Source organism: Homo sapiens, chromosome 12 (genome assembly GCF_000001405.40).
Source record: "Homo sapiens chromosome 12, GRCh38.p14 Primary Assembly".
Taxonomy (NCBI): domain Eukaryota; kingdom Metazoa; phylum Chordata; class Mammalia; order Primates; family Hominidae; genus Homo; species Homo sapiens.
The window spans coordinates 6,485,653-6,751,430 of NC_000012.12; the positions used below are offsets into that span (position 1 = coordinate 6,485,653).

A 265,778-nucleotide genomic window follows, 5' to 3' on the forward strand; every position below is an offset into this window, starting at 1 on the left:
CCTGCCTCACCCTCCCAAGTAGCTGGGATTACACACATGCACCACCATGCCCAGCTAATTTTTGTATTTTTTAGTAGAGATGGGATTTTGCCATGTTGGCCAGGCTGGTCTTGAACTCCTGACCTTGGGTGATCCACCCGCCTCAGCCTCCCAAAGTGCTGGGATTACAGGCTTGAGCCACTGTACCCAGCCACTTTATCAGTTTTGTAGAAATCAATTAGATTCCTGTTATAAAAGATGAGGTTTTAGTTCTTTTTGATTATCTCATTTGATATTGTAAAAGGAATTTTAAAAAATGCAAATCTATAATTAAAACGAATGTTAAACTTGGAACAGAAGGAAATATCTTAACTTGGTAAAAGTTATATACTAGAGATTCATAACAAATATTTAATAGACATGTATTCCATTTAAGATTTAGAACAAGAAGAGGATGCCTTTTTTTTTTCTTTCTTTTCTTTTCTTTTCTTTTTTTTTTTTTTTTTTTGAGACAGTCTCACTCTGTTGCCCAGGCTGGAGTGCAGTGGCGCGATCTCAGCTCACTGCAACCTCTGCCTCCCGGCTTCAAGCGATTCTCCTGCCTCAGCCTCCTGAGTAGCTGGGATTACAGGCGCCTGCCACCACGCCCGGCTAATTTTTGGGTTTGTTGTTGTTGTTGTTTTGTTGTTTTTGAGATGGAGTCTCACTCTTGTCACCCAGGCTGGAGTGCAATGGCGCAATCTCGGCTCACTGCAACCTCCGCTTCCTGGGTTCAAGCGATTCTCCTGCCTCAGCCTCCCAAGTAACTGGGGATTACAGGTGCCCGCCACCATGCCCAGCTAATTTTTGTATTTTTAGGAGAGATGGGCTTTCACCATGTTGGCCAGGCTGATCTCGATCTCCTGACCTCAAGTGATCCGCTCACCTCTGCCTCCCAAAGTGCTGTGATTACAGGTGTGAGCCACCACCCGTTGTTTTTTTTTTTTTTTTTTGAGACAGAGTTTTGTTCTTGTTGCTGGCAGGGATTACATGCGTGAGCCACCGTGGCTGGCCCTATTTTTTTTTTTTTTTTTTTTAGAGAGAGAGATAGGCTCTTGCTCTGTTTCCCAGGCTGGAGTGCACTGATGTGATCATAGTTCACTGCAGCCTTGAACTCCTGGGCCCAAGCCATCCTCCCACCTCAGCCTCTCAAGTAGCTAAGACGACAGGCACTCACCAGAACTACAGGTACTCACCAACCTACCCAGCTATTTTTTTCTTTTTATTTTTTAGAGGCAGGGTCTCACTATGTTGCCCAGGCTGGTCTCAAACTCCTGGCCTCAAGTGATCCTCCCCTCCCGCTTGGCCTCCAAAAGTGTTGGGATTACAGGTGTGAGCCACTACGCTGGCCAGTACCTCATTTTACAGCTTAATAATATTCCATTGTCAGTGTGCAGGAAGGAGTGTTAAAAAGAAAGTTAAAAAAATAATATTCCATATTCTGGTTGGGTGTGGTGGTTCACGCCTGTAATCCCAGCACTTTGGGAGGGCAAGGTAGGTGGATCACGAGGTCAGGAGATCGAGACCACCCTGGCTAACACGGTGAAACCCCGTCTGTACCAAAAATGCAAAAAATTAGCCGGGCGTGGTGGCAGGTGCCTGTAGTCCCAGCTATTCAGGAGGCTAAGGCAGGAGAATGGTGTGAACCTGGGAGGCGGAGCTCGCAGTGAGCCGAGATCGGGCCACTGCACTCCAGCCTGGGCGACAGAGCGAGACTCTGTCTCAAATAATAATAATAATAATATTCCATATTCTATTGTATGGATAGACCACATTTTGTGTATCCATTCACCAGCTGACGGATATTTGGATTGTTTCTTCTTTTTAGCTATTATGAATAATGTTGCTAAGGAGATTTATGTACAAGTGTTTGTGTGGACATATGTTTTCAGTTTTCTTGGGTATAAACCTAGGAGTGGAATTACTGGGTCATGCAGTAACTCTACACTTAACTTTTTGTGGAACTGCCACTTTTCCAAAGTGGCTGCACCATTTTACTAAAGGCTAAATTTTTTTTTTTGAGATGGAGTCTCACTCTGTCGCCCAGGCTGGAGTGCGGTGGTGCGATCTCAGCTCACTGCAAACTCCGCCTCCTGGGTTCACGCCATTCTCGCGCCTCAGCCTCCCAAGTAGCTGGGACTACAGGTGCCCGCCACCATGCCAGGCTAATTTTTTGTATTTTTAGTACAGATGGGGTTTCACCGTGTTAGCCAGGATGGTCTCGATCTCCTGACCTCGTGATCTGCCTGTCTCAGCCTCCCAAAGTGCTGGGATTACAGGCGTGAGCCACCGCGCCCGGCCCCCTAAAGGCTAAATTTTAATAATCATTACAATCTTCAGGATCTGACTCTTGCTTCCCATCTCTTTCCCTGTCTTTTACCACAAGCAGTAGCTCCACCAGTAAATACCACTCATAGCTTTCTCATGCACACCATGCTGTTTCTTGACTCTAGGCCTTTATTTCTGCTTCAACTGCCTGGAAAAACTGCTAGCCTCCACTCCCTTAAGACAACTCAGTGGTCACCTCTTCTCTAAAGCCCTTCTCGTCCCCATTCCTGCTTCCTCAGGAAAAGATAGGTGTCTCTTCCTCTCCACACCTATACACATAGCTATTAACAAACTTTAAATGTCATGACATACTGGATTTCATAACTATGCTTCTTCATCTGCCTCTTGCACTGGGTGGAATTCTTTTTTCCTTTTTTTTTTTTTTAAAGGCAGGATCTTGCTATGTTGCCCAGGCTAGAATGTAGTGGCCTGATCTCAGCTCACTGCCACCTCCACCTGCTGGGCTCAAGCCATCCTCCCCCCTCAGCCTCCTGAGTAGCTGGAATTACAGGCATGTGCCATCATGCCCAGCTAATTTGTTTTTTGTATTTTTTTAGTAGAGATGGGGTTTCACCACTTTGGCCAAGCTGGTCTTGAACTCCTGACCTCAAGTGATCTGCTCACCTCGGCCTCCCAAAGTGCTGGGATTACAAGCATGAGCCACTGCTCCTGGCCTCAAGAGCTCATTCTAATGCCATCTTTTCAACAAATACCTTTTCTGATCATCCCCCTCAGCAAAAAAAAAAAAGAAAAAAAAAACCTGTCATGGGACTCGCTTTCATTATCATATTTAAATTTACATTTTGTTTACATACACATCTCTTCTTTTTTTCTTTTTTCCAGTCTTACCCCTGTATAAACTGGATGAAGCTGCTGCCAATTTAACCAAGTGGGAATCCCAGTGCTAATTGTCTGCTGGATGGGATATCTTTATTGGAGCAGATTAACATAGCCTCACATTTGTGGTTTGTGACCACTGATTTAGCAAATACATTGTTTTTCTTTTTTCTTTTTCTTTTTCTTTTGAGACAGGGTCTTGCTTTGTTGCCTAGGCTGAAGTGCAGTGTCACAAGCTCAGCTCACTGCAGCCTCGACCCCCAAGGCTCAAGCAATCCTTCCACCCAGCCTCCACAGCAGCTGGGACTACAGGCACATGCCACCAACGCCTGGCTAATTTTTTTTTTTTTTTTTTGTGGAGACAGCATTTCACCATGTTGCCCAGGCTGATCTCGAATTCCTGGGCTCAGCTGATCCTCTCGCCTCAACCTCCCAAAGTGTTGGGATTACAGGTGTGAGCCACTGCACCTGGCGAACATCCTTTTCTTTTTTGTTTTTTTCCTTTGAGACAGAGTTTCGCTCTTGGTGCCCAGGCTGGAGTACAATGGCACGATCTTGGCTCACTGCAACCTCCACCTCCCGAGTTCAAGCGATTCTCCTGCCTCAGCCTCCTGAGTAGGTGGGATTACAGGCATGTGCCACCAGGCCCAGCTAATTTTGTATTTTTAGTAGTCAGGGTTTCTCCATGTTGGTCAGGCTGGTCTCGAACTCCTGACCTCAGGTGATCCGCCCACCTTGGCCCCCCAAAGTGCTGGGATTACAGGCCTGAGCCAGCATGCCCAACCAACATTCTTTTCTAAAGCATGTTGGTCAGAAGCAGTCCACCACGGAGGGGATGAACAACAGTATACAGTCATGGTCTTTCATCAGGGCTATGTTAATTCTGTTCTCTGTCATGATGTAATCTAAAAAATGTGGACCATTTGCACATTCTGCAGAGTATCACATTGGTCCACCATCTTGTAACTTTACATCCTTCAGACGTCTTTTTTTTTTTTTTTTTCTTTTTTTAAAGACAGAGTCTCCCTCTGTTGCCCAGGCTGAAGTGCATGGTGCAATCTCAGCTCACTGCAACCTCTCTGTCTCCCGGATTCAAGCGATTCTCCTGCCTCAGCCTCCCGAGTAGCTGGGATTACAGGCACACACCACTATACCTGGCTAATTTTTTTGTATTTTTAGTACAGACGAGGTTTCACCATGTTGGCCAGGATGGTCTTGATCTCCTGACCTCGTGATCCGCCCACCTAGGCCTTCCAAAGTGCTGGGATTACAGGTGTGAGCCACCGGACATCTTTTAAGTAGAATGAAGACTACTTAGAGGTAGGAACCAACCCTACCTTGGTGATTTTTGTTCCTCCAAATATCTTTGCACATAATAATTCAATATTTATTCAAAGAAAACGTTATATACTGTTTCATACCACAAACAAGATTGTTCTGTCCTTGAAAACAAAACCTTTTGTATCTTTGAATCAGGAAATATTCTATAAATGCCTATTGACCTATTAATTTCCTCTTCCCTAACAATCAGATACTCTACCAGGATATGTAGATATCTTCTTCAGGGCACCTTGCACTTAGCAGAGTCCCAAATATTTTATTTTCTCCACTCTAGCACCACCAAATCATGTAAAGTATACAGCCACTCACATTTCACATCAACTTCTCCATTCTTATGCATAGCTCCTTCCAGCCACCCCTCTGAAAACTGACTCTCCTAAACATTTCCGTAAGACCCAGGATCATGTTTTCATATATACCCATCAATCCATTTATCCAAAACCCACTTGTAATTTAACAAGTGCTTTTTATTTTTATTGAAGATGGGGTCTTGCTATGTTCCTAAGGCTGGCCTCCAACTCCTGGTTTCAAAGGATCCTCCCACCTCAGCCTGCAGAGTAGCTGGGATTATAAGTGTGCTCCAACCACCATGCCCCGCAACAAGTATTTATTAATCTAACTTCACTTTTATGGAGTTTTTGTTTTTTAAAATATAGAGATGGGGTCTTGCTATGTTGCCCAGGCTGGTCTTGAACTCCTGGCTTCAAGCAATCCTCATGCCTTGGCCTCCCAAAGTGTTGGGCTTACAGGTGTGAGCCACTGCACCCAGCCCTAACTTCACTTTTTTTTTTTTTTTTTTTTTGAGACAGTCTCACCCCAGTTGCTCAGGCTGGAATGCAGTGGCATGATCTCAGCTCACTGCAGCCTCAAACTCCTGGGCTCAGGTGATCTTCCCACCTCAGCCTCTTGTGTAGCTGGGACTGCAGGCACGCAGAACCATGAGTAGCTGGAACTACAGGCATGCAGAACCATGCCCAGCTAAGTTGTTTTTTTTTTTTTTTTGAGACAGAGTCTTGCTCTGTTGCTCAGGCTGGAGTGCAGTGGCACGATCTCGGCTCACTGCAAGCTCCACCTCCCAGGTTCAAGTGATTCTCCTGCCTCAGACACCTGAGTAGCTGGGACTACAGGTGTCCGCCACCACTCCTGGCTAATTTTTTTGTTTGTTTGTTTTTGTATTTTCAGTAGAGACAGGGCTGTGTTAGCCAGGATAGTCTCGATCTCCTGAGCTCGTGGTCCGCCCCCCTCCGCCTCCCAAGGTGCTGGGATTACAGGCAGGAGCCACCGCACCCAGCCACTTTATTTTTAGTAGAGACGGAGTTTCACCATGTCGCCCAGACCAGTCTCAAATTCCTGTCTCCAAGCAATCCTCCCACCTCAGCCTCCCAAAATGCTGGGATTACATGTGGGCACCATTCTGCCCAGCTGTAATTCTTAAAAATTATTATTAAAAAAGAACAAAACACATAGATGCCCTAGACTCAACTCAGCTCTACTGATCAATCTTTAGGGGTTAGGACTAGGCTTTTGAAATGTTAAAACACCCAGAAAACTGATGACCAGTCAGGCTTAGTATCCGCCATCTCTACCATTCATATGGTACTTAATGTTTCATATTTAAATGGAAAGGACACCTCACACTTTTTTGTTTTTCCTATAGTTCCTACTCAGAGAATATGCCTAATAAATATTTTATGAGAGTAGTACAGAAGTATGACTCCATTTTTCTCTTATATTTCATTTCAGTGTGGAAGGCTCTTTAGAAACACTATTAACATAACAGCATTATGTCAAAAAGCGCCAATAACATTCTCACCAACTTTTCTTTTTAAAGGAATTAGGTATAGCTAGACTGTAAAAGGCAAGTGGTGTGAAGCCCAAACCTAAGATCCTAAGATCTAGGATGAGTCAAGACTTCATAGTCTACATGAGTAGAGGCAGCATCTAGAGGAAAACAAAAGTATGTGGCTATCAAATTCCAAAGAAGCCCCATTTTATTACAGAGAAAATACAAAGCCGTTTCCTCACAGGGAAAAGTACAGTTTCCCTTCTCCAGGGTGACAGATGAGCCTTTTCCGAAGTTCTCAGCTTTCTCTTCTATCGAAACTTCCCATGTCGGTTAAAGTGTTTGTAGAGATAGCGGATGCGTTTATTAAGGTTGTGCAGGTCATCAGCGAACATTCTACTTCCAACCATTTTCCTCTTTCGGATACAACGTTGCAATTCATTCCCTTTCCAACCTCGAAGCCATATGGGCCCCCTGATCAGTTCTTTGGGGTGCTTTTCAAAGTTTCCTGTGTAATGTGAGAGAACACATTAGATCCAAGACAAGAGAACTCATCCTACACCAGCTAAGCTTTCAACCCACGGTTGCATCTTGCTGAGCAGCACCTATAGACAAGGAACATTACAGTACAGAACAATAGCACAGACTCTGGAGCCAGACTGCTTGGGGTTAAAATTCTGATGCTGCCATTTATTAACTTTGGAAAAACTGTTTATTTTTACTTATGAAGTAAAAATTATACGAGGGGACTCAGAACAGTGCCAAACACAATGTAAACAGCTACATAAGTGTTTGCTCTTACTATTGAGCACAGTACCACTCTCTACACAGGAGGAAAAGATAGTCGTTACAGCCTAATTGCCATTCTGAAATTGTGTACCACGTCGAAGGTCAAGTCTTACCCAGGATCCCGATGTTGTCATACACTCCGAACATGGCCCTTTTCTCGTTCCAACGATCAACCACTTTGGGGGGCGGGAGAGTGAGCCTTATACCGATCAATCTAGGCACACCTGGGGATGGGGAAGGGAGGGAATTAATCTGAGCCGCCTATTATACTACGAAGCAGTTATCGGGGTGCCTACATCAGCCACTTACCAAGAGAGAAGCTTCTGCACGCCAGAGGCACCCAGTCCCACAGGCGCCTACCTGCCCCGGATAAGAGGTTCCCTGCCATTTCTCTAGTCTCCCCCCTTCAACAGCACACCAAATAAGCCCAAGAAGATGACAGGAACCGTCCCCGCCAACTTCACACGAGTACTAAGGCGAAGACAGCCATCTTGGGCCTTACCCAGGCAGCTGTGGGCGCACCGCCCACCTACGCCCCATCCGCAACAGCCACGAGCCCCGCCCCCCGGGTTCCGGCAGGAGGGGCCTCTACCACCCTTCCCGCCTCAGTGCTTCCGGTCCGCCTGCCGGAAGTTTTGGAGCGCCGGACAAGCTGAGGTCCGCGACTCGTCGCTAAGATTCCCCAAAACTGAGATTTCAAGAAAATTCACCCTTTCCGCTTTCTTTGGCGTCCTTCAACCGTGAAGGAAATGAAGGTTGAGAACCTGGAACCCGCTTCCAATGACCAAGCCCTTTCTCTGTGCCTCACAACAGTCTTCCGCTGTAGCTGTTTTTATTACCCCTATTTTACTACTGGGGAGGAGATTTGAGGTCCTGAAAGTGAAGTGACTTGCTGGACGTCACTTAGCAGAGGAGATGGCGAAACCTGGATTAGAGGCGATGCCTTCTAACTCCCAGCGTGGACTTGCCTCCTTTCCTGGGGGTGACTGAATGCCCAGCCAGGGACGCGACGTCTCTGGCCAGCAGAAATACGGCCTCCTCCCCGCCGACTGGGCAAAGGGGGACCTTGCGGCCAAGGAGGGATTCGCAGGCGGGCCGGGGGTGGGAGCGGGGGCCGGAGCCGGAGCCTTGGCCCGCCCCCGGGCGGCGCTGTGATTGGCCGGCCGCTCCGGCGGGCGTCGCGATTGGCCGTCCTGCAGCCGTTGAGATTTGAACTCGGTATTTGTGGCTTTGCCCGCGCGTTGCCAGACTCAGAGGCGGCCCTTTGCCTCTGCCTGCCGGGGATTGGCCGGATTCTCCGCCGACTTGAAAACTGCCTTGCTAATTGGTGCGTGTTGTGCACGCGTGTTTTTTCCTTTTCATTTCAGCCTGACTGCCGGAATCAGAGCCGCGGGTGAGATCCCCAGGTAAGATGTGGTGTTGCAGGTCGTAAAAGAGTAGGAAAGTCGAGTACATGGCAGTGTGACCCAGTCTTGGGCAAAATACAATAGGCCTAGTAAGTATATCCCTGGGGCGCGATGTGTGAGAAACTGTAAGTCTGACAGATCCGCAACGGAAGTTGTTAAGCAAATCGCTTAACAGATCCGCAACGGAAGATGTTAAGCAAATCGCTTAACAGATCCGCAACGGAAGATGTTAAGCAAATCGCTTAACTTTCTTACTTCAATTTCCGCTCTGTAAACTCATTTGTATTATTATGCACCTCATGGGATTGAGGTTAGGATACTTAGATCAGATATGATACATGCAAACAGCCTAACAGACTTGGCACAGGATAAATAAATCATCATTGTTAATGCTCTTACCATTCTGGTGCAGGAAGCCCACTAGCCCATGCTGGGGCACTGTTTTGGCCTCAGACGAGATCAGACCATTCTCTCTATACTTAAGGAGCTTTGCACATAAAAATGGAAATAATAGTACTTTGCACATTAATATGCCACTTTATAGTTCTTTAAACACCTTCGTACTGCTTGATTTGTTTGATCATCAGAGCAACTTTGTGAAGTAATCAGAGTTTAGTAACCCTGTTTTTACAGATAAAGCCCAGAGGTTTAAGTGTCAAGACCAAGTGCCAAAGTCACTACTAGAATTAGTTTCTAGTCCAGGGTCAATCTCAGATCCCGTAAGATAATGTTACTAGCTTGCTATAAAACTAAAAACCATTATATATGTTGGGGGTGGGGAACTAACAAAACCAGATGATGTTACTAGCTTGCTATAAAACTAAAAGCCATTATATATGTTGGGGATGGGAAAGTAATAGAACCAGATACGAAGACAGGTCTTGAATATAGACCCTGACTTTTTCACTGTTTGGTTTCTAGCCCTGTGAGCCTGTAGGAGTAGAATGGCTCCCCAAATGTATGAGTTCCATCTGCCATTATCCCCAGAGGAGTTGTTGAAAAGTGGAGGGGTGAATCAGTATGTTGTGCAAGAGGTACTGTCCATCAAACATCTTCCACCACAGCTTAGAGGTAAGAGTCCATAGCTGTCACTGTACCTAGCTCTTTCAAAGGACCATCTCACATGGAATTGCTACATTGTCATTTCTGTTCCACTACACCAGGAAGCATCATAAGAGCAAGAAACATGTTTTTCCTATTTTGCTGTTTTATCCTAAAATTGCATGGGATGCATGACCCAAAGAGTACATTCATTAACTTCCTTTTCTGGATTAGTCAAAAACAGTCTTGGTGTATGTGATTACTCTTTGGGGAAAAGTTATTTTCCATCTTTACCCCTTACTGTGTGTCAAAATTAAGTCCTGGTGGATTTAAGAGTTATAGGAGTGGATCGCTTTTTCAGAATGTCTCGGACTTAACTCGACCTGTTTTTGGTAATACCTTTTTGGAGTCTTTTTGGATGTGCAATTATGGGGACAAAAACCCATAATATATATGTACCACTGCAACACTGAGCAATATATGTACAGTGCAGTCACCTACTGAAACCTGTAAATGATCAAAAGCACCTTTTGCATTACCAGAAAGACTTCATAATGTCCTTGTACTTGTTGGGAGCGGTCTTGTAGCAGTTAGCTTGCTTTGGAGAGGTATAGAGATTAAAGACTGGAGCCAGGCTGCCTGGATTTGAATCCTGGTTCTACCACTCTGACCTTAGACAAGTTACTTAATTGTCTCAGTGCCTTGGTTTCGTCATCTGTAAATATAGAGATAATAACCAATTCCTTTGTTATCACCTACAAGAAGAAGGGTTGGTTAATGCAGCAGCTCGACAATATGGTCCTAGCTTGTCTCCTCTTGGCTTTTCTTTCATGGTTGCTAGATTGCAACTTCTTTTTGTTTTTCTTTTTTTTTTTTTTTTGAGACAGGGTCTCACTCTGTTGCCCAGACTGGAGTGCAGTGATGCGATATCGGCTCACCACAACCTCTGCCTCCCCAGGCTCAAGCGATTCTCCTGCTTCAGCCTCCCAAGTAGCTAGGATTACAGGTGCACGCCACTACCACCTGGCTAATTTTTGTATTTTTAGTAGAGACGGGATTTCACCATGTTGGCCAGGCTGGTCTTGAACTCCTGACCTCACATGATCCACCCACCTTGGCCTCCCAAAGTGTTAGGATTATAGGCGTGAGCCACTGCACCAGTCTAGATGGCAGCTTCTTCCTCTAATGTCCAGAAGTGGAAAAAGGAATTTTCTTTTTGTACTTTTTATTCTTTATTTTATTTTGAAAGACAAGGTAAAGACTCTCTTGCCCAGGCTGGAGTCCAGTGGCATGATCACGGCTCACTGCAGCCTCAACTTCCCAGACTCAAGCAATCCTCTCACCTCAGCCTCCCAAGCAGCTGGGATCACAGACATGCACCACCATACCTGGCTAATTTTTAAATTTTCTGTAGAAACAGTGTCTCCCTATGTTGCCCAGGCTGGTCTCGAACTTCTGGGCTCAAGCAGTCTTCCCGCCTCAGCCTCCCAAAGTGCTGGGATTGCAGGCTGGAATGCAGTGGCCTGATCACAGCTCACTGCAGCCTCAATCTACCAGGCTCAAGCAGTCCTCCCACCTCAGCCTCCCAAGTAGCTGGGACCACAGACATGTACCAAAGTGCTGGGATTGTAGGCATGAGGCACCATGCTCGGCCAGACTTTTTTGTTAAAAACTAAAACACCTACACACATTAGCCTAGGCCTACACAGGGTCAAGGTCACCAAGAAGTCACTAGACGATGGGAATTTTTCAGCTGTATTATATTTTTATGACACCACTGTCGCATATGTGGTCTATTGTTTACCAAAATGTTACAGGGCACAGGACTGTACAGGTAAGAGAAATAGAATTACCCAGACTGGTTTAACTGATCAAGCTTATTACCTAGGAGCCTCCCTAAACTTGAGCATATCAACCATTTGGTAAGCAAGGAAGAAGGCAGAGTGTGGAGGTTGCCTAATGGATGGCAAACCAACAGTGTCCACAGGTATACTATTCTGTCCATATCATGTGGATATATGTGTCACCAATTGAACATGCTGCATACTATGACAAACTACTCTTCACTTATTATAATGATGCATCATTTTTTTAAATGGTCACCTTTTTTTTTTTAAGTTCTGGAGTACACGTACAGGATGTGCAAGTTTGTTACATAGGTAAACGTGCTGTGTTGGTTTGCTGCACCTATCAACCCATCACCTGGGTATTAAGCCCAGCATGTATTAGCTATTTTTTTCTTATGCTCCCCCTCCCCCCATTCCACCCTCTAACAGGCTCCATTGTGTTGTTCCCCTCCCTGTGTCCATGTGATCTCATTGTTCAGCTCCCACTTGTAAGTAAGAACATGCAGTGTTTGGTTTTCTGTTCTTGCATTAGTTTGCTGAGTCCCTGCAAAGGACATGATCTTGTTCCTGTCACTTTTTTGTTGTTGTTGTTGTTGAGACTGAGTCTCCTTCTGTCACCCAGGCTGGAGTGCAGTGGCGCAATCTCAGCTCACTGCAGCCTCCGCCTCCCGAGTTCAAGTGATTCTCCTACCTCAGCCTCCTAAGTAGCTGGGATTACAGGCAATGCCACCACGCCCGGCTAATTTTTGTATTTTTAGTTGAGACAGGGTTTCACCATGTTGGTCAGGCTGGTCTCCAACTCCTGACCTGATGATCCACCCGCCTCGACCTCCCAAAGTGCTGGGATTACAGGCGTGAGCCACCGCGCCCAGCCACTTTTTTTTTTTTTAAAGAGTCTTTTGTTTTTTGGAGACAAGGTCTCATTTTGTTGCCCAGGCTGGAGTGCAGTGGCTCCATCCGAGCTCACTGCAACCTCTCGGGCTCAGCCGCCCGAGTAGCTGGGACTACAGGCATGTGCCAACATGCACTGCTAATTTTGTGTTATTTGTAGCAACGAGGTTTTGCCATGTTGCCCAGGCTGGTCTCAAACTCCCGAGCTCAAGCGATCTGCCCACCTCAGCCTCCCAAAGTGCTGAGATTACAGGTGTGAGCCACTGCACCCAGCCAAGAGTCCTTTTTAAAACAATTGCATTGCTTTGATGATTTTGGTGTTTAGAATCCTGAATACAACTTCTCCTATAAATAAGATCAAATCATTTAATTCATTTAACAAGTATTTACTGATCATGTGCTGTGTGCCAGACATTGTTCTAAGCATTGATAATACAACAGTAAACAAAACAGACAAAATGACAAAGTTCTTCCTTTCAAGGTTCTTAACAAGTAATAAACAAGTAAATATGTAGTACAGTAGGACCCTTATCCCAGGAGATATATTCCAAGACCCTTATTAGATGCCTGAAACTGGAATAGTACCAACCCCTGTATATACTATGGTTTTTTCCCTCTACCTGCCTACCTATGGTAATGTTTAATTTACAAATTAGATACAGTAAGAGATTAACAACAATTCTTTTTTTTTTTGAGACGGAGTCTTGCTCTGTCACCGGGCTGGAGTGCAGTGCTGTGATCTCAGCTCACTGCAACCTCCGCCTCCCAGGTTCAAGAGATTCCCCTGCCTCAGCCTCCTGAGTAGCCGGAACTACAGGCGTGAGCCACCGCACCCAGCTAATTTTTTGTATTTTAGTAGAGACGGGTTTCACCATGTTGGCCAGGATGGTCTCGATCTCCTGACCTTGGATCTGCCCACCTCGGCCTCCCAAAGTGCTGGGATTACAGGTGTGAGCCACTGCGCCTGGCCTGTTTAACAATAATATTAATAAAATAGAGCAATTGTAACTATGCCAGCATCACTACCCTTGCACTTTGGGGCCATTATTAAGTAAAATAAAGGTTCCTTGAACAGAAGCCCTGCAACAGTTGATCTGATAACCAAGGTGGCTACTAATGGGTGAGTAGGGTTGCATATACAGTGTGGATATGTTGGACAAAGGGATGGTTCACATCCCAGGCAGGAGGCGGCAGGGCAGCACCAGATTTTATGCTACTCAGAATGACACACAACCTACAATTTATGAATTGTGTATCTCTGGAATATTTCTTTCTTTCTTTCTTTTTATTTTTTTAAGATAAGGGTCTTGCTTTGTTGACCAGGCTGGAGTGCAGTGGCTCAATCTCAGCCCACTGCAACCTTCACCTCCTGGGCTCAAGCAATTCTCCTGCCTCAGTTTCCCAAGCAGCTGGGACTACAGGTAAGTGCCACCACGCCTGGCTAATTCTTGGGGGGTTTTTTTGTTGTTCTGGAGACGGAGTTTTGCTCTGTCGCCCAGGTTGGAGTGCAGTGGCAAGGTATCGGCTCACTGCACCCTCCACCTCACAGGTTCAAGCAATTCTCCTGCTTCAGCCTCCCAAGTGGCTGGAATTACAGGTGCCCACCACCACATCCAGCTAATTTTTTTTGTATTTTTTAGTAGAGCTGGGGTTTCACCATGTTGGCCAGGCTGGTCTCGAACTCCTGACCTCAGGTGATCTGCCCAACTTGGCCTCCCAAAGTTCTGGGATTATAGGCGTGAGCTACTGTGCCCAGCCTATTTCTGGAATATTTCATTTAATATTTTCAGACTTGAGATTGACCACGGGTAACTGAAACCCCAGAAAGTGAGAACACAGATTGGTGAGGACCACTGTGTGTAAGATGGTTGTAAGAGCCAAAGAGAAAAATAAAGAAGACAGTGTGGCCAGGCGCAGTGGCTCACACCTGTAATCCTAGCACTTTGGGAAGCCAAGGTGGTTGGATTGCTCAAGCTCAGGGGTTTGAGACCAGCCTGGCCAACATGGTGAAACCCCATCTCTACCAAAATTACAAAAAAGTTAGCCAGGCGTGGTGGTGCACACCTGTAGTTCCAGCTACTTGGGAGGCTGGGGTGGGAGAATTGCTTGAGCCCAGGAGGCAGGGGCTGCAGTGAGCCATGATCATGCCACTGCACTGCAACCTGGCCACAGAGCTAGACCCTGTTTCAAAAAAGAAAAAAAAAGAAGTGTACTGGGAATGGTGGCTTGTCCCTGTAATCCCAACCACTTGGGAGGCAGAAGCAGGATTGTTAAGGCCAGGAGTTCAAGACCAGCTTGGGCAACATAGTCTCTAAAATTAATTATACAAAGCTTAAAAATAAATAATATAAAGAAGAAGATAGTAGGACCTGTCATTTCATGTTGGATCATCAGAGAAGGCTTGCTGTTACGTCACGTTTGAGCAGAGACCTTAAGAAAGTAAGGAAATAAACTATGCAGATTGTTAGGGAAGAGCATTCCAAGCAAACAGAAAAGCCTATGCAAAGGCCTTGAGGTGGGCAAATGCCAATAGAGTTGGAGTGCATTAAGCTAGGAAAAAGAGATTAGGTAGGAAGTGGTACAGATTATTCTAGAATCTTGCTCCTCAAAATGTGGTCCTCAGATCAGCAGTGTTAATATCAGGATCTCATGATCTGGGAGCTTATTAGAAATGCAGGATGTCAAGGCCCAGGATGTCAAAGCTGCTGAATCAGGAAATCTGTATTTTAAGAAGATTCCCCCAGGCAATTTGGATGCAATTATAAGCTTGAGAAGCACTGATCTCTAGAGCCTCGTAGATCATGGCAAAAACTTGAACTTCAGTGTGAATGAACTTGAAAGCCATTGGGTTTTGAGCATGGGAGTGACATGGTCTGACATTTTAAAAGATTCACTGGCGACTGTGTTGAGCAGAGACTATAAGAGGCAAGGAGAGAAGCAGGGATACTAGTTAAGTGGCTAATACAGTAATACCAAGTAGATTGGACTGGAGGGATAGCAGGGGAAGTGGTGATAAAACGACTCAGGATATATTTTCAAAGTAGAGCTTTTACAGGAATGCTGATGGATTGGATTGGATTATAGGGTTAGTAAAGGAATCTGAGATGAGAATGATTACAAGGCTTTTTTTTTTTTTTTTTGACAGTCTTGCTCTGTTGGCTCTGTCACCCAGGTTGGCGTGCAGTGGCGTGATCTTGGCTCGCTGCAACCTCTGCCTCCCAGGTTCAAGCAATTCTCATGCCTCAGCCACCTGAGTATCTAGGATTACAGGTGTGCACCACCACGCCTGGCTAATTTTTTTTTTTTTTTTTTTTTTTTTTTTTTTTAGGCAGAGTCTCGCTCTCTCGCCCAGGCTGGAGTGCAGTGGCACCATCTCGGTTCACTGCAAGCTCCGCCTCCCAGGGTCACGACACCTGGCTAATTTTTGTATTTTTAGTAGAGATGCGGTTTTGCCGTGTTGTCCAGTCTGGTCTTGAACTTCTGGCCTCAAGTGATCTGCCTGCCTCGGCCTCCCAAAATGTTGGGATTACAGGCGTGGGCCACCACACCCGGCCTTACAAGGCTTTTTGACTTGAGCAACTAGAAGAATGAAGTTGCCATTTACTGAGATGGGGTAGCATATGGGAGGGAGAGGTTTAGATTGTTGGTTATGTGAGTGCAGAGTTCAAGGGAGAGGTTGTCAGCTAAAGATACACATTTAGGATTTAATACTCAGCGTGTAGACAGCACTTAAAGCCATGAGATTGCAGTGAGTGTAGATGGAGAAGAGCAGCAGTTTGAAGACCAAGACCTGAGACAGTCCAGCATTTAGAGGCTAGGAGGATGAAGAAGAACCAGTAGAAGAAATTAAGAAGCAGTCATTGGGGCAGAAAGCGAATGAAGGAGCTAAATGGACGCTAAATAAAGAGAGTGTTTCAAAAACAAAAGAGAGGTCAACTGCAGATTAACTACTGGATTTATTGATGTCATAGTCACTGGTAACCTTGACAAAGCTGTTTCAGGAGATGGTGGGGGCAAAAGCCTGCTAGGAATAGGTTTTTAAGAAAATGGAATGACAGAGATTAGAGATGATGAATTTACATAATGTATTTCTTTTAAGATGGGCAGCATTATGTGTGTCTATATTGAGTAGGAATGATCAGAGAGGGAAAAGCTGATGCTGCAGAAGGAAGAGGGAACAGTTGTTGGAGCAGTGCCTTTAGTAGGTAAGAGAGTACGTGATCTGGTACACGGGGAGGAGATGGCTTTATCAGAACATGGACAGTTTATCCACAGTAGCAAAAAAAAAAGGCAGAGTGTATGTATGGGCATAGATGCAACTAGTGCAGGTAAATATAGAGCTTGGGGCAGTTGAAAGTTCTCTTCTGTCTGCTTCTGTTTCCTCAATAGGAAGGGAAAGCCTTTAACTGAGAGTGAGTTTGGGAAGAAGGTCATGGTGTTATGAGCAGAGGATAGGTGTGAAATAATTGCCTAGAAGAAAACGAATAGACTTGGGAGTACGAATGCCCACTTCAGGTTAGTAGTCATGAGTTTAACGTAAGACTAGTCAGCTTGTTTCTGTGTTTTTCTCAGGCCATTTTTATTTGTGTGGTCACATGAATGGAGTAACCAGAAAGTTGGTTTAACCTAGATTTGCCAGGGGAGTATGTGTTGTTGTTGTTGTTAATTAGTGGAATAAGTTACAAGTATCACAGTATCTAACAATAGGGGAATAGTAAATTAAGATAGATATAAGGCCGAGTGTGGTGGCACTGCCTGTAGTCCCAGCTACTCAGAAGGCTGGGGCAGGAGGATCGCTTGAACCCAGAAGTTTGAGGCTGCAGTAAGCTATGATCCTGCACTGCACTTCGGCCTGCGCAACACAACAAACCCTGTCTCAAAAAAAATTGTTTACAAAGGTGTTTTTGTTGTTGTTGTTGTTGTTGCTTTTTTTTTGAGACGGAGTCTCACTCTGTCACCCAGGCTGGAATACAGTGGCACTATCTCGGCTCACTGCAACCTCCTCAGTTCAAGCGATTCTCCTGCCTCAGCCTCCTGAGCAGCTGGGATTACAGGCGCATGCCACCACACCTGGCTTTTTTTTTTTTTTTTTTTTTGTATTTTTATTAGAGACGGGGTTTCACCATGTTGGTCAGGCTGGTCTCGAACTCCTGACCTGATGATCCACCTGCCTCAGCCTACAAAGTGTTGGGATTACAGGCGTGAGCCACCACGTCTGGCCTACAAAGGTTTCTAATACACTTACTGTAATGCTAAATTTTAAAAAGCATGACAGAGAAGTGAATATGTGATACAAGCTCAACAATGGAAATACGATGTATAGAAAATGGACTGAGAAAAATATGCTGTTATAACTGAATGCCTGAGACTGGATATTTATAATGAAAGAAATTTATTGGCTCACATTTTTTTCTGGAGACTGGGAAGTCCCAAATCAATGCACCAGTAACTGGCAAGGGCCTTCTTGCTGCATTGTCACAGGGCAGAAGGCAGAAGGGCACAAGTGAACCCACTCCCCAGAGCCCTTTTTATAATAGTATGAATATATCGGTGAGGGGTTGGGCACGGTGGCTCACACCTGTAATCCCAGCACTTTGGGAGGCCGAGGCGGGCAGATCACAAGGTCAGGAGTTCGAGACCAGCCTGGCCAATATGGTGAAACCCCGTCTCTACTAAAAATACAAAAAATTAGCCGGGTGTGGTGACGCGTGCCTGTAATCCCAGCTACTCAGGAGGCTGAGGCGGGAGAATCACTTGAACCTGGGAGCCGGAGGTTGTAGTGAGCCGAGATCGTGCCACTGCACTTCAGCCTGGGTGACAGAGCGAGACTCCATCTATTTTTTTTTTTTTTTTAAAAAAGATGGTGAAACCCCGTCTCTACTAAAAAATAGAAAAATTAGCTAGGTGTGGTGGCAGGCACCTGTAATCCCAGCTACTCGGGAGGCTGAGGCACTGAATTGCTTGAACCCAGGAGGCAGAGGTTGCAGTGAGCTAACATCATGCCACTGCACTCCAGCCTGGGCGACAGAGCGAGACTCCGTCTCAAAAATATGTATATATATTTGTGAGGGTGGAGCCCTCATAACCTAAACACCTCCCATTAGACTCCACCTTCCAACACTGTCATGTTGGGGATTATATTTCCAACACATGAATTATGAGGGGCACATTCAAACCATACAGCGTGCTAAGTGTTGTTCTGACTGGTTTGCATGGACTATCTCATTCAGTTTTGACATATATATATACATATATATATATATATATATATATATATATATATAGATATAGATATATATATATATATATACCATTGGTCCTTGAACAACGTGGGGGTTAGGGATGACAACCCCTGTGCAGTCAAAAATCTGCATATGTAAGTTTTGACTGCCCCAAAACTTAAACACTTATAGCCTACTGTTGACCAGAAGCCTTACAAGTAACATAACAGTTTTTTTATTTTGTTTTGTTTTGTTTTTGACAGAGTCTTGCTCTGTGGCCCAGGATGGAGTGTGGTGGCGCGATCTCGGCTCACTGCAACCTCCACCTGCTGGGTTCAAGTGATTTTCCGGCCTTAGCCTCCCAAGTAGCTGAGACTACAGGCATGCAATATTGCACCTGGCTAATTTTGTATTTTTAGTAGAGATGGGGTTTCACCATGTTGGCCAGGCTGGTCTCAATCTCCTGACCTCAAGTGATCTGTCCACCTCGGCCTCCCAAAGTGCTGGGATTACAGGTGTGAGCCACCGCGTCGAGCCTTAATACATATGTTTTTTATGTTATGTATATTATTTACTATATTTTTGCAGTCAAGCTAGAGGAAATGTTATTAAGAAAATCATAAGGAAAATACATGTTCAGTATTGTGCTGTATTTATCGACACCATAAGTTTACATGATGAATCATGTAAAATGGCAGGCAACCACAGCTGCAGACCTCCGTCCATGGTACCATATGAAGCAATTTGGCTTTTCTTGTAATGTCATGACTCTTTTCTGCTTCTTGGGAACACTTCCAGCATCACTAGTGGCACTTCATTATGGGTCCCATGGTGTTATGTAAGGTTTATGATACTGCTTTAGACACATGAAAAATACCTGAGGAACCACAGGAGATCACTTCTTGCTGCCATATGCAATTTTTGTTTTGAGACAGAGTTTCACTCTTGTTGCCCAGGCTGGAGTGCAGTGGCATGATCTCGACTCACTGGAACCTCCGCCTCCCCGGGTTCAAGCGATTCTCCTGCCTAAGCCTCCCAAGTAGCTGGGATTACAGGCATGCACCACCATGCCTGGCTAATTTTGTATCTTTAGTAGAGACAGGGTTTCCCCATGTTGGTCAGGCTGGTCTCGAGCTCCTCACCTCAAGTGATTCACCCGCCTCGGTCTCCAAAGCGCTGGGATTTACAGGTGTGAGCCAGCGTGCCCGGTCTGCCATATGCAGTTTACTGGAGAGACGAACTGCTCACTGGAAGATGATTAACATCTCAGAGTTTTTAAGCAGATACTTGCAACATTTGAGCTCACCATAGTATCGACAAGAGGCGGCTATGAAATTATTACAGTACTACAGTGTGTACTGAAGTGAATTTTATGCAGTTATGATTTAATACTGCATCTTTAGGCCAGGTGTGGTGGCTCGCGCCTGTAATTCTAGCACTTTGGGAGGCCTAGGCAGGTGGATCACCTGAAATCAGGAGTTCAAGATCAGCCTGGCCAACACGGTAAAACCCTGTCTCTACTAAAAATTCAAAAATTAGCCAGGTGTGGTAAATATAAAAATTAGCCGGGTGTGGTGGCATGCATCTGTAGTCCCAGCTCCCAGGGTGACTGAGGTGGGAGGATCGCTGGAACCTGGGAGGCAGAAGTTGCAGTGAGCTGAGATTGTGTCACTACACTCTAGCCTGGGTGACAGCAAGAACCTGTCTCAGAAAAACAAAAACAAATAATATTGCATCTTTATATTTATTTCCGTTTCTCTTGGGCTGTGAATGATGTCATGTACTGTCTGTGTTTGTGTGTGAGGTTTTTTGGTGTTTTTTTTTTACATGGGGTCTCACTGTCACCCAGCCTGGAGTGCAGTAGTGTGATCACAGCTCACTGCAGCCTCAGCTTCCTAGGCTCAAGCAATCCTCCCGCCTCAGCCTCCAGAACAGCTAGGACTACAGGTGCACCCCACTGTGCTCAGCTAATTTTTTATTTTTTGTGGAGATGGGGTCTTGCCATGTTGCCCAAGCTGGTCTTGAGCTCCTGACCTCAAGTGATCCTCCTGCCTCAGCCTCTCAAAGTGGTGGGGTTACAAGTGTGAACTATCACATCCAGCCTGCATCAAGTTTTGATAAGTTTTAACTTTATAATAGACATATATATTTGGCCGGGCACGGTGGCTCAACCCCTGTAATCCCAGCACTTCAGGAGGCCAAAGTGGGCGGATCACGAGGTCAGGAGATCGAGACCATCCTGGCTAACACCGTGAAACCCCGTCTCTACTAAAAAAGTACAAAAAATTAGCCGGGCATGGTGGCGGGCGCCGGTAGTCCCAGCTACTCGGGAGGCTGAGGCAGGAGAGTGGCGTGAACCCAGGAGGCAGAGCTTGCAGTGAGCCGAGATCGCACCACTGCACTCCAGCCTGGGCGACAGAGAGAGATTCCGTCTCAAGAAAAAAAAAAAAGACATATATATTTTATGGTAGTAAATGATAAAATAGACTAGGATCTACATAAATTTTATGCGTTCATGACATATGTAGCTTTAAAAAAAAATTAGCCAGATATGGTAGAGCATACCTGTTGTTCTAGCTACTCAGGAGGCTGAGGCAGCCCGATTGCTTGAGCCCAGGAATTTAAGGCTGCAGTAAGCTGTGATTGTGCCATTGCACTCCAGCCTGGGAGACAGAGTGAGACTTTGTCTCAAAAGAAAGAAAGAAAAAATTCCAGTATATTTACTGAAAAAAATTAGCATATTAGTGGACCTACACAATTCAAATCGTATTGTTCGAAGATTAATTGTAGACATACATAGGTGCCTTACTTTTCTCCAGTGAGAGGGCCTAAAGGCAGTAATACTCTAATAGAAATGAGTGCAAGTAATGCCTAGAATTTGGCTTCTACATACCATTATTCCGTAATAGCCAGGATTCCACCAAGAATGGTTGATTACAGGACTGGGCCAGGGAAAATACAAGATGAGCCCAGAACATCTTTTATTTTATTTATTTATTTATTTTTGAGATGGTGCCTCACCATGTTGCCCAGGCGGATCTTGAACTCCTGGGCCCAAGCGATTCTACTGCCTCCACCTCCCAAAGTGCTGGGATTACAGGCTTGAGCCCAGCCCATCTCATGATACAAGACAGTCAGGGAACAAAAATGAAGGGAGGCTGGGTGCAGTGGCCCATGCCTTTAATCCGAGTACTTTGGGAGTGTTGGGAATAACACTCAAAATCCTAAGGAAAATGAACATTCAAACAAAGGATTCTTAGGAAAGCAATTTTACTTCTCTGCAGAGGGGTGCCTCTCCTTGGCCAGTCGCCGTGAAAGCACACCTGAACAAAGGGGCACGAGAGCCTTTATTCCTGACGCAAGTCCTGCCCCTGTACCCTTTTCCCATTTGCCGGGGTCGGGTTGCACAATTAGCCCAATTGGCTAAACATCTGAACTTTCTTTAGATAAGGTGGGCACATAAGGGAGAGAGGGGAAAAGGTGAAGGGGTGTCTGCAATGATCTAGAGAGCTAGTCTTCTTTCCAAATAAGGGAAGGAATAGTAATAGTAAGAAATAGTAAGAAAGAAAATAAAGAAATAGTAATAAAGGAAAGCTAGTCTTCTTTCCAAATAAGGAAAGGAATGTGAGCTGGTACTGATAAGCCTGGTACTGTGGCGTGTCCAGGCATGTAACAAAGGCAGAAACGAAAAAAAGAGAAAAAGGAAAAAAGGTTGTGGGGGAGTGCTATGAATTAAAGAATAGAGGATTGATCAGGCTATTTGAAGAGAAACCTCATCATATCCCACAGGAGGCTGAGGCAGCAGATCAGTTGATCCCAGGAGTTCGAGACCAGCCTGGGCACCAAAGTGAGACCCTGTCGCTACAAAAAATTAACAGAAAAAAAAATTAGCTGGGCCGGGCGCAGTGGCTCACGCCTGTAATCCCAGAACTTTGGGAGGCCGAGGCAGGTGGATCATGAGATCAAGACCATCCTGGCTAACATGGTGCAACCCCGTCTCTACTAAAAATAAAAAAAATTAGCCAGGCGTTGTGGCACGCACCTGTAGTCCTAGCTACGTGGGAGGCTGAGGCAGTAGGGAGTAGGCAGTAGGATCGCCTGAGCCCAGGAGGTCAAGGCTACAGTGAGCTATGTTTGCACCACTGCATTCTGGCCTGGGCAACAAAGCAAGACCCTATCTTGAAAAAAACAAAAAAATGGAAGCATGTTCAAAGGACACAGGCCAAGTTGAAGGAGATCGCAGAGACCAAGTATGGGACAATTTGAGCAGGAAAATAAATAGTAATAGTAATGGATTAAAGCACAGAATAAGACAAATATCCCTAAGTCCATTCTGCTATAAATAAGTGAATAACTAAATAAAGGGAAAGGGACAGCTAATCGTTACAATAGCATTCCCATTAGTAAATGTAGAAGGAATAATAGAGATAGAAAATCACCATTTAGTAAACACCACAGCAGTAATTGTGGCAGGCAAGAATCATTCATGGATGCTTCAATTAGTGGGCAAAAATGTGATGTGAAACAGGACATTTACGTAGTCTGAAAGTATCTTCCCACAAAAATACTGGTTGCAAAGGGGAAAATAATAATGTTACAGTGGAGAAATGTGGCAGACACTACGAAGTGATCAAAGTTAACATCAGCAGTAATAAGACATTCACTTCATGCACCTCTTGATACGATGCCTGAGGACCAACCCTCCCTTCTGCTGTAATCTTACGAAAATACATAACTTCAATATAATCGCGAGAAAACAGGCCAACCCAAATTGAGGGACATTGTACAAAATAAGTGACAAGTACTCTTCAAAGAAGTGTCAAGATGATGAAAGATAAAGACTGGAGGAGAGGAAGGAGACCTGACAACTAAGTGCATTGTGGGATCCTGAAGCAGAAAAAGGACACAAATAGGATAAACTTTTTTTTTTTTTTTAAAAGATCCTGAGTTTGTGTTCCCTCCTAACTACTGTAAGTTGGACAAGTCATATAACTACTCTAAGGTGTAAAGTAGGCGTGGTACTGTCTGCTTTTGCTCAGGTGTGGTGAAGCTCAAACAAGGCTTTAATTGTAACACAAATATAAGATATCATCATCATTATTTTATTTTATTTTTTTTTGAGATGAGACGGAGTTTTGCTCTTGTTGCCCAGGCTGGAGTGCAATGGCACGATCTTGGCTCACTGCAACCTCCACCTCTTGGGTTCAAGCAATTCTCCTGCCTCAGCCTCCCTAGTAGCTGGGATTACAGGCGCCTGCTACCACACCCAGCCAATTTTTTGTATTTTTAGTAGAGATGGGGTCTCACGATGTTGGCCAGGCTGGTCTCAACTTCTGACCGCAGGTAATCCACCCGTCTCAGCCTCCCAAAGTGCTGGGATTACAGGCGTGAGCCACCATGCCCGGCTCTCATCGTCATTATAGGTTACATTGAAGTGAACTGTTTGTCTCTTTTTTGTGATTCTACCAATAAAAGCAATAAACCTAGTTTTCTGCCATGGATAGAATTTACTGAAAAGGTTTCTCTTCCCTCCAAATTGATTTGTTTTTTCCATCTTCATAGCTTTTCAGGCTGCCTTTCGAGCTCAGGGGCCCCTGGCTATGCTGCAGCACTTTGATACTATCTACAGCATTTTGCAGTAAGTGAAACACCCAACTGGTACTTTAAAAAGAACTGGTGACTGTTTGTCCTAACTGTGCATGTTAGTCCTGAAATTCCAAGTTATAGGTTCACTGATAAATGCCTCTGGATATTGATATCTCTACTGATGAGCATGTACCCAGCTTGCCACCGTATTTATTCAGTTGAACAATTTCACGTGTATTTTTAAACATTCGATTCCACGGGTTAGATCTGATCTGTTAGAAGGGGCTCTGCAGGCTCCTTCCTGTCTCACCCCCACACTTTCTTTCCCTCATAGTCACTTTCGAAGTATAGATCCTGGCCTCAAAGAAGATACTCTGCAATTCCTGATAAAAGGTGTTTATGGGTCAGGGGGTAGGGGATGGAAGGTGTTTGTTATCGTTTGTTTGTTTGTCTGTTTGTTTGTTTTTCCTACATTTTGTCAGCCACATGATGATATCAAGGCTGTTGTGATTCAGTTGGTTTGGCTAAGCCCAGGGACCTTTGGCCTGTTAAAGGTCTGTAATCTTGGTGGGCGATACAGAGTTATGTGTGTTCACTGTAAGGGCAGACCAACAAGAACTTTTTCCTACTTTTGAGCTACCTCTTTTTAATAGGGGTGATTCTTCCAGTTGCTGGAGAGAAATTGTGGTAACTGGAGTGAGAGAGTAGGAACAGGGCATGTTCAGGGTATCAGGGCCAAGGGTCCTAAAGGACTTAGCTTGTGTTATGGCCACTGAGAGATGAAACACAGATCTTTGGTAATCTGATGGCTGCAAGTGCTGGGTGTTTTGAAGTTGGGGTATATGAAAGAAGTGAGTGAAACTGACTCCAAGATTCTGCCCCTCACAGTGGTATCCCGCCACTCCCAGGAGCTTCCAGCTATCCTGGATGATACAACTTTGAGTGGATCAGATAGAAACGCCCATCTAAATGCCCTCAAAATGAACTGTTATGCTCTGATACGTCTCCTGGAATCCTTTGAGACCATGGCCAGCCAGACAAACCTTGTGGACCTGGACCTTGGTGGGAAGGTAATTTGGAGTTTTGGGCTCACGTTATATGGGGTCTGGGGAGATAGGGGAATAGATGGAAAAGAAGGGAATCCAATGATCCACAAATCCTTTCTGTCCTCATTGAGAATTTAGGAGAAAGAACTCAAAAGTGTCACACGTTTTCTTCCTGGACAAGTAGCGCTGTGGAACTTGTAATATTTCTTCCGTATTACCTTCTATGTTGTCTTGGTACTAGATTGTTTGGGCACTCAGACTGACAGATCTTGACCCACTTTTTTCCCTTATTTTTTCCTCAATGTATACATGATCCTTTTTAGGGTAAGAAAGCTCGGACCAAGGCAGCCCATGGCTTTGACTGGGAAGAAGAGAGGCAACCAATTCTTCAGCTTTTAACACAGCTACTTCAGTTGGACATCCGTCACCTGTGGAACCACTCAATAATTGAAGAAGAATTTGTCAGGTGGGTAGGGAGGATGGCTACAGATAATACTGAGCTGTGAGAGTGAGGCTCTGTTGATAGATATGCCGTTTTTTTGGTTTTGTTTTTTTTTTGTGGGGGGACAGAGCTTCACTCTTGTCGCCCAGGCTGGAGCGCAGTGGTTCAATCTCGGCTCACTGCAGCCTCTACCTCCTGGGTTCAAGCAATTTTCCTGCCTCAGCCTCCCGAGTAGCTGGGATTACAGGTGCCCGCCACCACAAGCTGATTTTTGTATTTTTAATAGAGACGGGTTTTGCCATGTTGGCCAGGCTGGTCTTGAACTCCTAACCTCAGGTGATCTCCCTGCTTTGGCCCCCCAAAGTGCTGGGATTACAGGTGTGAGCCACCACGCCCAGCCAGAAGTCTATTTTTAAAATAAGTAAAATAAGTTTGATGGAAGAAGGTTGTGATTTTAAATCAGCTACTCTAGGCCCGGTGCGGTGGCTCACGCCTATAATCCCAGCACTCTGGGAGGCCGAGGCGAGTGGATCACCTGAGGTCAGGAGTTCAAGACCGGCCTGGCCAACATGGTGAAACCTTGTCTCTACTAAAAAAATATGAAAATTAGCTGTGCATGGTGGTGTGTGCCTGTAATGCCAGCTACTTGGGAGGCTGAGGCAGGAGCATCACTTGAACCTGGGAGAGGGAGGTTGCAATGAGCTGAGATCGCACCATTGCACTCCATCCTGGGCGACAAGAGCAAAATCCCGTCTCAAAAAAAATAGATAGGGCCAGGCGCGGTGGCTCACGCCTGTAATCCCAGCACTTTGGGAGGCTGAGGCAGGTGGATCACGAGGTCAGGAGATCGAGACCACGGTGAAACCCCGTCTCTACTAAAAATACAAAAAAAAATTAGCCGGGCATGGTGGCGGGCGCCTCTAGTCCCAGCTACTCAGGAGGCTGAGGCAGGAGAATGGCGTGAACCCGGGAGGTGGAGCTTGCAGTGACCTGAGATCGCGCCACTGCACTCCAGCCTGGGCAACAGAGCAAGACTCCATCTCCAAAAAAAAAAAAAAAAAAAAAGATAGATAGATAGATAGACAGACAGACAAACAGACAGACAAGCTACTCTAGTAAGACTTCTTTGAGATGGTGACATTTGAGCAAAGACCCAGAGGAGGTGACTGAGAGCTATGAGAATATGTGGAGGAATAGCAAGGGCAGGGAAAAGGAATAGCATATGCAAAGACCTTGAGGAGGGAGCATGTCCAGCACGTACGAGCAATAGCAAGGAGGCCAGAGAGCTGACAGCTGAGAGCAGGTACGAGGGTTAGGCCGTGAGGCCATGGGAGCAGTGGGGAGCCAGACCGCAGGTTCTTGTGGGCCATCATGGTGACTTTGGCATTTCCTCAGAATGAAGTGGAGCCACTGGGGAGCCACAAGCAGGGAGGTGAGGTGACCTGACTTGTACTTCAACAGGGCCATCCTAGCTGTTGTATTGAAATCGACTATGGAGGGAAAGGGGAAGCAAGAGACCAGTTAAGAGGCTGTTCCAATAACTCAAGCAAGAGATGATGGTCTCTTAGACCAAGGCGTGGCAGTGGAGATGGGGAGAAGTAGTTGGATTCTATACTTTTTCCTTAAGGTAGAGCTTACAGGATTTGCTAACAGACTGGGTGTGAGGTGGGAGGGAGAGTTCAGTCAAGGATGACTCTCCCGGGTTTTGGTCTGAGCATTTGGAAGACTGGAGTTAATGGTAACTGAGATAGGGAGAAGGCTGTGAATAGGTGTTTTGGGAGGAAGATCAGATGTTCTGTTTTGGACATACAAAGTTTGAGGTGTTTATTAGCCACGTAAAGTCAGATTTGGACGTTGAATATATAGATCTGGAGTTCAGGAGAGAGGTCTGAGCTAGAGATAACACATTTGGGAATATAATAGTATTCAGAGCCGTGAGACTGAATGAAATTACCAAATCAGTAAGTGTAGCTAAAAGAGCAGGAATCCAAGGACTGGTACCCTAGGGCACTCCAGCATTAAGAGTGAGGATGCCGGGTGCATGGCTCACGCCTATAATCCTAGCACTTTGGGAGGCTGAGGCAGGAGGATCACTTGAGCCCAGGAGTTTGAGATCAGCCTGGACAACATAGTGAAACTGTGTCTCTACAAAAAATAGAAAAATTAGCTGGGCATGGTGGAGGCTGAGGTGGGAGCATCACCTGAGCTATGAGGAGGTCAAGGATGCAGTGAGCCGTGATTGCACCACTGCACTCCAGCCTGGGCAACAGAGGCAGACCCTGTCTCAAAAAAAAGAGTCTGAGGAGGAACTAGCCAAAGAAACTGAGAAAGGAGTCTTGTTCTTGTGTCCTGGAAGCGAGATAAAGCATATATTTCAAGGAGAAAGTGAGTGATTAACTGTATCACATGCAGCTGTGAAAGACCACTTGAGATGCAGATTGAATCAGTCGTTATATTTAGGAATGAGAAGTCATTGGTGACTTTGTCTTTTTTTTTTTTTTTTTTGTGATGGAGTCTCGCAATGTCGCCTGGCCTGGAGTGCAGTGGCATGATATCAGCTCACTGCAACCTCCACCTCCCAGGTTCAAGGGATTCTCCTGCCTCAGCCTCCCAAGTAGCTGGGATTACAGGCGCCCACCACCACACCCAGCTAATTTTTTGTATTTTTAGTAGAGACAGGGTTTCACTATGTTGGCCAAGCTGGTCTTGAATGCCTGACCTCGTGATCCACCTGCCTCGGCCTCCCAAAGTGCTGGGATTACAGGCATGAGCCACCACACCCGGCCAACTCTATCATATTTTTATGATATATTTAGGTTCTTTGTCAGCATCACAACTGGTTGAAAGTTGGTAATCTTGAAGGAAGGAGTACCTAACTGGGGTCAGCAAAGCAAAGCAACTTGTTATAGAAAGTAATGGCTAGAATAAAGAAAACCCTGACTTTGGGAGCAGTAGGGATAGAATGAATGAGGCAGGGCTCTGATACAATTGGATTCAGACAGCTGCTTTCATCATCTCAAACTCTTCCTTTCTCAGTTTGGTTACTGGCTGTTGCTACCGCCTTCTGGAGAATCCCACCATTAATCACCAGAAGAACCGCCCCACTCGGGAAGCCATAACACACCTGCTTGGTGTAGCCTTGACCCGTTATAACCATATGCTCAGTAAGTTACCAGTCGCTTTGCCCCGCCTTTTTTGTATTGCCCATAATTTCTCATGTTTAATGCTTCCACAGGTGCTACAGTGAAGATCATCCAGATGCTGCAGCACTTTGAACACCTGGCACCTGTACTGGTTGCAGCCGTGAGTCTATGGGCAACTGACTATGGAATGAAGAGCATAGTGGGAGAGATTGTAAGGTGACTCTTCCTTCTCGAAGTTTCTCATGCTTATTTTCCTTGGGGAGGGAATAAAGAAAGATTGGAAATACATTATCTGTGCAACAGTAGATTCCTTCAGATATTAGATACCTGTCTTACCTTCCCTTACTGGGAACTGAATAATTGATCTATGTTGCTATGGCTGTGTTTTCTTCCCTGTGTAGAGAGATTGGACAAAAGTGTCCCCAAGAGCTGAGTCGAGACCCTTCAGGGACAAAGGGCTTTGCAGCATTCCTGACAGAACTAGCAGAACGTGTCCCAGCTATCCTGATGTCCAGCATGTGCATTTTGCTAGATCACCTGGATGGAGAAGTAGGTGGTCCACTAGGGGTCACTGAGCTTTTTCTGGGGATTTTAAGTCCAGTGTTGAAAGGCTGTTTCTTAACAGAACAAGAAAGTAGCTTTGACAAGTTGTCTAGATTTATCATTGTGACATTTCCTTTCTGTAGAGAAGCAGGTCAAGTTTGTTGAATAAGGAGCTCTTTATTAATCTGTTAATCTTTCAATTCACATTGCTTTTATCCAGTTCTGGTAAGGGAGATGACATTTCTGCAGCTTAAGTCTAGTAAGAGCAACTCAGCTTTGATTTTTTTTTTTTCTTGGAGGTAGGATCTGGCTCTGTCACCCATGCTGGAGCATGATCATAGCTCATTGCAGCCTCGATCTCCTGGGCTCAAGCAATCCTCCCACCTCAGCCTCCCAAGTAGCTGGGACTTCAGGCACATACTACCATGCCTGGCTAATTTTTTTAGTTTTTGTAGAGGTGGGGTCTTGCCATATTGCCCAGGCTAGTCTCAAACTCCTGGTCTCAAGCAACCCTCCTGCCTCAGCCTCCCAAAGTGCTGGGATTGCAGGCGCTACCATGCTTAGCCTTCAGCTTTGATTCTGAGTCCCATCTGTTCCTCAGGATAAAGCGTCTTCCCACCAGCTGGCTTGCCTTGCTTCCTCAAACAATGAACTTTCTCAAATCAACCCATGTCATCTCTCTCAATTCTCTTTTATGCCTGAATGCTAACCTGGCTGATTCCCATACTGATGTTGGGCACTCCTAGGTGAATGTCAAGGACAAAGACAGTCCACTTGTTCATCTCATTTACTTTAACTTTTTGTGCAAGACCCTATTCTCTGGTTCTTAGCCTGGCAAAACCTTAACCCTGCTCTCCACTAGATTATGTATTGGACTTGCTGGCACTCTTAAGGCTGATTTCCATGTTTCTGTCTCATTTTCTGTCAGTAAAGCATCTGAAGGAGAGTGGGAGGGAAAGGAGGGGATATTTATTAGTAAGGATTAAAGACTTTGAGGCCAGGTGTGGTGGCTCACGCCTGTAATCCCAGCACTTTGGGAGGCTGAGGTGAGTGGATCACTTGAGGTCAAGAGTTTAAGACTAGCCTGGCCAACATGGTGAAATCCCATCTCTACTAAAAATACAAAAAAAAATTAGCTGGGTGTGGTGGCGCGCACCTGTAATCCTAGCTACTCGGGAGGCTGAAGTGGGAGGGTTGCTTGAACCTGGGAAATGGAGGTTACAGTGAGCCGAGATCGCACCACTGCACTCCAACCTGGGTGACAAAACGAGACTCTGTCTCAAAAAAAAAACCAAAAAAAACCACACAGACGGGCGCGGTGGCTCACGCCTATAATCTCAGCACTTTGGGAGGCCGAGGAGGGTGGATCACGAGGTCAGGAGTTTGAGACCAGCCTGGCCAATATGGTGAAATCCTGTCTCTACTAAAAATACAAAAATTAGCTGGGTGTGGTGGCGGGCACCTGTAATCCCAGCTGCTTGGGAGGCTGAGGCAGGAGAATCACTTGAACCCGGGAGTCAGAGGTTGCAGTGAGCCGAGATGGCGCCACAGCACTCCAGCCTGGGCAACAGAGCAAGACTCCGTCTCAAAAACAAACAAACAACCACAATAACAAAGGCTTTGAGACCTCAGCTGAAGGGTAGTTAATAAATGCTTTTCAAATGTGTGTTGGTGAGTGGATGTGATTTTTTTATTCAGCTACTACCATGCTTTCCTGTGTGAGCCCTATGAGGAAAAATTGGTTTTGGCCCTTGTTCTAGCATTCTCTGAGCAACAAGTCCTCTTTGGGATTCAGCTTTCTCCTGTGACCTTGGGAGTGAATACCTAGGCAGTTAATGGAAAAAGTTATGGCCAAGCACAAGCAAGCTTCGCCTTGACTAAAGGTTTGACCCCTCTATGCTTCTCTCTCTTAGAATTACATGATGCGTAATGCTGTGCTGGCAGCCATGGCGGAGATGGTGCTGCAGGTTCTCAGTGGCGATCAACTGGAAGCAGCAGCCCGAGACACCAGAGACCAGTTCTTGGATACTTTACAAGCCCATGGCCATGATGTCAACTCCTTTGTGCGGAGCCGTGTTTTGCAGCTCTTCACCCGAATTGTCCAGCAGAAGGTAACCAACTTCTATGTGGCAAAAACATATGGTACCTCTCCATATACCAGTGTAAAGAGGAATCCAGTGTTGAAGATAAATATCTGCCCCAAAGAGGTCTAGAATTCACATTTTTATTATCAGTAGTAAAAGTCTTCCTCTACCAAGGACGAGGATATCTGGCTCCCTTTAAGGACTGTAATGTGTCTTACCACTACAAGGAGTACTCCTAATCTATATTCTGTAGAAAGGGTTTTTAGAGTGAGTGGGTAGCTCAGTTTAGAGTATACTTAAAGATCATCTTGAACAAAATGGATGATGTGGGACTTGAGCAGATTCTTCTCTTCCTACCCTACACAGGCTCTCCCCCTGACACGTTTCCAGGCAGTGGTGGCTTTAGCTGTGGGACGTCTGGCAGACAAGTCAGTGCTAGTATGTAAAAATGCCATCCAGCTGCTGGCCAGTTTTCTAGCCAATAATCCTTTCTCCTGCAAGGTAAGTAGACTTGGTCCACCAAAAGAGAAGGAATTAAATGGAAACAGGGATGAAATTATGTCATTTACTGACCCTGCTATTCATTTTACCTGATAGCTTAGTGATGCTGACCTTGCCGGACCACTGCAGAAGGAGACCCAGAAATTACAAGAGATGAGGGCCCAGAGGCGAACTGCAGCAGCTTGTAAGTAGTTACTGCCTTGGAGTCCTAATGCCAGACAGGCTTCTCCTTGCAGTCAGAAACTCTAGTGAAAGAGACTAAGTGACACTCTCATTTAGCTGCAGTGCTGGACCCAGAGGAGGAGTGGGAAGCCATGCTGCCAGAGTTGAAGTCTACCCTGCAGCAGCTTCTACAGCTTCCCCAGGGAGAGGAGGAGATTCCTGAGCAAATTGCCAATACAGAGACAACTGAAGATGTGAAAGGACGCATCTATCAACTGCTTGCCAAAGCTAGTTACAAGTAGGCAAAAGAATGGGATATTCTTCGTGATCTGTTTATGTTTAGAGTTAACCTTTGAGAAACTTACATAATGTGTCTTTTAAATTAACTGCACACAGATATGCTGCCACCAGGTGATGGTAGATGTTTTCATGTAGTAATGGTCTGACCATAGGCCTAGTCCACAATTAAGCATGTGTTTCTACTTTATAAATGTTTAAAAAAACTACTGAAACAATTAAATGTTAACAGTATTATAATCAAACATGAGTCCTCCTTCAATTGAAGAAGAGCACCTATAAATAAGTTCTAGTTGTATGATCTTGAATAAGTTGCTTAACTTTCTGTGCCTCGGTTTCATTATCTATAAAATAAGAAATTGATTAGATCTTATGATCTCTAAGGACTTTCTAATTCTAAATTTCATGAACTAATAATATCAAACATGCTTAATACTACCTTAATCTTCAAACCTAGTATGAATCCTGATCTTAGAGAAAAGATTTCTCCTAGTGTTTTTGTGACTCTAGAACTTAACAACAAAAGCCCTTACAGCCGTCAACAAGTTTTTTTTTTTTTTTTTTTTTTTTTTTTTTGAGATGGAGTCTCACTCACTCTGTTGCCCAGGCTGCAGTACAGTGACACGATCTTGGCTCACTGCAACCTCTGCCTCCCAGGTTCAAGCAATTCTCGTGCCTCAGCCTCCCAAGTAGCTGGGACCACAGGCGCGCACCACCACACCGCACTAATTTTTTTATTTTTAGTAGAGACAGGGTTTCACCATATTGGCCAGGCTGGTCTTGAACTCCTGACCTCAGGTGATCCACCCATCTCAGCCTCCCAAAGTGCCATGATTACAGGCGTGAGCCACCGCACTCGGCTGCCAACAAGTATTCTTAAACCTCAGCCACAAGTTATTTGTTATTTATTTACTTCTTACCTAATTGGGCTGAATTTTTTTTTTGGAGACGGAGTCTTGCTCTGTTGCCCAGGCTGGAGTGCAGTGGTGCGATCTTGGCTCACTGCAACCTCCACCTCCTGGGTTCACGCCATTCTCCTGCCTCAGCCTCCCGAGTAGCTGGGACTACAGGCGCCCGCCACCACGCCCGGCTAATTTTTTTTTTTATATTTTTAGTAGAGACGGGGTTTCACCGTGTTAGCCAGGATGGTCTCAATCTCCTGACCTCGTGATCCGCCTGCCTCGGCCTCCCAAAGTGCTGGGATTACAGGCTTGAGCCACCGTGCCCGGCTTGGGCTGTTTTTAGAAGGCTAGAGAGTGGCTTGTTTGCCCTATGACTCCCTTATGTTACTTTAGTGTCTCTCTTTTTATTTTGCTAAAGCAAAAATAGAGACTATAGTTTTATAAGTGCATGTTCCACCAAGCATTCTAGTATTTTCTCCTGTCAATTAGAAAAGGATTGTTTGTTTTTGAGACAGAATCTCACTGTTGCCCAGGCTGGAGTACAGTAGCGCAATCACAGCTCACTGCAGCCTCTCACTGTAGCCTCAACCCTGCTGGGCTCAAGCGATCTCCCACATTAGCCTCCTGAGTAGCCTGGTTAATTTATTTATAATTTGTAGCTGGGATTACAGGTACACACCACCAGGCCTGGCCTTTGCCAGCCTGGGCAACGTGGCAAGAAGATAACATGTAGACAAGCAGTCAAACATGTATTCTTTTTTTCCCCCTTTTATATGACTGATAGAATTCTCTGCCCACTGATCTACCATCTTGTTTTTTTCACTTAACTATGTGTCTCAGTGGTTTTTAAAAATATTTATGGCTGGGTGCAATGGCTCATGCCTGTAATCCCAGCTACTTGGGAGGCTGAGGCAGGAGAATTGCTTGAACCCAGGAAGCAGAGGTTGCAGTGAGCTGAGATTGCTCCGCTACACTCTACCCTGGGTGACAGAGGAAGAGTCCATCTCAAAAAAAAAAAAAAATTTATAGATGGCCAGGTGCAGTGGCTCACACCTGTAATCCCAGCACCTTGGGAGCCCAAAGCTGGTGGATCTCTTGAGGCCAGGAGTTTGAGGCCAGCCTGGCCAACGTGGCGAAATGGCGAAACCCATCTCTGCTAAAATTACAAAAATTGGCCAGGTATGGTGGCACGTACCTGTAATCCTAGCTATTTGGGGAGCTGAGGCATGAGAATCACTCAAACCTAGGAAGCAGAGGTTATAGTGAGCCAAGATCATGCCACTACACTTCAGCCTGGGTGACAGAACAAGACTCTGTCTCTAAAAAAAAAAATATATATATATATATACACATATATATTTATACATAAATAGTTTCCCACTCTCCTCTTTTTTTGAGAGAGAGAGTGTCTCACTCTTTTGCCCATGCTGGAGTACAGTGGTATGATCACAACTCACTGCAGCTTTGATCTCCCAGGCTCAAGTGATCCTCCCACCTCAGCTCCCTCGAGTAGCTGAGACCACAGGCACACACCATTACACCCACAGGCACACACCATCACACCCACAGGCACACACCATCACACCCACAGGCATACACCATCACACCCACAGGCACACACCATCACACCCGGCTAACTTTTTTTACTTTTTGTATAGTTGGGTCTCCCTGTGTTGCCCAGACTGATCTCAAATTCCTGGGCTCACGTGTCCCCATTATTTTTTATGACTACATAGAATCTTATTGTCTGGATGTGCCTGAATTAACTAATTATTGAAAGTTTATTGTTTCTAAACTTAGGAAAGTTTTTAAACAGGTGTTTGGAGTAGGTTTATGATTTTAAAACTTTAAAAAGCCTTATTGGAGTTTTTTTGAAGACTGTAGTAATGCCTTGTAGGTTCAGAAATAGGAAAAGTGTTTGCAGATGAGCAGTCAGGGGAAAAAAATAGGCAAAGTGTTTTGAGCCCTACCCCTTAGTAGGTGCTGTAACAACTTTTTAAGCATGTTAAGTGCTCCTTTTCTCTGGGCAGTAGGTCCAGGGACTTGATAGAATCATGAGGTAAGCTCCCTTACAAACGGCTGCAGTGACATTCTTCTGGGTACTGACAGGCTGGTGTTCTTTCAGAAAGGCCATCATTCTCACTCGAGAAGCCACAGGCCACTTCCAGGAGTCCGAACCCTTCAGTCATATAGACCCAGAGGAGTCAGAGGAGACCAGGCTCTTGAATATCTTAGGACTTATCTTCAAAGGTAATCATTTTCCTTCTTCAGTCAATAAATAACACATGTCAACTGGTATTTACTGAGCATTAACTTTATGCCATCATTGGCCTGGTTAACAGAACCTGGTGCTGAAGAGCCCAGAGATGAATTGGCATTACTTTTGCTCTGGAATGGAAGCAGCCCACGGGCCTAAGATTGATAGTCACAGGGTGACTGTCCAGACCATAGCGGTCTTTAGGTATGGTTTTTGAGAAATTTAGATATTTTAGAGTAAGTTTTAATTTCATATCTTCACATTGTGAAAAGAGATATCCAGGGCCAGATGTCGTGGCTTATGCCTGTAATCCTAACACTTTGGGAGGCCAAGGCAGGAGGATTGCTTGAGCCCAGGAGTTGAAAATCAGCCTGAGCAACATGACGAAACCCCCATCTCTACAAGGGATACCAAAAAAAAATTAGCCAGGTGCGGTGGCACGCACCTGTAGTCCCAACTGCTCAGGAGCTGAAGTGAGAGAATCACCTTAGCCCGGGGAAGTTGAGGCTGCAGTGAGCGGTGATCATTGCCACTGCACAGCCTAGGCAACAGAGTGAGACCCCATCTCAAAAGAAAAGAAGAAGGAAAATAAATAAGTAAATATCCAGGAATGTTGACAGCTGTTGGATTCCCCTGTATCCCCTTGAACGAAACCATCCTGTACTTCTCTAACTCCTTAGGCCCAGCAGCTTCCACACAAGAAAAGAATCCCCGGGAGTCTACAGGAAACATGGTCACAGGACAGACTGTCTGTAAAAATAAACCCAATATGTCGGATCCTGAGGAATCCAGGGGAAATGATGAACTAGTGAAGCAGGAGATGCTGGTACAGTATCTGCAGGATGCCTACAGCTTCTCCCGGAAGATTACAGAGGCCATTGGCATCATCAGCAAGATGATGTATGAAAACACAACTACAGGTATGCCAGAGTCCCTTTCTATAAGGACAGCCTTGGGGTTCTTTTGGATTTTTTAATTTTTTAAATTTTTATTAACAATAGAGATGGGGCCTTCCTTTGTTGCTCAGGCTGGTCTCCAACTCCTGGGCTCAGGCAATTCTTCTGCGTCAGCCTCCCAAAGTGCTGGTATTACAGGTGTGAGCCACTGCACCCGGCCATGGATCTTGGAGTTCTTTTCCATATTTTATTGATATATCTATCTGCTCCTTTAAAAGGCAGGGGTTCTCGGCTGGGCGCGATGGCTCATGCCTGTAATCCCTACAAAACTGGGAGGCCAAAGCAGGAAGACAGGTTGAGGCCAGGAGTTCGAGAGCAGCCTGGGCAACATAGCAAGACCCCATCTCTACAAAGAAACAAAAACTAACTGGGCGTGATGGCACGCACCTGTAGTTCCAGCTACTCGGAAGGCTGGGCAGGAGGATTGCTTGAGCCCGGGAGTTTGAGGCTACAGTGAGCTGTGGTCATGCCACTGCACTCTAGCCGGAGCAACAGAATAAGAACCTGTGTCTTAAGAAAAGAAAAAAAAAAGGCAGGGGTTCTTTTTTTCTGTTTGCTTCCTCTAGCCACTTACAGCTTATACATTTTAATGCATATAGTATTTCATGATAAGGCATCATAGGAGGAGTCGACATTCTCAGGGAAAATGCGGAAGGCCTCCATTTGCATCTTGCTACATTCAGAAAGGTTCTGTCGTTAGGTATTGGGGGAGTTTTGTGAAGTAGATAGGTGACATTTGTACATGTTCTCTCAGTGGTGCAGGAGGTGATTGAATTCTTTGTGATGGTCTTCCAATTTGGGGTACCCCAGGCCCTGTTTGGGGTGCGCCGTATGCTGCCTCTCATCTGGTCTAAGGAGCCTGGTGTCCGGGAAGCCGTGCTTAATGCCTACCGCCAACTCTACCTCAACCCCAAAGGGGACTCTGCCAGGTATATGGGGTGCTTTTGCCTTTGCTGACTTTTCCAAGGTCAGCTTCTCACAGGACTTCCCTTGTCTCCTAAAGGAAGAGGTGCATTTCTCCAGGGGAGTTCCAGATCCATAGGCAGTCCATCATAGTGGGGCTTAGGGTGGGGCTCGGTTTCCAGGGAGAGCAGTTTTGTAGCACTGTGGTGGGATAGCCCTAATCACTGTTTGCCAAGTTCAGCTTCCCAATCTTATAGTGACCGCTGATCTCTGCTGTTCCCACAGAGCCAAGGCCCAGGCTTTGATTCAGAATCTCTCTCTGCTGCTAGTGGATGCCTCGGTTGGGACCATTCAGTGTCTTGAGGAAATTGTAAGGCTTCCTGCTTTCTCTTTCTTTATTCATTCAACAAGTATTTTGGTTGTTTTTTTTTTTTTTTTTGAGACGGAGTCATGCCCCATTGCCCAGGCTGGAGTGCAATGGCACAATCTTGGCTCACTGCAACCTCCGCCTCCCAGGTTCAAGCAATTCTCCTGCCTCAGCCTCCCGAGTAACTGGAATTACATGCATGTGCCACCATGCCCGACTAGTTTTTTGTATCTTTAGTAGAGACGGGGTTTCACCATGTTGGCCGAGCTGGTCTCGAACCCTTGACCTCGTGATCCACCCGCCTCAACCTCCCAGAGTGCTGGGATTACAGGCGTGAGCCAAAGCGCCCGGCAACAAGTATTATTGAGTTATTACTATGTATTTAGCAATTTACTTAGCTCCAGAAAGAAGTATAAGACTATTTGCTTTCATGTTCCCAACTTTAAAGGAACCAACAGTCTAGTTGGTAGTGAAAAACCACAGAACATTTTTAGAACAATGCAGCAGGTAGATAATAAAGTGCCAGAATGAGTTGTACGGGTAATGGTTGTCATAGCAATAATAACAACCTCACTTATATGGTATTGAATATATGACAGGCACTCACACGTTACTCACAGTAACTTGTTTAATCCTCACGACAGCCCTGTGAGGTAGCATTATCTGCATTTTACAATGAGAAATCTGAGGCACAGAGAAGTTACTGAACTTGGCTGGTTACAGCTAGTTAGTGGCAAAGTTTGAGATTCAAACTCAGGCAATAAGAGCTCTAGAAAACATACTCTTAACTTCTGTGTTCTACTGAGGGATACAGAGTAGGAAAGAGAGCGGTTTGGGGTAGAATGGTCAAGGAAGCTTCCTGAAGGTGGTAGGACTTAAGCTGGGTCTTGAAAGATGAGTAGGATTTAGAGAATCAGAGCAAGGAGGGAGGGCATTTCAAACAGAACCCAAGAAAGAGCACAGTTCACATTGTAGAACAAAGAAGACTGTGTTCTGGTTCAAATTATCTGGAAAAGACCAGGCGCGATGGCTCACGTCTGTAATCCCAGCACTTTGGGAGGCCAAGGCAGCAGATTACCTGAGGTCTGAGGTCAGGAGTTCGAGACCAGCCTGGTCAACATGGCGAAACCCCACCTTTACTAAAAATACAAAAAAATTAGCCAGGTGTGGTGGTGGGCACCTGTAGTCCCAGCTACTTGGGAGGCTGAGGCAGGACAGTTGCTTGAACCCAGGAGGTGGAGGTAGCAGTGAGCCGAGATTGCGCCACTGCACTCCAGCCTGGGCGACAGAGGGAGACTCTGTCTCAAAAAAAAAAAAAAAAAAAAAAATCTGGAAAAGATAATAAAGTTGTGAATGTAGGTTGGAACTAAACTGTGGAAGTCCCTGAATGACTTCAGGAGTCTAGGACTTTAACTGTGTTAGCCAGGCACCCAGCATTTTAGTGAGACATTCTGCTTTGTAGCATTTGCATTGCGGGCACAGAGAGTGGAGGTGGCGCTGGGAAGCGTGCTCCTGCCAGCCACATTTTTCTCCTCACTGGGGAAAAGAAAAGAGCCTGGTGGTGGTGATTGGCCATGATGTCATAGGTCAGTTACCGGCAAAAGCCCTACAAGAGGCAGGGGAGAGCACCTGCAAACTGGGGTGCAACAGAAGGGACGTGGGGAAGCAGAGGCTGAGGAGACCAACCCATGGGAAGGAAGGCCCGTGGAGGCTGCTGCAGTGGGCAGTAACGAGGGGCTGGACTTGAGGATTGGAGAAATCACTGCAGAATGGGCTTAATGGAAGACAAATTTTTAAAGGAAAAATAGTGACTGATTTGTAAAAAAATTAGATGACCGAAATTTTAAGCACATATTACTGATAGAGTGTTGATACCACTGGCAAAATGAAAAGGCAAGGAAGGATGATGGCTTCCATGTTGGACATGTTGAGTTTGTGGTAACGGCAAGAAAACCTGTTAGAAATCTCCAGACTTAGAACTATGGACCCACGTGGAACTCAAAAGGTCAGTTTCGATATGTCACTTGAATAAAATAGTTTTGAAGGCATGAGAGTAGAAAAGTAGAGAATGGAAAGCCTCTCAAGACCCTGCTGTACATTTTGAACCTCCTCTTTTCTTTTTCTCTTCCTAAGTATTACTTTTGTCTACTTCAGGTTCGCAATATCATCTTCAGAAAAGCAGACCAAAGATCAAGGAATTGTTCATTTTTGGCTTGAGCCCTTTTTCTTTTCTCTTTAGCTCTGTGAGTTTGTGCAGAAGGATGAGTTGAAACCAGCAGTGACCCAGCTGCTGTGGGAGCGGGCCACCGAGAAGGTCGCCTGCTGTCCTCTGGAGCGCTGTTCCTCTGTCATGCTTCTTGGCATGATGGCACGGTGAGGCTCAAATCTAGCAGGCAATGGGGTGGGAGAGCAAAGGAAGGTTCTGAGAGGGCTCCTTTTCCTTCAGTGACATTGTCACAGTGAGGCCCAACTGAGCTCTGCTGTGAGTTATAACGCCACCTAAATGGAAAAGCAAATAGTGAGAGGACCAGCCCTCCTGCCTAGTAGTAGTGGGATTCAGTAAAGCAACAGGACCCAAGAGGCTGGCCCTGCGGCAGAGCCACGCTATAGTGCTCCACGGCTCTAGACACCACATGAGGTGCTGGTACCTACCCCTATTGGCCCTTTCTCCCCCGATGAGTCCAATCCATGACTGCCTTTAACTCTGTGGCTTCCTTCCCCTAGAGGAAAGCCAGAAATTGTGGGAAGCAATTTAGACACACTGGTGAGCATAGGGCTGGATGAGAAGTTTCCACAGGACTACAGGCTGGCCCAGCAGGTGTGCCATGCCATTGCCAACATCTCGGACAGGAGAAAGGTATGTGGGGGTGGTTCCAAACTAAGGAGAGTGGAGATTCTCGTGTCCACCCTGTACACACACCCACGTTGTCTTGCTCTCCACAGCCTTCTCTGGGCAAACGTCACCCCCCCTTCCGGCTGCCTCAGGAACACAGGTTGTTTGAGCGACTGCGGGAGACAGTCACAAAAGGTGAGCTCTCAGGGAAGGCCTTGGGCAGAATTGGGCCCTTTGTTGCAGTAAACAACTTCTCCCTCCTCCTCTGCAGGCTTTGTCCACCCAGACCCACTCTGGATCCCATTCAAAGAGGTGGCAGTGACCCTCATTTACCAACTGGCAGAGGGCCCCGAAGTGATCTGTGCCCAGATATTGCAGGGCTGTGCAAAACAGGCCCTGGAGAAGCTAGAAGAGAAGAGAACCAGTCAGGAGGACCCGAGTAAGTGGGCAGGGGTTGACCCACTGCGGCAGCCAGCTTCTGTTCTCCCTGCAGGGCCAGGAGCCACTGCCACCACCACTATCTGCAACAACCCTTAGTGTACACTGTGTCGTTTTTGTCTAAGTTGAAGTTGGGCCAGTTCCCACCCCCAACTCTTACTACTTCACTAGTTTGAATAGCACGTGAGCAAGGGGAAGATCAGTAAAAATCGGATTCAGGTTTGATGGGACTTAAAAATGTCTCTTTGCCCCACCTTCCCTCTCCCTCTCCTCCAGAGGAGTCCCCCGCAATGCTCCCCACTTTCCTGTTGATGAACCTGCTGTCCCTGGCTGGGGATGTGGCTCTGCAGCAGCTGGTCCACTTGGAGCAGGCAGTGAGTGGAGAGCTCTGCCGGCGCCGAGTTCTCCGGGAAGAACAGGAGCACAAGACCAAAGATCCCAAGGAGAAGGTGTGTGAATGTCCTCAGCACTTCCCAGATTTATTTCATACCTCAGCTCAGAACTGAGCTGATCCCCTTCCGGCAATCTCTGCTCCTCTGCTATTACATGAAGCGAAGAGTTTCTGCCTCTCTGTGGCTACTACCGTAGGAAAGGTTCGTGTGAACAATGACGAAACTGTCAGTGATCACCCAGGAAGGAAAGATTTAGGTAAATGCAGAGTGTGGAGTTAGAGACCTCAGCATAAAACAGAGGCTTTGTGTCTGAGGCAGGGTTTGTTAGAACACGCACGTACCCGCCGGCCTTTTCCATCAGCTTCCATTGCTGGCCTGGCCCCGGATGGGGCCCTGTGTTCCCTCCACTAGAGGCAATGATGTCTTGCAGACAAATAAGACACAGAGCCTTGCAGCGCTGGAGAAAAGTCTGACCTCTGTGACTTTGAACCATTGTCTGGCGTGATCCATCTGTTTACCATATATAGGAAACGATGTCTTCCATGAGGAAGAGGTGCAGAAACACGCTTTGGCAACTTAAAACAAATGGGGACCTCATTGTTCCCCTGCTTAATTCAGGAATCCTTTCTCTTTACAGACACATTTGACAATTCTCTAAATGTTTTTGTAGAATTTGCCCTTCCTCACTTTGTTCATGCAAAACAAAGTATGGGCTGGAATCAAAAATGTTGTCTCTGCTTATCCATGATCCCCAATTTCATTCCCTTTAGAATACGAGCTCTGAGACCACCATGGAGGAGGAGCTGGGGCTGGTTGGGGCAACAGCAGATGACACAGAGGCAGAACTAATCCGTGGCATCTGCGAGATGGAACTGTTGGATGGTAAGAAAAATGGCTGCACTCAGCAGTTTCTTCCCAATTAAGATAACCTGTCCCAAACCTGCAGTTACTCTTCCAACAGGCAAACAGACACTGGCTGCCTTTGTTCCACTCTTGCTTAAAGTCTGTAACAACCCAGGCCTCTATAGCAACCCAGACCTCTCTGCAGCTGCTTCACTTGCCCTTGGCAAGTTCTGCATGATCAGGTAGGCCGTGGGGTTGGTACCCCCTTCTCAAGGAAGATGGGGATGAAATGGCTTCCCTAATGATCCTCTTCTTGCTCTTAGTGCCACTTTCTGCGACTCCCAGCTTCGTCTTCTGTTCACCATGCTGGAAAAGTCTCCACTTCCCATTGTCCGGTCTAACCTCATGGTTGCCACTGGGGATCTGGCCATCCGCTTTCCCAATCTGGTGGACCCCTGGACTCCTCATCTGTATGCTCGGTAAGAGACCCCTCACAACGTGGTGGCAGTTCCCAGGAGCCCCGGAGTCTGTTGAGAGTCAGTGTGAGAATCACCAGGGCTCTTCCCCTAGGCTTTGGCATCACCGCGAACATCTGCTTGATACTTGACCTGTACAGGCCCCTGGCTAAGAGTCACCCCAGTGGGACTGACACTTCTGGTTAGAAGCTTCACCTCTTTCCCCCACTCCAGCTTTCAACTCTAGACAGCTTTCTGACTGCTTCTGGAGTGGCAGAGCATGGGATAATTGATTCCTGCTGAGGGCCTTTTCTACCAGTGTTAGGGTGTAGCCCGGAGGTCTCGGTCCCCATGACCCGCAATTCCATTCCTAGTCTCCGGGACCCTGCTCAGCAAGTGCGGAAAACAGCGGGGCTGGTGATGACCCACCTGATCCTCAAGGACATGGTGAAGGTGAAGGGGCAGGTCAGCGAGATGGCGGTGCTGCTCATCGACCCCGAGCCTCAGATTGCTGCCCTGGCCAAGAACTTCTTCAATGAGCTCTCCCACAAGGTGAGAGGCAGAGAGGCACTGAGGGCTGGCTGCAGAGGGAATCTGTAGGTCACCTCATCTCCTTAACATGGCTCTCTCTGTCTTACAGGGCAACGCAATCTATAATCTCCTTCCAGATATCATCAGCCGCCTGTCAGACCCCGAGCTGGGGGTGGAGGAAGAGCCTTTCCACACCATCATGAAGTATTGCTCCCCGGGCCCTGGGGCACATTTTCCACATAGCACGGGCTTAGGAATCAGACACACCTGTATTTGAATTCCACCTCGGCTACTCTTTAGCTGTACAGCCTTCGGCAATAACTTAGCCTCTCTTTGTGCCTATTTCCTCTTCTTTTGAGGCTGATGATACTTAACCCTTAGTTCTTGAAAATATTAAATACGATAAAGTTCCTAACATGGTGGCAGACATACAGTAGCACTCACTCCCTAGCAGCTGCTCCTGTTAATTTCCATTCACAGTGAAAATTCCTGAGCCGGGGGCGGGGTGGGGTCCCTCTCTGCTGAATGGGACAGGGCAAGGGGAGTGGTGAGGCAGACAGGGGCCGTGGCAGAGAACATCAGAGAAGACGAGTGCTGGGGGAGGGTCCAGGGTTGGTCTTAGTGGATGGCAGAGCTGGCCCTGGGCCATCGAACATCCTCATCTCCCCTTCCTGCAGACAGCTCCTCTCCTACATCACCAAGGACAAGCAGACAGAGAGCCTGGTGGAAAAGCTGTGTCAGCGGTTCCGCACATCCCGGTATGCTGCCCTCCCTGAGGGTTCTTTGTGCTGAGCGGGGCCCTGCAGGGGAGAAAGGCCCATCCCTCACCCCTTCAATGCCCCCACTGTGGCATCCCTGGGACTGGGGAGGCTGATGGGGAAGGTTGAGCCTTTACTAGCTGGATCTCCCAGTTCCTCACAAAGCCCTTCCTATCTGCAGAACTGAGCGGCAGCAGCGAGACCTGGCCTACTGTGTGTCACAGCTGCCCCTCACAGAGCGAGGCCTCCGTAAGATGCTTGACAATTTTGACTGTTTTGGAGACAAACTGTCAGATGAGTCCATCTTCAGTGCTTTTTTGTCAGTTGTAGGCAAGCTGCGACGTGGGGCCAAGCCTGAGGGCAAGGTGAGCAGCACAGGACACTTCAATGCCTGTTGGGTTCTGGGCTGGCTAAGACATCTGCCGGCCCTGGGCAGCATACGGCTCTTGCAGTCACCTTCCCGTCCTCCTTATCCCCAGCTGGGTTGCAACCAAATTGCCAGAGTGACCTAAGACCAGATCTTTGTCTCCAGTTCTTTTTTTATTACTCCAAAAACACAACCAAAGCAGCATCTCATCCAATTCTTGTTTGTTTGTTTTTAATAGTTTTTATTTTTCAGAGCAGTTTTAGGTTCAAAGCAAAATTGAGCAGAAAGTACAGGGAGTTCCCTTCTACCCCTTGCCCCTACACATCACAGCCTTCCCCACCTTCAACATCCTGCACCAGGGTGGCACATTTGTTACAGCTGAACCTACACTTACACATCATCTCCTAAAGTCATGGTTTACCTTGGAGTTCACTGCACGTAATGACATGTACCCACCATTGCAGTATCATACAGAAGAGTTTCACTGCCTTACAAATCCCCTGCACTCCACCTATTTATCCCTCTCTCCCCACAACCCCTGATCTTTTTACTGTTGCCATCACTTTGTCTTTTCCAGAATGTATCATTGGAATGATCCGGTATGGAGCCTTCTCACCTTGGCTTCTTAGTAATGTGCGTTTAAGGCCTCCATGTCTTCCATGGCCTTGTTTCTTTTTAATCAGAAGTAACTGTTTTCAGGCCTGCTCTGAATCTCCTTTTCTCCCTCCAGGCTATAATAGATGAATTTGAGCAGAAGCTTCGGGCCTGTCATACCAGAGGTTTGGATGGAATCAAGGAGCTTGAGATTGGCCAAGCAGGTAGCCAGAGAGCGCCATCAGCCAAGAAACCATCCACTGGTACGTAAGGCAGCCTGTGCGGGCGAGACCAGACTGGGCCCTCCCCTCCTGCAGTGATTTGTTTCTTCTTCTTTTTTAAATCACGTTTTCCTGCCTTTTCTAGGTTCTAGGTACCAGCCTCTGGCTTCTACAGCCTCAGACAATGACTTTGTCACACCAGAGCCCCGCCGTACTACCCGTCGGCATCCAAACACCCAGCAGCGAGCTTCCAAAAAGAAACCCAAAGTTGTCTTCTCAAGTGATGAGTCCAGTGAGGAAGGTATGATGCTCCCGCCTGTTCCCGGCCGAGAAGGCACACAGCTAGGGTGCAGAGGGCTGGTTTCCATAGGACCTGCTGCGGGGGCCTGAGTGTAGATGCTCTGCCCCACTGCCGCAGAAGGGCCTCTCCTGTACAGCTTGGATTTTATTTCTTCTGTGCGGTGTGGGATTGTCTCACTTGTTCTCTGATATCTATTTTTTCACCATCTTTGTGACTCAGCTTTTTCTTATTCCTTTAATTCTTTGCATAGATCTTTCAGCAGAGATGACAGAAGACGAGACACCCAAGAAAACAACTCCCATTCTCAGAGCATCGGCTCGCAGGCACAGATCCTAGGAAGTCTGTTCCTGTCCTCCCTGTGCAGGGTATCCTGTAGGGTGACCTGGAATTCGAATTCTGTTTCCCTTGTAAAATATTTGTCTGTCTCTTTTTTTTAAAAAAAAAAAAGGCCGGGCACTGTGGCTCACGCCTGTAATCCCAGCACTTTGCGATACCAAGGCGGGTGGATAACCTGAGGTAGGGAGTTCGAGACCAGCCTGACCAACATGGAGAAACCCCATCTCTACTAAAAATAAAAAATTAGCCGGGCGTATTGGCGTGCGCCTGTAATCCCAGCTACTCAAGAGGCTGAGGCAGGAGAATCGCCTGAACCCAGAGGCGGAGGTTGTAGTGAGCCGAAATCACACCATTGCACTCCAGCTTGGGCAACAATAGCGAACCTCCATCTCAAATTAAAAAAAAAATGCCTACACGCTCTTTAAAATGCAAGGCTTTCTCTTAAATTAGCCTAACTGAACTGCGTTGAGCTGCTTCAACTTTGGAATATATGTTTGCCAATCTCCTTGTTTTCTAATGAATAAATGTTTTTATATACTTTTAGACATTTTTTCCTAAGCTTGTCTTTGTTTCATCTTTCACATTAGCCCAGTTTCATGCAGCAGAGAGAGGGTTATCAGTGCAGAGAGAGATGAGTGAGCCCAGAGTCCTAGGGCCTGTCCCGGGATGGCAGATGAGCTTCCTGCCCCGTCACTGCCACCTTTCCCCTCTCAACCTCTGGACCCTGCACAGTGACCAGACAGCCTCTCTGGGGAGAATTATGCAGTGCCTAGGCTCCAGATCAGTGCTTCTGAACCGGGGGCAATTTTGTCTGCCAGAGGACATCTGACAACACCTGGGGCCTGTTTTGTTGTCATAGCCTATAGGGGAAGAATGCTACCAGCATTTGTGGGAAGAGGCCAGGGATGTGGCTCAACATCCTGCAGTGCACAGGATGGCCCCTCAACAAAGAATCACACGGCCCACAATGTCAATAGCGTCACAGTTGAGAAAACCTGCTCTAGACCAAGGGTTGCTTTCTGCCGTGTGCCTCACCCCACCCCCACTCGTGTTCCCTAATCCCATCTCCAAAGGTTGGCAGCAGACCGGCCCAGGCTCGTGGAAGTTCAGATCATGATCCCCTCCAGCTCTGCAGGAGACAAGACCTGTCTCCCAGCATTCCTCATTGTTCCCGGGTCTGCAGAGGGCGTGAGCTATGCTGCAGGCGGGCTGCCCCCTGAAGCCTGCGCACCCCTCTCCAGCTCCTCAAGTCTTCTCTGCTGAGTCACCTTCGAACCGGAGGCTGTGAGCTGGCTGTCGTGACCACACTGGTGCCTCTGCTGTCATGACAACAGCACACTACGTCAGTAGTGCTCCCTGGGCACTGAGCTCCCTCTTTGCGGGGAGAAGACAGTAATGAAAAATGACAAGCATGAGGCAGAGGGGAAGATCACGCTTGGGTGGTGCAGGAGCATGGAGGTGCTCTTAATGCTCTCAATGAGAAAGGGTTAACGGTCCTGGTTGCAGGAATAGCTGAGTCAGAGGTGGGGCTTCCTCCACTCCCCCACCCCACCCCTTTCACCATTAGGGACCTTCTTGCCTTGCTCTTGCTACTCTGCTCTGGGTGGTCATTGTGAAAAGCCCGCACCAACCATGCCAGTGGCAGCCAGACGAGGACACAGCCTGGCTCTGGGTCCCAGCAGGAAAGGCAATCCCAGAAAGGCAGGGTCAGGGACTGGAGTCCTGTGGGTGCTTTTTAAGCAAAGATTATCACCAGGCAGGCTAAACTTAGCAACCGGCTTTTAGCTAGAAGGGCAGGGGGCTGGTGTCAGGTTATGCTGGGCCAGCAAAGAGGCCCGGGATCCCCCTCCCATGCACCTGCTGATGGGCCAAGGCCACCCCACCCCACCCCCTTCCTTACAAGTGTTCAGCACCCTCCCATCCCACACTCACAAACCTGGCCCTCTGCCCTCCTACCAGAAGAATGGATCCCCTGTGGGAGGGGGCAGGGGACCTGTTCCCACCGTGTGCCCAAGACCTCTTTTCCCACTTTTTCCCTCTTCTTGACTCACCCTGCCCTCAATATCCCCCGGCGCAGCCAGTGAAAGGGAGTCCCTGGCTCCTGGCTCGCCTGCACGTCCCAGGGCGGGGAGGGACTTCCGCCCTCACGTCCCGCTCTTCGCCCCAGGCTGGATGGAATGAAAGGCACACTGTCTCTCTCCCTAGGCAGCACAGCCCACAGGTTTCCAGGAGTGCCTTTGTGGGAGGCCTCTGGGCCCCCACCAGCCATCCTGTCCTCCGCCTGGGGCCCCAGCCCGGAGAGAGCCGCTGGTGCACACAGGGCCGGGATTGTCTGCCCTAATTATCAGGTCCAGGCTACAGGGCTGCAGGACATCGTGACCTTCCGTGCAGAAACCTCCCCCTCCCCCTCAAGCCGCCTCCCGAGCCTCCTTCCTCTCCAGGCCCCCAGTGCCCAGTGCCCAGTGCCCAGCCCAGGCCTCGGTCCCAGAGATGCCAGGAGCCAGGAGATGGGGAGGGGGAAGTGGGGGCTGGGAAGGAACCACGGGCCCCCGCCCGAGGCCCATGGGCCCCTCCTAGGCCTTTGCCTGAGCAGTCCGGTGTCACTACCGCAGAGCCTCGAGGAGAAGTTCCCCAACTTTCCCGCCTCTCAGCCTTTGAAAGAAAGAAAGGGGAGGGGGCAGGCCGCGTGCAGCCGCGAGCGGTGCTGGGCTCCGGCTCCAATTCCCCATCTCAGTCGTTCCCAAAGTCCTCCTGTTTCATCCAAGCGTGTAAGGGTCCCCGTCCTTGACTCCCTAGTGTCCTGCTGCCCACAGTCCAGTCCTGGGAACCAGCACCGATCACCTCCCATCGGGCCAATCTCAGTCCCTTCCCCCCTACGTCGGGGCCCACACGCTCGGTGCGTGCCCAGTTGAACCAGGCGGCTGCGGAAAAAAAAAAGCGGGGAGAAAGTAGGGCCCGGCTACTAGCGGTTTTACGGGCGCACGTAGCTCAGGCCTCAAGACCTTGGGCTGGGACTGGCTGAGCCTGGCGGGAGGCGGGGTCCGAGTCACCGCCTGCCGCCGCGCCCCCGGTTTCTATAAATTGAGCCCGCAGCCTCCCGCTTCGCTCTCTGCTCCTCCTGTTCGACAGTCAGCCGCATCTTCTTTTGCGTCGCCAGGTGAAGACGGGCGGAGAGAAACCCGGGAGGCTAGGGACGGCCTGAAGGCGGCAGGGGCGGGCGCAGGCCGGATGTGTTCGCGCCGCTGCGGGGTGGGCCCGGGCGGCCTCCGCATTGCAGGGGCGGGCGGAGGACGTGATGCGGCGCGGGCTGGGCATGGAGGCCTGGTGGGGGAGGGGAGGGGAGGCGTGTGTGTCGGCCGGGGCCACTAGGCGCTCACTGTTCTCTCCCTCCGCGCAGCCGAGCCACATCGCTCAGACACCATGGGGAAGGTGAAGGTCGGAGTCAACGGGTGAGTTCGCGGGTGGCTGGGGGGCCCTGGGCTGCGACCGCCCCCGAACCGCGTCTACGAGCCTTGCGGGCTCCGGGTCTTTGCAGTCGTATGGGGGCAGGGTAGCTGTTCCCCGCAAGGAGAGCTCAAGGTCAGCGCTCGGACCTGGCGGAGCCCCGCACCCAGGCTGTGGCGCCCTGTGCAGCTCCGCCCTTGCGGCGCCATCTGCCCGGAGCCTCCTTCCCCTAGTCCCCAGAAACAGGAGGTCCCTACTCCCGCCCGAGATCCCGACCCGGACCCCTAGGTGGGGGACGCTTTCTTTCCTTTCGCGCTCTGCGGGGTCACGTGTCGCAGAGGAGCCCCTCCCCCACGGCCTCCGGCACCGCAGGCCCCGGGATGCTAGTGCGCAGCGGGTGCATCCCTGTCCGGATGCTGCGCCTGCGGTAGAGCGGCCGCCATGTTGCAACCGGGAAGGAAATGAATGGGCAGCCGTTAGGAAAGCCTGCCGGTGACTAACCCTGCGCTCCTGCCTCGATGGGTGGAGTCGCGTGTGGCGGGGAAGTCAGGTGGAGCGAGGCTAGCTGGCCCGATTTCTCCTCCGGGTGATGCTTTTCCTAGATTATTCTCTGGTAAATCAAAGAAGTGGGTTTATGGAGGTCCTCTTGTGTCCCCTCCCCGCAGAGGTGTGGTGGCTGTGGCATGGTGCCAAGCCGGGAGAAGCTGAGTCATGGGTAGTTGGAAAAGGACATTTCCACCGCAAAATGGCCCCTCTGGTGGTGGCCCCTTCCTGCAGCGCCGGCTCACCTCACGGCCCCGCCCTTCCCCTGCCAGCCTAGCGTTGACCCGACCCCAAAGGCCAGGCTGTAAATGTCACCGGGAGGATTGGGTGTCTGGGCGCCTCGGGGAACCTGCCCTTCTCCCCATTCCGTCTTCCGGAAACCAGATCTCCCACCGCACCCTGGTCTGAGGTTAAATATAGCTGCTGACCTTTCTGTAGCTGGGGGCCTGGGCTGGGGCTCTCTCCCATCCCTTCTCCCCACACACATGCACTTACCTGTGCTCCCACTCCTGATTTCTGGAAAAGAGCTAGGAAGGACAGGCAACTTGGCAAATCAAAGCCCTGGGACTAGGGGGTTAAAATACAGCTTCCCCTCTTCCCACCCGCCCCAGTCTCTGTCCCTTTTGTAGGAGGGACTTAGAGAAGGGGTGGGCTTGCCCTGTCCAGTTAATTTCTGACCTTTACTCCTGCCCTTTGAGTTTGATGATGCTGAGTGTACAAGCGTTTTCTCCCTAAAGGGTGCAGCTGAGCTAGGCAGCAGCAAGCATTCCTGGGGTGGCATAGTGGGGTGGTGAATACCATGTACAAAGCTTGTGCCCAGACTGTGGGTGGCAGTGCCCCACATGGCCGCTTCTCCTGGAAGGGCTTCGTATGACTGGGGGTGTTGGGCAGCCCTGGAGCCTTCAGTTGCAGCCATGCCTTAAGCCAGGCCAGCCTGGCAGGGAAGCTCAAGGGAGATAAAATTCAACCTCTTGGGCCCTCCTGGGGGTAAGGAGATGCTGCATTCGCCCTCTTAATGGGGAGGTGGCCTAGGGCTGCTCACATATTCTGGAGGAGCCTCCCCTCCTCATGCCTTCTTGCCTCTTGTCTCTTAGATTTGGTCGTATTGGGCGCCTGGTCACCAGGGCTGCTTTTAACTCTGGTAAAGTGGATATTGTTGCCATCAATGACCCCTTCATTGACCTCAACTACATGGTGAGTGCTACATGGTGAGCCCCAAAGCTGGTGTGGGAGGAGCCACCTGGCTGATGGGCAGCCCCTTCATACCCTCACGTATTCCCCCAGGTTTACATGTTCCAATATGATTCCACCCATGGCAAATTCCATGGCACCGTCAAGGCTGAGAACGGGAAGCTTGTCATCAATGGAAATCCCATCACCATCTTCCAGGAGTGAGTGGAAGACAGAATGGAAGAAATGTGCTTTGGGGAGGCAACTAGGATGGTGTGGCTCCCTTGGGTATATGGTAACCTTGTGTCCCTCAATATGGTCCTGTCCCCATCTCCCCCCCACCCCCATAGGCGAGATCCCTCCAAAATCAAGTGGGGCGATGCTGGCGCTGAGTACGTCGTGGAGTCCACTGGCGTCTTCACCACCATGGAGAAGGCTGGGGTGAGTGCAGGAGGGCCCGCGGGAGGGGAAGCTGACTCAGCCCTGCAAAGGCAGGACCCGGGTTCATAACTGTCTGCTTCTCTGCTGTAGGCTCATTTGCAGGGGGGAGCCAAAAGGGTCATCATCTCTGCCCCCTCTGCTGATGCCCCCATGTTCGTCATGGGTGTGAACCATGAGAAGTATGACAACAGCCTCAAGATCATCAGGTGAGGAAGGCAGGGCCCGTGGAGAAGCGGCCAGCCTGGCACCCTATGGACACGCTCCCCTGACTTGCGCCCCGCTCCCTCTTTCTTTGCAGCAATGCCTCCTGCACCACCAACTGCTTAGCACCCCTGGCCAAGGTCATCCATGACAACTTTGGTATCGTGGAAGGACTCATGGTATGAGAGCTGGGGAATGGGACTGAGGCTCCCACCTTTCTCATCCAAGACTGGCTCCTCCCTGCCGGGGCTGCGTGCAACCCTGGGGTTGGGGGTTCTGGGGACTGGCTTTCCCATAATTTCCTTTCAAGGTGGGGAGGGAGGTAGAGGGGTGATGTGGGGAGTACGCTGCAGGGCCTCACTCCTTTTGCAGACCACAGTCCATGCCATCACTGCCACCCAGAAGACTGTGGATGGCCCCTCCGGGAAACTGTGGCGTGATGGCCGCGGGGCTCTCCAGAACATCATCCCTGCCTCTACTGGCGCTGCCAAGGCTGTGGGCAAGGTCATCCCTGAGCTGAACGGGAAGCTCACTGGCATGGCCTTCCGTGTCCCCACTGCCAACGTGTCAGTGGTGGACCTGACCTGCCGTCTAGAAAAACCTGCCAAATATGATGACATCAAGAAGGTGGTGAAGCAGGCGTCGGAGGGCCCCCTCAAGGGCATCCTGGGCTACACTGAGCACCAGGTGGTCTCCTCTGACTTCAACAGCGACACCCACTCCTCCACCTTTGACGCTGGGGCTGGCATTGCCCTCAACGACCACTTTGTCAAGCTCATTTCCTGGTATGTGGCTGGGGCCAGAGACTGGCTCTTAAAAAGTGCAGGGTCTGGCGCCCTCTGGTGGCTGGCTCAGAAAAAGGGCCCTGACAACTCTTTTCATCTTCTAGGTATGACAACGAATTTGGCTACAGCAACAGGGTGGTGGACCTCATGGCCCACATGGCCTCCAAGGAGTAAGACCCCTGGACCACCAGCCCCAGCAAGAGCACAAGAGGAAGAGAGAGACCCTCACTGCTGGGGAGTCCCTGCCACACTCAGTCCCCCACCACACTGAATCTCCCCTCCTCACAGTTGCCATGTAGACCCCTTGAAGAGGGGAGGGGCCTAGGGAGCCGCACCTTGTCATGTACCATCAATAAAGTACCCTGTGCTCAACCAGTTACTTGTCCTGTCTTATTCTAGGGTCTGGGGCAGAGGGGAGGGAAGCTGGGCTTGTGTCAAGGTGAGACATTCTTGCTGGGGAGGGACCTGGTATGTTCTCCTCAGACTGAGGGTAGGGCCTCCAAACAGCCTTGCTTGCTTCGAGAACCATTTGCTTCCCGCTCAGACGTCTTGAGTGCTACAGGAAGCTGGCACCACTACTTCAGAGAACAAGGCCTTTTCCTCTCCTCGCTCCAGTCCTAGGCTATCTGCTGTTGGCCAAACATGGAAGAAGCTATTCTGTGGGCAGCCCCAGGGAGGCTGACAGGTGGAGGAAGTCAGGGCTCGCACTGGGCTCTGACGCTGACTGGTTAGTGGAGCTCAGCCTGGAGCTGAGCTGCAGCGGGCAATTCCAGCTTGGCCTCCGCAGCTGTGAGGTCTTGAGCACGTGCTCTATTGCTTTCTGTGCCCTCGTGTCTTATCTGAGGACATCGTGGCCAGCCCCTAAGGTCTTCAAGCAGGATTCATCTAGGTAAACCAAGTACCTAAAACCATGCCCAAGGCGGTAAGGACTATATAATGTTTAAAAATCGGTAAAAATGCCCACCTCGCATAGTTTTGAGGAAGATGAACTGAGATGTGTCAGGGTGACTTATTTCCATCATCGTCCTTAGGGGAACTTGGGTAGGGGCAAGGCGTGTAGCTGGGACCTAGGTCCAGACCCCTGGCTCTGCCACTGAACGGCTCAGTTGCTTTGGGCAGTTACTCCCGGGCCTCACTTTGCACGTGTGCTTACCTAGTGGAGACAAAAGTACATACCTCGGTAGAGCGCGCACGCCTGTAACCCCAGCACTTTGGGAGGCCAAGGTGGGTGTATCACCTGAGGTCAGGAGTTTGAGACCAGCCTGGCCAACATGGTGAAACTCCGTCTCTACTAAAATTACAAAAATCAGCCAGGCTTCATGGCACATGCCTATAGTCCCAGCTACAGGCATGCTGAAGCAGGAGAATCGCTTGCACCCCGGAGGCAGAGGCTGCAGTGAGCTGAGACCACACCACTGCACTCCAGCCTAGGCAACAGAGTATGAGACTCCATCTCAAAAAAAAAAAAAGTACCTACCTCAGAGTTCAAACTAGTGAATATTAGGAAGTGCTTGAGACAGTGACACCAAAGTGCACAATAAATACTCGCCAGTTTCATTATTATTAAAGAATCCATTTGAATGTCAGCTCAACACAGCCTCCTATACCGAGGCATTGTGAACCGCATCTCCCCAGCTTCTCCAGGCTTTTCCAAGAATCAGGGACACTGTAGCCTGTTGGTCTCAGTGTATGACAGACACGGAGGAAGCACATCTTTAGCTGATACTTAAACAGAGACCCTGAGCGCACATACACCCGCGCACACATGCATGGAGCTTCACCTTCTCTGTCATTCTGCAGTGACCAGGAGAGCAAGAGCTCCCACCTCCCTTCAAAACACTGTGCCCATCCCGGGCACTAAGGCCTCTTTAAAGCACGGCACCTCCACGAGGGAGGGCCACAGCCACATACACTCCACCTGGCAGGTGGACAGCGTGAGCACGTGGACCATAGCAGGGACAAGGTGCCCCGGCCAGCCCCAACGCCCTCTGCCGCTGACAGGGACAGAAGCCCTCTCCAGCTGCGTGTGCTGCAGAGGCCATGCGTAGCCTCCAGCTGCATTCTATTCCACTCCAGTGCCTGGGCCAGTTAGCACCAGTGTGGAAGACAGTGAGCTGGCTCCGGACAACAGGGATGGAGGAAAGGTCCCACATTCACATTCCTGATACGTGGACAAGGTGAGGGGCCGCAATCGCTCTGGCAGCATTTTAAAGATGGGGAAGTAGCAGACACCCACGCGTGAAGGCAGGAGAGCCCCAACTGTGGTGGAAATGGCCCCAGAATGGTAGGGCCAAGCCTAGCTCCAGACACCCCAGAGCCCTGGAGAAGCCAAGACTGAGGGAGAAAGCCTGAGGGAGGAGCGCCCCAGTCCCCAGGGACCGGCCTGGTGCAGAGCTGCAGCTGATGTTCCCCTCTGTGCAGCCCCACCCTCTGCCTCGCTGAGCTCCCTGCTGCGAGGGCCTCGGGTGCAAGGGGGAGGCAGGTCTCTATCTCATGGAGCTGTCAGATGAGACATCGCGATCGGAGTCCTCAGCCTCGCTTGGCGGCGGCGGCGGGTCGCTAAGCGGGACCGCAGTGAAAGCAGGAGACTTTCTAGAAAAAAACACCAGTTGTCAACCTTGGGGCAGGCAGGAATCCTGAAGACGGACGGCACTCCTCCTCCTGCTGCCTCACCCTCTGGCAGCCCGTGAGAAGTACCGGAAGCGAGGGCGGGGCCGCGGGATGGCGAGGGAGCGGCAGGGACTGAACTCTCTCCAAACCCACCCTGACAGGGAAATGGGCCCCGCCTGTGTCTTGGGAACTCAGAGGCTGAGGTCAGGCATGATGGCTCACGCCTGTAATTCCAGCACTTTGGGAGGCAGAGGCGGGTGGATCACGACGTCAGGAGTTCAAGGCAAGCCTGGCCAACATGGTGAAACCCCATCTCTACTAAAAATGCAAAAATTAGCCAGGTGTGGTGGCGGGCGCCTTGGAGGCTGAGGCAAGATAATCACTTGAACCTGGGAGGCGGAGGTTGTAGTGAGCCAAAAAAAAAAAAAAAAGAAATAGCTGAAGTCACAGTAGGAGAGAAGCTGCTGAGCCTCCAGCACCCTGACTCTAGGGCCTTGGCTTTATGTCTATCTGCAGTATTTTTGTGATTTTTAAAAATTCACTTTCTTGTTGCGGTGTAACTTACACAGGGTCAAATGCACAAATCATGGCCCTGACTTTAGATAAAAATCTGCCCCCACAACCCTTCTGTTCCTTGCCAGTTTTTAAACTGCCTCTAACCAGGGGAACCACCAGAGCTGGTGGCCTTGGGAGGTTTCAGCCCTCCCGTCATGAATGGACATAGCTCATCCAACTGCCAAGGGAGAGAGCTGTGGGTCTGGGCCAGCCCCACCAGGTAACTCCCAAAGGGCAGCCCCACAGCAAGATGTGACCCAGTCATTGCCTGAGGGTCTCTGGGGCTGTGTTCCAACCTTTCTCCCCGCTGTGTCCCCCTGGAAGGCCCCATGCCCAGGGGAGGCGCCTACCGGTCTCCAGACTGGGTGATGAGCCGGCGGCAGGTCTCCATCTGCACGTCCAGGCCGCGCTTCATGCTGCACATCTCCATGTACTCGTGCAGGTGCCGGTTCATGTCGTTCTTGGCCGTGGCCAACTCCAGCTGTGGTGGGGCAGGCAGGGCCATCGGGGTTAACAGGTGGCGTTCACAGCGCCTCTGTTGCCCCCGCCAGGAGGCCAACACGCCAAGAGCAGTGGCTGGGCCGGGGGCCCAGGCAGCCATTACTGAAGGCTCAGATTTTAAAATAAACCAGACCAAGGCAGAAGGCAGCGAATACACCATTGTTTCCTCTGCTTTTCCTGGAAATCTTTGCCTATGGAGGAATGCAAAGGTACTGCTGCAGGCTGTGTTCTTTTAAGACTGATAAGAGTGGTGAGGAAAGTCAGTGTGGGCGGGATGGAGCAGATCCACAGGCTCCCAGGGCCACACAGGTTCCTATGGGGCCCGGCTCACCCCTCATCCCCTGTACTGCGCTGGTCCTGGGCTGTCCCCTCACTGCACTGTGAGCTCCCGTAAGGGTTAGCGACAGGTTTTCCTCATCCTGGCAGACCCAGACCTCGAAGGGAATTAACTCTCTCTGTGACCCGTGGCATACAAGCCTGGCTAACTGCTGAAAGGGGCCCAATCCTCTTACCATTCTCTCCTTATCACTTTATTTTCTCACCTAAAAGCCATTTTCAGACACTAAAAGGAAGACTCCCATATTGGAGGTGCCATTGATTCTGAGACCTGTCCTGATTTCAGAAATGTCACACGTGGAAAACACGGGGCTCAGAATCAAAGAAATCCGGTCTCCCTCCCCGGGCCCATTCTGCAGCCCACACTCTGAGGCAGGCGGAGAGGCAGGGCCCAGGCAGCACAAACTCAGTGCCAGGGACAGTCGACTGCCTCTCTTTGTTTTGGGTACAAAGGGCAGGGGCCGCAAGGGGAAGCAAAATGAAACTTCCTGGAGATGACGTTCGTGACTGCCTGAGTGAAGAGAACGGGGAGGATACCAGCTGCCATAATGTGGATTGGACAGAGAGGGTGGGAACTTAGAGAAAGAAGGAAACAGGTTACAGGGCCAGACAGCAGAGATGGTCAGGACAGTGACATTTGGGGTGAGATGGCGGCTGGCTGGGTGAGAAGCCCTAGTGGGGACAGCTTCCCTGGCAGGCTTGGATCCACAGCTGGGGCCCCACAGTAGTGGGAGGAGCAGGACACGGTGACTGTTCAACCCAGGGGGAAAATACAGTGCCACCAGCCCTTGTTCAGATCAGCTGCCTACACCCCAATTTCTCCACCTTGGAAGAACCGGAGTGCAGGGAGCTGGGTTCTGGAACCATCACTCAGGGAGACTGGGAAGAAGGAAATGAACCAAATATATTCTACTGAAATACAAGGCTAGTACTGCCACCAGTAGTCTCTGCATATGTCTATGTCCCCACTTAATTCACAAATTTACAGCAGGAACAAGGTCAGGAGGTGAACGTGCATGTCAGGAGATGTCCTTGACAAGCCACCTTGAAAACTGCAGGCTCGCTGTGTGAACAGACTTGGGGGTGGGACGGGAGGAGACAGAGAGAGGTGAGGAGCGGTGGGGAAGAACTGCCTCCCGCCCACCACTCTGGGCCTTGGCTTTACCTTGCTCCATCTTAGTGACCCTGAGAGATCAAAGGTCACAAAGATAAAGGCACCTTGGGTACTCCTGAGGTCAGCAAGTCCTCCTAACGGTTCCCCTAATGCAGAAGTCCCCAAACCCCAGGCCACGGACCAGTACCTGTCTGTGGCCTGTTAGGAACCAGGCCAAATAGCAGGAGGTGAGCAGTGGGCAAGTGAGTGAAGCTTCATCTGTATTTACAGCTGCTCCCCATCACTGGCATTACAGCCTGAGCTCCACCTCCTGTCAGATCCGCGGCGGCATTAGATTCTCACAGGATCCTGAACCCTACCTTACGTGAACTGTGCATGCGAGGGATCTAGGCTGTGTGCTCCTTATGAGAATCTAATGCCTGATGATCTGTCACTATCTCCCATCACCCCCAGATGGGACCGTCTAGTTGCGGAAAACAAGTTCATGGCTCCCACTGATTCTACATTATGGTGAGATGTATAATTATTTCATTATATATTATAATGTAATAATAATAGAAATAAAGTGCACAGGCCGGGTGCGGTGGCTCATGCCTGTAATCCCAGCACTTTGGGAGGCCGAGGTGGTGGATCACCTGAGGTCGGGAGTTCGAGACCAGCTTGACCAACATGGAGAAACCCCATCTCTACTAAAAATACAAAATTAGCCAGGCGTGGTGGCACATGCCCGTAATCCCAGCTACTTGGGAGGCTGAGGCAGGAGAATTGCTTGAGCCCGGGAGGCGGAGGCTGCAGTGAGCCAAGATTGCGCCATTGCACTCCAGCCTGGGCAACAAGAGCAAAACTCTGTCTCTAAAAATAATAATAATAATTTTTAAAAATAGTAATAAAGTACACAATAAATGTAATGTTTGAATCATCTCAAAATCATTTCCCCCGGGTCAGTGGAAAAACTGTCTTCCACAAACCAGTCCCTGGTACCAAAAAGGTTGGGGACTGCTGCCTAAAGTCATTGCACTGGGAGAGAGGAGGAGTCAGATGATTTGAAAATACTTTTTTTTTTTTTTTTCCTGAGATGGAATCTTGCTCTGTCACCCAGGCTGTGGTGCAGTGGCACAATCTCAGCTCACTGCAGCCTCCACCTCCCAGATTCCAGCAATTCTCCTGCCTCAGCCTCCCAAGTAGCTGGGATTACAGGTGCCCACCACAATGCCTGGCTACTTTTTGTATTTTTAGTAGAGACGGGGTTTCACATGTTGGTGGCCAGGCTGGTCTCACACTCCTGACCTCAAGTGATCTGCCCGCGTTGGCCTCCCAAAGTGCTGGGATTACAGGCGAGAGCCACCACGCCCAGCCAAAAATAGCTTAAAAGGCATGATTCCATTTAAGATATTATTTTCGTTCTTTCAGATCATGTTTTACACTGGGCACTTGAGGTCCAGGGAAGACTAGGGAGAGATGGCAGCCCGAGATCTCTTCTCACGAAGATGGCCGCACAAAGGCCCCTAGTTGGTTGAAGGCACAGTGAAAACACAAACCTTAAATCCACCATCCAAAAGAGGGAGACAAGAATCAGGTCAGGCAGGAGGAGGAAACAGTGAGCCGCGGTAGACGGGAGGGTGGGGAGTACTGGTTTCCCTTGCCATGTCTTTAGCTAGCAGCACAAATCCAGGAAACCTCATCTACCTGGCCAAGAAAACCAGGTTTGATGCAGGAGCAGGACAGTTTGATGTGTGTTGGGAGAATGAGTATATAGGAAAATAATTTCTCGACTTCCTTCTCAAACACCTCCAATGTGACAGCAATAAGAATAAAGTCAAGGCCGGGCGCGGTGGCTCACGCCTGTAATCCCAGCACTTTGGAAGGCCGAGGCGGGTGGATCACGAGGTCAGGAGATCGAGACCATCCTGGCTAACATGGTGAAACCCCGTCTCTACTAAAAAATACAAAAAATTAGCCGGGCGTAGTGGCAGGCGCCTGTAGTCCCAGCTACTCTGGAGGCTGAGGCAGGAGAATGGCGTGAACCTGGGAGGTGGAGCTTGCAGTGAGCTGAGATCGCGCCACTGCACTCCAGCCTGGGCGACACAGCGAGACTACGTCTCAAAAAAATAAATAAATAAATAAATAAATGAAAAGAATAAAGTCACTCTCTCCTTATCCACTGGTTTCACTTTCCACGGCTTCAGGTACCCAAGGTGAACCTTGATCTGAAAATATTAAATGAAATATTCCAGAAATAAACAATTCCTAAGTTTTAAATTGCACGCTGTTCTGAGTGGCCTGATAAAATCTCACTCTCTCTGCCGGGCGCGGTGGCTCACGCCTATAATCCCAGCACTTTGGGAGGCCGAGGTGGGCGGATCATGAGGTCAGGAGATCGAGATCATCCTGGCTAACACGGTGAAACCCCATCTCTACTAAAAAATACAAAAGAAATTAGCCGGGCGTGATGGCGGGCGCCTGTAGTCCCAGCTACTCAGGAGGCTGAGGCAGGAGAATGGCGTGAACCCAGGAGGTGGAGCTTGCAGTGAGCCGAGTTCAAGCCACTGCACTCCAGCCTGGGTGACACAGCGAGACTCCGTCTCGGAAAAAAAAAAAAAAACCTCACTCTATCCAGACCAGGACATGAACCCTCCCTCTGTCCCAAGGATCCACACTGTCTATACTGCCTGCCCATTAGTTACTTAGGAGCCATCTCAGTGATGAGATTGACTGTCGTGGTATGGCAGTGCCCGTGTTCAAGGAACCCTTATTTTTACTTCATAATGGCCCCAAAGCACAAGAGTAGTGATGCTGGCAATTTGGATATGTGAAAGAGAAGCCAAAATATGCTCCCTTTAAGTGAAAAGGTAAAAGTTTTCAACTTAATAAGAAAAAGAATCCGATGCTGAGGTTGGTAAGCTCTACAGTAAGAATGAATCTTCTATCCGTGAAATTGTAAAGAAGGAAAAAGAAATTTGTGCCAGTTTTGCTGTCACACCTCGAACTGCAAAAGGTACCGCCACAGCGCACGCTAAGTGCTTAGTTAAGATAGAAAAGGCATTGAATGTGTGGGTGGGAGACATGAACAGAAACACGTTCCAGTTGACAGCAACTGGACCCAAGCTATCAGGAGGTCAGTGCTATCTTTGGTTTCAGGCATCCACTGTGGGTCTTGGAACACATGCCCTGAAGATAAGGGGGGACTACGTATGAATCTCCCATGTGGGCCTGAAGAGAGGCTGAGACGCAGAGAAGGCTCCATGCCTCTCCCAAAGTCAGAGCGTCGGGAAAGGACCACCTCACCAGGCCAGGAGAGCTCACGGGGGTCCCGTCCATCCCTCCTCCCACAGCAACAGCAACCTCCATTCTGTGGTTCCACAAATCCTTCTTCCTTTGTTTGTATTTTTGAGACGGAGTCTTGCTCTGTCGCCCAGGCTGGAGTGCAGTGGTGCGATCTCGGCTCACTGCAAGCTCCGCCTCCCGGGTTCACGCCATTCTCCTGCCTCAGCCTCCCGAGTAGCTGGGACTACAGGTGCCTGCCACCACGGCCAGCTAATTTTTTTTTTTTGTATTTTTCGTAGAGACGGGGTTTCACCGTGTTAGCCAGGATGGTCTCGATCTCCTGACCTCGTGATCTTCCCGCCTCGGCCTCCCAAAGTGCTGGGATTACAGGCGTGAGCCACCGCGCCCGGCCTCCACAAATCCTTCTTGCAGCTCCTAAAGCCTAGAGTTTGAGCTAAAGCACCAGCTCCACTTGCCTCTAGGTACCTCTAGAAGGTACTTCAAGGCTTGGGAAAAAGCATGGAGATTTCTCTGTTATCTCAAAGGCTGAGTGGAAGAAACAGGAAAGTCCCAGTCCATCTCTGAGTGCCATGGCACTGATAGTGTTAATAATAATAAAACAGTCCCCACTATGCTACACTCGCTATGAGCCAGACACTGCCCTAAGCTCTATATATGCATTATTTCATCTGATCTTCTAAACAACCCTATAGGTGAGGTATTATTAAATTCCTCATTTTACAAATAAAAAGGCCCGGCACAGTGGCTCATGCCTGTAATCCCAACACTTTGTGGGGCCGAGTTAGGAGGACTGCTTGAATCCAGAAGTTTGAGGGCAGCCTGGAAAACATAGTGACACCCTGTTCTCTGTAAAAAAAATCAAAAAATTAGCCGGGCGTGGTAGCACACGCCTGTGGTCCCAGCTACTTGGGAGGCTGAGGTAGGAGGATTGCTTGGATCCAGAAGATCACGGCTGCAGTGGGCCTGGAGTGACAGAGCAAGACCCTGTCTCAAAAAAAGAAAGAAAGAAAGAAAGAAAGAAAAAGAAACAGGTGTAGGGCTGGACACATGGCTCATGTCTCTAATTCTAGTACTTTGGGAGGCCGAGGCAGGAGGATCACTTAAGCCCAAGAGTTTAAGACCTGCCTGGGAAACACAGGGAGACACCATCTCTACAAAAAAATACAAATAAAAATTAGCTGGGTATGGTGGCACACACCTGTGGGCCCAGCTACTCAGAAGGCTGGGGTGGGAGGATCACTCCAGCCTAGGCAACAGAGTGAAACAGAGTGAGACCTTGTCTCAAAAAAGAAAGGACAGAAAGACAAGGGAGAGAGGGAGGGAGGGATAGAGGGGGAGGGGAAGAGAGAGAGAGAGAGAAAGGAAGGAAGGAAGGAAGGAAAGAAAGGAAAGGAAAGGAAAGGAAAGGAGGGGCTCAGAGGGAACAAGTAACTTATTACAAGTTCAGGGTGGTTGTAAGTAACAGAGCTGAGATTTGAACCGATATCTGTCTGTTTCCAGAGCCTGAGGTCTTCAGAGCCCACCAGGAGGACTATAGCTGAGAGATCACTCCTCCTCCCAAGACCTTGGTCTCTAGGGTCCTGCAGCAGGGATGAGGCCACTGCGCCTGCAGCCCCACTCAAAACCCTCTGGGACACCACGCCCCTGGCTTCCGCTCCTGCCCTTACCTCTATCTGGTCAATGGTCTCCTGATACTCCTTCTCCCGGGTTTTGAACAGGGACTCCGTATCTTTAATCACCTTCTCCAGGCTATCTTCCTGCTGCTGGAGTAGAAAGGGAAGCGGGGGAGGCCAGCCAAGGAGGGATGGGATGGGACGCATTCCAAAGGGCCAAGTCAGGGAGAGAGAGAGAGAGGAAGTCTGGTTAAAGAAACTGGAGAAAGAAAAGCAAAAGGATAAAGGAAGAGGGGAGACGCAGGTAGAGGATGACAGCCACATGGGGGGACAGAGCAAGGAGAGGAGCGGGGGAGTGGGCTTCAGGCTGGAGAGGCAGAGCCAGAGGGCCCTGAGGCCGGGAGCAGAGGTTACCTCTCCCTGGGCCTCTGCAGCTGCCATGGCATAGCCTGAGAAATCCTCCCAAAGCAGCAGGGTCTCCTCAGTCTCCTCCCAAGTCAGGCTGTCACAGTCGTCCTCAAAATCATACTCCCTCCTAGAGACAGGGAACCCGGGTGTCAGGGCGGGCGGGGCCTCGTCCTGGCGGGGGACTGGGGAGCTCCGGCCTCCTGGGCTGCTGTGGCGTCGGTGCTGCGGGAGCACGGCCTGCGGACTCACAGCTGGTTGAGCATGCGCTGCATCTCCTCGTTGATGCTGAGGGCTGTGCTCTCCTCCTCATCCCCATCGGGCTGGCGGGGCCCCTCACTCTCCGACAGGGAGGTGTCCTCCTCGACGGCAGCCTTGCGCTCCCGCTTCCGCCCCCCCATGGATGGGACCTTAATGGGAGACAAGTGCAGAGACTACAGAGACGAGGCCGGGTGCATGAGGAGAAAGGGCGGGAGCGGGAGGCCGGGCAGAGAGGGTGGGAATGGGGGAGAAGCATGAACCAGTAGGAAGGGGGGGCAGACAGAGAGAAAAGTCACAGTTACAATGACAGGAACAGAAACACGGACAGTCACCAAGGGCCAGACACACAGCGGGGGTCAGGGCTGCAAACCGAGAAGGCAGAACAAGAAGAAATCGAGAAGAAGAGCAGTCAGACAAGGAAGGAAGGGCTCGCTGGGGCTGCAGTCAGATGTGCATGATGGCTCAAGAGGAAATTTTTTTCTAAAAAAAGTCTTTTTGATTAAATGACTCAACTAAAAAAAAAAAAGCTTTAGGACGCAAGGAGGATGAGTGTGCAATGTGTACAAAAGAGAACCTGAATCACATCCAGATCTGGAAAGCCGGGGGAGAAGGGAGAGAAAGAAATGCAGTCAAGAGAACAAGAGATAGAGAGAAAAAGGGGGAAGAGCAAGGAAAAGGGAAAGGGCAGAAAAAAATCCGTGCTCAAGAGCCCAGCGGGCCCAAACTGAGGGCCAGGAGGCCTAGGCAGCTTAGAAACTGGGACTGGGACATTAATAAGCTTGCGTGAGATCAAACTAACCAGCTTCTTCTGTGGAGGAAGCAAGAGAGAAGATGAGAGGAAGAGAGGAGAGGAAGCAGACAGAGGAGAGAGAGGGGGAAGGGAGAGACGGCGTTAGAGACAGCTTCCACGATGCCCCTCCTGATGCTGCTCCTTACCCCCCAGTCTAGCCCCGTGAGGGCCCCAGTTGCCAGGTAAGGCTCCCCAAGCAGGAGGCAGGGCCTGCGTTCCAGGCCAGCCGCCACGGAAGCATCCACCTGCCCCACCCACCCCTGAGAGCAGAGGGCAGCTCCGTCCTCACCTGGAACATCTGGATCATGTCCTCGCAGTTGCGCTGCTGAGCCACATCGCAGAGCTTGGCGGTGATGTCGATGCGGCGGCAGATGTCCATATCCACCTTCATGGCTTTCTCCTGGATCTTGGTGTCCAGCTCCGACAGGTTCTGTCCAGGGAGCCCAGGGAACAGTGAGGAGGCGCCCAGTTCTCCAGACAAGGACGAATTAGGCCTGGCAAGGTCCTCATCCTTCCCACCACATTGCACCGGTGCCTCTTCTGTGGAGTCTCCCTGAGCTGACTGCACCCCTCTTCCTGGGTAGCGGTGGCCTCCCCACAGCACTGTGTGAATATGCTGGGCATGGGGCGGCTCGGGCCACTGCTCCCTGGCCAAACGGAAGCCCTGGAGGGCATGGCCAGTGCCTGGGACATGCAGGGGGCTCACTGGAACGACTAGCGGTCCTCATCCTCCTAGAACTTACATTCCCAGAGAGAAAGAGACTCCTGGGAATTATAAGAGTGGAGAAAGGACTATAATAATCGCAACAGCTAACACTCTTCCAGCTAACACTGCATGCTGGGCACTGTCCCGAGTACATGACCACCCTCACAATACTCCTGCAGAGCGCACGCGTTTATTTCCCCACGCCAAAGGTGAGGCCTCAGAGGCTGAGGAATCGGCCCAGCGCCCCGGCGCCAGCTGCAGAGCCTCCACCCCAGAAGCTGCTCACTAACTGCTCTGCAACCCCAGGCCCTCAGAAGCTGCGCCACCTCTGTGACGCAACACCGAGACTTTTGTTGCTTGTCTTTCTCTGGAGTTAGGGGTGGCTAGGGGAAAAAGGGAAGGAAAGCAAAGAGAAGGGGAGGAGCCGTGGACGGGAGGCCAACAGGCCAACACTAGAAGGGCCTACTCTTCTGGCCTCAGAAGCCTCACTTCGACCCTCGGGAAGCCTGGGGCTGCACTCACGTTACTCATGAGCCCCTTGAAGACCACCAGCTCAGCCTTCAACTGTTCCACCTTCAGTGCCAGCTCCTCCTGGCAGGCATCAGCCTCCTGGGCTTCCTGCAGTTGGGAGAAACCCTGATGTTGGTGGCACTGCCGAGGTGGGAGGAAGATAAAGATGCCAAGGAGGGACAGGGAGACGGCAGCAGGGTCATGGGCAGACAGGGGTACCCAGGGAAGCACCAGCAGCAAGTGGGGCGCCACCCTCACCTCCTGGAGCTCATTTACACGGTCTTGCAGCTGGATCCGCACCGTGTACTCCTCTTCCCACCTGACAGACATGGGAAGGGCGGAGAGAGCTTAGGTACAGAGTCCTTCCCTGCCCCCATGGCTCCCTGTCCCCACCTCTCTGGCTCAGGCCTCAGACCCCAGTTCTGGTTCCCTGGATGGGGAGGAGCAGGGCACAGGAATGCCTGGCCAGCCAGCTGGTGACCAACTGCAGCTGTCACGCGGCTCTGTGCTTCCTGATGGGCGTCGAGCTCGCCAGCTGCCTTCCCGGAACCTCCGGGCTGTGCACCAGGAGCTCTGTTTGGGCAAGTGCTGAGGCTCCGGTCCTCCGTGATGCCCATCCCTGCTCAGGCCCCAGCTCAGCCAGCTGTCCGGCTGGCCTCATTGCCCACCTCCTGCCCACACCAGACCACCAGGTCCACCCGGCCCAGTCTCCCACCTTCAGTCGCACAGATCCGGGCTCCCGCCTCCTGCCCGCACCAGAACAGAGCTCGTCGAGCCCGCTGCCCTGCCTCTTGTGGTATCATTTAACCCTGTAAAAGCATCTGCAGGACACATAGTGTATCAACAGAGTGGGTCAAGAGCCTGGTAGGAGACACTCAAAGTCCTTCCCCACTAGCTCCAGAAACTACCCACCCAGAGCCTCCTCTAAGGGAGTCACAGAGAGGTGACCAGACTGGCTCAGAGGCCGGAAGTCCCACAGCAGCATGACAGCAGTGGACACACGAGCCTGGGGTTACTAGCACTCAAACCCAGAGGGAAAGAGAAAGTAGAGTATGTAAAGGGGCCCGGTGAGTACGGCAAATGAGAACTAGACACAGCCTGTTCCAGGGCCCAGAATTCAGAGATTAAGACTGCAAGTGGGCCGGACGACACCCTGGGCCACAGGGCAGGGTCCTAGGTAGGGCATGCTTCCCAGAGCCAGCTTTGTCATGTCTCATCAGCCATGGCAGGCAGTGCATATTCTATTCCATCACAGAGATGGAAGCCAGGGCAACGTGCTGCTTAGGACCCGCCCGGCATTCCAGGGCCCTGCAGTCTAGCTGGCGTAGCAGCACATCTCAAATCCTGTTCCTGTGAGCTCATCACTTCTGTCAACCCGAGAAGGGAGGGGAACTGCACCAAGAGAGAAACTTCAACACAAGAAAGGTGGTTAGGAAGGGGCCAAGAAGACAGCAAGAAAATTAAAATCTGAGTGGGCAGCTTCTGAAGCCTTGGGTGAAGCCCTTTCTTCCCCTTCCCTCCATCTTCCTTCCTGTGTCAGCCTCTGGGTCCCATCTCCTCATTCACAGCCGCACTGCAGTATTCCTAATAATAACTCCTCCACATCACCTCGACTGCCCCTCCCTGCTGGGCAGAGCAGGAGGAGGCAGCCAGCCCAGCCACCACCCTGCTGGCTCCCCACACAGCCCAGCTCCCAGCCTTCCTGGCTCCCAGCCCCCTTCCCTGTGTGTCCCGTAGGTGCTTCTCCCCTCCTCCCTGGCATTCTCATGCATACAGTCAGGCCACTAAGGGAACCAGTCGCATCAGATTATGTTTTCTTAGCTAAGACCCTTATCTTTTCTGGGTCTTGGTTTCTTCATCTATGATGTGAAGGCATGAACTGTGGTGCCCTCATGCGCCGGGAGCCCACGAGTCCCTGGAGGGAGACAGTAAGCCTGTCAAGGGCACGCTAACCCTGGACAAGATGTGTGAAAGAGGGCAGGAGGGGCTATCTGACAGTGAGCTCAACAGAGCCTGGAAGAAACTTAAGTAAGGCAGTTATAGCTAAAGGTTAAGCCTAAGGAAATCTTACAGGGTAAAAAAAATCTACAAATGAATCATCTGGAAGCCCACTACAGTTCTATTTGTTCTTTGGCCAGACTTCACACAGACAGGTTCATTTTCACCTCCATTTCCATCTGGTCTCACTTATAAGGTTCCCTTAACATGGGCAGAATTTGAGAGCGATATCCATGTGTTCTGCATGGACCAAATATCTCTCTTCCAAAAAACTGTATCCCTGGGTTGAAGAGAGAAAGCAGGGACCATTCCTATGTTGGGAAAATGGGGGCTCAAAAAAAGGTCACGCACAAGGCAGGGGAGCTGAAAATAGAACGCAGGAGGCCTTTAGCTACCTCCCAGTGTAGCGCTCAAGCCATCCCAGGCCTTCCAGGCAGAAGACAGGAGTTACAGTGTTGCTATAAAGAGACCAGAATGAGGGCAGGGAATCTAGGGAGGAAGAAGAGTCACTGCCAGTATCACGCACCATCCGAATCCAGCTAAGGCTCTCTACACAGCAGCGTGCTGCAGAGCGATGAGCTAATCAGTCCCCAAGGAATAACTCCTTCCTGTCCTGGACAGCTGGACCAAGGACAAACGCTCCTTCAGTTTAAAAAAAAAATGCTCCTGAGAACAGCAGTTGTTCCTGTGGTTATGGATGTATTCCAGAACTGTGCCTGTGCCACTGCTGAGCGCGTAGTTAACTCCTGCAGGGGCAGAGCAGGCTGGTTCTGGGTGGCAGAACGATGATTTCAGGACAACTGAAACTCCCAAGGACACATAACATGGACCACAACTAAGGAAGCCAGCACGAGGACAGGACTCAAGCTCAGAAAGCCTGCTGATCAGGTCAGGAGTTTGAGACTGGCCTGGACAACGCAAAAAGAAAAAAAAAAAATAGCCAGGCATGGACATGGTAGTGCACACCTGTAGTCCCAGCTACTCAAGAGGCTGAGGCAGGATGATTGCTTGAGCCCAGGAGGATGAGGCTGCAGTGAGCTGTGATGACGCTACTGCACTCCAGCCCGGATGACAGAGCAAGTCCCTGTCTCAATATTTTAAGTCAAGGGTCTGTAGTCATGTGTTCAACGCCACTTCTTGCCATCACTTTGCAATTATTGAAATGGGCATACTGAGCTCAGAAAGCAAATCTGATGCTTTCACGGGAGACAGAGCCACATTTGTGTTCTGGGTGGGATCACTAGTGCAGGAGAACACTACATCTTCTTCTGAAGGCAAAATGCTTGTAGGTTTTGCCTCTTTACTTTGCATTTACTTCTAAAATTGCACTTGTTCACCTACCAGTGTTTACGAAATCCTGTATTTGGGATGCTTTTTCTATAATAAAATATTATCATTTATGGGAAAAAAAAAAAAAGAAAGCCTGCTGATCTGTGATCTGGTAAACTCCAGCAGGGTGGAGATCCCTGAAGGTCGCCCCTAGACCCAGCGGTCATTTCCTAGAACATTCGGCCAATCCTCACCCAGTGCTGAATCTCCGCCACACTGGGCTGCATAGGTAGTTCCCAGGCCCGCCCACAAGGGGTCATAATAGCTGAGATGAGAGGGGAGGCCGCCAAACCAAAGCCTGTCAGTCACCCGCTCCCTCCTCAAGGCTTGGGTTGGAGTCTGCAAGACACTACCTCTGCTCTCACTCCTGTCCTATCGGCTTGGTTATCAGCCATCTAAGGAATCCACTTGGTATACAGCCAGCACTCCTGGCATCACATCCCTTTCCCTTGCCCCTTGGGGCCGGGCTCCTCTCAGACAGCCAAATCTTCATCCACAGAATGCACCGGGCCCGCCCCGCGGCCTCGCGGTCCTAGGGAGGGCCCATATCCCAGCTTCTCCCTGCTCAGTCCCCTGCTGGCTCTCCACTCTCCCTCCCCACTGGCGCTTTATACTGCCAAGATTCCCCTGTCAGCCCTGCTCTCCACCCTCACCCTAGTGAATTCCCTTCACTCTTTCTTTTCCCAGTTTGTTGACCTACTCAAGCAATGGCTTGAGGTCCCGGAGCTTTTCCTATGAAACCACAGCAGGTACCTGGTTTCCATCAATATTCTTTGGGAAACCTTGGGGTGTGAAAGAATCACTCGTTGCAAGGTACAGCCCCTCCCTCACCAGCCCCTTCCAGTTTCACTCAATTTAGTCTCCCAAATTTACGCTATATCCTTGCCTCCTACTTTTGAAGTTTATATCCCTAACCTGCCCCAGGGCTGAGACCGGTAGGGCAGAGCCCCAGTCCCTTTCACACCGCACAAAACCCGCAGTTAAGCCTGGATGGCAGAGACAAGCCGGAAAAGTAGGAATCCCCCCGTGTTCCGCTCCCAGCGTCCTTCTTCCTGTCACGAGCAGGGCTTCTGCATTCTCTGCGGATTCTAGTCTCCCTGCATCCAATTGCTTCCAAGCTCCTCATTACACAGCACAAACTTTACTCTCATTCTTTTCACCCCTGATTCTTCGGAACCCACACCAACTCGCGGCCCGTTGTGAGTGGTATGACACAGAGAGACCTGTCCCCCTTTCCCAATCCCTACCTCCGCTTGTACTCGTCCCGCTCCCGCTTCACTTTGGCCAGCACGTTGTAGAGAGCGCGGATCTCGGGCGTGATGGTGTCGATCTGGACGCCCACCCCATCCGGGTGCACCCACGACAAGCCAGGCCCTTGCACCAGAGTGGGCTCCAGTCCCGGCCCGAGCCGGCGGGCGTGCGAGAACGACCAGATGGTGCCGGGCATGAAGCGGGCCGACGAGGAATAGGTGGTGGAGGTGGAGGTGGAGGACGACGAGAGGCTGGCCGCGGAGGGCGCGAGGGGGCCGGCCGGGGAGCGCGCGGGCGAGCCCAGCACGCGCGCCGAAGGGCTGCAGACAGCGGCCGGCCGGGCGCCCAGCTGCAGCCCCAGGGGCCGGATGGGGCTGACGAAGCCGGTCTGCACTGCCTGGTCGCGACGACCCAGGCCCCGCCGGCCCTGCTTACCCTCCTCCAGCGCTTGCTGCAGTTGCTTCTCCAACAGCCGGTTCCGGCGCTCCAGCTCATGCACCTTGGCCAGGAAGCAGCGGAACCGGAGGTTCAGGGTCTTGAGCACGTTGATGTTGGAGCCCAGGTCATTGCGGAGGGCCATGGCGGCAGGCGGGGCCGGGCCCGGCCCGGGCGGCGAGTAGGCAGCAGGGCCGGCCGGCGAGAGAGGCGCCGGGGGCAAGTCTCCTCCCCCGGCGAAGTGGTCGCCTCCCAGTGAGTCCCCCAGTGGCCCGGCCAGGCCCTGCTGCTCCTGCTGCAGGAGGAAGAGGTTGGGGCCGAATAACGGATTCATGGCTGCGCCTTCTGCTGGGAGATGCAGACCGGTGCAGGAGCAGGGATGGAAGGCGAGCCAGAAGAGCCAATGCGGCGCCGGCGGGACAGAGCCGACCAATCAGGCGGCTCGGCAGCGGGGCAGAGGTCAGGGGGCGGGCCGAGGGGAAGCCAATGACAGGCTCCAATTGGAGGCCGGACCCTGGACCTTTCCGGGTCTGAGGCCGAGCCCTGTGATGAGGGGAGCCACCGCCTGGACTCCAGCCGGGGTGGCGTAAAGCCCAGGACCTCCAGTACCCCATGGGTTCTGGTGGCAAGCCCATCTCCCCTACACGACTTTTTTTTTTTTTGAGACCGAGTCTCACTGTCGCCCGGGCTGGAGTGCAGTGGCGCGATCTTGGCTCACTGCAACCTCAGCCTCCCAGGTTCAAGCGATTCTCCTGCTTCAGTCTCCCGAGTAGCTGGGATTACAGGCACCCGCCACCACACCCGGCTGATTTTTTGTATTTTTAGTAGAGACGAGGTTTCGCCATGTTAGCCAGGCTGGTCTCGAACACCTGACCTCAGGTGATCCACCCGCCTTGGCCTCCCAGAAAGTGCTGGGATTACAGGCATGAGCTAGTGTGCCCCGCCTTCCCCTACACTTCTATTGCCCTCCTCTCCCCGGAGTTCAATCACCCCTAGCTCTGACTCCAGGGCTTTCCCTTCCTGGGAAAACCCAAGGATGCAGGAGCCTAAAACTGACCTTATTTCTCAGTAGCACCCAACCATTCCCTCTCCTCAGAAGATCCCAGTCCCACCTCCCATCTTTACCCTTAAAGCGGCAAAGGCAGCACCCAGTTCCCTCAAAAATACTCAGTGGCCAGAGGTTTTAAAATGTGTATTAAATTTCATGGGTATGCACAGTAGAGAAGGCATCCTCACAGAGGCAAGAGTTCCAACCTGGTGACAATGGCAGTGAGCCACCCGTCTAGTTTTCAACCATCTAAGATAGCAGCAGCTGGCTGTTGCCCCTGGACTGAGATTTCTTCCTCTTTGCTGGTGGGGGGCGGCTGGAACGGATGGGAGACACAGTGGGAGGCTGAGGCCCCTTGGGGGTATCATTCTGTTTCTGGAAGGCAGCTTTCTCAAAAGGCTGCTCTGGCAACTGCTGCTTCTCAACCCCCTTGGCCCTTCCAAGGGGCTGATGATGGTCCTTAGGTTTCAGGGTGGCCTGAGTCTTGGATGGGGATAACACAGCCGGTGTTTGTGTGTCTGTGCCCTTGGGAGGGGCATTCTGCCTGAGGAAAGCAACTTTCTTGGAGGACTGTAATTTAGGTGATCGTTGCTTTAGCTTCCCAGTCACCTTTGGCTCCCTGATCCCTTCGGCTTTTCCAGCTGGCTGACTGCTATCCTGGAAGCTGGAGGAAGCTTGGGTCTTTGTGACAGAAGGTACAGTGGACAATTCTGAGTCTGCCCCTTTGGAGATGCCATTCAGCTTCTGGAAGGAGGCCTTCTTGGGATGTTGCTGTTTCTGCAGCTGCTGCTTTGTCTTTGCAGCCCCCTTGGCTTTCTTGGCTGGCTGGCTGCTGTTCTCAGACTTGGGGATGACCTGAGGCAAGTCTACATTTGTAGGTGTGGCTGTTTCAGAATTTCCTGGGGTTAAAATTAAACAGATGGTGTCAGAAAATGGGCCTTATCACCATATTTTAATATTCTCATATTAAAATATGAGAATTGCCATTTCCTGGGCAGGAGCTCCACACAATTAGGTCAGTGCCTAAGAGCAGATTACCTAAATTCCCATTACTTAATATAACTTGGCCTTTACTCAAGTCCTAGTTGAACCTTGTATTAAAAGATCACTGCCTATAGGCCAGGCGTGGTGGCTCACACCTGTAATTCCAGCACTTTGGGAGGCCAAGGCAAGTGGATTGCTTGAGGCCAGGAGTTCAAGACCAGCCTAGCCCACATGGTGAAACCATCTCTACTAAAAATACAAAAATTAGCCAGGGATGGTGGTACACACCTGTAATCCTAGCTACTTGGGAGTCTGAGGCACAAGAATCGCTTGAACCTGGAAGGTGGAGGTTGCAATGAGCTGAGATTGCACCACTGCAGTCCAGCCTGAGCGACAAAGCAAGACACCGTCTCAAAAAAAAAAAAAAAAAAAAAAAAATCACTGCCTATCCTTGGGCCAAAAGGTTTCTACAGGAAGCTGCGCCCTCTTGAGGACAGGAAGTAACAAGATGCTGTAAGGAAGAGGTGATTCTCAGGGTTTTGGGGTTTTTTTTTTCTTTTTTTGAGATGGAATCTCACTCTGTCACCCAGGCTGGAGTGCAGTGGTGTGATCTCGGCTCACTGCAACCTCTGCCTCCTGGGTTCAAGCAATTCTCCTGCCTCAGCCTCCGGACAATCACAACCGTGCGCCACCATGTCCGGCTAATTTTTGTATTTTTAGTAGAGATGAGGTTTCACCATGTTGACCAGCTGGTCTTGAACTCCTGACCTCAGGTGATCCACCTGCCTCAGCCACCCAAAGTGCTGGGGTTACAGGCGCGAGCCACCACGCCCGGCCTCGCAGGGTCTTCTAAATGAATTTGAAGCACTAGGCTTTATTTATCTTTTTTTTTTTTTTTTTGAGGTAGAGTCTCACTGTGTTGCCCAGGCTGGAGTACAGTGGTGCCATCATAGCTCACTGCAACCTCAAACTCCTGGGGCTCAAGGGATCCTCCTACCTCAGCCTCCAGAGTAGCTGGAACTACTGTCTCCCTTTGTTGCCCAGACAGGTCTCAAACTCGTGGTCTTAAGCAATCTTCCCACCTCAGCCTCCCAAAGTACTGGGATTTATAGGCATGAGCCATCACCACACCTGGCCTATTTATTTTTTAAATCAGAGAAGTTTCTTTCCATGTGAATTGTGATGAAGTGCGGGATAATTAAAATATGTACTTTTTAAGTTATAGCAAATTTTACTATTCCTTTTTTTTGAGATGGAGTTTTGCTCGTTGCCCAGGCTGAAATGCAATAGCGTGATCTCGGCTTACTGCAACCTCCACCTCCCAGGTTCAAGTGATTCTCCTGCCTCAGCCTCCTGAGTAGTTGGGACTACAGGCACGTACCACCACACCTAGCTAATTTTTTTTTTTGGAGACGGAGTCTCACTCTGTCGCCCAGGCTGGAGTGCAGTGGCACAATCTCAGCTCACTGCAAGCTCCGCCTCCCGGGTTCATGCCATTCTCCTGCCTCAGCCTCCCGAGTAGCTGGGACTACAGGCGCCCACCACCAAGCTCAGCTAATTTTTTATATTTTTAGTAGAGATGGGGGTTTCACTGTGTTAGCCAGGATGGTCTCGATCTCCTGACCTCGTGATCCACCCGTCTTGGCCTCCCAAAGTGCTGGGATTACAGGCGTGAGCCACCGTGCCTGGCCACACCCAGCTAATTCTTATATTTTTAGTAGAGACAGGGTTTCACCGTGTCGAATTCCTGACCTCAGGTGAGTGCTGGGATTACAGGCATGAGCCACCACGCCCAGACAAATTCTACTATTTCTAAAGTAGCACTTCTCTCCCTCTTCCAACTAAACCCAGGGTTATATCCCAGTAAGCAGTGCTCTCAAGGCTGTTTCAGAAAACCCCACCCTTCCCTTGAGATCCAGGCCAGACTCCTCAAGATGGCTGAGAAAACAATCTGCAATGAGTGTGAAGGGCTCAGAGAACTGCTGACAAAGCTCTGTGGAGCTCTGTTCCAACCCAGTGCTGAGATTGCTGGACCAGCAGAGGTCCAGTACCAGTAAGTCCACCCTGTGCCAAGAAGGAAAAGAAACCACAACCTGCATTTGGAATGCATTTAGTGCTGAACAACTGCAGCCACTTGGCAGAATAAAGGAACAGGCCTCCATCCATATGAACACTTTAGCCTGTTCACATGGGGTCCAGCACTCAAAAGCAATTCTAGCTGGAATGAGAGGGTTCTCTCAGCCAAGCATGCAAAGGCTGGAGTAAGGGATGCATGAATCTTTCCTTTCCCTTCCTCTTGTCACACCATAAAGCCTCCTGAAAGGTGGAAAGAGCAAAGGTGGTGACGAAGGGAAGAAAAAGATTACTTACCTGTCTGGGACTGAGGGATAGAATTGGAAAATTTCTTGAACTTGGCAATGAAGAACCCATCCATATTGTGGGTATGAGGGTAGAAGCGTCGGGTAGAACGCAGACTGGGGTGGAAGCGCCTTTCTCGAAAGCGGGTAAAACCTTCCTGGCCAAAGTCTAGGCCCGTGGGCACCAGTCGCACATTCCTCTTTTTCAGAGCATAGTCTACCACCCACTCATTCTCTTCTACCTGGATGTGGGGGGAAGACAAAGAACGGAGGAAAAAGCAGAGCTGGAGCTGAAGGGAGCTCTAAGGGGCAAAGAGCCCCCCAGCCCAGCCTCCCCTGCTCTGCCATGGCAGAGGTCTCACTGTGATAGAACAGGTGCAGTAAACCAGGTAGCCTCCTGTCTTGGAGGTCGCATTGACAGAGTCAATAGCACTCAGGAGCAACTCCTTCTGGAGGTGAGCACAGCGCAGGATGTCCTTCTCATCCTGTCCCAAAAAGAGACCCAAAGGCAGCCTCAGGAGGAGAGGGGAGCCCAGAGGGTGTCCCCATCTCAGTTTCCAGCTCTACGAGACCCAGCCAAGGCCTCTCAGGGGCCCACCACCTGACTCCTCACCTTGTTAGTCTTCACGGCTGGATCCTTGGAGATGACCCCAGTGCCACTGCAGGGAGCATCCAGCAGTACTCGGTCAAAGCCCCCCACCACCTGGAGAAAAGATACAGATGAATCATATGTCTCTTCTGCAACCAGCAGGGCAATATTTACTAGGGTCGAGTCTAAACATTGAGGTCAGGAAGGGAGAAGGTCAACCGGAAGAAGCCTCAGAAGACACACAGCTCGAGTCTCACCTTGGGGAACTGGCGCCCATCATAGTGGCTGATAATGGTGTTGGTGACTCCCAGCCGATGCAAGTTGCCCACAACACTCTTGAGCCGCTCAGCATTGGCGTCATTGGCAAGGATCACACCCGTGTTCTTCATCAGCTGGGCTAAAGAGAGGGCAGTAACAGTGCTGATCAGCCAGTTCCACTGTCTCCACACTTGCTCCCACCCTCCTGTCCAGGAATCCACATGAGAAGTGTCATCACCTCAAGGCAACTTCGCTCCCAACAAGCCTGCCTACTGTATAGGCTGATCCACTCTGCACTAGCCCCTGGTGATCGGCAAGTCTACCGATGTGGTTTTCCCATTTTTACCAAACACCTATGTGGTCCTACATACTAAATTACTTCTTTTAAGTGACAGCAGCTTAATAAAAGTTATGGCTGCTGACTATGTGCTGAACACTGCCAAGGACTTCTAAACGCATCATTTTAACCCTCACAATCCAAGCGTAATACAAGGGCCAACCCAAGCACAATTACCATCCCATTTTATGGATGACAAAAGAGAATCCATAGTCAGATGGGTAGTAAGTGGCACACTGGAACCCAGGCCGACTCCAGAAACTGGTCCTCACCACCCTGCTAGCTACCTGCACATTGTGTTCCATGAGCACTAGTGAGTCAGCAACCCCAGCAACCCCATCTACTTTCAAAAGCAAGACAGCCCGATGAATCCCACCTGCCTGCCCCTCTCATACCCATGTAGCTGGTCTTTCCTCCAGGGGCACAACACATGTCCAGGATCCGCTCATGTTCCTGGGGTGCCAAGGCCATGACGGGCAACATGCTGGAGGCTCCCTGCAGCATGTAGTGCCCAGCCAGGTACTCGGGGGTAGCACCTGTGGAGAAGGACCACCCTGTGACATGCGGTAGGGACAGGGACAGAGGTAGAAGGGCTCTTGGGTGGGGGAGACTTACCAATGGGCACAGAAGAATCATACACCACTAGTCCAGTCTTTGACCACTTGCCCAGGGGATCCAGGTTAACCCCACGATTGATTAGAGCCTGAAAAGGGATGAAGATTTTTTTTTTTTTTTTTTGAGATGGAGTCTCACTCTGTTGCCCAGGCTAGAGTGAGGTGGCGCAATCTCGGCTCACAGCAACCTCCACCTCCCAGATTCAAGCGATTCTCTCGTGCCTCAGCCTCCTGAGTAGCTGGGACAACGGGCATGTACCACCATGCCTGGCTAATTTTTGTATTTTTCATAGGATGGGGTTTCACCATGTTGGCCAGGCTGGTCTCTAACTCCTGACCTCAGGTGATCTGCCCGCCTCGGCCTCCCAAAGTGCTGGGATTACAGGCGTTGAGTCACCGCGCCCGGTAGGGATGAAGATTTTAATAACCTCATAGGCTACTCTACCCAGAAGACAGATGAAGACATTAAACACATGCTTCATAAAAACATGGCCCATACCCCACAACTCCTATAGTGCTTACTCCAAACACAGTCATCATGGAGTCATTGAGCAGTTTCTCTCTCCCACTCCATCCTATGGTGCCCTTTTTTCTTAACCTCAGGCTCCTAACTCAAGATCTGAACTTCATCCCAATGGAGCAGGATGCCACCTCCTGTTACTTTATTTCCTAGAAGTGGCATCTGATTTTCTAAGAGGCTGAGCCCCTCCACTATACTAAAAATTTAATGACATTGGTTATACCACATTACATTATTAGGTTTTCTTCACACCAGGAAATATACAACACATATAACCCAACAACTGACTTTACAACAGGGGTCTTTAACCTGGGGCCCCTGAACCCTTGGAAATGAGTTTAAAATATTGACTGTGCATATGTGTCTTTTTTGTGCAGTCAGGAATCATATTTCCCCAGCTCCTCAATGATCTCCCTCCAATTTCCTTGGGGGCAGCACGCTCATCCTGAAGTCTCATCATCCTAGTCACAGGGAGCAGAGTATGAACTTCCCATTCCACAGAGGTCCTAGGCCCCCAGATCCTATCCTGCCAGAGACATCAGGCCTCTGGGTTTGCCCCCCCAGGATCATGCTTAGGTCCTAAGGCCCCACCCAGTCAGGGTAGCACAGAGGAATCTCTGGAGTTGGCAGAAGTCACTTCCCTTCTGAGATGAGTGAGCCTCAAAGGCCACCCCTCACCTGTGCAAGGTCTCGGCGTCGGGTTTTCAAGGTATTGGTCCGGAGGGTGACGGGCCGAGGCACCTCATTAGCTTCTAAGAACTCCACCAGCTGCGGGGCAAGACAGCAGGGAATAAGTGAGGCTGGCTAAGGAGCTCAGTCAGAAGAGGGGAGCAAGGGGGCCGAACATCTTCCTTACACAGCGTAAGGAGGCGAGAAAAGAAAAGCAAAAGAGGCATTCTGGCAATCCAGTACCTCAGACAGAGGGAAGAGGTCCATGAGCTTGCCAAGCAGGAAGTCTCCATAGGAGTAGTAAATGGCCAGATCCTTCTTGAGCCGGTTCAGGTATTCAGAACGAGACCGCCCTTCCTCCCGCTGAGCCCCAAAATCACGCAGAATTCCCACAATATCCTGGATCCGCTTGTGAACTCGTTGCAGGTCTGGAGCCTGGGCATGTGGGCCTGTTAAGGAACTGTGTCATGATGTCCTAAGGCCTGGAAATCCCTCTCCCAACCACCTTCCTCCTAACTCTTCACTCTGCCCTGCAAGGATATCCTGCTCCATCTCCCCAGCAGGGGGCAGCACAAATGGTTCCTCATCCACATTGATCTGCAGGCCCCCATCTGCCTCTTCCACCTTTGGGGGGCCTGACTCAGGGGTCACTTCTTTCTCTTCCTCCTCGTCCTCGGTCTCCTCTTCACTCCACTGGATCCTAGAAACAGGTCCAGGAACAGAGTGATTCACAGACCAAAACAGATACCTCCTCCTTCCTCACAGCTTCCCCACCCCAGTGGCTTCCTATGCTCCATCCCAATAGCTTCCAAAACTCACCCAGCAGCAGCTTCCCGGGCCTTCTGCTTCCGAGCAGCTCTTTCAATGGGCAGCAACTGAAGAGAGACAAGGGCTATTAATACAGGCCTGCCCTTCCATCAGCCCTTGTAGCAGTTCTATCTCTATATCTTATTTTTTCGCTAAATAAAAATCCAACACTTGCTCTCAGAAGGAAATAGAGGAGCAAAGAAATGAAAATAAGATGGGCGCAGCATTGCTCACTGTTGAAACTAAGTAATGAGGGCATGGTGGCACACACCTGTAAATCCCAGCTACTTGGGAAGCTGAGGCAGGAGAATTGCTTGAACCCGGGAGGTGGAGGTTGCAGTGAGCCAAGACCGAGCCACTGCACTCCAGCCTGGGCAACAGAGAAAGACTTCATCTCAAAAAAAAAAAAAAAAAACCTAAGTAATAAATTAAAGGGTTCATTACATTTTTCTTTCTACTATTATGTTTTTCACTTTTCCATTAAGAAAAAAAAAAAACTTGAAAAATACCTGGATGTATAAAGAAGGACAAAAATGGCCCTTGACTACCATTCTGCCATATTTTTTTTGAGAGAAGTCTCGCTCTTGTCCCCCAGGCTGGAGTGCAATGGCGCGTCTTGGCTCACTGCAACCTCCGCCTCCCAGGTTCAAATGATTCTCCTGCCTCAGCCTCCCAAGTAGCTGGGATTATAGGCGCGCACCACCATGCCCAGCTAATTTTTTGTATTTTTAGCAGAGATGGGGTTTCACCATGATGGCCAAGCTGGTTTTGAACTCCTGACCTCAGGTGATCCGCCCACCTCGGCCTCCCAAAGTGCTGGGATTACAGGTGTGAGCCACCGTGCCTGGCCCATTTTGTCGTTTTTTTTTTTTTTTTACTTACTCTGTATTTTTCACATAATCCATTTTCAAGTTTGTTTCTTGCTTTTTAGACTTCAGTTACATCACAGGCATTTTCATAGACATAATGACCAGTGTAACTGCATCATATGCATGAACCATAACTTACTTAAGCATATTGTGTATTTTGGAAGTTTCCTGAGTTTTTGGCATTATGATCCACATGGTGCCTGCAAACCTAATAATGACCCTGTAGATACAAGGGGATGTAGGAAGGGGGTGCACATGGGGACCTTCTCTTTTTATTCTATACGATTCTAATAATACATCCACACACTAATTGTATAATAACTTCCTGCACCTCAGTAAAGAACTATTTGCTGACATTTTGGATCATCTTCCTTAATAGGGAATTACTATGTCAAAAGGAAGCAGTTATTTTTTTTTTTTTTTTTTGAGACAGTCTCACTCTGTCACCCAAGCTGGAGTGCAGTGGTAAGATCACAGCTCACTGCAGCCTCAACCTCCCAAGCTCCAGTCATCTTCCCGCTTCAGCATCCTGAGAAGCTGGGACTACAGGCGTACGCCACCACACCCAGCTAATTTTTAAACCATTTTTTAACTTAACTTTTTTTTTTTTTGAGACAGAGTCTCACTTTGTTGCCCAGGCTGGAGTGCAATGGCATGATCTCGGCTCACTGCCATCTCCGCCTCACAGGTTCAAGCAATTTTCCTGCCTCAGCCTCCCAGGTAGCTGGGATTACAGGCATATACCACCACACCAGCTAATTTTCATATTTTTAGTAGGGATGGGGTTTCGCCATATTGTCCAGGCTGGTCTCGAACTCCGGAGCTCAGGTGATCCGCCCACCTTGGCCTCCCAAAGTGCTAGGATTATAGGCATGAGCCACTGTGCCAGGCCAATTTTTTAATTTTTTGTAGATACGGGATCTCCCTATGTTGCCCAAGCTGGTCTCCAATTCCTGGGCTCAAGCAATCCTCCTGCCTCAGCCTCCCAAAGTGCTGGGATTACAGATGTGAGGCACCATACCCAGCCAAAAGGAACAAATTTTTCAAAGTTCTGAGATAACTGCTTTATAAAAAGTGCATTTCTGTGCCCATCAGTGGAGCACACCATTGTCCACCTTCCCATACCTACACCAAGACAGCCTTCTAGATTTTTTTAAATGCTCTATCCTACAGCTCTTTCAAACTTGTAGTGCACTGGGAGGATATAAGGCAGTAGGGAAACAGTGATGGAGCACAAAAACCCCTTTCCTCTAGTCAGGCTTATCCTTGCCACTAAGAAACAGTCTCAAGAATCTGGGAAAGAAACTAAATAGCAAGGATCCTTCTATGAATGCCCAAAAAGATGAATCTCACCGCTTCACCTTCCTCCTCATCCTCAGAGTTGGAGTCAGCTCCATAGTCATCTACCGTATCAGCATCGTCCTCGGAGCCCCAGAGGTCCCCGTGGTTCACCATACCATCTTCTTCAGAGTCTTCCTCCTCCTCTTCCTCATCACTGCCAGGTGCTGGGCGCTTCTTGCCTCGAGGAGCATTAAATAGGGACTGGGGTCCCTTCTTACCAGCTGTCTGGACAGCTCCTGCAGAGATCCCTAAGGGTTTGAAGAGTCCTGGACTAATGGCAGCCACACATTCCCTGGCCCCACACCCTGGGAGCCTGTACTTTCTACCCCTCAGAATGTCCTTTGGCTGTTCCTTTCACTCCGGAAATGTTTAGCGAGTTCTTCCCTACCCAGGACCCAAAGGGACTCCTCATGTAGCATCCAGCTCTTAGTTTCACGGACCTTTTGGTAGCTTTCCAGGCAATGGTTTGGCCTCAGGAGACTTATTTGTCTTAGGGGCTTCAACAGAGCCCAATCTCCTCTTGGCTGCCCTGAAAAGACACAAGAGATTCAAGGAGTGAAGAAATGGGAAGATACTTCCAGGCTCTGCCATTTCCACCATAGGGAAATGTGAGAGTCTAGAATTAACTCTGTGGTCAAAGATGAGCAGTACCAATTTAACCTACTTAAGTTTTGACACCCACACTTACCTCTTTCGAGCACGACTAGACAGCCTCTTGGAATTTTCGTCACTTACTGTTTAAAAAAGAAAAACGAGGCAGAACAAGTTACAGGGGACATTAAAAATAAATGGGAACGGAAATAAACATGGTAAGAGAATTAGTACACTAATTAAAAGGAGTCCATTTAAATCTCAGCCCTGTTATTATTTAATAACTGTATACAAGTTTCTTTTTTTTTTTTGAAATGGAGTTTCACTCTTGTCTTCCAGGCTGGAGTGCAATGGCGTGATCTCAACTCACTGCAACCTCCTTCTCCCAGATTCAAGCGATTCTATTGCCTCAGCCTCCCATCACCACACCCAGCTAATTGTTGTATTTTTAGTAAAGACAGGGTTTCACCATGTTGGCCAGGCTGGTCTCGAACACTGGACCTCAGGTGATCCACCTGCCTCGGCCTCCCAAAGTGTTTCCTTAATAGTGCCTCTCTCACAGGACTCTAAGATGATTAAGCGATATAACATGACCAACAAGTTTAATACAGTGCCCAGGACTTCCTACTATCTCAATAAACTGCATCCTTTATCCAATGCCCAACACAAACTCCCGGTCCAGTGTTACCTCCCACCAGTCTTCCACACAGTATACTACTACTCGGCATGAAGCAGCCAGATCCGTGCTTTTCCATTTCCACCCCTTCCAAAAGGCAAATCAGTGACTGACCCCTCCCCTTCACTACTTCCTCTTGCTACAATGTTACCCATTTTTCAAAACCCAGCTTAACAAAAACTTTTACAGTTCTGCATGGGCTCCCCCTTCCTCTGAACTCACAATTGTTTTAAATCACACTTTTCCCTTGCATGAATAATAGTTGTGTCCGTGTCTTCACATCTCTACGACCTAAACAGTTCCCTACAATCTAAACGGCTGTTTCATTCATACCTCCTAGTAACTCATACAGAGAAGATTCCACTTAAATATAAAATGAACAGAAACTAAAAAAGAGAAGAGGTTATAATACAGAATACTGCAAAAGCTGAGGGATCAGGAGGCCACAACTAATCCTTACCTGCAGGCAAGAATCTGACGAGTTCTGTCTCGGCACCCTTCTGCTTCCGGGCCTTTCGGCCTGGCCCCCGCTTCTCCTTCGTAGGGTCCAACTTGCGCCCCATGGTACTGTGGCAGGCAGAAATGGGAGAAGGTGGCGTCGCGCGTGTCGGAGGGAACGGCAGAACGCACGCTTGGCGTATTATAGTGGGAAAGGGCACAGCCTCAACTCAGCACCCGCAACTCACTCAGCACTCCCGACTCAGCACCCGCGACTCAAGCACCCCCGCTATCCCCCTGGAGGCCCGACCGAACGCCCTCCCACCTGAAACCCAGGTAGCGCACCCTTCTCCCCACGTCCCAGACCAGGTCAGTGCTGCCACTCTTCGTCCCCCAATTTCCTCTAGACCCACCAGAATGCGGGTTAATGTCCGAGAGTGCCCTTCGGGCGGCCCTCCACGTGCAATCCGGACCTAGCTTTCGGCCGGCACTCGCCACAGAATCGTTCCACGCAGGCGCACGGGTAGCGCTAGCCTCGCGGCCCCGCCTCTTCCTGTTGCGCCTAGTCGGCCGCCGCACCCGGAACTTACGCTCGCCCTGGGAACGCCAGCGGAGCCGGCGGCGGCGAGTAGGGGGCAATTCGAAGGAGACGCGCAGCTTACACCCGCGGCGGGTGGAGGGAGCAATGTGACGAAACCATTGAGCTTGACCGACCTTCCCTCATGGAGTTGGCTTTTAGCCTCACGGCCGGTTTCTGTTGGGTGAAAGCCGCACCTTCTCCTCGAACCAGGGCCCGACATTGGAGCCCTCTCCCTCGCATCCACTGCCCTAGTCCAGCGTCAAGATCACGGAATTCCAGGCTGGGCGCAGTGGCTCACGCCTGTAATCCCAGCACTTTGGGAGGCTGAGGTGGGTGGATCACTTGAGGTCAGGAGTTCGAGACCAGCCTGGCCAATATGGTGAAACCCTGCTTCTACTAAAAATACAAAATTAGCCGGGCGTGGTGGCGGGCGCCTATAATCCCAGCTACTCGAGAGGCTGAGGCAGAATTGCTTGAGCCCGGGAGGCGGAGGTTGCAGTAAGCCGAGATCGTGCCACTTAAGCCTCACCAAGAGCGAAACTCCACCTCAAAAAAAAAAAACAAAAAAACCAGCCGGGCTCGGTGGCTCACGCCTGTAATCCCAGCACTTTGGGAGGTCGAGGCGGGCGGATCACGAGGTCAAGAAATCCGAGACCATCTTGGCCAACCTTGTCTCTATTAAAAATACAAAAATTAGTTGGGCATGGTGGCTGGCGCACGCGTGTAGTCCCAGCTACTCGGGAGGCTGAGGCAGGAGAATCGCTTGAACCCGGGAGGGGGAGGTTGCAGTGAGCTGAGATCGCGCCACTGTACTCCAGCCTGGCAACAAAGCGAGACTCCATCTCAAAACAAACAAACAAAAAAAACCGTGGAATTCCATGCCACTTACCTCCTCCTCTTTGCCCCTTTTTTAAAAATCTTTTTATAGAGACGGGTTGTAGGGGGTGGCGTCTCACTATATTGCCAGGGCTGGTCTAGAACTCCTGGGCTTAAGCGATCCTCCTGCCCCCACCTTTGTGCTGAGATTACAGGCTGTGAGCCACCGTGCCCCGCCCTCCCAGCACCTTCCTTGATGCTGACCCCTGCTCAGCCCCTCAATTAAGGTGCTGCACTGCACCTCATTCGCAGGGGGCCTCTTCGCCGGAACTCGCTTTCAGGTGGGTCTACAATTAGTTGGGAAACAACGGGTTGCAAGGCTGACCTGGTCTGGGACATGAGAAGGGGTGAACTACAAGGGTTTCAAGGTTGGAGGACGTTAGGTCGGGCCTCCGGGGGTGTGGGATTGAGGCTGTGTTCTTCCACAAATTGCATCCCAATTTTGCACAACTTAGCAAGAAAACCCCCCTCAGCCTTCCTAGAAACTAACATTAAGGTAGTGGTTAGGTGTTAAAACCGTTCCATGTACTTCACTGGTTTAACTTGACAACCGTATGAGGTATACATGAGATATCTGCATCCCACCAAAGTTAAACAACTTGCTCAAGGTCACAGAGCCATTAAGCGGCGGTGCCCGCAGTTTTGCAGCCTCTCATTTTCCACAGGTGGAAGTCAACGTTGGCAAGGCACATACTGCACCCACACACAGAACCCAGTTACTCAGTGGGGTATCAGGACACCACGTAGCCCTTAATTTTCAACTATACAGGTGCCAGGCTCCTGCCGCACACACTCATCCACCTGCACCTACACCCACACTGAACCAGAGCACTAAAATACAAGGAAACTTTTATTTTCAATTTTCATCAAGAAATTTGCTGTGGTTTTTTATGCTTTTGGTTTTTTCCTTTTTTTTTTTTTCCACTTTATTTCATTTAGCCGCTCAGTGGCTAGAGCCGCTGGGTTCCTGGTATTAAAAAGATGCCAACAGAGGTAGCTGTGTCTCGCCCAGGGGCCCAGCCCACTCTGAATACCCCCCAAAAAGGAGAAAAGAAAACACAAAATAAACCAACAAAATAAAACCAAAAGGAGGAAAAAATTCAGATCATTTTCTTCAAGCCTGGCAGGAACCCACAACAGTTTGTGTGTAACAGGCGTTACAGTGGGGAGAAGCCAGGGTCCAGAAGGCCAGCCCGCCAGCTCCTGCAGATGGCGCCAGCGCTACTGCTGCATGTCTCTTCTGCAGGAAGGGCACCACTGCCCCTCACTCCCTCCCCTCCCCCAGTGCACTGGGGCTGTTCCTTTACAACATGGAAGATGGGCAGAAGGAAGGTGAGGGTCTCTCAGGCCCCCAGGGGAGAAGCTGGGACAAGAGAAAGTGAGGAAGGTCACTGCTCAGCGGTGGAGGTGGTATCAGTCTGCATCTTCACTGCTGCTGGGCTACCTAGAGAAGGAGACCCGAGGAGTCAGAATTCCAGATGATAGGAATCCACCCAATCTCAAGGGAATTCACTGATAGGCCACCCACCCAGTATGTAAAGCTAGGGACATACAGCAAAGTTACAAGCTCCAGAATGGTTCTGCAGGAAGAGGTGGTGTCAAGAAGAAAATGGTCCTACCTGCTGTGGGGTAGGTTCGGGTGCCCGGTTTGCCAGGCGGCTGAGAATGTTACGCTCTGACATCTGTAACCTCACAGCAACTGGGGGAATTCGGGCAATGGTAGCTGGGAGTCGAGTCACATCAGCTTTCATGTCACTCAGCAGTTCTTCCAGCTGTTTCAGAACTGCATAGGGAGAAAAAGAGGTGGTGAGCTGTGGTGGCCCAGACTGAGCTCCCTCTACCCTAGTGGACCAGCCCCCCATCACTTCTCAGTGACCAAGTAACTGTGATGTATTGTCTTCTGTCATCTGACCTGACCTCCACCATGTTCAAATTCCTACTCCTCATATTCCAGTTCCAACTGTCCATGATTTTGTGCTTTTTAAAGTCACCTAAACCTTCACTATCCCTTACTATTATTGTATTTCCTCTTCTTGAGCTTATTCGTTTTTTCTCTTCTCTACCTTCAGAATCTGTCTCCCCACCTCCATTATAACAGCATTCTTTTCCTTATTTCACCCTCCGCCTCCTCATAACCTTTTACTTTAATTAGAAACAAAATGTTGAAAGGGGTCTAGAATTTGAAGGGATCTTTTATCACCTGAAGTTACCTCTAAAGTATCGCAAATGACACTGTATTATTCTGCTTTGCTTTCCATCTCAAGAACCTGAATATGTTTAAAGTTAAAAGAGGTGGCCGGGTGCAGTGGCTCACACCTGTAATCCCAGCACTTTGGGAGGCCAAGGCAGGCGGGTCACCTGAGGTCGGGAGTACAAGACTAGGCTAACCAACATGGAGAAACCCCATCTCTACTAAAAATACAAAATTAGCTGGGGCGCAGTGGCTCATGCCTATAATCCCAGCACTTTGGGAGGCAGAGGCGGTGGATCACCTGAGATCAGGAGTTCAAGACCAGCCTGGCCAACATGGTGAAACCCCATCTCTACTAAAAATACAAAAAATTAGCTGGGCATGGTGGCAGGCGCCTGTAATCCCAGCAACTTGGGAAGCTGAGGCAGGAGAATCGCTTGAACCCGGGAGGCGGAGATTGTGGTGAACTGAGATCGCGCCATTGCTCTCCAGCCTGGGCAACAAGAGCAAAACTCCATCTCAAAAAACAAACAAAAAAACCCAAAATTAGCCGGGCATGCCTGTAGTCCCAGCTACTCAGGAGGCTGAGGCAGGAGAATCACCTGAACACAGGAGGCGGAGGTTGCAGTGAGCCGAGATCACGCCATTGCACCCCAGCCTGGGCAACAAGAGCAAAATTCCACCTCCAAAAAAAAAAGGTGGCCAGGGCGGAGCACAGTGGCTCACACCTATAATCCCAGCACTTTGGGAGGCGGAGGCGGGTGGATCACTTGAAGTCAGTTTGAGACCAGCCTTGCCAACATGGTGAAACTCCATCTCTACTAAAAATACAAAAATTAGCCACAAGTGGTGGCGCATGCCTGTAGTCCCAGCTACTCGGGAGGCTGAGGCAGGAGAATTGCTTGAACCCAGGAGGCAGAGGTTGTGGTGGGCCAAGATCACACCACTGCACTCCAGCCTGGGCAACAGAGCTAGACTCTATCTCAGAAAAAAAAAAAAAAAAGAGGTGGCCAGGTACAGTGGCACATATTTGTAGTCCCAGCTACTCAGGAGGCTGAGGCCGGAGGATCACTTGAATCCAGGAGTTCAAGACCCACCTGGGCAAAATGGTGAGAGCCCATCTCTTTTTTTTCTGGAGTCTCACTATGTTGCCCAGGCTGATAGCCTGTGCAATGGCACAATCTTGGCTCACTGCAAACTCCGCCTCCCGGGTTCCAAGCGATTCTCCTGCCTCAGCCTCCTGAGTAGCTAGGATTATAAGCGTGCGTTGCGCCACATGCCCAGCTAATTTTTCTATTTTTAGTAGAGACGGGGTTTCACCATGTTGGCCAGGCTGGTCTCGAACTCCTGACCTCGTGATCCACCTGCCTTGGCCTCCCAAAGTGCTGGGATTAGAGGCGTGAGCCACCGCGCCCGGCCAGGAGTCCATCTCTTTAAAAAAAAAAAAAGGCAAAGAACTACTGTCCTTGATTGCCTCTAAGATACTAACCTCCCAAGGATGGCAAAGATCCCTAGCACCTCCTAAACTCCCAGACAAAGGAGCTCTGAAAGTTTGAAAACAAATATATGTACATTAGGATGCAGTCAGATCAGGGAGGCCGAATCGGCAGGAGGCAGGGGAGCCACTGGCTACCTTTGTGCAGGACTGCATTGGCTGGCTTGTTTCCTGCCATTGACTCCTTGGACAGGTGCTGATGACTTTCCGCCAAACACTCCACCTCAGCAAAGCGGGTGTTGAGGGCCATGGAAGGGTGAGAAGGGTCTTCTGACATGTTCAAGTAAGCAGCCCGGCGCAGCTGTTCCTCAATCACCAGAGCTTGTTCTAAGAGCTGGACAAGGGATAAGAGGAAACGGGAGTTCGACTGATAACTCACTTTACTCACTTCTGACTGGCCTCTCAGCTCACCTCTCATTGTTTCAGATGGTAATAAGAACCTATGAAGAACTTCATGGACAGCTCATTCCCACACCCAAGTAGTTTAACTTTGCCTTGTAACTTTTTTCTTTCCCTTTTTCAATGTCCTCATTTTTAAAACTCTTTACCCTTTAGGTTCTCTTATACAAAAGCGATAAAAACTCAATTTAGAAAATAGAATATCAAAAATTTTTAACAACAGATAATCCCACCTTCTAGAAATACATCCTGATATTTTTCTTTTTAGGTTTTTTTGTGCATAGTTTTTTACATAACTGAGATCATACTATATACATACCCATATTATGTTTTCATTTAGTTACACAGTTAAGCATCTTCCTTTTTATCATCTACTCTTTATCAACTACTCTTCAAAAACATGTTTTGGCTGGGCACGGTGGCTCACACCTGTAATCCCAGCACTTTGGGAGGCTGAGGCGGGCAGATTACTTGAGGTCAGGAGTTCAAGACCAGCCTGGCCAACATGACAAAACCCCGTCTCTACTAAAAACACAAAAATTAGCCAGGTATGGTAGTGCGCACCTGTAACTGCAGCTACTCAAGAGGTTGAGGCAGAAGAATGCTTGAACCCGGGAGGCAAAGGTTGCAGTGAGCCAGGATCGCGCCACTACACTCCAGCCTGAGTGACAGAGGGAAACTGTCTCAAAAAAAAAGGGGTTATTTTGCTATTTAAAAATATTTTTGTTTTTTATTTCCTCTTATCGCCATCTCACTCCCATTCCTCTGAAAAGCAACTTTTCTAATGTAGTAATACTGTGGCTTTTTGTGTAGGTTTTTAAAAACTGTTTCTGTTTCCTATGTATGTTTCTAAGTTACAGAATGATGTTTTCTGTATCTATAAAATGCTTTTTCTTCTCCCACTACATACCTTTTAAAAGGTACTCTTATGTTGTATGCACATGAATTTTGTTGCTTCTGTTGTTTAATGCCCCATGATATGAATACATGTTTCACCTATGCATTCTCCTAATGCTGAACATTTATGTTGCCTCTAGGCCCCCACCACCAAAAATCATACTGCAAAAACACTCATGCACATGTCATCTGATGGAGCTGTATTAAAGATTCTTTGAAATATATCCCAAGAGGCAGAATGTTGGTTCTTAATTTATGAAAAGATTTTAATTACTTAAAAAATATATTCATAAAACATATGACTCAACATAAGAGAAGATTTCTCATACCCTTCTCCTCTCCTAGTGTCAGCCAGCAGTTCTATGCAGATGATTTGATGCTTCTCAAACATGTACCTTCAGCACTGGTTCTGATCCCACTAGTGTATGGTGATGGGGGTCGGTAGTGGGAGGGGTGCTGATTTGTGAGAAATACCAAAAGACTTGTCTAAAATTCGATATCATTCTTTTCTACAAACTGCTCCCTCTCTTCTTAAATGACAATTTAACTTTCTCAGTGACTCAGGCTCAAAATGTTATTTTCAGTCTCACTCATTCTGTACCTCAAATCCAGTAAGTCAGGAGTTGGCAAGCTACAGCCTGTGGGCCAGATCTGCCCCACCACCTGTTTTTATATGGCTCAAGAGCTAAGAATGGGTTTTACATTTTAAAATGGTTGGCAAAAAGTCAAAACAAGACTATTTCATGCCACTTCATGAGAATTATACAAAATTCAAATTGTAATATCCATAGATGAAACGCTGAAACACATCCTAACTTATTCATTTATGTATCCCCTGTGGCTGCTTTCACACAACAAAGATGGAGTTGAGTATATGCAACAGAGACTACATGTCCCACAAAGGGACTATCTGGCCCTTTAATAGAAAAGGTGTGGTTGGGTGCAGTGGCTCACACTTGTAATCCCAGCACTTTGGGAGGACAAGGCGGGCAGATCACCTGAGGTCCAGAATTTGAGACCAGCCTGGCCAATATGGCAAAACCCCATCTCTACTAAAAATACAAAAATTAGTCAGGCATGGTGGTACATGCCTGTAATCCCACCTACTTAGGAGGCTGAGGCAGGAGAATCGGTTGAAGCCAGGAGGCAGAGGGTGCAGTGAGCCAGGAAATGTCGCCACTGCACTCCAGCCTGGGCAACTGAGTAAGACTTTGTCTCAAAAAAAAAAAAAAAAAAAGGGTTTTATTAACCGTTTTTGGTTTGGGGGGAGAAAAAAAGGTTTGCTGACCCCTACAGTAAGTCACTAAGTCCAATAAATTCTTTGGTGTTGTTTCCTTTATCTTTACCCTTTTCATTTTCCACAACCAGCATCACAGCCCAGACCCTTAACACCTCATGATTATATGACAGTTTTATAATCTTATGAATGCTGTTTCCATTTCCCTTGGTCCTATCAAAACTCTGCTCACAAACTTTCAGTGGCTGCCCATTAACGATAGCGTAAAGTCCAAACTCTCTTATCTGGTGCCAAGAACCCACCTACTGACCTCTAGCCCGTCCACCTTTCTCGTTCCAACCTACCTCCCACCATCACCCAACACAAATGTTTCCCTACAGCTCAACTGGGCTATCTGCTATTTCCAGACATACTAAGCTTTGCTGGCTCACATCTTTGCCCAACCTAATCCCTTTGTTCAGATACCCTTCTGTTTCTACCAAAAAAATCTCCGTCGCATTCTTCAAAACTTCATTCCAATGCCATCTTCTCCATAAAGCCATTTGTGAGTTCCGTCCCTACTCCAATTCCCTCTCGAGAACTTTTTTTTTTTTTTAAGACAGGGTCTTGGATGGGCACAGTGGCTCACGCCTGTTATCTCAGCACTTTGGGAGTCCGAGGCGGGCAGAACATGAGGTCAAGAGATCGAGACCATCCTGGCCAACATGCTGAAACCCTGTCTCTACTAAAAATACAAAAATTAGCTGGGCGTGGTGGCACACGCCTGTTGTCCCAGCTACTCGGGAGGCTGAGGCAGGAAAATCGCTTGAACCCGGGAGGCAGAGGTTGCAGTGAGCAGAGATCTTGCCACTGCACTCCAGCCTGGCAACACATCAAGACACTGTCTCAGGAAAAAACAAAACAAAACAGGGTCTCACTCCAATGCCTAGGCTGGAGTGCAATGGCACAATCTAGGCTCATTGCAGCCTCCTAAGTAGCTGGAACTACAGGTGCACGCCACCAGAACTGGCTAATTTTTGTATTTTTTGTAGACATGGGGTTTTGCCATGTTGCCCGAGCTAGTCTTGAACTCCTGGACTCAAGCAATCAGCTCTTTTAAATGCTGAGATTAGCCACTGTGTCTGCCTCTCTGAGAACTTTCTTTTCTTGTCTTTTTTGAGGTGAGTCTCGCTCTGTCGCCAGACTGGAGTGCAGTGGTGCGATCTCGGCTCACTGCAACCTCCGCCTCCCGGGTTCAAGCGATTCTGGAGAACTTTCTTATGCCAATCAGCAATCTCTCTCCTGATATGCAGAATGGCATTCATTTGATTACACATGTGCTCCTACTTGAAACTGAAAGCTCCTTGAAAACAGATACCATGCTTTGTCTTTTTATCCCTGGGCACATCATTGCTTAGTACATAATACCTGAAGGCTTATTAGTGTACCATTTCTTCCCCGATTATACTCAGCGTACGAGACAACAGACACGTCTTTTTTTTTTTTTGAGACAGAGTCTCACTCTGTTGCACAGGCTGGAGTGCCGTAGCACGATCTCAGCTCACTGAAATCTCTACCTCCCGACTTCAAGCGATTCTCCTGCATCAGCCTCCCAAAGTGCTGGGATTACAGGCGTGAGCCACCGCACCTGGCCCACACAGGCACTTTTTAGCCCAGAAAAAAGAACCAGGCCAGGCATGGTGGCTCATGCCTATAATCCCAGCAATCTGGGTGGCCAAGGCAGGTGGATCACTTCGAGGTCAGGAGTTTGAGACCAGCCTAGCCAACATGGTGAAACCCCATCTCTACTAAAAATCCAAAAAAAACAGCTGGGTGTGGTGGCAGGCGCCTGTAATCTCAGCTACTCAGGAGGCTGAGGCGGGAGAATCACTTAAACCCAGGACACAGAGGTTGTAGTGAGCAGAGGCTGCATCACTGCATTCCAGCCTGGGCGACAGAGATTCTGCCTCAAAAAAAAAAAAAAAAAAAAAACAACCAGCAGCCCACTGACTAATAGCTCTACATCTTCAGAGATGCAATTCAATCCCACCTCTATATCTTTCCTGAATACTCCAATCTGCAGTGTTCCCCAAACAAACCCCTCTGCACTAGTGTGTCACTGATTGGACACATAGTCACCTACAGCTCATGTACAGTTAGTTAACTTTCAATTCTGTGTGTCTTCAACCCTAATGTGTAAGTTACTTGGGAGCAAAGCCTTCCATAGAATGAAGAAAGTGAGAACAGTGCGCTGGATGGACAGACTCCCTCTGCTGCAGGACGTTACGCACTTTCAAGTTTGTCACTTAAGCAATATATTCCTCCCCAACCGCTCACCTTAAACCTTCGAGCTAGAAATTTATTCTTGATCTCTAAGAAATTGCCACGGTTCATTTCACCCTTGAAAGGCTCATTGAGGATGGCATAGCGTGGGTCATTCTGGATGTCTTGCCACCGGGCATAGCCATGGCTATTGGAAAAGTGCTCAGGAAAAACAAAACAAGGAAAGTAAGAACCTCAAACTAAAAGACCTTCAGAACCTTTCACCAAAAGCCTCAGTACAGATTCAGGCAAAGGATACTTTATAATGCCGGCTAGCAGCCAGTAGTCATGCCGTCGATGCCAGATCTCATAAGTCTTCTTGGTAACTGTGGCTGCCCGCTCTTCATTCTGCCAAAGGGAGTGCAACTCTGAGGAGGAATTTAGGGAAGGTTGGGGGTGGGGGGAAGCAAACATCTGTGAGAATTGAAAAAGCTACTTATTCTTGTCCCCCACCATCCCCTACCCCTGGATCCATTTCATATAATTTGCTTCTGGCTTTCTCCACAGAACCCACTATCAGTTTGGCATTCCCTCATCAAACAGAGGTAAAGAGGTAAAGTCCCTGTACCGTGGTTTCTGACAAGAACCCCAATTTCACATCAGATCCTTCTAACCCTGGTGGGCCCCTCATTTCCATACCAGTAAAACCACCATCTGCAATGTTAAACATGAAACGTTGTTTAATATTTTTCTTCTGTTTCTCATCATTCAGGTCCTTGGGGGTCTCTCCATTCTGAAGCATCACCTCTTTTTTCTCTTCTTCTTCTTTCTTCTCTTCTACAGAATATGGGGAAGAAAAATGTCAGCTCCAGCCAAAGCCCAGCACCATCGCCCTTACCCAGAACACTGTATGCTACAAGAATCCATCCACCTACACCCCTTCTCCACCTGGGTGTCTCTCAGACCCAGAAAATGGTGCCATTGGCCCACTGACAACTAAATGTGGGGACAGGTACAGTCTTTTATCTTGGGATAAAATGGCTAGATGAGTATGGACAGGGAGGCAGGGCAGATACAGTCCTTGCTTCTGGTTTTAGAGTTCTTCTGAACCACAATCAACTTCTCCAAACACCCACCTTTGTCTTCTACCACAATAGGGGTCAGATCTATTGCTGACTTTTCCTCCACCTTCTCTACATCAGCAGCACCTAGGGGAAGAAATGTTATTGAGACTATACCTAAAGGAAGAACATTCTCCTCTGTTGCACACTATTATCCAATTGGATAGACCCACATCTAAATGTCTGCAATTACAGTAATGTCAGCTGGGCATGGTGGCTCATGCCTGTAATCCCAGCATCTTGGGAGACAGCAGCAGGCAGATCACTTGAGGTCAGGAGTTCAAGACCAGCCTGGCCAACAAGGTGAACCCCAATCTCTATTAAAAATACAAAAATTAGCTGGGTGCGGTGGCTCATGCCTGTAATCCCAGCACTTGGGGAGGCCAAGGTGGGTGGATCACCTGAGGTGAGGAGTTAGAAACCAGCCTGGCCAACATGGTGAAACCCTGTCTCTACTAAAAGTACAAAAATTAGCCAGGCGTGGTGGCTCACACCTGTAATCCCAGCACTATGGGAGGCCGAGATGGGTGGATCTCTTGAGGTCAGGAGTTCATGACCAGCCTGGCCAACATGGTGAAACCCCATCTCTACTAAAATACAAAAATTAGCCGGGCGTGGTGGCGCATGCCTGTAATCCCAGCTACTCAGGAGGCTGAGGCAGGAGAATTGTTTGAACCCAGGAGGTGGAGGTTGCAGTGAGCCAAGATCACACCACTGCACTGCACATCAGCCTGGGCGACGGAGCAAGACTCCATCTCAAAAAAAAAAAAAACAACAACAAAAAAAACAATTAGCCAGGCATGGTGGCTACTCAGCAGACTGAGGCAGGAGAATCACTTGAACCCAGGAGGCGGAGGTTGCAGTGAGCCAAGATCGTGCCACTGCACTCCAGCCTGGGTGACAGAGTAAGACTCCGTCTCAAAAAAAAAAAAAAAAAAAATTTTGGCCAGGCGTGGTGGCTCACGCCTGTAATCCCCGCACTTTGGGAGGCCAAAGCGGGCGGATCACGAGGTCAGGAGGTGGAGACCATCCTAGCTAACACGGTGAAACCCCGTCTCTACTAAAAATACAAAAAATTAGCCGGGCATGGTGGCAGGCGCCTGTAGTCCCAGCTACTCAGGAGGCTGAGGCAGGAGAATGGTGTGAACCCGGGAGGCGGAGTTTGCAGTGAGCCGAGATGGCGCCACTGCACTCAAGCCTGGGCGACAAAGCGAGACTCCGTCTCAAAAAAAAAAAAAAAAAAAAAATTACGTGGGCATGGTTGTGGCACGCCTGCAATCCCAGCTACTCAGAGGCTGAGGCAGGAGAATCGCTTGAACCCAGGAGGCGGGAGTTGCAGTGAGCAGAGATCGTGCCACTGCACTCCTGCCTGGGTGACAGAGTGAGACTCCATCTCGAAAACAACAACAACAACAACAACAACAACAAATAAAGTCATAAGAGATACCTTAAGTTAGGGGAAAACCTGCCACCTAAAATCAAGGGTGCAGGATTCTTCAGTGTGTCGCTTCCTCCTGATATCTCTACAGCCCCAGCAAAAATTCACGAGTGACCATGGTTCACACAGGGATCTGTAGTGCTTAATATGGATACCGGCCAGGCATGGTAGCTCACGCCTGTAATCCCAGCACCTTGAGAGGCCAAGGCAGGTGGATCACCTGAGGTTAGGAGTTGGAGACTGGCCTGACCAATATGGAGAAACCCCCTCTCTACTAAAAAATACAAAATTAGCTGAGCATGGTGGTACATGCCTGTAATCCCAGCTACTCAGGAGGCTGAGGCAGGAGAATCGCTTGAACTCAGGAGGCGGAGGTTGCAGTAAGCCGAGATCGCACCATTGCACTCCAGCCTGGGCAACGAGTAAAACTCCTTTGAAAAAAAAAAAAAAAAAAAAAAAGCCAGGCACAGTGGCTCATGCCTGTAATCCCAGCAATCTGGGAGGCAAAAGCAGGTGGATCATGAGGTCAGGAGATTTAGACCAGCCTGGCCAACATGGTGAAACCCTGTCTCTACTAAAAATACAAAAATTAGCTGGGCATGATGGCGTCTGTCTGTAATCCCAGCTCCTCGGGAGGGTGAGGCAGGAGAATCGCTCGAACCTGGGAGGTGGAGGTTGCAGTAAGCCAAGATCGCGCCACAGCACTCCAGCCTGGCGGCAGCACTACACTGTCTCAAAACAAACAAACAAACAAAAAAAATGTGGATACCTTTACCTTTGGGCTCTGTCTCCATAGGTTCCTCTGTTCTCTCCTTCACCTCTGCCTTTTCCACTTTCTCCTCTCCCTCAGGGGGTTCAACAACGACCTTTTCATCCTCTGAGGCAGGGGCAGGGGCCTGTGTACACTTCAAAGGAAAAAAAAACAAAAACAAAACAGATGAAGCAGACAGGCCAGCAACTAAAAGGAAGACTGGACTTACACATTTGTCTTTAGTATGGCATTCAGTCACCCCATCTCTTACCTCAATGGCAGTCTCAGGGGCTGTAGATTTAACCTCCTTTTCTCCTTCTATGCTCTCTTCTTCTTTGAGGCTATTTTCCTCTATTTTTATCCCATCTTCTGCAGAACAATAAAAGACAATCAATTAGGAAGAAGGTACTAGATCAGAGAGAAGGTCATTTCTTCCCAGTTTGTCTCATCTTAAATTGTCCTCTCGTGCCTTTAAGAGCCAGCCCTATTCTTAGGACGGCCCTCCTAAACTGAGAGGGAATTGCTGTGTGTCCTGCCAGACTACCCTGTTAGAACTGAGCACAGGGGAGCAGAAAAATAGGCCAGGACAAAAAGAGAGGGACAGAAAATGATAGGACAGGCAGACTTACCAGCAGGTGGGACAGGTGCAGGAGTGTTGGGCTGCGTGTCCCCTGGAGTGGAGGGTGTAGGAGTTTTTGGGGAGGGTGACCCTGGCTGGGACATCTTCTTGTTTTCCTCCACCTCAGCCAGTTCAGGCATGCTCCAGCGCCCATTAACATGTTCAAACTCCTGAACCTGTAGCAATGGGACAAGAAGTTGAAGACCCAATTCCAGCTACAGGCTCCTTTCCTATTGGCCTTCCAGTCTCCGCCTCCCGGGTTCAAGCAATTCTCCTGCCTCAGCCTTCTGAGTAGCTGGGAATACAGGTGCCCGCCACCACGTGCAGCTAATTTTTGTATTTTTAGTAGAGATGGGGTTTCGCCATGTTGACCAGGCTAGTCTCTAACTCCTGACCTCAAGTGATCCACCCGCCTCAGCCTCCCAAAGTGCTGGGATTACAGGTGTGAGCCACTGCGCCTGGCCCCCTAGAAACAATGGCAAGAGGCTCAGGGCTCACCTTCTTGCGAATCAAAGACATAACACCAATTCTAGTAAGGACATGCTGGCGAGACAGGCCTTCTCGGGGGACACCATCAGCAAAGGTCTCAGCCCCATCTGCCCCCGGCTCACATAAATGCCGCATGAAAAGAGAGACATATGCCCTGTGTAAAGAAGTAGAGAAAGAGTTAAATAGGGATCATGCTGACTCTTAGATTCTTTTCCATCCCTTCGTGAGGCATTATCACAGGCAATAACTATGGCTCCACCTTGAGGTAAAGCCCACCACTGCACGGGAAGGCTGATCTCTAGACCCCACAAGAAGACCCAGGTTCTCTTCCAGGGAAGCTAGGAACACATTACTAACAGCTTCACCTGCCAACTTCAACAGAGAAAATAGCCCACTTCCCTGCACGGCTAGGCCTAGAACCATGGAATGACCAGATAGATAGCAGAAGCCCTTGCTCTAGATCAGTCCACTCCAGCCCTCAACTCACTTGAACTCTTTCTCTGATTTGCCTCGCAGGTCTCTTACAAGCCACTGGGTAGTAAAAGCATCCTGAGGTGGCATACCATATCGCATAATTGCATTAAGAAAGGCTTTTCGCTGACGAGCATTAAAACCAAGTACCTAGGGGAAGAAGAAACCCAGGTGAGAGGCAGCAGGTCGCATTCCACCAAAGATGCAATATCTGACACTCACCCCTCCTTAGAATCGTATGGCACTTACTTCAATATTCCCACCAACACGGGCCAACAGAGGAGGCAATGGCTTATCTTTATCATTCCGCAGGCCCTTACGACTGGGCCTACGGGGAGCTGCAAGAAGAAAAAGATGAATGAGTGACACAGGTAGGATATTAAACAAAGCAACATTTAGAAAAGCAACAAAAAAAGCACAGCCCTCACCTTCTGAACGTTCATCAAAGTCTTCATCACCTTCCTCTGAAGCCACTGAGTAATCGGACTGGTTGTCGGACTGGTCGTCCTGCCAATCTGGAGGGAGAGAGGGCAGATGAGCGGGGCCCACTGCTCTAGTGGAACGGCCCATGGGTGGGGGGCGGGGCCGGCCACACACACCTCGGTCCTCCTGGGAGCCATCATTGTAGTTGACCTGTTTACGGATTCTTTTTCCTTTGCCCAGATTTCGGGCTAGATCTTCTTGCTGCTGCTCATAATGGTGCCGCAGCAATTTCTCCCAGTAGTCAGGATCCACACTTTCTTCCTGTTTAATGATTTCCCGTTCTACCTCCTCTTCCTCCTGGGACAGAGGGAGGGCCAGGACTCAGGAGTGCTGAAGTCAGCACCACCAGCTACCCCTGGTCCTCACAGTTCCCACTCTGCTAGCTCCTTTTCATGACTGGACTCTTAAATACTTGGTGTGCCTGTTTGGACCTAAGAACTTAGAAGAAATTTGATTGAGAGTACACAGCTCCTCATAATTACATATAGATTAGCAGTCAGCATAACTCAAGAAAAACATGGGATAGAGCTATTATCACAGGTAAGGATGAAGAGACAGAATGCTTTCTTCTAACCCCTTGCACTGATGCATATACAATTGAAAGATAGCAAAAAGAAAAGAGGTCAGAGCCTTAGCAAGGCAGAATGGAGAAACTTCTGAAGTACTGTAAAAGATTTTCATAAGAGAGAAGGAAGGAGAGGATGACTATAAGCCTTTCTATTCTTCATAAACTTCATAAAAGCTTACCAACTGTCTGCAGAACGAAAAGAATTCTATATAGCCTCTTATGTCCCAAAAACGTTGATACTCCTCTAAAAGTGAATTTTTTTCAGACACTTGAGGACCACTCACTGATTCCACATCCCTTATATTGGAATTAAACAGCTGCTAATAGCATAACATTAGAAACAACCTAAAAGCCCATCATTATGGAACTAATTAAATAAATTACAATCGGCCCTCTGTATCCACGGGTTCCGCACCTGTGGATTCAAACAACCATAGATGGAAAATATTCAGAGAAAAAACAAAATTATGTCTGTACTCAACATTTACAGACTTTTTTCTTGTCATTATTCCCTAACCAATGTAGCATTTACATTGCATTGGTATTACTTTTATGTTTACAAGGAAAAAAAAGTCTTTGGGTACATATATGTGAGTGTACATATATGTGTATGAATATATGTATAATTTGTATACACATAAAATATTTTTGGAAAGATATAAAAGGAACTGAAAACATTAGTTGTCCCCAAGAAGGGAACTAAATTGTTAGAGGACAGGAGAGAAAAGAGATACGTGTGTGTACATATAAATATATATATATTTTTTTGAGAGAGGGTCTAGCTGTGTTGCCCAGGCTGGAGTAGAGTGGCGTCATTACGGCTCACTGCAGCCTCGACTGCCAAGTTTAAGCAATCCTCCCACGCAGCTGGGACCACAAGCGTGAGCAACCACACTCGGCTAATGTTTTTATTATTTAGAGACGGAATTTTACCATGTTGCCCAAGTTGGTCTCCAACTCCTGGGCTCAAACGACCCTCCTGCCTCAGCCTCCCAAAGTACTGGGATTCTAGGCATGAGCCACCGTGTCTGGCCCTTTTGTGTATTTTGAACTATGTAAATTCTATCTATTAAAAATAAAACTTAAAAATATTTTAAAAGAAGTCAACAGCAGCTATAGTCACTAATCAAAGAACAATTTGTATACTTATGTAGTCACCAGCAAGGATGATCCACTTAGCATGTGCTCTCCCATCAATCACTTCTATTACATTCACTGCCACTGAAAGGAATGTGAGCATTCTATCAATAGGGTCGTTTCTGATTGAACACTACGGTACACAGACCTATGTCAGACCATTCAGCCACACTTACATATAAACTGAGGTTGGACGCATTACCTTCGAGAACAAAATCACAGGTAAGCATCAGGGAAACACAGCAAGGGGGATGGTTCTGAGGTGGAAGAATGAGAAAAGATGACAAAGACCACCAGAACCAATGCCAACTGAAAGAACCCGGAGCTGAGTGGTTTACAGAGGACAAGAAAAAGGAAATTTTATTTTTCCATTTCATACCCCTCTATATCATTTAGGAGAGAAAAACATTAAAACAAGCCACACACACATTCCTCACATACTATTTTTTTTACTATAAAAGACCAAGAAAAAGAAGGGAGGAGAATAAAAAGGTATATACCGATTCTAATCTTTTTGAGACGGAGTCTGGCTCTGTCCCCCAGGCTGGAGTGCAGTGGGGCAATCTTGGCTCACTGCAAGCTCTGCCTCCCAGGTACAAGTGATTCTCTGCCTCAGCCTCCCGAATAGCTGGGACTACAGGCGCCCGCCACCACGCCCAGCTAATTTTTGTATTTTTAGTAGAGACGGGGTTTCATCGTGTTAGCCAGGATGGGCTCGATCTCTTGACCTCGTGATCCACCCGCCTTGGCCTCCCAAAGTGCTGGGATTACAGGCGTGAGCCACCACGTCTGGCCCAATTCTAATCTTTAAAAAAACATGGTGAAACCCCATCTCTACTAAAAATACAAAAAATTAGCTGGGTGTGGTGGCACGTGCCTGTAGTCCCAGCTATTCGGGAGGCTGAGGCAAGAGAACTGCTTGAACCCGGGAGGCGGAGGTTGCAGTGAGCCGAGATCATGCCACTGCACTCCAGCCTGGGCGGGAAAGCAAGACTCTGTCTCAAAAAAAAAAAAACACACACACAAAGAGGCCAGGCGTAATGGCTCATGCCTGTAATCCCACCACTTTGGGAGGCCGAGGCAGGCGGATCACTTGAGGTCAGGAGTTCTAGAGTATCCTGGCCAACATGGTGAAACCCCGTTTCTACTAAAACTATAAAAAAATTAGCCGGGCATGGTGGTGCATACCTGTAATCTCAGCTACTTGGGAGGCTGAGGCAGGAGAATTGCTTGAACCCAGGAAGTGGAGGTTGCAGTAGGCTGTGATCGCACCACTGAACTCCAGCCTGGGCAACAGAGCAAGACTCCGTATCAAAAAAAAAATATATAAGGCCAGGGGCAGTGGCTCACGCCTGTAATCCCAGCACTTTGGGAGGCAGAGGTGGGTGGATCACAAGGTCAGGAGATCGAGACCATCCTGGCTAACACAGTGAAACCCCATCTCTACTAAAAATACAAAAAAAATTAGCTGGGTGTGGAGGCAGGCACCTGTAGTCCCCAGCTACTCGGGAGGCTGAGGCAGAAGAATGGCATGAACCCGGGAGGCAGAGCTTGCAGTGAGCCAAGATCGCACCACTGCACTCCAGCCTGGGGGAGAGAGTGAGATTCCATCTCAAAATAAATAAATAAATACATACATACATACATACACAAGGAGGCCTGGTGTGGTGGCTAACACCTGTAATTCCAGCACTTTGGGAGGTCAAGGCAGGAGAACTGCTTAAGGCCAGGAGTTCAAGACCATCCTGGGCAACATAGCAAGACATCTCTAAAAACATTTAAAAAATTAACCAGGTGTGGTAGCACACATCTACTAGGGTCACTCTTCAGCCCAAGAGTTTAAGGTTGCACTCAGCTATGATTGTGCCACTGCACTCTAGCCTGGGTGACAGAGCAAGACCCTGTCTCTTTTTTTGTTGTTTTTTTTTTTCAAACACAGTCTGGCTCTGTCATCAGGCTGGAATGCAGTGGCGCAATCTCAGCTCATTGCAACCTCCGCCTCCTGGGTTCAAGCAATTCTCCTGCCTCAGCCTCCCGAACACCTGGGACTACAGGTGTGCTTCATCGTGCCTGGCTAATTTTTTTATTTTTAGTAGAAACGGGGTTTCACCGTGTTGGCCGGGCTGGTCTCAAACTCCTGGCCTCAAGTGATCTGCCTGCCTCGGCCTCCCAAAGTGCTGGGATTACAGATGTGAGCCACTGCACCTGGTAGAGACCCTGTCTCTTAAATAAAAACCAGAAAACACAAAGAGATAGATTACCTAGGATCTTCTGCCTTTTCTCTAGAGAGATGAGGTAGCATTCAAAATTTCATTTGTAAGGTTTAATAAAACACATAGGAGAAAATGACATTCTGGTAAAGAGCCAAAATAACTGTTGTGAGCATGATATTTGGTTGTAAGTTTTCTGACAACCAAGGCAAAGATGAAAATCTGATTAGTCATGTTATCAGCTTTGTTTTCAAAGGAAGAGGATCAATTCATCAACATAAGAATTTGCCTACAGATATTTTCCACTTGTCTCAAATACCACCTTGGTCTCAATGCCAATTTTCAGACCAATTACCAAGCACAGGATTGCCTTGGATTCATACTCACCCCCATTTCTTCTTCCCGTACCACATACTGGGCCACTTTGAATGAGCTCAAATATTCATTCATGCCCTGCAATTCTGTGTCTTCAGTCTCATCCTGGTTACGGTCTAGCAGCCGTTCAATGGCCTTATCATCGTAGTGGATAACACTGCTATCTTCTCCCTCTTTGTTGTCTCCTCCTATAAAAAATCAAGGGCCCACATCCCCAAAGTCAGTTTCAGCAGCTGCAGTGGAAAAAGCAAGTCCCACAAGACCCTTGGTATCAAAGATTCTCCCTAACCTTTAGAGAGGCCAAGCCCCACACCAAAACGTAAGTTCCTGACTACCTCACCTCCATCAGTGGCTTCATCCTTGAATAGTTCCTCAGTGCCAAATTTGAGGATATCATCAAGCTCCTGTTTGGACATAGATCCAGTCTTGGAGCCCAGCCCAGGCCGCACCACTAGATGCGTCAGCATCATTTTCTTCTTTGCCACCTGCGTGATGCGCTCCTCCACTGACGCACGGGTCACAAACCGGTAGATCATTACCTTTTTATTTTGCCCAATCCGGTGAGCTCTGCTAAAGGCCTGGAGTTGAACAGGAAATAAAGCCAGAAATTGTATTTTCCTGGTGCCACTCTTATCCTGACTTCCACATAATATTCTAAATTCAGTACAAGGCAAGGTCCACAGCCTACATTCATAGGAAACTTCCTTTTGCACCCCTGCCTCCAGACACCACCCTCTATTATCATGTTACCCAAAATAGGATCACAGCTAACCAAACTCTGGCTTACAATAAGGTAAACAACACAAAAAGAATCTGTTGTTTCTCACTTAAAAACCTAATTCCAGATGGTGGAGCCCTCATAGAGGCCACTATGCCTTTCTAGCATAACATGTTACTTATTAAGGCTGCCTGCTGCCTCTGCTCACCTGAATGTCATTATGGGGGTTCCAGTCAGAGTCATAGATAATAACTGTGTCAGCAGTGGCCAGATTGATTCCAAGGCCCCCAGCTCGAGTGGAAAGCAAGAAGCAGAACTGCTGAGCACCCGGTGCTAATAAAAGAACCAAAAACACCATTAGAAGTGTCTCCTAAATTCCAATTCATAAATGTAGTTTAAAAAATTAAGCCGGGGGCAGTGGCTCATGCCTGTAATCTCAGCACTTTGGGAGGCAGAGACAGGTGGATCATTTGACATCAGGAGTTCGAGACCAGCCTGGCCAACACGGTGAAACCCTGTCTCTACTAAAAATACAAAAATTAGCCAGGCGTGGTGGTATACACCTGTAATCCCAGCTACTCAGGAGACTGAGGCAGGAGAACCGCTTGAACCTGGTAGGCAGAGGTTGCAGTGAGCAGAGATTGCACCACTGCACTTTAGCCTGGGCAACAGAGCAAGAAACTCCATCTCAAAAAAAAAAAAAAATTTAGCTGGGAATGGTGGCACACGCCTGTAGTCCCAGCTACTCAGGAAGCTGAGGCAGGAGAATCACTTGAGCCCAAGAGTTCAAGGTTATAATGAGCTCTGACTGTGCTACTGCACTCCAGCCTGGGCAACAGAGCAAGACCCTAACTCTTATAGAAAAATGTCAGAATAGGCCAGGTGCAGTGACTCACACCTGTAACCCCAACACTTTGCGAGGCTGAGGTGGGCAGATCACCTGTGGTCAGGAGTTCGAGACTAAGCTGGCCAACGTGGTGAAACCCTGCCTACTAAAAATACAAAATTAGCCAGGTGTGGTGGCAGGCACCTGTAATCCCAGCTACTCGGGAGGCTGAGGCAAGAGAATAGCTTGAACCCGGGAGGCAGAAGTAAAAAAGAAAGAATGTCAGAATATAAAACCTCATTAGGCAAACACCACAGTAATAATCATTGTAATCAAGGTCCACTGACGAATACTAATATCGGTGTGAAAGTTTAAGGAGAAACAGGACACTGACATAGTCTCAAATATCTCCCTCAAGCTATTTATCAATCACAATGGGAACAATAGAAACTTTACACTGCAGAAACTCAGCAGGCACCACCTTAACCAGTGATCAAGTCATTACCAGTAAGGGGACATATGAACATCATGTCCGTCCCCCAGTATGATGAACTGAAAAGGACACATCATCGACTGGGCGTGGTGGCTCACGCCTGTAATCCCAGCACTTTGGGAAGCTGAGGCGGGTGGTTCACAAGGTCAGGAGATCGAGACCATCCTGGCCAACATGGTGAAACCCTGTCTCTACTAACAGTACAAAAATTAGCCGGGCGTGGTGGCGGGTGCCTGTAATCCCAGCTACTCGGGAGGCTGAGGCAGCAGAATGGCTTGAACCCGGGAGGCAGAGGTTGCAGTCAGCCAAAATCAGGCCACTGCACTCCAGCCTGGTGACAGAGCAAGACTTTGTCTCAAAAAAAAAAAAAAGAAAAGGACACATCATCACCTCTGTGGCATTCTTGCCCAGAATGTCTAATCTAATCAAGAGAAAACATCACACAAACCCAAACTTAAGAGACATTCTACAAAATAACTGAACAGTGCTTATCAAAAGTATCTATATTGACCAGGCACAGTGGCTCACACCTGTAATCCCAGCACTTTGGGAGGCCAAGGCGGGCGGATCACCTGAGGTCAGGAGTTCGAGACCAGCCTGGCCAACATGGTGAAACCCTGTCTCTACTAAAAATACAAAAATCTGGGCCCGTGGTGGCACACACCCGTAATCTCAGCTACTCAGGAGGCTGAGACAGGAGTATTGCTTGAACCCAGGAGGCATAGGTTGCAATGAGTCAAGATCGCGCCACTGCACTCCAATCTGGGCAACAGAGTGAGACTCCATCCCGAAGAAGAAAAAAAATCTGTATCATATAAGAAAATAAAGAAATGTCACAGATAGCAGGAAGCACAATAACTAAATGGAACACGGGACCTGGGATTGGATCCTGAAACAGAAAACAGACATCAAGAAAAATTGGTGACATTCATTGAAGTTCTGTCATTTATAGTACAATACCAATGTTAATTTTCTAGTTTTGATCATTGTACTGCAGTTACGTAAGTTATTATTAAGAGAAGCTAGCTAGTTGAACAGTATACATGAACTCTCTCTGCTGTTTTGCAACTTTTTTCTAAGTCTAAAATTAAAATAAAAAGTTTTTTTTTTTTAAACAAGGAGTAGTGATACTGAGCACAGTGGCTTATGCCTATAATCTCAATACTTTGGGAGGCCAAGGCAGGAGGATTGCTTGAGCCCAGAACTTTGTGATCAGCCTGGGCAACATGGCAAGACCCCATCTCTACAAAAAAATTTTTTTAGTTAGCTAGGTACAGTGGATCAAGCCTACAGCCCCAGCTAGTTGGGAGGCTGAAGCAGCAGGATCACTTGAGCCTGGGGGTGTGTCCAGGCTGTAGTAAGCCATGATTGTGCCACTGCTCTCCAGCCTCGGCAACAGAGTGAGACCCTATCTCGAATAAACAAAACAAAACAGGCTGGGCGTGGTGGCTCGTGCCTGTAATCCCAGCACTTTGGGAGGCCGAGGTGGGCGGATCATGAGGTCAGGAGATCGAGACCATCTTGGCCAACATGGTGAAACCACATCTCTACTAAAAATACAAAAATTAGCTGGGCGTGGTGGCACACGCCTGTTGTCCCAGCTACTTGGGAGGCTGAGGCAGGAGAACTGCTTGAACCCGGGAGGCGGAGGTTGCAGTGAGCCAAGATCGTGCCGCTGCACTCCAGCCTGGGCGACAGAGCAAGACTCCATCTCAAAAAAAAAAAAAAAAAAAAAAAAAAAAACCTAGTAGCGTCTACTGAGGCAGACAAGTCTGCTAGTAACTTGCTATTTGAGCTTGAACAAGTCCTGACCCTTTGCTTGCCCTCGAGATACAATGCTTTCTTCTTTCTAGCAGAAAGAACAAATACCCCAAAAGAAAAAATCTCCTAGGAATAGTCCAATACATTCGTCCAATTGAGACATTCAAAAGCTTTACTCCATCTCAAATGACAAAGTCCCAAAAGAACTACACAGAAAAGGAGATGCACAAGAAGTTACAGTCCAAAGATATAAGCAAATGAGGATTCCTGAAACTAAACAACTCCTTCTCTCTCACCATTGAAGCGGTCAATGGCCTCTTGCCGCATGTTCCCAGTGATTCCACCATCGATGCGTTCGTATTTATAACCTTCATGTTCCAAGAAATCCTCTAGCAGGTCTAGCATCTTGGTCATCTGCAAAAGAAGCACGGTTTAATTATGGAAGAGTCAGATGGTAATCCCTTTCCTTAGGTCACTAAGGGTTGTCTATGACTGTTCCCTAAAGCTCCCAGTCCACATGATACCTGGGAAAAGATGAGTACACGATGCCCACCCTCCTTAAGGTTCTTGAGCATTTTCTGCAGCAGCAATAATTTCCCAGATGCTCTGATTAGGGCACTGCCATCATACATGCCATTAGGCATCTTAGGAGCTTCCTGAGAACAAATGCAAAGAAAAAAGTATTAAAAGAAAGCCCACATGGAGAAGACCCAACCCAGGGAGGAACAGGAGATGGCACTACATACCATTGCAGCCACAGGGAAGAGGTATGGATGGTTGCAGCACTTCTTAAGATCCATCACCACATTCAGCAGAGACACCTGGTTGCCACCACCTCGGGCATTGAGTGCTTCAAAATTTCGAGTGAGGATGTACTTGTAGTATTTCCTACATGGGCAAGGTAGAAAGACAGGTTAGACTTGAGAGCCTTTCAATGACTAATAATGCAGTGCCAACAACTGAGATCTTTCTTCCAACACATCCCACTTTGGAACTAAGGACACCTAACGCACAAGCACTACCACCACCACCATTTTAAATAAGGAAAGGTATAACCTAAAATAAGTAAGAACTATGCGCTCCAGCGCCCTAGCATCAGGTTTCTTCAGGCCTTGCTTGCTCCTGTCACCAGATGCCTTGAAGCTGAGTGGGGGAGGAATAGGAAACACTCTGCAGACTGGCAGATGTCTAAATGGAGTCTGCTTCTGTCCCTCCCAACTCACTTCTGCATAGGGCTCAGCTCCACACGCACAATTAGTTCTGTCTTGGAGGGCATGTTCTTGAACACATCGGCTTTGAGCCGCCGCAACATGTGCGGCCCCAGCATGTCATGCAGTTTTTTTATCTGGTCCTCCTTGGCAATGTCAGCAAACTCCTCCAAAAAACCTTCCAAATTGCTTCAGAAAGAAAAAGGAAAAAAGTTATTGGAGAAGGAGAAAGGAAGAAAGAAAAGTGATACAGGAAATGGGCAACAGGAAGAATGAGAGGCACAATTATGAGCCGATTACAGATAAACACATACTTACTGGAACCTCTCGGGGGTGAGAAAGTTGAGCAGATGAAACAACTCTTCCAGATTGTTTTGTAATGGTGTCCCAGTCAGCAACAGCTTGTGCTGGAGTGAGTAACCATTCAATACCCGGAAGAACTGGTGAAGCAGATGGAGAAAGGTGAAATCCAATGAAAACAGAGCTCTAGCAAATCTCTACAAAATTTCAAGTTTTTCACTGCCCAATAGTTAAGCATCCCACTCCTCACATTCTTTTTAAAGGCCTGGCCACCAAGGGCTGTCACATACAAGGAAGGAAGGCAGAGACAATTTTCCCCTCTCCTCTCCATCTACAAGTTTTCCCCTTAATGAATTGGTAGTACTAGAAAAAACCCAAAGTGGGGGCTCCAACATCCCTCCCTCAGCCCTCACCTTAGACTGATTGTTCTTCAGCCGATGGGCTTCATCCACGATGAGGCAGGCCCAATCAATAGAGCCCAAAATAGCCATGTCAATGGTGATCAATTCATAGGATGTCAGCAGCACATGGAATTTCACAGATGCCTCTTTCTGCACATGAAGGCAACTTGGTCACTACTAGTCAGTTCCTCTGTGTAAGCACAACCAGGAGACTGATGGAATGTTTTCCTCCTCCCAGGGTTACCCTTTTGCCTCACCAGGGACCAGATCACAAGGAGGTAAACTAAGCCAGAAGCCACAACTCTTTCTCTAGGGTGGCTTCCCTCCCCTGAGATACCTTCATGCGGGAGGCCTTCTTGCCACCACGAATGGCATTGTCTTCAAAGGAGAACTCATTCTCTCGGATGATGGCACGGCTGTCCTTGTCACCCACATAGGTTACGACATACATGTCTGGAGCCCACATTTCAAACTCCCGCTCCCAGTTGATGATGGTAGAAAGAGGGGCGCTCACTAGGAAGGGGCCTTTGGAATGACCCTTTGAGAAAAAAGAGGAGAGTCAGGACTGAGGGCCCCAGCACACTGCAACCCCAGCGAACACCCACCACCCTGCTGCCCCCTCAAGCTGAGCCAAGGACTGACACACCTGCGCTGCTGCTCCTGCTCTCACCTTCCTCTATACAAGTGCCCAGCCCACTCCTTTCCAAAAACCCAAGGTCCCACCATAACTACAAGTCTTACCTCTCCCATTAAGTCTTTATATACTTTTTTTCTGAGACGGAGTTTCACTCTTGTTGCCCAGGCTGGAGTGCAATGGCGCAATCTCAGCTCACTGCAACCTCCACCTCCCGGGTTCAAGCGATTCTCCTGCCTCAGCCTCCCAAGTAGCTGGGATTACAGGCGTGCACCACCACATCCGGCTAATTTTGTATTTTTAGTAGAGACGGGGTTTCGCCATGTTGGTCAGGCTGGTCTCGAACTCCTGACCTCAGGTGATCCACCAACCTCGGGCTTCCAAAGTGCTGGGATTACAGGTATGAGCCACTGCGTCCAGCCAAGCCTTTCCATACTAATTCTACTCATAATTCTACTTCCCTCAACACACAATCATTCCCCTAGAACTGATACTCTATGGATCCACTGCTAATCCTACCCAGGGCTCCATGCCCTCAAATCTTCCGCTGTGTACATGTGTTTATCCACTATCACATTTATCTACTATCTACTAAACACATGTGTACATGTGTTTATCTATTATCCACAGTGTTCTTGAAGGTCAGAGACCAATTTTTTTATTCCCTTATCTCTCTACTCAGTGTAAGTTAAGGCTTCAAACACAAAACACCCACACAAAAAACTATCCACCCCAGATTTCCTTACCTCCTTGTAAAGGGAATACAGGAAGACTGCTGTCTGTACAGTTTTCCCAAGGCCCATCTCATCAGCCAAGATGGTGTCAGTGCCCTGAGCCCAGGAGAAGCGCAACCAATTCAGGCCCTCCATTTGATAGGGGTGCAGGGTTCCACCTGTAGCATCCAGGTACTCTGGCTGTCGCTCATACTTCACTGTTGGCTGAAGGATGAAACAGAGAAGTCAAGAGCTGGCAAGGAACTCCCCTCCTCCCCTAATAGAGCAGCTGCTTCCTCCTCACTAGTCTTCACGGATCCTCTTGGGGAAGAGCTCCGGAAAATTCGGAGGGAAGAGATCCCCTATGATTACTGCAATTTCATGTTCAGTTTAGGGTCCTCCAGGAAACAGGGCTTAACCAGACCTGATTTTGATCCTACAGATCACTGAGGAAAAGCACGTCACAGACTCCCTACCAATACAATAATTCTACTAGTCAGGATCCACCAGGTAAATAATCGTTATGTCCCTCTTAGATTCATCTTTTTAACTTTAATCACCCTCAAATTACACTGTACAAACAAAACCCAGAGGAACTGAGCCTGAATTAAGCCAGATTCCTATGTAAGTGCATAAAAGCTAGGCTATGTGGCCCCTCCCCCCAGACAACACTTCTTCAATCATTCAAAATATACCTCCTTTTTTTTTTTCTGATGACAAAAGAAGAAAGTAATCCTAGTGCTTTCTGATATATAGAGATGTGGAGAAGTGGGGAAGCCGACTTTGTGAAGTAATCTCAGCTACAAAGTTACTATCTGCATTTCATTACTTAAGAGTACCATCATTAGACTGCAGCAAAGATACATTGTCCTACCCAACAAACTACAGTCCCTTCCACCCCCACTCACATCAACTGTTGGCGTTTCTGGAGGCCTCTCCAACTTCCGAAGCTTCACCTTCTTGAGCTTCTTGCCTGGTCGGCCTTCCTCACCCCTCATTAACTCCCTAAAGAAGAAAGACATCACACAGCTGCCCAAAATCCTTTTCTATAGAAGAAACAACTTGGCCAGGCACAGTGGCTCACACCTGTAATCCCAGCATTTTGGGAGGCCAGCACTTTGGGAGGCTGAGACGGGCGGATCACCTGAGGTCAGGAGATCGAGACCAGCCTGGTCAACATGGTGAAACCCCGTCTCTACTAAAAATACAAAAATTAGCTGGGCATGGTGGCAGACGCCTGTAATCTCAGCTACTCGGGAGACTGAGGCAGGAGAATTGCTTGAACCCAGGAGGCGGAGGCTGCAGCGAGCCAAGATCGCACCATTGCACTCCAGCCTGGGGGACAAGAGCAAGACTTCGTCTCAAAAAAAAAAAAAAAAAAAATCAGCTAGGTGTGGTGGCGTATGCAAATAATCCCAGCTACTCAGGAGGCTAAGGCAGGAGAATCGTTTGAACCAGGAAGTCGGAGGTTGCAGTGAGTCAAGATCACGCCACTGCACTACAGCTTGGTGACAGAGCAAGACTCCATCTCAAAAAAAAAAAAAAAGAAACAACTCTATGCCTCACCCAAAATCACTCACCTGTGATTCCAATAGCTCTGCTTGAACAGGTCGTAATCCTGGATCTCCACATCCTCACTCTCCCAAGAAGCCTGATCGTAAGGTAAGTCCCGCCACTTGATCAAGTAGTGGACGTGGCCCTTCTTGTCCACACTGCAAGTCCAGGAGAGAAAACCCTCAGAGCCAGAAAAGGCAACCCTCCTCACTTCCTCTCAAAAACTGGCAATACCGTTTGTTTCACACCAGACCTCTAGGTATGCCACAGATCACACGTTTTCAGAGCCTCTACTGTACCAGTCTCTGACCAAAAATTATCTCTAATTTATACTTTCCTAGAGCTCAAACACCAGAATTCAGTCAGTTAATAATTAACATAGAGTGTTGGCCGGGTGCAGTGGCTCACGCCTGTAATCCCAGCACTTTGGGAAGCTGAGGCAGGCAGATCGCTTGAGGCCAGGAGCTCAAGACCAGCCAGGCCAACATGGCGAAACCCGTCTCTACTAAAAAAAAAAAAAAAAATTAGCCAGGCATCAGGCCGGGCGCGGTGGCTCACGCCTATAATCCCAGCACTTTGGGAGGCCAAGGCAGGCGGATCACCTGAGGTCGGGAGTTCAAGACCAGTCTGGCCAGCATGGAGAAACCCCGTCTCTACTAAAAATGCAAAAATTAGCCGGGCATGGTGGCAGGTGCCTGTAATCCCAGCTACTCGGGAAGCTGAAGCAGGAGAATTGCTTGAACCCGGGCGGCGGAGGTTGCAGCAAGCTGAGATTGCGCCACTGCACTCCAGCCTGGGCGACAGAACGAGACTCCATTTCAAAAAAAAAAATTAGGCAGGCGTGGTGGCACACGCCTGTAATCCCAGCTACTCTGGAGGCTGAGGCAGAGAATCACTTGAGCCTGAGAGGCGGAGGTTGCAGTGAGCTTAGATCATACCACTGCACTCCAGGCTGGGCCACAGAGCAAGACTCTGTCTCAAAAAATATAATAAATAAATAAATAAATAGGCCGAGTGCGGCGGCTCACGCCTGTAATCCCAGCACTTTGGAAGGAGGAGGTGAGCGGATCACAAGGTCAGGCGATCAAGACCATCCTGGCTAACACAGTGAAATCCCGTCTCTACTAAAAATACAAAAAAAAAAAAATTAGCCAGGCATGGTGGCGATGGCCTGTAGTCCCAGCTACTCGGGAGGCTGAGGCAGGAAAATGGCGTGAACCCAGGAGGCAGAGCTTGCAGTGAGCCAAGATCACGCCACTGCACTCCAGCCTGGGTGACAAGTCTGTCTCAAAAAAAAACAATAATAATAAAATAAATAAATAAAGATAATAACATGAAGTGTCAGGCGCAGTAGCTCACGCCTGTAATCCTAACACTTTGGGAAGCTGAAGCAGACAGATTGCTTGAGCCCAGGAGTTTGGGACAGCTATGAGCAGTGATCACGACACTGCACTCAAGCCTGGGCAACACAGCTAAAATTTGTCTCAAAATAAATATATAAGGCTGAGCGTGGTGGCTCACGCCTGTTAATCCTAGCACTTAGGGAGGCCAAGGCAGGCAGATCACCTGAGGTCAGGAGTTCAAGACCAGCCTGGCCAGCAGAATGAAAACCCTGTCTCTACTAAAAATACAAAAAATTAGCTGGGCATGGTGGCTTGCGCCTGTAGTCCCAGCTTCTCAGGAGGCTGAGGCAGGATAATCACTTGAATCTGGGAGGCAGAGGTTGCAGTGAGCCGAGATCACGCCACTGCACTCCAGCCTGGGCACAGAGTGAGACTCTGTCTCAAAAACAAAAAACAAACAAAAAAAACCAGTGTCTTCCAAGTCTAAGTTACTGGTGACAGCCATTTTCCCAATCTCTTTAGCAGGACTCTCCCACGGAGACTGCCCGTCTCCCGTGTGCTCAGCTGGTACCTGTGGTTGAGGATTCGGTGGATCATCATCCACTCGGGTTTTATCCCATAGCGATAGAAGCGTTCCTCCATCTCTGCAAATTTAGGGTCCTTGTTCTTTCGCTTTCGGCTTTTCTCTTCATCACCACCAAAGTCCCCAGAAGGTGGCTCATCCATATCATTCTTCCGCTGATAGTTTCGGAACATCACCTGACAGTGCAGCTCCAGCTTTGAGCGGAAAGAGAAAATCAGCCACCAAGAAGCTGTGTTCATTCCTTCTATCCACAAGGCTCTTTTGTCACTATCCTCTTCATCGTAGCCCCTACATCTCCAGACTATCCTAAACTTACCTGCAGTTCAGAAACCCAGGAGCAGTGCCAGTAAGACATGCCTTGCCATTTCACAAAGAACTGCCGCTCTGGCCGCCCCTCCAAGGGCTTTGGGGAGGGCGTGTTGGGATCAGCATCTGGAGGCCGAGGCACTGGTGTGGGAGATGGTGGCTGACCCCACTTCCAGATTAGGATCTTCTGCACTTTGCCCTTCAGAGCTGGACACTGAGAGAAAAAGAGACAACTTAATCTCAAATCATAACCATGGGAGGAGAAGGGACAGCCCACAGTCTCAACTTCATCAAAGGACGATTCAGATCTCATTTCAGACCTGGAGCAGTGGCTCATGCCTGAAATCCCAGCACCTTGGGAGGCCGAGGCGGGCAGATCACGAGGTCAAGAGATCGAGACCATCCTAGCTAACATGGTGAAACCCCGTCTCTACTAAAAATACAAAAATTAGCTGGGCGTGGTGGCATGCGCCTGTAGTCCCAGCTACTTGGGAGTCTGAGGCAGGAGAATCACTTGAACCTGGGAGGCAGAGCTTGCAGTGAGCCAAGATTGCCCCACTGCACTCCAGCCTGGGGGACAGAGCAAGACTCCATCTCAAAAAAATAAAAAAAGATCTCATTTCAAATAAAATCTAATCCCAGGACTCCTCCAGGGAGAAAATACAGGTTGAGGACCCCTCATGTGAAATGCTTGGGACCAGAAGTATTTTGGATTTCACATTTTTGGATTAGGGTGCTCAACCTGTAATAGAATTCCCTCTCCATTTCTGGACATCGTCCAGGATTTGCGTGCCACCATCACTCCTATCTGCTTAACAGAGCCAGTAGTTAGACTTTAACAATAAGCCAGAACAATCAGGAAATCAACAGACTTAGAGCACAGAATTCCTCCCTTAAGCAATCTAAAGCAGTAAGTGGCCCTATTAAACATTCTAAACTGGCTGGCATGGTGGTAAACACCTGTAATGCCAGCACTTAATGAGGACAAGGGAGCAGAATGGTTTCAGACCAGGAATTCAAGACCAGCCTGGGCAACATAGTGAGACCCTGTCTCAACAGAGATTTTTTTTTTTTAATTAGCTGGATGTGGTGGCATGCACCAGTACTCCTAGCTACTCAGCAAGAGGTTGAGATAGGAGGATCACTTGAGCCCAAGAGTTGGAGGCTGCAATGAGCTATGACTGCACCACTGCACTCTAGCCCGGATGACAGAATGAGACCCTGTCTCCAAAAAAAAAAATTTTTTTAACAAAAAAATTGAAAACATTGTAAGCTACCAAGACCCTGAGGCAGGGTGTCAACACAGGGACAAATGTTCTCAGCTAGAAGAACATTGCTTCATCTCCTCTTAAGAGAGCTGGCAAAACATCAACTCCTCAGTTTGAAGTTAGTCCTATATTTTCCCAGGACAAAAGTATCCCAACACTATAGGATGAAGGAGAATACCTTTCTCAGGGCTGAAAAGCTCATAGTTCCTCTCCTGCACCCCAGCCTCACAATAGCCTACATAGAAAAGACTACACTTTCCCATTTTTTGCCCCGGCTGAGATCAGTCACTCACCGTACAACGGGGACAGAGCCATTCACCGTTGGGGATCTCTGGAAGTGGGGGATTCAGGCAGTGGATGTGGTAGGAAGAAGGACAGGTATCACAGCAGAGCAGTTCCCCACCATCCTTGCAGACCCGACAGAATTCCATATGGTGGTCATCCTCCTCTTCGAGGTCTCCCCCAACCTCTTCCAGGATCTCCTCACCCTCCGAATTGTCCTCTTTAGCTTCCCACTGGATGCCTTCCTTCTCCTGCAGTAAAGGACCACAGATTCAGATTATTACCCCCACCCGCCCACCGCAGTCTGAAGCCAGTGCCCATCATTCCTTTGAATGCTTCCCAAAGCTCACAACCCGCAGCACCAGCATTTCCATTTCCATCCAGGCCCCGAAGAGCTTTACTGTCCCACCCTTCTTCTCATGGGTTCCAAGGGGCCACAATGGCCAGACACTCACGCAGTGTGGGCAGCTCCACTTGCCCTCGGGAGCCTTCTCCATGTCGGGATCCAGGCAGACCATGTGGTAAGCACGGGGACAGGTATCACACAGGATGATCTCACCGCCTTGCTGGCACACCTCGCAATAGTCCTGGTGGTCTGTCTCATAACCATCCACAGCAGTCACCTCCTCCTCGCCTGGGCAAGGAAGAGGGAAAGCCCAGTTATTGGAAAAAAACTACCTCCCCCCACCCCCCGACCCCTATCTCCTTAGGGAGATTCTTCCCCAATCACTCCCACCTCATCCCATCACAAATATACAGAAGAGAAACACACCTTTCTTTTTCTTTTTAGTGGTTCGGAGTTTCTTGCGGCTGCGGCTACTACGGCTGGTGGAACCATCAGAAACAGAATAGCTATTGATACTGGCATCATCGAAGTCAGATTCCACATCTAAGTCATCATCCTCACTCTGGCAGGATGAAAAAGAATAAGGTTAGACGTTCAAGCCAAGGGGAAGGACAGAGTGGCAGAGAGGGGAGTACTCTCTCACTGGGGACACCAGAATCCCAGCAAGCACCGTTATACAGGGAGCCTAGTCTCATCTTGTTCTGTGGGAAACGCCCCACATTCTTACGTGCCTACTATGAAGGACAGGTTCTGATAGAAGGTCACATCCTTTCTATTAGACATGGCACCCTCCCTAAAGCGATGGGCTGGGCTCTCACCGAGGATCTCTTACGCTTGGAACCAAAACCTCCCAGCTTGATTTTCAGGGGAGCTACTTTCTTGGGTTTAGGCTTCTTGGCATCAGGTACACGAGGGCTGCCCTTGGGCTTCCTCCGAGCATTGGGACCTAAAATCAGGATATATCCAAATATATACCACAAGACCAAAGATGGGGAAAATAAAATCTTCTCCACCTAAGCTTGCTTCCCCACATTCAGATTCCCAAATTTCCCTCCAAAATCCAAGACTCATTCCTCCCTCCTATCTCCTACCTTAGGGCTGACAGACCAGCATTCCCATGCTGTCTTTGACATCTTAAGCCCACACTAGACACCCCCACTCCCATTTGAACCCCATTTCACCTTTGCCCTCCTTGGTCTTGGCCTTGCGGATAGGCACCTCCACAGGGGGAGGTGGTGGTGCAACCTCAGTGGCTGTCACCATGCTCTCCACCACAGCTACCGCTGCTGCTGCCGCAGCTGCCACTGATGCCCCAGAACTGCCTTTGAAGGGGTTATTGGTACTGAACTCCCGCCATTTTGCACCCAAAACCATCATCATCTTGGAGACAGCAATCTTGGGATTTTTGGCAGCAATGAGGGGTCTGGTGGAGAAATGCACAAGAGCAGAGGGAAAGGTTTAAGAATAAAAAAAGAAAGAGAAGTAAGAAGAGAGAACAGAAAGATTCTCCTCCCCCTTCCCCAAACCCCTTCTGTTTTACCTGACAAACTGGCTGAAGGCCTTGTAGTTGGTGAGGGTTCGATAATCCTCCTCTGAGAACACGTGGTCAATGTCTTCCATGCCCCAGTCTTCCAGGAGCTGAGCAGATGATTTAGGCTCCTGCAGAAAGAGCAAAGTCAAGTAAGTACCTGCCACCTAGTGCCCACACTTGCTAAGCAAATTTGTGTGGAAAAATCAGAGTAACAGAGTTAAGAGGAAAAGAAGAGAAAGTGTTCTAAAGGGCAGTAAGGTGTCTAGGAAACAAAAAGACAAAAGTTTAACAGTACAAAGAAGAGGATGGAGGTCCAGGCACCTTTGAATCATCATCATCATCCTCCTCCTCCTCCTCCTCCTTCCGCTTGGATTTGCTCTTCTTCTCTTTCTTAGGTCCAAGCTTCTTCTTCTTCTTCTTGCCAGGAGTATAGTCGCTGCCCTCACTGTCTGAGCGCAGAGCCACCTCTTCCTCCTCCTCCACAAACTCTGGCCCCTCCCCAGAGCTGTCCCCCAGCTGCCGGCATAAGAGCATACGCTGGAGCAGGGCAAGGGGGGAAGAGGGAGACAGACACACACATGCTACACACATGCTGACCTCAGGACAGCCCTGAGGCTCATCCCCAGAACATGGCCCACCACTTCTGAGAAAGAAACAAATGCCCTCAGCCCTTCAACCCTTCTCAGAGCTCCTCCCTTCTTCCTCTGATTCCCCGTAACATTCAGTCACCCACTCACCTCCTTTTTTTGGCGCTTGCTCTTAGGGATTTTAGGGTCCCGAGGTTTCTTAGGCTTTTTCTTCTTCTTGAGCTTTGGAGTCTCTGTTTCTGACAAATCCTCTTCTGGGTCCTCTTCATTTTCTACATATATTTGGCAAAGAGTGGTAGGCAGGGAAAAGATCAATAGCAAAAGGTTAGGCCCTAATCCAGAGGCTTTAGACTTTATTCCCCACCTCTTGTCCCAGATTCCTCTGAAGAGAACTGCTATACTCTGTACAGGAGGAAGCTGATACCCAGGACAAAAACAGACAAAGAGAGAGCTGTATATACCCGAAATAGGCCTGCCAGGCCAGACCAGGCCCACCTCGGGCAGCTGTCCAGACCCCTGCCTCCTCTCTCCCGTTCCTACCAGTCCTCTAGATGTTCACCAGTACAGCTGAACTGAGCTGCTCAGAGTTCACCAAGTAAGAGAACTAGATTTAGGCCTCCTGTAACTGGCCACCAAGTTATTCTATAAACCAGGGAATGAGAATGAAAGATCCTACTCAGAAGGCAAAAACTATAGAATATACCTTCCCAGAACAGGATCAGTTCAGGGGTCTCGGAAACCACACCCTTCTCTAACCACTTTGAAGTCATCACTGCTCAAATTAACCAGAACCTCCAAGTCCTAGGTTCAGGTGCCAGCTCAATCTCATGCCCACTTCTAAAATACAATTTCCTTTCCCCATCTCCAACCCTAATGTTCCTCCTCAGCTTCTCCTGGGTCAGCAGCCTCTTCTCCCTAGGGGCCCGAATCAGCCCAGCTGTCACCATCTCCCCTACACCCGCCCCCCAGCAAGCCTCCTCCCATCTGGCTCCACCTCCTCCCCTGGCTGGAGGCACACACAAAGCCTGGGTAAGACTGAAAGCTCCTGGGCAAGGATAGGTGGGAAGGGACACAGAGAAGACCAGGAGGCAGCTTCCTTTGTAACAGACATTCACACTGGCTCCGACTCCCTCCTCCCTCCTCTCTCCCTCTTCCCAAGCCACCCCCGCCCAAAGGGGGGTGGGTAGAGAAAGGAGTGGAGAGAAGAAGGGAGTGCCTCACCCACTGAGGAGAGGGAAAATGGCTCCTGACCGCAGAAGCCAGCCCAGGGCACCCAGCTGCCAACATAGGACAGACAGGAAGTGGCAGGGGAGGGGGTGGGTTTGAGAGAGGTGGGGTGGCGGGGGGGGAGACTGCCCTCATAGAAGCCTCCCCAAATTACCTGGCCCCAGGTCCAAATGCCACCTACTCTGGGATGACAACAGTTCACAAGAGCCCACCCTAACATCCTAAGCAAGGAAACCCAAGGAAAGCGAGACAAACATGAAGGTAATACTAAGAGAAGAACTCGATCACTCCCTCAATCATAATTATTTTTTCAATCATCAGAGCTGAGATTTAACAAAGGCTCAGTGGACTTGTGGTCAGCGCATACAACCTTCTCCCCAAATTTCTGATACCCAAAAGATTTAGTTTGAGGAATGGAGGCCCACAAGAAGTCTCTGAAGCTCAGCTTCCTCACCACTCCCACCCAGATTCCTATCCAACATATGGGAATGTCTGCACAAAAAAACAGAGCAGGACCTAGACAGTGGTAGAAGAGAATATCCCAATCGGGTGCAATGGCTCATGCCTGTAATCGCAGCACTCTGGGAGGCTGAGGCGGGCAGATCATTTGAGGTCAGTTCGAAACCAGCTTGGCCAACATGGTGAAACCCTGTCTCTACTAAAAAAACAAAAATTAGCCAGGCATGGTGGTGGGTGCCTGTAATCCCAGCTACTCAGGAGGCTGAGGCAGGAGAATCGCTTGAGCCCGGGAGGCGGAGGTTGCAGTGAGCCAAGATCGCACACTGCACTCCAACCTTGGCGACAGAGTGAGACCCCATCTCAAAAATAAAAAAGAAAATAATATCCCTCCTTCAATCCCTGACATGTTCTTAGCTCTTAACCCCCAAAATTAGCCCTAAAATGTCTCTGGCTCCCCACTTCCTGAGCTAGACAGATACTAGGGAATGAGACATTAGGCTGGACAAAGCACCATCAGCCTCCCTGCTTCTCAGCCCAGAATAAGACCAGGCACAAGAACGCCCCTCCCATTCCCCCTTGGGAATGCAACATCAGCCTGGATTTCACCAGAAAGAATCATTTTCTTAAGGACTTTTCCCCACCAATCCCCAAGTCAACCCCCAACCCCCATCAGCTACATCTCACCACCCCCATAAAAGCTGGAAGTGGAGACAAAGACAACCCATGGAGGCAAAGGGGACATCCTTCCATGCACATGGAGCCCCCCAAACTTCTCAGGCAAATAATATGCTGAAATGGCAAACCGCAAACTTACTGAGATATAGAGAAGATTTAGGAAAGGGACAGGAATGGGGTGTGGCAAGTGGAAAAAGTGGGTCATGCTACAGCTCAGGACAGAGTTCACAGCTCCTGCGCAGCTCCCGGTCAACATGAAAGGCAGCCCCAGCCCAAGTGGCCAATGGGAGGCCAAGACGTGGAACCCAGAATGTTTAGGCAGCACTACTGTTTCTCATGCCCCTCTCAGAAGGACAGGGTCCCCTTACCAGCACCACAACTCCGCCCTCACCTTGGGCAAGGGCATGGAAATCTGCCCCCTACTCTACACAAGGATGAAACCAAGTTTCTCATCCCAACAGCCCAGACTCCATGACAACACTAACCCCTCTCCTAAATGGCCTCAGGTTGAAGTGAAGAATTCCAACTTAAAAAGTGCCAAATGTGAAAGCATCTCTCCCAGACCACCTCAACTTCCACTGAAGCTAAGAAGAGAGAAGGCAGAAGTGAATGATGCTGGATGAGAAACAAAAACAGGATCAGCAGGCTCCAGAATGAGAAGAAAACTAGAAGCAGAAGGAATGAAGAAATGACATGTAGAAAAAAAAATTAAACTAGAAAACATGAAGGTCAAGGAGATGAGTAGGTGACACAGCTAGGGGCTCTGAAAAAGGACACAGAAGAGAAAGACATCTGCTTAGGGGCATGACATCAACCATCATTTGAGGATAGACAACAGTTCCCCCAATCAGACAGGGTGGTTACAACCATACGGGTTTGGCCAGTTCATGAAGCCACCCCAAAACACAGATAGCGTAACCCCTAGCACACCTACACAGACACTTCACACTGCCAGCCTAAACCGCAGGCTACCTCATAGAGACAGAAGCCACTAGGAAAAAAGCCAAAACTATGTCCACTCACCAGGAGGAGGAGTGCCCTCCCTTCTTTTGCCCCTCTTCACTAGGCTATTACATCCTCCCCGAGCCCCCATCACTTCCCCACTCAAAACATTCCAGCAATCTGCCTGGCTGCTTTAAGCACTCCAGATCCTGCTGAGGAGCGCGATTCAAACTTCACACAGTTCAGACAGCACAGAAAACCGGTAACCGATCAGAAGCTAAAAATAATCAGATAGAGTGTAACCAGCACTCCCTCTTTCCTTTCCACAGCAGCAACCACAGGATCCTACTAGCACAGATGCCCGGCTGGTCTTTCAAACAGAATCCTCAACGCCCCCCTCCACCACCACCACCACAAGCCTCCAGGGGTCCCAGCTACCTGCATTCCTCCGAGGACCCACATACCAGGTAATGCCTGCCAGCCCAGAGAGCTCCCTCAACTGGGAACTGCAGAGCATTCCTCAAGACAGAGTGCAGCAAGCTGGCATCTCCGTGCCCAGGAGGCACATGGCTTCCACCCCCCTCACACCAGAGCTCCGCAGAAGGGAACCACTCCCTTCGGATACCCTCCACCTCCGGCTCTGCACAGAGACAGCGGAGCAACACAGCCCTGCCTCACCAGAGGAGTCACTCGGGAGAGCCCCAGATGTCTCCTTCCCGCCATGGGCCCTTGGGGAAGATGTTACCTGGGTGGGGTGGGGGCAGGCTGTTGTTCAAAAGTGCATCCATATCCTCCTCCTCACTGCCCGCCGAGCAGGGGGACGGGGAGCCCAGGCCCGACGCCATCCCCTTCCGCTCCCGGCCAGGGAATTGGCCCAGCTGCTCCTGCCGGCGGCCTGAGGACCTCTACACTGGCCCGAGTCACTGTGCGGGGGAGGGGGGAGAAACACAGAACAGTCAGTGACGCGCACTGTCCCCCTCCCCCACACCCACCCGCTCTTTCCGCCCCCCACCCCAGCCACCCTAGCAGGGCACCCGAACCGCTCAGGCTGAACTTAGTTCCACACTCCTCGGGGGCAGCCCGGAAGCCGGCTCCCCGGCAGGCGCCCCCACGGAGCGAGGGAGCGACGCCTCCGAGGGCAGGCTGGTGCAAGCGCGGGGAGGGGAGACGCGGGGCTGGACCGAGCGGGGTGTGACGGGGGAGGGGGTCCGAGTGGCAGCGGCGCGGGGGGGCCAGGGGAGGCCGCAGGCGGCGAGGCGCTCGGGGACACAAGGTCACTTGGGGGTGGGGGGGCGCCTCCCTGCGCCCGGGGAGGGGCCAGTCCCCAGACAGGGCAGCTCTCCAAAGGCTGTCCTCTGGGACAACTCAGGTTCTCCTCAAGAGCTGCGGGGACGAGGGGGCGTGGAGGCTCGGGCGCTGCGGGGGGCCGGAGGCAGGGACGCGGGGGGCGAAAGCGTCCCACCGGGAAGGGGGCCGGGCCACGTGTCCCGGGGGGCAAGTGATCAAAGGGCGAGGGGGTGGGCGCCGGGCATTGTGGGAGACCAAGCCGGAGGCGGGGGGTCGCGGGGAGCAAGACTCCGGCAGGGTTAGGGCGGGGGCTGGGGAGGAGGCCGGGCGCCCTGCAGGGCCAGGAAAGGAAGGGTCGGCTCCTCTGGGCAAGGGGCGGTCCGCGGGTCCGGAGACGCCTGAGGAAGGGGCGGGTGACGGGATGACCCTCGGGGCTGGTAGGGCCGTGAGGGGCGTCTCTTTGGGAACCCCGCGCTCTCCTCACCCCGGAGCCGCCGCAGGTCGCGCTGGGTCCGGCTCGGTGTCACTCCCGCTCCGGCTCCTCCTCGCCGCGGCCGAAGGGGGGAAAATGGCTCCGGCTCCAGCGTCGCCTCTTAAAGGGCCTGAAACACCGGCCGGGAAATCCCACCGCACAGGCCCCGCCCCCCCACGGACAGCCCATAATAACCTCAACCAACTCCAACCCCCCCCTTCCACTACCGCCACCCTCCTCCCCAGGTCTCCCGGGCAACCCCCGCCCCCTCGTCGCTCAGGCAACCACTGGCCACGCCCCCTTCGCAGCGGGCGCGCGCGCGTCACCTGGGCAACCGCCCACCTCCTGGCCATCCCATAATACACACGGACACCCCCCCCCCCAACACACACACACACACACACACACACACACACACACACACACACAACACACACACACCCTGCCCCCCCACATTTCATACACATATGCCAGAGACTGCTGACATCTCAAAATATTGCAGACCTTTTGCAACTAACCCTCTTAGACATCCCATAATAGACATCCTTTGCCAACTTCTTCTTCACTCTTGGACCTAATGCTAACATCCCATAATAATTCATCACCCCTCCCTCCCCATGGCCATCCCATAATAAGCACCCCTCGCAGCACTTATGCCTCATATCCCATAATATTCAGCCCCATCCCCCACAGACATCCCATAATAACCATCCTTCATCCACCCCCAGTTTGATATCCCATAATAGTCAGAAACTCACCCCCCCCCATACTACAACAACGGACACTCGGCCTCCTCCCACACACATCCCGTAATAATCAGTCTCCCACTTTCTATACTGACATCCCATAATAACTAACCCCCTAGAGCTGCCCTCAGTCCCTGCAGGCCAGGGTCTAGAGGCTCACATCACCCCCAGCCTTCCCTCTTCTAGCTCCACAGCCTATAGTAAGTACCCCTCCTCTATCAAAAAGATAACCCATAATGATCAACAGCCCTACTGTCGCCCCACAGATGGACATCTAATCTCTTTTCCTCTAACACTGGAAAGCTATCCCATAATAATTTTACTCTCCTACCCACATCCTGACATCCCATAATAATTGCAAGGAGCCCGTGGTCAACCAAACATACCATAATACTCCCAACACAACCCAGTGTCACATCCCATAATGCTTCATCTCCACTCTACCACCCCTATACCCTTCGAGCCAGGCATCCCATAATATTCATATTCTTCCCACCCCCATCTCCAGGCGCTGTCAGTCTATTCTAACACCCAGAGCAGGGAGGGCCAGGCAGGCTACCCACGCTTCCTTGTCCCCGCCCCCACTTGCACACACCTTAATCCCTTTCTGGGCCAAAGTAGTATCCTGGCAAAAAGCCTCCTGATGTCTGGGACCCCAGCTTCCCTCATACCATCATTTCCAGACACTCGGGGGCTGGGAGCCCACCTAGGGCCCCACCCAGTCCCACCAAAATCTAGGTATTTTCCAGATGCTTACCTCCAGCTCCTAAGTTTTGAGGAACACCAACCAACCAAAATACCAAGCTGACAGATGAAACATTTACATGAAGTCTAATTCACCCTACAGCATCCCATAATAATTACCAACTCCCATCCAAAGACTATCTCTCAACATTCTAGCAATCCTCCCCCTCACCACATCCCCAGGTCAGGGATCTTTCACCAACACCCCCAGGCCATTCCTGGGGATGGACATCCCATCACGATGTGAACTCAGGTTCCTGCTCTATACACACCAAGAGTGAAGGCCTGCCCTCCCGCTACTCACCACTACTCATGTTCATTCAACCTGTGTTGACAGAGTACCTAGCAAGGCCGAGCTCCGCACCATGGAGAATCAAGGAAGACCAGGGGGCCTCCCTTCAAAAAGCATAAGCAACCAAGCAAACTATGATACACGACAGAATGGTGCCAAGGGAGAACTGCTGAGCACTGTTTCCCAATTTCCTGTTACAGAAAATAAAATCCCACTGGTTCCAAGAGAGAACATATCCCAATAAGATTTATCGTGGTCCTTCTAGAGGCTGGAAGATGATACTTAAAGGATTTATGGGTATAGACCATAGTCAACATGATCTCCTATCTGTTCCCTACTTACTAGGGGATTTTTCTTGGAAAGCAATGTTCATCCATCCAGCATTCCTAATACTGAAATCCTATAATATGTTCATGTCCTTCCTTCTTAAGAGACTCCACAATATACCAGCATTGTTTCCCTCATTCTTGAACACCAAATCCTGCTTATCCTCAATGTCCCATATTTTTCAGGCACTTTCCCATTTTATATCCTGAAGTCTCATAGTATCTCCAATGGCCTCCATCCTCATCTTGTTGGGGCCACATTCTCCACCTCAAAAAAAAAAAAATCTTTAGTTGTATAATGTTCCCCATCTTCCCCTGCCTGTATAGAAGTCAATATTCCAGCGGGGCATGGTGGCTCATGCCTGTAATCCCAGCACTTTGGGAGGCCAAGGCAGGTGGATCACAAGGTCAGGAGTTCAAGACCAGCCTGGCCAAAATGGTGAAACCCCGTCTCTACTAAACATACAAAAATTAGCCTGACATGGTGGCACGTGCCTGTAATCCTAGCTACTCAAGGGCTGAGGCAGGAGAATTGCTTGAACCCAGGAGGTAGAGGTTGCAGGGAGCTGAGATTGCACCACTGCACTACAGCCTGGGCAACAGAGCAAGACTCTGCCTCAGAAAAAAAAAAAAAAAAAAAGAAGTCAGCAGTCCAGGAAACCTTCTACATTGAATTATGCCCCAAGGTAGCCCTCCAGCGTATACCATCTCCTTCCCTTATTATGCATACCCTCCAGCCACCCTATGGACCCAATCCTAGAAGCTGAAATAACCGAATTTTTTTTGTTTTGTTTTTTGTTTTTTTGAGAGACAGGGTCTCAGTGGCGCAATCACAGCTCACTGCAACCTCAACCTCCTGGGCTCAAGTGATCATCCCACCTCAGCCTCCCACCTGTAGCTGGAACCACGGGCATACACCACCACACCCAGCTAATTTTTAAATTTATTGTAGAGACGGGGTTTCACTATGTTGCCAGGCTGATCTTGAACTTCTGGACTCAAGTGATCTTCCCACCTCAGGAAAGAGCCTAATTTTTTTTTTTTTTTTTTTTTTTGAGACGGAGTTTCGCTCTTGTTGCCCAGGCTGGAGTGCCATGGCGCGATCTCGGCTCACTGCAACCTCAGCCTCCCAGGTTCAAGTGATTTTCCTGCCTCAGCCTCCCGGGTAGCTGGGATTACAGGCATGTGCCACCATGCCCGGCTAATTTTGTATTTTTAGTAGAGACGGGGTTTCTCCATATTGGTCAGGCTGGTCTCGAACGCCCAAACTCAGGTGATCCGCCCGCCTCGGCCTCCCAAAGTGCTGGGATTACAGGCGTGAGCCACTGCGCCTGGCCAGGAAAGAGCCCAATCTTAAAACCCTTTGGCCCTCAGAAAACCTAACCCATCAGCCTGTCACTTTTCCCTTTTCCTGACTCCCAGAGATTCAGGACCTGAGTGAAAACCAATGTCCCAGCACCACTGCCTTGCTGCCCTAACCCCAGGCCAAGGATAATGTCTCCCTCTGCTCATGTACCTTTTTTGCATGGGTCCAAGACCTATGGAAGTGGGACGAGTTGAAAAGAAACTTGGACTTCCTTGTAGAAAGGGCCCTTTACTAACCAGTAGTGAGTGGGATGAACCTCATGCCATCTCTGCATTACCCTTCTCATCTCATTTTCCTAGAGGAAGGCCTGGCCAGATGGCTCTCCCCTTCTCTAGGATCCAAGGGACTGGAGAACTGGTACAAAGAAATGAGTTCAGGGAAGGCAAGAGCTTGCCTCAGGGAATTACAATCCCCCTGCTCCTGAGCAGAGCACCAGGGATGCAGACAAGTCTTCCGCTAGCTCCTGGCTGACTCTGTAGACCCACTAGCATTCCACATTTAACTCTCCTCATCTTAGGACTGGAGTTTTTGGCATCAAAGACATCAGGTCCTGTCAAAAGCTCCCTGTCACCTTTGAAGTAGGTGTTTTCTTTTTCCAACCTTCCCTTCAGCTCCCTGGCCCACCCTCTTGCTGCACTCATTGTGGCAAGCGGGCCATTCTCCCCCGTTCTGCAAGGCTTCCAGTTTCCCTCGTTAAATGCTCTCGACATCAAGACTGGGCCCCATTTACTTACCCAAGCCCTCTCCCATACTTACTCTGAGTACTAAGAATGAAACTTGTGTTCCACAATGGGGGGTGAGGAGGCAGCTCTTTTCAGATACCATGATGTGGGGACACCTCCTTTCAGGGAAGTTTCTCCTTCCTACAGAGGGCTGCCAGATGCCTATTGTGCGCTCTTCTACCCTCATTTCTCCAGGGGATCCAGCCTGTCTCTGGGCCTCAAATTCCCTTCTGCAATATCTCCATCTGCCCATACCCATACTCTCATTTCCACAGTGATCTGTCCATATAAACCAGTAAGAGAGCGTTTGGGTAGTCACAGCCTCCTGCCTGTGACTAAAAATATCCACATTTTATTTATCCATATATCCTTTGTCCACTACTCACCCTGTGTCCCTATTCCTGTAGGTTCTACCCACTTCTTCCTTTGCTGCTCTTGCTCCCCACCTCTCCCTAACACCACAACAAGGAGAAAGTTAAAATCCCTTCCTCTCTTCTTGAGTTCCAGAAAGGGCTCGGAGGTGTGTGCTGGTGTGTTGCTTTGTAGTCCTTATGCTTCTACGCTTCCCCTCCCTCCTCTAGCCCCGTGCTACCCTCCCAGATAAATTATAAATAAACCACTAGCATGACTGGCCCAGGGAGACTAAGGGTGGCATAATCTCCTAATTAATGCACCCAGGAGGGCAGCCTCTCTAGCCAGTTACCTTAGAGTTCTGTTTTCATCCCATGGTACAGAAGAACCTAGAACAACACTCAGAGTGGGTTGTTCATGGAGTTTTTAGCATTTGCTCTATAATTCCTCTCCTTACACCTCTGTTTTGTGTGAACCTGAAAAACTCTGTTCATAAGAGGTCCAAGGGGCCACAGTGTTCTCCTGCTCTGTCTGAAAAGGGGATTTTGGGAGACAACGAGGGAAGCAAAGCCACAGTGACAGTGCACTCCAAAGGCTAGACAGGATGCAGATCACGTGGGGCTTGGGGGTGACATGCCAGGTGTTTGTATCTCAGGAGGCAACCTACTATCTGTTTTTTGGGTGTGACTGCAAGGTAGCAAAGCGCTCCGTGCACAACCCCCCAACCTAAGCAAAGTGCTCCGTGCACAACCCCCCAACCTAAGCAAAGTGCTCCGTGCACAATCCCCCAACCTGAGCTATGGTCCCCAGGCTCAAACCCAGGAAGACAAAGATGGAAGGGAGACGGGTACTATCGCCATCCATGACTACTACTCCCTTTGGTATGCCACCCGGCCAGAACATCTCAGTTCTCATTTGCAGTGCAGCTCTGCAGGCCCCGGACTCACAGGGCAACCCTGTAGCGCACAAGCTGTTTAAAGGACCCAGGTGTCCAGGGTTCAGATTTGGCTCGCTGGAGCCTGCCCCAGGGGCCCCTTCAAACAGCTGTCACCAAAGAAACCTCTCCAGCCAGTTACTCCTGCCAGGCCTCAGGTCCGACTCCAGGGCTCACCCTACCCTCCCCAGCTCCTTCCCTCCCTCTTCCTTCCCTCCCCCTCCCCACCCCTCCCTAGAGTTTCACCTCTCCTGGACAGCCCCACCCAGCTGTGCAGGGCACATCCCATAATAATCCTCCTCGCTAGCCTTACCCCCCCAAAAAAAGAGAGGCGGCCATCCCATAATAGCCACCCACAAGAGACATTCCGCGGTGACCGCCCCCTCCCTGCAGAGCTGCTGGGAGCAGCCATCCCATAATAGCTGGCCGCCTGTTTTACTGGTTACGGCTGTGGAGGGAGCTGGAGAGGAAATGGAGGGGAGGGGGGAGGGGAGAAAGATCCAGGGCCCCCACTTTGTGGGATGCAGGGAGAAGGGGAAGGACGGTGGTATAAGGGGCTAGGGTGCAGAGGAGGCCGTCGTGCAGGTGGAAGGTGTGATCCACTGGCCACCACCACCCTGCTTTAGGGCTTTCTCCCCATTCGCCAGGGGCTACTTTTCTCCTCAGCACCCCGGAGGTGGCTGCTAGTTAGGGGAGAAGCCCGGGATGGGTTGAGGTGCCCAAAGTCTGTGTGTGTAGGGAGATGGGTTTCAGGTGTTCCTCTTGGGGAGTCTGAGAGAGGACGGTGACCTTAGAAAGGATGGTAGGCGAGTAAGGGTTGAGGAGGTGGGGGGGCTGGAGAAGAGCTCCTCAGGCCCTCCCCATTCTGCACCACCATCCCATAATAATCCCCCCAGCCCCACTCCCCCTCCCACACACGACATCCCATAATATCTTCTGGAGAAGCAGTCCCCGCAGTAGGTACAAAGAGCTATCCCATAATAAGCTCCCCCACCCCCACTCACCACCCCCCCCAACTTGGCCCCCCCTCAGTCACATGCAGCCGGTGCCATCCCCCGCTGCTCCCCCCTCTGGCCACCGAAGGCCTTGCCAGCCCATAATACTCTTGCCTCTGGTCGCAGGAGGCCTCCAGCCCATAATACTCCCTTCCACCACCACCCCCCCTTCCCGCCCCGCACCCCTTCCTCCCGCCTCCAGTTGGAGCCGGGCCTCACCAACCCATAATATTCCCCAGTCTCCTAAGGCTGTTCCAGCCCATAATACTCTCCCTGTCTCCTAAGGCCTCTCCATCCCATAATACTGCCAGACGCCTGACCTGTGGGCCAAACCCCAGCCAGTTCCACACATCGAGGCTGTGTCAGCGCCGCAGGCCTCCCTCCCTGTCCCTCCTCCCTCCCTGGTCGGCGCTTTCCCTCCCAGGCTTTCTCCCGCCCTCCTGCCCTGGGCCCCTCTCCCAGCCCCACCCCGTGCCTGCCTGGGCCCTCGCTTCCCCTCCAGCCTCCTCCCTTGCCCTTTCTCCATTGCTTGGTTCTCCAGCCAGCTTCCCCCTGTCTTGCACTTTCCTACCTCCTCCTTGGTCTGTGGGATGGACATGGGCCTAGTGGGGAGAGAGTGCCCCCAGAGGGCAACAGGCCAGTCGCTGCCCCTAAAGACTGCCTGCTTGACCTAGCACCGTGGAAACCTGCCCAGCCTGCCTTGCTCACCACCTCCCGTGGTCCTACGTCTGATTGCTGGCAGAGCTCTGTCTGGGTGAGGAAAGAGCCCTTCAGGTCTTCGGGAAACACTCCCCTTGGGCATCACTGGCAGAGTTGATCAATGGCCTCGCCTCCCCATGCTCTTGTTGGAAAGAAGGAGCTCCCACTTATGGGGCATCTAGAGTACCTTTCAAAGGTGGGCTCCTTGACCCTCACAATAACCCAATAAGTGGATATTATGAGCCCCATTTCACAGAGAAATGGGAGAAAACAGAGGCTCAGAGAGGTCAAGAAATTTGTTGAAGCCACATTGCCAAGAAGTGAGAGAGTTGAAATTAATGCCCAGATTTGTTTGATTCCAAAGTTCTGGAGCCTTTGGGATTCCCCAAACCCTGAGTGAGAAAGTTCACCTTCCAGGACTTTCCGTGCTCCTCTGGCAAGGACAACATGGTGAGAATTACCCCAACTTGTCCAGGGCCTTCCTGTGTGAGATTAACCTTCCGTTCCCCGTTTCTTCCATGGGACTCCAGGTGGCAGCCTCGAGGGAATTCCATCTTCAGGATGGTTGAGGACCAAGAAGGAAGAATCTCTGCCCTCCTTTGATATCCCTTACCTCTGCCCTGGCTCTCCTAAATTTGTTTTAAGATTAATGATTGTGGCCGGGTGTGGTAGCTCACACCTGTAATCCCAGCACTCTGGGAGGCAGAGTCAGGCACATCACATGAGGCCAGGAGTTCAAAACCAGCATGGCCAACATGGTAAAACCCCGTCTCTACTAAAAATACGAAAATTAGCTGGGCGTGGTGACGCACGCCTGTAATTCCAGCTACTAAGGAGGCTGAGGCAGGAGAATCACTTGAATCTGGGAGGGGGAGGTTGCAGTGAGCCGAGATGGCACCACTGCACTCCAGCATGGATGACAGAGCAAGACCTTGTCTCAAAAAAAAAAAAAAAAAAAAAAATTAAGGCCAGGAGCGGTGGCTCATGCCTGTAATCCCAGCATTTTGGGAGGCCGAGGTGGGCGGATCATGAGGTCAGGAGACGGAGACCATCCTGGCTAACCTGGTGAAACCCTGTCTGTACTAAAAATAAAAACAATCAGCTGGGTGTGGTGGCACGTGCCTGTAGTCCCAGCTACTCGGGAGGCTGAGGCAGGAGAATCACTTGAACTTGGGAGGCAGAAGTTGCAGTGAGCCGAGATCGTGCCACTGCACTCCAGCCTGGGTGACAGAGCAAGACTCGATCTCAAAAAAAAAAAAATAATAATAATGATTGTTACTCTTCCCAGCTCCTCTCACCATGTGGAGGGACCATCCTACCGAGGAGACAGACTTTGAGGAAGGGTGAACCAAGGGATGGTCCCTGCTCAGTGTACACAATCAGGAGTGCTGCCTTGGAGATGTAGGGTACATCACAGGCTGGGGGAGGGGAGTCATGGCCAACTGCCTGAAGTCTTAAGGCATTCTGCCTGTGTGTGGGCCCTCGATGTGGTGTATTTTAGGGCCCAACACAATTAGAACCTTGAGTGAGCCAGCTCTCAACCTCCCCAACCCCTACAGCCACATGGTGTTCAATAAACAGGGGGCTGAGACAAACGGAGAGGGAAGGGGCGGGTGTGCTGTAGGGCAAGTGGATTAGGGGCATGGAGGAAGAACTGGGAAGAGGAGGACCAAGATGATGCAGCAGATTCAAGGCAAGCCAGGCAGTTGAAAGAGGTGGCTACATGAGGAGGGGAGGAGAAGGAAGGAAACCCGGGGTGGTATGTAACAGGAAAGAAAGTCCCAGGAAGGAGAGGTATACTGCAAAAAGCAGGAGTTTGGGAGCCAAATTACAGACTGAGCCACTTTCTAGTTGTGTGACCTTAAGACCTCAGATTCTCCAGGGTGTTTCATCTGTAAAAGGGATGAACATCATCTCCAACTCAGATTATATTATTTAATATAATAAAGAAGATAATGCATCTTAAGCGCTAACTTGAAATCTTGGCATACAGAAGAGTATTTTTTAAACCTGCTAAAAGGCCGGGTGCAGTGGCTCACGCCTGTAATCCCAGCACTTTGGGAGGCCGAGGTGGGTGGATCACCTGAGATCAGGAGTTCAAGACCAGCCTGGTCAACATGGTGAAACCCTGTCTCTACTAAAAATACAAAAATTAGCCGGGCATGGTGGCGGGCGCCTGTAATCCCAGCTACTCAGGAGGCTGAGGCAGGAGAATAGCTGGAACCTGGGAGGCGGAGGTTGCAGTGAGCAGAGACCACCAACTGCACTCCAGTCTGGGCAACAAGAGTGAAACTCCATTTCAAAAACAACAACAACAACAAAAACTGCTAATGCTCATTCCCGTCTGTCTAAGATTTTCCCCTTCTCTATCTTTGGATTTTCATAGACCTTAAATAGAGCAGCTTCAGGGCATGGGGTGAGGGCTCTGGACTTCATATTGCTCTCTTAGTCTTGGGGAACCCTATGAAAATGGCCTAATCTATTCTTGCCTCTCTGTTCTCTTGATGGAAAGCCTTTGGATATCTGAATGGGGGGAAATAGTCCACCAGGGCTTTGACACCAGAGATTTCACATCAGAGACAATGTATTGCCATCTAGCTCTTCCACAGGCCATGGCCACACTTGTCCTGGGCTATTGTAATGGCCCCCTGACCAGTCTTTCGTTTCTTTAGACTTTCCCCCCCCATCATTTTCCTACAGTTTATTCCACACAGTTTGTCAGTGTGAGCAAAACCTCACTCAGGAGCCTCCGTGGGCTTCCCATTGCCCACTAAACCAACTGCCAGCACCTTACCCTGCATTCTTGTGTTTTCTGCCTGGCATTATAGTTTTTGTTTACTTGTTCTATGGTTCTCACTAGATTGTAAACTACTTCACAGCAAGATCTGACTGTTCATTCATTCAACAAATATTTACTGAGCACTTTCTCTGTGCCAGGCACTGTTTTAGATGCTGGGGATCATCAGAGAATCAAGCAAAAATCCATGCCCCCACAGAACTTACATTCTACCTAGGATATAGGACGGGGTGGCGGAGATGATAAACTATAAAAATTAGAATAAATAAATTATATAGTATGTTGAAAAGTGATACATGCCGTGAGTTGTAATTACTTTGGAACTCACGTACCTGCCTATAAAAGTACTCAAGTAATCTTTAAAAATTGTGTTTGATTCTGTTTGAATAGGGCAAAGTGCTAAGATTTTGGACTACGAGGTTTGGCGCTGCCAGTGCTCTCAGGACAGGAAGGGCACAGGTCTTGAACCCTGAAGATGAAGAGAGATGGAGCAGGTGCTAATCACCAGGCCTCTTCCAGAGCGGCTGGAGGTAAGTGCCGGGCTCCAGGCTCCAATCTCCACCCAGATGGAGAAAGGCCCAGATTTCATGGCTATCCCTGAGGAATCTGGGTCAGTTCTCTGATTTGGCCACCAGGGGTCATTTTACCCCTGTAAATCACCATCTGGAGCACTTGGCATAAAGGCACACACAAAAGGCTACCCTGGACTAAAACAGACACAAACGGAGAACCCTGACACACACACACACACACACACACACACCTCTCTCTCTCTCTCTCTCACACACACACACACACACATTCTCTCACACACACAGAGTGCGTGCACACACAGATAAAAATACAGTATTGAGACATAGGGACAGAAATGCTATAGGACGCACACAGGGCAACAGCTCCTTCAGTAATGCCAGGGTCTGAAGATGTCCACAAGTGCCAACTCTGCAGCCCCTCCGAGCCCCCAACTTGGGTGAAGAGGGAAGGAATAGCCGGGCACAATGGCTCATGCCTGTAATCCCAGCACTTTGGGACGCAGGCAGATTCACCTGAGGTCAGGAGTTCGAGACCAGTCTGGCCAACATAGTGAAACCCTATCACTACTAAAAATACAAAAAATTAGCCGGGTGTGGTGGTGTGCACCTGTAATCCCAGCTACTTGGGAGGCTGAGGCAGGAGAATCCTATGAACCCGGGAGGCAGAGGTTGCAGTGTGCTGAGATCGCGCCATTGCACTCCAGCCCAGGTGACAGTGCGAGACCCTGTCTCAACAAAAAAAAAAAAAGAGGGAAGGACTAGTAGGTGGCCCATTTCCCTTGCTTCCAGCGTGCTGAGAATGGACAGCCTATTCCTGTCCTCCCATCTCACTCTTAACTTCCCCATAAACTTTTCTCTCCTGGCTGTGGCACAGTTCCCTTTTCCCTCCCCCAGAGAAGCCCCATCCCCTCTGCCTGAGTGTATGACTAGTTCCACCCCCCAGTCTCCATCCCTGCCCCAGGGCTGCTGCTCTGATATGCCCAGGGTAGTGTTCCATTTTATGTACTACTCCTAGGGCCGCAGGAAAACCCTGAGCCATGAAGACTATCAGTAGTGATTAATTTATTTAGCACTGCCCTCTCCCCACAGTAATAAAAAGCACTGTACATAATGCCCTGGGAAGAAGTTAGACATGAACTCCAATACTTCAGGACAAGTATGGTTCTCAAAGTGTGATCCAGGGACCAACCCTCTGAGGAAGTCCACGAGGTCAAGCTATTTTCATAATACTGCTACACAGATGTTATTTGTCCCTTTCACTCTCATTCTCTCACAAGTATACTGTAGAGTTTTCCAGAGGCTTCATGAAGTGTGTGTGGTGACATTATTGCTCCCATGGCTAATGTAATGTGTGCATGTGTATTTATTTTAAAAATGTATTCGCTTTAATTTCTAGTATGGTAAGTATCAAAAGAACAAAATATAAGCAAAGCTCTTTGAGATCCTCAATTTCTAAGAGTGGGGTCTGAGACCAAAAAGTTTGAGAACCAGTGCTTTAGTAGAAAGAATTTTATCCTTACTCTGGACAAAGGAGAGAGAGGGAGAGAGAGAGAAGAGGAGAAGAGAGAGGAGAGGAGAGGAGAGAGAAGAGAGAAACGAGAGAGAGAGAAAAAGAAAGAATATTAAGGACCTAAAATGGAGGAGGCCTGGAAAAGGGGATGTGATGGAAGAAAGGATAACCTAAAAAGGGTTTGGACTTGGATGTTGTTGAGGGGGAAACTCTAAGTTAGTTTTGCCTTGCCCCAACTATCCCATGCTGGATGCCAAGTCTAAATTGTCACAAGTCACTATGCGAGAAAGAATGTAGTTCTGTCCATAGGAACTCTTGTATTAGGCCTCAGTGGTGAGCAGGGGAAGCCTAGGCCGAAATGAAAGGGGGTGGCATCCATGAGCCTAGACAGAAGTCAGCAGATGAACAGGCATCTCAGTAGCTTTGTCCACCAAACCTGGTGCTCTTCAGCTCTCAGGCCCCTGTGGCGGTTTAGATCCAGAATGCCCATTTTCTGTTCCATCTAACCAGCTTTTAGCAGTTTAATGCCCTGCCCACCCAAAGGCATTTCGTCCTCTTCTGCCCTCTGCACGGGTGGGCTCTCTGCATCACTTCCCACCGCTGGAGAAGGGGTGCTCTGCGTGCTCACAGTTTAAAGAAGCCATTTCCAGCAGCACTGCCTTCCCTGGGCCCTGGCTTCCACACTTTGTACTCTTCTGCGTTGCTAAGCTGGAATTGCCACCCAAAGGTCCAAGTGCCCAGCCCACCTTCTTGTGTGTACACCCTGTAAGCCTCCCAGAACGAGAGGCGTTGGGAGTCGGGCACGGACAGCGCAATGGCATGTGTGTTCAGAGGGCGGAATCCTGGGGACACTGTGTGAAGGAAGACAGAGAGTGGGAGTCGGAGGGTCGGAGCAGCCCCTGACTGGCGGCATCCGGCCTGGTGGCGTCGGTGGTGACGGCGGACCTTTCGGATTGCGCGAGCGCCGCCCGCGTCCCGTTGGTGGCCGAGGTCCTGGCCCGGTGCGGAGTGCCCAGGCCGCGCAGGGTGTTGCGGAAGCCCTCGGCGCTAAAGTAGTACACCAGCGGGTCCAGCACGCAGTTGGCGCCGGCCAGCAGCACCATCACCATCAGCACCCCGCGCACGCGATCGCGGGCAGGCACGCTGGCCGCCACCAGCTTGCTCCGCAGCAGCCCGTAGACCGCCAGCGTGCTGTTGTAGGGCACGAAGCACAGCAGGAAGATGACGAGGTTAGCCAGCAGGAGGCGCACGGTCTTCCGCCGCCGCTGGCTCTGCGTGGCGTCGGGGCGCGCCAGCGTCCAGAAGACTCGGCCCGACGAGTAGACCACCGCCGCCAGGGGCAGCAGGAAGCCCAGCGCCTCGGCCAGCAGCACGAGGGGCAGCAGCCTGCCTTTCCACAGCTCGTCGCTGAAGCTCTCGAAGCATAGGCGCACCTCGAGGTCCCGGTAGCGGCAACGCGAGGGCCTGTGCACGCGGGCGGCGGGCACGGCAAACACCAGGATGAGCGCCCACACGCCCAGGCAGAGCAGCCGCGCCACGCGGGGCCGCCGCAGGTGGCGCAGTCGCAGCGGGTGCACGATGGCGGCGTAGCGGTCCACGTTGATGAGCATCAGGAAGATGCAGCTGCCGTACATGTTCATCTGGAAGATGGCGCCCGTCGTCTGGCACAGGAGGTCGGGGAAGGGCCAGTGGTGCAGTGCGTAGTAGGAGAGACGAACGGGCAGCGAGAGGGTGAAGAGCAGGTCGCTGGCCGCCAGGTTACACATGTACACGCTCACCACCGAGTGCACGCGCAGCGCGCGCAGGAAGACCCAGAGGGCTAGCGCGTTGAGGGGGAGCCCGGCAGCCAGCACCAAGCTGTAGACCACCAAGTGCAGGCGGTGGGTAGGTCGGTAGTCAGGACACGGGAGAACAGAACTGTTGGTTGAGGAGCTGTTGGCTAACATCGTGCCAAAGTGGGATTGGGAGCTAGGCTGGGGATGCCATGGAGCACACCAGAATCATGGCATGGCATTCACCTCCGGGGCTGGGGCCTAGAGGCTGTACAGACATGGTCCCAAAACAAGCAGAGGGAGGTCATGGGAATGTGGGCTATGGCTGCAGGGACAGATGGCTGCCAAGGGTTGGGTGCGTTTGGTCACAGCTTCATCAGCAGCAGAGACCTGGAATAGGAAGGCAAGCCGGAAGTTATACAGAGACAGGGCTGCACACACAAATGTTTAGCTCCACTGGCAGGCCTTCTGAATCTTTTCTCAGCCTCAAGTCTGCCATTGGGCTAGAATAGGTTCCTACGGCAGGACTATATAGTATAGTGTTAAACACCCAGGTTTGAAGGCAGGGACTCGGATGCCTAGGTTTAAATCTTGGTTTTGCTAACTTGCCTAGTTGTGTGACTTCAAAAAAATTAATCTTGGCTGGGTGCAATGGCTTACACCTGTAATCCTGGCACTTTGGGAGGCCAAGGCAGACCAATTGCTTGAACCTAGGAGTTGGGGACCAGCCTGGGCAACACGGCGAAACCCCATCTCTACAAAAAAATACAGGGCCAGGTGCAGTGGCTCACACCTGTAATCCCAGCATTTTGGGAGGCCGAGGCGGGTGGATTACCTGAGGTCAGGAGTTCGAGACCAACCTGTCCAATATGGTGAAACCCCATCTCTACTAAAAATACAAAAATTAGCTGGGCGTGGTGGTGCACACCTGTAATCCCAGCTACTCGGGAGGCTGAGACAGGAGAATCGCTTGAAACCAGGAGGCAGAGGTTGCAGTGAGCTGAGACTGTGCCATTGCACTCCAGCCTGGACAACAAAAGTGAAACTCTGTCTCAAAAAATAAAAATAGCCAGGCGCGGTGGCTCACGCCTGTAATCCCAGCACTTTGGGAGGCCGAGGCAGGTGGATCACCTGAGGTCAGGAGTTCGAGACCAGCTTGGCCAACATGGTGAAACCCCATCTCTACTAAAAAAAATACCAAAAATTAGCCTGGCATAGGGGCGGGCGCCTGTAATCCCAGCTACTCAGGGGGCTGAGACAGGAGAATTGCTTGAACCTGGGGGGTGGAGTTTGCAGTGAGCCAAGATCGCGCCATTGCACTCCAGCCTGGGCAACAAGAGTGAAACTCCATCTCAAAATAAATAAATAAAATAAAATAAAAAATAAAAATAAGGCTGGGCGTGGTGGCTCACATCTGTAATCCGAGCACTTTGGGAGGCTGAGGTGGGCGGATCACCTGAGGTCAGGAGGTTGAGACCATCCTGGCCAACATGGCAAAATCCTGTCTCTACTAAAAAAAAAAAAAAATTAGCCGGGCGTGGTGGCAGGCGCCTGTAATCCCAGCTACTCAGGAGGCTGAGGCAGGGAGAATTGCTTGAGCAGAGGTTGCAGTGAGCCGAGATCACACCATTGCACTCCGGCCTGGGTGACAGAGCAAGACTCTGTCTCAAAAAAAAATAAAATAAAAAATATTAAAAAATTAAAAAATTAGCCAGGCATTGTGGCACATGCCCGTAGTCCCAGCTACTTGTGAGGCTGAGGTGAGAGAATCACTTGACTCCAGGGAGGTGGAGGCTGCAGTGCAGTGAGCCTCAAGCCCACCACTGCACTCCTGCCTGGGTGACAGAGTGAGCCCATCTCAAAAAAGAAAGAAAGAGGGCCAGGGCCGGCGTAGTGGCCCACACCTGTAATCCAGCACTTTGGGAGACTGAGGCGGGCAGATCACCTGAGGTCAGGAGTTCGAGATCAGCCTGGCCAACCTGGCAAAACCCTGTCTCTACTAAAAATACAAAAATTAGCCAGATGTGGTGGCATGCACCTGTAGTCCCAGCTACTCAGGAGGCTCACACAGGAGAATCACTTGAACCCAGGAGGCGGAGGTTGCAGTGAGCTGACATCGTACCACTGCCCTCCAGCCTGGGTAACAAAACGAGACTCCATCTCAAAAAAAAAAAAAGGCGGCTGCATGGTACCTCATGCCTGTGATCTCAGCACTTTGGGAGGCTGATGTGGGTGGATTACTTGAGGCCAGGAGTTGAAGACCAACCTGGCCAACATGACAAAATCTTGCCTCTACTAAAAATACAAAGATTAGCCGGGTATGGTGGCGTGCACTTGTAATCCCAGCTCCTCAGTAGGCTAAGGCATGAGAATTGATTGAATCCAGGAGGCAGAGGTTGCAATGAGTCGAGATCACGCCACTGCACTCCAGCCTGGGTGACAGAGCGAGACTCTGTCTCAAAAAATGAGAGAGAGAGAGAGAGAATTCATGAGGTTTGGAGATTAAGATGACGTGTGTAAAACGCTTAGGTTGCTGTTACTATCTCAAGATCTCTTCCTTCCTTCTTTCCTTGCTTACTGAGCTCATAGAAAGTTCCAGGCATGTTCACAGCAGGGAACAAAGCAAAAAGTCTTTGCCCCCACCTCCTTTACATTCCATTGGAGGGAGACAGATAATAAGCACAAATCAATAGGTGGTCTTATGGAGCACCTCCTTGGACCAGGTGCTAGGCTAGCTCCTCATTATCCAAAGAATAAAGGTCAAACTCTTTGAGTACATGGGAGGCTGCAGCAGGAGAGTCCTTGAACCCGGGAGGCGGAGGTTGCAGTGAGCCGAGATCACGCCACTGCACTCCAGCCTGGGTGACAGAGTGAGACTCCATGTCAGACAAGCAAACAAGCAAACAAAACTCCCAAATACAGAACAACATCCCAGCCTTACGCATCACATGCATCACTGCGCCTGTGAGGGCTGGATTTGTGGTCAAAGCAAACTGGGTTCAGCTTAATGGTTTGACTTCTCAGTTTCTTCATCTGTAAAATGGGAATAATAATATAATAATGCCCTCATAGGCTGATTGCATGCTAGTCTTGACCAGAGCCACATGTGAATAAATTTGACAGCACAGTCTTGCTAGGCAGGGGAAGGCCCTGTGGGTTGAGTTTTGCCAAGTGCTCCCCTAGCAGGTCTAATCCATCGCACTCCGGCCTGGGAGACAGAGTGAGAGTCCGTCTCAAAAACAACAACAACAACAACAAAGACCAAGACAGTGTTGCTTAACCGTCACCACTCTCTGTTTCCAGAAATAGAACTTTTTCATCAACCAAGCAACAACTCTGCAGTCATTAAGCAGTACTACCCACCGCACCCCATTCAGCTTCTGGTTCTAGTCTACTTTCTGTCTCAATGAATTTGCCTATTCTAGATACCTCATATGAGTGGAATCATACAATATTTGTCCTTTTGTGTCTGGTTTATTTCACTTAGCATAATGTTTCCAAGATCTATTCATGTTGTAGTATGTAAAGGAATTTCTTTTTTTTTCTTTTCCGTTTTTTTCTTTGAGACCTAGTTTCGCTCTTGTTGCGCAGGCTGGAGTGCAATGGCACGATCTCGGCTCACCGCAACCTCTGCTTCCAGGGTTCAAGCGATTCTCCTGCCTCAGCCTCCCAAGTAGCTGGGATTACAGGCATGCGCCACCACGCCTGGCTAATTTTGTATTTTTAGTAGAGACGAGGTTTCTCCCTGTTGGTCAGGCTGGTCTCGATCTCCTGACCTCAGGTGATCCACCCGGCTCGGCCTCCCAAAGTGCTGGGATTACAGATGTGAGCCACCGCACCTGGCCTGGAATTTCATTTTTATAGCTGAATAATGTATTTCATTGTATAATGTTTTGCTCATCCATTCATCTGTCAGTGAATACTTGGATTCTTTCCACCTTTTGGCTATTGTGAATAATGCCACTGTGAACATGGGTGTCTAGATGTCATCTTAGGGAGAGAAGTTGTCTGAGACCCTGAGCAATTATCCCAAGACACCGAGCTTATTACTTTCAAAAGGAACTGTTTAGGCCGGGCGTGGTGGTTCACGCTGGTAATCCCAGCACTTTGGGAGGCCGAGGCAGGCGGATCACGAGGTCAGGAGATTGAGACCATCCTGGCTAACACGGTGAAATCTCGTCTCTTTTAAAAATGCAAAAAATTAGCCGGGCGTGGTGGCAGGCGCCTGTAGTCCCAGCTACTCAGGAGGCTGAGGCAGGAGAATGGCATGAACCCGGGAGGCGGAGCTTGCAGTGAGCCGAGATTGAGCCACTGCACGCCAGCCTGGGCAACAGAGACTCCGTCTCAAAAAAAAAAAAAAAAGAGGGCCGGGCGCGGTGGCTCATGCCTGTAATCCCAGCACTTTAGGAGGCCAAGGCGGGCGGATCACAAGGTGAGGAGATCGAGACCATCCTGGCTAACATGGTGAAACCTCGTCTCTACTGAAAATACAAAAAAATTTAGCTGAGCGTGGTGGTGGGCGCCTGTAGTCCCAGTTACTCAGGAGGCTGAGACAGGAGACTGGCGGGAACCCGGGAGGCAGAATTTGCACTGAGCCGAGTTCACGCCACTGCATTCCAGCCTGGGCGACAGTGAGACTCCGTCTCAAAAAAAAAAAAAGGAACTGTTTAAATTGTTGCAAGAAAATAAGTCATAAATCTGGCTATAACAAGTTTTTTGTTTGTTTTTTGTTTTTTGTTTTTTTTGAGACAGGGTCTCACTCCGTGGTCCAGGCTGGAAAGCAGTGGCTCGATCTTGGCCCACTGCAGTCCTGAACTCCCAGATTCAAGTGATCCTCTTACCTCAGTCTCTGAGTAGTTGGACCTACAGGCGTGTGCCACCATCCCTGGCTAATTTTTAAATTTTTTGTAGATGGCCAGGGGCAGTGGCTCATGCCTGTAATCCTAGCACTTTGGGAGGCTGAGGTGGGTGGATCACTTGAGGTCAGGAGCTCGAAACCAGCCTAGCCAACATGGTGAAACCTCGTCTCTACTAAAAATACAAAAAAATAGCCAGGCATAGTGGCAGGTGCCTGTAATCCCAGCTACCCGGGAGACTGAGTCAGGAGAATCGCTTGAACCCAGGAGGCAGACAGAGGTTGCAGTGAGCTAAGATCGCGCCACTGCACTCCAGCCTGGGCAACAGAGCAAGACTCCATCTCAAAAAAAGAAAAAATTTTTTCATAGAAACGGGGTCTGACTGTGTTGCCCAGGCTGGTCTTAAACTCAGGCTCAAGCAATCCTTTTGCCCTGGGCTCTGTAAGTCCTAGGATTACAGGCATGAGCCACTGTACCTGGCCACAAGTTTTTCTTGTATTTGGTTTTGTTCTCCTTCCAACCACCACCATCAGCAGTTTGAGACTTGTAAGAGATATAGTAAAACAGTTAAAGGGAATAAAGAAATACTTCCTCTGCAAAATACCAGTCTCAACAATGAAAATAATACCAAATGAGACTTAAACATGCTGAAAAGCAAGTAAAACCAGGCTCATTTCTGATACACTCCCCTGCTCCATGCTCCTTTGCTCCATTCACACCAAACTAATACTAATTGTGGACATACCTTATGTTTTCAGGACTCTGCCTTTGTATGTGGTGTTTCTTCAACTTGGAATGCCCTGCCTCCCGTTCTCCAACTGGCAAGCCTAGTATTTTCTCAGGACTCTGCAAAGCCTTCCCTAACCGCCCCCGCAACACAAGGCGGATGTGGTACCCTCACTTGTGCCTCCGCAACAGTGCGCAGGTTTATCAGAGCTCTCCCCATGCATGGTAGTCAGCTGTTCCTGGTCTGCCCCTCCCATTAGACTGTGAACTCTTAGAGGGAGGGGCTGTGGACCATGGCTTATTCATCTTTGTGTATTCTCAGCACCTACCTCTGTAAATGTTAAAAATAATAGGTATCATTTACTGATCATCACCATATTTTAATTTCTATACATAATATCTAACATAGATACATTATTTCACTTCCTCATTGTCCAACTGAAATGTATAAAGTGGGTTATTTGAAGTGGGTTATTAAAAATAACCACTTCCAAAAGTGGTGACATAAACTCATCTTTCACACATACACATAAATATGCCTCCTTGAATCACTTGAACCCAAGAGGCGGAGGTTGCAGTGAACGAAGATCATGCCACTGCACTACAGTTTGGGCAACAGAGTGAGACTCCGTCTAAATAAAAATAAGTAAATAGACCGGGAATGGTGGCTCACGCCTGTAATCCCAGCACTTTGGGAGGCCGAGGCAGGCGTATCACGAGGCCAGGAGTTCGAGACCAGCCTGGCCAACATGGTGAAACCTCGTCTCTACTAAAAATACAAACAATTAGCCGGGCGAGGTGGCAGGTGCCTGTAATCCCAACTACTCGGGAGGCTGAGGCAGGAGAATTGCTTGAACCCAAGGGGCGGAGGTTGCAGTGAGCAGAGATCGTGCCACTGCACTCCAGCTTGAGTGACAAAAGCGAAACTCCATCTCAAAAAAATAAATAAACCTCCTTAAAATTCCCCCTTAAGTGCATACGTAAGCACTTAGTTTGCTGTTTTGAGCCCCTCAATCGTTTTATGTATATTTGTTCTATTTCCCCAACTAGATGGTAAGCTCCTAGGGTGGGAGCGCACCTTGCAGACACATTTCACTCTCTGCATTTAGCAGGTCCTGAGCGATACTCATTGGCTGCTTAACAGGAAATCCACCCTCCCCACCTCCTACACCCATCCCGCCCCCAACTACCCCCGCCCACGCTCTAATCCTGTGATAATAGCTCTTGTATCAATCTTGTCCAAATGTATAACTCAGTAAAAGACCACTTCCCTTAAAAGACCTGTTTGGAAACAGCTTGCAAACAAGATTTCAATAACAGTTTACACTATGATTACAGTATCACTTGATCATTCTTTTCTTTTTCTTTTTTCTTTTTTTTTTTGAGACAGAGTCTTGCTCTGTCGTCCGGGCTGGAGTGCAGTGGCTCAATCTGGGCTCACTGCAAGCTCTGCCTCCCGGGTTCACGCCATTCTCCTGCCTCAGCCTCCCGAGTAGCTGGGACTACAGGCACCTGCCACCTCACCCGGCTAATTTTTTGTATTTTTAGTAGAGCTGGGGTTTCACTGTATTAGCCAGGATGGTCTCTATCTCCTGACCTCGTGATCTGCCCGCCTTGGCCTCTCAAAGAGCTGGGATTACAGGCGTGAGCCACCGCGCCAGGCCCACTTGATCATTCTTAACCATTACTTGGAGAACCAGTAGATCCTTCCAATTAGAAAGCATATACTAGACACTGAATGAGTGGATGGATGATTTTCAAAGAACCTCAAGTCTGTCTTTCTTTCTTTCCTTCCTTCCTTCCTTCCTTTTCTTTTTTGAGATGGAGTTTCGCATGCTCTGTCACCCAGGCTGCAGTGAAGTGGCAGAATCTCGGCTCACTGCAACCTCCGCCTCCCGGGTTCAAGTGATTCTCCTGCTTCAGCCTCCTGAATAGCTGAGATTACAGGCGCTCACCACCACGCCCAGCTAATTTCTTTTTTTTTTTTTTTTTTGAGATGGAGTTTCACTTTTGTTGCCCAGACTGGAGTGCAATGGCACGATCTCCGCTCACCGCAACCTCTGCCTCCCAGGTTCAAGCGATTCTCCTGCCTCAGCCTCCTTAGTAGCTGGGATTACAGGCATGTGCCACCACGCCCAGCTAATTTTGTATTTTTAGTAGAGATGGGGTTTCTCCATGTTGGTCAGGCTGGTCTCGAACTCCCAACCTCAGGTGATCTGCCCGCCTCAGCCTCCAAAAAATGCTGGGATTACAGGCGTGAACCACCATGCCCGGCCAATTTCTGTATTTTTAGTAGAGAAGACTGGGTTTCACTATGTTGGCCAGGCTGGTCTCGAACTCCTGACCTCAGGTAATCCGCCTGCCTTGGCCTCCCAAAGTGCTGGGATTACACTGTGCCTGGCTGATCTCAAGTCTTTCTGTTGAAAAAGTTACAATGTACCGGGCACGGTGGCTCACGCCTGTAATCCCAGCACTTTGGGAGGCCGAGGTGGGCGGATTACCTGAGGTCAGGAGTTCGAGACCAGCCTGGCCAACATGGTGAAACCTCATCTCTACTGAAAATACAAAAATTAGCCAGGGGTGGTGGCACACGCCTGTAATCCCAGCTACTCGGGAAGCTGAGGCAGGAGAATTGCTTGAGCCCGGGAGACGGAGGTTGCAGTGAGCCGAGATCGTGCCACTGCACTCCAGCCTGGCCAACAGAGCGAGACTCTGTCTCAAAAAAAAAAAAAAAAGGGCCAAGCGCGGTGGCTTACACCTGTAATCCCAGCACTTTGGGAGGCCAAGGTGGGTGCATCATGAGGTCAGGAGACCAAGACCATCCTAGCTAACATGGTGAAAGCCCATCTCTACTAAAAATACAAAATATTAGCCGAGCTTGGTGGCACCTGCCTGTAATCCCAGCTACTCGGGAGGCTGAGGCAGGAGAATCGCTTGAACCCGGGAGGCAGAGGTTGCAGTGAGCCGAGATTGCGCCACTGCACTCCAGCCTAGATGGCAGAGTGAGACTCCGTCAAAAAAAAAAAAAAATTAAAATGTTAAATAGACCAAGATTATTAGTTGAGCGGCTACTTAAAGGTAAAGTTAGGCGAAGTGATGGCTCACACCTGTAATCCCAGCACTTTGGGAGGCTGAGGCGGGCGGATCACCTGAGGTCAGGCATTCAAAACCAGCCTGGTCAACATAGTGAAAACCCCATCTCTACTAAAAATACAAAAATTAGCCAGGCATGGTGGCGGCATCTGTAATCCCAGCTACTCGGGAGGCTGAGGCAGGAGAATCCCTTGAACCCAGGAGGCGGAAGTTGCAGTGAGCTGAGATCGCGCCACTGCACTCCAGCCTGGGTGACAAGAGTGAAACTCTGTCTCAAAAAACATAAATAAATAAATGTAAAGGTATAGCTAGGAATTTTTTAGCAAAGGAAATGGCGATGCTCTCTTGTTACTCTATTCCAAAGGGGAGAAGTTCTTGGGTTTCTTTTTTTTTTGGATACAGTCTCACTTCGTTTGGAGGCTGGAGTGCAGTATCACAATCTTGGCTCACTGCAACCTCCGCCTCCTGGGTTCAAGCAATTCTCGTGCCTCAGCCACCCAAGTAGCTGGGATCATAGCTCGCACCACCACACCTGCCTAATTTTTTGTGTTTTCAGTAGAAATGGGGTTTCACCATGTTGGTCAGGCTAGGCTGGTCTCCTGACCTCAAGTGATCTGCAGACCTCGGCTTCCCAAAGTGCTGGGTGCTGGAATTACAAGAGTGAACCACTGCACCCAGCCCATCTTTTTTTTTTTTTTTTTTTTTTTTTTTTTTTTTTTTTTTGAGACGGAGTCTCCCCGTTGCCCAGGCTGGAGTGCAGTGGTACAGTCTCAGCTCACTGCAACCTTTTCCTCCCAGGTTCAAGCAATTCTCTTGTCTCAGCCTCCTGAGTAGCTGGGACTACAGGTGCACGCCACCATGCCTGGCTAATTTTTGTATTTTTAGTAGAGACAGGTTTCACCATATTGGTCAGGCTGGTATTGAACTCCTGACCTGAGTTGATCCACCCGGCTCGGCCTCCCAAAGTGCTGAGATTATAGGCATGAGCCACCGCACCTGGCCCCAGCCCATCTTTATAAAGGATCCTGGTGGTCAAAAAGCCGCCTCTTTCTGACAGTCACACAGAACGGCCCAAGCTGAGCACTGAGAGCTGCCAGGCCCCTGGCCTGGTCCCCATCCCACACTTCTGCTTCCCGAGCCCTGGGGCTCCCTTCAGGAGCTGAATGGGCACAGTGCCAGGCCAGATGGCGAAGATGGAAAAAACTGCCAAAAAGGAGGCTAACAGGATGTGGAAGGAGGGAATCTAGGTGTTGGGGAGGGGCAGCCCAGACCCTCTCCCCCAATCCTGCCTTGAAGAAGAGGTCAGGCTGTAGGAGAGATGCAGGAATCAAAGAAATGGCAGCTGCCCCAGAAAAGAAGGAACACCAGGAAGGAGGGACATGGAGGCCCCCATAGGCTGAAGAACGTCGGCACACACTGATGTCAGGTAAGTATACCACTCATTACACGTGTGTGCACAGACACATATACACACACGCTAAGAGATGTGCACACAAGACCCCTAGTAACATAGAACTCAGTGTCTATACACATCCTGTAATAAACACGTATGTGCATAGACAACTGGGCTGGGGAGGAAGAGAAAGAAGGCCCTGCCTTAGGGACAGTATCCTTACACAGACAGAACCAGGCAGCTTCACAAGCATGGGAGATCTCAACCCCAAGGCACTGAGGAGCAAAGTGACCACGACACACACAGAGGGTCCGGGACTGCTCCTTCTATATCACCCACCCCAACACCGCTCACACACCAGAATGTGTGCAGCCACCTTCCTTCTCCCTGGGTCTCCGTCCTTCAGCTTCCCATGTACACATCCGGGGGCCAGGTTACTTACCTCCTCAGGGCCTCTGGGATCTGTCCCATTTGCCCTCTGAGCTGGGCTGGGCACTGCTCTTTGCTGAGATAAGCCAGAGGGGCAGGGCTATTTTATGCCAGAGGCAGGAAGTGAGAACAAGAGTGTAAAAGTGAGCAGGAGGTGCAATCATGATCATTCCCTCACTCTCCTCCACACACCCTGCCCTGGTATCCAGCCTCTTGGGCAAATGACGTTGAGGGGAGCTGAAGAGAAAGGACCAGGGGGCTGGGAACAATGAGAAGGGCAGGGGCAGGGGAATGCCTCCTCTTTGCCCAGTTCCTCCCCCATACCCTTCCTGTGTTGCCCACCTCCCCGCAAACACCACATGCCTTGCTCTGTCTTTTGCCTCCTTTCTTTCTTTCCGTTTTTTTTTCTTTTGTTTTTGAGACGGAGTCTCGCACTGTCGCCTGAGCTGGAGTGCAACGGTGCAATCTCAGCTCACTGCAACCTCTGCCTCCCGGATTCACGCGATTCTCCTGCCTCAGCCCCCTGAGTAGCTGGGATTACAGGCGCACACCACCACACCCGGCTAATTTTTTGTATTTTTCGTAGAGACGGGGTTTCACTATATTGGCCAGACTGGTCTTGAACTCCTGACCTTGTGATCTGCCTGCCTCGGCCACCCAAAGTGCTGGAATTACAGGCGTGAGCCACTGGACCCGGCCTGCCTCCTCTTTCAAATAATTCACATCCTGGGTCCCCTGACTCCAATTCCTAGGGTCAGAGGTCTGAAAAGAAGGTTCTTACATCTCCCCATCCTCCTTGCCCCTGAGAATCAGCTCTGGAATAGCCCCACCCTCATTTTAGAGTCTCGTGGCCCATCAGTGTCTCAGCCCCGACACAGGAAGTCCCTCTTTAGTATGTACTCTAACCCACTCGCTGAATTAGCGAAGCCTACTTCCTCTGCTTCTGTGTTCAGGCAGCGCTGGGAGGATGCACCCTTTCCCCACAGACAGGCTTCATCATGAAGACTCAGTATCTCTGTATCCAGGCCCTCCAAACAGACCCCAGCTGTGCTGAGCCTCCAGCAGAAGCTTAGCTCAGTCCAAAGCCTTTGTGAAAAGCTCTGTCCCAGAGCTGTTTTGAGGGCACAAATGAATCCTTTTCTTCCGCTTATCCTGGTCCTGAGGGGCAGGGATGAGATGGAAGACTAAATGGAACAGGAGGATGAATCCTCATCCTCAAGGTTTGGAGACAGTACAAAGTCCCCAGGGTGGGCGGGGAGGCCTCCTTCTGCCCAGGGGCCACATTCTTCCTCAGAGAGGAGTCTCTGGCACGGATCCCGGGTGTCAGGTCGTGTCTTCCCTCCTCCCTGGCCCAGGCCTGCCTGCTTCTCCAGCCAGAATTCCTGCTCCTGCCTTTCCCCACCCTTCTCTGCTGAAGCCTGTCTTTTCCTGCATTTCCAGCATCATCCTCGGCCCTGGCTTCTCCCTCCCTGAGTACTCTGACCTCATCCCTCCTGACATTTGTCTGGGAAAAGGCAGAAAGCAAAGGTGGTCTACAGCTCAATAACTAGTTTCCCTGATGTGCGGATATCACCTTGCCATTGTGCCTCTCCCTTTACCCTGCTTTCGAGAGCTGGAAAAGCAAGAAAGTCAGTCCCAAGAGAAGCCACGGAGGCAGGCCCAGCCCCCTGACCTGTGTCCTGAGGTGGTCTGTGTGCATCTGACCCTTGCTTGTAGCCTGGCAGGTCCTGCTTCCTCAGGGAAATCCACCAGAGCCTGTGGGCTTTGCTGACCTCACCTGACTTTAGAGTGCACTGGCTTCAGCCCTCACTGCTCTTGCCGGTTCCTTCTCCTGGGTTTTGTTTTTTTTTTTTCTGAGATGGAGTCTCGCTTGCTGTGTTACCTAGGCTGGAGTACAGTGGTGCAATCTCAGCTCACTGCAACCTCCGCCTCCCGGGTTCACGCAATTCTCCTGCCTCAGTCTCCCGAGTAGCTGAGACTACAGGCGCCCGCCACCACGCCTGGCTAATTTTTGTATTTTTAGTAGAGATGGGTTTTCACTGTGTTGGCCAGGCTGGTCTTGAATGCCTGACCTCAGGTGATCTGCCCTCCTCAGCCTCCCAAAGTGCTGGGATTACAGGCGTGAGCCACTGTGCCCGGCCATTCTCCTGGGCTTTTTAAAATGCCCCTGGGCATAAAAGATCTCTGTCAGTAGGTATGTCCTGGGGTATGCACTGGGGGCAGCAGAGTAGGGAGAGCAGATGGCATCAGACAGATGGAGTTGGGCTCTAGTGCCTCTGAGTGGCTGGGTGGTGAGTCCTGTACATACTGCATGTGAGTAAGTTTCTGTCTCACCTCAATCCCTGCCTCCATGTCCCACTGGGTCTACAACTTTAGCTCACCCTAAAAGGAGGATTTCTGCCAGCCTGGGCAGCATAGTGGGACCCCATCTCTACAAAAAATATTTTTTTTTTGAGATAGAGTCTCGCTCTGTTGCCAGGCTTGAGTGCAGTGGTGTGATCTCAGCTCACTGCAACCTCCGCCTCCCGGGTTCAAGGGATTCTCCTGCCTCAGCCTCCCGAGCAGCTGGGACTATAGGTGCGTGCCACCGTGCCCAACTAATTTTTGTCTTTTCAGTAGAGACGGGGGTTTCACCATGTTGCCTGGGATGGTCTCGATCTCTTGACCTTGTGATCTGCCCGCCTTGGCCTCCCAAAGTGCTGGGATTACAGGTGTGAGCCACCACGCTCCGCTCTACAAAAAAATTTCAAAAAACTAACAGAGGCCGAGTGTGTGACTCGCGCCTGTAATCCCAGCACTTTGGGAGGCAGAGGCGAATGGATCACTTTAGCGCGAGTTCAAGACCAGCCTGGGCAACATGGTGAAACCCTGTCTCTACACAAACACACACACACCCAAAAAAAATACAAAAAGTAGCTGGTTGTGGTGGCTCAAGCCTATATTTCCAGCTATTCTGGAGGCTGAGGCAGGATAATAGCTTGAACCCAGGAGGCGGAGTTTGCAGTGAGTCTAGATCATGCCACTGCACTTTAGCCTAGACGACAGAGCGAGACCCCATCTCAAAAAAAAAAAAAATTAGCCGGGCATGGTGGTGCCTGCCTGTAGTCCCAGGTACTCGGGAGGCTGAAGTGGGAGGATTGCTTGAACCCAGGAGTTTGAGGCTGCAGTGAGCCATGTTCATGCCACTGCACTCCAGCCTGGGCAACAGAGTGAGATCCTGTCTTGAAAAAAAAAATGGCTGGGCACCGTGGCTTATGCCTGTAATCCCAGCACTTTGGGAGGCCGAGGCAGGTGGATCATGAGGTCAGGAGTTCAAGACCAGCCTGGCCAAGATGGTAAAACCCTGTCTCTACTAAAAATGCAAAAATTAGCCGGGCATGGTGGTGCGTACCTATAATCCCAGCTACTCAGGAGGCTGAGGCAGAGAATTGCTTGAACCCAGGAGGCGGAGGTTGCAGTGAGCTGAGAGCGTGCCACTGCACTCCAGCCTGGGTGACAAAGGGAGACTCTGTCTCAAAAAAAAAAAAAAGAAAGGAAGGAAGGAAGAGAGAAAAAAAGGAGTAGTTCTGGAGATACAATCTGGTGGAGGTCCCCTTCTTGTCATGGGGGCCCCACAACCACAGGGAAGAGGTAGGCCCCATCCTCATGGTGTGATGTGAAGGTATCATAAAGCCCTGCTGACCTCCGAATATGTCCCCCACCTCCAAAATTCCATCCCCTGAAGCCACCATCTATCAGAGCCATAGGGACATCAAAGACCATCAGTCTAATCCCCTTATATAGATGCACCTTTTGGGTTAAGGCAGCACTTCCTGAAGACCCCATTACAGTACACCTTGGCTAGTTGGGAAGGATAACACTGAGAACACATCTCTGCCAGTCAACCCATTAGCAAGTTTGATTAGATCAGCTCATTGTCATCTGCCTGGCCCTGGGGGATGTGTGGTGTAGGGGTTGAGGTTTAACTGCGAGTGGAAAAAGTGTGTAAACAGTCCCCAGAGGGCCCTCCCTGGGAGGCCCAAGGCTCAGTTCCACAGTGGGGGCCTAGAGGGGGAGGGGGAGGACACAGCCTCTGCGAGATGCCCCAGAGTGGGGGCTTCAAGCATCAAAGAGGAGCACTCCCGAGGTGTAGCAGGCATGTTAGCTGTTTGTCCAGCGCCATCTGAAAAGATCTGTCTATTTGAGGCAGCTCCTTTCGGCTTTTTACTCTGTTCAGAAGGGTTTTCCAGGGCCCATGCCCACCCTCTTCTCTGTCCCCCACCCAAATCTCCCATTTCTACAGGGGGGTGCTCCCCTTGTGCTCCCTGTGCAGTTCAATTCGTGACACCCCCATACCTGTGCTCCGTGTTGCTCTGCGCTGCCCCAAGCTGGCTTCCGCTGCCTGCTCTGGGCTGGGCTGGGCTGGGCTGGGCTGGTAGGACCTGCTCCCAGGGCGGGAGGGGACACACCCACCTCAGCAGATCTCAGCCCATCCCTCCCAGCTCAGTGCACTCACCCAACCCCACACGGGCCAAGGAGAGAGTGAAGAGGAAGCATTGCCCTCAGAGGCCTTCACGGACTGGCCAGAGAAGAAACCCCAGCAGCTAAGGATACTTAATCCAGCCCCGACTAGGAACTGCCCCCACCCATCGTTCAGATATTCCTGCTGTGTCTGGGAACTCTTCCTGGCACACCCACCGTCTGATGCCAGATGACTAACCCACCAGCCTCTCGCTGTCCTCACCGGTTCCCCCTGGGTGTCTGTCTTCCTTTCCTAGGTCTGCCAGGTGGTTTAGTCCATGCTACTCGTGGCTTAGTCCATGCCACTCGTGGCTTGTGCCCCACCCTGCCCGGGGCCCTCTTCATGACAGTGCTCTGCTAGGTCCTGCCTCCCACTGAGCACACTTGGCTCCCGCATCGAGCAGTCACTAGGCTGGATGGTTCCTCTTTGCTTAGGTCTGTTTCTCCTCAGCCCGTTGTCTTGTGTCCTCGGGCCAGACAACACAGAGACAAGTGGCCCTGTGGGCACAGGGCTGGGCATGTTGTCCATGCTCAATAAATAAAAACAAGTTCAAGTTTTTTGGTGGTAGGTGGAAAAGGGATTGTGGTGAAATGAGTTTGGGAAGCACTAGGTTAAACAGGTTTCTCTATTACCGCGCTCCGGAGGGCCTTAACATGCTGTCAGATGATAGGCCTTGTGTTGATCATGGAAACTGGGTGAAGGGTACATGACAGTGCATTATACTTTTCTATTTTTGTGCATGTTTGAACTGTCATAGTAAGCAAGCTTTAACAAAATGCTGTTAATTACTGCGAACCTATAGAAGGGAGAGAGACTCTACAGTGTCCCTGGAACATACTTTGGGATATGTCAACTTATTAAAGGCCAATGCTGAGCCAGGCACGGTGGATCACACCTGTAATCCCAACACTTTGGGAGGCCGAGGCGGGCAGATCACGAGGTCAGGAGTTCAAGACCAGTCTGGCCAACATAGTGAAACCCCTTCTCTACTAAAAATACACAAAAAATTAGCCGGGCATGGTGGTGTGCGCCTGTAATCCCAGCTACTTAGGAGGCTGAGGCAAGAGAATCACGTGAACCCAGGAGGCGGAGGTTGCAGTGAGCCAAGATAGTGCCACTGCACTCTAGCCCAGGCAACAGAACAAGACTCCGTCTCACTAATAATAATAATAATAATAAAGGCCAATGCTGGAGTCATACCTCAATGTAGGTTGTTAAGATGCAACCACTTAAACATCCAGATCATCTGGCAAATTCCTGTACACCAAGGGTTTCCTTCCTGTAATCCCAGCACTTTGGGAGGCCGAGGTGGGAAAATTGCTTGAGCCCAGGAGTTCGAGACCAACCTGGGCAACATGGAGGGACCCCATCTCTACAAAAAAATATAAAAATTAGCCAGGCTTAGTGGCACATTCCTGTGGTCACAGGGACCTGAGAGGCTGAGGTAGGAGTGTGGCTGGAGCCCAGGAGGTCAAGACTGCAGTGGGTGGTGATCATGCCACTGCACTCCAGCCTGGGTGACAGAGCGAGACCCTGTCTCAAACACAAAACAACAACAACAAAAACAACCCCAAGGTTTCCTGATCTAGGCTATAGTTCCTGGTTTTTCCCTTCCTGATTAAGTGCAAGGTGCACACTCCCTATACCCCAGGATTGGTCCCTTTGGAAAAGATCTCATCAGGCTTTGGCCTTTATCCTACAGAGGAACAATACTACACTCGCATCTGACATCACGGGGCTTAGGGCTTCAGAAATGAAGACAGGTGCCCACATGCCCACATCATCCCTAGGGCCCCAGCCTTCTTGGCCTTCCTCAGTTCACCTCCCTGGGTTCTCAGGTCTTCTGCTTCTCCTGGCAGATGGCTGCTTCCCTGAGCACCATTCCCATGAGATTCTCTCACCGGCAGGTGGATCCATAAAACCAGGGGTTGGGGACTGACTGCCACGGGGCAGGGTAGCAGTGCTGAGGATGGGGATCATAACCAGAACAGGCCACACAGGCTGAAGATCAACATTTTATGTAAAGTCATCTTTTAAGGAGGGCGCAGCTCCCACCGTGGCCCTCTCTGGGACTGTTGCTCCAACCCAAGGAAATGTGAGTAGGGGCCGAGTAACAGACCCAGAAGGGGCAGCCTGAAAGCAATGGGGTCTCAAAACAATAGAGAACGTGGGCAGGTTGGGCTGGGGTGTGGGCAGAATAGACGCCAGCTCATCCGAACTGGCCTAGAGTCAAGGTGCTGAACTCCTGGCTCCATCGAAGCACAACGTCCTCACTTTTGCCAGGGCTCAGCGCACTGTAAGTCTCATTCTGCAGACATCTCATGCGGGACACCTACACAGAGATTCAGTGCAGACGGTCTGTATCACAGAGCCAGGTGCCAGGAGTGGGGAGGAGGGGAGGTGTCAGAAGCCCAAAAGAACGAGAGGTGGGCAGGCATGGGCACAGGGCAGTAGAGGGAAGGAGGAAACTCAAATGTGGGTTTTTAAAGCCAGAGGAGACATCAAGCAGCCCAACCCCTTTCATGCAGAAACAGGCGGCTGAGGCTCAGAGGGGGAAGTGCCTCATCCCAGGCTACTTGGTGAGTAAGAAGAGGAGACAGACCGAGACCTCAACGTCCAAGTCCTGGCCCAGCCAAGGGTTCTTCCTGTGGTGCTCTTAGGACCCTCCTCTGTTATCCACCAGCTGCCTAGGAGGGCCTTGCTTCCGCCAGGACTGGAGGAATGGAGGAGAGCCTGCTGGTGGAGGCCTCTGCCCCAGAGATGCAAGCAGGAACCGCTTTCCACATCCTAGCTGCTCGCAGAGGGGGCCTCAGAATAGACCAGTTATGGTGACTGATTGAGGGGGTGCTGGGAGAAGGAGGGGCAGGGCAGGGGTGCTCACCTTCCGATTGCGGTTTCTCATCAGACACTGCTGGCTTTTGAAGGAACAGTAGTTTGGGTACTGGATATAGTCTGTGTCACAAATCTAAGCCAAGAGCCAGAGAGAGGGAAGAGGGTATCAGAAGCCTCACCAGGCAGCAGCACTCCAGGGAATATCTGCTAGGGCAGAGCCAGGGGCAGGGTGTGGCCCAAGACCCAGGTCTTCCACACACAGGCGGCCCCTCACTCCGCTTTCCCTCTGCCTTTCCCCTGCCGCTCTGTCACAGGTTGCTGGGAAGAAGCCAGGAGCCTGGGAGAGTATGAGGCTGCCAGTCAGCTTACTGGGAAAGTGGCTGAGGAAGCGGGAATGGGGCAGGACGGGGTAGATAAGGGTCCAGAACATGGGACAGGGACCCGATTAGTGGCCTGATGTCAAGGATTTTTCTGGTAATGGTAGATAAGGGAAGGGGGAAGTGAGTCACTGCCTTCTTTGGACCTCGCCTCCCCATTCCAGATCAAGGGGCCCAGGGACAAGAGCTGGACATGGGCCCCCCAGCTCAGCTACCAGCCCTTGCTTCAGCTGCCCTTACTTTTCCTTGCCTTGGTTTTCCCTGCTAACTACAGGAGGAGAGGCCTGGATCTAAAACAACAGGTCATTCCACAGGGGAGGTAACTCAGGGGAACGGGGAGCCAAGTTGATTTAATTGAGCAGGGAAGGCACTGGAAGAGCTGGGAAGCCCGTCAGGCTAAGGCCGGGAAGTCCTGGATCACAGGGTTGGGCAGTGGTGCACGTGTCACTCAGTCATTTCTTGTAGAGATGACTCTTTGATTGAGTAGGAAGTGACTTGATCACAGCCACCCAGCAAGTAACTGGCAGAGTTGGGACCAGAACCTCTAGCTCCTGTTTTCTCAGCCCTCTGGGTCCCCACTCCTTTGCCTGCTCTATTGGTGGAGGGTGGGGTGGGGTGCAATGGTCTCTTGGAGAGAGGCAGGAGATTCAGTGAGGACGGGTTCTCAGAAGCCAGGGGCCCAAGCCCCCTTCCACAAACTAGCGCTACTCACAGCAAGTAACTGGAAGGAATGGGGTGAGGGTAGGGATGGGGCTGAGCTTTGGGGAAAGGTTCTAACCTTGGTAGGGAAATCCCCATCCTGGAAGCTAAGGAACTCAGTCTGGAGCCACCCAGAGACTCGGACATCTTCACAGCCTTTCGTGGCAAGCCGGGCACACCAGAAGTCCATGTGGAGCCCACCGTACAAATCCAGCCCGTAAAAGCGGCCTGATTCTGGGGACCCTACCTGTGGCACAGGAGATAGGGGAGAGGTGCGTGCCCCTCCCCACCTGCTGGCCACCACCACCCCACCCCTGCCACCCAGTTCTGCCTTTCCCACTGCGGGCTGCCGGGCTAGATACCTGGTTGCCGATGGACAGGCTCTGGGAGGCAAGCAAGGGGCTGACAAAGGGAGTCTTGTGGGAGGTGTCGCATTGTTGCCGCTGCAGGCTGGCCTCTGAGTGGCACTGCTCCAGCTTCAAGGAGCAGAAGTCACAGAGGGCACAGGTAGACATGTGTCGCCGCCCAAGGCTGTCACAGACCTGGGGCAGGGGAATGGGTGAGGCTGAAGCTGAGAGTCAGCGGCCTGCCTTCTCCCATGCCTCAGCCCTCCAGGGTGGGCCCTGCAGAATGTCTTTGCATTTAGCCTCTTCCAAAAGCTTCTCTGGGTTTTCTACTTGGCCTCCTCCCCAAGGGTTCCTCAAGGACCTTGCCTCAGCTATTTCTTCACCCTCTTCCTGGATGATTTATCTACTCCTAGGTAATCATCTATCTGCGAGTGACACCCAAATCTTTATCACCAGCTCTGATCTCTCTCTTGGGCTCCAAATCCTCATTGCCAAGTGCCTGACAGATGTCTGTGATTGGGTGATCTTACAGATACCCCAACTTAGCCTATCTGAAAAGAACTCATAACCCTCCCCTGCCACCTCTGCTAATGATAATGCTAATATTTACAAAGAGGTGACCCAGTGCCAGCACTATGGCTACACATGCTCTCATTTCATTTAGTTTTCACGACAACCCTATAACAGCAGAGATACTAATATTACTCTCATTTACTGACAAGGAAACTGACTCTCAGTGAGGTTGAGTAAGTTGCTCAAAGCCACTTATCTAACAGATGGGGAAGCTGGGACATGGGTCCAGGTCCTTCCAACTCTAAAACCTATGCTCTATCCAAGTACCTGGGTTGGAAACCTCCAAGTTCTTGGAAGCTATTCTTCAGAGTGGAGTTACCAATCTCCCAGCTGGGTTCTGCCCTCAGCTTCCTCAGCACTAGCAGGAGATCGTACTAAGCAGTATCTTTAGTCAATCCCACGGTCCTCCTTCCTCCCCCATGGGCACAGCCTGTCACAGTGCATGCAATCTCCTATGGCACCTTGCCTGCTCCTCCCACATAACGGAGGCATCATGTCCCTGGCCAGAAATCTTTATTGGATTCCCCTTTCCTATCAAATTCAGTGCAAATGCTCATGTTGCCATTCAAGAGTTTTTGCGTCATGACCCTGTTGATCTCTTTGACTCTGTCTCCTGCTGCTCTGCTCCAGGTAAAAGGGACTCCCTCCTTACTGTCCTCTTATCTAAGCCATCAAATCCAGTGAGCTCCCTCCATAAAACCCTGAACTTCTTGCATTTTGTTTAAGAACCTCACCGACCACACTCCCTTTGTAATATTACTGTATCCATATTAACTCCCTCATGGGTTCTTGGCCCCTTAAGAGCAGAAACAGTATGCTCATTGTTAGCATACTAATTTCACTCATGAAATTTCTACCTCTTCTTTGGGCCAGGCACGGTGGCTCATGCCTGTAATTCCAGCTGAGTGGAAGTGGCTGAGATGGATTCCATGAGCCCAGGAGTTTGAGATCAGCCTGGGCAACATGGCGAGACCCTGTCTCTACAAAAAAATACAAAAGAAATTTCTACTCTTCTTTGCATCATAGCCTTTGCACATACTATTCTCTATCAGGAATCTTCTACCAAGCCCCTTCTTTTGCCTGGATTCACTTCTTTTATCTTCAGGTCTCAGTTTAAACATCAGTTCTTCTTGGAAGCACCCTCTGATCCTCCCAAACATGGAGAGTTGTCCCCAACCCACCCCATCTGCTCTCTGTACTTTGTGCCTATCCCTGCTACAGCACTGATCCCATCACACCATCCTGCATATTTCCTTGTCTCTCTCCTGCCCTAGATTCCAAGAGGACAGAGGACTGGCTCTATTGCACATACTGCTAACATCTTAAATATCTAGTAGAGTTTGTCCCCAATCAGTATTTTTTTTCATGACAAGATACATCTAAGTTTTATTCTAAGAGTTTTACAGGCACTTTTAGGTCTTACATTTAGGTCTTTGATCCATTGTGAGTTAATTTTTGTATATGGTGTGAAACCCTTAAGTCTTTAAATCATCTTGAAATGTTTTTTGTGTATCTACTCCTAGGTGATCATCTATCTGCAGGGGACACCCAAATCTTTGGGTGTAAGATAGAAATTCAATTTCATTTTTTCCTCATGGTTAACCCATCATTCCAGTACCATAAATGGGAGTTCCTCTTTTCCCACAAATCAGTCACAGAAAATCTGTTTCTGGGCTCTGGGTAGTCTATTTGTCTGTCACCATCCCAATTTCACATTATCCTAGTTACTTGAGCTTTATAGAAAGTCTGGATTTATATAGGACAAGTATGCTCTACCTCATTCATTTTTATGTTATTCTTGTCCTCCCAATCAGTATTTGTTGAACAAACAGATGAATGGATGGTATCTGAGCTCTCGAAAAATGTTTGCTAAATTGTATTATTTGTGAAAATCTAAGGTATATTTTCCTGGGAGTAGACTTGCTGGTTGTTGAGGACACATTGAGACTGGAATCTCTTTACAGATTCCCTGGAATGGGTTCTATGAACTCTCTGGAAAGAAGAAGAGCTGCATCTAAGGCAAAGCTAGGAAGATGGTGAGGTGGATCAAGAATCAAGAGTTGACTCAAGGCTGGGCATGGTGGCTCATGCCTGTAATCCCAGCATTTTGGGAGGCCGAGGCAGGAGGATTGGTTGAGCCCAGGAGTTCTAGACAAACATGGGCAACAAAGGGAGACCCCATCTCTACAAAAAATAAAAAAAAATTTAGCCAGGCATGGTGACACATGCCTATAGTCCCAGCTACTCGGGAGGCTGAGATGAGAGGAGGATCACTTGAGCCCAGGTGGTCAAGGCTGCAGTAAGCCATGATCGCACCACTCCCCTCCAGCCTGAGTAATAGAGTAAGACCCTGTCTCAAAAAAAAAAGGAGTGAAATCTGGAAGCCTGGCAACTCAGGGAGGTGAAGAGGTGAAGAATGAATTCTGGACTGGATTGCATTTCAGACTGGGTCTTGAGCCTTCCTCCTTTAAAGTGGACTGGTAATGCCCTTCCTAAGAAAAGAGTCCCACTTGGAGAGAATCTCTCCAGCTATGTCTCATGCTTCTCCTGCCCATCCTCCACTCCCATAGCCTAGCACAGTGCCTGGCCAAGAGGATGCCCAGTGGCATGTATCCATTAGACAGTATGGCTGGCATACCGACTTCCCGAAACCAAGGATCTCCTCCTCCATGTACTTCCAGGCCTTGGCTGTGGGGGTTATGATGCAGGTATTCTCCACGATCGAATAGCACAGCACCAGCAAGGCCTCTGTGTGGGGCAGCTGCAGGAGGCTGCAAGAAGACAGCACTGAGGGTGGGGCTGGGCCAGGTGGCCCGGGCAGGAAACTACATCCAGTCTCTTCCCCTTCCCTTAGTGTCTGCTTTGGTCACACACATTCAGCATGCTTAGCATGGGGCCTTAGAGGCCTCTGGACAAATCGCCTCATTTTTCAAATGAGGAACTGAGGACCCGAAAGGAGAAATTACTTTCTCAGGATTGCAATGCTAAACAGGGCAGAGACAAGACCAGAACCCAAGTCTGGTAGCTCCAGGTACAGGGCTTACATAGAGAATAAGCATTTGAGCAGTGCTTAAGCCAACAATGGGCACAGAATTGGTGAGGCAGTTGCTAGCTGTGCCTGAAGTCCAGACAGGTCTGAGTGGATCTGGAGGCTGAAGCTAGGAAAATGGGCTTCTCACTCCCAAGAAAGGCAGAAGGGAGGGCAGGGTGGATGACAGAGTCAAAACTTCCTATACCTGCCAGGGTTTTGGTTTCTCCAGTAGGAGTTCTCATCATATATTTCATTCATTTCATCTATTTCCTGGGCTGATCGAATGAGCTCCTGGATGTTCTCCATTATCATAGGAGTAGACTCTACTTCTCGTACCCGGGGAGCAAAAGAGGAAGGGTTAGAAGATAGAGATTCAGAGTGAAACTTGGGCTCTGAGTCTGTCTGCAGCTGAGACACAGCCTCCCGTCCCTCCTTAGTCCCCTGTCCTTCTTCCTGCTTTCCCTCCTCTTCCTGTTCCTCTTCTTGCTCTTCCTGTTTCTGCCCCTCTTCCTGCTTGTGTTCTTGTGTCGGCTCCTGCCTGTGCTCCACTCCTTGCTCCTGCTTGTGCTCTGGCGCTTGCTCCTGGCCTCCCAGGGACAAGGAGGATTGTAGGAGCTCTTCCACGTTGTTGCTGAGCCTCTCAGGCCAGGGCTGGAAGGTCTGGCGTTCTGTCACTACAGCAGGGTTTAGAGAGAAGGGAGAGAGACAGTCAGGCTTCTAGCCCCTGAGTGTCTTTGTTCACAGAGGGACACACACATAAACAAAGCAGACCAAGTCACACTTATACACACAGAAAAACACAGAAAAGAACATAAGTATTAAACTAAAAGAACATTACCACGGCAACTGTAAGGCTGGTGGTATGCATCACCTTCCCACCTCCCTGGCAAGCACTCCTCCTTCCCTAACTTCCACCTCAAATACCACCATTTGTCCCTCTCCCTTAGGAAACACCAAGTATGCTGAGTAGCTAGCAGTCAATCCTTTCTAAAGTGAAGACATTAGCTTATAAAGGGCCTAGAGGTCCTTTGTAATGCAACAATGTCTCTGGAATTGGGAAAAATGGATTCAGGGCAAAATTGTAAGTAATGGCAGAAGAGATTCTGGTCCAGGAGAGCCCTAACTTGTATTCATAAAAAGCTGACACTCCTTTGTGTAAACAGCTGTCTGCTGGCGCCCCCTTCCCGCCCAACATGCTTCCCATTTCCCTGCCATGGATGCCTTACGTTGTGGGCTCTGGGAGTTGTGGGAGTAGCTGGTGGTCTCCCGGCTGCTGAGAGGGTCTCACCTGTGAAGTGGGGTGAGATGGGGGAGGTCATCGTGGTGGGTGAGACTTCAGCTGAAGCTTCTATCTCCTTGAGAGTGTTAGGTGAGAGAATAGAGACTGGCTGGGAACACAGGACTCTCTGCAGGAAGAGAAGGAAAATGGGAAAGCCTTTCCTAAAGGGCAGACTTCTGCTCCAGCTGGTTCTTCAACCCCTTTTCCAGCATGTCTTATCTCTCAGTTTCTAGGCAGGGATAAAGGGACATGGTCCCTGCTGGAACCCTCTAGACCTGAGAAAGGGTCCCTTCAGAAGATGAATCTCTGTTTGTCTGGGCCACATCCCTGCCGTCACTTTTGCATTTGACTCAAAATCACTGACCTGTTCGAAGAAACGTAAGGGCTTATCTCTTTGCCTCTTCCCATCCCTCTTCCCTACTTCTTTTTGTTTGGGTTTTGGGTTTGTTTTTTTTGTTTTTTTTTTTTGAGACGGAGTCTCACTCTGTCACCCAGGCTGGAGTGCAGTGGCGCGATCTCGGCTCACTGCAAGCCCCACCTCCCGGGTTCACGCCATTCTCCTGCCTCAGTCTCTCGAGTAGCTGGGACTACAGGCGCCTGCCACCACGCCCAGCTAATTTTTTGTATTTTTAGTAGAGACAGAGTTTCACCGTGTTAGCCAGGATGGTCTCGATCTCCTGACCTCATGATCTGCCTGCCTCGGCCTCCCAAAGTGCTGGGATTACAGGCGTGAGCCACCGCACTCGTCCCTGTTGTTGTTTTTTTTTGAGACACAGTCTTGCTCTGCCACTCAGGATAGGGTGCAGTGGCATGATCTCGGCTTACTGCAACCTTTGCCTCCCGGGTTCAAGCAATTCTCCTGCCTCAGCCTCCCGAGTAGCTGGGATTACAGGCGCCCATCACCAAGCCCGGCTATTTTTTTTTTTTTTTTTTGTATTTTTAGTAGAAACGGGGTTTCACCATGTTGGCCAGGCTGGTCTCGAACTCCTGACTTCAGGTGATCTGCCCATCTCGGGCTCCCAAAGTGCTGAGATTACAGGCATGAGCCACCATGCCCAGTCTCTTCTCTACTTTTCTTGCAGTAACAGAATTGTTCAATCTGAATATCCAAGGTGAGACTGTATTCATATATAATCTGGGTAAATGACTGGCAAAATGGCAGGGAAGGAGGAGCTAAGGATGACTCTCCTGGAACCCTTCCTCAACTCCCCACTGCTGCCGCCTCTCCCTTGGCCCTGGGGCACCAAATCCAACCTTTGTCCTGGGCCTCACCTTGGCATAGTAGACGTGGTTGGAGCAACGGTAGTGAGTGAACTGGCAGAAAGACTCAAACCAGGAGGCATAAGGGAGGTTGGAGCAGACAGCACCTGAGAAAGGGCAGGGGTGGAGAAGATGAACCCGTGGGGAGCTTGGGGTGGGGCTGTGGGCAATGGACTCCACGCCATGGGGAGGGTGGAGAGTACGAGCTCATGGTGTGGTGCCAGCCATGCCCTTCCCCGCCTCACATGAGCACAGGGGTTTTTGCCCTGAGGTTTGGGTGAACACTCTGGGTGCCTCGGTTTCCCCCCTAGTCTGGCCCTCACCATCGGGCACTAAGCCGTGGTTTTCATATTGGTCCAGCTGGACGAGTGTGGGATTCCGGCAGCCGTGGGTTGCACGGAGACGGCAGGTAGTCTCTGCCTTCCAGGTTGGAGTCAGCAGTGCGAAGAAGCGTTCGTATTCGGTAGGAGAGAGAGGGCTGCCTGGAGTGGAGGCCTGAGTCGAATCCTGGGCTGCGGCAGGTGCCAGAGGCAGGAGCAGCACTGCGGAGCGGGCGAACGGATGATGGAAGGACCGAACCCCAAAACCCGCTCCGAGACCAGGACAGACAGACCCAGACTGGCAAATTAGGAACGGGGTGAGGGTTATCCCTGCTGACCAGGGCGGGGGGAGTCTAGAGACAGAGGCAAAGGTCCGGCCGCGGGCGGGGGGAGATGGGAGTATCCCAGGACCTAGGGAGCCGACCCAGCGCGACCACCATGAGGAAGCGATCCAGAAACCGTAAAAGCAGAGCTCTCGGGAGGGAGAGGACTAGCCCGGGGAGAGTCTGTTGGAGCAGGTGTAAACCTCTCACCCTTCAGGAGTGAGGGAAGGAAGCCAGCGGCTGGCTTCCTCATGGCCGGAGAAGATCCGCCCGCGTCCCGTGGACACAAGCCGCCTCTAACGGGCCAAGCCGCAGAGAGAGCCGCAGGCGCGGGGCGGGGCGCACGCGGGCACCGCCCACGCGTCACAAAGAGCGGGCCGGGGCGGGGCCTCGACAGCCGGGCTCTCAGGGCCCTAAAGTGGCCAGAGCCCATCCAGATGGTAGGAATGGCAAACAGCTACCTTCACTTAGCGTCTTTTTCTTTTTTTTTTGAGACGGAGTCCTACTCTGTCGCCCAGGCTGGAGTGCAGTGGTGCGATCTCGGCTCACTACAACCTCGGCGTCCCAGGTTCAAGTGATTCTCCTGCCTCAGCCTCCCGAGTAGCTGGGACTATAGGTGCACGCCACCACGCCCAGCTAATTTTTGTATTTTTAGTAGAGATGGTATTTCACCATGCTGGCCAGATGGTCTCGATCTCTTGACCTTGTGATCCGCCCACCTCGGCCTCCCAAAGTGCTGGGATTACAGGCGTGAGCCACCATGCCCGGCCTAATTTTTGTATTTTTAGTAGAGACTGGGTTTCACCATGTTGGCCAGGCTGGTCTTGAACTCCTGACTTCAAATGATCTGCCCACCTCGGCCTCCCAAAGTGCTGGGATTACAGGTGTGAGCCACCGTAGCCAGCCACTTAGCATCTTTACATGCACTACCTTACGTAATTGCCATAGGAATCCCATAAGGTAGATACACTATCATTCGTTTTACAGATGAGAAATCGGGGCTTAGGGAAGCAACTCGCCCAACAAACAGGTCGTGAGGTCTAGAGCTAAGCGCAGGCAGAGATAGAATGTGCAAAACCAAGTCAAGGCCTATCTGGGTAGGAACTAGACAGGGCGCCTCCATGAGCAAAATGGGTCCAAGGGGAAAACAAGAGGGTGGCTCAGTGGTCTACGAAAGTGGTTTCCAAGGGAGAATCGAGTAAGACAGTCCACTGAGGTATGGGAGGAGAACTTTTGCTTTTGTATCTGTTTTGTGTTTAAAATGAGAAATTCCAGCCTGGGCAACAGGGCGAAACCTCGTCTCTACAAAAAGTACAAAAAATTAGCCAAGCGTGGTGGCACGTGCCTGTAGTCCCAGTTTCTTGGGGGGCTGAGATGGGAGGATCGCTTGAGCCCATGAGGCCAAGGCTGCAGTGAGGTGCAATCGGGCCACTGCTCTCCAGCCTGGGTGACAAAGTGAGACCCTGTCCCCACCCAAAAGCAAAAGTAAAAAAGAAAAATAAAACAAGAAATTGTCTTGGGCCAGACTTGGTGGCTCACGCCTGTAATCCCAGCATTTGGGAAGTCAAGGCGGGTGGATTCCTTGAGCCCAGGAGTTCCAGACCAGCCTGGGCAACATGGCGAAACCCTGTCTCTACAAAAAATACAAAAATTGTCAGGTGTGGTGGTGTGCGCCTGTTGTCCCACTTACTACTTGGGGAGGCTGAGGTAGGAGGATCACCTGAGTCTTCAGAGGTCAAGGCTGCAGTGAGCTGAGATCTCACCACTGTGCTCCAGCCTGGGTGACAAAGTGAGACCCTGTCTCAAAAATAAAATAAAATAAAATAAATTAATAAAATAGAGACCAGGCACTGTGGCTCATTCCTGGAATTCCAGCACTTTGGGAGGCCAAGGAGGGTGGATCTCTTGAGGCCAGGAGTTTGAGACCAGCCTGGCCAAAATGGTGAAACTTGGCCGGTGCGATGGCTCATGCCTGTAATCCTAGCACTTTGGGAGACCAAGGCAGGCAGATCACGAGGTCAGGAGATCAAGACCATCCTAGCTAACACGGTGAAACCCTGTCTCTACTAAAAATACAAAAAATTAGCCAGGCGTGGTGGCATGTGCCTGTAGTCCCAGCTACTCGGGAGGCTGAGGCAGGAGAATTGCTTGAACTCGGGAGATGGAGGTTGCAGTGAGCCGAAATCACGCCACTGCACTCCAGCCTGCATGACAGAGTGAGACTCCATCTCAAAAAAAAAAAAAGGGTGAAACCCAGTCTCTACTAAAAATACAAAAATTATGGCTGGTCTCAGCACAGTGCAATCTCTGCCTCCTGGGTTCAAGTGATTCTCCTGCCTCAACCTCCCAAGTAGCTAGGATTATAGGCACATGCCACCACATCTGGCTAATTTTTGTATTTTTAGTAGAGATGGGGTTTTAACATGTTGGCCAGACTGGCCTCGAACTCCGGACCTCAGGTGATCCACCCACCTCAACCTCCCAGAGTGCTGGGATTACAGGTGTGAGCCACCGCACCCAGCCTATTTATTTTTTTGAGACGGAGTCTCACTCTATCGCCCAGGCTGGAGTGCAGTGGTACAATCTCAGCTCACTGCAACCTCTGCCTCCCAGGTTCAAGCGATTCTCCTGCCTCACCCTCTCGAGTAGCTGGGATTACAGGCACCCATGACCACGCCCAGCTAATTTTTGTATTTTTGGCCGAGACCGGGTTTCGCCATGTTGGCCAGGCTAGTCTTGAACTCCTGACCTCAGGTGATCCACCTCCCTTGGCCTCCCAAAGTGTTGGGATTACAGGCGTGAGCTACCGGGCCTGGCCTACTTTAAAAAAAATTTTAAAAAATGAAAAAAAGAAATCAGCTTGGGTGCTGTGGCTCACGCCTGTAATCCCAGCACTTTGGGAGGCCAAGGCAGGCAGATCATGAGGTCAAGAGATGGAGACCATCCTGGCCAACACGGTGAAACCCTGTCTCTACTAAAAATACAAAATTAGCTGGGCGTGGTAGCATGTGCCTGTAGTCCCAGCTACTTGTAAGACTGAGGCAGGAGAATCACTTGAACCCGGAGGCGGAGACTGCAGTGAGCCAAGATCACGCCACTGCACTCCAGCCTGGCAACAGAGTGAGACTTCGCCTCAAAGGAAAAAAAAAAAGAAGTCAAGCTAATGTATAGTATAGCAGTACGTATGTATAGCACAAATACATCATTTATTGGAAATTAAGTGAAAGATGTTTTATGGAGAAAAGATGCATGATTTACAAAGTTTTGGAGACCCCCTGGTCTGAGGCCTACCCTCCAGCACCTCTGTCTTTCCCAAGTTGAGAACTTACAAGTTCTCGGACAGAGGCACCACTCTGGTTTCATGTCGTGTCCTAATTCTGGCATGCCATCCTCTCACATTGCATCCAACCCAGAGGACGCAAAATGAATGCTCAGCATGTTTACTAAAACAGTGTCTCTACAATAAACACAGCAGGCCAACATGTATAGCTTTTATTTACCTACCCAAGTTCCTTTTACATGTGAGTTATCTGCATTCCACCTTGCCCCCTCTCCCAGGATGAATCCTCTTGGCACAGAGGAAGGGGTGCCCCTTCAACTAGGGCCAGAGCCTAGATGACCTGGTGGATCCCCCACCATGAAAAAAGCAGGAAGGGAATGGAGAAGAAAAGTGTTGATCACACCTAGCCCTCACCACAGGAGGGGGAATGAAGAGGTCTGGGGGACTGCCCCCATGCTATGCCCCAGTCCTTAAATACAAAGCAAGGAGAATGAAAAGGACCCTCCCTCTGAAATACAGCACCGACCTCAGCATGGAGGCAAAAGGACAGTGGGCAAGACCACGTCCCTCCGAAGGGAGAGGGCTGAAGGAGAGCACATACCGTTAGTGGCTGCGGCACCCCTCCCTACCAGGGTCTGATGCAGCCTCAGCACCGGGAGTGGGGAGAGGGGAGGAGAAGGGATGACAGCACTGTGCCATCCACTCCTCCCTGAACCCCTGGCCCCAGCACAGGCATTCCTCTGCCCACTAGCCCAAGTCAGGGGATGTGGAAGAAACTGTGTTGGAATCCAAGGCCCTTATCTATTTCTTCTTCCGTTCTTGGGAGCAGCGTGGGCAAAACCTGAAACAGAGAAGGGGAGAGAAAAGTGAGTGAAAGGGAGAATGCCCTTGACCACTCAACTTAGGGACCCTCCAACTCCTGCCACTTACCATTTCCCCCGAGGCTTGGTTGTCAGCCCCACACAGGCAAAATGGAACCACTCAATGGAACACTGGAAGAGGAAGAAAGAAGTAGTCAGGGGCCAGGAAGGGCCAGAGGAAGGAGAGAAAGCCCCTCCAGATTCCTTAGGAACATCCTGTCCTTTACTCCATCCTTTTGGAGAATTCTTGGAAGTCCCAAGGCCAACCAGTTCCCACCATCTTCCTTCTATTCTTTTTTTCTTTTTGAGGCAGAGTCTCACTCTGTTGCCCAGGCTGGAATGCAATGACATGATCTCAGCTCACTGCAACCCCCGCCTCCCGAGTTCAAGCTATTCTCCTGCCTCAGCCTCCCAAGCAGCTGAGATTACAGGCACAGGCTATCATGCCTGGCTAATTTTTGTATTTTTAGTGGAGACGGGGTTTCACCGTGTTGGCCAGGCCAGTCTCGAACTCCTGATCTCAAGTGATCTGCTCACCTTGGCCTCCCAAAGTGCTGGGATTACAGGCGTGAGCCACAGCGCCAGGCTTTCAGGCTTTTTTTTTTTTTTTTTTTTTGAGACAGAGTCTTGCTCTTGTCGCCCAGGTTAGAGTGTGGTGGCGTGATCTCAGCTCACTGCAACCTCTGCCTCCTAGGTTCAAGCAATTCTCCTGCCTCTCGCCTCAGCCTCCCGAGTAGCTGGGATGACAGTCGTGTGCCACTATGCTCAGCTAATTTTTGTATTTTTAGTAGAGAAGGGGTTACACTATGTTGGCCAGGCTGGTCTCAAACTCCTGACCTCACGTGATCTGCCCGCCTCAGCCTCCCAAAGTGCTGGGATTTCAGGCAAGAGCTACTACGTCCAGCCCATCTTTCTTCTATTCTGAAGTCCCAGTACTCAACTGTGGGATTTTCCCTCTTGTACCCACTCCCTTCATGCCCCTCACAACCCCCCATCCTAAGGCAAAATGTTTCTCACATCAGGGTTGTCACAGCCAATCATCTCTCCATAGGAGACCTGGTGACAAAGGCAATAGGTGGGTTCGTTGGGATCCACAGGCATATCCAACACATCAGAGGGGTGGACACTGCCAAAGGTCACTGAGGGCATCCCATACTCAGGACTTCTGCATGCCAAGAGGAAGAGAAAGTGTCATCTACAGGAAGGGAAGCTAAAGCCTGAGGCTTTCAGAGGTGGCAGGAGATCCTGGTAGGGCAAATGATTTGTGGCTTCTCCAGCAGATACCAAAATGATAAGAAGAGTTCTTGGCGCAGACATATAGAAAGCGGCAGGGGGCGGTGCAGGCTGGGAGTGGGGCACCGGGAGAGAAGAGGATGTCATCCGGCAAAGGGCTCCCTGAATCACTCACGTGCGCACGAGCTTTAACTTCTTCTGGGCAGTCTTGGGGGCTTCTTCATCCGAGTTTTTCCCTTTGGAACGAGCACGAGCAGCTTTCTTCTCCTTTTGAGTCCGGCCTTCTAGGGAAGAGGGAGAAAGCCAGAAGGCAGGGAGACAGAAAGATGGGTTAAGTCCTCTTCTCTCCCCCTTTCCAACCTGGTGCCAAACTTCCCACCAGATGAAGAGCTGACTTCTTCTCCCTTTCAGTCCTCGCCCCACCTCTCACAGCCCCGCCCCCTCCTCACTCTTTTTGCCTTTGCTGGAAGAGCTGTCATAGTCACTTGACTCAATCTGTTTCTCCTTGAGATCAGCCTCAAAACGGGCCAGGTCTGTGTCCAGCCGCCGAATGTGTTTGTCCACCTGGGTGGAAAGGAAGGAGAAAGGAGAGGTACAAAACTATCTCCAATTAAAGAAAATAGGTTAAGGCAGAGTTTATGGATCTCACAGACCCCAAACAGATCCCAACACAGTTGAAGGAGGGGTCTAAGACCCTGAGGATTAGATGGGAAGTAGGTGGGGAGCCATGAACAGGGCCATACCATCTCATAGGTCTGCATGGCAAGCTGCACCTTGTCGTCACCAAATTCCTTGCACTTGCCATAGGCTTCCTGGATCTGTTTGAGAAGGGCCAATTTTTCCTCGGAGCTCAGGCTGCGGGCACTACTCATATACTCAGTGGCCAACTTGTCAATTTCAGCCTTCAGGTCTACAACAGAGACAGAGGCCTGGTCACAATGGCCCCTGAGTGGCTAGGTGAAACACATTTCTTCCTTTTGTTCTTTGGACCTTTTCCATTGATTAGCATAACCTTCCAACTAAAAAGTACTGAATGTTCAGAGGTACTGTGCCATGCACTCAAGTAATGGAACATACTGACAATATTTGCTTTAAAGGTCCTTTCAAGGTGCTGAAAACATTGCTATCATAGTTGGAATTTAAATTACTGAAACACAGCAAGGGATCCTTTGCACACCACATTAATATGAAGTGTATTTTTGTCCATGTTTGAAGATGCTTCTTTGAAGGGCTTGCTGCTTCTTGAATTTTGTCTCAAAAGCCATTGTTTCCTTCTCAAAAACATCCCACAGCAGTTGTCTGCCGCAAATCAGGCTGAGTCATCTGCTGTTGCTGGTTTCCAAGTCTGTACATCAATATCATACATTTCAAAATTATTAGTATTTTTTCTTTTTGACACAGGGTCTCACTTTGTCGCCCAGGCTGGAGTGCAGTGGCACAATCATGGCTCACTGCAGCCTCAACTTCCTGAGCTCTGGTGATCCTCCCATCTCAGGCACCACCACGCCTGGCTAATTTTTTCTATTTTTTTGTAGAGACAGGCTTTTTCCACGTTACCCAGGCTGGTCTCGAACTCCTGGGTCAAGCAATCTGCCTGCTTCAGCCTCCCAAAGTGCTGGGATTATTGGGGGTGAGCTACCATGCCTGGCCTAATCTATTTATTTTTAGAGGCAGGCGCAGGTTCTCTCTTATGTTTGTTGCCTAGGCTGACCTCCAACTCCTGTCCTCAAGTGATTCTATCTTTTCGCCTCCTGAGTAGTTGAGTATATCACACAATTTAAAATTAGACCTTACTCCAACATCCATGTAACAATTCTGCTTATCTTACTGCTCACTCTATTTTTCTTTTTTTTTTTTTTTGAGACAGGGTCTCACTCTATTGCCCAGGTTGGATGGAGTGCAGTGGCATGATCATGGATCACACTGCAGCCTCAACCTCTGAGCTCAAATGATCTCCCATTTCAGCCTCTGGAGTAGCTGGGACCACAGGCACATGCCACTACACCCTGATAATTTTTTTAAAAAAATTATTTCTAGAGATGAGGTCTCACTATATTGCCCAGGCTGGTCTTGAACTCCTGGTCAAATGATCCACCTGCCTCAGCCTCCCAAAGTGTTGGGATTCCAGGTGTGAGCCACTGCAGCCAGGCTGCCCATCCTATTTGGCTCATCATTGCAACTTCTTTCATTTTCCATTACTTCTTTTTTTCCTGTTTGTCCATCCTAGATATTGCTCCAAACACGTTTTTTTGTTTTGAGACGGAGTCACGCTCTGTTGCCCAGGCTGGTGTGCAGTGGCACGATCTTGGCTCACCTCAACCTCTGCCTCGTGGGTTCAAGGGATTCTCGTGCCTCAGTCTCCCAAGTAGCTGGGACTACAGGTGTGCGCCACCACATCTGGCTAATTTTTGCATTTTTAGTAGAGATGTGGTTTCACCATGTTGGCCAGGCTGGTCTCGAAGTTCTGATCTCAAGTGATCTGCCCGCCTCGGCCTCCCAAAGTACTGGGATTACAGACATGAGCCACGGCACCCGGTCTCCCAGATGTTTTATTTTATTTTATTTATTTTTTTTTGAGACCAAGTCTCACTGTGTTGCCCAGGCTGGAGTGCAGTAGTGTGATTTCAGCTCACTGCAACCTCCACCTCCCAGGTTCAAGCGATTCTCCTGCATCAGCCTCCTGAGTAGCTGGGATTACTGGCATGCGCCACCACACCCGACTAATTTTTGTATTTTTAGCAGAGACAGGGTTTCACCATATGGGCCAGGCTGATCTCAAACTCCTTATCTCAGGAGACTCACCCGCCTCTGCCTCCCAAAGTGCTGGGATTACAGGCGTAAGCCACCGCACCCGGCCCCAAATGTTTTAATATTGGAAGAATGGTAATGTCCCAGGACATTGAGACTATAGATGTTTACTAATATTTGGAAGGGCTCATAAATATGTCAGTAGTAAGAGACAAGTCTGACTCTAACATAGTGCAGCAACAGATAACCAGGAGGATCTGTGAAGACACTGTTTATACTCCACTTCATTCCAGGCTCTTGGAAGAAGCTGAAAAAGCATATAGTTCCATAATCTCCAACTGTCTTTCCATGCATGAACTCAAGAGTTACAACTGTATTACAAAAAAAGCAATCTGGTTCTCACCATTCGGCAGGCAGTTCTCAGGGAACTGTGTCCAGGGTTTTTGATGATGTTCACCTTTTCATGTGTAAACTCAGAGTAACTTAAGACACAGCTTCATGTATCTCAAAACCAGTCTGTTACATCCTTGAACATGGCTACATAGAATGAAGACAAGACTACAGATCCTTCAGTGGGTATGGGAATAGCTCCAACAGACATCTTTGAAGAAACCAAGTGAATGCCCCAATGCAGCCAAATTTGCTCAATGTTCCAGGCTGGAGATGGTATCTAATGCTTCTGTAAGTGTGAACGGTATAGAGATCCCATTGTCAATTACTGCTTTTTTTTCTTTCCTCTTTCTTTTTTCTTTCTCTTTTTAAGGACTTCTCATATAGCAAACCTCCCATCTACCAACATATGTTGCAGTCTAAAGTCACACTGGGAATTTGTGACAGTAACATTAACAATGAGAGAAGTAGAAACATTCTAGTCATCCTATAAATATATCAAACGTGGAGAGCAGAAATGACTCGAGTTGACTTTCTTTAATTCTTCTTTTTTTTTTTTTTTGAGACAGAGTCTTGCTCTGTTGCCTAGGCTGGAGTGCAGTGACATGTGGCATGATTTGGGCTCACTACAACCTCCACCTCCCAGGTTCAAACGATTCTCACGTCTCAGCCTCCCAAGTAGCTGGGATTACTGGTGCGTGCCACCACACCTGGCTAGTTTTTGTATTTTTAGTAGAGATGGGGTTTCACCATGTGGCCAGGCTGATCTCAAACTCCTGGCCTCAAGTTACCTGCCCGCCTAGGCCTCCCAAAGTGCTGGGATTACAGGTGTGAGCCAGCCTGGCTAATTATTCTCCAGGAAGACATAAAGAACACAGCATCTTTGAATTCTTGAGGCGTTTTCACAATACTCTATTTGTTATGAAAAAGCTGACACAGAAATGAGGATCATTATCCTGTTTTAAGAATTCCAAGAGCGTAAAAAAGGAGCGAGAGAAGCCACAGTTCTCCAGATCATACCAGATGATACGGTAACATCAAGTAGAAAAATAAATGATTACACACACTCATTAGATACAAAAACTTTTTACTCTATACATACCCTCTGTTCTTTGGTCTAGGTCCCTCATGAGCTGAAAGTTTCTCTGTAATTCAAAGGGAAGGTTTTCAATACCTAGGGAAGAGAGAGAAACAATCACAGGACTGACTATGCATAGGCCTTACAGCTCCTTTTAAAGTGCAGTTCAGGCCGGACATGGTGGCTCACGCCTGCAATCCCAGCACTTTGGGAGGCCAAGGGGGTGGATCACTCAAGGCCAGGAGTTCAAGACCAGCCTGGCCAACATGGCGAGACCTCCATCTCTATTAAAAATATGAAAATTAGCCTAGTGTGACGGTGGGCATCTCTAATCCCAGCTACTTGGGAGGCTGAGGCATGAGAATCACTTGAATCCAGGAGGCAGAGGTTGCAGTGAGCCGTGATTGAGCCACTGCACTCCAGCCTGGGCAATAGAGCAAGTCCCTGTCTCAAAAACAAACAAATGGCCAGGCATGGTGGCTCACACCTGTAATCCCAGCACTTTGGGAGGCCGAGGAGAGCAGATCACGAGGTCAGGAGATTGAGACCATCCTGGCTAACATGGTGAAACCCCGTCTCTACTAAAAATACAAAAAATTAGCCAGGTGCGATGGCGGGCGCCTGTACTCCCAGCTACTCAGGAGGCTGAGGCAGGAGAATGGCATGAACCTGGGAGGCGGAGTTTGCAGTGAGCCGAGATCGCACCACTGCACTCCAGCCTGGGCGACACAGTGAGACTCCATCTCAAACAAACAAACAAACAAACAAAAAATAAAGTGCAGCTCAGTTTTCCTTCCTCTGAACCTCTGGATTTATCTGTGACAGGATGGATCAGTTCTCTCATGACAGGCCATGCTTAACTCTTTCTCTACAAAACCTTTCCATTTCTGCATGGCTATCCCACCCTTTTCGCCTTCAGTGACCTTCCTTTATAAATAAGCTCTTCCCGTCAGGTGTGGTGGCTCAAGCCTGTAATCCCAGCACTTTGGGAGGTTGAGGCGGGTGGATCACGAGGTCAGGAGTTCGAGACCAGCCTGGCCAACATGGTGAAAGCCTGTTTCTACTAAAAATATAAAAATTAGCCAGGTGTGGTGGCACGTACCTGTAATCCCAGCTATTCAGGAGGCTGAGGCAGGAGAATCACTTGAACCTGGGAGGCAGAGGTTGCAGTGAGCCAAGACTGCACTACTGCACTCCAGCCTGGTGACAGAGCGAGACTCTGTCTCCAAAAAAAAAAAAAAAAGCTCTTCCCTTTCTTTTCCTTTTTTGTTTTTTGAGACGGAGTCTGGCTCTGTTGCCCAGGCTGGAGTGCAGTGGCACGATCTTGGCTCACTGCAGCCTCCACCTCCTGGGTTCAAGTGATTCTCCTGCCTCAGCCTCTGGAGTAGCTGGGACCACAGGCGCGCGCCACCACACCCGACTAATTTTTGTATTTTTAGTAGACACAGGGTTTCACCATTTTGGCCAGACTGGTCTTGAACTCCTGGCCTCAGGTGATCCGCCCGCCTTGATCTCCCAAAGTGCTGGGATTACTGGCATGAGCCACTAAGACGGGCCCCTTTCTTTTATTTTCCATCTCTGCCTCCAAGCTCTTTGTCCTCAAATTACAAATAGTCTCCTGGTATCCTCTATTATACACATAACACTTCCAATCTACTTCCATATAGTAGCCAGAATGTCCTTTTTAAAAAATGCAAACCTGGCCAGGCACGGTGGCTCATGCCTGTAATCCCAGCACTTTGGGAGGCCCAGGTGGGCGCATCAGCTGAGCTGAGGAGTTCAAGACCAGCCTGGGCAACATGGTGAAACTCTGTCTCTACCAAAAATACAAAAACTTAGCCAGGCTTGGTGCACATGCCTGTAATCCCAGCTACTTGGGAGGCTGGGGCACAAAAATCCCTTGAACCTGGGAGGTGGACATTTCAGTGAGCCGAGATCACGCCAATGCACTCCAGCCTGGATGACAGAGCAAGACACTGACTCAAAAAAACAAAAACAAAAACAAACACAAAAATAAAAAATGCAAACCTAATCAAGTCACTCTCCCGCTTATAACCTTCTGGTCACTTCCTACTGCTCTGAAGATGTTCTGCGCTTTCTGGCCCTTGCTTACCTCACACCAGCCTGAACTCATGTCAGTCTCCCTTTGTGCTCTGCTTTGCCCATACTGGCCTCCTCGCACTGCCTCAAACTGGCCTGTGCTCCTCCTGCCATTTGGCTTTCCACATGCTGTTCTCTCTAGTTGGAATGCACCGCTCGCTTTTCCTCATCCCATCCACCCCATCCCTCTTGGCCTATTAAATTCCTGTTCGTTCTTCCAAAGTTCAGCTCAAACTCAACTTTCCCAGACTCTGTTAACTGCCCTCGATCTATGTCAAGGTATTCTAGCCACCTTTTTAAAGCACTTATCCAACTGTAATTAAATAAATGTGTAATTAGTTGGCTGGGTGCGGTGGCCCATGCCTGTAATCCAGCACTCTGGAAGGCAGGTGGATCACTCAAGGCCAGGAGTTCAAGACCAGCCTTGGCAGCCTGGCAAAACCCCATCTCTACTAAAAATACAAAAATTAGGGCCAGGCACGGTGGCTCATGCCTGTAATTCTAGCACTTTGGGAGGCCGAGGCGGGTGGCTCACTTGAAGCCAGGAGTTCAAGACCAGCCTGGCCAACATGGTGAAACCTGTAATCCCAGATACTTGGGAGGCTGAGGCACAAGAATTGCTTAAATCCGGGAGGTGGAGGTTGCAGTGAGCTGAGATCGCACCACTGCACTTCAGCCTGGGTGACAGAGTGCGACTCCATCTCAAAAACAAAACAAAACAAAAATTAGGCCAGGCGCGGTGGCTCACACCTGTAATCCCGGCACTTTGGGTGGCCGAGGAGAGCAGATTACGAGGTCAGGAGATTGAGACCATCCTGGCTAACATGGTGAAACCCCGTCTCTACTAAAAATACAAAAAAATTAGCTGGCCGTGGTGGCGGGCGCCTGTAGTCCCAGCTACTCGGGAGGCTGAGGCAGGAGAGTGGCGTGCATCCAGGAGGTGGAGCTTTCAGTGAGCCGAGATCGCTCCACTGCACTCCAGCCTGGGCGACAGAGCGAGACTCTGTCTCAAAAAAAAAAAAAAAAAATAGATGGGCATGGTGGCCTGTGGCTGTAGTTCCAGTTACTCAAGAGACTGAGGCAGGACAATTGCTTGAACCAGGGAGGTAGAGGTTGCAGCCCGGGCAAAAGAGCAAGACTGTTTCAAAAAACAAAAAAATTAAAAAAAATAATGTGTAATTAGTTATTTGGTATCTGTCTCCCCAGGCCGAACATGGCTATCATATTCTCTCCTGTTTCCATAGTGTTTAGAATTATGACTTGCAAAGAGCAGGTACTCAGTAAATACTTGAATAAATGCATGAATATTTGTCACCCCAGTACAAGAGAAATCTCTTGCCAAGACTCCACCTAAAACTTTAAAAATGCCTCTACTTGCTGGGCACAGTGGCTCACGCCTGTAATCCCAGCATTCTGGGAGGCCAAGGCAGGTAGATCGCTTGATCTCAGGAGTCTGAGACCAGCCTGGGCAATATGGCCAGATCCTGTCTCTATAAAAATTAAATATATATATAAAAAATAAAAGGCCTGGTACGGTGGCTCATGCCTGTAATCCCAGCACTCTGGGAGGCCAAGGTGGGTGGATCACCTGAGGTTGGGAGTTTGAGACCAGCCTGGCCAACACAGTGAAACCTCATCTCTACTAAAAATACAAAAATTAGCTGGGTATGGTGGCGGGCACTGTAATCCTAGCTACTCAAGAGGCTGAGGCAGGAGAATCACTTGAACCCGGGAGGCAGAGGTTGCAGTGGGCCAAGATCGCACCATTGCGCTCCAGCCTGGGTGACAGAGTGAGACTCTGTCTCAAAAACAAACAAACAAACAGAAAAACTAAAATAAAATAAATAAAAAAAAATAAAATGCCTCTACTGTTTAAACCTACAACTTCAGGTCTGCTACCACCAGTTCACAAGACTGAGTCACTGGTGATTTACCAAATCTAATGGTGTTATTAAGCCTATCCTAAAAAATATCTCTGCAGCAGTTGGCATGATCTTTTCTCCGCTGAGTAACTTTCTTTTCTTTTCTTTTGAGGTGTAGTGTCGCTCTTGTCGCCCAGGCTGGAGTGCAATGGCGCAATCTCAGGTTCAAGGAATTCTTGTGCCTCAGCCTCCCAAGTAGCTGGGATTACAGGCGTCTGCCACCACGCCCAGCTAATTTTTGTATTTTTAGTAGAGACGGGGTTTCACTATGTTAGCCAGGCTGGTCTTGGAACTCCTGACCTAAGGCGATCCACCCATCTCAGCCTCCCAATGTGCTAGGATTATAGGCGTGAGCCACCGCTCCCAGCCTTTTTGTTTTTGTTTTTTTTTTGAGGCGGAGTCTCACTCTGTTGCCCAGGCTGGAGTGCAGTGGCATGATCTCGGCCCACTGCAACCTCCACCTCCCAGGTTCAAGCGATTCTCCTGCCTTAGCCTCCTAAGTAGCTGGGACTACAGGGGCACACCACCACACCTGGCTATTTTTTTTATTTTTAGTAGAGACGGGGTTTCACCATGTTAGCCAGGCTGGTCTCGATCTCCTGACCTCATGATCCGCCTGCCTCAGCCTCCCAAAGTGTTGGGATTACAGGCATGAGCCACCGTGCCTGGCCACCAGCCTTTGTTTTTTTTTTTTTTTTTTTTTTTGAGAGGGACACGGAGTCTTTCTCTGTCACCCAGGCTGGAGTGCAGTGGTATGTATGATCTTAGCTCACTGCAATCTTCACCTGCTGGGTTCAAGTGATTCTCCTGACTCAGCCTCCCAAGTAGCTGGGATTACAGTCACATGCCACCATGCCCAGCTAATTTTTTTTTTTTTTTAAAGTAGAGACTGGGCTTCACCATGTTGGACAGGGTGATCTCAAACTCCTGACCTCAAGTGATCTGCCCGCCTTGGCCTCCCAAAGTGCTGAGATTACAGGCATGAGCTACTGTGCCCAGCCTGTCTACCTCACTTTCTAAGCAGGAAGAAGCCACCTTAGATTCTTCCTTCTCTCTCAACCACTCAGTCATTCAGTCAGTCCTTTCATATTTAACTCCTAAATACTTCTGTAACTCCCTAAAATCAGGTTCTTATCTCTGTCCTGGAATGTTATCACTAATTGATCTCTGTTATCAACAATATCATGCTCCAATTTACCATATATTAGTCATTTTCCTCTATAAAAATCATACTCTACTTTAAAATGCAAACTTCTTCGTTTGGCTTAAAAGACCTTGTCCAATCTAGCCTCAGCCTCTTTCTCCAGTCTCCTTTCTCAATTTCTTACCTTAGATTCATAAATATCAAATACGCTGACCTCTGAGTCATAAATATCAAACACCCTTGACCTTGCCACAAACCCATCACAGTACCTTTGCGGATGCTTTCCCCAACCTGGAATTCCTTTTTTCTCTCCTCACTGGCAAATAACCTTCAAGACCCTATTCAAACATCACCTCCGCTGTAAAGCTTTTCCTACATCCCCAGGTAATTACCCCCCTTTTCTCCAGGGTTGCCTACCAAGTGTCCTTTTTAATGTATTTCCATTATCTCACTTGTCACAGTGTTTTATAATTATTTGCAGAATCTGTTTCCTACTAGATCGTGAGCTTCTTGAGGGCAGGAGCCTTGTCTTACTCATTTTTCTATCCCTAGTGCCTGCCATTATGTCTGACCCATAGCAGGACCTCAATAAATATTTGTTGAATAAATGACTCCGGGCCCTAAAACAAATGTAAGCGCACAGAGCAATAGGCTTTCTGCAGGGGTGGTTTACATAAATCGCATAAACACCAGATTTTCATTTGATGGGAATTAGATCTTTACTCCATGAAGAGAAGCGTTCTAGTTCATCATCTGACAGTGGTCACTCATCACCACCACTCTCAACCCCATGAGAAGCCACTTTTGAGGAAGAATGGAGTGGAGGAGAGGTCTTTACCGCTTCTCCAAATGGCAGTGTGTGATAACGATTCTGAACGACTATGGGGAAAAAAATCTACCGAGGCTGGAGACCCTGGAGAATGGGGGCAGCAACTATCTTCCTGGCCATGCACACTAGCCCTTCAAGACACGTCTCTAACCCCCACACCGCACCCCTCCCTCGTCTACACCCATCAGCGGGGCCTCGATCCTGCTGCCCCGCCCCCTCTTTCTCCGCACCCTCCAATATTTCCTGCCACAGAACCGCTTCATAATTGTGACCTTCTCGTCACTGGAACTTAAGGGCTACAGATCCTCTCATCCCTGATCCCCGCACCACTCTGCAGCCCCGACCCCCACCTCCAGCCTGCTCTTACTGTCCAGATAATGTTCCAAATACATCCCCGCAGCCATCTCGAAGCAAAACAAAGCAACTTCCGATCCGCCCCGGAAGTGACTGTAACGCGACAGGGGCCGAAGCCATTTTGCGGCTAAAGCCTTTCCGCCCTTAAAAGGAGAACTTCCGCCCTTAAAAGGAGAACTTCCGCCCTTAAAGGAGAACTTCCGCCCTTACTATATTACCGCCGGTACACATCCGCCCGACACTGAAACTTTTCCTTTTGCATGGTAGCCACGACCGCCCACAGTGAGGCGGCTGTAGCCCGCTTCCGCCCTTACAGACACCCCAGGACGCGACCGAGACAGGTATGACGTCACTGGAGGTCGCCATTTTGCATTCTCTAGCAAACTTTTTTCCCTCCAAAACGGGAATGTATGGTAATCCGTGCAGGGGTAACTGTTCACTTTAGGCTCATATTGCGTAAACATACCTTCTCAGCAACTGGAAGATCCAACTTTTTTTCCCTCTTTTGCAGAATGACTTTTTTCAAGCCAGTTAGTTTCTTAAGGAAGTTGGGGAAGAGTATCAGGCCTTGAGACATTTAAACCGTCTGAATTTCTATTCACTCACACAAACACCATCTCCCCCAGCATTATTTTTTTAACTTGAGAAAGATGATCACCTTTCTACTTATAAATACAAAGAATGACTCATAATAAAGCTATAATTCTGCACATCTTTTGTCAGAGCTCCTGTACGTTACACTAGAATACACTTTCACATATAAAATATTACTTCCTGCCTTGCCCTCTTGCTTTTTTTTTTTTTTTTTTGAGACAGAATTTTCACTCTTATTGCCCAGGCTGGAGTGCAATGGCGTGATCATGGCTCACCGCAACCTCCACCTCCCGGGTTCAAGTGATTCTTCTGTCTCAGCCTCCCGTGTAGCTGGGATTACAGGTATGCACCATCACGCCAGACTAATTTTGTATTTTTAGTAGAGATGGGGTTTCTCCATGTCGGTGAGGCTGGTCTCGAACTTCCGACCTCAGGTGATCTGCCCACCTCAGCCTCTCAAAGTGCTGGGATTACAGGTGCGAACCACTGTGCCTGGCCCCTCTTGCTACTCTCTAAGGGGGAAATCTCGTGTTTTTGTTTTCCTTTTGTTTATATGTGATGTTAGCATCATAATTCTGAAGGGATTGAGGGATGCAGCAGTATCACTACTGGGCTAGTTGGCTAGTTAGTTGCTAGCCATCACTCTAGTCAGCTATGGTAGAGTGATTTCTATGGTTTTCATCAGAATGGGAAGCAGTCAAGGGTATGAGAGGCTGCCAACACACTAGGCTGTCAACACACTGCCAACACAAAGGCCATAACCTAATAGTGGTGTTAGTAAGATAGTATTTTAGAGATAGCTGCCACCCCTCACACTTTTCGTACCCTCACACATCCTTCATAAGAATTACCAATGTCTTACGGCAAGTTTTTAAAGAGACAGACTTTCAGCTATATAATTTCTACCAAATATGTGGAGAAGAGGAACTTCCAACCCGGGGCGGATTGGAAGTTGCTTTGTTTTGCTTCGAGATGGATGCAGGGATGTATTTGAAACATTATCTGGACAGTAAGAGCAGGCTGGAGGAGGGGGTTCAGGGGCTGTAGAGTGGTGGGGGTATCAGAGCTGAAAGGATCTGTAGCCTGTAAACCCCAGGTTTACTAGTGTGCAGGTAGTAAGATACAGCAATAGAATCCGGGAAACTGCTCTAATTACAAAAGTCATGCTTTTCGGTAACTTGATCTCTGTGCCTGTTTTACTATACAATGAGACTACTACCTCCCTCATAGGGTTGTTGGAATAAGTGAGTGTGAGTGTATCCATAAAAAGAGTAGATTCTAGTTCTAATACTGGTGATGAAGTTAGGGCCATTAGGGCCTTTTCAAGAGTTGGTGAGAGTGGGAGGAAAAAGCAGTAAATATGCAGGGAGCTAAGAAACATTGGCATATTTGGTCATATGTGATACATTCATTGGTATTACACAACATATTGAGACACCATCTTAGGTGCCCACACAGGATATCTAGCACTAAATTAAGTGGGCTTTATTTATCCCAGCCCAACTACATAACAAGTACTATTGGCCAGCAGTCCCAGAGTTCTCAGGATGTGGGAGCTTGGTCACAACTTTCACAACTTTTTCGGTGCTTAAAGCAAGGTTTTTTTTTTTTTGTTTTTTTTTTTTTTTCCAGACAGAATCTCGCTCTGTGGCCCAGGCTGGAGTGCAGTGGTGCAATCCCGGCTCACTGCAACCTCCGCCTCCCAGGTTCAAGTCATTCTTCTGCCTCAGCCTGCAGCTGGGACTACAGGCGCGTGCCACCACACCTGGCTAATTTTTGTATTTTTATTTTACTTTTTTGAGAGAGAGTCTCACTCTGTCGCCCAGGCTGGAGTGCCATGGCACGATCTTGGCTCACTGCAACCTCTGCCTCCTAGGTTCAAAAGATTCTCCTGCCTCAGCCTCCTGAGTAGCTGGGATTGCAGGCGCCCACCACTATGCCTAGCTTATTTTTTGTATTTTCAGTAGAGACGGGGTTTCACCATACTGGCCAGGCTGGTCTCGAGCTCCTAACCTCATGATTCACCTGTCTCGGCCTCCCAAAGTGCTGGGATTACAGGCGTGAGCCACCGTGCACGGCCATCAATTTTTGTATTTTTAGTAGAGATGGGGTTTCACCATGTTGGCCAGGCTGGTCTTGAACTCCTGACGTCAAGTAGTCTGCCTGCCTCGCCCTCCCAAAATGCTGGGATTACAGGCGTGAGCCACCGCACCCAGCCTTAAAGCAAGTTACTTAATTCTCAAAAAAGGTATCTTCAGAGTTATCTAGTCCAATCCCTTCACTAACAGTTGAAGAAGCACCCTGGCCAACACTGGTTGATGGTAGGCAAAGGGCTGAAGTCCAGGTTTCATGACCACATTCTACTCCATAGTACTACAGCTCTCCTGCATAAATCAATCTTGCACCCCTTAACCGGTTATGATTTCCACAAGGTAACAAATACACATATGTATACACATTGCCAACTGCAAGCCCCTCTTCCACAGACTCAGGCAGGAGTGTAGGTCCTTTCAAGAGGCTTCCATTTTTCTTCCATAGGGAGCTTAGCTGTTTTGTTAACACATAACCAAAGCCTTGCTCTCACATATTTAGGCAATGCAATCCCCATGACAGAATGTGTATGTAGAAGTCCTCATAAACCAGGATTTCACTGGAGACATCATGAAACTGTACCCTTCCATGACTGGAGAATTGCACAAATGGGGCATCATCACACAAGCACTTGTTCATCACACACACACTCTGGTATAAATCCTCAGTACTGTTCTTGGACATCTCCCCAAATACCTTTTCCGCATGCTCGCTCACATCAGTAGCTCCACTGCCTCTGATCCTTTTACATGAATTTATTTCTATACAATGTTCTAAAAACACCCCTTGGTTTGTACATAAGTTTTTTTCTTTTTTTCTTCATTTTTAAATTACTTTATAACAACTGGTTTCCTGATTTTTTTTTTAATTTCCTTTCCTCTGAAATCTGCCATGATTTAAAAAAAAAAAAAAAAGACAAAAAGAAAAATGCTGTGGCTAGAGGACAGGGGTGGAGAGAGGGAAAAAAAGGACAAAAATAAACAAAACATCAAATATGAAAATTCTCAGAGATAATGCATTTATAAACACAGAAATGGTTACAACAAAGATGGCCGTGATGAGTGAGTATAATATATTTATATATATATATTTATATATAAATCCGTGTCCGGCATCTGACTGTGGCACCTAGGGAGCTAAGTCCAGTCCTTGCGTTTGCCTTGAACTCTCCCTTCTCCGCAACACCCCTGTTTTGGAGTTTCACAGATAACACAAAGCCTCCCACAGCTCCTTGGGGGTGGGTTGGGGAGACTGAGAGTATAGGGTCTTTGTAGGCAGAGAAGGAGAGAGGCTTCAAGGAAATCCGTAAAACCATAACACACACTTCTAAGCCACCTGTGACCAACTTGGGAATTTCTGGCCCCTTGGGGACCACATCTCAGCCCTTGCCCCCTTCAAATAAAAGGAGGTCTAGCCCCTACCCCAAATCTCCTTCTACCAGCAGTCAATAGGAAGCAAAGTGAGACGATGTAGGGGAAGAAATGGCTCTCAGGGACTGAGGCATTTGAGAAACCTCTGTTCTTTTGCAGGCAAGAATAGAACAAGAGGCTGGTTGCATTTGGGGCTCCCTTTTCTCTGTTATCTGGGAGGGCCAGCCTCTAGTCTTACATCAGCCCAAACTTTGAGGATAAGGAGGGTAAGGATAGGGTAAGTGGCCACACTGGACAAGGTTCTATGAGGTCATAGCAAATCCTTCCCTTGAGCACCGACCCCCAGTTTTAGAAGCTTTGCTTGGGAGGGGAGGCTGCTGGATGACACCATCAGCTCAGTATTCCTTTGCAATCAGGAGGGCTGATGTTCCTTTTGAAGAAGAGTTCAGAAAAAGGATGGTATCCTGTGAAGGAAAGCCGTGACAGAGGCCCAAGGAGATGGAGCCAAGGCCTGTCAAGGAAGAAAAGGACTTTTCCCACCAAGAGTTGGAGAAAGAAGACACCAGGACTACTTCTTCCTCTTCCCAGTGGGTGGCAGCACGGATCTCTAAGAGCTGGCCAGGTGCTCCACCTGGATGGTGCTGGTGGTGACAGTGAGGCAGATGTCCTTATGATGCTCCGCCGTCTTATACGGGGTCAGGTCAAAGGAACACTGGGGTGGAGGGTTGGGATTGCTGTCCCCACCACCCCCACCCTGGGGGGCTGCCCCAGGAGACTGGAAGTGTGGTGGTGGCTGTTGCTGCTGCTGCTGCTGCTGCTGCTGCTGCTGCTGCTGCTGCTGTGATGCCTGGGAGGCCTGGGCCTGGGCCTGGGCTTGAGCCTGAGCCTGAGCCTGGGCTTGAGCTTGAGCCTGGGCCTGGGCCACTGCTGCCGCTGCTGCTGCTGCCTGCACCTGTTGCTGAAGATCAGGCGGGTTGTGTTTGCGCATATGTTTCATAAGGTATGTTTCCTGAGGGAGATGGTAAAAAGAAGTTGAGGGATAAAGAGGAAGGAAAAGAGATTACTTGTAACTAGCACCCCAGGCTCTGATTCTGCTGTAAGCAGAGTAAGCTTTATACTGGTTTTCTGGAGCCAAGACTGAGCAAAACTCAAGTAGCACTTTCAGTGGCTCACTACTGAGAAAAAAAAGAGAGGAACCTTTAGAAGTCACTCAACATTCAACTGGCAAAGGAATGAGCTGCTATTTTTTTCAAAGACCCCTGAATGAAACAACTTTACAACCTTTTCTGGAGTCTCATGGAAAATATCTAACTGGGCCAGGTGCGGTGGCTCACACCTGTAATCCCAGTACTTTGGGAGGCTGAGGTAGGTGGATCACTTGAGGTCAGGAGTTTGAGACCAGCCTGGGCAACATGGTGAAACCCCATGTCTACTAAAAATACAAAAAGTTGCTGGGCATGGCAACATGCACCTGTAATCCCACCTACTTGGGAGGCTGAGGCAGGAGAATCGCTTGAACCCAGGAGGTGGAGGTTACAGTGAGCCGAGCCGAGATCACACCACTGCACTCCAGCCTGGGTGACAGGGCGAGACTGTGTCTCAAAAAGAAAAAAAAAAAAAAAAGAAGAAGAAAATGCCTAACTGAAATCCAGCTCCCCTCAAAATTTCAAGTGGCTTTATTTTGCCTTATGTTTAAGTAAAATGAAGAATTACAGCTTATGCGTCTCTATAGGATTAGGAGATCAGGCATCCCCTAAATTCCTCAGAATGGGTCTAATTAATTTCTGAATATTTACCTGTTCTGCTAAGTTGGAGCTAGGGAGGCAGGGTATTCACTGCAACAGATCTCTACCCAGAAAATGGGGTGAAGTGGACTGTACTCTTAGAGGACTATGAGGAAGGAGAGAAGAAACGGAGCACTCACTGATGTGTATGCCCGACTGCAGATAGTGCAGGTGTACACCTTGGCATGCTTCACTGTGTGCGTAGACAGGTGCACCTCTAGTGAGGCTGCATCCGTGTACGCCCGATGACAGTTGTGGCACTTGAAGGGTTTATCTTTGTTGTGTTGCCGTCTGTGGGACTGAGAAAATTGGGAGAAACCAGAATGAATACATTGTACTCTTTCCTCCTGCCCCCTTGACCTCGATGGAAAGCAAAAAGGTAGGTGTCAGGCCTCCCAGCTTCTCCCTCTATCTGAAGAAAGTAGAAATTGTTTCAAATGAAACTTGAGAAGCTACAGGCTAAGGGTGGAAGCATACCTCATGTAGCACATACCAGGATCCCAAGACAGCTTATGCCCGTCTCACCAGTCCAGTGGTTCTTAAAATGAGGCATGGGGATCTTTAGGGAACACTAAGACCTTCACAGGGGGCCCACAGGGTCAAAACTCTTTTTTTTTTTTTTTCCCAGATGAAGTCTCTCACTCTGTCGCTCAGGTTGGAGTGCAGCGGCACAATCTCGGCTCATTGCAACCTCCGCTTCCCGGGTTCAAGCGATTCTCCTGCCTCAGCCTGCAAGTAGCTGGGACTACAGGCACATGCCACCAGGCCTGGCTAATTTTTTTTGTATTTTTAGTAGAGACAAGGTTTCACCGTGTTGGCCAGGCTGGTTTCCAACTCCTGAGCTCAGGTGATCCGCCCGCCTCCGCCGCCCAAAGTGCTGAGATTACAGGTGTGAGCCACCGCGCCCAGCCAAATCTTTTCAAAATAATAAGACAATGTTTGCCTTTGTCTCTCTTGAACCTGGGAAGTTGCAGTAAGCTGAAATCACACCACTGCACTCCAGCCTAGGTGACCCAGCGAGCCTCTGTCTCAAACACGCACACGCGCGCGCGCACACACACACACACACACAAACACAAAGATGAAAAACCTAACTGAAATCTTGTTCCCCTCAAAATTTCAAGTGGCTTCATTGTGCCTTATGTTTTACATGTAACCCTTACAGAGGTTACATGATGTGTGATAACACAATAGGCCAGATGCAGCAGATCTGAGAATCTACTCATCTTCTAGCTTAAGACATTAAAGACCCCTGTGCCAGGTGCGGTGACTCATGCTTGCAATCCTAGCACTTTGGGGAGGCTGAGGCGGGAGGATGGCCTGTGTCCAGGAGTTCGAGACCAGCCTAGGGAAGATAGCAAGACCCCATCTCTACGAAAATGAAAAAAACAGCCAGGTGTGATGGTGCATGCCTAGAATCCCAGCTACTTGGGAGGCTGAGGTGGAAGGATCACTTGAGACCGGGAGGCTGAGGCTGCAGTGGGCCATGATAACACCACTGCACTCAGCCTGGGTGACAGAGCAAGGTCCTGTCCCAAAAATAAAAAATAGACACCTGCAAAAATGTATAATAATGCCATTCTTCTCACTCAGTTGTTTTTGGAGGGTCTTGGAATATGTTATTTATGTTAACACACAATGGGTTTATTTTTGTTCTTTCTAAACAGATTACTATTATAAATATTTTTCAGGTTTTTCAGTTTTACAACGTCTATGTAGACAGCTATTACCCACATAAACAAAAACTCTTTGGGTCCCTCAATAATGTTTGAGTGTAAAGGAGTCCTGAAAACATTTGAGAACCACGATACTATTCAAATGGCCCCATGTCTCAGACTCAAGGTCTTGTGTGGAGGGTGGAACATTTACCTGCAGATTGGAGAGTTGTGTGAAGGCTTTCTCACAGCCTGGGTGTGCACATTTGTATGGTCTATCACCAGTGTGGATTCTGCACAGGATAAGAGAAAAAAGGGAAAGAATGTCAGCAAGACCATTTAGGAACTGGCTCAACAAATCTTCTCCAGGCCCATCCTGCTCTCCTAAGGAGGCACATCAGATGGGCCTCCAAGAGGCACCAGCCTTCCTCTCTGATGTGGATCAGGTACTGATGATTTGCTTCTGGTCAATGCCTGCATCACTCAGCTCAAGCTGAGGCTCCTCTCTGCTGGGGGAGGAGAGACTGAGGACTTGGCACCCAAGGAACAGGCAGCCCACAATTTGGCATTCAAGTCAGCTCCTACAGTAACTGTCCTAACGAACATTCAAGAACACAAGATAAACACAATGGCAAGGAAAAAGAAAAGCAGAACGCGTCTTCCTTGGCCCCACCTTATGGCCAGAAACAGTCCCCTCAGCCTTGAGCATCACTTCCAGAGAATGTTATGGTAACAAAGAAAAGCAGTTACACTGATTGTGGAGAGTAGTAGTGATATTAATGGAAACTCATGAAAACTAAGTGCTTTTTGCAGCCCAGCCCCCTAATGACAGGAAATGCCTAGTTTAGTACCAATGTGACCTCTCTCCCCAACACCACAGGGCCCTCTGCTAAGATGAGCCAAGGACTTGAGGGTGCAGTGACACCTGCTCCTCATCAGCGACTTCAGAACCATCTCTATGACCAGGTGCTTTTCGGGACCTCTGGTATAAAATCTCAAAAACATCACAGGACGTGTCTCTTATTTGTGAGGAAAGCCTGACTCCTCCTCTTCTCAAAGCAAGATGTCTGATCACTTTAAGGTGAGATCATCACATCCACAAGAAGCCGGGTGAGACGGTCTATGGCCTGTAAGTCTGGACTCCAGTTCAACTTGAGATAGCACCAAAGATCATCACTTCTAGTTGGCAGGTTCCCTTCTTCCTAGTCACTCCAGATTCACGGGATAAACACTGGGCATCTTTATGAAGCATAAGCGTTTTCATTTTCTGTTTGCTGATTCTCTCTGAACATTTAGTACGTGTTTTCTTTTGTTCTCTACTCCTGGCATCCCTCAGAGCCTTGCTTGTTGCTGTGGGTGTCACCAGGCTGGTGCCCAGCTAATGTCTGATTTTATTTCCTGTTCATAATTGGTGCCCTAAGGGCTAGAGGTATGGTCTTCTCCACTCAAATGCCTCTGTTTTGGCATCAAGGGGCAAATCTTCCAAGATGGGTACATGAGTATTTTCAGGGAGGAAAATTAGAGAAAAGTTGTTTCTACTCCAGGTACGTGTCTGTCTCCCATGGATCAGTGAATATCATATAGTCACTGCAGCTCCCCGACGTAGCTCTTGCCCCAGAGAAGCTCTGTGTCCACTTGAATCTCCAGTGTTGTTTGGTCTTCCTTCTCCCAGATGCCAGCCAGGTCTCTCCTCCAGCCAGGTCTCTCCCCCGCCCCCCGCATGCGGGTTGTTGTGTGTGTCCGGGGCGGGGGTGGGGAGGGCATGCCAGCGGGGCGGGGTCAGTAGCCCGCCACTCTCCCTTACCGTGTGTGCTGCTGGAGGTGGGAGAGCTGGCGGAAGGCCTTCTGGCAGTAGGAACAGTTGTAGGGCTTGGCCCCCGAGTGGATACGGAGGTGCTGGGCCAGGTAGGAGGTGTTGGCGAAGGTCTTGGAGCAGTGCGGGCACTTGTGGGGCTTGATGGTCTCCGTGTGCATCTTGGAGTGGATCCTGCCGGAGAGGAGAGGAGGGAAGGGGGGAGGAGGAAGCAGTTCGACACCAGGGGCTCAGCTCTCTGCTGGGTGAAATGACGTTGCTTGACGGATGAGAGCACCCCCTTCCTCCCTCCTCCCAAAAACACTCCAGCCTGGATAGGCAAATGAAGAGGACACCCAGATCTAGGTTGTTGCTGATCGTAAGTCGGTGGCTAGAATGGCAGTGAGATGATGAAGAGCTGCAACCCATGGCTCCTGGTAACCTTAAAGTAGTCAATCTCATCAACCCTCCGCTTTCTCCTAAGGTTAACACACTCACCACAGACACCCTGCTTCCAAATAGTAATCTGAACAAAGACCAATACCGCCTGTTCCCCATGGACCTGAAGTTGAATGCACACCTTGGCTCTGAACTGAAGCATATAGTAAAAGCAGGCCTGCTCTGCAGAAGATTTCCAAACACAGACACAGAGAGAAACCACAAAAATTGTTCCAGACTTTGGAATTGGAGACCACAATTTTCAAGGCCCCCCAAATAGCTAGGATATATAATTTCCACAGACAGTAATAGGAGGTTGAGGCTACCAATGGGCAAAGGTGAAAGGGAAAGAATAATACATGTGGAGAGAGGAGTAGGTGCAGGCAACATGGTCTTAGGGTTCACGGCCAGGTGGTGGGGTAAACCAAGAGCAGCCTTACCGGGTGTGCTGCTGAAGGTGGGAGAGCTGGCGGAAGGATTTCTCACAGAAGTTACAACTGTAGGGCTTAGCCCCTGAGTGTATACGGATGTGCTGGGCCAGGTAGGAGCTGTTGGCGAAGGTCTTGGAGCAATGTGGGCACTTGTGGGGCTTGGTCTCGGTGTGTGACTTGGAGTGGATCTGCATCTCCGACTTGGAGTAGAATGTCAGTGAGCACATCCGGCACCTGAGCCAAGTGAGGGCAATGGTTAGAACCCTTCCCATCAAGAAGGTGTGGCTGAACCCTCCCCTCTACTTCCAAGAGAAGCCCACCTATCTGAGGTCTCTCCTACTCCAACTTGAGAGTAGAGCTCTATATATTCATCTTTATGGCCTAAGCTTCTAACATGGTGCCCAGCACATTATAAATATTCAATAAATGTTTGCTGAATGACTGGACTGCCTCCATGTGCAAAAATGTATTTCAACCAGATAAAACAGAAACAGTATGAACTCTGGGCAGATGCGAATTTCAATGGGCCAGGAATATCAGTTAACTTGTTTGCCTTCTGCTTACAGCTTGATTTCAAACATTTAAGGAATTCCTTGCTCTGATGTTCCTATGTATGAAGCACATGCCTCTGTATTCCTCAAGACCCCGAGATGATAATGAGGAACAACTAACTGGATCCTCTCCTGTCTCCATAGATAATTTTCTTCCCTCAGATTTTCCCCTACTTCCTTTTTGGCAGCGATTCCTAGAGGGATGGGGGTGAGGAAGTATCAGAATTATTTGGAGGGGCTTTTTCAAACCAGGTATGTCTGCTCTCCACCCTCTTATCTGATGTTGCATCCATCATCTACCCACCCCTTGCCCACAGCCCCTTGACAATCAAGTGAAAACCACTTTTGCAATGACCAACGTAGCTGCTAGGGGAAGGTGCCATCCCTCAAGCATTTGGGAGAAAAATGATTACAAAACACCTATCTTCCACGCTAAACCTTTCCTCTTCCCTAGCACATGGAGCCAGTGTCAGCACTCTGGGTTGACATCAGTAGCACCTGATCGTACTTTCACTCATCCCAAGCTGGTAATCCTTTCCACTCTGGTATTGTCCACCAAATATCAATAAGGAGGCCTCTGAGCAAGTTAAGCCACAACTATTCAGACTTTACTGAGTAAAAGCTATCTTTCATTTTCGTAAACAATTCACCAGTGTAAAATGGGAGCTGGTAGAAAAGGCAATGGCCTGGAAGCCAGGCAATTAGCACAAGTCCCTCTTCTTTGGGTTCTCCCTAACTTATCTTCTTAAGAGAGGCTTCAGATGGTGTGGGATCATGATTTCTGCACTTTTTTCATCTCAGGAGAATTTTTTAGTTACCAGCTTATTGATCCCTGGCAGTTGTCTGAGATGCCCAATCATTGCAGGAGAGAGGGGGAGGCTCTGTTTATAGTGAGCATAATCCAAAGGACACAACCAGTGGGAATCAGGATGCCTGGGTTCTACTCAGGCTTCAGTTACAAACTTGCTCATTAACAGACCTCAATTTTCTGGTCTGTAAAATGGAAAGATAAATTTTTGCCCCCAGAAGGGCGAGCAAATGCCTAGGACAGTCAAAGGTAAGCCAAGTATTCTCCAGTAATAAAACTGCATTCATCTTAAGCCTTAGTGCTGATGGACAAGCTCATGCTAGTAAATATTTCACTAAGACTGAAGTTAGAAGCTGGACACATTGTCCCTTGAAGGGCAACTGTACTAAAGTTGCAAACTAATTTCCCTTGATGCTACAATTTCTCAGACAGGTAGAACATATTTATTTTAACCCAAATAAAATCTCGTCAATTTGTGTGTGAGGGTGTTCAATACACAATTCTGCCCTTAACATTAAGGTTAATTTTAAAAAATAATAATAACCCACTTAGTCAAAGTTTCCAATAAGAGAACTTGCAAAACTTAAATTCATTTATAATGTGCTGGCAAGGGAATGAGCAATCTCAGAAGACACTAGGTATAATAATGATGATGACCACAATGATAATAGTTGCCATTTGTTGTTATGCCTGACAGTGCCAGGCACTAGGTTAGGCACTTCAGACACATTGTTTCTACTCCTCACAACCTGGCAAGTCTTATCCATGTTTTTACAGAAAGGAACACAAAGACTCAGAAAGTAAGTAATTTGCCAAAGGGCAGTTATTCACTACAAAGCCATGATGCCAGCCTACTTTAAGATTCTTAACACCAGAGGTATTCAAGCAGAGGTTGGAATCATCTGCCAGGAAGGGACTGACCAAGGAGATCATTAAAATATTTCCAACTTGAAAATCCTATGAAGTCAAGTAAGAGAGTCCTCTAATGCAAGGTGCTGGGTGGTTGGAAAGAAATTTAGTTTTGGAGAGTCGTGGCAGTCAGCAGGGGATAGAAAAGCCAGCATCCATATCATGGGGTGCCTTCCTCCAGGGGCACCATTCACATCCAACACAATGAGAACGGGACCCCTTGGAAGCATGCAATGCAATGGCCTTGATTATAATAATTACAAGTATGGCCACTTTGAATTATTATCCATTTTTCCTAAAATGCTCAAAACAATTTCAAATATTCTGACTTTGCCTCAAAACATTTCTACAAGACAGATGAAGGCATGGCTGATCTTCCCATTTTATATATGGGAACAAAGAGTGGGAGATACGTTGACTTGACCAGAGTAACAGAACCCAACTGCCCCAATAGCCAGTCAAATGCTACTGACCACTGAAGAGGGTATGGCTGACCCACACATGCATCAAAACAGAAATTCACTGTGATAAAAAGATTTCTTTTGCCAGGCACAGTGGCTCACACCTGTAATCCCAGCACTCTGGGAGGCCGAGGCAGGCAGATCACCTGAGGTCAGGAGTTCGAGACCAGCCTGGCCAACGTGGTGAAACCCTGTCTCTACTAAAAATACAAAAGAATTAGCTGGGCGTGGTGGCGCACCTATAGTCCCAGCTACTCGGGAGGCTGAGGCACGAGAATCGCTTGAACCTGGGTGGCAGAAGTTAAGAGTGAGTTGAGATTGTGCCACTGCACACCAGCCTGGGCGACAGAGCGAGACTCCGTCTCAAAAAAAAAAAAATTTCTTTGGAATGTCAAGAGTTCTGAGTTTCTGAAGAAATTCTGTTTACCTAGGATACAATAAGTCTCCCTTCAATTTCAAAGTTCTTTGTAGTCTCCTGGGTGGATGGTCATTCAGGAATTCCAAAAATACTGAATGTGTGAAAAGCCCCATGAGGCTTTCTTCCAACTGTATATGTGCATTTCTTTTAATATATACAGTTTGGAAAGTCCAGAGATAGCTTTAATGTGGGTCACAGTGAAGAAAGGGCAGAATGAGAGGACCCTGATCCATTAGAAGGGCTCTATAGAGTGTTAAAGGATCCTTCTACTACTTCCACAAATTGTATATAGATGTATCTCCATCTCACAATGGCCTCATTTTAAACAAACACATAAAAATCTAGATTTCTATACGATAACTTAAAAGGGATTTTAATTTTATGAACTGATATATAAGAGAATGCCTTTAAATGAATCAAACTTGTCAGGTACCTTTATAATATGATATGATGGAAACATTTTCCAGGAACACTTTTATTGTATAAAGTGGGGTACACCTGTAATAATAAAGCTGCAATGAACTTTTGGATTATGAGCTGGAATTCTGCAGTGCTCAATTCTGCATAGCAACACTCCTCTCATTTTCATTTATAAAGAGCGGTTTAAACACTCTGTAGGCTACTCTCCATAGTAGAACTATACAACACAAATAAAAATAAATGCTAAATAACTAATTTCTTAACTTTCTTTTGAAGTTCCCAACATTTCAAATCTTATCTGATATATACTCCCAACAAACGGGAGGCATAAACAGAATTATCCCCATTTTACAGATGAGGAAACTGAGGCCCAGAGAGGGGAAAAGGACTTGCCCAGGGTCACACAGCAAATTCGTGGTGGAGCCGGGAACTGAATCCATGAGCCCAAGGCTCTGTCCATTTCCTGTGCCGCAGTTCCCTTCGCTCCTAAAATGGGAACAACATTGCCCATCTGGGTACACTAAGGAACTAAGGACAGACCCAGACTCCCAGCCATGCACATCTGCCCCTGTCTATATCAAAGCTGTGACAGTAGTTATCCCACTCTATACAGTGCTACCAAACTCCCCAAACCCACTAGGGCACGTGACAGTTCTCAAAGGGATTAAAAGATGTTCAACTTTCAAAGGGCAGGGAGTTTACTTATGTAATTATTTTTGTAGAGTATCACATGCAAATACGCATATAATGCTTTTTGGTAAAGGGGAACTTAGAGGAAGTGGAGAATCAAAATGACTTTCATAAATTAGAAAGTGAGCAAAGTCATTCTTTAAGTACATATTCCAAAGGGGGAGGCATCCTATTCCTCCTACCTTCTTATGAAGGCCCCTCCCATCATCCCAACCATGCAGGGTAAGGCAGGCTCAGTGTTCAAATGCGACCCAGGAACTGGTGGATGGCACATAGGTTAGGTGCTTACTAGAAAGGTTTCTTAGAAAAATAGGAATGGAATATGTAGAAAGCAAAAAGGAGCTGCAGCCAAGAGTCTCAAACCCAGCATAAAGCCTTATTACAAGAGAGAAATTCTACTCTGTTACTAAAAAATTAGTCAGTGTTAACGACCCCCAAAACAAGGGTTAAAAAAAGGAAAGGGTGAAATGGGTCTTTGCATCCTAACACGATGCTAGCAGCTCTGCCTCCTATCCTATGATGGGACACCTGACATGCAAGTGGCTCAGAGCTGGGAAGCTGTCAGAGTGTAGCGCCTGACCGGGGCAGAACACAATGAGGGTACAGGGAGAATCACCAAGCCAGGGATCCTCGCCCCATCCTGCCCCTGGCTCTGAGTCTTACCTGTAGGTCTTGCCGTCTTTCTGATGGTCATCATCATCCTCAGGGGAGAGGACATAAGGGTCATTCATCTCGGGCAGCCCTGATTCCAGCATCCGCTTCTTCTTCCGGCCCCGGGGTGGCTTAGGAGCCACACTGCCACCTCCACCACCACCTCCGCCTCCTTCCTCGGTTAGGGTCGATGCTACCTTCTTGGAGAGGTCAGGGACAACCTGCAGGGCTTGTGAGCCAGGGGGAAGAGCTGAGACAATCATGGGAGCCGAAATGGGGAAGGTCTGAGCTGATGATGCTGTGGTCACAAGAGAGCCTGAGGGGGACGTGATTACCAAACCCGGACCTAGGATTGGGAGAAAAAGGAGATGGCGTCATGTTGTTCAGTCCTGATCCTAATCCTATTTCATTTCCCCCAGATCATTGTCTAATTAACCCCTCACCCCCCCGCCGACCCAACCCAGAGTACACAGGAAATCCCAAACCCTGTAGAAAAATAATGGTCTCCTAACCCTTGTCCCCACCCCCCTGGTAACAGTGAGATTTACCCCTTGATTGACTCCCTTCTCTTCTCCACCTCTGAGAACAGGAGACTCCTTGATTCAGAGAAGGAAAGAATGTCACCTCCTCAAAGGCAGGGACCGCATCTTCTACTTCTTTGTATCCCCCACAATGCCTAGCACATTGCTAGGCACACAGTAGGCACTTAATAAAAATTTGATTGAATAATCAAACACATATCCCACTCCCCATGTCCTTGGAGCCCTCCAGCCTGGGGTACTGATCATGGAAGATCAACACCTCAGATTGGAGAAGAGCAGAGTTGCTCACCAGCAGTCATCAGTCCTGTAGACGGCACAGGGACCACCGTGATATTCTGGGTAACGGACGCTTGGCTGTGTGGGGTCAGCTGGTCTGACTTGGACTCTGTGTCCATACTGATGCCTGAGGGCAGGGACACTGAGGCAGGCACTGTCAGCAAGGTGGGGTAGTGAGGTGGGGCCAGACCACAGCCCTTCTCTGGCAACAGCTGATCCTTCATCTTGTTGATGAACATTGTGTTCTCGATCTAAGAGAAAAGGAAGGGGACGGGAGCACCCTCTTCAGCCTGAGAGGCTGATTCTGCTTGCTCGTGAGCACACTTCAGTGTCTGTCCTCCTTAGGGATCAAGGATGAGCACTTCATACCTCTGGCCTTCTAGAGAGAAGCCCAGGCAGAAACACTAGATAATTCTCAGGGGTGGGGGACCCAGTAAAACAGCATGTGGTGTACCTTCAGTCTCCATAGTAACAGAACTTACTACTGAGACTTGGAGAGAGCAAGAAAGCAACACCACTTACCTGACCTGAGACTGTGGGGATAGAAGGCCAGAAGTACGGGTTAGAATTGAAGTGAGATTCTTCCATTCTACCTGAAGAAAAAATGAGAGAACATGTCACACTCAGGAATTACTCAGAAAAAGCTAAGCAATGGAGAAGGGGAACTGAAGAGTTCCTGGTCTCCTCTGGCACCTGATCACATGGCTGGGGACTGGCAGTCAAGACTTAGTGTCTAGCACATTAGTCCCTTGGTCAGAGCCCCTTGTCACTGTATCCCCATCCAACAGAGGCTATCCTACTTCATGACTGTGAAAGAACTTATACGTATCACATTTACTCACACAATGTTATTCATGCCCCCTAAAGAAAAACTGGTATTACTTTCCTTTGCTGGCAAAAAGAAACTGAGCTCACGAGAGGGGAGATGATGTAGCTAAGGTCACAAAAAACAAATCACTGACTGACTTGAAAACGGCCAGGTGCCAGTACCTAGCATGACTCCTCTTTCTCTTATTCTTCAAAACTATATTCCTTGAAATAGAAATTTTAGTTTTTCTGTTTTTGAGACAGGGTCTTACTCTGTCACCCAGGCTACACTGCAGTGGCACAATCATAGCTCACTGCAGCCTCAATCTTCCAGGCTCAGCCTCCCAGGGAGCTAGGCCTACAGGCCGTGTGACACTATGCCAGACTAATTTCTTTTTTCTTTAAAGTAGAGACACGGTTTTTCCATGTTGCCCAGGCTGGTCTTGAACTCCTAGGCTCAAGGGATCAGCCCACCTTAGTCTCCCAAAGTGCTGGGATTACAGGCGTGAACCACTGTGCCCAGCCAATAAAAATTTCAAGAGTTCCAACCAATATGTCTACAGTTCTGTGTAGTTTGAGAAGGTTCCAGGCCAGAACACAATACGACTAAGAAAATTAAAAAATGAAGACTGGGCATGGTGGCTCACACCTGTAATCCCAGCACTTTGGGAGGCTGAGGCAGGTGGATCATTTGACCTCAGAAGTTCGAGACCAGGCTGACCAACATGGTGAAACCCCATCTCTACTAAAAATACAAAATTAGCTGGGCGTGGTGGCACATGCCTGTGATCCCAGCTATTTGGGAGGCTGAGGCAGGAGAACTGCTTGAACCGGGAGGCGGAGGTTTCAGTAAGCTGAGATCGCGCCACTGCACTCTAGCCTGCGGAACAAGAGCAAAATTCCGTCTCAAAAAAAAAAAAAAAATCAGAATCAAAACATATTTTGAGTACCAACTACTATCTGAAGACCACACCCCACCAATCCCACCAAGGTCTAAGAACACCCACGGTGCTACACTGGGCACCACACATGCCGCGCTGAGCAGTGAGAATCAAAGCACTTCTAGTTTTAGAAAGTGTCCTGGCACTAGTAGTAACCCAGGTTTCCAAAGGGATGCAGAATAGGCATGATAGTAGGCCAGAATACACACACAGTGCCAGACTCCTGCTTCCTATTTCTCAAAAACTGTGCTTCCGGCTGGGCATGGTAGCTCACGCCTGTAATCCTAGCACTTTGGGAGGCCAAGACAGGCGGATCCCCTGAGGTCAGGAGCTCGAGACCAGCCTGGCCAACATGGTGAAACCCCATCTCTACTAAAAGTACAAGAAATTAGCCGGGGCATGGTGGCGCATGCCTGTAATCCCAGCTACTTGGGAGGCTGAGGCAAGAGAATTGCTTGAACCCAGGAGGCGGAGGTTGCAGTGAGCCAAGATTGCGCCATTGCCTGGGCAACAAGAGTGAAACGCCATCTCAAAAAAAAAAAAAAAAAACTTTCTGAGAAACAAGAAGAAAAGTAACCCCTCCGAATCATGCCAACAAATAACAGATGGGTACAGAACACAGGCATCCCACCACCCAGTTTCACATTCTGATCACTTCTCCTGGCAAGGTTTAATTGGCAGTATGTTGGTCAAGAGTAGCTTCCCAAAATCCTGGACCAGCAAAGATAGAGCCCCACAAAAGGCAAATAAGAGAGTGTGAGACTGGTGAAATGGGGAAACGAGTAACAAAAAAAGTACATAAATACACAGTATTACCAGGCTGCTACTCTGAGCAAAGCACAACCAAGGTTCAGGTGGGGAAGACCCGTGACAGGCAAGTTGACCCACTGAGGATACACTGGAGGCAAACACTAAGATACTGAGAGCTAAAGGGTAGGCTGGGCACAGAAACTCAGTTTTAAGTACTAAGGAAACAGGGAAGGATCTTCAACAAAGGCGCCGAAGCTGAAAATTACTCTAACATAACTCTGTTCCTTATCCTTTTATAGAAAACATCACTTTTTTTGTTCTATTAAACAGCACCCCCAATTTTCATAAAATCTATAAAGGGAAAAACTGTATTTCAGCCTTTTTAAAAAGTAGCGAGGGTGCAATGTACCAAATCTGTGACTACAACAGCTTCACATAAACAGGCTCGCTATTAAATGACCAAAGATCAAGTATACATCAATTCTGTTTTCTGAGTTATAAAACACAATAAAACTAATCAGTATCTGATACAGGTACTAACTTGGTCCTTCCAGCCATAGCTTTACAAAGGGGTCTTACGGCTGAGTGTGGTGGCTCATGCTTGTAATCTCAACACTTTGGCAGGCCTACGCAGGAGGATCACTTGAGGTCTGGAGTTTGAGACCAGGCTAAGCAATATATTTGAGACCGTGTCTCTAAAAAAAAAAAAATTGAAAAAAAAAAAAGAAAAAGAAAAAAAAAGAGGTGAGTGCGGTCGTGCATACCCATAATCCTAGGTATTTGGAAGGCTGAGGTGGGAAAACTGCTTGAGCCCAGGAGTTCAAGACTGCAGTGAGCTATGAACACACTACTGTACTCTAACCTGGGTAACAGAGCAAGACCCCAACTCCAAAACAAAACAAAACAAAACAAAACAAAACAAAACAAAACAAAACAAAACAAAACATGCAAGTTGCGGTGGCTCATGTGTGTAATCCCAGCGCTTTGAGAGGCTGAGGTGGACAGATTGCTTGAGTCCACCAGCATAGGCAACATGGTGAAACCCTATCTCTACAAAAAATACAAACATTTGCCAGGCATGGTGGCAGGTGCATGTAATCCCAGCTACTTGGGAGGCTAAGGCAGGAGAATCATTTAAGCCCGAGAGGCAGAGGCTGAAGTCAGTAGAGATTGCAGTCCAGTCTGGGTAACAGAGAGAAACCCTGTCTCAAAAACAAACAAAAAACAAAACAAAGCAAAGATGGGAGTCTCACGTTTTCAGGCAACAGAATCAAGATACAATCAGATCACAGTTTAAGAGAATTCAATCTTGCCAAACTTTTTGGGAAGGAGCAATCACATCTTTTACATCTGTATCTTACAAATATCCCCAACATACGACTTTATCACCTAAGACACAATTACATATTTAATGAATTGAACAACGGTAGACTACCTACATATAGATTTTGCAGACAATGCTAGGGGTTCAAGTCTCAATGCATAATCCCTGTCTAACCTTCTAGTGGAAAGAAATGACAGACAAGAGATAAGAGTGGTGATAAATGGTGGGAATTAAGTAGAGAATTAAGATGGAGAGAATGGGTGTGGTGGCTCATGCCTGTAATTCCTGCACTTTGGGAGGCTGAGGCAGGTGGATCACTTGAGGTCAGGACTTTGAGACCAGCCTGGTCAACATGGTGAAACCCCATCTCTACTAAAAATACAAAAATTAGCCAGGCATGGTGGCACACGCCTGTAATCCCAGCTACTCAGGAGGCTGCGGCAGGAGAATTGCTTGAACCCAGGAGGTGGAGGTTGCAGCGAGCCGAGATCTAACCACTGCACTGCAGCCTGGGCAACAGAGCAAGACTGTCTCAAAAAAAAAATAAAATAAAATAAAAAAGATTAAAAATAATAATTAGGAGGGAGAATAAACGAAAGAAAGGGCCAATGTATAATTTTCCCAAAAGAATCAAGGAAGTTGGCTGGGTGTGGTGGCTCATGCCTGTAATCCTAACACTTTGGGAGGGCGAGGTAGGTGGGTCACTTGAGCTCAGGAGTTCAAGATCACCCTGGCCAACACGGCAAAACCCCATCTCTAATAAAAATACAAAAATTAGCAAGGTGTGGTGGCACACACCTGTAGTCCCAGCTACTTGGGAGGCTGAGGCAGGAGAATCACCTGAGTGCAGTAAGTCGAGATTGCACCACCACAGTCCAGCCTGGGTGACAGAGCAAGACCCTGTCTCAAAAAAAAAAAAAAAAAAAAAGAATCAAGGAAGTAAAGTAAATGCACTATGGATGTGAAAACGTAGGAAGGAGGAGGCTGAGCACGGTGGCTCATGCCTGCAATCCCAGCACTTTGGGAGGCCAAGGCAGGTGGATCACAAGGTCAGAAGTTCAAGACCAGTCTGGCCAAGATGGTGAAACCTTGTCTCTACTGAAAGTACAAATATTAGCCAGGCATGGTGGCGCACGCCTGTAGTCCCAGCTATTCAGGAGGCTGAGAAAGGAGAATCACCTGAACCTGGGAGGTGGAGGTTGCAGTGTGCCAAGATCGCACCACTGCACTCGAGCCTGGGCAACAGAGTGAGAATCCGTCTCAAAAAAAAAAACTGGTGGACAATATCACCACTATCATTATCATTAAAACTTATTAAGCACTTATTGTGTTCAAGGTAGTGTTCTAAGCACTTTACAACTACTACATCATTTAGTCCCTGCAACAATGAGGTAGGTACTGTAATTCCCATTTGAAATGAGGAAACTGGAGGCACAGAGTCCAACAGTAAATAGCAAAGCAGGAATGTGAATCCAGGCACCAAAGGGCAAGTTAAGGAAAGGGGTTCTACAAGGAACCAAAACCATATAACTGTAGTACACACTTTCTGATGTTATGGCTTGATCCAGGAAATAAAATTTAGAATATTTCCAGGAATGAACTATTTTCCAGCTAGTTCTCAAAAAATGTTTTCAAAATTGAAGTTTTTGATAACAGCAAAATGACATGCAGTTCAAGGTCATATTCCTTATTCTGTGAAACCTCACTTAGCTACCAAGATAACTTACTTTAGGATGACAGAGCCTGAATAAAGAGGCCGGACTTTACAAAGGAAAATAAATAAAAAGCCCCTCCACTTACTTGGATGCCTAGTTTATTGCATCCAATAAACTGGTGTGTCTGGTCCAAGGACAAGACACTACATATGCGTTACCAGCTTCCGATAAATAGGTCAGCCCAAAAGGGAGACCACAGAGAGAACTGCTCATCCAACTATAAGCAACCTTTACCAGCAAAATGACACCTGAGAAATGCTATGCCACTGTGCTACTGATGAGGCTGACTTCATCTTTGTACTCCTGAAATGAGATCAATGGAGAGCTAAGAATCAAAACTATTGCTAGAATACAATGTAAATGGCGCCCCCTAGAGTTGTGTAACAGGGCGTTCTGGGGCCAGATCACTCAAATATCTGCTTACTGTCTGTTTTACCGCTTACTCTATCTTTCGTGGAGGAAATTTCTCCAAATCATCCCAACATTCAATCAGGCACATATCAACATTCTTATCACCCAAAGAAGCCCACTGATGTTACACAGAAAACTCATGTCTACACAGAGAGTGCCAATTTTAATGATTATGCCTATATATTTAAAGAAAGTACTTTGGGAGGCCAAAGTAAGAGAATCACTTGAGCCCAGGAATTCAAGAACAGTCTGGGCAAAATAGGGAGACCCTGTATCTACAAAAAATTAAAAAAGTAGCCGGGCATGGTGGCTCACACCTGTAGTCCCAGTTACTTGGGAGGCTGAGGCAGGAGGATTGCTTGAGCCCAGGAAGTCGAGGCTGCAGTCAGCCATTATCACGCCACTGCACTCCAGTCTGGCCAAAAGAGTGAGACCCTGTCTCAAAAAGAAAAAAAGAAAAAGAAATAGAAAGGAAAGAAAAAACAGAAGAGAAGGAAAGATATAATTTGGTGGAAAGAAAAATGCTGGCAGGCTGAAAATCTGGGTTCTCATATCAACTTTACTATTGCACCAAGCCTCAACTGTTCTGTTAATAGGAAGGGAGGTTTACTGCTGGGCGAGGTGGCTCACACCTGTAATCCTAGCACTTTGGGAGGCCGAGGCAGGTGGACTGCCTGAGCTTAGGAGTTCAAGACCAGCCTGGGCAACATGGTGAAATCCCATCTCTACTAAAATACAAAAAATTAGCTGGGCATGGTGGCATGCGCCTGTAATCCCAACTACTCAGGAGGCTGAGACAGGGAATTGCCTGAACCTGGGAGGTGGAGTGGAGGTTGCAGTGAAAGGAGATCAGACCACTGCACTCCAGCCTGGGCGACAGAGCGAGACTCAGTCTCAAAAAAAAAAAAAAAAAAAAAAAAAGAAGGCAGGTTTACTCTAATTAAGTTGGAGAGTAATTTTCTCTTAAGAGACACAAGGAACTACATATTCCTTCTCCAATCTCAAATCTCAGAAGCCCTCAGGAGATAAAGAAGAGAGACACTATCAAGTATTAATAATAGTCGTGAAACACGGTAGGACTTGAACTCTTGGCCCAGAGCTTTGTCTATCTGACCACATCCTTCCGTAATGCTACCAACCATCCAGGGATAAAGATGACATGGCCTCCAGCAGGTGTTTTTGGCAGATATGGTGAAGACCACCATCTCTTTCCCAGAACCCACTAATTGTTTTTTTACTGTTGTTTTTTCAAATAAAGCATGATTTTCTTTCCCCAAGAAAACAGCATTCCCTTAACACAACCAACCCTTAGAAAACCATGAAATACACTCATCAAGTTCAGTAGCTAGAGAATGGCCTTGGGAATCAAGACTTCTGAATTCTTTTTTTATGAGACAGAGTCTCATTTTGTTGCCCAGGCTGAAGTGTAATGGCGTGATCTCAGCTCACTGCAACCTCCACCTCCTGGGTTCAAGCAATTCTCCTGCCTCAGCCTCCCAAGTAGCTGGGATTACAGGCGCTTGCCAACACATCTGGATAATTTTTGTATTTCTAGTAGAGACGGGATTTTGCTATGTTGGCCAGGCTGGTCTTGAACTTCTGACCTCAGGTGATCCGCTCTCCTCAGCCTCCCAAAGTGCTGAGATTACAGGCGTAAGCCACCGTGCCCGGCCAAGACTTGTGAATTCTAATTCTAGGTCCTATATCAGTGGATGACTCTTAACTATTTAAGTGGATGAATTAACCATTTTACTAGGTTTCTATCAGGATGGAGGATGGAAGAGGATGAGGCCTGTATAAATAAGTTTGTAAGGCATATGGTGATGAGATAAAGGCAGCACAAAAAAGAGAAAGAATGAAATGCCCCAAGTGCTCCTGAAAAGAAGAGTTACAGAAACACTTCCACAAGATGAGGACTATTAGCGACAATTAGTGAAAATTACATAAGGACTACATAATTACAAAGGAACTACCCAAAAGTAACAAATCTATAGCCTCCGGTTTAGAAATCATCTACAAGTAGCATCAACAAGAAAAAGATGGAAAAAAACAATCAACTTGAATTCAACTACAGAAAGAACTTAAGACGCTATTGAGAAACCATTCCAAAACACACAACTGCAGAAAGGTTACCTTAGCTCAAGACTTGAAATGAAGAAACACAGAGAAAGTTTTTTTTGTTTCTCCAAAAGGAAACAAAATCTCTTTCTCTCAGGGTCTAAAGACATTCAAGAAGGGCCATCCCAGTAGGATGTGACGCTTTCCCGCCAGTATCCATAAACTCTTCCAAGTACAAGTAACTCAGAACAAATGCACCCCAATGTTACTGGGAAACATCATCACACCATACACAAACAAACTAAACAGGACTGCTACCACCACACAGCTGGCAACCTGGGCCAACAGCTTCTAGCCTGGGCACCACCGGACCACTTTACCCTGCATCCTGTGGGAGGGACGGCACGGTGGTTCTCCTTGCCCTGTCTGTTCCACTATAAATGATGGATCTGGGGAATGTGAGGCCAAAATAAATAAATAAGACTGGAGAAGAAGAGATATGTACCCAATATTTAATCAACAACTTGGCTCAGAAACCCACAGGGCATTTTATAAACCAACCTCTGGGATCATAAGTTCTGAACTCAAACTCTTTAGGTCCACTCACTGTCATTTTCAGGCTACCCGAAACTCTTCCAGACCTACTTCTGGAGTCTACTCCGTACAGTTTTATCCACTTCACTCCAGACTAACCATGAAGCAGTTTTTTTTTTCCCCTGAAAATTTCATCTTGCCATACCAAATTCAAATAACCCTGTGTCACAGATTCTAATCACTCCACAGACCCACTTCTAACACTCCACTGGACTATTTGGGATAGGAACTCCATTCTAAACTCAGCTCTGCTTGTTCCAGACACAGGAAAGCAATTCCATAAGGACTATATTGGCATTTAGGGTCTTTGTGTCCCAAAGCAGAATAAAGATTTCCCCTTTGGACACAAGGCAACACTATTCAGTGGCTTCACCTGAGCATTTCATATTTCATTCCTGATGAGCATTAGTAGGAATGGAAAGTGATGGGGGATAGCGCCAACTTTTTACACAAAAACTTCCTGACCCTCAAGAGATAATAGAAAAAAACTGATTTCTCTCCACAACAATCTCAGCATTACAATTGCTATTACTTTAAGTATTCTATCACATTGTGAAACACACACACGCCCCATTTGGTTGTGACCCCTTCTCCCCCAAAACCAGAAAAGCCATTAACCCAAAAATCATCTTACCCTCTCTCTCTCTTCCTCCTGCCGTCTTATTCCTTCTCCTTTCCAGGGCTCCTGAACTTTCTGTAAACAAATTGTCTAGGTTACAGGGGCCAGGCAGGGTGCAGCCACCAGAGAACTGTGGAGAACCTCAGGAATTATTTGTCAGCAGTCAGTCTGGAAGGCAGGCAGACCCCCCAGCCAGCAATCCAAAGACGGGTGGATATAATAACAGCAGTCTAGTGCTACCCTCTACGTGGATACAAGAGAAATAAATCCAATTCCCAGAAACTAAGACGAATTCTATCACCAGCGTTTGGGTTTCACTCCTAGGCTCAGAGACTGGTCCTTGTTCGTTCCCAGGCCACAGGTAACCAGGGGTCAGAGAACATTAGAGATGGAGGAGGAGGAGGGTCTGTGCCCCTGAGGAGTGGCTTCAGAAGGCAAAGCTGAGGGCTGGGGGATGCACAAGACCTTGTGGCAGGCACAGTGCCAGTTCAGGCCCAGCCACTTCCTCTAGCCTTCCCCCCACTTCTTCGAGGACTTCGCCCCCTGCCTACCCGAGGCCTTGTGCCAAGAAGTACCTCCCTCAGCCTGCACCGTGGTCTATCTACTGGAGACCCCAGCTGTCCCCTCAAAACCTTCGCTCCCCTGAGACAGTTCCTGGGAGCCTTCTCCTGATGTCGTCCCCTACCCCTTTCTCAAAGACCCTTCCTTGGGACGTCCCTCCTTCCCCTCCAGGGAGCTGAACTCTGCCACCCACCAGACAGGCACCCGCCCCCTAAACCCCCCCATTCCTTCCCATCGCCCGCTCCTCCACAACCACTTCCGGTTCCGGGACGGACACACACACAGTCACATCGTGGACCCCCCCTTCCCCGCCTGCCCAAGGAAAAGGGGAGGGGGGAGGAGCAAGCAGCTTGGCGCGCGCCGGCTGTAGCGGCGCGAGACTCACCGGGCGGCGACGGCTGCGGCGGCGCCAGAGCCTGAGCCAGGGCGCGGGAGGGGCGGCGTTTGCTGGGAAAGGAGGGAGCCGAGGAGGGTGGGAGGACCAGGAAGGGGCGAGGGAGGGGAAAAAGCGCAAGGCGCAGCGCGCGGGCACGCACTTCTGGAGCGAGACAGACCCACACACTCACACGCACGGAACGCGCGCGAGACACCCGCAGGGCGGGGGCGCGAGGTAGTGGGTGGCCCCCCCTCCTTGCTGCCCTCCCCTTGCACTCACCCGGAAGTGGTGCTGCAGCTCGTGCTCCCGCGAACCCCAGTTCCTCCACGCCCCCCTCCCTCCCCCCAACAGGCTCAGAGAAGAGCTCTGCGGAGAGAAGGCGGGAGCGCCGGAAACGAAAAGGGGGGAGGGAGGGAAATAGCAATGTAGGGGGGGCGCTAATGGAGAAAGAGGGGCGTGCAGAAGCCGAGTCACTTCCGGGAGTGGCTGGAACACTTCCGGCGCCGCTAGCGCTGCGAGATATTCAGGGCAGAAGTTACGATAACTCGGGGCGGAAATAGCTTCTGCCCAGCGACTGGGAAGAGGGGATGTGACGCTATAGCGGAAGTGAAGGCGGGTTCCGCTAGGGGCAAAAGCTGAAACCGGAGGACTCCGGCCCTGAGCTTCCGGAAGGGACATCTGGGGAAGGTGGGGGGGTGGAAACGCGACAGGTTCATGAATTATCCATCAAGGTAGGAGAGGAGGTGTGGGTTCTTCAGATGCTGGGACCCCGTTTCTCTTCCCTCTGGATGTTGAATAAGCTGATGTAGGAAATTACCATTATTTTTTCTGATACCCCCAAGAATGTCTCAATGCTTTGAATATGCGGGAAAGGACTAGGACGTATCCTTGTTTTTCGGAGGTCCCTACTTAGGTCCAGTTAGAAACTCTCCCAGCCATCAAAATCTGTCTCTCTGACACATCCCTTACTTTACTTTGGTCTTTTCTTGTTGCCCATACCCACATCTCTATCCCCTTACCCTGTTTTACTTAAATATAGCACTTATTACTGCCTGATTTATTGTTTGCTGTCCACCTCTCCCAACTAAAATATTGGCTACAGGACAGCGAGGACTGAATTGTTCGTTGCTGTATCCTCATATCCTGGCAGTTAAGTGGTCTGTAAACTCTTGTTGTATAAATGAACTATAGTTCATTATGAACACCTAAATATGAACCCTTTTAGGAAGCCTTGCCTGATTGCTCCAACCTGTAATGGTCCCTCTGAATTCCCATAGTATTTAATACGTACCTTTTATTGATATTTTAACTATTTCATACATGTGATTCCCCAGCAAGATTGTCAGTTCCTCATGGAAGGAAATACGTTGCTTTGCTGAGCATATAGTAAATGCTGAATATGTTGTTTGAACAAGTGAATGCTGTTACAAGCGTGCACCCCGACCTGGCCAGAATCCCCCTGGGCTCAGCTCTAAGCAGAACTGAGGTCTCTCCTACTAATGGTAAGAGCCTCTTGCTGAGAAAAATAACCTTTTTTTTTTTTTTTTAAAGACAGAGTGTCACCCTGTTGCCCAGGCTGGAGTGCATTGGCGCCATCTTGGCTCACTGCAACCTCTGCCTCCTGGGTTCAAGCGATTCTCCTGCCTCAGCCTCCCTAGCAGCTGGGATGACAGTCGCCCGCCACCACACCGGGCTAATTTTTTGTATCTTTAGTGGAGTCGGGGTTTCACCATGTTGGCCAGGCTGGTCTCGAACTCCTGACCTCAACTGATCCACCTGTCTCAGCCTCCCAAAGTGCTGGGATTACAGGCGTGAGCCACCACGCCCAGCAAAAAATAACTTTAACAGAAATAATTATAATGCTCATTTTACAGATAATGAAAATAAGCCTGTAAAGGATTAAGTGATTTTTTCCCCCAAGGTCAAAGCAAGAAAGTAACAAAGTACGCCTTTAAATATTTAAATAGATGATGCATTTCATTGTAATTGTAGTTTGTATCTTTTTTAAAGTGTCTGTTCCCTTTATCACATTTTTGGGCTCAGCACTCAGTCTCTGTTGACTGAGTAGCAACAGTTGGCAGAGTAAGGATTTTAAGGGCTCAGATGTGACCAGACCTATTGCTGTGTGGGTTAGAGATTGCTGATTCAAGAAACCTTGACATCAGGGGCTGGTATTGAAAGGTGGGAACAGGAAATAGTAATAATAGCTATACGTTCTGGTTCTCCTCCTGCTCTTTTCCTATTTATGTTAACTGGGCACTTCCTGGGTCTCCGTGTCTCCGTCAGCCCTATTCCTGCCCTTGCTATAAGAAGGAAGTTTCCCAGCTACTTGGGAGGTTGAGGCAGGAGAATCACTTGAACCTGGGAGGCGAAGGTTGTGGTGAGCCAAGATTGCGCCATTGCACTCCAGCCTGGGCAACAAGAACTAAACTCCATCTCAAAAAAAAAAAAAAGAAGTTTCAAGTGCTTTGAACTCCTTAGGGAAAAGCTTTAGAACAATAAATGTGGGGCGTAGGGGGAGGAGGGCTGTTAATTTTAGCCTGGGGTTCTCCAGCTGGCATACTGTTTCCATCTTGAATCACTTCCACACCCTAAGCTGTGCCTGGGAGATCCCTCCCTCCTCCTGGGGGCTTCCCCATTCCCTGGTTTGGTCTAAGCCGCAGTGGCAAGCATTCCAGAAAAATGCTAAGAGAAGCCTGGCTGAGTCATTTGATGCACAGCTCAGGAGGCAAAGAAAGGATGGTGATGAGACGCTGGTTCCAGTGGTGGCTGTGATGTGTGACCTCGAAGAACCTTCCAGTTCCCAAAAGGACAGCATGGCCATTGTTTTTTTCTTGGCTAGTGACTCTGCTGCAGCTTTCTGAGGACCTCTCAAAGCCCCACAGTCTCTGTTTCAACTACAGGAGAGAAAAGTTAGGGCTTGCTCCCCAGGGCCTTACGACTCTTCATGGCTAACGTGACAGTGCAGTATCATTTGGGAGAATTTTTTTAGTACAGTTCAGAGTCTGGAACAGTCTCCTTCCTCCTCTGTCTTTCCTGCCTTCTGACTTTCCATGGGGAAAGGAGGACATTTAGGAAGAGGGAACAGGTGAGGATTTCCAGTACCTTGCTGGTGTATTTTAATTTATTTAAATTTAGAGAAACAGTGGTCTAATCAGGCAGTAATTAATTCCCTCTTCATTAGGGGCCTTCATGTTTGCCTTTTGCATATGGATGAGCCACGGGTCACACTGTCCCTTTGAAGAGAGATCCTTGCTGAAGGTGAGAGCCCAGTGTGCTCTCCGGCACTTGAGCTCCTTCCCCTTCTGTGCCAATGCTTCTCTTTTCTCCCCACCCTCACCTGACAAGGACTAGATTCCTGTGGGGAAAGAAGGAAAGGTTAATGAAGCTTCCTATCCCACCCTCCTTGGATCTGGATCCCTCCCTCACGGCCCACAGTGTATACCATCCATGCCTCATCCTGTACCCTCAGGTTTTATCCAGCCCGCTCTCCCATCAGCCACCTGCTGGGATATCTTCATGCCCCCAGTGAGTTGACTCCTCAGAAGCTTGTTTGCCGGGCACCTCTGCTTTGAGTTGGTTCATCAATCCTTGGCCCAGCTCTGCTTCTTTCCCTTGTAGCAGTCCTTTTCTTAGGGAGTGTGACGCCCTGAATGCACACACTGCTCTAATCCTGAGAAATACACTGCCTCTTCCTGGCACTCAGCATTATGTGCTGCACAGGCTCAGCCACACTTCCCTCAGCTCACAGTAAAGCTCCCAACACCTAAAGCACACACCTACCAACACACAGACATTCCTAACCTAGCTTGAAAGATAAATGCATGGGGGCATATCCAGTCCAGAGCAGCCCAGGCCACCCTTTTGTACACTACATCATCCCTATCCTCCCTGGGGCCACCGCATTTCCAGGGAGCAAGTGGGGCACAGATTGGGGGAGGGGGGATAGATGGGACCTGGGTGGTTACCATAGCAATAGAGCCTAGCAACAGCTGAGAGGCTGATGTGTGGGTTTTCACAGGGCTGTTACAAGAGCCAAACCTAGAAATTGGGGACTGAGAGGTGACTGATCCCAGCTGGGCAGCCTGCATTCCCTCCCCAAAAACACCCCTTGATCCCACCCCCACACCCCTGCAGTGCCTCTCTCTGAGAGGGCAGAGTAGGGAAAGCTAACGAGTTAACCACAGGGCTTCTGATTCTGCACAGCTTTTGGGGGGCAGCTGTGGGTGGGGGCAGGTTAGGGAGCAAAGCTGAAAATAAACCAAGCAGGGCAGCTTCTTTCGGATGGCTGGCTCCCTCTCATCTTTTCTCCATTGCTCCATTTTTCTCTTCTCCTTTCCCCCTTCTCCCTCCGTCTGTCTTATCAGGTCTCTCTTCCGCCTTGATCCACCTCCTATCCTTCCATGTAACTTTCCTTTTCTTCTGTCTCCCTTTTTTTGGTCTCTCTTGACCCTCCCTGGCAAGGAATAAGTGAGCCACGATTTCTATTCTAGTTTCTCTCTTGTACCACTGCTCCTCGTCAGGATGGCTCCCTTCCATTTTGTCCCAAGTTAAAGCCCCAGTTGGCCCCCAGCTCCAGGTCAGAGGAGGGCAGGTGACTTAGGTCTAGAGGGGGTCCCCACCTCATCCTGTGCCTCCTCCTAGCTGCCCACCCCTCTCCTCCTCTCTACGGGGGTCAGAAGGCAGAACCAGGGGACTCGAGTATCTTGCAAAGGCTTTATTTGAAAATTTTGAAACTTACATCCCACAGTAATTCAAGATGATCACCACAAGAAGAAGAAAGAGATAATACAAAAATATATATCACAGCCTAGGAGCCAGGGAAGAAGGGAAGGAGGAAGGTGGAAAAACCAGTGAGAAGGAGGGAAGAACCTGAGGAGGGGGAAAGGGCAGGGAAGCAAAAGGAAGGAGAGTGGAAGGAAGGAGGGAGGAAAGGAGGGGACAGGAGGGAGTCCGGGAAGGGAAGGGTAGACTTGGAGGCAGAGCTCCCGATGGCCTTGAACCAGCTGACTCCGGTCCCTGGCAGCCTAGGTGGAGTTAGGGAGGCCCAAAGGGAGGCTGGGAAGGGAGGACTGGCTCAGGGGGCTCTGAAGTCCAGAGAATGGCACACACACAGACAGCCAGGACAGACAAGACAAAAGGGACTGTAGGAGAAAGGGAAGGGCAAATGGGAGTCCCTTTCTCATGTAGTGCAGCAGGCGACTCCCCAAAACCCATCTGTCAGAAAACAGATTTTAGCAGTGGGCTGGGGGTGAAGTCTGGGGCCTCACTACCCCATTCCCAAGGGGGAGCCCTCAGGGTGATGCCGGCATCCTTGGAGTAGGATGGGGAGACAGAGAAACAAATGGTGTGGAATGGGACGAGACCATGACCGATGAGGGCCCAAGGAGCCCCCAGCTCACCTCCCACCCACCTCTGGAGCAGCACGCAGGGGCTGCGGAAACGAGGTGGGTGGGTGTTCATGAGGGAGAGAGTGAGCACGCCGCACACCACCACAACATCAGGCCGGGAAACGCACATGAGAGGTAAAGTGTGCAGGAAACGCTGACCACTGAGTGAGCTGAGCACAGAATGTGGGAAGGAGAGAGTGCAAATGTGAGACGAGAGAACATGAGAGTCAGCTGAGCGGAGCGGTATGGACGGGGAGAGGGTGCAGGAGCGTGTGCAAATGGCCTGTGAAGGTGGAGGTGAGTGTGCAAGGCTTTCATGTGAGTGCACAAGGGTGGGGACAGGGACCCGAAGTCACAGATATGTGAGGCCCCCACCTGCAGGAGGGCGAGCAGATAGGATTGCCCGTGGGGCTGGGGAGTGTTCCGGGTGGTGTGCAAGGGGCAGGAGCCAGGAGCCCCTGTGGCCCCAGCTCCCCACAGCTGCCCCACCCTCAGTGGGATGGGGGCTGTGCCGGCCCCTTGGCCTCCTGCTTGGCTGCACCCCAACATTGGGGGCATCACAGATTCACCAGGGGAATCCTGAGAGGAAGAGGGAAAGGGCACAGTCAGGAACCAAGGGGTAGGCCAGAATAGAAGGGGAAGTTCAAGACAAAGAGGGGGAATCAAGGTTAAGAGGGCAGAGTTGTCTTAGACAAGGTGGCATGAGAAAAAACCAAAGAGGGCAGAGTTGGAGTTATGGGCAGCAGAGAATAGGACACAGATCCTGAGAGACTGGGAGAAGGAAGGGTGCCTCCCAGAGAGGAGCTGGTCCAGCCCCCTTGGGAGGGCCAGGGGCTGTGGGAGGCCACGCCTGCCTCCTCACTACCCATCCAGAGGGCACCCCCACCCCAGCTCTGAAGACCTAAGTTGCCTTCCCTCTTTGCCCTCCCATCCCATTGCCCCTGCCCTCACCGGTTCAACTGGAAGGCTGGAGCCCCCTTGGGGTGGGGCATCCCAGGCCGGGGTCCCCCTCGGGGCTCCTCATGGTCAGGGGTGGGGGTAGGTGAGTCCCCGAAGGCCCCCAGCACAGTGACTCCAGCCGGGGACAGGTCTGTCAGTGGCTGCTGGCTCTCCTCCTGCCTCAGGGCACCTTGCTGCCCTGAGGGTCTGCGTCGCTTCTGGCTGCGGTCCCAGCTGGGGTACCAGAGGAAAAGAGGTTCTCTTGCACACTCAAGTAGCCCCCATCCTGGGCCTGCACCAGTGGTCACCCCCAGCCTCGCCCAGTCACTCCCAACATCTTATAGCAGAGAAACTGGCCTTTAACAGTTCTCTCTACTAAATCCCCTGGGACTCTGTGCCCATAAAGCCACTTCCCCTGCCCTCTAGGGGAGCTTGGTAATCTAAACCTCCTTACCCTCCAAACCTGATCCAGATCGACAAAATTAATATCCCCTCCCCACCACCACAATGTCCTCTCCCCTACATGCCCAGAAGAGTCATTTCTGTCTTCAGCAGACAACTGGCAGGTTTAGTTCTAGTTCAAAGCAAGCTGATGACTTGGACACCTGAGTCTAATGATTCTCTCAGTAAAGTGTGAAGGACTGAGTGATCCATTATTAAATGTGTGCAAAGAAAGCTCCAGGTTTTCTTGCTCCCCCCAGGCAACCCTAAGAAGGGCTCTGCAGACTGGGTCAGCTTTCTCTGTCTTGGAGGAAGTAGGGGCAGGGGAGGCTCACCAGGAATGCACAGGAATAATTCCCCTGCCCTCCCTTATCCTTGTATTTCCCTGGGAGACAGAATCTGCCCTGATTTCTCACCGTCTTCCCCCAGCCAAATCCTTAATTATCTTTTCCCAAGGTCTTGCCTTCATCCAGCATTTCCCACCCACCCCCCAGCAAAATTGCTGCCACTGCCCCTCGTGGTTAGAGCCTCGACTGCCAAACATTCCGTCCCCATCCACCAGCACCTTCCTCCTCCCAGCTTACCAGAACTTGAAGATGATGCCAGTGGCCACGAGAACAATGATGATGGAGATGGTAATTGTGACATAGAGCTGGGGGTCCACACCTGATTGGGGTGGGAAGAAAGTTTTAGGGAGCCCCGAGGTGGTAGGAGCCAAGAGGGGCTGGGGGCTGGGCTGTGGGCTCTGTCGGCTGGAGTGGCATTGCTGTGTGGATCCACACTGCCGGCTCTGTCTGCCCCTCTGGAGCCTCACTCTTTATTATCACCAGCATTCCCCTGAGTTTTCAGCTCTTTTCCTCCACTTTCCCAAATGTATTTCACCAAATCTTATGTGTATATGTGATGAGGATGAGGCCCCATGATCAGCGAGAACCTATCACTATGCCTGGAAACTAAGGGGTGGAGATGTCCTAGTCTCTGCCATGGCCCAACTCCCAAACCACAGGCCCTGTTCCTCCATCAGCACTCCCTGAGCCAAGACATCTCCCGGGTAGTGCCCTTCATTCATGGCATTCTCTGCCCAGAATACTCCCACTCTCTTTTCAAGGGCCAGCTCAAATGTCAGTTCTCTGAAGGTGTCCTGATCCCCAAGCAGGAGGAGACTCTCACTTCTCTTTTTTTGTAAATCATGCTGCACATGCCTCTATTAAAGCATTTATTACGATGACTCCTCTCCAAGTCCTTTCATGTCTGTCTGCTCCAGTGGACCTGAACTCCGAGAGGGTGTCTTTATCTCTGCATCCTGTGCCAGTATAGTGCCTGACACATTTGTTGAAGGAGCTAACAGACAAGGCCTCTATTTCTGCCCCTTGGTGTCTTCACCCAGCCTCCCCATCCGTCATATCCCTCCCAGCCTTTCCCACTCACCTTCCCCACGGCCCCCGAACAGGAATGGCCGCAGGGTGGCAGGTGCCTCTCCAAGGATAAGCCCATCTCCATCACCTCGCATGGAGTCTGAGTTGGGGTGTGGGGTTGCGAGCCCATGAGGGGCTGCAAAACCATAGTCCAGAAATCCGGGATTGGCAGAGTTGGGGTCCCCTCCATCCTCTCGAGACACGGTGGGACCCCACACGATAGCCCAGGGGTATTGGGATGAGGGCGGCCCCTCCTCAAAGCCTGATGGGGTGGCTGGGGGTGCAGTGCCAGGCAGGACTTGCCGACGTGATCTTGGGACCCGAGGAGATCGGCTTGGTGGAGGTGCTCGCTCCCACACGCACACATGACGTGGGGCCGAGGGGCCTCCCCTGGCACACGGGGGGCGGGCTGGGGCTGGTGGGGTTCGAGGGGAGGATGAAGAGCCCTGAGCAGGCGGTGGGAGGGGCAGCAACAGCAGTGGCCAGAGAGGGAGGAGGTGGGACAGCAGCAGCGCAGGCCTGCAAGAAGGGAGAGAGCGTGGCTGAGACACAGGCCTACTGTGGGCCTATGTGAGGGAGGGACAGGTTCACACCAGAAACCTCCAGGTTTCCCTGTGAAAGCAGGTGGGCCTTGGGAAGACTCGCCTCATTTCCCATCTTCCAAAGGAGGATGGCCCTCAGGATGGGAAGGCTCTGGATGGGTCTAGGAAGGAAGGAGTCATGGCCCCAGGGAATGTGGTCTCCAGGCTCCCTCTGCTGGGCCAAACTTACCACATCCTGGACTCCATGTCTGAGGTCTTCCTCAGCTGTGACCCAGATTTTCAGCCTTTACTGGGAGAAAAAGGGGGCCGTCACACCCCAGCCCTGCCCTGTGTACTTCCCCAGCTAATTCATCCACCAATTCTACCCGCATCTGCCCTCCCAGGCCACCCAGCTGCCAGCTATGCGGCTGCACCCAGGATTCACTGGTTGTTAGCATCCTTTTGGGGGAAAAACTCCAGCGTGGTTGCCTGACCAGACTCCAGCCCCATCTACAACTTCTCAGGTCCCTGTTACCTCTCCACCCCAGGGTCTACTCTGGCTTCTCTGATTTCCCTTCTTCTCACTTCCTCTGCCCACAGCTCCAGGCTTTTCTTGGATCTTAATTTAGAGCCAAGAACCTTGTGATTCCTTGAGCACCTACCGCTAGGGAGGGAGTCTGAGGGTAGGGGGAGGGATGGGGAAGTCAATCTGAGCAAGCCAGTGAGTGTGTGTACGTGCAGGGGGGCCCTTCCAGCCCTCCCAGCCCTCCCACCCCTCTGGCAGTGCCAGGCATTTGTCTTATGATTAGCCCCAGGAGTCTGCATCTTCAGGAGAAAGGAATGAAGAGCTGGAGGGATGGAAGGAAAGAGACAGAAAGAGAGAGGTGAGTGGGAGAAAAACTACAGAATATAATTTTTGCTCTTAATGTTTAATCATCCAAGTGCATAGGTGCCCTCTGAAGGGAGGTGGAGTCAGGAAGAAACCACCCCCTCAAATGTGGCTCTCCTGGGTAAAGAATCCTGGGAAAATCGGGATGGTTGGTTTTGAAAGAGAAAGGGTGTGTTCTCAGAGCTGAGGGTGGTGGATCCAGGAGGGGCAGGCTCCCCAGAGGGAGTGAAGATAGGATACCCGTTTCCTGTGGATTCTGGGTCTAAATCTGCCCAATGGGCCAGACGCAGTGGCTCACGCCTGTAATCCTAGCACTTTGGGAAGCCAAGGCGGGTGGATCACCTGAGATCAGGAGTTCGAGACTAGCTTGGCCAACATAGTGAAACCCCGTGTCTACTAAAAATACAAAAATTAGCCGGGGGTAGTGGTGGGCGCCTGCAATCCCAGCTATTCAGAGGGCTGAGGCAGAAGAATCCCTTGAACCTGGGAGGCGGAGGTTGCAGTGAGCTGAGATCACACCATTGCACTCCAGTCTGGGCAACAAGAGCGAGACTCCGACTCAAAAAATAAAATAAATAAATCTGCCCATTGAATCTTCCCAGAGAACAACAAGGGAACAAGATGGGAAAGTCACGGGAAGGGCGTGGGGAAGCAGGCAGTGGGAGAGATGGGAAGGGGTGAAGGGCTGGGAGATGGAAGGCTGGTTAAGAGTGAGAGAGGAGAAATGTGAAGAGGAAGCTGGCCTGGAGTGCAGGGTGAGAGAGAGCAGGCAGTCCTGAAAAAGAGAGAACTGGGAAGAGAGGAGGAGAGTGGGTACAGAAGACTCGAACTGTGGAGGATGCCGAAGGGAGGAAAGGATGAGAGAAAAGGTCAGGGAGGGGAAACGGAGAGGATGAAGGGGTCACAGGTGCAGGGGAAGAAGGGGCAGGAGGAGAAGGAGAGAGCGGTCCAGGCAGGACAGCCAGAGGAGTGGAGAGTAAGGGGATGGGAGAAAAGGGGGGAAAGCCCAGGATGGGGAGAAAGGAAGTGGGGAAGGAGAGAACATAAATGCTTAAGGAAAAATGACACGAGGAACGGGCTGGGAAGCAGAGGCGGGAGCAGCAAAGATGGAGGAGTTCGGAATTGCTCCCCCAAATGTAAAGGGATGTGGAGATACCGAAAGACATAGGGATGGGGGCATGGTGGGAAGAAGGGAGAGAGAGGGGAAAGGAAGAAAGCTAGAGGGAGGGAGCGAGGCGTGTAGAGCGAACCAGTGAAGCGGAGAAGGGCTCCCAGGGCGCATCTGTGGCCAGCTGACTCTAGGACTATCGCCCCTCCGCCTGTGCATCCCCACCCCCAGCCAGCGCCAACCCAGTCCCTGGGCCCCGCACAGCTTCAGCCGCCCCCTCCAGGAAGCCCGCAGTCCCCGGGCTGGCGCGCCACCCCCACCCCTCTCCCAGCTTCTCACCGACCTGTTGTGCGCAGGAGACGAGCTGGGGGTGGGGCAGGAGCCTCGGGGTGCGGGAGCCGGGCCCCAGCCCCAGCGTGGCCCCCATCCCACCCATCCCGCAGGCCCGCACTCCCCGCACAGGGCTGGAGAGCGGCGAGAGTGGGGGGAGACGAGGAAAAGGAGGTCGGCGAAGGGACCCCGAGGCAGGGAGTGCCGAGAGCGGACTGGGGACCCGAAGCAGGAGACTGCGCGGAGCCGCCCGCCGAGCCGAGGCGGGATGGAGGCAGCCGCGGGGACGGGGACGGCTGCGCCAGGGAGGGCGGGAGCGAGCCAGGACCGCGGAGGGATGGAGAGCCCTTCGGGGAAGGGGCGCTGGGAGGCTGGAGGCCTTGTCCCGGGCGAGGGACCGCGTCGGGAGGGGCAGGAGGCGCAGGGCGCGGAGCCGGGAAGGGCAGGGCCGGGCTCCCCGCGGGTGGGGGCGTGGGGGTCCCTCTCACTCACCTGCATGCTTGGCGCGGCGGCGCGACGACTGCGGGCGCTCGGGACTGAGCGGGGCTGGGGGGTCGCAGGAGCGGGCGGGGTGCGGGGCATGGTGGGGAGGTTTGGCCCGCGGCAGGGCGCTGGAGCGGGTGGGGGGCGGGCGCCTGGGGCGCGGGGCGGCGGCGGTGGGAGATGCTCGCCTCGGCTCGGCTCGGCTCGGCTCGGCTGGGCTCGGCGCGGCGGCTGGGACCGCTCCGTCTCCGTCTCCGCCTCCCCCCCGCGCCGGAGGCCACGCACGGTTTAACCCTCCTGCTGCCGCGCTGCAGGAGTCAAGCCAGGCTATGTCCCAGGTGGAGGGCTGAAGAGGCTGGCAGGGTCCAGCGACCGTCCGCTTCCCTGGGTTCTGATGGCAGTCTCCCCACCTCCTTCACCCCAACTCCAGGGACACCCATGGTCGCCTCAGTCAGTTTCTGAGATTCTGAGTCACTCAATGCTCTGCATTCCCAACTTTGTTCTTTTGTATTGTGTTTTGTAGAGATGAGGTCTCGCTGTGTTGCCCAGCCCGGTCTCGAACGCCTGGGCTCAAGCGATCCTTCCCGCTCAGCTTCCCGGAGTGCTGGGATTACAGGCGTGAGTCACCACTGCCTGTCCCCCAACTTGGTTTTGCCCGCTGTAGAAAGTGCCTGAGGTCAAGGCTGGGGGCAAGGGGTGGAGGAAAGGACTGGGGAGGAAGGACCTTGCACCATCTTTGGATTATCCCCACAGCTTGATCCCCTATTTCACTCTGGCCCTGCTACCATGCATTAAGTGGATCACGTCGAAATTCCTGGGCTTTTCCAGCACTGGAATACCTAGACTCCGTGCTGTGACTTACAAGACCCTATATAACCTGGCTCTTAGGTGGCTCTCTGATTGCCTTTCCTAAAGATTTCTATGCTTCAGCCACATGGGACCTGGTGGATTTCCTGGTTGGAGACAGGTTTAACCTGCCTCAGGGCCTTTGCACTTGCTGTTCCCTCAGTAATACATTTCCCTGGCTTTTCACAATGACTTACTGTTTTCATTCCAGTCTCACTTAGATCCAACGCCTTCTGGGAGGCCTTCCCTAATGTCTCTATCAAAAGTAGCCTCTCCTGCCCCTTCTCCCACCACCTGGATCCCATCCCTCTCTACCACACTACGCTGTTTTTCCTCAGGGCACTTCCAGGACACCACACTCTCCTCATTTCCCTCCAACCTCACTGACTGTTCTTAGTCTTCCTCGGGTGACCTCTAAATGTTGGAGCCTCCTAGGGCTTAGTCCTTGGCCATTCTCTCTTTCCACATTCTCTGTCCAGTGATCTCATCCGGTCCCAGGGCTTAAATACTATGTAAATGTCAGTGAGTCCTAAATTTATATCCAGAGCGCCAGACTCATTTATCCGACAGCCTACTTGACATCTCCACTTGGATGTCTAATAGCCATGCAAAGCTAACTTGACTAAAATAGATGTCTTGAATTCCCCCACCCCCAATCCATTTTTCTCCCAGTGATCCCCATCCTGAGGCTTCACAACTACTAGTTGTTCAGGCTAAAAATCTAGGAAACATCCCTCCCTTCCCCTTTTTTTCACTGATTCTCTCCCTGTATCTAATTCACCAACAAGTCCTGTGGGCTCTGCGTCCAAAATATATCCCGAATTCATCTCCTTCTATCTTTATTGCTATAGTCTTGGTCTAAGCCATCATGTCTCATCCAGATTATCATAATAGCTTCCTCACTGGTCCCTGCTTCTGCCCTTGTCTTTACAAACTAGTTTTTCCTATATTGATAATATTTTAAAAATCAAAAGCATGTCATGCTCTTCTCTGCTTAAAATATTCGAGTGGTTTTTCATTACACTTGGAATAAATCTGAACTCCTTGTAAGGAGAAGCCCACCAGCCTGTACCCACCTCATACACAGTGCTCCTGCTGGATCAGACTACTTGCTGTTCTGTAACATCAGAAGTCATTCTCTTAGCATCCCTGCACTTTTTTTTTTTCTCGAGACAGTGTGTCTCTCTGTTGCCCAGGCTGGAGTGCAATGGCACGATCTCAGTTTACTGCAACCTCCGCCTCCCAGGGTCAAGCAATTCTCCTGCCTCAGCTTCCCAAGTAGCTAGCGTGTGCATGCAGGGGGGCCCTTCCAGCCTTCCCAGCCCTCCCACCCCTCTGGCAGTGCCCACTAGTGCCCTGCTAATTTTTGTATTTTTTGTAGAGACAGGGTTTCACCATGTTGGCCAGGCTAGTCTTGAACTCCTGACCTCAAATGATCCACCAGCCTTGGCCTCACGAAGTTCTGAGATTACAGGCGTGAGCCACTGCGCCCGGCCCCTCCACTTTTGATTCCCTCTTCCTGGAATGTTTTGCCACCCCTCTCCCCATCTTCACCTGGTTGGCTCCTTCATCCCTGCTCAAAATCTAAAGTGGCCCCCACTCTGTTTCCTCATTATGTTTCATTGTCTTTCCAACTCATCACTTTCTATTTGTTTATTTATTTATTGAGATGGAGTTTTGCTCTCGCAGCCCAGGCTGGAGTGCGATGGTGCAATCTTGGCTCACCGCAACCTCTGCCTCCTGGGTTCAAGCGATTCTCCTGCCTCAGCCTCCCAAATAGCTGGGATTACAGGTGCACACCACCATGCCTGGCTAATTTTTGTAATTTTAGTGGAGACGGGGTTTCACCATGTTGGCCAGGCTGGTCTCGAACTCCTGACCTCAGGTGATCCTCCCACCTCGGCCTCCCAAAGTGCTGGGATTACAGGCGTGAGCCGCCACGCCTGGCCCGACTCATCACTTTCTGAAATGATCATATATGTGTTTACTATTTACTGTCTGCTCTCTCCTGCCCCCCTATACATTAGAGAGCCAAGATCTTATTTGTCTTGTTTACCGTGTATCCCTACTCCTACTGCAGTGCCTTGGAATGTAGTAGATGCTCAACATGTACCACTTAATGAACTTCTTCTGGGACCCCTGCCCACTCTGAACTCTTTTAATTCTCTCCTCTGCTGTCCTCCAGCCATTCCTCTCTAGCTGCCTGCCCCCTACTGATCTCTGCCCTACGCCAAATGCTTCAGGTTGAGCCCTTGCTCATGTCCACACCCCTTCAGATCCTCCTCCTTCATTTGCTGCATTGTGACCCGTTGTCAGCCTGGCGCTCCTGCCTCGTGAAAGGAAGGAAGCCTGCTGTTCTGACGAGCATCTGCAGCAGCTGCCCTCTTGCTTGCGTGTCCCTGACAGCCCTTCATTTGAGGTCAGAACAGCAGCGAGTGAGCCGTCCTCCTAGTGTCTCCCAGTGGTGGGGGAAAGACAAGGCACACTGGATGTGAACCCGGCCAAGGGGCCATGTGAGTCAGGTGCGCAACTCCTGCCACCTCCTGGGCCCCTTAAGCCCCAGAGCATCCTGAGGATATGCTCCAGGTGAACTCATGTCACTGGCATGGACCAAGTTTATCAAGTGAATATTCATGTTCAGTGTAAGTGCCTTTGACACTGAGGACCTTGGGTCATTAATTATTTCTATTATTCTTGATTCATTCATTCTTTCCACATTTTTTTTTTTTTTGAAACAGGGTCTCACTCTGTTGCCCAGGCTGGAGTGTAGTGGCACAATCATGGCTCACTGCAGCCTTGACCTCCTGGCTCAAGCAATCCTCCCACCTCAGCCCCCAAGTATCTGGGACTACATGTGTGTGCCACCATGCCAGGCTAATTTGTGGTGGTGGTTGTTTTTTTTTGTTTTTTGTTTTTGTTTTTTTTTTTTGGCAGAGATGAGATTTTGCCACGTTGTCCAGGCTGGTCATACAAATATGGTCATTTAAATGGTGTGACACGCCAGGTACCGTGCCATGGCTGGGGATACAGCGGAGAGCAAGAATGAAGTCATCACTGTCTTGGTGGAGCTTACAGTCTGGTAGGGAGACAGTGCAGTGATAAATGTGACTTCAGATGAATTTGAGGACCTACCCACACTCTACAGTCTCTATACAGTCTCTATACATCCTTGTCCTGTTTCTGGCTCTGCTGGTATCTTCATCACTATCTCTGGGCTCATTTTTAATTAATTTATTTATTTTCAGAGACGGGGTTTCGCCGTGTTGGCCAGGCTGGTCTCGAACTCTTGAGCTCAAGCAATCCTCCCACCTTGGCTTCCCAAAGTGTTGGAATTACAGGCGTGAGCCACCGTGACTGGGCTCATTTAGGGTGAATTTCTGTTTTCTGTCCTCAAATATCCAATATTCTTCTTCTGAACCCTTCTCTCTCTCAGCTGATGATCTTGCTTGCTGCTTTTCTGAGAAAATGGAAACAAGCAGGAGAAAACTTCCCCACTCCCACCAGCACACCCTTAGCCCCACTGCACCTACTGTGGGGAATCTCAAACCCTGCCACCCACCCAAAGTCATCACTCCTGCAAATGTCCCTCCCTCTCCTGCAGCATCACTCTTCTCCTGTCTACTTTTTTTTTTTTTTTTTGAGACAGTCTCGCTCTTTCGCCCAGGCTGGAGTGCAGTGGCGCTATCTCGGCTCACTGCAAGCTCCGCCTCCCGGGTTCACGCCATTCTCCTGCCTCAGCCTCCCGAGTAGCTGGGACTACAGGCGCCCACCACCGCGCCCGGCAAATTTTTTGTATTTTTAGTAGAGACGGGGTTTCACCGTGTTAGCCAGGATGGTCTCGATCTCTTGACCTCGTGATCCGCCCGCCTCGGCCTCCCAAAGTGCTGAGATTACAGGCGTGAGCCACCGCGCCCGGCCCTCCTCCTGTCTACTTGATCATTGCCAGCAGCACACAAACACGCTGTAATTACTCCCAGCTTAAAATATCCTCCTCAACTGGCTGTCCGGCCCCAGCCTCTGCCCTTCTCTGCTTCCCTTTACAGGAAAGCTTTCCAAGAAGATGCTCTCTATTCACCATCTCCTCTACTTCTCCAATTCTTTCTCTTTTGTATCAACTTAAATCTAAACTCTTTAACTTTTTTTTTTTTTTTTTGGGACAGAGTCTCGCTCTGTCACCCAGACTGGAGTGGCCTCCCAAGTAGCTGGGACTACAGGTGCCTGCCACCACTCCCGGCTAATTTTTTGTATTTTTTAGTAGAGATGGGGTTTCACCGTGTTAACCAGGATGGTCTGGATCTCCTGACCTCGTGGTCCGCCCACCTCGGTCTCCCAAAGTGCTGGGATTACAGGCATGAGCCACCGCGCCCAGCCTAAACTCTTTAAATTTTGTAATTTACTTTTTTTTCTTTTTGAGACAGGGTCTCACTGTGTCGCCCATGCTGGAGTGCAGTGGTGTGATCACAGTTCACTGCTGCTTGGAACTGCTGGGCTCAAGCACATCCTTCTGCCTTAGCCTCCAGAGTAGCCGGGACTATAGGTGTGCACCACCAGCCCAGCTAATTTTTAAATTATTATTTTATAGAGGTGGGGGGGTCTCACTATGTTGTCTAGGCTGGTCTCCCCAACTCCTGGCCTCAACTCAACACCTTAGCCTCTTTTTTTTTTTTTTTTTTTTTTTGGAGGCAGAGTCTCACTCTGTTGCCAGGCTGGAGTGCAGTGGCGCGATCTTGGCTCACTGCAATCTCTGCCTCCCGGGTTCAAGCAATTCTCCTGCCTCAGCCTCCCAAGTAGCTGGGATTACAGGCGCATGCCATCACGCCTGGCTAATTTTTGTATTTTTTGTAGAGAAGGTTTCACCATGTTGGCCAGGATGGTCTCGATCTCATGACCTCATGATCCACCCGCCTCGGCCTCCCAAAGTTCTGGGATTACAGGCGTGAGCCACCTCACCTGGCCTAACACCTTAGCCTCTCAAAGTGCTAGGATTACAGGCATGAGCCACAGCTCCTAGCCCCTGTTTTTATTTTTATTTTATTTTATTTATTTTTTTGAGATAGAGTCTTGCTCTGTTGCCCAGGCTGGAGTGCAGTGGCATGATCTCAGCTCACTGCAACCTCCACCTCCCAGGTTCAAGCAATTATCCTGCCTCAGCCTCCCAAGTAGCTGGGACTACAGGCGCAAGCCACCAGTCCGGCTAATTTTTGTATTTTTAGTAGAGACGGGGTTTCTCCATGTTGGTCAGGCTGGTCTGAAACTCCTGACTTCAGGCGATCCACCCATCTCGGCCTCCCAAAGTGTTGGGATTACAGGTGTGAGCCACTGCGCCTGGCCTATTTTATTTTATTTTGAGACAGTTTCACTCTTGTCGCCCAGACTGAAGTGCAGTGGCGCTATCTCTGCTTACTGCAAACTCCGCCTCCTGGGTTCAAGTGATTCTCCTTCCTCAGCCTCCCAAGTACCTGAGCTACAGGCGTGTGCCACTACACCCAGCTAATTTTTGTATTTTTAGTAGAGACAGGGTTTCACTATGTTGGCCAGGCTGTTCTTCAACTCCTGACTTCAGGTGATCCACCCGCCTCGGCCTCCCAAAGTACTGGGATTACAGGTGTGAGCCACCATGCCTGGCTCCCTGTTTTTAAAATATAGTTTTCAGCTGGGCACAGTGGCGCACGCCTGTAATCCCAGCACTTTGGGAGGCCAAGGTGGGCGTATCAGGAGGTCAGGAGCTCGAGACCAGCCTGGCCAGTATGATGAAACCCCGTCTACTAAAAGTACAAAAAGTAGCTGGGCGTAGTGGCGAGTGCTTGTAATCCCAGCTATTTGGGAGGCTGAAGCAGGAGAATCGCTTGAACCCGGGAAGCAGAGGTTGCAGTGAGCCAAGATTGTGCCACTGCATTCCAGCCTGGGTGACAGCGAGACTCCATCTGAAAACAAAAAATTTAAAAAAAAAATTTTTTTAAATAAAAATAGGCCAGACGCGGTGGCTCACACCTGTAATCCCAGCACTTTGGGAGAGTGAGGCGGGTGGATCACGAGGTCAGGAGATCAAGACCATCCTGGCTAACACGGTGAAACCCCGTCTCTACTAAAAATACAAAAAATTAGCCGGGCGTGGTGGCAGGCGCCTGTAATCCCAGCTACTTGGGAGTTTGAGGCAGAATTGCTTGAACCCAGGAGGCGGAGGTTGCAGTGACCCAAGATTGCACCACTGCACTCCAGCCTGGGTGACAGAGCAAGACTCCATTACACACACACACACAAATAAATAAACAAATAAATAAATAAATAAAAATAAAAGAAAGTAAAAATGGACAGGCACGGTGGCTCACGCCTGTAAGTCCAGCACTTTAGGAGGCTGAGGCGGGTGAATCACCTGAGGTCAAGAGTTCGAGACCAGCCCAGCTAACGTGGGGAAACCCCGTCTCTACTAAAAATACAAAAAAAAAAAATTAGCTGGGCGTGGTGGCGGTCACCTGTAGTCCCTCTACTTGGGAGGCTGAGGCAGGAGAATCGCTTGAATCAGGGAGGTAGAGGTTGTAGTGAGCTGAGATCACAAGACTACACTCCAGACTGGGCGAGAGCAAGACTCCGTCTCAAAAAAAAAAAAAACAAAAACAAAACAAAAAAAACTACTACTGCTAACTTTGGCAACACATATAAGAACATTGGAATTGAGAGGTGACAGCGTGCTGGCAGTCCTCAGAGCCCTCGCTTGCTCTTGGCACCTCCTCTGCCTGGGCTCCCACTTTGGCGGCATTTGAGGAGCCCTTCAGCCCACCACTGCACTGTGGGAGCCCCTTTCTGGGCTGGCCAAGGCTGGAGCCCACTCCCTCAGCTTGCAGGGAGGTGTGGAGGGAGAGGCATGAGCGAGCGGGAACCGGGGCTGCGTGGGGCGCTTGCGGGCCAGCTGGAGTTCCGGGTGGCCGTGGGCTTGGTGGGCCCCGCACTCGGAGCAATGAGGGACTTAGCACCCGGGCCAGCAGCTGCGGAGGGTGTACTGGGTCCCCCAGCAGTGCCGGCCCACTGGCGGTGCGCTCAATTTCTCACGGAGCCTTAGCTGCCTTCCTGCGGGGCAGGGCTCGGGACCTGCAGCCCGCCATGCCTGAGCCTCCCACCCACTCCGTGGGTTCCTGTGCAGCCCGAGCCTCCCCAATGAGCGCCGCCCCCTGCTCCATGGCGCCCAGTCCCATCGACCACTCAAGGGCTGAGGAGTGGGCGCAGGGCACTGGGACTGGCAGGCAGCTCCACCTGCAGCCCCAGCGTGGGATCCTCTAGGTGAAGCCAGCTGGGCTCCTGAGTCTGGTGGGGACGTGGAGAGTCTTTATGTGTAGCTCAGGGATTGTAAACACACCAATCAGCACCCTGTGTTTAGCTCAAGGTTTGTGAGTGCACCAATCGACACTGTATCTAGCTGCTCTGGTGGGGCCTTGGAGAACCTTTGTGTCCATATTCTGTATCTAACTAATCTGATGGGGACGTGGAGAACCTTTGTATCTAGCTCAGGGATTGTAAATGCACCAATCAGCACCCTGTCAAAACAGGCCACTGGGCTCTACCAATCAGCAGGATGTGGGTGGGGCTGGATAAGAGAATAAAAGCAGGCTGCCTGAGCCAGCATTGGCAACACGCTCTGGTCTCCTTTGACATTGTGGAGGCTTTGTTCTTTCACTCTGCAATAAATCTTGCTGCTGCTCAGTTTTTGGGTGCGCGTTGCTCTTATGAGCTGTAACACGCACTGCGAAGATCTGCAGCTTCTCTCCTGAGCCCCGCCAGACCATGAGCCCACCGTGAGGAACGAACAACTCCAGACGCACTGCGTTAAGAGCTGTAACACTCACCGTGAAGGTCTGTAGCTTCACTTCTGAGCCAACGAGACCACGAACCCACGGGAAGGAAGAAACTCTGAACACATCTGAACATCGGGAGGCACAGACTCCAGACGCACCACCTTAAGAGCTGTAACACTCACCGCCAGGGTCCACGGCTTCATTCTTGAAGTCAGTGAGACCAAGAACCCACCAATTCCAGACACAGAATGACACAGATTAGCATGGCCCCTCCACAAGGAGGACACGCACCTTCATGAAGCATTCCATTTTTTCATAAATCAGAAAAATAGAGCGGGCAGGCACAGTGGCTCACACTTGTAATCCCAGCACTTTGGGAGGCCAAAGTGGGAGGATTGCTTAACTTCAGGAGTTTCAGACCAGTTTGGGCAACATAGTAAAATGTCATCTCTATGAAAAATTTAAAAAATTAGGCCAGGTGTGGTGGCTCACACCTGTAATCCCAGCAATTTGGGAGGCCAAGGTGGGTAGATCACCTGAGGTCAGAAGTTCGAGACTTAGCCTGGCCAGTATGGTGAAAACCCGTCTCTACTAACAATACAAAAATTAGCCAGGTATGGTGGTGGGTGCCTGTAATTCTAGCTATTTGGGAAGCTGAGGCAGGAGAATCGCTTGAACCTGGGAGGTGGAGGTTGCAGTGAGCCGAGATCGTGCCATTGCACTCCAGCCTGGGTGACGAGTGAAACTCTGGTGTTTTTTTATTTTAATTTTTTTTTTGTATTCCCAGCTTCTCAGGAGGCAGAGGTGGGAGAATTGCTTGAGCTCAGGAGTTTGAGGCTGCAGTAAGCTATGATTGCACCACTGCCCTCCAGGCTGGGAGAAAGCAAAACACTGTCTCCAAAAATAAAAATTAGGCTGGGCACGGTGGTTCACGCCTGTAATCCCAACACTTAGGGAGGCCAAGGTGGGCGGATTACGAGGTCAGGAGTTTGAAACCAACCTGGCCAACATGGTGAAACCCCGTCTCTACTAAAAATACAAATATTAGCTGGGCATAGTGGCACGTGCTTGCAATCCCAGCTATTCAAGAGGCTTAGGCAGGAGAATCGCCTGAACCCAGGAAGCAGAGGTTGCAGTGAGCCGAGATTGTGCCACTGCATTCCAGCCTGGGTGACAGCGAGACTCCGTCTCAAAAAAAAAAAAAAAATAAAAAATAAGTAAAAGAATAAAAATGGATGGGTGTGGTGGCTCATACCTGTAATCCCAGCACTTTAGGAGGCCGAGGCAGGCGGATCACAAGGTCAGGAGTTCTAGACCAGCCTGCCTAACATGGTGAAACCCCATCTCTACTAAAAATACAAAAATTATCCGGGTGTGGTGGTAGGCACCTATAATCCCAGCTACTCAGGAGGCTGAGGCAGGATAATTGTTTGAACCTGGGAGGCGGAGGTTGCAGTGAGCCAAGATCGTGCCACTGCACTCCAGCCTGGGTGACAGAGCAAGACTCCATCTCGAAAATAAATAAATAAATAAAAAATTAAAAAAAATTAGCCTGGGCAACATAGCCTCTATAATAATATCAAAAATTAGCTGGGCTGGTGGCACACGCCCATAGTCCCAGCTACTCAGGTCAGGAGGCTGAGGCAGGAGGATTCCCATGAGCCTAGGAGTTCTAGGCAGCAGTGAACTATGATTTCAACACTGCATTCCCAGATAGGCGACAGAACTAGACTCTATCTCTAAAAAATAACTGGCTGGGCATGGCATCTTATACCTGTAATCCCAGGACTTTGGGAGGCTGAGGCAGAAGGATTATTTGAGCCCAGGAGTTCAAGATGGACCAGCCTGGGCAACATAGGAGACTCTGTCTCTGCCAAAAAAAAAAAAAAAAATAGCCGCATGTGGTGGCACATGCCTGTGGTCCCATCTGCTTGTGAGGTTGAGATGGGGGGATCTCTTCAGCCCCAGAAGTTGAGGCTGCAGTGAGCTATGATTGCACCATTGCTCTTCAACCTGGGTGACAGAGCGAGACTGTCTTAAAACATAAATAAATATGGCCAGGCGCAGTGCCTCACACCTGTAATCCCAGCCCTTTGGGAGGATGAGATGGGTGGATTGCCTGAGTCCAGGAGTTGGAGACCAGCTTGGGCAATGTGGCAAAACCCCATCTCTACAAAAAATACAAAAATTAGCCAGGCATGGTGGCACGCACCTGTAATCCTAGCTATTTGGAGGCTGAGGTGGGAGGACCACTTGAGCGTGCAAGGTTGAGGCTGCAGTGAGTCGAGATTGCACCACTGCACTCCAGCCTGGGCCACAGAGCCAGACCTTGTCTCAATAAATAAATAAAATATTATATGTAGCCTTCTAGCACTGTTTACTTGCTTTTTCACTCACTATTACATTTCCAGGATTTAGCCATATTGTTCCATGTGACTGCAGTTCATATGTTTTCACTGGAAGGTAAAGTGCTACTGAGTGAATATACCAAATATATCATACTTTGTCTATTCTGTTGACGTATTTATGAATTGGTTTTTTTTTTTTTTTTTTTTTTTTGCTATTATAAACGTTGCTGGCCTGACACGTGGCTCACCCCTGTAATCCCAGCACTTTGGGAGGCTGAGGTTGGGTGGATCATGAGGTCAGGAGATTGAGACCATCCTGGCTAACATGGTGAAACTCCGTCTCTACTAAAAATACAAAAAATTAGCAGGGCGCGGTGGGGGGTGCCTGTAGTCCCAGCTACTCAGGAGGCTGAGGCAGGAGAATGGCGTGAACCTGGGAGGCGGAGTTTGCAGTGAGCCAAGATCATGCCACTGCACTCCAGCCTGGGCGATAGAGCAAGACCCTGTCTCAAAAAAAAAAAAAAGAAAAGAAAAGAAAGAAAAATCAGCTTTGGCTGGGCGCTTTGGCTGGGCACGGTGGCTCACGCCCCTAATCCCAGCACTTTGGAGGCTGAGTTGGGTGGATTACTTGCAGTCAGGAATTCGAGATTAGCCTGGCCAACATGATGAAACCCCAACTCTACTAAAAATACAAAAAAATTAGCCAGGCATGGTGGCACATGCCTGTAATCCCAGCTAATCAGGAGGCTGAGGCAGGAGAATTGCTTGAACTTGGAGGCAGAGGTTGCAGTGAGCCGAGATTGCAACACTGCACTCCACCCTGGGTGACAGAGCAAGACTCTGTCTAAAAAAAAAGAAAAAAGAAAAAAAAGAAAGCTTTGAGAAAGAATGCCAAATTGTTTTCAATTTTCACCAACTTTTTAAAGTTTTATTTATTTATTTATTTATTTATTTTTGAGGTGGAGTCTTGCTCTGTCACCTAGGCTGGAGTGCAGTGGCACAATCTTAGTTCACCCAAATCTCTGCCTCCCTGGTTCAAGCGATTCTCCTGCCTCAGCCTCCTGAGTAGCTGGGATTACAGGCGCACGCCACCACGCCTGGCTAATTTTTGTATTTTTAGTAGAGACAGGGTTTCCCCATGTTGGCCAGGCTGGTCTCAAACTCCTGAGCTCAGGTGATCTGCCCGCCTCGGCCTCCCAAAGTATTCGGATTACAAGCGTGAGCCACTGTGCCTGGCCAGTTTTCATCAATATTTGAATACTGATTGATCTACATTCTCTCTAATGCTAGTATTTTTAGACTTCTTAATTTTTGCCAATCTAGTGGTATACAATAGTATTTCCGTGTGGATTTTTTTGGCATTTCTCTAATTACTAATGCAGTTGAGCATCTTTTTATATGCTTATTAGCCTTTTTAATTTCCTCTTCTAGGAAATGCCTGATCATTTGAGTTGCTTGTGTTTTTCTTATTGATTTGTAGTGGTTTTTTTTGTTTTGTTTTTTGTTTTTTTTTTTGAGACAGAGTCTTGCTCTGTCGCCCAGGCTGGAGTGCAGTGGCACAATCTCGGCTCACTGCAACCTCCATCTCCCGGGTTCAAGTGATTCTCCTGCCTCAGCCTCCTGAGTAGCTGGGATTACAGGCGCCCACCACCATGCCTGGCTAATTTTTGTGTTTTTAGTAGAGATGGGTTTTCACCATGTTGGCCAGGCTGGTCTCGAACTCCTGACCTCAGGGGATCTCCTGCCTCAGCCTCCCAAAGTGCTGGGATTATAGGCGTGGACCACCATGCCTGGCCAATTTGAAGTTTGTTTTTTTTTGAGGGGGACGGAGTCTTGCTCTGTTGCCCAGGCTGGAGTGCAATGGCATGATCTCGGCTCACTGCAACCTTCACCTCCTGGGTTCAGGTGATTCTCCTGGCTCAGCCTCCTGAATAGCTGGGACTATAGGCATGCACCACCATGCCTGGCTAATTTTGTATTTTCAGTAGAGACGAGGTTTCGCCAAGTTAGCCAGGCTGGTCTCGAGCTCTTGACATCAAGTGATCCGCCCACCTCGGCCTCCCAAAGTTCTGGGATTACAGGTGTGAGCCACTGCGCCCAGCCAGATTTGTAGTTTGTTATATATGCTGGATACTAATATTTTGCCAGTTATATATGTTGCGAATATCTGTTCCTTTTTTAAGGCATTTGTGAACCTCTTTTCACTTTTTCCTTTATATATTTTAATTATCAGAGGTTCTTAATTTTCGTAGGAGTATATTTATCAACCTCTTATTTTGTGGTTATGCTTTTTGTATGTTGAATTTATTTATTTAATTTAATTAATTAATTTATTTATTTTTTGAGAAGAAGTCTCGTCTCTGTCGCTCAGGCTGGAGTGCAGCGGTGCAATCTCAGCTCACTGCAACCTCTGCCTCCCGGGTTCAAGCGATTCTTCTGTCTCAGCCTCCTGAGTAGCTGGGATTACAGTCACACGCCACCATGCCCAGCTAACTTTTTTGCATTTTTAGTAGAGACAGAGTTTTGCCATGTTGGCCAGGCTGGTCTGGAACTCCTGACCTCAAGTGATCCGCCTGCCTCGGCCTCCCAAAGTGCTAGGAATACAGGCGTGAGCCACTGCACCCGACCTGTATCTTGAATTTAAAAATCATTCTCGGCTGGGCGTGGTGGCTCACGCCTGTAATCCCAGCACATTGGGAGGCGGAGGCGGGCGGATCACTTGATGTCAAGAGCTCGAGACCAGCCTAACACGGTGAAACCCCGTCTCCACTAAACATACAAAAAATTAGCCGGGTATGGTGGCGGGAGCCTGTAGTCCCAGCTACTTGGGAGGCTGAGACAGGAGAATGGCATGAATCCAGGAGGTGGCGCTTGCAGTGAGCCACGAACACGCCACTGCACTCCAGTCTGGGCGACTGAGTGAGACTCCGTCTCAAAAAAATAAAAATAAATAAAAATAAAAATCATTCTCAGGTTGGTTGCAGTGGCTCACGCCTGTAATCCCAGCACTTTGGGAGGCCAAGGCATGTTACAGGTGGAAAGAATGAGGGGCCGCCTTTGCTCACAGAAGCAGGGAGCTCTCTTCTTCTTCCCCTGGACCCTTCCTTTAAAACAGTTTCTTTTGTCTTAAGTTTTCATTTCTGTTTGTCCCTTCATTCAGTCTCGTAATGACAGTCTCAAGTAGTAACAGTAGTAACTGTTGTAATGATGGTCTCAAGTAGTATTTGTTGCAGTCAGCCACAAAGGCAGGAGGATTGCATGAGGTCAGGAGTTTGAGACCAGCCTAGGCAAAATTGGGAGACTTCAACTCTACAAAAAATACAAAAAACAGCTGGAAGTGGTGGCATACACCTGTAGTCCCAGCTACTCGGGAGGCTGACCGGAGGTGAGAGGATCACCTGAGCCTGGCAGGTTGAGGCTGCAGTGAGCCGAGATCGTGCCTCCACACTTCAGCCTAGACGATAGAGTGAGACCCTGTCTCAAAAAACAAAAACAACACCACCAAAAATACCCACAACACTCTCTATCCTCCTCCTAGTCAGAAAATTTTTGTGTTCTTTTTTTGTTTATGTTTGAAACAGGGTCTTACTCTGTCGCCCAGGGTGGAGTGCAGTGGCGCCGTCTTGGCTCACTGCAATCTCCGCCTCCCAGGTTCAAGCTAATTTATTTGTATTTTTTTTAGAGACAGGGTTTCACTGTTGGCCAGGCTGGTCTTGAACTCCTGACCTCAAGTGATCCGCCCACCTCGTCCTCCCAGTGCTGGGATTACAGGCAGGAGCCACAGCGCCCCGTCTGTTCCTGTTTTTTTGTTTTATTTTTTTTGGTTTTTTTTTTTTTTTGGAGACGGAGTCTCACGCCCAGGCTGGAGTGCAGTGGCATGATCTCAGCTGACTGCAAGCTCTGCCTCCCGGGTTCATGCCACGCTCCTGCCACAGCCTCCCAAGTAGCTGGGACTACAGGCACCCACCACCACGCCCGGCTAATTTTTTGTATTTCTAGTAGAGCCGGGGTTTCACCGTGTTAGCCAGGGTGGTCTTGATCTCCTGACCTTGTGATCCACTCACCTCGGCCTCCCAAAGTGCTGGGATTACAGGCGTGAGCCACCGCGCCCGGCCGTTTGTTTGTTTTTTGAGATGGAGTCTCGCTCTTTTTGCCTAAGCTGGATTGTAGTGGCACGATCTCGGCTCACTGCAACCTCGGCCTCCCAGGTTCAAGTGATTCTCCTGCCTCAGCCTCTCCAGTAGCTAGGATTACAGGCACCCGCCACTGAGAGGGGACAGCGTGCTGGCAGTCCTCAGAGCCTTCGCTTGATCTCGGCACCTCCCCTGCCTGGGCTCCCACTTTGGTGGCATTTGAGGAGCCCTTCAGCCCCCCCACTGCACTGTGGGAGCCCCTTTCTGGGCTGGCCAAGGCTGGAGCCCACTCCCTCAGCTTGCAGGGAGGTGTGGAGGGAGAGGCATGAGCGGGAACCGGGGCTGCGTGGGGCGCTTGCGGGCCAGCTGGAGTTCCGGGTGGGTGTGGGCTTGGTGCGCCCTGCACTCGGAGGAGCCGGCCAGCCCTGCCAGCCCCGGGCAATGGGGGACTTAGCACCCGGGCCAGTGGCTGCGGAGGGTGTACTGAGTCCCCCAGCAGTGCTAGCCCACCGGCGCTGCGCTCGATTTCTCGCCGGGCCTTAGCTGCCTTCCCGCGGGGCAGGGCTCGGGACCTGCAGCCCGCCATGCCTGAGCCTCCCACCCCCTCCATGGGCTCCTGTGCAGCCCGAGCCTCCCCGACGAGCGCCGCCCCCTGTCCACGGCGCCCAGTCCCATCGACCACCCAAGGGCTGAGGAATGCGAGCGCACAGCGCGGGACTGGCAGGCAGCTCCACCTGCAGTCTCGGTGCGGGATCCACTAGGTGAAGCCAGCTGGGCTCCTGAGTCTGGTGGGGACGTGGAGAGTCTTTATATCTAGCTCAGGGATTGTAAATACACCAATCAGCACCCTGTGTTTAGCTCAAGGTTTGTGAATGCACCAATCGACACTCTGTATCTAGCTGCTCTGGTGAGGACGTGAAGAACTTTTATGTCTAGCTCAGGGATTGTAAATACACCAATCGGCACTCTATCTAGCTCAAGGTTTGTAAACACACCAATCAGCACCCTGTGTTTAACTCAAGGTTTGTGAATGCACCAATCAACACTCTGTATCTAGCTGCTCTGGTGGGGCCTTGGAGAACCTGTGTGTGGAAACTCTGTATCTAACTAATCTGATGGGGACGTGGAGAACCTTTGTATCTAGCTCAGGGATTGTAAACGCACCAATCAGCGCCCTGACAAAACAGGCCACTCGGCTCTACCAATCAGCAGGATGTGGGTGGGGCCAGATAAGAGAATAAAAGCAGGCTGCCCCAGCCAGCATTAGTAACCTGCTCTAGTCTCCTTACACGGTGGGGAATCTTTGTTTTTTTACTTTTTGCGATAAATCTTGCTATTGCTCACTTTTTGAGTCCATGGTGCTTTTATGAGCTGGAATACTCTCCGGGAAGATCTGCAGCTTCGTTCCTGAGCCAGCGAGACCATGAACCCACCAGAAGGAAAAAACTCCAAAGGCATCTGAACATCAGAAGGGACAGACTCCAGAGACACCACCTTAAGAGCTATAACACTCACCACGAGGGTCTGCTACTTTACTCTTGAAGTCAGTGAGACCAAGAACCCACCAATTCTGGACACACCACCACACCTGGCTAATTTTTTTTTTTTTCTTTGAGACGGAGTTTTGCTCTTGTTGCCTAGGCTGGATTGCAATGGTGTGATCTCAGTTCACTGCAGCCTTGTCTTTCTGGGTTCAAGGAATTCTTCCTCAGTCTCCCAAGTAGCTGGATTACAGGTGTGTGCCACCATGCCAGGCTAAGTTTTTGTATTTTTAGTAGAGACAGGGTTTTGCCATGTTGGCCAGCCTGGTCTGGAACCCCTGACCTCAGGTGATCCACCCGTCTTGGCCTCCCAAAGTGTTGGGATTATAGGTGTGAGCCACCACGCCCAGCCATTTTTACGTTTTTAGTGGAGATAGGGGGGTTTCATAATATTGGTTAGGCTGGTCTCAAACTCTTGACCTCGTGATCAGGAGTGATCATGCACCACCATGCCTGGCTAATTTTATATTTTTAGTAGAGATGGAGTTTCAACATGCTGGTCAGGCTGGTCTCGAACTCCTGATGGGTGATCCCCCTGCCTTGGCCTCCCAAAGTGCTGGGATTACAAGTGTGAGCCACTGTGCTGGGCAATTTTCCTTTCATTCTTTTTCTTTCCTTTTTTTTTTTTTTTTTTTTTTTTTTTGAGACAGGGTCTTGCTGTGTTGCCCAGGCTGATCTTGAATTGCTAGCTTGAGTGGTCCTCCCACCTCAGCCTCCTGATTAGATGGGACTAAAATTTCCCTTTACATTATTGCCCTTTGCTGATTTTGTTATCAAGGTGATTCTGGCCCCATAGAATAAGTTAAGGGGTGCTCTCTCTTCCTATTTTCTGCAATAGTGTGTATAAAATTAATATGATCTGTACTTTGAAAGTTTGGTGCTACTTGCCTTGATGATGTCATTTTTTTAAAATAAAAAATGTTTTGGCAGGCCTCAGTGGTTCACGCCTCTAATCCCAGCACTTTGGAAGGCAGAGGCAGGTGGATCACCTGTCAGGAGTTCCAGACCAGCCTGACCAACATGTTGAAACCCTGTCTCTACTAAAAATACAAAATTAGCCAGGCATGGTGGTACATGCCTGTAATCCCAGCTAGGGAGGCTGAGGCAGGAGACTCACTTGAACCTGGGAGGCAGAGGTTGCAGTGAGCCGAGATCGTGCCCTTTTACTCCAGCCTGGCCAATAAGGGTGAAACTCCATCTCAAAAAAAAAAAAAAAAATTTCTGGCCAGGCATGGTGGCTCACACCTATAATCCCAGCACTTTGGGAGGCCGAGGTGGGTGGATCACCTGAGGTCAGGAGTTTGAGACTAGCCTGACCAACACAGCAAAACCCCGTCTCTACTAAAAATACAAAAATTAGCTGGGGGTGATGGTGGGTGCCTGTAATCCCAGCTACTGGGGGGGCTGAGGCAGGAGGATTGCTTCAACCTGGGAGGCGGAGGTTGCAGTGAGCCGAGATCGTGCCACTGCACTCCAGCCCGGGCAACAGAGTGAGACTCCGTCTCAAAAAAAAAAAAAAAAAAAAATTTCCAGCCAGGCTTGGTGGCTCACGCCTGTAATCCCAGCACTTTGGGAGGCCGAGGTGGGTGGATCACAGGGTCAGGAGTTCGAGACCAGCCTGGCCAATATGGTAAAACCACGTCTCTACTAAAAATACAAAAAAAATTAGCCAGGCATGGTGGCGGGCAACTGTAGTCTCAGCTACTCTGGAGGCTGAGGCAGAAGAATGGTGTGAACCCAGGAGACGGAGCTTGCAGTGAGCCAAGATCGCGCCACTGCACTCCAGCCTGGGCGACAGAGCGAGACTCCGTCTCAAAAAAATAAATACAAAAAGTTAGCCAGGCATGGTGGCGGACGCCTGTAGTCTGAGCTACTCGGGAGGCTGAAGCAGCAGAATCACTTGAACCCAGGAGGCGGAGGTTGCAGCGAGCCTAGAGGATGCCACTGCACTCCAGCCTGGGCGACAGAGCACGACTGTCTCAAAAAAAAAAAAAAAAAAAAAAAGCAAAAAACAAAAAATTTCCCCTTATTTTAAAATAGAGACAGGATCTTGCTATGTTGCCCAGGCTGGTCTTCAACTCCTGAGTTCAAAAGAGCCACCCTCCTCGGCCTCCCAAAGTGCTGGGATTATTTGCGTGAGCCACTGTGCCTGTCTTATGATGTCATTCTTGACTTTCTTTTCTTCTCATACCTCACATCTAATCAATTTGCAAATTCTGTTCACTTTAAGTTAAGTACAGAAACCAGGTCAGGTACTGTGGCTCATGCCTGTAATCCAGCACTTTGGGAGGCTGAGGCAGGTGGATCACCTGAGGTCAAGAGTTTGAGAACAGCCTGGGCAACATAGTGAAACCCCGTCTCTACTAAAAATACGAAAATTAGCCAGATGTGGTGGCACACACCTGTAGTCTCAGCTATTTGGGAGGCTGAGGCAGGAGAATCACTTGAACCCGTGAAGCAGAGGTTGCAGTGAGCTGAGATGGCACCACTGCGCTCCAGCTTGGGAGACAGAACGAGACTCCATCTCAAAAATAAATAAATATACGTACATACATACATACATACATAATCCAGCTATTTCTCTCTGCATCCGCCACTGATATCATGGTCTAAGTTATCACCGTCTCTTGCCTGCATCATTGCTGTGGCCTTCTAATTGGTCTAATTGGTTCTGCCCGTGTAGCCATTTTAATATGTTAAACGTGTGGGTCAGATGGTGTCACTCCTCTGCTCAAATCCTCCACTGGCCGTCCATCTCACTCTAAGCAAGAGCCAAAGTCCCTACAGTCGCCCATAAGACATGATCTGGACACCCTGCTCTCGCTCTACCTTGCCTCCTCTCCCCTTTCTCAATCAGGTCCAGCCACAAGGCCTCCTTGGTGCTCTTCAGACACATCTAGTATGTCCCCATCACGGGGCCTTTGCACTGGTAGTTTGCTCTGCTTGTGAAATTCCCATACAAATCCATCCAACTGGCTCCTTATCACCTTGTCAGGGAGGCCCTCCTAAGGACCTTAAATAACAAATGTCTCCTGCATTCCCCATCCCCCTTACCTTGTTTTTGTTTTTCTTCATATTTATCACCTTGTAATTATTTAAGGCCTGAATTCTACCACAAGAATACAAGTAGCAAGAAGGCAGGGATTTTGTCTACCTCTCCAGGAGCTAGAACAATAATATCTTTTGACTCAATGATAAATATTTTCTTACATGTTTGACTCTTTGGATGTCAGTCAGCTTTTCTAGCTTTATTTCAGTGCATCTTTTCTATAATTAGCATGAAAAACAGCACCTGGCACATACCCTTGTATATAACTGCCACTTAGTAACGAATGAATGAATGTTACCTCCAGGACTTTGCTTATATTTACTTAGTTCCCATCCTCTTCTTGGGACACCTTTATTTTTCTTCCCACTTTCTCCTCTTCTTTTCCCATTTCTACTCCTTTTTCTTATCTTTCTCACATTTCCTCCTGCTCCTCCTCTTCTCTCTCTAATCCTACTTCTTTAGTCCATTTCCTCTCCTGTCTTTCTCCAAACTCTCTTTTATCTCCTTACTCATTGTTCTCTCATATTCTCCTCTCACTCCTTTTTCTCCTATAGAACCATAAGACATCAGAACCCAAATTGGCCTTAACATCTAATCTCTCTTGGCGGATATGGAAGAGGAGATACCACAAAATGGCTTGATTTGCTTTAAGGTCACAGCTGGTTTAAGACCAAATCAGGAGTAAATCTCAGGTTATCTCTTTCTTTGTGCTCTCTTCTCTGTCGCTCTTTCCTTTCTGCTTTTTTCCTGCTTCTCTTTCTTTTTTTAAATGTTATTTATTTATTTATTTTTGAGACAGAATCTTGCTCTGTCACCCAGGCTGGAGTGCAATGGCACAATCTTGGCTCACTGCAACCTCTGCCTCCTGGATTCAAGAGATACTCCTGTTTCAGCCTTCCGAGGAGCTGGGATTACAGGCATGCGCCACCACACCCGGCTAATTTTTGTATTTTTGGTAGAGATGAGATTTTATCATGTTGGCCAGGCTGGTCTCAAACTCCTGATCTCAAGACCTCAAGTGAGCCACCTGCCTTGACCTCCCAAAGTGCTGGGATTACAAGCATGAGCCACTCTGTCTGGCTCATTTCTTTCTTTCTTTCTTTTTTTTTTTTTTTTTTTGAGACGGAGTCTTGCTCCGTTGCCCAGGCGGAAGTGCAGAGACAGGATCTTGGCTCACTGCAACCTCTGTCCCCTTCTCCTTCCTCAGGGTTCAAGCAATTCTCCTGCCTTAGCCTCCTGAGTAGCTCGGATTACAGGGGTCTGCCACCACGCTCTGCTAATTATTATTTTTTTAGTAGAGATGAGGTTTCACCATGTCGGCCAGTCTGGTCTCGAACTCCTGGCCTCAAGCGATCCGCCTACCTTAGCCTCCCAAAGTGCTGGGATTACAGTCCTGAGCCACCACGCCCAGCTCGCTTATCTTTCTCAATACAGTGTTGGAATCAGACAAACTTGCATTTAGATCTCAGTTTCATCACAGACCGGTAACCTTCAACAAACTATTTAACTTCTGTATTCCTAAGTGTCCTCACAGGTGAATTGAGACACTAATATGCACCTCATAGGGTTGCAAAGATCGAATAAAAATTTGAACAATCGGCCGGGTGCGGCGGCTCGCGCCTGTAATCCCAGCACTTTGGGAGACAGAGGCCGGTGGATCACGAGATCAGGAGATCGAGACCATCCTGGCTAGCATGGTGAAACCACAGCTCTACTAAAAATACAAAAATTAGCCGGGCATGGTGGCGCGTCCCTGTAATCCCAGCTACTTGGGAGGCTGAGGCAGGAGAACCGCTTGAACCTGGGAGGTGGAGGTTGCAATGAGCCGAGATTGTGCCGCTGCACTCCAGCCTGGGCCATAGAGCAAGACTGTCTCAAAAAAAAATAAATAAGATAAAAATTTGAACAATCGAGGCTGCAGTGAGCTGTGATCGCATCACTGCACGCCACCCTGGGCAACAGAGTGAAACCATGCCTCTAAAAAAAAAAAAAAAAAAAAAAAAAAAAAAGTAAAAAATGAACAAATAAAGCACTTGGCGCAAAATAGAACAAATACGGGTTATTTTCTCATCCCTTCATCTTACATGTTTTTCCCTTCTCTCTAAAAATGATAAGCTTGGCCGGGCGCAGTGGTTTACGCCTGTAATCCCAGCACTTTGGGAGTCTGAGGCGGGCGGATCACGAGGTCAGGAGATCGAGACCATCCTGGCTAACACGGTGAAACCCCGTCTCTACTAAAAATACAAAAATTAGCCGGGCGTAGTGGCGGGCGCCTGTAGTCCCAGCTATTCGGGAGGCTGAGGCCAGAGAATGGCGTGAACCCGGGAGGCGAAGCTTGCAGTGAGCCGAGATCGCGCCACTGCACTCCAGCCTGGGCGACAGAGCGAGACTCCGTCTCAAATTAAAAAAAAAAAAAAAAGATAAGCTTGGGGCGGGGAGGGGTGGATGCAAAATAATAATAATAATGTTTGGACTCATTAATTCCTTGCTTCCTTCAAACTCTGAATATTTTATTATGCCTTTGATTCCTTCTACTCACTTTTGTTTCACCTTTTCCATTCATTTCTTCTTCTCCTCTTCCTCCTTTCTCTTTCCTTTCTGTGTTTCTGCTTATTTTCTATCACAAACCAAAATATGCGGACCATAAACTGCATCTGCAGTTCCTTTAGCCCTAACAGACTACGAGTCCTATTTCTCTTTATCTTTCTCTTTTTCACTTTCTTGTCTTTCCATTACTTACAAGTTTCTTAATTTTCCTGAGTTCAGTTTTTCCATCTGGAAAGTGGAGATAACAATTACTAGATCGTTGTATCAGATGAATTAAGTAATGCTCATGGCTTAACACAAAGGCCAAGATGTCATTAACTTTACCCTCACTTGACCTTCTGCAAGCCTGTTGTGAAATATAAAACACTATAGAAATGTTAGTTGTTTTTGTTTTTATTAAAGTATCATATTGAAGTAGAAAGATGGTTTTGAGTTTGAAAAGCTCCAGATAAATCCTTGGATTTTTATGAGCCTCAATTTCCTTTTCTGTAAAATGAGAACCACATAGGGTTTTTTCCTCCCCAAGAAATTAAGAGTCCATGTACTGAAAGCATCATTCTACAAGTATTAATACATATGTAGTAATCATGGTAGAGGGTGTCCTGAAGTCACAGGGGAATATTTGTGAGGATTCAACGGAATAAAATTTTAAAAGATGTCTGACCAATAGTAAGCACTCAATACATGTTAGCTTTATTCTCTCTTTTATTTTTCTCGCTTCTTTTCTCCTGCTCTTCAAAAAAGTGAGTGGTTGAACCACCTAGGTGATCTCTGCTGCTAAACTTCTATTATTGATTTTTGTTTGCTTCCTCTCTGCCCCTTGTTTCCTCATCCCGTTTTTTTCCCTCTTCTTCACTCCTTCCGTTACAGCTTTTCTCTTGCCTCAGGTACCCAGTGCAGTCCTGATCTCCAGCTCTCCAGCGGCTTAGAACAGACACAGAATGGGCCGGGACCAGGGACCCACCAGAGACGTCTGTAGTTAATAGCTGGCGCTCTTCCACTAATAAAGTTTTATTGAAATAAAGCATTTAAAAAGGCGCCCGTCATTCTTCCCCCAGCGACCAATCGAAGAGTAGAATGCCTGCGTCCCTCACTGGAGCTTCAGCGGTCGGAACGCGGGGGTGGGGCATGTCCTGCCGAAATTTGCGTCCTTAGAGCGGAAGTACGGCCGGAAGCCCGCCATAGAGTTTAGTGGCCAGAGCGACTCTTCAGGGAGGTGGCAGGAAAGGCTTGGAACAGCTGCCGGAGGTGACGGAGCGGCGGCCCCGCCCGGTGCGCTGGAGGTCGAAGCTTCCAGGTAGCGGCCCGCAGAGCCTGACCCAGGGTACGACGAAGCAGTCGGCGGGAGCCCACGGTCGCTGGGCGGTGTCTTTAAGGGAGGGGGCGGAGCCACGTGTAAGCTTCAATGGGGGTGAGGTCACGTGGTTGTGGGCGCGTGCGGGGCAGCAATGGAGAGCTGAGGGAGCGTCGTCAGGGTGGACACCATGCGACACCCATTTCTCCTTTGCATCCTGTGTCTTGGGGTTCAATGGGGTGCACGTGATGGGGCTTGGGGTTAGGCCCAGGGGAGGGGGTGGGTGTGGCAGCCTTGCGAAGTGGCTGACTTTAGGATTCCTAGATCAGAATTTTAGACCGCTCCATGTCTGATTCCTCACCGCAGAACCGACTTAGTGCCTTTACAATCCAGTCCCTCAGCCTTGTGCTTCCCATCCGACCAGCCATCGGGGACCTCTAGCTTCACATCCTCTTTCCTTGCAGCTCTGGACATCCTGAGCCCAAGTCCCCCACACTCAGTGCAGTGATGAGTGCGGAAGTGAAGGTGACAGGGCAGAACCAGGAGCAATTTCTGCTCCTAGCCAAGTCGGCCAAGGGGGCAGCGCTGGCCACACTCATCCATCAGGTGCTGGAGGCCCCTGGTGTCTACGTGTTTGGAGAACTGCTGGACATGCCCAATGTTAGAGAGGTGGGTTGCTGGCTTGAATAGCCCTCAGAGAAGCGTGGGCAAAGGTTTGAATTTGAGAATGGGTGGGCAGGGCTCATTTTGTGATCCAATAACCATTCAGTTGAACAAGAAAACAGTGATAATTAAATGCCAACTTGCAGAAGTAACCAGTGAACAAGCAAACCAGCTCTCCTTTGGAGATAAGGGATCTGTAAAGCCCACTATTTTTCATTTTAAGCAAAAGAGCATCCTATTCAGAATAGGAAACCTGATTTCCAGCCGGTCTCCACCAGTGTAGTAGCTGTTAATTCTCATGTCACCTTGATCAGGTCACTTTTGTTTTAGGGCTTCAGCTTTCTCTTTTTTTTTTTTTTTTTGAGACGGAGTCTTGCTCTGTCACCCAGGCTGGAGTGCAGTGGCGTGATCTCAGCTGAGTGCAAGCTCTGCCTCCTGGGTTCACGCCATTCTCCTGCCTCAGCCTCCTCAGTAGCTGGGACTACAGGCGCCCGCCACCATGCCCGGCTAACTTTTTTGTATTTTTAGTAGAGATGGGATTTCACTGTGTTAGCCAGGATGATCTCGATCTCCTGACCTCGTGATCCGCCCGCCTTGACCTCCCAAGGTGCTGGGATTACAGGCTTGAGCCACCGCACCTAGCCAACTTTCTCTTTTAAAAATGGAGACAATACTGCCCCTCTCTGTTGTGGGAATAAAGTGAGATTATGGGAAAGTGTGAAGTCTGGTACAAGTGGAGAGTGAACATGTTAAATTAGCATGCCCTTTTCTTCCCTATGTGCAGCATATGCTAATCTATTCAAGTTAGCTAAGGGAGAACGTGTCTTTTTCCCAGAGACACATGGCAAACTGCTAGGAACACAGCAGAGAGAACCGTTCACACAAAAGTGGCAGAGTTAATTTACAATCAGAGGAGGCAGCCTGAGTCCTGACATGCTGACAGTGGTATGTGGGTAAACTGAGCTAAGTTATTTGGGGCCTGTGGTTTAACCTTTTGGATCACTCTGTGATATGGAGAAAACTGGCTGACTTTTCCCTGCTTTCATCTGCAGTGGAACTAAAGAGTATCAATCAAAGTGATGAAAAAGAAGCACTTGGCTGGGTGCGGTGGCTCATGCCTGTAATCCCAGCACTTTGGAAGGCCAAGGCAGGTGGATCACCTGAGGGCAGGAGGTGAAACCGATATGGCAGAATCCTGTCTCTGTTAAAAATACAAACAGGGCTGGGCACGGTGGCTCATGCCTGTAATCCCAGCACTTTGGGAGGCTGAGGTGGGCGGATCATGAGGTCAGGAGATGGAGACCATCCTGGCTAACATGGTGAAACCCCGTCTCTACTAAAAATACAAAAAATTAGCCGGGTGTGGTGGCGGGCGCCTGTAGTCCCAGCTGCTTGGAAGGGTGAGGCTGAGGTTGCAGTGAGTTGAGTTCGAGCCACTGCATTCCAGTCTGGGCGACAGAGCGAGACTCCATCTCAAAAAACAAGACAAAAACGAAAAACAGGGCCAGTCATGGTGGCTCATGCCTCTCATGCCTGTTCTCAGCACTTTGGGAGGCCGAGGTGGGTGGATCATGAGGTCAGGAGTTCAAGACCAGCCTGGCCAAGATGGCAAAACCCCGTCTCTGCTAAAAATACAAAAATTAGCCGGGCGCGGTGGCAGGCGCCTGTAATCCCAGCTACTCGGGAGGCTGAGGCAGGAGAATCACTTGAACCTGGGAGGCAGGAGGTTGCAGTGAGCCGAGATTGCACCACTGCATTCCAGCCTGGGCAACAGAGTGAGACTCTGTCTCAAAAAAAAAAATAAATAAATAAATAAAACAAACAAAAGCTCATGTATCCCAGAACTTAAAGTATAATTTAAAAAAAAAAAAAAGGGAGGCGGAGGTTGCAGTGAGCCGAGGTCGCGCCACTGCACTCCAGCCTGGGTGACAGTGTGAGACACCATCTCAAAGAAAAAGAAAAAGAAGCACTTATTAAGTGGCTCTTTACTACCCTTCTTATGGTCTGGGAATACAAGAAAAGCACCAGGCATGGAGCTTACCCTTCTGAAGCTTGCATTCCAGTTGAAGAGAGAAGATGAATGGATAGAAATCTGAATTATTTATTTATTTAGCAAGTATTTCTTGCGAGGCAATTACTGCATAGCTCTGTGGGATACCTGAGACTGGGTCTATAATCTTGTTGAAAGATATTCTTAGGTAGCAACCTTCTGCAAGGATTGATTGATTAAGTGCCAGAATGAAGCTGAGCACAGTGGCTCACGCCTATAATCCCAGCACTTTGGGAGGCCAAGGCAGGTGGATCACCTGAGGTCAGGAGTTCGAGACCAGCCTGGCCAATGTGGCGAAACCCTGTTTCTACTAAAAATACAAAAATTAGCCTGGTGTGGTGGTGCACGCCTGTAATCCCACCTGCTTGGGAGGCTGAGGCAGGAGAATTGCCTGAACCTGGGAGGCGGAGGTTGCAGTGAGCCAAGATCGCGCCACTGCACTCCAGCCTGGGTAACAGAGGGAGACTCTGTCTCAAAAAAAAAAAAAAAAAAAAGTGCCAGAATGAGTGATCCATGATAGGAGGAGAGGAAATCTGGGTGGACTGGGCTGGGTGATGCAAGACAGTGTCCTGGTCAGGTGTGTCTGAAGCAGAGACCATAAGTTTAGATGTCTTTCTAGGCTGTGCAGCTGTCAGAGATGAGTGAGGCTGAGGCAGGAGTCTGGTGAATTGGGGAGTACTGGAGACTGTCTAGACATATTCCAATTTAGAAACATCAAACACTCTGAGGGCAGGCAACACAATTTGCAGTGTCTGGTGTGTATGTCTGTTTGACTCTGAAAACTGAATGTCTTCAACTCTGAATTTAGGGTAGGAATTGGATGACGTATGGAGCAAGAGGGCATTGTGGTTTGGGAGAATAGTGTAAACAAAAGCCTGAAGGTGGAAATGAGCCCTTCCTATGTGAAGAGTGATCAGAGAGGCAGAGAACTCCTTTTGGTGAGCCAGGAGAGTTAACATTGGCCGGGAAAGATGGGGCCAAAAAGTGGAGTTCCAAACAGGGTAAGGCTGGGAGGGTGGAGAGGGAAGACTTCCCGTCACCTCCTTTTTCCTCATTCTCGCAGCTGGCTGAGAGTGACTTTGCCTCTACCTTCCGGCTGCTCACAGTGTTTGCTTATGGGACATACGCTGACTACTTAGGTAACCAGAGGGGTTGGTGCTCTGGAGTAATGGAGATGGGAGAAGGGCAATTTCTGGAGGGACTCAGAAGAAATTCCTGGGATATCCCACTTAGATCCCTGGATGCATAGGGTCAGGGTCAAGACCTGAATTGGCATTGAAAGTGGGAGGGAAGGGAAGGAGGCTAGGGCTTCCCAGAAAACTGAAATCAGGATTCCTTACACTTTGTCGTTTTTCCCTAGCTGAAGCCCGGAATCTTCCTCCACTAACAGAGGCTCAGAAGAATAAGCTTCGACACCTCTCAGTTGTCACCCTGGCTGCTAAAGTAAAGGTGAGTGGCAGTCCCCCAGTCCTACGGTCTAGAGCATCCTTTTGTATGTCCTTGGGAGTCCACACTAGGACAGCCCTTGTCTAGACCGTGGCTGCTTCCTGCCCTCCCCTCCTCCAAGGTCTGTATATAAACTCCATTAGCAACTGTTTAGGCTGATAGTATTCTTAGTTTTCTGTGTTGTTTTTATTTTTTAATCAACTTAAGTTCTAAATAAACATCTTCTGTGGTTTTGGTCAAAATAGCAACTAGGATGTTGTTCAGGTGTCGTTCAACAATACCTTCTTCCCCACTGCTGGAAACAGGGCTCTCCTGATGAAGTGCTAGGCTTCTCTTTGTTAGGATAAAACATATATATTCTAGAAGTATCTCTGTATTCCTGTTAGGCTGTTTTTTGTCTAATATCACCACCCACCTCCCCAGCCTGCCCAGTCTGCAACCTCGCAATAGTTACTTGACTCTCAGTTGTCCTTGGGATTTAATTTAAACCAGGCTCTCTATTGAGAGATACCTCCAAAGGAATGCCCGTTGCAGGTAGGCAGAGTATAAATGATAAACAGTAACTCCACACCTCTCCCACTTCTGCTTACTCCCCTGTATCAAGCTGATCTTGACTAAGGACTGGGTGATACCCTGAGCTGTGGCTAAAGGAGTGACACCCAGGCAGATGTCATTTTCTCCTTCTGTGGTGTGTCAGGGGTGAGGGTGTTAGGGGAGCATTTTGTATTTTATTTAAGATTGTCCTTCTAATGATGCTGTTTTTGAAGTGGGAATACTTTTATTTATTTTGCTTTAGAACCAGCCTCTTAGAGGAAGTGATTTAGGAATGGGAGTGGAGGGCAGGTGGGCTAGGGCAGGGGGAAAAGGAGGGAAGATTTTTGGAAGCCCTTCTCTACTACGGAGCGTCACAAATCCTGGCCTGATCTCCGCGGCCCCAGTGTATCCCATATGCAGTGTTGCTGGAGGCTCTTGCCCTGCGTAATGTGCGGCAGCTGGAAGACCTTGTGATTGAGGCTGTGTATGCTGACGTGCTTCGTGGCTCCCTGGACCAGCGCAACCAGCGGCTCGAGGTTGACTACAGCATCGGGCGGGACATCCAGCGCCAGGACCTCAGTGCCATTGCCCGAACCCTGCAGGAATGGTGAGAACCGTATCCTGGCACTGTCCCCTTCTCACCCTGAGAAAGAGAAAGGCGCTTCAGGGTGAGAGAGGGCAGGAGCTGGGCTGGTCCGCAGAGGTGGAACCCAAGAGGATGAAGGGAAATGAGTTCATCCCTCCAAAGGCTTCTGGGGAATGCAGGAGTAGGGGAGGCCCTGGGAGGCGGCAGAAGTCAGTGTCCTTGATATAGTAGTTGGGGGAGGAAAAGGGAGTGGTATACTTAAGGGGATCCTAACCAGCAAGGTCGGTCGCCTGTCTTAGGCTAGACTCTGTCGATTGATCTGTAACTACCATTATCCACAGGCCATGACCCTTTTCCTCTTTTTTATTTTCTTTGTGTCCCCATCTAACTTCAGGGTTTCTGTATTCATTAAGTCACCTCTTTTTCTCTTTGGCATCTCCTACCCTATTTTGTTTTCAGTTCCTACTCCCATCTTGCTCATCACTCCAGGCGCTTCCTTATCCCTCTCTGACCACACCGAGTGTCCATCCCACTGCTAGGAGTGTTATCACAGGTGGTTTCTAGGTGCCCTGGTGAGGGTTCCCAACTCAGACTCAAAATGCCAGAAGCTGTGTTCTGGCTCTGTTGCTCAGTTTGGAGTGCAGTGGCACCATCTTGACTCACTGCAGCCTCCAACTTCCAGGGCTCAAGCCACCCTCCACCTCAGTCTCTTGAGTAGCACGGGACTACAGGCTCGTGTCACCACATCCAGCTAGTTTTTGTATTTTTTGTAGAGACGGATTTTTGCCATATCGCTCAGGCTGGTCTTGAACTCCTGAGCTTAAGCAATTCGCCCATCTTGGCCTCCCAAAATGCAGGGATTATGGGGGTGAGCTACTGCGCCCTGCCTCTAGGGTTCTTTTTGAGTCAGTTTTCTGTGAGTCTGTGATCGCAGCCCTTGTCTGCTGACACTTCTCTCCCCTGACTCCTGCAGGTGTGTGGGCTGTGAGGTCGTGCTGTCAGGCATTGAGGAGCAGGTGAGCCGTGCCAACCAACACAAGGAGCAGCAGCTGGGCCTGAAGCAGCAGATTGAGAGTGAGGTGAGCAGTCAGGGGAGCAGGCAGACCCAAACTCCTCCAGCCTGGGCGACTTGTCCTTTGCAGAGAGAATTTGGACAGTGGCTGTAGCAGACAACCAGATGAGCAGGGGCTGGAAGGTTCTGGAACCTTCCTTGCTATCCCCATTCCTTTCATCCTGGTAGGTTGCCAACCTTAAAAAAACCATTAAAGTTACGACGGCAGCAGCAGCCGCAGCCACATCTCAGGACCCTGAGCAACACCTGACTGAGCTGAGGGAACCAGCTCCTGGCACCAACCAGCGCCAGCCCAGCAAGAAAGCCTCAAAGGGCAAGGGGTGAGCCAGGGTAGCAGGAACTGCTCACTTGCAGGGTGCCCTGCTTTTACCCCAGGGACCTCACTGTCCTCATTTCCTTCAGTTATTTGCATGGGAGTAGGGAGTGGGGGAGCCTCCAGGGGTTAGGGGATTCCCTGCATTCTCTCTCTCTCTCTCTTTCTCTCTCTTCTCCTTGCCAGGCTCCGAGGGAGCGCCAAGATTTGGTCCAAGTCGAATTGAAAGGACTGTCGTTTCCTCCCTGGGGATGTGGGGTCCCAGCTGCCTGCCTGCCTCTTAGGAGTCCTCAGAGAGCCTTCTGTGCCCCTGGCCAGCTGATAATCCTAGGTTCATGACCCTTCACCTCCCCTAACCCCAAACATAGATCACACCTTCTCTAGGGAGGAGGCAAATGTAGGTCATGTTTTTGTTGGTACTTTCTGTTTTTTGTGACTTCATGTGTTCCATTGCTCCCCGCTGCCATGCTCTCTCCCTTGTTTCCTTAAGAGCTCAGCATCTGTCCCTGTTCATTACATGTCATTGAGTAGGTGGGTAGCCCTGATGGGGGTCGCTCTGTCTGGAGCATAACCCACAGGCGTTTTTTCTGCCACCCCATCCCTGCATGCCTGATCCCCAGTTCCTATACCCTACCCCTGACCTATTGAGCAGCCTCTGAAGAGCCATAGGGCCCCCACCTTTACTCACACCCTGAGAATTCTGGGAGCCAGTCTGCCATGCCAGGAGTCACTGGACATGTTCATCCTAGAATCCTGTCACACTACAGTCATTTCTTTTCCTCTCTCTGGCCCTTGGGTCCTGGGAATGCTGCTGCTTCAACCCCAGAGCCTAAGAATGGCAGCCGTTTCTTAACATGTTGAGAGATGATTCTTTCTTGGCCCTGGCCATCTCGGGAAGCTTGATGGCAATCCTGGAAGGGTTTAATCTCCTTTTGTGAGTTTGGTGGGGAAGGGAAGGGTATATAGATTGTATTAAAAAAAAAAAGGTATATATGCATATATCTATATATAATATGACGCAGAAATAAATCTATGAGAAATCTATCTACAAACTACCCTGAACTGGGTATCTTCTGTGTTTGATATTTGTGGATGGGAAGAAGACTCATTCCCAATTCACTCAAGCACAGTGCTGGAAAATGAAGAGACCCAGATACTATTTGCTGAGTCCCTGGCTGAGGCCTAGATCCCAAGCTGTATGGCTTTGGACAGGTTGCTCAGCATCCATTCAGAAGTAATGGATATGGCTGGGTGCAGTGGCTCACGACCGTAATCCCAGCATGTTGGGAGGCCAGGGCGGGCGTATCACTTGAGGTCAGGAGTGTGAGACCAACCTGGCCAACATGGTGAAACCCATCTCTACTAAAAATGCAAAAAAATTAGCTGGGTGTGGTGGCTCATGCCCATAATCCCCTAAGGAGGCTGAGGCAGGAGAATCGCTCGAACCTGGAAGGTGGAGGTTGCAGTGAGCCGAGATCATGCACTCCAGCCTGAGTGACAGAGTGAGACTCCATCTCAAAAAAAAAAAAAAGGCCGGGCGCGGTGGCTCACGCCTCTAATCCCAGCACTTTGGGAGGTCAAGGCGGGTGGATCATGAGGTCAGGAGATTGAGACCATCCTGGCTAACACAGTGAAACCCCATCTCTACTAAAAATACAAAAAAAATAGCCGGGCATGGTGGCGAGCACCTGTAGTCCCAGCTACTTGGGAGACTGAGGCAGGAGAATGGTGTGAACCCGGGAGGCGGAGGTTGCAGGGAGCCGAGATCGTGCCACTGCACTCCAATCTGGGCGACAGAATGAGCTCCGTCTCAAAAAAAAAAAAGTAGTGGATACTTACTGAAAGGCACTGGACATACAAATGATGGCCGCTGTTTCTGCTCTCAAGGAGCTTGAGTTCAGACTATGTCCTCCCACCTCATAGAATTATAAGGGAAAGAGTTGGTAATGAACTTGAATTTTCACATCAGAACCACACAGAACTGTCAGATCTGTGGCAAGAAGAAGCCATTGGACTTCTGTCCTCTGTCCACTAGAGCTCTCCAGGGAGTGTGCTAGAAGGATCAGAATCCATGGCCTAGAGTGCTGCCATGGACTCCCTAGATTTGGAGAGCTCTAGTGGACAGTTGAGCCTTCATTTGCATGTGAAGTGGTTGCCTTCTGAGGGTCCTGGGGTTGACAGCTGCTCCCCAGAGCTTGTGATGTTCTTTAGGTGGAGATTTAGGATAGACCACTCTTCATTGGTCCTAAAGCTATCAGTCATGGAATTAGAAAGTGGGAGTAGGGGCTGGGCATGGTGGCTCATGCCTGTAATCCCAGTACTTTGGGAGGCCGAGGCGGGCAGATCACGAGGTCAAGAGATCAAGACCTTTCTGGCCAACATGGTGAAACCCCATCTCTACTAAAAATACAAAAATTAGCCGGGCGTGGTGGTGCTTGCCTGTAATCCCAGCTGCTCGGGAGGCTGAGGCAGGAGAATTGCTCGAACCCAGGAGGCAGAGGTTGCAGTGAGCCAAGATGGCAACACTGCACTCCAGCCTGGCGACACAGCGAAACTCCATCTCAAAAAAAAAAAAAAAAAAAAAAAGGTGGGAGTGGGATCCTGCATTGTTGCATTGTTTTTTGTTTTTTGTTTTTTGTTTTTTGTTTTTGAGACGAAGTTTCGCACTTGTTGCCCAGGCTGGAGTGCAATGGCACAATCTCGGTTCACTGTAACCTCCGTCTCCTGGGTTGAAGTGATTCTCCTGCCTCAGCCTCCCGAGTAGCGGGGATTACAGGCATGTGCCACCATGCCCAGCTAATTTTTGTATTTTTAGTAGAGACAGGGTTTCTCCGTGTTGGTCAGGCTGGTCTCGAACTCCCGATCTCAGGTGATCCGCTTGCCTGAGCCTCCCAAAGTGCTGAGATTACAGGCGTGAGCCACGACGTCCGGCCAGATCCTAGGTTTTTGATTACAAATTGGCTAGGTAAGCTTGTTGTCTTGAGCGGGGCAGTCACTTAACGAAACCAGTCTAGGGAGCCCCATTTCAGGAGTTGAAACTCTTAGCTTCTCAGCTTTTCCCTAGACAAGCAAGACTTGATTCTCAGTCTCTGCCTCTGAAATAAACCCCTTCTTCCCACGCCCGCCAGTGTGTAAAAGCTGCTAACTCCTGGTGCTTTGAGCCTGTCCTGCCACCCCTGCCCGTGCTCCAATTTTCCTTTGAAACTTAGTATCACCTTTACGTGTAAGCTGGTCCCGGCTAATGGTGCCATAACTTCCCAGGCCTCCCTTATTCTAGCCTTTAAGAATGGCTCTCAAGTCCAATGTGGCCTAGGCTGGGACTGCCTGACTTCACCCAAAGAGGGAGGGGAAACCATTCACATCCCAAGGTTATGGGACAAAGACAAATGCCATTTGCCTTTGATTCACAGAAAGAAGGGTCTTGGCTGTGAAGGCATGGGGAAAGGACAGTAGATTATTTGGGTGCTGGTGAGGATCAGTTTTTGACTGCGAAATTGGGTTCAGGATTTAGGGATTCCATGTGTAACCAGGCCCAGGGCACCAGGAGAATCTTCCTAACCAAGAATCGTGTCATCCACTTGCACACTCACGTGCTGATCCTTACTGGATAGTGATCTTGGATGATTTTAGGGCTGGTCACAACAGTTATCTATTACTACGTAATAGATTACCCTAAAACCATGCCTTAAAACAACATATAAATATGATCTGTTTCTGTGGGTAAGGAATCGGCACGGCTGAGCTTAGTTTTCTGCTTAGGTTTCTCACAAGACTGGAGTCAAGGTGTTAGCTAGGGCCATAGTCCTCTCAGGGTTCAACTGGGGAGGATTTGCTTCCCAGCTCGCTCGGTGGTTGTCAGCAGGATTCACTACTTCACAGATGGTTGGACCGGGGACCTCGTTTCCTGATTGACTGTTGGCCAGAGGCCACCGAGGTAGCCTTCTCCATCACAGCAAGAGCCAGAAAGACAACACCAGCAAGATGAAGTCACAGTCTTTTGTTACTTAATCATGGAAGTGACATTACCTCACTTTTACCAGTTACCAGGTCCAGTCTATACTCAAGGGGTGAAGGTTACACAGGGTGTGGCTGTCAGCAAGCAGGAATCATTGGAAACCATGTTAGAAGCTGCCTATCACAGGCAGTTTTTCTGGGCCACCAGCATCAAAATCATCAGGGGAGCTTCTGAAAATGTGCATTCCTGGACCCCACTTCCACCCTTTTCTATTGAATTAGAACCTCCGGGGTGTGAACTGGAAATGTGCCCTCATCACCCTCATTGACTCAGCTCTGCAAGGGCTCTGAAAAGGCTACTGCAGGGCCTTGGAAGACATGTAAGGGGGCCCAAGGTCACCGTCTGAGAGAGAAGGGAAAAGTGAAACTTTTGAGTACAGGGCAAGAGAGCAAGAGAAACTTGTCCTTTGAGGTTCTTAAGTACATGGTTATATATTACAAGTGTGATAAGTACTTTAAGAAGTATTGGGTGACACGAAAGCATTTAACTGGGATCTACATCTTGCTTGGGGTCAGAAAAGCCTCCAAGGACATGACCTTTAAACTGAAACTAGAAGCCCAAGTAGGAATTAGCCTGATGAAAGAGAGGGCGAGCATCTTGGATGGGAAGAATAGTGGGATAAAGGCCTGCAGGCAGAAAGGCTTCATTCTGTGACCCGCTGCCTGTCCCTCAATAGGAAATGCATAATTTGGGGAATGGGGCAAGATAGACAATCCTATACTTACTGTTCATTTATCAGTCAATTGGCAAATACATCTTGTTTTTTGTTTTATTTTGCTTTTGAGACCATGTCTTGCTCTGTCACCCAGGCTGGAGTACAGTGGCACGATCATATGGGAATGGAGAGGGAAGCCCCAGGGGCCCAAAAAATGTCAGAGAGACACGGGAGGAAAATCAAGAGAACAATCCCGTAAAAGTTTATGAACTCCTGGGCTAAGCTCTGAGCTGTGCAAGCGTAGATCTGTCCCTGAACAGCCTACCTAAGGCTTTGTGAACTGAATTACAGAATGGATCACTGTCCAGGTCTGACTGGCCACTGGGTGGCACCCGAGCCGGCCTGATCCAAATAGCACTGCAAACACTTTTAAAATAAAACCGACATTGAAACCACAGTGCCAAAAAGGCAGGTCAAAACTTGCTGCCTGAACCTGATTACCTGCTAAAACAAATTACCATTCAACATGTTCAACATGCTCCTTAAGATTTTAACAAGACCCAGAGCCTCAAACCATAATATTCAAAATATCCAGAGTATGATTTAAGGTGACTCAGCATACAAATAACTCTCCAGGGAAAAGACAGCCAACCCCAAGGAGGCAGAAGTGTTGGAATTTAAAGCAAATGCTGCAAGCAGTCTAACCATGCAGGAAGAAGAAAGGGAGAATGCTTTTGAAACAAATGTAAAGAAAGTCTTAGCAAAGAAATGGAAGATATAAAGAACCAAACAGAAAATAGCAATAACTAGGCCGGATGTGGTGGCTCACGCCTGTAATTCCAGCACTTTGGGAAGCTGAGCTGGACCATTCACCTGAGGTCAGGAGTTCGAGACTAGCCTGGCCAACATGGTGAAACCCCACCTTTACTAAAAATACAAAAATTAGCCAGGCGTGGTGGCAGGCACCTGTAATCTCAGCTACTTGGGAGGCTGAGGCAGGAGAATCGCTTCAACCTGGGAGGTGGAGGTTACAGTGAGCTGAGATTGTGCCATTGCACTCCCCCAGCCTGGGTGACAACAGCGAGACTCTGTCTCAAAAACAAAAACAAAAACAAAAACTTCCCAAACCTGGCAAAAGACAAAGACAGATTCAAAAAGTTTGGTGGATAGCAAACAAGATATACTCAAATCCATGTCCATAGCCAGCGTGGTGGCACATGCCTGTAGTCCGAGCTACTTGGAAGACTGAGGCAGGAGAATCACTTGAACCTGGGAGGTGGAAGTTGCAGTGAACCGAGATCAAGCCAACTGCACTCCAGCCTGAGTGATAGAGCTAGACTCTGTCTCAAAAAAAAAAAAAAAAATCCATATCTGGACACATCAGAATAAAATTGCCGAAGGTTAAAGACAAAGAAAAAAGTCCCACAAGCATTCAGAAAAACAGTGCTTTTCACACAGGATAAAAATGACTCAAATGACTGCACATTTTTCGTCAGAAACTATGAAAGTCAGGTGGAACTAGAATGATACTTTTAAGGGGCTTAAGGGAATTAACTCAAAATCCTATATCCAGTGAAAATATTGCTCAGGAATGAATGTGAAATAAAGATATTCTCAGGTGAAGGAAAATAAGAATTTGTCACCGGAAAACCCGCTGTAAAATCCTAAAGGAAGTTCTTTAGGCAGAAGAGAAATGACACCAAAGGAAACACGGAACATTAAGGATGAAGAGCAGCAGCAATGGTAAATATAATAGATTATTTTTCTCCTCTTAAGTTCTTTAAAATGTTTATGACAGCTGAAAGAAAATCATAAATTTGATGTTTGTCTCAAGAGGGAATTCTCTAAATATAATTTTAAAACAATTATAAATTCACCTAGAGCCATGCACCGCGGCTCACGCCTGTAATCCCAGCACTTTGGGAGGCTAAGGCGGGCGGAACACTTGAGGTCAGGAGTTGGAGACCAGCCTGGCCAACATGGTGAAACCCTGTCTCTACTAAAAACACAAAAATTAGCCGGGCGTGGTGGTGCATGCCTGTAATCCCAGCTACTTGGGAGGCTGAGGCAGGAGAACTGTTTGAACCTGGAGGTAGAGGTTGCAGTGAGCTGAGATCGCGCCATTGCACTCCAGCCTGGGCAAGAAGAGTGAAACTCCGTCTCAAGAAATAAATAAATTCACCTAGAAGGCTAGGTGTGGTGACTCACACCTATAATCTCAGCACTTTGGGAGGCTGAGATGGGCAGATCTCTTCAGCCTAGGAGTTCTAGACTAGCCTAGGCAACATGGTGAAACTTCGCCGCTATAAAAAATACAAAAAAAATTAGTGGGGCATGGTGGCCTGTGCCTGTAGTCCCAGCTACTTGGGAGGCTAAGGCAGGAGAATTGCTTGAGCCTGGGAGGTAGAGGTTGCAGTGAGCCAAGATTGTGCCATTGCATTCTAGTCTGGGCAACAGGAGTGAAACCCTGTCTCAAAAATTAAAAATCAATAGATAAATTCACCTAGAACTAAGCATTTTTAGCGTTTAGTATGTGGAGTTTCAGTATTTGTAGTATGTGGTGTTTGTCATTTATAGTAACACATATGAGAACTACGAGATGAGACAGTAAAGGGAGCTATGTTGTGGTAAAATTTCTACATTTAACTTGAAGTGGTAGAAAAAAACTCTGATTGTGAAAAGTATGTATTTTGTAATCCCCATAGTAAGGGTTAGTAAACCATATTCCACAGGCCAAATCCAGCCCACTGCCTGTTTTTGTAAATACAGTTTTGTTGGACTGTAGTTACACCTCATTCATTGCATATCATGTATGGTTGCTTTTGCACTACAGCATCAGATTTGGGTGTTGCAACACACATTGTATGGCTGACAAAGCTCATCATATTTATTGTATCTGGCCCTTTACAGAAAAAGTTTGCCGGCCCAGTGTAGTGACTCTTGCCTATAATCCCAGCACTTTGGGAGGCCGAGGCGGGTGGATCACGAGGTCAGGAGTTCAAGAACAGATTGGCCAAAATGGTGAAAGTCCGCCTCCACCAAAACTACAAAAATTAGCCAGGCGAGGTGGCAGGCGCCTGTAATCCCAGCTTTTCAGGAGGCCAAGGCAGGAGAATTGCCTGAACCCAGGTGGCAGAGGTTGCAGTGAGGCGAGATGTCACCAATGCCTGTCCTAGAGCGACCACTAAAGAAAAGAAAGCCAGGCGCGGTGGCTCATGCCTGTAATCCAAACACTTTGGGAAGCCAAGGTGGGCAGATCACGAGGTCAAGAGATCGAGATCATCCTGGCCAACAGGGTGAAACCCTGTCTCTACTAAAAATACAAAAATTAGGCCTGGCGCGGTGGCTCACGGCTGTAATCCCAGCACTTTGGGAGGCGGAGGCGGGCAGATCACGAGGTCAGGAGATCGAGACCATCCTGGCTAACACGGTGAAACCCCGTCTCTACTAAAAATACAAAAAAAAAAAAAAAAAAAAAAATTAGCCGGGCGTGGTGGCGGGCGCCTGTAGTCCCAGCTACTTGGGAGGCTGAGGCAGGAGAATGGCGTGAACGCGGCAGGCGGAGCTTGCAGTGAGCCAAGATCGCGCCACTGCACTCCAGCCTGGGCGACAGGAGCGAGACTCTGTCTCAAAAAAAAAAAAAAAAAAAAAATTCGCTGGGCATGGTGGTGGGCGCCTGTAGTCCCAGCTAATCGGCAGGCTGAGGCAGGAGAATCACTTGAGCCCGGGAGGCGGAGGTTGCAGTGAGCCTAAGTTTGCAGAGAGCCGAGATCGCGCCTCTGCACTCCAGCCTGGGCGACAGAGCAAGACTCCGTTTCAAAAACAAAAAACAAAACAAAAAGCCGGGCGCGGTGGTTCAAGCCTGTAATCCCAGCACTTTGGGAGGTCGAGGCGGGCGGATCACGAGGTCAGGAGATCAAGACCATCCTGGCTAACACGGTGAAAACGCGTCTCTACTAAAAATACAAAAAAATAGCCGGGCGTGGTGGCGGGCTCCTGTAGTTCCAGCTACTCGGGAGGCTGAGGCAGGAGAATGGCGTGAACTCAGGAGGCGAAGCTTCCAGAGAGCCGAGATCACACCACTGCACTCCAGCCTGGGCGACAGAGCGAGACTCCGACTCAAAAAATGAAGAAAAAGAAAAGAAAATGATACAGAGATTTACTGGGTGAAAAAAATCTGTACATAAATTAAAATGGAATACTAAATAACATTCAAGTAAACCAATACAAGGCTGGAAAATGGAGACAGAGAAATTACAAACAGAACAAACAAAATAAATAATAAATAATAGAAATATTGCCGGGCGCGGTGGCTCACACCTGTAATCTCAGCACTTTGGGAAGCCGAGGCAGGTGGATCACGAGATCGAGACCGTCCTGGCTAACATGGTGAAACCCCATCTCTACTAAAAATACAAAAAAATTAGCCGGGCGTGGTGGCGGGCACCTGTAGTCCCAGTCACTTGGGAGGCTGAGGCAGGAGAATGGCATGAACCCGGGAGGCGGAGCTTGCAGTGGGCCGAGACCGTGCCACTGCACTGAAGCCTGGGCAACAGAGTGAGACTCTGTCTCAAAAAAAAAAAAAGAAAGAAAGAAACAAAGAAAAAAAAAGAGATAAATGCAAACATACTAATTATATTAATTTTTTATTTTTATTTATTTATTTTTTTGAGATGGAGTCTCACTCTTGTCGCCCAGGCTGGAGCGCAGTGGCGCGATCTCAGCTTGCTACAACCTCTGCCTCCCAGGTTCAAGCTATTCTCCTGCCTCAGCCTCCCGAGTAGCTGGGATTACAGGCATATGCACCAAGCCCAGCTGATTTTTGTATTTTTAGTAGAGACAGGGTTTCACCATGTTGGCCAGGACAGTCTCGAACTCCTGACCTCAGGCAATCCTCCCGCCTTGGCCTCCCAAAGTGCTGGGATTACAGGTGTGAGTCACCACACCTGGGCAATTATATTAAATTTAAATGGCCTAACTACAATTAAAAGACGGATAGGCTGGTGGTATACATCTGTAGTTCCAGCTACTTGGGAGGCTGAGTTGGGAGGATTGCTTGAGCCTGAGAAGTTAAGGCTGCAGTGAGCTGTAACTGTGCCACTGCACTGCAGCCTGGGTAACAGAGTGAGACCCTGTCTCAAAAAAAAAAAAAAAAGAAAAAAAAAAAAGACTCACTTCTTAACTCCAGCACTTTGGGAGGCTGAGGCGTGAGGATCACTTGAGCCCATGATTTTGACACTAGCCTGTGCAACACAGTGAATAGAGACCCCATCTCTATTTTAAAAAAATATCAAAATAATTTTTTTCTTTTTTTTGAGACAGAGTCTCACTCTGTTGCCAGGCTGGAGTGCAGTAGTGCGATCTCGGCTCACTGCAACCTCCGCCTCCCCGGTTCGCGCCATTCTCCTGCCTCAGCCTCCCGAGTAGCTGGGACTACAGGCGCCCATCACCACGCCTTCCTAATTTTTTTTGTATTTTTAGTGGAGATGGGGTTTCACTGTGTTAACCAGGATGGTCTCGATCTCCTGACCTCGTGATCTGCCTACCCCGGCCTCACAAAATGCTGGGATTACAGGCGTAACCACCGCGCCCGGCCAAAATAATTTTTTTAAAAGACCCAGAAATACAGTGTCTTAAAAAAGAAAACAAATACTTTTAAGTATGACATAGGTCGGTTAAAAGTAAAAAGATGGAGAAACACGTACCATGAACACTAACCAAAAGAAAGTTGAAAATGGCTGTAGTAACAGTTAACTAAACTTCAGAGCAAAGAAAATTACCAGAGATAAAGAGGGACATTGGCTGGGCTTGGTGGCTTAAGCTTGTAATCCCAGCACTTTAGGAGGCCGAGGTGGGCAGATCACGAAGTCAGGAGTTCCAGACCAGCCTGGCCAACATGGTGTAACCCCCATCAATACTAAAAATACAAAAAAATTAGCCAGGCGTGTAATCCCAGCTACTTAGAAGGCTGAGGCAGGAGGATCACTTGAACCTGGGAGGCAGAGGTTGCAGTGAGCCGAGATCATGCCACTGCACTCCAGCCTGGGTGACAGAGCGAGACTCTGTCTCAAAAAAAACAAAACAAAACAAAAAAGACATTACATAATAAGATATTTGGTTTTCCAAGTAGATACAATAATTCTAAATGTCTATGCATTTAACTAAAGCGCTTTAAAATGCACAAAGCAGGCCGGCCACTGTGGCTCACGCCTGTAATCCCAGCACTTTGGGAGGCCCAGGTGGGCAGATCACTTGAAGTCAGGAGTTTGAGACCAGCCTGGCCAACATGGTGAAACCCCATCTCTACCGAAAATATAAAAAATTAGCCAGGCGTGGTGGCATGCGACTGTAATTGCAGTTACTCAGGAGGCTGAGGCAGGAGAATTACTTGAACCTGGGAGGTGGTCTAGCAGTAGCGAAAAGTGTCAAGGAACAACACCCGCTACTTAGCAGACCGGGAAAGTGAGTCTCCTTTTCCCCGGGGGAGTTTAGAGAAGACTCTGCTCCTCCACCTCTTGTGGAGGGCCTGACATTAGTCAGGCTGGCCCGCGGTTATCCGGAGGCCTAACCCTCTCCCTGTGATGCTGTGCTTCAGTGGTCACGCTCCTAGTCCGCCTTCATGTTCCATCCTGTACACCTGGCTCTGCCTTCTAGATAGCGGTAGTAAATTAGTGAAAGTACTAAAAGTCTCTGATATGCAGAAATAATGGCGTAAGCTGTCTTTCTCTCTGTCTCCTCTCTCTCTCTCTCTGCCTCAGCTGCCAGGCAGGGAAGGGCCCCCTGTCCAGTGGACACGTGACCCACGTGACCTTACCTATCATTGGAGATGACTCACATTCTTTACCCTGCCCCTTCTGCCTTGTATCCAATAAATAACAGCGCAGCCAGACATTCGGGGCCACTACCGGTCTCTGCGCATTGGTGGTAGTGGTCGCCCGGGCCCAGCTGCCTTTTCTTTTATCTCCTTGTCTTGTGTCTTTATTTCTATGCTCTCTCATCACCGCACACAGGGAGAGACCCACCGACCCTGTGGGGCTGGTCCCTACACACACCCAGCTAATTTTTTGTATTTTTAGTAGAGACAGGGTTTCACCATATTGGCCAGGCTGGTCTTGAACTGCTGACCTCAGGTGATCCACCTGCCTTAGCCTCCCAAAGTGCTGGGATTACAGGTGTGAGCCACCGCGCCCGGCTTTGTTTTTGTTTTTGTAGAGATGGGGTTTCACCATGTTGCTCAGGCTAGTCTCGAACTCCTGGGCTCAGGCAATCCTCCCTCCTCAGCTTCCCAAAGTGTTTAGGATTCCAGGTGCGAGTTGCCACGCCCTGCAGGAAATTTTCTATTTAAAGGACTTCTATGGTGAATCATTCCATACAGCATATTAGTATCATTTCTGTCAATCTAGGTTTTGAGTCCTGGCTCTCTCTGTGCTACTATCAGATAGCTGTATGATGTTGAACAAATCACTTCTCCGTTTCTTCAGAAGAAAATGGAAAGGGGGGTTTTGATGATATCTGGAATGACTGATAAGGGGCATCTGAATCATCTCCAACCCTGACATTCGGCTTTAGTATGTCTGAAAGCAGACCTACTGCCACATTTGGGAATTTCCAGAGCAGATGATCTCTAAGGTCTCTTTTTAAGTCTGAAATTGTCATTTATGACATATTTGGGCTTGCTGAAATTAAGATTCATCTGTATTGGGAATCGGCTTCTGTTCTTCCCTGCCATATTCCTTGTGAATTGTGAATTCCCCCACCTCAAATACATAACATCTTTATCTGAAGTCACCAGTGGTGCTCTAGGAACACAGCTTTGTTTACTTTCACCAAAGCATTTCCCATCTGATATGGTTTGGCCGTGTCTCCACCCAAATCTCACCTTGAATTGTAGCTCCCGTAATTCCCACGTATTGTGGGAGGGACCCGGTGGGAGGTAATTGAATCATAGGGGTGGTTTCCCCCATACTATTCTCGTGGTAGTGAATAAATCTCACAAGATCTGATGGCTCTATAAGGGGAAACCCCTTTTGCTTTGTTTTCATTCTGTCTCTTGCCTGCTGCCATGTAAGACGTGCCTTTTGCCTTCCAACATGATTGTGAGGCCTCCCCAGCCATGTGTAACTGTGAGTCCATTAAACCTCTTTTTCTTTATAATTTACTCAGTCTCGGGTATGTCTTTATCAACAGTGTGAAAATGGACTAATACACCACCTCAGTGTCATCTTGGCTTTTCCCAAGGTATCTCTGCTCTGTTTCTTTTTTTTTGAAACAGAGTCTCGCTCTATCCCCCAGGCTGGAGTGCAGTGGCACGATCTCGGCTCACTGCAAACTCCGCCTCCCGGGTTCACACCATTCTCCTGCCTCAGTCTCCTGAGTAACTGGGACTACAGGCGCCTGCCACAACACTTGGCTAATTTGTGTGTGTGTGTGTATTTTTAGTAGGGACAGAGTTTCACCGTGTTAGCCAGGATGGTCTCGATCTCCTGACCTCGTGATCCGCCCGCCTCGGCCTCCCAAACTGCTGGGATTACAGGCGTGAGCCACCGCGCCTGCGCTCTTTTAGAGACTCAGTCCCACCTGGACAGCTCTTTCAAGTCCCCCCTCTCTCCCATCCTCCAGTTTCATGGGCCCAAATGTCTCAGACCCCTCAGGTGCTTGGTTGGCCTCCTGGCCAGAGAACACTGACATCTTCAAGATGATGTTCCAGAAATGGCAAGCTCTCCAGGTGGCAGGTGACAGATGAAAAGGAGGGGGTGATGCCAGGAGAAACCAGGAGCAGCACCCTATTCCCACCCAAAAGATAAGGGCTTTAGGGAGGAAGAAGAGAATCTCAAGGGGCAGAGAAAGGCTGAAGGCTAACCCAGTTCGCCTCATCTCAGGGACAGTCCAGAGGGGCCTGAGCCCAGGTGGGGAAGCACTCTCTGCTTCTGCTGGTCCCCCAAGAGCTACCGTTTAAGAGCAGACACGGGCCAGGTGCAGTGGCTCACGCCTGTAGTCCCAGCACTTTGGGAGACTGAGGTGGGCGAATCATCTGAGGTCAAGAGTTCCAGACCAGCCTGGCCAACATGGTGAAACCCTGTCTCTACTAAAAATACAAAAATTAGCCGACCATGATGGTGGGCGCCCGTAATCCCAGCTACCTGGAGGCTGAGGCAGGAGAATCGCTTGAACCTGGGAGGCAGAAGTTGCAGTGAGTCGAGAGCGTCATTGCACTCCAGCCTGGGCGACAGAGCAAGACTCCGTTTTAAAAAAAAAAAAAAAGCAGACACGGAGGCTAAGAGGGCTAAGAGTCATCAGCACACTCTACACTGGGGGGTTTCAGGGCCCCCTCTGTAGCAGCTCTGTCAGGCTTCAGCGTCCCAGGCTCCTCTCCCTCAGGCTATGTCAGCTCTGTGCCCCCAACACAGGCTCTCCAAGGGATGAGGCTGGACAGAGGCTTCTTATGAGAGCCAGCTACCAAGGTCTCTTCCCCATGCCCCAGCTCCTCAGTGATTTCTTTCACCTCCCAGTGCCTCCCATGCCTCACCGTCCCATCTTTATCTCCCCATCCTGGTGCAGCACCACCCGTTTCCTGCCTCTCCTCTCTGAAGACTCCAGTGATGTCTAAGAGTGAGAGAGGTTAAGACTGCTTTCTTCTTATCCCTAGCCCAACCAGAATGGGCTGAGAGAAAGCATCTTTGACCCCTGCTGTTCCCTCAGCCCCTGGAATGACAGTCCCAGCATTGGGAACATAAAGGCAGGAAGGTATGTGAGTTAAATGGACTTGGAATATGCAGGCAGCAAGACCAGACTGCTGGGTTCTGTGGGCCAGCTTCTGGTTCTCTGGGTCACCTGTTCATGTGACTTGGACATGAGGTAGAGGGTGGAGGAAAAAGGGTATTATTACTAGGGCCTGAGGCCATTACAATAGAAAGGGGGAAAAATCCCAAACCACAAACAGGGCAGGGGGAGAGTGGCCTCAGACATTTGTTTCTCTTTGCTGACCTGTGGGGCTAAGGTCTGGAGAGAGTGAAAGATGACAGCCAGGAGCTGGGAGGGTGAACGGCTGGGAGCTGTTCAAGATCAGTAGGATGAGATCCAGATCGTGTCTGGAAGTATTTTAGGGGTCCTGAGGATGGAGTGGGGGATGAGGGACCACCAGAGAACCCTGAAGGAGCAAGGCAGGGAGAGAGTGATCAGGGAGAAATACTAGCATGGAATGGTCATTTGTATCCCATGTGCATGTCAGACTCTCTGCACTCACTCAGGTCTCAGTTCTGAGGTATGACTCCATAGTCACCAGTGCCTAGAAAGGTTCATTTTACAAAATGGGGAACTGATGTTGCGAGAGAGGAAGTCTTTCCCACAGTGCAGCTGAGTGGTGGAGCCAGGTCTTGCTTGTGCGTGTGCATCCTGTCTCCCTCCTCTGTGTTATTCTGCTTAGTCACACACCTAGTGTCAGCCTCTTCCAACCTGTAATGTTCTGGGGTGGAGAAAATAACCTGAGGCGTTTGCCCATGTCCTCTGGATACTCGCTGGGCCGGTGGCTGAGGGGTGGCTGTTGTGTGAGGCTGGGCCCAGATGGAGAGCTGACCGGAAGTAGAGTATCTGTGTCCCTCGGGAAAGTTCCTTTCCTCTTCCTCTCCCGTGGCCCTTACCCCAGTGGCAGACAGGTCAGGACGTGCTAGGGGGCTGGTTCTTGAGCATCTCACTCTACTGATGCTAACACCTCACTTCCCACAACATATCCCTGCTGAGAACTAGTCACAGGCCCCAGGAGTAAGTGCTGGGCTGAAGGGTGGTCCAAACCCTACAGCAGGGAGCAGGAGTACAAATCAGTTCACATGTCTAAAGGCTGGGACCTGAACAGGGGAGTCCCTGAAACACTGGACTGACTCACCTGGACTGAGGTCAGGGCAGCCTTACTCTGCCGCAGTCACACTCAAGACTACACATGCGCGTGTGGGCACTGGAACTAAAATCCGGGTTGAGAGGCTGGGCCTGATATTTTGTGGCTAGAAGGGCCCCACATAACTCAGGTCCAGGGAGGTGAGTGACCTGCCCAAGACCACAAGGCTGTCAGTGGCCGAGCTAAGGACTGAGGCTCCTTCAACTCCAGGTTACCTTGCTGCCTTCTCAGGAGAGTGAAGAAAACGACTCCCTTCTCAGAGGAAACAGTCGTGTGCTTATCTGGACAGGGCAAGATTACACTTAAAGATGAGGGCTGTGAAGCCAGGCGTAGCAGCTCACGTCTTAATCCCAGCACTTTGGGAGGCCAAGGCAGGTGGATCACTTGAGTCCAGGAGTTCGAGACCAGCCTGGCCAACATGGTGAAACCCTGCCTCTACTAAAAATACAAAAATTAGCCGGGCGTGGTGGTGTGCGCCTGTAGTCCCAGCTACTCAGGAGGCTGAGGCAGGAGAATCTCTTGAACTGGGGAGGCGGAGGTTGCAGTGAGCTGAGATCACGCCACTGCTTGGGTGACACAGCAATACTCCATCTCAAAAAAAAAAAAGATAAAAAGATGAGGGCCATGGCTGCTGAGTTCCATCATCCACAGTTCAGAGCCCAGGTGGTGGTGAATAATCCACACTAGATTGACTTCTGGGATTCCTGGATTCTTTCACCACTGGGTTCCCTTGACCCGGTCATGCATCTTCACCAGCCTAGCCTACTTACTGAGATTTAGTAACTGCACTGGACTAGGACACCAGTGCCTGGTTGTTGAGCTCAACTTCATCTCTCTGCTTGTTGAGTCACTGGACAAATCCTCCTTATCCTCTTGAATCTACTCGTCCACGAGACACAGGGGAAGATCCTCCCTTCCCTGAGAGGACCCAGAGCCTTAGGTGTCTTTGTGTCCCTACCAACTGAAAAGAACTCAAGACTTTCATAAAGAGGAAACCATTATCAGACTCTCCTACACATTTGTCATCATTAAGTAAGTTCCCAAGAGGAACAGAGTGACCCATTTGGCTGGGCAAAGCAAGAGCAAACGTCTTGAGAAATTTGAGCTCCTCATGCCCTTCCAGTCCTGCTCAGGTTCCAGGTTAGTTTTCTTCTCTAGGCTCCTTCCCTGGGCTCAAATTCTCAACTACTGTGGGTGGAGGGTTTGTGGAACGCTGCAGACCAGAGTTCCTCCCCTCTGAAGGCCTGTGTAGGGTTATCTGAAGTGTTTCCACCCAGAGTGCAGGAAAGAAACTCTGTCCAAGGGGCAAGGGGCAGCAAGTTCCGCAGGCACCCATGAGAGATGCCCAACACATCCCTGAAGAGCAAAGTTACAGCAGAATGTGAGGGAAGAGCCAGCGAGAGAGGTGCTCATGTTCTCACGCCCCAGCCTAGCCCAGCCAAGTGCTCACGGCCTGCACCTGGCAGTGCTGATGGTCTGTCCGTACCAAGGAGATGTGGGCTTGAACTCTGAGGTACGAAGACTACAGGTGGAGACGAGGAAAAGTGAGAAGGTAACTTCAGAGGAGACAGCAGGGTTGAATTGAACAGGAAAAGATCAAAAGTACAGCCAGAATCCCACTTGGTCTTTTTTCCATTCTCCTTTATTCCATAAACACCTAGTTACAAGTTGCACAAATCAAAAAATAAAGGCAGAGAAGGGTGTAGGGAAGATTCTTTTGATGTGTGTGGGCAGGAGGAGGGAGAGAGTTAGGAACCAGTCTGCTCCTTCCACAGCCCTAGATAGGGCTACGGCCCCTCAGTGGGGGCTCTGAGGAAGAGGTGGGCAAAGATCCAGGGTAGCTGAGGGATGGAGGGGGCCCCTAAACCCAGAGCTCACCCCAAAATGCATTGACCCTTCAATGCATGGCAGGAGTAGGATGGGAAAGGTGAGGGGGTTTGAAGATGGAGTGGCAGAATGAAAAATCAAGTCAGTAGATGCAGAGGCGAAGTCATCAATGGTAAACCAGGAGATTAAAGAAGGAAAAGGTAGGGAAAGGGTGCCGTGAAAGGTTCTCCCTGAGACCCCCAGGGAGAGGTGGGGGCCGGCTTGCCTGTTAATTTAATATTAAATTGGGGATGGGAATCGAGAGGAAAAAGTTATTCAGGGGATGATTTCTCAGCCTCTCAGCCTGTACCTGGAGGGGGAAAGAGAGAGGAGCACAAGTCAAAAGGAAGAAAAAACTTACGTTAAGAGCCAGGAGTTGGGGTTTAATCCCCTATGTCAGTGAGAACATTGTTCTCTTTCCATGTCAACTTGTACTACCAAAGGCAGCTCCTGCGGGAGCCTGAACTGAGCCTGCCTTGCAGCCGAGGACCGTCCGCAGGTGCACCCCACCCTCCTTACTCCTGATACTTACAAGAGAGGCTGAGGGCCCGGGGCCCTCACCAGTCATAGCGGCGGGACTGTCGGGAAGGGGAGTCCTCAGGTCCCTGGATGGCCAGGCGGGGAGGCCCCTCCGCCCTTCGTCCCCCAGCCCCTGAGGACTCAAGCCGCCGAAACTCCAGGGGACGCTGCTGCCGGAATCGGGAGGTCTCCCGCCGCCACTCGTCATCAAACGCTGCGGCCTCACCTGGAAAGGACAGAGCGGACATGAGGCCTGTGTGCGGCCTGGCTCCTGGAGGCCGATGTGCGAGCGAGCCACAGCTTTTCGGGCCAAAGCGGCGAAGGCTGAGTGTGCGTGCAGGGATGGGTGGGGTGGCAATTCCCTTAGCTCTTTTGGTTTCTGCACGGTCCCAGGAAGCCACCGGTAGGCGTAAGGTGGCCTACTGGAGGAAGAAATCAGAATGGGATTATTCTTCAGTTCAGGTTCACAGTCCTATGTGCACACTAGGTACTTAATAATTGCGGATTTGAAAAAGATAAAGAGGGGAGAAAGAAACGGATCAAGGTGGAGAAGGGTGTAACACTATCAATACGGAACTTCAGGGACAAAGTAGGCCCCTCACAAAGACACCGCCAGCACCTGACTCCGCCCGAGCGGAGGAGGCTCCAAGTGCGGTAAGAATATGGGACTGACAGTTGGGTGCAGTGGCTCATGCCTGTAATCCCGGCACTTTGGGAGGCCAACGGTCGGTGGGTGGATCACAAGGTCAGGAGTTCGAGAACGGCCTGCCCAACATGGTGAAACCCTGTCTCTACTAAAAATACAGAAATTAGCTGGGCGTGGTGGCACATGCCTGTAGTTCCAGCTACACGGGAGGCTGAGGCAGGAGAATTGCTTAAACCCGGGAGGCGGAGGTTGCAGTGAGCTGAGATCGCGCCACTGCACTCCAGCCTGGGCACCTGGGCAACAAGAGCGAGACTCCATCTCAAAAAAAAAAAAAAAGGAATATGGGGCTGACCCAGAGCTTTGCCCCAGAAGTGTCTATGTGTTAGGGATGTCCACGGGAACCGGGTTAGGGGCTGCCAGCCAGGAAGCGGGAGGGAAGGCTCACTCTCATCCAGGTTGATATAGTCCTGCCGCTCCTCCTGGTCCCCCGTGCGATGGTTTCGGGAGCGCTGGAGGATGTGAGCCCTGTCCCGGATGTGATGCCCAATGGACATCTGCTCCAGTCCACTGTCTGAATCCCGAACAGTCCTCCGTGTCTCCCGGATCTGGGATGAGGCAGAACGTGGCACACTCAGCCGCCCCTTCCAAAGCCCTGCCTATACCATCTCAGGATAAACACACCACACACAACCCAATCCGGAAAAAAGCAGCCAGGGTTTCTGGCGGTGCCGCTCAATCCTACCTTCTCTGGGACAGGAGGGCTCCCCAACTCACCCCGCCTGGTGCCGAGCGCATCTCTGATGTCTCTTGGTAGACCTTGGGGGCACCATCACCCGTATTGGAGTAGGAGATGACAGTGGAAGATGAGAAGGTCTGGCAATTGCCTCCAGCTGTCATGTGTTCCTGAGGACAGGGTAGGTAGGGGAGGGCTGAATGGGGAGGCATCACCCCTGGTGAAGGGATTTCACCCTTCAGCTGCCTGTTCTAGCCTGTATCTTTCTCACAAAATGCAAGAACTGAAAAAACATCAGGCCTCATCATTACCCTCCCAAATTCCTCTGAGTCCAACCACGAGCAAGAAGGACCTGAAGAGACAGGGCCTTAATTGTATGCTACGTAAGAGAGCTGCTGCCGGCTGCTTCAGGCAGGCATGACAGCAGGTACAGGGTCCCAAGGCTCTCTGGTTCAATTACTTTATCCAGTACTTTACCCTTCACTAGCATACTGTTTCCCTCTTGCCTTAGAGGATGCAAGGTGTTGTCAGCCATCACTGAGAGCAAGGCCGGGGAAGGGTATGGGGCAAGTCTCACCATGTTTCCAATCATGTCATTCATCATCCCAAACATGTCCATGAAACCACCCGACTGGAGGAAAGAGATGGAAAACAGAGTCAGGAAAGCAAAGTCAGTGTTCAGAGTTGATCCTGTTTAGGAACCCACAACCCACATGGCTGCACATTTCCTTTCTCTTCTTCCTTCACATCTAGCAAGTTCTCTTTCTCATTCTGTTAAAATAACCAGAATACTCATATTTCTCCTCCTGTGAACTGCTGACCCCTTCCTCAGTCTCTGTGACTGCTGTGATCCAATTTTCCTTCTCCTGCTTGCTATATTCCCCCCATCTTTAGGAAGCAAGCCAAAGTAATGGATTCTAAACTCTAAAGAGGTAAGGCATGAAATTGTTAAAACCTACCAAAAAATCATCTCTAGTTGGCCCTTTAACTGCACTTCCCTCCTCAAAAGAACAAATTTTGCTAGACAATTACATCTTCCTAATGCGTATGAACTTCTAGGAGTACAACAGTTAATAACATCTTTTCTTTTTTTTTTTTTTGAGATGGAGTCTGGCTCTGTTGCCCAGGCTGGAGGGCAGTGGCGCAGTCTCGGCTCACTGCAATCTCCACCTCCCGGATTCAAGAGTAGCTGGGACTACAGGTGTGTGCCACCATGCCTGGCTTTTTTGGTATTTTTAGTAGAGACGGGGTTTCACCATGTTGGCCAGTCTGGTCTCGAACTTCTGACTGCAAGT

The 265,778-nt window shown here is 49.5% G+C and overlaps 13 protein-coding genes, 4 long non-coding RNA genes, 2 other non-coding genes and 1 pseudogene across 149 annotated transcripts in view, besides 54 other annotated features; 8 read left to right on the forward strand and 12 right to left on the reverse strand.

The window, feature by feature from the left end:
- Positions 1-6,233: 6,233 nt before the first annotated feature.
- MRPL51 (mitochondrial ribosomal protein L51) lies at positions 6,234-7,610 on the reverse strand. The gene is made up of 3 exons (NM_016497.4): positions 7,406-7,610; positions 7,210-7,320; positions 6,234-6,815 (listed from the first exon to the last, which is right to left on the reverse strand). Exons 1-3 carry the CDS (start codon positions 7,482-7,484, stop codon positions 6,619-6,621), a joined length of 387 nt encoding a protein of 128 aa, NP_057581.2. The 5' UTR covers positions 7,485-7,610; the 3' UTR covers positions 6,234-6,618.
- Positions 7,828-7,877: an enhancer, noted in NCBI's record as "active region_5862". NCBI's record gives its function as "activates an Ori minimal core promoter by ATAC-STARR-seq in GM12878 lymphoblastoid cells {active_cell/tissue: GM12878}" and the evidence as "EXISTENCE:reporter gene assay evidence [ECO:0000049][PMID:35858748]".
- Positions 8,045-8,642: an enhancer, noted in NCBI's record as "NANOG-H3K27ac hESC enhancer chr12:6602863-6603460 (GRCh37/hg19 assembly coordinates)". NCBI's record gives its function as "activates a minimal SCP1, AML or CMV promoter by ChIP-STARR-seq in primed H9 embryonic stem cells {active_cell/tissue: H9 hESC(primed)}" and the evidence as "EXISTENCE:reporter gene assay evidence [ECO:0000049][PMID:30033119]".
- Positions 8,078-8,407: a silencer, noted in NCBI's record as "silent region_4166". NCBI's record gives its function as "represses an Ori minimal core promoter by ATAC-STARR-seq in GM12878 lymphoblastoid cells {active_cell/tissue: GM12878}" and the evidence as "EXISTENCE:reporter gene assay evidence [ECO:0000049][PMID:35858748]".
- NCAPD2 (non-SMC condensin I complex subunit D2) lies at positions 8,450-46,303 on the forward strand. Its single transcript, NM_014865.4, has 32 exons — positions 8,450-8,502; positions 9,424-9,573; positions 24,065-24,140; positions 24,423-24,481; positions 24,977-25,158; positions 25,458-25,600; positions 28,613-28,740; positions 28,812-28,935; positions 29,121-29,268; positions 31,176-31,373; positions 31,713-31,847; positions 31,944-32,031; positions 32,127-32,307; positions 35,334-35,458; positions 36,146-36,385; positions 37,176-37,350; positions 37,610-37,694; positions 39,931-40,064; positions 40,416-40,548; positions 40,635-40,719; positions 40,796-40,963; positions 41,239-41,411; positions 42,125-42,236; positions 42,316-42,439; positions 42,521-42,676; positions 43,027-43,204; positions 43,293-43,387; positions 43,861-43,941; positions 44,123-44,306; positions 45,039-45,165; positions 45,269-45,424; positions 45,675-46,303. Exons 2-32 carry the CDS (start codon positions 9,447-9,449, stop codon positions 45,758-45,760), a joined length of 4,206 nt encoding a protein of 1,401 aa, NP_055680.3. The 5' UTR covers positions 8,450-8,502; positions 9,424-9,446; the 3' UTR covers positions 45,761-46,303.
- Positions 24,570-24,899, forward strand: SCARNA10 (small Cajal body-specific RNA 10). The gene has a single exon (NR_004387.1).
- Positions 46,264-48,755, reverse strand: GAPDH-DT (GAPDH divergent transcript). Its single transcript, XR_002957397.2, has 2 exons — positions 47,812-48,755; positions 46,264-47,491 (listed from the first exon to the last, which is right to left on the reverse strand). It is a non-coding gene; the product is annotated as a GAPDH divergent transcript (long non-coding RNA).
- Positions 47,007-47,136: an enhancer, noted in NCBI's record as "active region_5863". NCBI's record gives its function as "activates an Ori minimal core promoter by ATAC-STARR-seq in GM12878 lymphoblastoid cells {active_cell/tissue: GM12878}" and the evidence as "EXISTENCE:reporter gene assay evidence [ECO:0000049][PMID:35858748]".
- Positions 47,007-47,870: a biological region, named in NCBI's record as "NANOG-H3K27ac-H3K4me1 hESC enhancer GRCh37_chr12:6641915-6642688".
- Positions 47,097-47,870: an enhancer, noted in NCBI's record as "NANOG-H3K27ac-H3K4me1 hESC enhancer chr12:6641915-6642688 (GRCh37/hg19 assembly coordinates)". NCBI's record gives its function as "activates a minimal SCP1, AML or CMV promoter by ChIP-STARR-seq in primed H9 embryonic stem cells {active_cell/tissue: H9 hESC(primed)}" and the evidence as "EXISTENCE:reporter gene assay evidence [ECO:0000049][PMID:30033119]".
- Positions 47,871-48,644: an enhancer, noted in NCBI's record as "NANOG-H3K27ac-H3K4me1 hESC enhancer chr12:6642689-6643462 (GRCh37/hg19 assembly coordinates)". NCBI's record gives its function as "activates a minimal SCP1, AML or CMV promoter by ChIP-STARR-seq in naive and primed H9 embryonic stem cells {active_cell/tissue: H9 hESC(naive and primed)}" and the evidence as "EXISTENCE:reporter gene assay evidence [ECO:0000049][PMID:30033119]".
- Positions 48,047-48,296: a silencer, noted in NCBI's record as "silent region_4167". NCBI's record gives its function as "represses an Ori minimal core promoter by ATAC-STARR-seq in GM12878 lymphoblastoid cells {active_cell/tissue: GM12878}" and the evidence as "EXISTENCE:reporter gene assay evidence [ECO:0000049][PMID:35858748]".
- Positions 48,645-49,418: an enhancer, noted in NCBI's record as "NANOG-H3K27ac-H3K4me1 hESC enhancer chr12:6643463-6644236 (GRCh37/hg19 assembly coordinates)". NCBI's record gives its function as "activates a minimal SCP1, AML or CMV promoter by ChIP-STARR-seq in primed H9 embryonic stem cells {active_cell/tissue: H9 hESC(primed)}" and the evidence as "EXISTENCE:reporter gene assay evidence [ECO:0000049][PMID:30033119]".
- On the forward strand, positions 48,865-52,719 carry GAPDH (glyceraldehyde-3-phosphate dehydrogenase). Of its 6 annotated transcripts, none has more exons than NM_001289745.3 (9): positions 48,865-49,009; positions 49,158-49,209; positions 50,842-50,941; positions 51,032-51,138; positions 51,268-51,358; positions 51,449-51,564; positions 51,657-51,738; positions 51,932-52,344; positions 52,449-52,719. In NM_001289745.3, the coding sequence occupies exons 2-9, from the start codon at positions 49,181-49,183 to the stop codon at positions 52,516-52,518; spliced, it is 1,008 nt and encodes a 335-aa protein (NP_001276674.1). In that variant the 5' UTR covers positions 48,865-49,009; positions 49,158-49,180; the 3' UTR covers positions 52,519-52,719. The 6 variants fall into 6 exon arrangements, 5 of the variants coding, with proteins under 5 accessions (NP_001276674.1, NP_002037.2, NP_001344872.1 ...); NM_002046.7 differs by having other exon boundaries at positions 48,865-48,917; NM_001357943.2 differs by having other exon boundaries at positions 48,865-48,917; positions 51,086-51,138.
- Positions 49,017-49,156: a silencer, noted in NCBI's record as "silent region_4168". NCBI's record gives its function as "represses an Ori minimal core promoter by ATAC-STARR-seq in GM12878 lymphoblastoid cells {active_cell/tissue: GM12878}" and the evidence as "EXISTENCE:reporter gene assay evidence [ECO:0000049][PMID:35858748]".
- Positions 50,967-51,740: an enhancer, noted in NCBI's record as "H3K27ac-H3K4me1 hESC enhancer chr12:6645785-6646558 (GRCh37/hg19 assembly coordinates)". NCBI's record gives its function as "activates a minimal SCP1, AML or CMV promoter by ChIP-STARR-seq in naive H9 embryonic stem cells {active_cell/tissue: H9 hESC(naive)}" and the evidence as "EXISTENCE:reporter gene assay evidence [ECO:0000049][PMID:30033119]".
- Positions 53,309-70,390, reverse strand: IFFO1 (intermediate filament family orphan 1). 16 transcript variants are annotated; one of them, NR_036467.2, is made up of 10 exons: positions 69,605-70,390; positions 65,746-65,851; positions 65,289-65,349; positions 65,043-65,138; positions 64,104-64,244; positions 63,016-63,173; positions 62,773-62,893; positions 62,413-62,508; positions 55,860-55,990; positions 53,309-54,936 (listed from the first exon to the last, which is right to left on the reverse strand). NR_036467.2 is itself a non-coding variant. In NM_001330325.2 (10 exons), the coding sequence occupies exons 1-10, from the start codon at positions 70,375-70,377 to the stop codon at positions 54,831-54,833; spliced, it is 1,686 nt and encodes a 561-aa protein (NP_001317254.1). In that variant the 5' UTR covers positions 70,378-70,390; the 3' UTR covers positions 53,309-54,830. The 16 variants fall into 16 exon arrangements, 15 of the variants coding, with proteins under 15 accessions (NP_001317254.1, XP_006719038.1, NP_542768.2 ...); NM_001330325.2 differs by lacking the exon at positions 65,746-65,851 and adding an exon at positions 63,824-63,829 and having other exon boundaries at positions 62,413-62,505; XM_006718975.5 differs by lacking the exon at positions 65,746-65,851 and adding an exon at positions 63,824-63,829.
- Positions 53,918-54,127: an enhancer, noted in NCBI's record as "active region_5864". NCBI's record gives its function as "activates an Ori minimal core promoter by ATAC-STARR-seq in GM12878 lymphoblastoid cells {active_cell/tissue: GM12878}" and the evidence as "EXISTENCE:reporter gene assay evidence [ECO:0000049][PMID:35858748]".
- Positions 54,908-55,057: an enhancer, noted in NCBI's record as "active region_5865". NCBI's record gives its function as "activates an Ori minimal core promoter by ATAC-STARR-seq in GM12878 lymphoblastoid cells {active_cell/tissue: GM12878}" and the evidence as "EXISTENCE:reporter gene assay evidence [ECO:0000049][PMID:35858748]".
- Positions 55,088-55,227: an enhancer, noted in NCBI's record as "active region_5866". NCBI's record gives its function as "activates an Ori minimal core promoter by ATAC-STARR-seq in GM12878 lymphoblastoid cells {active_cell/tissue: GM12878}" and the evidence as "EXISTENCE:reporter gene assay evidence [ECO:0000049][PMID:35858748]".
- Positions 63,764-64,264: an enhancer, noted in NCBI's record as "H3K4me1 hESC enhancer chr12:6658582-6659082 (GRCh37/hg19 assembly coordinates)". NCBI's record gives its function as "activates a minimal SCP1, AML or CMV promoter by ChIP-STARR-seq in naive H9 embryonic stem cells {active_cell/tissue: H9 hESC(naive)}" and the evidence as "EXISTENCE:reporter gene assay evidence [ECO:0000049][PMID:30033119]".
- Positions 64,265-64,765: an enhancer, noted in NCBI's record as "H3K4me1 hESC enhancer chr12:6659083-6659583 (GRCh37/hg19 assembly coordinates)". NCBI's record gives its function as "activates a minimal SCP1, AML or CMV promoter by ChIP-STARR-seq in naive H9 embryonic stem cells {active_cell/tissue: H9 hESC(naive)}" and the evidence as "EXISTENCE:reporter gene assay evidence [ECO:0000049][PMID:30033119]".
- Positions 65,445-65,944: an enhancer, noted in NCBI's record as "H3K4me1 hESC enhancer chr12:6660263-6660762 (GRCh37/hg19 assembly coordinates)". NCBI's record gives its function as "activates a minimal SCP1, AML or CMV promoter by ChIP-STARR-seq in primed H9 embryonic stem cells {active_cell/tissue: H9 hESC(primed)}" and the evidence as "EXISTENCE:reporter gene assay evidence [ECO:0000049][PMID:30033119]".
- Positions 66,217-66,734: an enhancer, noted in NCBI's record as "H3K4me1 hESC enhancer chr12:6661035-6661552 (GRCh37/hg19 assembly coordinates)". NCBI's record gives its function as "activates a minimal SCP1, AML or CMV promoter by ChIP-STARR-seq in primed H9 embryonic stem cells {active_cell/tissue: H9 hESC(primed)}" and the evidence as "EXISTENCE:reporter gene assay evidence [ECO:0000049][PMID:30033119]".
- Positions 68,366-68,866: an enhancer, noted in NCBI's record as "H3K4me1 hESC enhancer chr12:6663184-6663684 (GRCh37/hg19 assembly coordinates)". NCBI's record gives its function as "activates a minimal SCP1, AML or CMV promoter by ChIP-STARR-seq in naive H9 embryonic stem cells {active_cell/tissue: H9 hESC(naive)}" and the evidence as "EXISTENCE:reporter gene assay evidence [ECO:0000049][PMID:30033119]".
- Positions 68,867-69,367: an enhancer, noted in NCBI's record as "H3K4me1 hESC enhancer chr12:6663685-6664185 (GRCh37/hg19 assembly coordinates)". NCBI's record gives its function as "activates a minimal SCP1, AML or CMV promoter by ChIP-STARR-seq in naive H9 embryonic stem cells {active_cell/tissue: H9 hESC(naive)}" and the evidence as "EXISTENCE:reporter gene assay evidence [ECO:0000049][PMID:30033119]".
- Positions 69,828-70,007: a silencer, noted in NCBI's record as "silent region_4169". NCBI's record gives its function as "represses an Ori minimal core promoter by ATAC-STARR-seq in GM12878 lymphoblastoid cells {active_cell/tissue: GM12878}" and the evidence as "EXISTENCE:reporter gene assay evidence [ECO:0000049][PMID:35858748]".
- Positions 70,118-70,357: a silencer, noted in NCBI's record as "silent region_4170". NCBI's record gives its function as "represses an Ori minimal core promoter by ATAC-STARR-seq in GM12878 lymphoblastoid cells {active_cell/tissue: GM12878}" and the evidence as "EXISTENCE:reporter gene assay evidence [ECO:0000049][PMID:35858748]".
- Positions 70,408-70,567: a silencer, noted in NCBI's record as "silent region_4171". NCBI's record gives its function as "represses an Ori minimal core promoter by ATAC-STARR-seq in GM12878 lymphoblastoid cells {active_cell/tissue: GM12878}" and the evidence as "EXISTENCE:reporter gene assay evidence [ECO:0000049][PMID:35858748]".
- On the reverse strand, positions 71,219-82,639 carry NOP2 (NOP2 nucleolar protein). 5 transcript variants are annotated; one of them, NM_001258310.2, is made up of 17 exons: positions 82,555-82,639; positions 82,164-82,270; positions 81,125-81,170; positions 80,877-80,965; positions 80,449-80,672; positions 78,239-78,294; positions 77,962-78,119; positions 77,663-77,862; positions 77,429-77,518; positions 76,232-76,319; positions 76,012-76,152; positions 75,279-75,418; positions 75,046-75,135; positions 74,795-74,917; positions 74,446-74,674; positions 72,364-72,485; positions 71,219-71,990 (listed from the first exon to the last, which is right to left on the reverse strand). In NM_001258310.2, the coding sequence occupies exons 2-16, from the start codon at positions 82,264-82,266 to the stop codon at positions 72,376-72,378; spliced, it is 1,887 nt and encodes a 628-aa protein (NP_001245239.1). In that variant the 5' UTR covers positions 82,267-82,270; positions 82,555-82,639; the 3' UTR covers positions 71,219-71,990; positions 72,364-72,375. The 5 variants fall into 5 exon arrangements, with proteins under 5 accessions (NP_001245239.1, NP_001245238.1, NP_006161.2 ...); NM_001258309.2 differs by lacking the exon at positions 72,364-72,485 and adding an exon at positions 78,498-78,596 and having other exon boundaries at positions 80,449-80,684; NM_006170.4 differs by lacking the exon at positions 72,364-72,485.
- Positions 82,489-83,110: an enhancer, noted in NCBI's record as "H3K27ac hESC enhancer chr12:6677307-6677928 (GRCh37/hg19 assembly coordinates)". NCBI's record gives its function as "activates a minimal SCP1, AML or CMV promoter by ChIP-STARR-seq in primed H9 embryonic stem cells {active_cell/tissue: H9 hESC(primed)}" and the evidence as "EXISTENCE:reporter gene assay evidence [ECO:0000049][PMID:30033119]".
- Positions 82,719-99,099, forward strand: CHD4-AS1 (CHD4 antisense RNA 1). 2 transcript variants are annotated; one of them, NR_199066.1, is made up of 4 exons: positions 82,719-83,050; positions 83,753-83,878; positions 92,901-93,069; positions 96,992-99,099. It is a non-coding gene; the product is annotated as a CHD4 antisense RNA 1 (long non-coding RNA). The 2 variants fall into 2 exon arrangements; NR_199067.1 differs by having other exon boundaries at positions 82,719-83,878.
- Positions 82,934-82,983: an enhancer, noted in NCBI's record as "active region_5867". NCBI's record gives its function as "activates an Ori minimal core promoter by ATAC-STARR-seq in GM12878 lymphoblastoid cells {active_cell/tissue: GM12878}" and the evidence as "EXISTENCE:reporter gene assay evidence [ECO:0000049][PMID:35858748]".
- Positions 84,430-121,727, reverse strand: CHD4 (chromodomain helicase DNA binding protein 4). Of its 3 annotated transcripts, none has more exons than NM_001363606.2 (40): positions 121,648-121,727; positions 120,622-120,799; positions 116,724-116,845; positions 116,308-116,523; positions 115,996-116,114; positions 115,637-115,878; positions 115,274-115,401; positions 114,882-115,017; positions 114,565-114,704; positions 114,121-114,360; positions 112,570-112,773; positions 112,242-112,447; positions 110,354-110,485; positions 109,682-109,778; positions 108,807-108,998; positions 107,764-107,964; positions 107,439-107,576; positions 107,044-107,165; positions 106,741-106,914; positions 106,264-106,405; positions 106,042-106,173; positions 105,814-105,931; positions 102,646-102,770; positions 102,060-102,297; positions 101,732-101,907; positions 97,546-97,726; positions 97,375-97,461; positions 97,196-97,284; positions 96,963-97,096; positions 96,485-96,629; positions 95,997-96,162; positions 95,639-95,736; positions 95,386-95,521; positions 93,194-93,265; positions 92,757-92,894; positions 92,377-92,485; positions 92,133-92,265; positions 87,419-87,617; positions 85,217-85,380; positions 84,430-85,041 (listed from the first exon to the last, which is right to left on the reverse strand). In NM_001363606.2, exons 2-40 carry the CDS (start codon positions 120,719-120,721, stop codon positions 85,024-85,026), a joined length of 5,709 nt encoding a protein of 1,902 aa, NP_001350535.1. In that variant the 5' UTR covers positions 120,722-120,799; positions 121,648-121,727; the 3' UTR covers positions 84,430-85,023. The 3 variants fall into 3 exon arrangements, with proteins under 3 accessions (NP_001350535.1, NP_001264.2, NP_001284482.1); NM_001273.5 differs by having other exon boundaries at positions 87,422-87,617; positions 95,392-95,521; positions 114,565-114,743; NM_001297553.2 differs by lacking the exon at positions 121,648-121,727 and having other exon boundaries at positions 87,422-87,617; positions 95,392-95,521; positions 114,565-114,743; positions 116,308-116,502.
- Positions 84,651-84,945: an enhancer, noted in NCBI's record as "tiled region #3501; K562 Activating non-DNase unmatched - State 17:Gen3', and HepG2 Activating DNase matched - State 12:CtcfO". NCBI's record gives its function as "activates a minimal TATA promoter and a strong SV40 promoter by Sharpr-MPRA in K562 cells, with weaker activation in HepG2 cells {active_cell/tissue: HepG2 | K562}" and the evidence as "EXISTENCE:reporter gene assay evidence [ECO:0000049][PMID:27701403]".
- Positions 95,821-95,957, reverse strand: SCARNA11 (small Cajal body-specific RNA 11). The gene has a single exon (NR_003012.1).
- Positions 110,539-111,040: an enhancer, noted in NCBI's record as "H3K4me1 hESC enhancer chr12:6705357-6705858 (GRCh37/hg19 assembly coordinates)". NCBI's record gives its function as "activates a minimal SCP1, AML or CMV promoter by ChIP-STARR-seq in naive H9 embryonic stem cells {active_cell/tissue: H9 hESC(naive)}" and the evidence as "EXISTENCE:reporter gene assay evidence [ECO:0000049][PMID:30033119]".
- Positions 111,041-111,540: an enhancer, noted in NCBI's record as "H3K4me1 hESC enhancer chr12:6705859-6706358 (GRCh37/hg19 assembly coordinates)". NCBI's record gives its function as "activates a minimal SCP1, AML or CMV promoter by ChIP-STARR-seq in naive H9 embryonic stem cells {active_cell/tissue: H9 hESC(naive)}" and the evidence as "EXISTENCE:reporter gene assay evidence [ECO:0000049][PMID:30033119]".
- LOC124902867 (uncharacterized) lies at positions 120,234-123,658 on the forward strand. The gene is made up of 2 exons (XR_007063193.1): positions 120,234-120,343; positions 123,463-123,658. It is a non-coding gene; the product is annotated as an uncharacterized LOC124902867 (long non-coding RNA).
- Positions 120,298-120,457: an enhancer, noted in NCBI's record as "active region_5868". NCBI's record gives its function as "activates an Ori minimal core promoter by ATAC-STARR-seq in GM12878 lymphoblastoid cells {active_cell/tissue: GM12878}" and the evidence as "EXISTENCE:reporter gene assay evidence [ECO:0000049][PMID:35858748]".
- Positions 120,808-120,857: a silencer, noted in NCBI's record as "silent region_4172". NCBI's record gives its function as "represses an Ori minimal core promoter by ATAC-STARR-seq in GM12878 lymphoblastoid cells {active_cell/tissue: GM12878}" and the evidence as "EXISTENCE:reporter gene assay evidence [ECO:0000049][PMID:35858748]".
- Positions 121,038-121,097: a silencer, noted in NCBI's record as "silent region_4173". NCBI's record gives its function as "represses an Ori minimal core promoter by ATAC-STARR-seq in GM12878 lymphoblastoid cells {active_cell/tissue: GM12878}" and the evidence as "EXISTENCE:reporter gene assay evidence [ECO:0000049][PMID:35858748]".
- Positions 121,508-121,607: a silencer, noted in NCBI's record as "silent region_4174". NCBI's record gives its function as "represses an Ori minimal core promoter by ATAC-STARR-seq in GM12878 lymphoblastoid cells {active_cell/tissue: GM12878}" and the evidence as "EXISTENCE:reporter gene assay evidence [ECO:0000049][PMID:35858748]".
- Positions 122,198-122,347: an enhancer, noted in NCBI's record as "active region_5869". NCBI's record gives its function as "activates an Ori minimal core promoter by ATAC-STARR-seq in GM12878 lymphoblastoid cells {active_cell/tissue: GM12878}" and the evidence as "EXISTENCE:reporter gene assay evidence [ECO:0000049][PMID:35858748]".
- Positions 127,129-128,871: a transcriptional cis regulatory region, noted in NCBI's record as "candidate enhancer chr12.325 targeted for multiplex CRISPR interference". NCBI's record gives its function as "positively regulates CHD4 gene expression with high confidence in K562 cells {active_cell/tissue: K562}" and the evidence as "EXISTENCE:mutant phenotype evidence [ECO:0000015][PMID:30612741]".
- Positions 128,112-128,181: a silencer, noted in NCBI's record as "silent region_4175". NCBI's record gives its function as "represses an Ori minimal core promoter by ATAC-STARR-seq in GM12878 lymphoblastoid cells {active_cell/tissue: GM12878}" and the evidence as "EXISTENCE:reporter gene assay evidence [ECO:0000049][PMID:35858748]".
- LOC105369631 (uncharacterized) lies at positions 128,434-141,114 on the forward strand. 2 transcript variants are annotated; one of them, XR_007063192.1, is made up of 4 exons: positions 128,434-128,865; positions 129,175-129,260; positions 131,998-132,137; positions 141,037-141,114. It is a non-coding gene; the product is annotated as an uncharacterized LOC105369631 (long non-coding RNA). The 2 variants fall into 2 exon arrangements; XR_931597.3 differs by lacking the exon at positions 141,037-141,114 and having other exon boundaries at positions 131,998-133,099.
- LPAR5 (lysophosphatidic acid receptor 5) lies at positions 133,183-150,307 on the reverse strand. 2 transcript variants are annotated; one of them, NM_020400.6, is made up of 2 exons: positions 150,255-150,307; positions 133,183-135,812 (listed from the first exon to the last, which is right to left on the reverse strand). In NM_020400.6, exon 2 carries the CDS (start codon positions 135,594-135,596, stop codon positions 134,478-134,480), a length of 1,119 nt encoding a protein of 372 aa, NP_065133.1. In that variant the 5' UTR covers positions 135,597-135,812; positions 150,255-150,307; the 3' UTR covers positions 133,183-134,477. The 2 variants fall into 2 exon arrangements, with proteins under 2 accessions (NP_065133.1, NP_001136433.1); NM_001142961.1 differs by lacking the exon at positions 150,255-150,307 and adding an exon at positions 145,933-145,997.
- Positions 134,209-134,730: an enhancer, noted in NCBI's record as "H3K27ac-H3K4me1 hESC enhancer chr12:6729027-6729548 (GRCh37/hg19 assembly coordinates)". NCBI's record gives its function as "activates a minimal SCP1, AML or CMV promoter by ChIP-STARR-seq in naive H9 embryonic stem cells {active_cell/tissue: H9 hESC(naive)}" and the evidence as "EXISTENCE:reporter gene assay evidence [ECO:0000049][PMID:30033119]".
- Positions 134,731-135,251: an enhancer, noted in NCBI's record as "H3K27ac-H3K4me1 hESC enhancer chr12:6729549-6730069 (GRCh37/hg19 assembly coordinates)". NCBI's record gives its function as "activates a minimal SCP1, AML or CMV promoter by ChIP-STARR-seq in naive H9 embryonic stem cells {active_cell/tissue: H9 hESC(naive)}" and the evidence as "EXISTENCE:reporter gene assay evidence [ECO:0000049][PMID:30033119]".
- Positions 146,349-146,398: an enhancer, noted in NCBI's record as "active region_5870". NCBI's record gives its function as "activates an Ori minimal core promoter by ATAC-STARR-seq in GM12878 lymphoblastoid cells {active_cell/tissue: GM12878}" and the evidence as "EXISTENCE:reporter gene assay evidence [ECO:0000049][PMID:35858748]".
- Positions 147,249-147,308: an enhancer, noted in NCBI's record as "active region_5871". NCBI's record gives its function as "activates an Ori minimal core promoter by ATAC-STARR-seq in GM12878 lymphoblastoid cells {active_cell/tissue: GM12878}" and the evidence as "EXISTENCE:reporter gene assay evidence [ECO:0000049][PMID:35858748]".
- Positions 148,224-148,273: a silencer, noted in NCBI's record as "silent region_4176". NCBI's record gives its function as "represses an Ori minimal core promoter by ATAC-STARR-seq in GM12878 lymphoblastoid cells {active_cell/tissue: GM12878}" and the evidence as "EXISTENCE:reporter gene assay evidence [ECO:0000049][PMID:35858748]".
- A 2,115-nt stretch (positions 150,308-152,422) lies between the features above and the next one.
- On the reverse strand, positions 152,423-161,780 carry ACRBP (acrosin binding protein). Its single transcript, NM_032489.3, has 10 exons — positions 161,672-161,780; positions 161,142-161,360; positions 160,831-160,925; positions 159,568-159,685; positions 158,485-158,953; positions 157,887-158,019; positions 154,691-154,870; positions 154,408-154,575; positions 153,302-153,385; positions 152,423-152,752 (listed from the first exon to the last, which is right to left on the reverse strand). The coding sequence occupies exons 1-10, from the start codon at positions 161,712-161,714 to the stop codon at positions 152,630-152,632; spliced, it is 1,632 nt and encodes a 543-aa protein (NP_115878.2). The 5' UTR covers positions 161,715-161,780; the 3' UTR covers positions 152,423-152,629.
- Positions 153,185-153,244: an enhancer, noted in NCBI's record as "active region_5872". NCBI's record gives its function as "activates an Ori minimal core promoter by ATAC-STARR-seq in GM12878 lymphoblastoid cells {active_cell/tissue: GM12878}" and the evidence as "EXISTENCE:reporter gene assay evidence [ECO:0000049][PMID:35858748]".
- Positions 161,201-161,714: an enhancer, noted in NCBI's record as "H3K4me1 hESC enhancer chr12:6756019-6756532 (GRCh37/hg19 assembly coordinates)". NCBI's record gives its function as "activates a minimal SCP1, AML or CMV promoter by ChIP-STARR-seq in naive H9 embryonic stem cells {active_cell/tissue: H9 hESC(naive)}" and the evidence as "EXISTENCE:reporter gene assay evidence [ECO:0000049][PMID:30033119]".
- Positions 161,638-161,707: an enhancer, noted in NCBI's record as "active region_5873". NCBI's record gives its function as "activates an Ori minimal core promoter by ATAC-STARR-seq in GM12878 lymphoblastoid cells {active_cell/tissue: GM12878}" and the evidence as "EXISTENCE:reporter gene assay evidence [ECO:0000049][PMID:35858748]".
- Positions 164,649-177,467, reverse strand: ING4 (inhibitor of growth family member 4). Of its 10 annotated transcripts, none has more exons than NM_001127584.2 (8): positions 177,413-177,467; positions 171,075-171,146; positions 167,578-167,744; positions 167,293-167,398; positions 167,010-167,115; positions 166,619-166,766; positions 165,672-165,733; positions 164,649-165,582 (listed from the first exon to the last, which is right to left on the reverse strand). In NM_001127584.2, the coding sequence occupies exons 1-8, from the start codon at positions 177,447-177,449 to the stop codon at positions 165,543-165,545; spliced, it is 738 nt and encodes a 245-aa protein (NP_001121056.1). In that variant the 5' UTR covers positions 177,450-177,467; the 3' UTR covers positions 164,649-165,542. The 10 variants fall into 10 exon arrangements, with proteins under 10 accessions (NP_001121056.1, NP_001121055.1, NP_057246.2 ...); NM_001127583.2 differs by having other exon boundaries at positions 167,010-167,118; NM_016162.4 differs by having other exon boundaries at positions 167,284-167,398.
- Positions 169,738-169,938: a silencer, noted in NCBI's record as "peak1551 fragment used in MPRA reporter construct". NCBI's record gives its function as "represses an SCP1 promoter by STARR-seq MPRAs in K562 erythroleukemia cells {active_cell/tissue: K562}" and the evidence as "EXISTENCE:reporter gene assay evidence [ECO:0000049][PMID:32103011]".
- Positions 177,438-177,497: an enhancer, noted in NCBI's record as "active region_5874". NCBI's record gives its function as "activates an Ori minimal core promoter by ATAC-STARR-seq in GM12878 lymphoblastoid cells {active_cell/tissue: GM12878}" and the evidence as "EXISTENCE:reporter gene assay evidence [ECO:0000049][PMID:35858748]".
- On the reverse strand, positions 180,825-203,920 carry ZNF384 (zinc finger protein 384). 83 transcript variants are annotated; one of them, NR_169759.1, is made up of 12 exons: positions 203,446-203,723; positions 202,515-202,574; positions 193,803-193,873; positions 193,294-193,531; positions 193,011-193,058; positions 192,475-192,808; positions 191,515-191,607; positions 191,135-191,199; positions 187,564-187,788; positions 185,108-185,186; positions 183,379-183,537; positions 180,825-182,463 (listed from the first exon to the last, which is right to left on the reverse strand). NR_169759.1 is itself a non-coding variant. In NM_001385743.1 (12 exons), the coding sequence occupies exons 3-12, from the start codon at positions 193,866-193,868 to the stop codon at positions 182,062-182,064; spliced, it is 1,827 nt and encodes a 608-aa protein (NP_001372672.1). In that variant the 5' UTR covers positions 193,869-193,873; positions 202,515-202,574; positions 203,716-203,920; the 3' UTR covers positions 180,825-182,061. The 83 variants fall into 83 exon arrangements, 78 of the variants coding, with proteins under 78 accessions (NP_001372672.1, NP_001372675.1, NP_001372674.1 ...); NR_169761.1 differs by having other exon boundaries at positions 203,185-203,723; NM_001385743.1 differs by lacking the exon at positions 191,135-191,199 and adding an exon at positions 186,698-186,880 and having other exon boundaries at positions 203,716-203,920.
- Positions 203,572-203,681: a silencer, noted in NCBI's record as "silent region_4177". NCBI's record gives its function as "represses an Ori minimal core promoter by ATAC-STARR-seq in GM12878 lymphoblastoid cells {active_cell/tissue: GM12878}" and the evidence as "EXISTENCE:reporter gene assay evidence [ECO:0000049][PMID:35858748]".
- Positions 203,572-204,201: a biological region, named in NCBI's record as "NANOG-H3K27ac hESC enhancer GRCh37_chr12:6798393-6799019".
- Positions 203,575-204,201: an enhancer, noted in NCBI's record as "NANOG-H3K27ac hESC enhancer chr12:6798393-6799019 (GRCh37/hg19 assembly coordinates)". NCBI's record gives its function as "activates a minimal SCP1, AML or CMV promoter by ChIP-STARR-seq in naive and primed H9 embryonic stem cells {active_cell/tissue: H9 hESC(naive and primed)}" and the evidence as "EXISTENCE:reporter gene assay evidence [ECO:0000049][PMID:30033119]".
- Positions 203,762-203,841: a silencer, noted in NCBI's record as "silent region_4178". NCBI's record gives its function as "represses an Ori minimal core promoter by ATAC-STARR-seq in GM12878 lymphoblastoid cells {active_cell/tissue: GM12878}" and the evidence as "EXISTENCE:reporter gene assay evidence [ECO:0000049][PMID:35858748]".
- Positions 206,526-215,163, reverse strand: PIANP (PILR alpha associated neural protein). Of its 5 annotated transcripts, none has more exons than XM_011520926.4 (6): positions 214,962-215,163; positions 212,393-212,452; positions 211,635-212,140; positions 210,791-210,872; positions 209,778-209,999; positions 206,526-206,794 (listed from the first exon to the last, which is right to left on the reverse strand). In XM_011520926.4, exons 2-6 carry the CDS (start codon positions 212,407-212,409, stop codon positions 206,773-206,775), a joined length of 849 nt encoding a protein of 282 aa, XP_011519228.1. In that variant the 5' UTR covers positions 212,410-212,452; positions 214,962-215,163; the 3' UTR covers positions 206,526-206,772. The 5 variants fall into 5 exon arrangements, with proteins under 5 accessions (XP_011519228.1, XP_047284444.1, NP_710152.1 ...); XM_047428488.1 differs by lacking the exon at positions 214,962-215,163 and adding an exon at positions 214,483-214,763; NM_153685.4 differs by lacking the exon at positions 206,526-206,794 and adding an exon at positions 208,139-209,405.
- Positions 211,130-211,239: an enhancer, noted in NCBI's record as "active region_5875". NCBI's record gives its function as "activates an Ori minimal core promoter by ATAC-STARR-seq in GM12878 lymphoblastoid cells {active_cell/tissue: GM12878}" and the evidence as "EXISTENCE:reporter gene assay evidence [ECO:0000049][PMID:35858748]".
- Positions 213,943-214,444: an enhancer, noted in NCBI's record as "H3K4me1 hESC enhancer chr12:6808761-6809262 (GRCh37/hg19 assembly coordinates)". NCBI's record gives its function as "activates a minimal SCP1, AML or CMV promoter by ChIP-STARR-seq in primed H9 embryonic stem cells {active_cell/tissue: H9 hESC(primed)}" and the evidence as "EXISTENCE:reporter gene assay evidence [ECO:0000049][PMID:30033119]".
- Positions 223,800-223,900, forward strand: RNU6-781P (RNA, U6 small nuclear 781, pseudogene; annotated as a pseudogene).
- Positions 238,319-238,528: an enhancer, noted in NCBI's record as "active region_5876". NCBI's record gives its function as "activates an Ori minimal core promoter by ATAC-STARR-seq in GM12878 lymphoblastoid cells {active_cell/tissue: GM12878}" and the evidence as "EXISTENCE:reporter gene assay evidence [ECO:0000049][PMID:35858748]".
- Positions 238,394-246,213, forward strand: COPS7A (COP9 signalosome subunit 7A). Of its 5 annotated transcripts, none has more exons than NM_001164095.3 (8): positions 238,394-238,598; positions 238,962-239,166; positions 242,274-242,349; positions 242,571-242,659; positions 243,595-243,797; positions 244,750-244,855; positions 245,017-245,168; positions 245,348-246,213. In NM_001164095.3, exons 2-8 carry the CDS (start codon positions 239,005-239,007, stop codon positions 245,385-245,387), a joined length of 828 nt encoding a protein of 275 aa, NP_001157567.1. In that variant the 5' UTR covers positions 238,394-238,598; positions 238,962-239,004; the 3' UTR covers positions 245,388-246,213. The 5 variants fall into 5 exon arrangements, with proteins under 5 accessions (NP_001157567.1, NP_001157566.1, NP_057403.1 ...); NM_001164094.2 differs by having other exon boundaries at positions 238,394-238,527; NM_016319.4 differs by having other exon boundaries at positions 238,394-238,500.
- Positions 238,559-238,698: an enhancer, noted in NCBI's record as "active region_5877". NCBI's record gives its function as "activates an Ori minimal core promoter by ATAC-STARR-seq in GM12878 lymphoblastoid cells {active_cell/tissue: GM12878}" and the evidence as "EXISTENCE:reporter gene assay evidence [ECO:0000049][PMID:35858748]".
- Positions 238,829-239,048: an enhancer, noted in NCBI's record as "active region_5878". NCBI's record gives its function as "activates an Ori minimal core promoter by ATAC-STARR-seq in GM12878 lymphoblastoid cells {active_cell/tissue: GM12878}" and the evidence as "EXISTENCE:reporter gene assay evidence [ECO:0000049][PMID:35858748]".
- Positions 262,344-265,778, reverse strand: part of MLF2 (myeloid leukemia factor 2) — a 5,146-nt gene continuing 1,711 nt past the window's right edge. For 2 of the 3 annotated variants that reach the window (NM_001382226.1, NM_005439.3), the window contains exons 5-9: positions 265,061-265,114; positions 264,525-264,653; positions 264,196-264,355; positions 263,118-263,330; positions 262,344-262,895 (exon numbers count right to left, since the gene is read on the reverse strand). In NM_001382226.1, coding sequence (NP_001369155.1) covers positions 263,143-263,330; positions 264,196-264,355; positions 264,525-264,653; positions 265,061-265,114 — 531 coding nt within the window. In that variant the 3' untranslated portion in view covers positions 262,344-262,895; positions 263,118-263,142. Of the gene's footprint in view, positions 263,331-264,195; positions 264,356-264,524; positions 264,654-265,060; positions 265,115-265,778 lie in introns of all 3 variants that reach the window. The other variant, NM_001382225.1, reaches the window with a different exon arrangement.

What these genes read in the sequence shown, in the direction of transcription:
- MRPL51 (NM_016497.4), bottom strand. Translation starts at nt 7,484, where the DNA reads ATGGCAGGGAACCTCTTATCCGGGGCAGGTAGGCGCCTGTGGGACTGG. An exon ending in GTGCAGAAGCTTCTCTCTTG is followed by an intron (nt 7,321 to 7,405) that starts GTAAGTGGCTGA and finishes CCCCATCCCCAG; the next exon opens with GTGTGCCTAGATTGATCGGT. An exon ending in TGACAACATCGGGATCCTGG is followed by an intron (nt 6,816 to 7,209) that starts GTAAGACTTGAC and finishes CACATTACACAG; the next exon opens with GAAACTTTGAAAAGCACCCC.
- NCAPD2 (NM_014865.4), top strand. Translation starts at nt 9,447, where the DNA reads ATGGCTCCCCAAATGTATGAGTTCCATCTGCCATTATCCCCAGAGGAG. An exon ending in ACATCTCGGACAGGAGAAAG is followed by an intron (nt 40,549 to 40,634) that starts GTATGTGGGGGT and finishes TGCTCTCCACAG; the next exon opens with CCTTCTCTGGGCAAACGTCA. An exon ending in CCTTTCCACACCATCATGAA is followed by an intron (nt 43,388 to 43,860) that starts GTATTGCTCCCC and finishes CCCTTCCTGCAG; the next exon opens with ACAGCTCCTCTCCTACATCA.
- GAPDH (NM_001289746.2), top strand. Translation starts at nt 49,181, where the DNA reads ATGGGGAAGGTGAAGGTCGGAGTCAACGG. An exon ending in TCATTGACCTCAACTACATG is followed by an intron (nt 50,942 to 51,031) that starts GTGAGTGCTACA and finishes GTATTCCCCCAG; the next exon opens with GTTTACATGTTCCAATATGA. An exon ending in TTTGTCAAGCTCATTTCCTG is followed by an intron (nt 52,345 to 52,448) that starts GTATGTGGCTGG and finishes TTCATCTTCTAG; the next exon opens with GTATGACAACGAATTTGGCT.
- IFFO1 (XM_047428689.1), bottom strand. Translation starts at nt 70,377, where the DNA reads ATGAATCCGTTATTCGGCCCCAACCTCTTCCTCCTGCAGCAGGAGCAG. An exon ending in CGGGACGAGTACAAGCGGAG is followed by an intron (nt 65,350 to 69,604) that starts GTAGGGATTGGG and finishes CATGTCTGTCAG; the next exon opens with GTGGGAAGAGGAGTACACGG. An exon ending in GTGTAAATGAGCTCCAGGAG is followed by an intron (nt 65,139 to 65,288) that starts GTGAGGGTGGCG and finishes TCCCAACTGCAG; the next exon opens with GAAGCCCAGGAGGCTGATGC.
- NOP2 (NM_001258309.2), bottom strand. Translation starts at nt 82,266, where the DNA reads ATGGGGCGCAAGTTGGACCCTACGAAGGAGAAGCGGGGGCCAGGCCGA. An exon ending in CAAGTAGCTGGGATTTACAG is followed by an intron (nt 78,295 to 78,497) that starts GTGTGTGCCACC and finishes GTCTCTCTTCAG; the next exon opens with TTGCTGCCCATTGAAAGAGC. An exon ending in CAGCCGTGAAGACTAACAAG is followed by an intron (nt 74,918 to 75,045) that starts GTGAGGAGTCAG and finishes TTTTTGGGACAG; the next exon opens with GATGAGAAGGACATCCTGCG.
- CHD4 (NM_001273.5), bottom strand. Translation starts at nt 120,721, where the DNA reads ATGGCGTCGGGCCTGGGCTCCCCGTCCCCCTGCTCGGCGGGCAGTGAG. An exon ending in GCAAGCGCCAAAAAAAGGAG is followed by an intron (nt 116,524 to 116,723) that starts GTGAGTGGGTGA and finishes GCCCTGCTCCAG; the next exon opens with CGTATGCTCTTATGCCGGCA. An exon ending in TGTCTTTGATTCGCAAGAAG is followed by an intron (nt 96,163 to 96,484) that starts GTGAGCCCTGAG and finishes CCATTGCTACAG; the next exon opens with GTTCAGGAGTTTGAACATGT.
- LPAR5 (NM_020400.6), bottom strand. Translation starts at nt 135,596, where the DNA reads ATGTTAGCCAACAGCTCCTCAACCAACAGTTCTGTTCTCCCGTGTCCT.
- ACRBP (NM_032489.3), bottom strand. Translation starts at nt 161,714, where the DNA reads ATGAGGAAGCCAGCCGCTGGCTTCCTTCCCTCACTCCTGAAGG. An exon ending in CATCTCACCCCACTTCACAG is followed by an intron (nt 158,954 to 159,567) that starts GTGAGACCCTCT and finishes ACCCTGCTGTAG; the next exon opens with TGACAGAACGCCAGACCTTC. An exon ending in TCCTTGGTTTCGGGAAGTCG is followed by an intron (nt 154,871 to 157,886) that starts GTATGCCAGCCA and finishes CCCCTGCCCCAG; the next exon opens with GTCTGTGACAGCCTTGGGCG.
- ING4 (NM_001127582.2), bottom strand. Translation starts at nt 177,449, where the DNA reads ATGGCTGCGGGGATGTATTTGGAACATTATCTGGACA. An exon ending in TTTGGAACATTATCTGGACA is followed by an intron (nt 171,147 to 177,412) that starts GTAAGAGCAGGC and finishes TCTCTTCCCTAG; the next exon opens with GTATTGAAAACCTTCCCTTT. An exon ending in ACCAAGCCTCGGGGGAAATG is followed by an intron (nt 165,583 to 165,671) that starts GTAAGTGGCAGG and finishes TCTCTGTTTCAG; the next exon opens with GTTTTGCCCACGCTGCTCCC.
- ZNF384 (NM_001385743.1), bottom strand. Translation starts at nt 193,868, where the DNA reads ATGGAAGAATCTCACTTCAATTCTAACCCGTACTTCTGGCCTTCTATC. An exon ending in TACAGGACTGATGACTGCTG is followed by an intron (nt 193,059 to 193,293) that starts GTGAGCAACTCT and finishes CTCTGAATCAAG; the next exon opens with GAGTCTCCTGTTCTCAGAGG. An exon ending in CACAACTCTCCAATCTGCAG is followed by an intron (nt 183,538 to 185,107) that starts GTAAATGTTCCA and finishes CAATTTTCTCAG; the next exon opens with TCCCACAGACGGCAACACAA.
- PIANP (XM_011520926.4), bottom strand. An exon ending in GGCATCATCTTCAAGTTCTG is followed by an intron (nt 210,000 to 210,790) that starts GTAAGCTGGGAG and finishes CTGGTACCCCAG; the next exon opens with CTGGGACCGCAGCCAGAAGC. An exon ending in CCAGCCTTCCAGTTGAACCG is followed by an intron (nt 206,795 to 209,777) that starts GTGAGGGCAGGG and finishes CTTTCCCCACAG; the next exon opens with GAATCTAGTCCTTGTCAGGT.
- COPS7A (NM_001164095.3), top strand. Translation starts at nt 239,005, where the DNA reads ATGAGTGCGGAAGTGAAGGTGACAGGGCAGAACCAGGAGCAATTTCTG. An exon ending in ACATGCCCAATGTTAGAGAG is followed by an intron (nt 239,167 to 242,273) that starts GTGGGTTGCTGG and finishes TCATTCTCGCAG; the next exon opens with CTGGCTGAGAGTGACTTTGC. An exon ending in AGCAGCAGATTGAGAGTGAG is followed by an intron (nt 244,856 to 245,016) that starts GTGAGCAGTCAG and finishes TCATCCTGGTAG; the next exon opens with GTTGCCAACCTTAAAAAAAC.